Here is a 288358-nt window from a genome sequence, read left to right on the forward strand (position 1 = left end):
TTTAAAGGCATAATAGACCCAAAGGTTTATTGAATTAATTCCAGTCCCTTATGTTACTTTACTGCTGTGTTTTGGCAGACCATTAAGGCAGCAATCTTGGCTGTCTAATATTAGTGCTGGTTAATGATCACTATTATTTTGAATTACACAATGTACTGTGTGTAGGGACTGTTTTGTCGTATGCCCTTCCATGTACCATAGGTTATCTATAAAAAGGACATAGTTTTAAAAATTGGCAGCTTTGCCTCCTCACCTATTCCTTAACCAACAGAGGTGCTAGTCAGCCTTGGCCTGTTTGCACAATAGCAAGGAGTCTGTGAGTGTCATGTCTCCCTGCTGTAGTGAAAACTAGTTCCTGGCTTATGGTGTGCCTATTATACTACATACCATTATAAGCTATATAATACCAGTGCTGAATAATAATTTGGGTCTAGGGCTATGCTATCCATTTTTGAAATGATTAGTTTAAAAAAAAAAAAAAATTATATATATATATATATATATATATATATTGTGGCGAAGAAAGTTATTTGCCACAGTTCCATGTAAGGGAACAGGTAGGAACACAGTTAGTCTGCAGCAGCAGGCTGCAGACAGGGTTAAGTTTTCCCTAGGTTCCTCTCTTAGCACACACACACACACATACACACACACACACACACACACACACACAGGTGTTCCACATGGGTGTGATTGGTTTGCAGTGATTTGTTGTAGTGCTTGGGGTGGAGGATAAAGACACTGTCTGTATGTGTGGGTGGCACCACCGATGCCAGTAAGTGGCCGGCTTGCAGACAGGTAAGTAATGTCTAGCCAGATGTATGTGGTGGATATTTTCGTGTACCAGTATTGGAGCTGTTTTACCATCCTGACAACTGCTAATAAACAGCTAAATGGTTCAGCATACCTGTGTCTGATTCCTGTGAATGGTGTGCTAAATATATATATATATGAAACTAGTCGCAAACAGTCCCCACCAGTCCTGTTATAGGTGACTCTGTTTAAAGGAATTGCACAAATGGGAAGTGTGGTAAGGACTGTCATGGACCCAAGATTAACAGCAAAATTATTTATGAACCTACAGCGGTACATTGGCCGCCCAATGGATGTGCTTATAGGACTGTTGACAGCATTGTGTGAGAATGTACTGATCTCTATATCATGCAACAGTGGGGTCTTTGTAGGAATATTAGACTAGTTAATGGAGAACACATCTGTTATTTCGAATGTACACTCAGTTGGCTGCCTGCAGTTCTCAGGCTGTGATACCAGCTTCTTTTACTGAGATTATTCATGTAACAGTACAGCACAGATAAATCCCCGGTTCAACCGTCCAACCAACTCCATTGTGTGGGAGTACTTCGGACTCTTATGTAGTGTAAATGTGGCAAACTCGATGTCCATCACCTATAAAGTCTACAAATGTGATGGAGCAGGACGGGGTCAAATCTGGGGACTAGTCTTCTGTATAGTCATTGGTTTGAGTGTAGGGTCAACTGGAATTTTGTACGTCCCCACCTCAGCCATCAGTTTCACCACCCCAACATTTTCTGTAACGTTTTACAATTGTCAACAAACATAGTAATATGAACAGACAGACAGAGACGGAAGAGGGTCCTACTCACAAGTTTATAATCTATAGGACAATAGTAGTGTGATACAGGAGGTTCAGTTCCTCATATATTGTATATATTCGTCCAGCCAGATTGCGAGGGTGGAAAGTGTTTCGTGGATTCTGTGATCCAGTCATACAGCAAATTTGGTCTAGGGGGGTCAGAGGGTTATTTGAGCATATAAAAAGAACACATGTTAATTTTGTGGATGAAAAGCGGTGGTAATTGGGTACAATATCCAAGGTTAGTTACGAGGGTGGTTTGGGCTTTTACGAGCCACCTGATAATATGAGTTTTCAGGGAACGTTTGGAGGCTAAGGGAAAGTCTTGTTGTGAGAGGGAGCAGGAAAAAGTCCTGTTAAATGAATGTAAACAATATAGGGGCTGACAACGGGAAGCAGCAGTAGAAGAACATGTTACACTGGAAACTAGTCTAGGTGCATTAAAAATAGATTGTAGGGGTGAATGACTGTTTATGGGAAGACCAGTAAGAAGGGAATTGCAATAGTTAATGCAGGAGATGATGAACGTATTAATTAAAGTTTTTGCAGTGTCTTGTGATATGTGCGTATTGTGGAAATATTTCTTAGAGGTATGTAACAGGATTTAGATACAGATGGGATGCAGAGAACAAAGGACAGTTCTGAGTCAAGGATAACACCTAGGCAGGGAGCTTGAGGAGTAGGGTTTATGGTTGTGTTGTTAACAGAATTAGAGATATTATCTCCCAAATCATGAATTAACCACAAACAAGTCTGAGGGGTATATTTACTAAACGGCGGGTTTGAAAAAGTGGAGATGTTGCCTATAGCAACCAATCAATGTTGTTATTATTTGTTGTAGTACATTCTATGAAATGACAGCTAGAATCTGATTGGTTGCTATAGGCAACATCTCCACTTTTTCAAACCCGCAGTTTAGTAAATCTAGCCTTGAGACTGTGGAATGGGGCCTTTTCGATTGAGTTTCAAACTTGCTGTAACATTTCGAGAATCTCTATCCATGCTTTAGTGATGTCGCTAATTCTAACTATATATCAGAATTGTTTCTATATTAAGCCCATCTGAGATAAGAAACATATATTTTATGTGGTTATTTTGGTTTTAGTTTGGTTATTTTTATTTGGTTAAATTCAGCCCACAAAATTTCTGCCTCCATTGTATGTAGGAGAAGTGGCAGCACGGTGGATCAGTGATTAGCACTTCTGCCTTACAGCACTGGGGTCATGAGTTCAATTCCCGACCATGGCCTTATATGTGAGGAGTTTGTATGTTCTCCCCGTGTTTGTGTGGGTTTCCTTTTCCTCCGGGTGCTTCGGTTTCCTCCCACACTCCAAAAACATACTGGTAGGTTAATTGGCTGCTAAAAAATTGACCCTAGTCTGTGTGTGTGTGTGTGTGTGTGTGTGTGTGTGTTAGGGAATTTAGACTGTAAGCCCCAAGGGGGCAGGGACTGATGTGAGTGAGTTCTCTGTACAGCGCTGCGGAATTAGTGGCGCTATATAAATAAATGGTGATGATGATGATGATGATGAAGTGGTACACTTTAATTGTGTTGCTGATTTCTAAATCTTTGTAAATTGCATATGGGGCCCGTATACCTCTCCACAGTGGCAATTAAACACATAACAAGGCACAGATAAGTTTAATGAACAGATAAGCTGATGTTACTTATAACAGGAGATGTAACAGTGTTCCTAATATTAAAGCAATGACACAATTAATTATAGCTGAACAAGACCTGATTATTAATGTGAAGTAATTGGTAACTATTGGTTTAACATAGATAACAAATCACCATTAAGAACAATATAACTCATATTACCCAGTGAAGATGTAATTAGTTTGCTACTACTCTTTATAGATCAAGAACCTTGCAATCTATCTTCAATCCAAGAATTTTAAAAACAACTATATTTTTTCTGCAAAGCTCCAGCCGTAGCTCCATAAGGTATCTGCGGCAACCAATTTGTTTTCTGATGAGAAAATATAAGAGTTCTGCAAATTTGATCCAAGCCTCACACGGACTTATCTAGGTAACTCCAACTTGTATTGACAGAAGTTACCAACCTGTGAAATCAATGAGCTTCTGAATGATTTCTGCACGACAAATGAATGACACTTTCATGAATTCCTGCCTGAAAAGCAAGCCAGATAAGAACTTAAAGCATAATATGCTGCTCTGGAGAATTAAACTGCATTGGTTCAATATCATTGCTATTTTAGACATTTAATTATCTTCTAAAATAGAAGAACCGCCACACCGATCGGTAAATTATTGATTAAATTATATGTATAGATCATGTCGTTCGCCAGCAAGAGGAATTAATTACAATTTAAACCAGACTACGTTGGACGGAATCAGAAAATGCATTTATTAAAATGTATGTGTGACAATTTTAAGAAAGTGATAGTAATAGTTTATGTGCAATGCTATTGGTAAGGTAATCATGTTAATAATGAAAATAATGTTGAAAGACAGTGAAAGAACAGTAATTGTTTCATGCAACTGACAAAAAAAGAAAATAAATTAGAAAAAAGGGCTTAGCTACAACTAATTAGATGTTTGCTTTCATTTTCTAAATGATACTAGAAAAATTGAATTGGTGACTAATGGTCAACACATCCTTTTCTATACAGCTACCTGTAGACCTTTTTTTTTTTTTTTTAAATACAACCTTGTGGTATCAAGCTTAGGCTAGTGTCAGACAAGCCTGCCTTTTAAATGCACTGATACTTGGTGGGAACAGTAGTAATATATAGAGATGCTCAGGCTGGGTTTCTCGAGAACCGAACACACCCGAACTTAGGGGATCCAAGTACCAAGCCGGCTCGGTACTGTCGCGCCCTCGGAATCGAAAACCAGGCAAAACGTCATTGTGACATAGTCGGATCTCGCAAGTTTTGCCTTCCTTTTTAGGATCCAATATAGCGAGGGTTGGGAGGGAGGGCGGACCCCCTTTTTTCTTTTCTGCCACTGCTGTGTGCCAATGTGTCCTAGATGTGCTAGGAACTGCCGTGTGTTTGTGTCATTGCTCTGCCGCTTACCATCCAGCCAGATCGCTGCAATATTTGTCCGAAAGTGTATGAAAATAATATTGTGACCTGTGAGGTGCTCAAAATTGACTGCAAATGACTTGAAATGAGTGTTATTGAGGTTAATAATAATGTAGGAACAAAAAAAGAGCATAATTATCTGCTTTTAGCATATTTTAGAATTTTTTTAAAAAAATTCAAAACCAACACCAAAACACACGAAGGTGGTTTTGCCCAAACCAAAACCAAAACATGAAACTAATCCAGATCCAAAACCAAAACCAGTTCACGGGGGTCATTGAGCATCTCTAGTAATATATTGTGTTCAACAATAATGAAAGCTTATATCTGATTGGTTACTTCATGCGTTGTACATGCCACATTTTGTTAAATAAGCACTTTTCCAATGCTGTGCATATAGATTATTAAATGCATTTTAAAATGACATCCATTACTATGTATCACCATAGGTGCAATTAAATGCTTCTCAAACGCAGACGCATCCAGTTGGGGAAGTGCCGTCTCTGTAAAGGGCGCAGTGGCTACGGCGGCCCAGCATGTACAAGGCAGATATCGTTTTAGCACAACCACAGTGAAGCTGGATCAACAGCATCATTAAGCATGTGCAAAAGAGCAGAGCGGAGGAGGTGGGAGCATGAACTGTTTCGCTAGCCCTCCCCTTCCAAATTTTGCTATAAGGCCCACCAATATATATTGTTCCCCATAGACATATTAATCACTATTCTTCCCATAGTCAATCTATAAGTTATTTCTTCCCAAGCATGGGCAGCACGGTGGCTCAGTGGTTAGCACTTCTGCCTCACAGCAGTGGGGTCATGAGTTCGATTCCCGACCATGGCCTTATCTGTGTGGAGTTTGTATATTCTCCCTTTGTTTACGTAGGTTTCCGCCCACACTCCAAAAAGGAGTAGGTTAATTGGCTGCTATCTAAATTGACCCTAGTCTGTCTGTCTGTGTGTGTGTGTGTTATGGAATTTAGACTGTAAGCTCCAATGGGGCAGGGACTGATATGAGTGAGTTCTCTGTGTACAGTGCTGCAGAATTGCTGGCACTATATAAATAACTGATGATGATGTGTTGTCTAGTAACGACTGATGTGTTGCCTAAAATTGTCTCTCACTTAGAGCCCATCTTTCCTAAAACTAAACATGAGCTGTTATTTTATTCAGTACCAAAGACTCAAGAACAATCTGTGCATTGGTGAAAAACAATGATGTTCTTTTCGTATAACTACATCATTCCTCTTGCTAATGTTCATATTGTGTTCTCTATCACATTAATATCATAAAGAATGCAATATAAACATTTGAACACATAACTTGAGAGTAGGCAACTAAGAAATACAATGTTCCATCAGGAACTGACTAATTCCGTATCCAGGAAATGTATGTTTACAGTTAGAAACTTTAATGGATGTAATTTTTTTGTGTTAATTAGTTCTCACTTTCAGTGAAGCCAGCAAATTGAAATGTTTTTTAATAGAATGAATTGAGGCAGCAGTCCAAGAGAATATTAACATGTGGAACAGCAGGGTTCTGCTTAGGAAAGGTCACCATTAGTGAACTGATCGATAAAAGTACACATTGCATAATCCAAACTTGAACTTATTCTTGTCGTATGGCTTAAGTAAGAGTGTAGCCATAGCTAATTACTAATCCATATTCATCTGAAGAGTACAAATGAGGACATAGAGTTGATTGTTCTTGTGATGCGACTGTATTGATGCCTGTACTTGCTTTGAACTAGTCTCTCCGCTCCCCTCTTTCGCTGCTTTGTAAACTTTCTTTTTTTCTGCGAGATTAGATATTTGCCGCATCTTTTAGATAGAAGTAAGAAATATACCGTATTTCCCCATGTATAAGACGCACCTTTTTCCCCAAACTTTTGGGTCTAAAAACTGGGTGTGTCTTATGCAGTGGTATTGCTAATTCTGCCTTACCCTGTCAGATGCTTCCTCTGTCCGGTAAAGTCTTCTTTCTTCAGTCCATTCTGATCCCGATGCTGGAAAGTCGCTTACCGTCCACTTCCGATGACCAGATGTGGTGCGTGAACCACAGTTGGAACCCACACTTCCGGTTTCTGCATTTGGCGTTTTGTCCAATCAGGACTTTGTCAAAGTCCTGATTAGACATCCGGTCATCTGGAAGAGGACGGTAAGCGACTTTCCAGCATCAGGATCAGAACGGACAGAACAAAGAAGACTTTACTGGACAGAGGAAGCATCTAACAGGGTAAGACAGAATTAGCAATAGGGTTAGAACTCCGCCTCTCCTCTCTATAGTATCCGGTGCACAATTACTCTGCAAAAAACATTATCCTCAATTTTTTCACATGATTTATACAGGTACGTCTTATACATGGGAGCGTCCTATACATGGGGAAATATGGTATGTCGTTGTTTTGCTTTATCTGCACCTCATATCTGCTGTAGGACCATTTGACTAAAATTCTACAGACTGACCTTCTACAAATGTTTAACACACCTCACGTCCGCATGTGCAGCCCTCTAACCTTCAAAAGGGATGCACATTCTTGATATTAAGGTAAAAAACACATTTGAGGAGGAGACACCACCTACCCTTAGAATAGATCACACATGCACTCCAAAACATTCGGCAGATGGCAAAGTTGGCAATGAATAAAATCAACTTTGTTCTTAATCTCTGCTCTTTGCCTCGTCGCTTTTTACCTATGGCTCCAGCTCATAAGTAATAGCAGCTGGGACTGTGGGTGAAGCTCGGACTGTGGGTGAAGCTCGGACTGTGGGAGGAGCTCTGTGTGGCAAAGAGAACAAAACATGAGCTGGGGCTGATAGGGGCATAGATGAAAAGAAAGGATTAACAATGACGTCTTTGTGGGATGAAATATAAGGTAGAGATCAGACAAAGTAATAGCAGACTCTCGAGGACTCATTAAGTTTGCTCATAGCCTACACTGAGGAGTAGTGTTATGTGTAGCATATACACTGCCCTGTACTAAGCAAATATTCACAGAACAATTTTGAGTTTGGTGTCCCTATGAGGGAAGACAAATCATTGGGAGGTTCTGGCACGTGATCAATTATACAGTTTATAGCATGTTGCAAGGAGTTCATTCTGGACCTTATAGGACCATTAGTCAATTGGGGGATGGAAGTACTTCTGCATACTTCGTGTTAAAACAAAAAAATAGAGAGTGAAGGAAGAGTGTATTTATTACTCAACAACGCCTACCAAATAAGTAAGTGTTATGATGAGTTCTGACTTATGAATTGCATTATTTGAAGTACAATTAGTACAATAGTTTTGATCTTGTGTATTATATCCTGTCATAGGGAGCAATCTTAGTTTACATTTGAAGTAGGAACTTGGTGATTATGCAGCCTCTTACAATAAAGTATCTTTAAAAACTATTGAAACCAAATAAATATTTATTTACATACATTTGCATTCCTAAAATATGGTTTTGACGCTCATGCGCAGGCAAAAAATGACCTTCATATGGAAAACAGAGCTTTACTGAACTTCACCTCTGAAAACTGCTCAGTACATAGAGAGCATCCCATCTTGCAAAGTGCCAGATTCTGCCTTATATAGGCAGTTCGATTACATAGGCCGGTCAGTGACATCATCAGCCACTCACCACTGACATGGGAAGCGGATAGTGCGTCCCATTGCCTGGCAAATGGCATGTGCAAATTGGCATAAGGAGAAGCTGGAGGCTGTGTCCCATTGCTAGGTAATGGGTGCACCCGCCCGACAAAGCTAGAAGACATCCATCCCTGCGACAATGATTGCAAGCAGGGACAGTGCTTGTGTAATATTACAATGCTGTGTACCAACTTGGCTATAGACCTTTGGCCTTGTTACTGTATAACTCCTTGGAACTTGCTTATTTAATATTTGCTATACTGTGTGCCAACCCAACCGGATCTATAGACTGTGTTGTTGATACTGTGATGCTTAATTCTATCTGTTGTCTTCCTGTCTGCATTGTCTGGCTTCATCACGAACTACACTTCTGGACACACCTGCCTACCACATCTGGCCCTCCAGATGCACTTCCTATCTACACTCTGTCAGGGTACCGAGTCTTGGTGCCCCTATTATCGATCTCTGATAACCTGATTTCCTATTAGCATAATTCTGTCAACAGGAGAGGAGGAAATTAAACACAAACAAGTTGTTGCAGTTTCAAAATCTGCTCTGAGGGTCTTCTCAGACTGCTCCTTTATTTATACCTAAGCTCGAGCATTAAGTGGTTAACAACAAGTACATATAAGGAAATCTTTCTTTGCAACAGTAAGTACATATAAGGGAATCTCTTTAGCTCAGCAAATATTTCTTTGCCTTCACTGTCCAAAGCTAATTGTGTTGTCCATTGCGCTCTAGTAAAAGTGCCCAATGATAGAAAAGGCATGTAGATTGGCACCTGTATAAGTCAAACAGCCAAGAAAGCAGCATAGATGGATAGAGAAAATTAAGGACTATAGTGGCAGCAAGCGGAGATTCATTCATTGCAGAACTGTTAGCCACAAAAGATTCTGCAGCCACCACAATGACCACCTGTCAGACCGTGCAAATGTTGCTCTTCAAATGGCATGGCTCCTGAATCCACCTTGCAGAGCCTGATTTATAGTTACTGTAAATGTAGTTATAGACTTTGCTTTTCTGCAACTGTTCTTTTGTTATGCATACGATGCATTTTTAGTATACAGTGTGCCTGACAATGTGCCACAGTATTATGTTGCCTCACTCTGAATAATGCATCAGTGCAGAGATACGTCCGTCGTATAGATGCGTCTGCAGTTTTCACAAGACAACTGTCAGTGTAATACATTTACTATGCAAATCTGACATATTATAAACAGGTAATGTAATATATGCAAAATAATAAAATTAGATTTGGAATAAAACTAGAACTTTTGTTAACTAGAATAATAAATGTAATATTTTTTTCTCCCCATACAGAAAAATTATTAATTCATGACCAGCTCTTCAACGTGGTCAATTATTCTTCCAAAAGCATTACTTCAATCCCCTAGTTGCCTGTAGATTACACGAAACACACTCATTGCCTTTGAGCCCGCTGGCTTTCCTTTATGTGTCCAGAACATGTTTATGAGAAGACGTAGACAATTGATTGTAACACTATAGGCCATGTAATATTTCTTGCTCTTTGTAAAAAGTCATACTGTAACTTCACGTCTCTTCTAGCCTGATTTTTAAAGTTTAAGTGCATTAGATTAGATGATTTGTAAAGTTGTCAATATTGTTTGCTTTTTGCATCATATGCATTTATTTTTCCATTTATGTTCTGTCTTTCAGCATTGCTAATTAATATGCTTATTCCTAATTGCACAAATTGAACATGTTCTATTGCAAAATGTAACTAGTCTGTCCCAGAGGGCCCAAAGCACTCAATGTTCTAATGATTATTCAGCTTTTCCAAATGCGCCCTAATTTATTTAGTGATGGTTATTAGTAATAAAAATATATCTTGTAAAATAGCAGAATTTTGAAGGTTGTTCAATAAACAGTTTATGGGTGATTTAAAGCTGGGAGTAAATGCAGCAACCGTTCTTAGCTTTAGACGGAGAAAATGCGAAACGCCTAATAATATCTGAAGTGACCCATATGCGCTCAAAATCATAAACATTGTACAATAGCTTGTCAGGAAATGCATACATTGTCACATATGCAACACGTGAGATTTATGTGTAATAGGTAATATAGACTTTAATTTTAAAAGAAATTTTATTAGTTTTATAACTGTAGAATGGGGGAGGGGTACAGAACAGAAACAGGGGAGGAAGGGATGAGAGGGGGATAAGCATCATCAATAAGAGCGATTATTTCCAAGTTCCATGGTACATAGAAAAGTGAAAAACACAAAATTTACACAGGATGTACAGAGTTTTGCTCCATGTTACTTAATCTAGCTTTACATAACCTTTAATCATCATCATCAGCTATTTATATAGCGCTACTAATTCCGAGGCGCTGTACAGAGATCTCATTCACATCAGTCCCTGCCCCAATCGAGCTTACAGTCTAAATTCCCTAACACACACACACACACACACACACACACACACACACACAGAGAGAGAGAGAAGGAGAGAGAGACTATGGTCAATTTTAATAGCAGCCAATTAACATACTAGAATGTTTTTGGAGTGTGGGAGGAAACCAGAGCACCCGGAGGAAACCCACGCAAACACGGGGAGAACCTACAAACTCCACACAGATAAGGCCATGGTTGGGAATCGAACTCTCGACCCCAGTGCTGTGAGGCAGAAGTGCTAACCACTAAGCCACCAAGCTGCCGTACCTTATGTTGACTATCCAGGATACCAGGCACTCTGAAATTTGTTGGACTCATGGAGGATAATGCTGGTAATAGATTACCAATTGGTAAACCTGCCAAAATTGATGGACATTCAGGTTTCTTGAAATTGTCTGAGTTCCGGCCACTATCTGCACTGCTTCTATGCCGCAGGAGCTTGGCTGTATGGCTAAGTGTGTTTGGGATAGTATGCAGAAGTAGTGAGTATAAGAGACAGAAGAGTTATAAATGTATTAAGATTGTGGACCTCCTGCCTGTAGCCTATGATCTTAGGATAATCCCACTACAATCCCACTCCATCCGCCTGTCCCCTAATCTTGGCTCCTTCAAACCAGGCAGGACAGAAGGAAGATGAGGTAACCCAGGAGCAGGAGCAGAAGCAGGCAGGACAAAAGGAAGAGTAGGCAACCCAGATGCAAGCAGGCCTGAAGGAAGAAGACGTAACTCAGGAGCAGGAGGAGGCAGGACAGAAGGAAGAAGAGACAACCCAGGAGCAGGAGGAGGCAGGCCAGAAAAAAGAGAGGGCAACCCAGGAGCAGAAGCAGGCAGGATAGAAGGAAGAGTAGACAACCCAGGAGCAGACAGGCCAGAAGGAAATAGACGTAACTCAGAAGCAGGAGAAGGAAACCCAGGAGCAGGAGGAGGCAGGACAGAAGGAAGAGTAGGCAACCAAGGAGCAGGCAGGCCAGAAGGAAGAAGATGTAACTCAAGAGCAGGAGAAGGCAACCCAGGAGCAGGAGAAGGCAATCCAAGAGCAGGAGGAGGCAGGACAGAAGGAAGAGTAGGCAACTCAGAAGCAGGCAGGCCAGAAGGAAGAAGACATAACTCAGGAGCAGGAGAAGGAAACCCATGAGCAGGAGGAGGCAGGACAGAAGGAAGAGTAGGCAACCCAGGAGCAGGCAGGCCAGAAGGAAGCGAAGGAAACAAGAAAAGCTCCAAGCTGGTACATAAATATTGTAGTTTTTATTCATATATTTTATAGAAAATCCAGGGGTCTGGAAGGCATTAAAAGCTTATTGTGAAAATAGGCTCCTAAAGCTTCTAATTACGATTATACATTTATGGTCAGTATGATAATATGGGAGATTGGATAAGTGGGAGTTTATGCAGATAAATGGAGTAAGAAAATAAAAATAATAAAAATAAAAGGAAATAGATAAAAGAGTATTCAACTCTTTCCTTCAGTATTTAAAGTATGCAACCCTATTCTTTGCCCAGTATCCGCTTATATTTGTTGATAACAATAAGATAAAGATAAGGGGCCTAATTCATTAAGAAAAGTAAGGCAAAAATAACGAGTACGTTTTTTCCAGGACAAACCATGTTACAATGCAAGGGGTGCAAATTATTTTTTTATTTTGCACATCAGTTAAATACTGGCTGTTTTTTCATGTAGCACACAAATACTTGACAGTTTATTTGTACACTGAAATTTAAAGTTGATCTAGGACATGCCCTATCCCAAATATAAATCTGCCATTACATTTTAAATTTACCTCTCCCTCCAATGCAACATGGTTTTGCCAATTATGTTTGCTTTATTATCCTTAATGAATCAGGCCCAAGGCATCTGCCCACATAGATTGGCTGAGTTCAATACTAGGTGCTACTTACCGAAACACTATTGTATATTTCACTATAACGACGCTGGATGCCACCAGCTTGCTCTGTAAACTTAGGCGCTCAGGTGTAAAGTGTTGCACACTTGACCAAATAGAAGTGCGCGACACTTCCTAAGACGGTTTTTCGCCTCGGACATTCTTTTATTTTGTAAATGTAGCCCTAGTAACTGTGAGGAACACTGATAATCAAAGTATGGGGAGGGTAGAATGTCAGAACATCTTGAATTAAGGAAATTTTAATAGATTAAAGGAGTTCAGCTCGATATCATGAAAAATACCTTTTTGTAGAAAACCCTAATGCTGTAATTAACAGATATTCTAGATACATATCCAGCAACTGTAAACAAAGTGATAAGCCAACAAAAAAAGTACACTATATTTTCTTGACAAATTCATGCTAGGGGAAAAAGTAAGATGTGGAATTATATATTTGGGAAATTAAAATTTCAAGCAGCGTACAGGCTTAATACTTTAGTAGAGAAGATATCCTATGCTGGTACTGCAGATTATAATACATAGATGAGTTTTGTTTATACCCCTTTTTCATTATTCTTTGCCCATCTGCTGTGCTGGAGGATGGCAGAACTCAATCAAATGAATGACAGGATTTCATTAAGAATAGATCAACATGTGTTCTGAAATTAAATGTGTCGTATTCTAGAGAGGCGTAATCAATAATTAATTTGGTGAATTGTGTATAGTGTGCAATATTGTAAACTTTTTTAATGAACACGGTCTTCCTATTTGACCCACTTTCAACTCAAAATAACCCTAATTGCCCTTTATGACAGCCCCCGCTTCTATGCTTCACAATGCAGAACTCAATGATGTCTGTGATTCCTGACATTATGAGATGTATGATGATTTTTTAGGGGGAGGTTTAAAAAATGTGGCGGTTTACATGGTGATTTGACTTCAATAGATGAATTAAAAGTCATCATTTAAAACAGGTGCAACCATTGGTAAGATTTGAAAAATCTGGTGATCTTGCGGGATGAGAAAAGCTCTGTGGTCACTGGCTAAACTAGTATTGTCCCCCAAAATGCACAATTTTAATCATTATTAAGTATTTTTAAGTATCTCATCATGCAACCAAAAATTCTAATTTTGAGGAATGTTTATTGCGCCTACCTCACATTCTACATTCAACATGGCATGTCCATTTTGCCCAGCTTTTCCAATTAGAAAGAGAAAAATATTGCACTCTCACAGTTGCTGTCATTTAGACATTCCAAGTCATGTTTGGGTACTGTCGAAGTCAAATAATTGGATATGGTCATTTCAAATTAATATCTATCAATCTGATTGTCTATGTCTGAAATTATGCGAATAGCACGCTACGGCGTGGAGGAGCGCAATTAACCACAACACGTGCGAATACTTAAACACACATTTACACGGACACATACACTTATAATTAGTTCATATTAAAAATATTTGCAACACATAGTTATTTATAATGAAATGTAGCAGAGTTTATAGTTAAATATTATAATGTTATATACACTTTAGTGAGATTTAAGGTTCAGGATTCAGGAAACATATTATGTCTAGTATCATTCTAATCCCCTATTTATCCTCAGACGTCCTGTTCAATCGCCTAAAGGATCGCACCTTGCGTATGCTAGATATGGATTATAGGGAATAAATGATCATGAATGGTATTGTATGTGTAATGTAAATAGACCAGTTTGAACCAGCTTTCGGCGGGAAGATTAGTATGCATCTTTTGGAGAGCTGACCCCCACCCTTGGAAGGCATCGTTTGAACTGGCCAATGACCTGCATTACACTGGACTGTGCTTAAGCCTGAAACTATGGAAATATGCCAAATCATCTGTATTATTTTCACTGCATCACTAATTGTATGAAAGCAGGGGCTTTGGGGCCAGCAGACACTCTTCTCAACCAGAGACTTCAGGACTGAACGACTGTATTCTGGATCCAGGTCGCCTGCGTATGTAATCGGCTGTACTTATATTATTGAATTGTTACTCTGCTGCTTTTGCCTATTAAAACACATTGTGCTTTGGAACCACACAATTTGAAGTGGACAATCGTCATTGGATAGCGACTAGACGTACATAACCGTACATACAAATTAATGCAGTTATATACATCTTGACTACAGTTCTAGAATCTCCAGGATGCTCCAAATTTTAGGCATATTCCCGGATCCCGGCGAAGGCGTGGCTTAATGACGCAATATGCGATGTTGTGAATCTGAGAATTTCGCACAAAGGGACAGGGCCACCTGACCTCCCGGAGGGGAGACTGTGAAAGTCGACAAGCATGGTTATGCAATAATATAAATATTTACAGGACTATGTTTAAGAGTCCTTTAATTTGTTTTGGGAATATGGCTGTTCCGTATTATCTTAAAAGAGTTTAAAAGCCTGGGGTATGTGACATACATTCATAAATATATGTAATCAGGAAATGAGCAACTTCTGAGAATTTTCTAATTAACCAAATTCTGTTCTGATACTAAGTAAAATATTAGAAAGTATTGTTATGCAACTGTTAAGCAACTTCTACAACATACCTAAACATGTTTGGGTTTCGTTTAACTTAAAATGACTCTTTTAAATTAATATGGCTGGGAAAAATACTATTTTAGATACTACAAAATAGAATATTACTTACCATGACCCTTCACCAGACTACTTTCATTCAAATATTAAATACAAATTCAGTGTACAGTAAATGATTGCGCACTACTGTGAGATCTCATATAGAACAATAATAAGGTTTTATGGTCATGATCCAGATGAAGTTAAATGGTTAGCGATTTGCCGTGTAGTGATAAATGTTTGGCTAATATATATTTTCTTGTTCTCCCAAGGGTTTATATGTCACCATTATTTTAGAAAACATAATTTAAACTGCATAAATAATTGCTTTTTTCACTGTTGTTTTCAAACTTTCTCAAAAATGCAGTAAACAGTCAATATGTAAGCGGACATTCAGCAAACATTGCACTTGTTAGACAGTGACCTGCTGCTTCTGGATTATAGGAAAATGAAATTTTTTCATGGTATAAGCTTTAATGATTTATATGATATTTACAACACAGCGATTTCAATGCTATGTTATTTATATAATCAGCAAAATGGTCTAGTGGAGATACTAAAAATAGTCTACAGCTAACTAGATAGATAGATAGTATGAGATAGATAAATAGATAGTATGAGATAGATAGATAGATAGTATGAGATAGATAGATAGATAGTATGAGATAGATAGATAGATAGATAGAAAGATAGATAGATAGATAGATAGATAGATAGATAGATAGATAGATAGATAGATAGCCAGGCAGATGGATAGACAGATAGATAAATAGATATGAGATAGAAAGATAGATAGATAGATAGATAGAAAGAAAGATATGCGTTAGATAGATGGATAGATAGATAGATAGATAGATAGATAGATAGATAGAAAGATATGAGATAGATAGATAGAAAGATAGATAGAAAGATAGATAGATAGAAAGATATGAGATAGATAGATAGATAGATGGATAGATGTTAGATAGATGTTAGATAGATATGAGATATAGATATATATATATATATATATAATGGATAGATAGATAGATAGATAGATAGATAGATAGATAGATAGATAGATAGATATGGCATAGATAGATAGATAGATAGATAGATAGATAGATATGGCATAGATAGATAGATAGGTAGATAGATATGGCTTAGATAGATAGATAGATAGATAGATAGATAGATAGATAGATAGATAGATATGGCATAGATAGATAGATAGATAGATAGATAGATAGATAGATAGATAGATATGGCATAGATAGATAGATAGATAGATAGACAGATATATATGAGATAGATAGATAGATAGATAGATAGATAGATAGATAGATAGATAGAAATTCTTGTGTAAGTTGCTTCTACCTGCAAACTGTAATTAATCTCCCTTCTCTATCTTTGCTGCCATGCATTATGCTGTGACCACCATGATGAGGGTCTGAACAGAATTTCATATTTGCCAAGTTGCTCACATTATTTAGTTCTCGATGCATTTTGTACCATGTTATGCTGGGTGCGCTACATGTATGTTTTTATCCATAGAGTTCATGCTAAATACAGAGCAATATTTTCTTTCTCACCATGTCATACATGTTCAGAATACAGTATTTTCCTTCTTATTGGACTATGCAATGTGCAGCGAATTATGCCATTGTAAAATGAATGTATTTTTCTTTGAATTCACCCATATATTAAATTGCCCTCCTATTACAGAAGCACTGCAAGGACGCAATTGCCAGATTTTCATTTCGTGGATTGTCAACTTTCAGGAAATATACTGTACAGGTTAATGCAGTACAGTCACTGTTTGGGGGTTATACTGCTTGTTTCAGGCATGGTTACACATTTGGAAAGCTTTCATTTGAAAAAAGTTATGTATGATTTTATTTCCAGACATTGTTTAGGTGCACACCAGTATAAATCTATTTACTGTATATGAGCTCTGTGTGAATGCCCATTCAAGGCTTCAATATTTGATGGGCTTTATAACGCACACATATTATTTTATATATTATGGGTTATATCACATATGGTAGATCTTTAGCTCCAATCAATAAGTTTCCTATGTCCTGAACGTCCCACTATATCATAATCACCATCATCATCATCAATTTTTATAGCATAACCAGTTCCACAGAGCTGTACAAAGAATATTTGTCATTTTCATCAGTCTCTGGTTCATATTTACTAAACTGCAGGTTTGAAAAAGTTGAGATGTTGCCTATAGCAACCAATTAGATTGTAGCTGTCATTTCTTTAGTACATTCTACAAAAGGACAGCTAGGGGGAAATTCAATTGGTCGGGAGGTATTTTTTAACACCGTTTTTTTTAATAGTTTTCGAGCGGGTTAACTTTACCCGCGATTCAATTCCATTTTTAGCGCTTCCATTTTGGGTGTGGCTCACAAGCCAGCCCTTGCTAGATGTAAACCCCTATACCTGGGAGGTGAGTGCATCTGATTTTTAACTGCACTTTAGTGGTGTTTAAAGCATATAGGTCAGTGTAGGACCTGCATATAATGAGGTGCCCCTGACACTGGGATCCAGGCTTAAATGTTTTGATCAATATATGAACTAATACCTCGTGTTTTCATTTTGCTAGACACACACAGATATGCAGTGTAAAGGATAAGCACTGACAACTGTCTTTTTGTTTAGTAAATATACCCCTCTGCCCCATTGGAGCTTACAGTCTAAATTCACTAACACACACACACACCAATTTGATAGTAGCCAATAAACCTACCAATATATTTTTGACTATATGCACGAAGAGGTCCCAATTTGCATTCTCAATTCTTTTCCAAAATGGCATGGTCATTTCACTGCCTCAGATGTATGGTTTTCAACACGGTCAGATTATATCATAGTTACAGTCTGCATTATACGTTTGTGTGATATCTGAGAACGCATAATTCCAGCATGTCTGCATCATAGATGCAAGTGTTTCGTACGTACAAACGTCCTTGACCGGTGACCAACATCCCCTATAAACAAGCAGGCTAATCACTTGCCAGTTGACAGTTTATTGAACCAGCTTCTCTAGACCAGTGCTCCTGACTCCTCTTCCTTTGATTAATTACACATGCTTGATCCCTGGGTTTTAGAAGACTACCTCTCTGGCTCTTCATCTTCTCCATTTCTGGACTCGTTCTTGCTCTTAAAGGTACAGTGACTATTGAAGTTATACATTCTTATACAAGTTCTACAAGACTGTAATTATCTATTCTTGCTATTGGAATTCACAAGCTAATATTTTGCAATTACAAAATATTCAAGAGCTTACGCTTCCATTTGGCATGGAAGAATGTGAATACTGGTTTTACATTCTGCTTTTGGTCTCCTATCAGAAAATATATAGGTGTTAAAATACTACTTGGGTTGTGTAATTAATATTTCATTAATATTTCACTGAATTATATGAGACATAATTTTAGCCTGTTCATCTGAGGCTCAGACCTAATAACAGTAAGCTTGATGAGTACCGTTATCAAAACATTGAACTATAATTATATCACATTCAGGGAATGTGAAAAATGGGGAGATAAGTTTGATGTTTCCTCCTGGAAAGCACATGCAGAAAGATAGAGGGTCACAGTATCATATTTGTAGAGGTGTGTGAGCCATCTCTACTGTGCTTTGCCATGCGGTTGGTGCGGAGAGGGGTAATATGAAATAAGAACTTTTAACTGCTTCATTATCTCCAAATATGAATCATATGTAAGGGAAAAATATCATTTAAAAACTGTAAATAATGGACTATATATATATATTTAGTCTTGAAAGCAATCAGTTTTCAGTGAGGACACTCCCAAGGTTCATCATCATCATCCTTTATTTATATAGCGCCAGAAAATTCCGTAGCAGTTTACAATTGGGAACAAAAATTAATAAAACAATACTGGGTAATAGATATAGACAGAGAGGTAAGAGGGCCCTGCTCGCAAGCTTACAATCTATGGGACAATGGGAGTTTGAAACACAAGGACATGTGCTACATCATATTGCACACTGGACCAGCTAGAACGCAAAGGTAAAAGTACTGAGTGGGCTGTGTGTGTACCAATGTTGGTCAGAGGGTTGTTGTCTTGTGTTAGCAGTGTAGAGGGTGGTAATAGGGGAGATTAAGAGGGTGGTAGAGGAATAGTATAAACTTGTCTGAAGAGGTGGGTTTTCAGAGAACGCTTGAAGGTTTGGCATGTTATGATATTCAAGGATAACAGCTGCATCATCCCAAAACGGAGTCACACTTTTGCAGAAGGAAAAGCATTGATGCATTGTACTTAGTACTTTGAAGAAGTATTCGTAAAAATTCAAGCCGATCCTTGCTTGTACTTCAGGTGTAAAGATGAGAAATGGATGTATCTGCTCCCAAATGTCCATCACTCACAAAGAAGACAAAGAAAACACAATGTAATCTTCTCAACAAAACAATTTGAAATTAAAGATCATGGAGATGAGACATGGTGATCCAGACTCAGAGAGAAAAAGTCTGGATTTTAGTGAGGATGGCACTATGCTCCGTGCCACCCTCAACCAGTTTGGGGTGACAGAAACCAAAATTGAGTCAACACTAGAAAATACATCCATTGTATTGTCATCTACAGAAGCAGAATATGTTTATCTGATCCTAGCCAAGAAGTGATTTGATTGTCTTAGAGGGTCTGGGAGAACCAACAGCTTAAATAAGAATTTTCCGACCTACGTGTTATCTACAACGATTTTACTAATGACTGAAGGTCCGATCGCTCAGGCGATTCATGCATACACATGATTTACCTTCAGATCTGTGCTCTTCATCTGGTCCTCTAGTCATTTAGAGAATGACAGCACAATAGTCACTCATTCATTCCTCTCACACTGATTGAAACCGCCTTGTTATAGCTATCCACATGTCCTTACGAATTTCGTTAGCTTCAGTGACTCTGCAACAAAATTTTCAGTCTCAGAACTAATTATTCCATCTACAGCACTCTCTACATTTAGGCACCAGGACATGTTCATTGCTGGCATGGGCTGAAAAGACCATGACTCTGAAAACTCTATGAAGATCGTGATTGTGAGTGCATACACACTACATATCGGTTTGTGATTGGAACACGATTATTAATCAGTACGACCAACCAAATGAAACGACAAACGACACTTTTCGTTCATTATGTGATTTTACACACTGACGTGATATGTGGCCGAGCGGTCGTTTATCGGGTGATTGGCCCAATAATCAGCTGAAAAACCACCAGTGTGTACTAAACCTAAGAATGAAGTTTAATTAAGAACATCTGATTGATATATTTAATAATAAAAAAAACAAAATGTTTTCTTAATGATAGTATTAAGAGTTGTTCATTTTTTTTTATAAAATATTTTTTGCATGCGTTCTGATGAGAATTTATGTTGCACATATACATTGTGCATATCTGCAGTCTGTTCTGTCTGTCAACATACGGCAAGTAACGTACAGCTAGAGTGCACATAGGCTTAGATTCCAATGGAAACGTATCTAGAGATCCACTTGTATTATGGGCGTACGTGCACACAAGTCACGTACATGTTTTTTAAATGCAAGTTACGTTCACATTGCTTTCAGAGATGAATCAAGCCCTATATGTTTTGGAGTTTAACATAACTGTATCTAATATCTTTCTAAGTACAATTGCTAAGTTGTTAATAGAGCAGAAATTACAGTATAGAAGACAGCAATTGAGAAGCTGACAGTTGACAGAGACAGCTGGTAAGTTTTGCTCGTTAAAAAAAGATCTTAGTTAACTTCAAAATGCTTGGACAAAGTCCTCAACTATCTGCTGCTACTACATAATACAGCTTGACGGGGACGTGGCTTGGGATAACATGGAGTAGGACGACTTTTTCCTACTCTCCTCCACCATCTGAAATAATTTGCTGATTCCCGCTGCCCAGGCTCTCCCTGCTATTCGATAAGGGCAAGCTGCACGTACTGGACCGCTTGCAGAGAAGTCATATAGGGTCAGTAGCGGATCCAGGGGGGGGGGATCGGGGAATTCACCCCCCCAGCAGCAGAATGCCTACCTTTAAAATAGGTCCCAGCCGCCGATCAAAACGGGAGGGGGCGGGGACAATGGCGAGCAGAAGGCGGGGCTAAACACGGGCCAGCCAATCAGAGTGGTCTCAGACACCGATCAAAATGGGAGGGGCATGGCCAATCACGAGCAGAAGGCGGGGCTAAACGCAGGCCAGCCAATCAGAGTAAAGGAGGGGCGTGATTATGCAAAATCGCCCCCCCTATACATAAAGTCTAGGCCCGCAGTGGGGATGGCTGCCAGGCTGCTTCCCTTCCAGCCTGCCGATTGAGGCCTACATCGCCACGCGAGCCGGGGGCTAAATTTGAGCAGAGACCCGGATCTAAGGGTTCGGTGATGCTGCAGTCCCGGAGGCACCCTCCCTCACTGGAGAAAATAACAACTGTGCAGGGGGACTGACGAAGGTACCACACGGGACTCAACACCCTGACCATTGATACACATACTATCTGGGAGGCACAGTCTCCACTCATCCATGACCTGCATTGCCATACTGTGAATGCTCATAGAAAAGGGAAAAGGGAAGAAGAAAAAGAAAAAATACCCAATTATCTCCCTTCTCAGGCCAGTCCGAGGGATGGCTGCATCCTGAAGATTACACCATGCTGACATTTCGTATCGCTGGGTCTGGCTGTGGGGCGCCGCCATTTTGTTTCTGGATATCCTGCTATTGCAGGCTGCGCTCGGAGAGAGGGGCATATAATACAGCTTGATGCTCAGTATTACTTATCTCATCCTTGTGCTTATACTGATTCCCAATGGTTTACACTTAGCGAACCTCGACTGACTGCTAAAGGTCACAGAAAAGCAACCAAAATTGGAATAATGTAGCTCTTACTGTCTCCCCATAGATAATTTAGTCTTTTTTAAACAGCAGCAACAATGGGACAATGTGGGAGAAAGTGGTGAAATCTCTATGGTCCGACTGCAATAGCATGGGAATTGTATCCTCAGGCCAACCCCAAAGGACCTGAGTCATTAAGGGTAGCAGAGAATAAAAAAGGAGTAACTTTGCACCTGGGCAAAACCATGCTGCATTGGAGGGGGAGGTAAATTTAAAATGTGGGGACAGATTTATAGTTGGGGTAGGGCATGTCCTAGATCAACTTTAAATTGCAGTGTAAAAATAAAGGTATCCAGTATTTGTGTGCTACATGAAAAAACAGTCAATATGTGCAAAATAATAAACTAATTTGCACCCCTTGCATTGTGACATGGTTTGTCCCGGAGAAAATCTACTTCTTTTTTTTGCCTTACTTTCCTTAATGACACAGGCACAATATGTTGACTGTGATCCCCATTTCTGCACTAAGACAAAAATTCTTGTAATGCATGTTTGATTAGAATTACTCAACAATTGTGAAACTTTTAATTGACAAAAGTATCTGTTTAGACAAACATATTCAAATAGTGTATTCTATATTGGGAGAAGAAATTTCAGATACCTTCTATAAAGTATTTATTCAAAATATTTGATAAATTAGGGATGACTATTATCTGTACACACAGAGACAAAAATTATTTGTTTACAAGAGACACATGAACAGGCACTTAAAGTACAAAAAGATCCATTAAACTCACTCACTTACTATGCTGAATCTGGAATTTCAATGAGATTATTGAACGCTCTAAATAATGCTGTCACTCCATAATCATGTGTATTCTTTTCTGCTTTTGTATCCTTACAACTATAAATTCAAAATTATAATAGCAGCGGTTTATACTGGAACAACTCATAAAATGCTGAATTTGAGAAATATTAGTTATGTGTAAAGGCAACTACTCTACCTCTGGATTTGAGCTATTTATAAACTACGGCAGAAGTTGCGGAGCAGCATCAAACAAGAGAAACAGGAAGAAAGAAGACAAACAATTTCTGATTCTCTTTAACTAGCTTCTATTTGTGCAGGAAGATGCCTATAGCTTCATTAAGAAAGTTTGCCGTGGTATAATAGTCATGTTTCTTAATAAACATATAATGCAAAACATTGTTGATGGATACAGCACATGATACATAGCCAAAAACAGGAGGGTAACACTCAATAACCTGGCCACGTAGCAATGTTTTTGGGGAGAGGGTTATCAACTCAAGAGACCCCTGCTCTGCTCTTGTGTGCCTATGAATGGCCTAATGCATCATCATCATCATCATCATTCATTCGTGTCACACACCCCTGTCCTCTCCAGGCACCTCTCCTCTGTTCTCTCCATCCACCTTTCCACCGTTCTCTCCAGCCTCCTCTGCCCACCCTGTATTTTCCAGACATTTCTCCCCACCCCTGTTCTCTCCAGCCATCTTCTATCCCCACAGTTTTCTAGCCACTTCTAACCCTGTTCTCTTTAGCCACTACTGGCTGGAGAGAATATCCAGTGGCCATTACACGCCCTTGGTATTGTGCTCTATCAGACTTGCGCCCTGAGTGATAGCACCTTACTCCCGACCCGCTCTAGTTATCACCCCAATACACAGCCAACGAGAAGCAGAACCAGTTTATGTGCTGAAAAAATTCAATATCAGACATGACAAGGGACATACAAAGAAGACAGATAGAGGACAGACATGAAAGATAAGGTAGAAAGAATCCTGCCCGTGAGAGCTTACATTCTAGAGGGTGGGGGGTGATGAGACATAGTAGGATCAGGGATATTAAAGAAACTGAAGTTCAATAATTTAAATATAAATATACATATATATATATATATATATATATATACACAAAACCAGAAATTATGGGGTTCATTTAGAATGGATTTGTGCTCCAAACATACATTTCAGAAATAAGTAAATACCATTTGATAGTTTTACAATGAAGGCTATAGGAGAAGTGACGGTATTGCATACCCCCACATACACCCCTGTATATATAACTTCATTAACTTATGTTTAAAAAAGCTTTTACTATATATATATATATATAGATACAGTGCTTTTTTTGCAAGAAAAAAGGTGCCAGAACTCACATCATGTAGGCAATCACTGTACACACACCCACACACGTCATTTCTGTAACGAAACATAACGGTCGCCGCCCGCAGTAAGCTCTCAGCGCGCGATTACACGACCAATCCCAAGCTGAGCAGCGCCACAAGCCAAGCAATGCCATTACAACCAGCGCGGACGAAGTACGCATGCATCGGACTGAACACACAAGCAGCCCACATGCACCGTTTTAAGGATTTTGCCACTGACCTGCTACGCTCGGCAGGGTGATTCAACTCCACGTGGATCAAACATCAAATGTTCAAAAACTACTTTTGAAACTTGGAAAATCCTTTGAAAAAAGGTGATGGAACTCAGTTCTGTGAGTTGTATGTAAAAAAAAAGCACTGTGTGTATATATATATATATATATTTTTTTTTTTTTTACACATGTATATTGTATATTTATATAGATCAACTTCACGATTTTGTGATCTAACAGATGTAGTTAGCTAGTAAAAGCTTTAATTGAACATAAGTTAATGAAGTACAAGCATGTCTGAATTAATTAAGTCAAGTCAATCAAATGAAGAAAAATATATATTTGACTTATTAGGCGTACCAGATGGAGAATGCCAAACAAATGTGACATCGGGCGAATAACATCAATTATTTTGGCACATTCATCGGTATCAGCCCCTCTCTTAGTATATTATGCTAATTAGATGTCTTTCTCTATAAGTCCTCGCTATCTTACCATGAAAACATCCTGACAGTCTCATCCCTCTAAACAGGTGATTGTGTTTAAAATTCCGTCAGGCAGAAAAATGTCATAGGCAAAGCAACACCAATTTCCTCCAAAAATATGATCATAGTGCTTACGGCTGGATGTGAATCATGGCTCTTTCCAGCGTGAGCCCTGCTCAGTCCCAGCCTTAAGAATCCCATTTCCTTCTTGAAGCGATTGATGAAAAATGACCTCAAATCCATCACATTTGTCACCTTTGCAGAGATTTGAACTATATGATCAGATCCTTCAGATAGAAAAGTATGAAAAATAAATAGGATGATCCTTTGTGGGGAGAAAGTGTCAAGAAATTTCAGGTCTGAGTACATGAGGCAGTTATTCAGCAGACTCCTGGCCCTTTGGTACCTATTTAGAGCAAACTACATTTACTTTGAAGAGGAAAACATTGTGAATAATAATAATAATAATAATAATAATAATAATAATAATAATAATAATAATAATAAAAAACACTGAAACACGGAATTAATACATATCTCTATCTATCTTTATATATTTACCTTATTGTCTTTGTTTCCAGTTGTAAAGTACTGCAGAGTACGCTGACACTGCATAATTAAGTGTTAAAAACATCAGGGGGTATATTTACTAAACTATGGGTTTGTAAAAGTGGAGATGTTGCCCAATCAGCTTCTAGTTATCATTCATTTAGTACATTCTACAACATGACAGCTAGAACCTGATTTGTTGCTATAGGCAACATCTCTACTTTTTCAAACCTGCAGTTTAGTTAATATACCCACAGGACTCTCTGCACCGTCGGCAGCAGTTTAACATGTTGATTAAAAAGTGACCTATTGATATGATGGATTGACCTTTTGATAGAGAATATGGTTCTGAATAGCTTCTGAAATGTTCTGTAAGATTGAAACTGCAGGAGAAGACATCAGGATCCCCATATGCAAAAGACCAGAAATGCCCTGAAGTATAGCATGTGTTGGTTTGCCATGTGCAACAGTTTATCCCCATTTATACACTGTGGCACACTCCCAATTTGTCATATCTGTTATCCGACCAAAGACAATGCTTCTTGCAATTAGTGACTGACTGTGATAGGAGCAGACAGGACCTCCATCAAGGGGGGGGGGGGGGGGGGGTACAGACTGGGACAGTTATGAGGGGCCTGGACAGACCGCTCCATCTCTACTGGTCCACTGGTCTGTCCAGGCCCCTTATTCTGACTGCCTGTCCCCCTCCTCGATACGATGGCTCCCGGTCACTCATAACCTGGGAGCGCACTGCACGGTGACGCCATCACTGCGTGAAACGCTCCCTGTCTGTCAGTGTCATCGTGTTAACAACAGGTAAGTGAATTGGGCATTCATTAACATTTAGACGTGGGGGAGCGGAGCATTTATTCTGATAGGGAAGGGGGGAGCGGAGCATTTATTGTGATAAAGGGGGGGTATTTACTGTGATGAGGGGGTGAGCGGAGCCTTTACTTGATCAGGGGGGTGAGCAGGGCATTTACTGTGATGAGGGGGGCATGTACTGTGACACGGAAGGGGGGCAATTACTGTGTTGGGGAAGGGGGGCATGTCCATCAAAGAGGAAGGGGGCCCTTATAGATTAATTAGTACTGGGCCCCACAGTTCCTGAAGGCAGCCCTGGAGCAGTGGGACAACCTCAAACTTGTGTTCATATTTTGTAGCTCATATTCATAGTTCGAAGTTCACTTTTGCATATGTGGTTTGTATTCACAGTTCTTTAAGACTTTATAATAAAATATAAAATACTGACCGTTAAAAATGGCTTCACTTTACAGAATTTATAACATTTTTTTTATTTTTTGAACAGCAATTACATTATTCAAATTCAAAGTTCACCATTCACATGTTCAACTATTAAAAATACTCAAACAAGTTTGAACCATTTCAAACAAAGCTTAGAACTTTAGAACCAGCTCAACAAAGTGGTTTGAGCTCAACAAATTGGTTTGAGAACCACTTTGAAATGATGTCATGGCTGTCTCAGGTAGAGTGTGGGCAGTATATGGGACGAGAGGAGAACGGAGGACATGTGTGACAAGGGAAGAGTGGTTGGGCATAAGTAACAAAGAGAGAATAGGAAGCATATGTGACACAGAGAATAGGGAGAATAGAAAGCATAAGTTACCAAGGGAGGGAGGGTGGTGCTCACAAATGGTGGGAGTGTGATATGTGACAAGGGGGGAGTGATGGGCCTATGGTGTACAGATTATCTTACAGTGGCCTAGTGGTTAGCACAGTGGCCTAGTGGTTAGCGCTTCTGCCTCACAGCACTGGGGTCATGAGTTCAATTCCCGACCATGGCCTGATCTGTGTAGGGTTTGTATGTTCTCCCGGTGTTTGCCTGGGTTTCCTCCGGGTGCTCCGGTTTCCCCCCACACTCCAAAAACATACTGGTAGGTTAATTGGCTGCTATCTAAATTGACCCTAGTCTCTGTGTCTGTGTGTGTGTGTGTGTGTGTGTGTATATTAGGGAATCTAGACTATAAGCTCCATGAGGCAGGGACTGATGTGAATGAGTTCTCTGTACAGCGCTGCGGAATTAGTGGCGCTATATAAATAACTGATGATGATGATGATGATGAATATATCACTGTAATGAACAACATACAATCATGCTCTGTTTCTGAGACCGTGTGAGTTCACGTTGTCCACATACTTCTTAGAATGAGGTTACCGTCTCCATAAGCTTGAAAGGCCTGTCTATAATTACTGACTACATCCTGTAGAGGATAATATCCTCATATGTGCCATGTCAGACTCACATTTCCGTAATCTCTAAAGCATTCACAGCCTTAATATATCATGCTATTATCACAGAAATAGTTTATCATAATTGACATCACAAATTACCATGTGTAACGCTATGTATCCGTGTTTAGTTGTTTAATATGCATTGTACACCCTATTGTTCCGTAACATAACAGAGAATATGCAACTGGCAACTTTTTAGTAATGTATTTGTATTGTTGATGTACACAGCTGATATATATTCCCATGTGTATATAGAAGGTAAACTTACATTAGTCTTAAGTGAAAGCATCTGGTCAGGTTGTAGGATGCGGTCATCACCTATGGGAATAATGCATTGTTTTAACATCATAAAATTAGATGTACTGCGAGGGAAGGGATAGAAATGTCTTATGCTCCACTTTCGTAGACCTCAAGGGTCCATGTGCATCTATTATAGCTTTGCATTGATAGGAAAACTGAACATTGTTAAAAGAGAATTTGCAACAGAAGACCAGGTTAGTATTCTGTTTTTACATGGTACACGTATTGACTTAATGTACAGGAAATAAGGCAAACCAGAGATGGAAACAGTAAGCTGTAACGATTTAAAAAAAATATTGAATCTGCTTCAATTGTGTTCAGTGCAGAGTTAGCAGATAGTAAACTTTGATAGAGAAATTATTTTAAATGTATTCAGGGCAGGACAGTGGCTCAGTGGTTAGCAATTCTGCCTCACAGCGCTAGGGTCAGGAGTTTGATTTGTAACCAGGGCCTTATCTGTGTGGAGTCAAATATTTGAGTGGAGTTTGTATGTTCTCTCCGTGTTTGTGTGGTTTTGCTTTGGTTTCCTCCCACACTTCAAAAACATACTAGTAGGTTAATTGCCTTCTGGCAAAATTTACCCTAGAGTGTGTTACCATAGACTAGTGTTTTCCAAACCCAGGGCCTGATTCATTAAGGATTTTAACTTGAGAAGCTTCTTATTTCAGTCTCCTGGACTAAACCATGTTACAATGCAAGGGGTGCAAATTAGTATTCTGTTTTGCACATAAGTTAAATACTGACTGTTTTTTCATGTAGCCCACAAATACTTGATAGCTTATTTGTACACTGAAATGTAAAGTTGATATTTGTGTGCTACATGAAAAAACAGGCAGTATTTAACTTATGTGCAAAACAGAATACTAATTTGCACCCCTTGCATTGTAACATGGTTTAGTCCAGGAGACTGAAATAAGAAGTTTCTCAAGTTAAGATCCTTAATGAATCAGGCCCCCAGCCCTCAAGCATTCCCATCAGTGCATGTTTTTCACCTCTCTCTGCTGGAGCACAGGTGTATTCATTACTGACTGATACATTGTAACAGATCCACAGGTGGTACTAATTATATCACCTGTGACCTGGAAAATCTGCACTGTTACGGGTCAATGAGGACTGAGCTTGGGAAACACTACTGTAGACTGTAAGCTCCAATGTGGCAGGAATTGACGTTATGACAAATTTTATCTGTACGGCGTTGCATAATTGGTGGTGCTATGTAAATACTAATAATATCCATGTTCATCTGTTAAAACAATATTTGTGGCAGGATTGCATTGTGAAGAGGGCCAATGTAAACAATATTGCTACTATAGGTTGTATTATTATATTACTATATTACAAGCTATATAGGAATGAGTTATTGGGTCCCAGTGAATTGATAACTTGCATAAATGGTACAACCCACAATATTACTGCGTCAACAAAACCACAAATGGAAATTTGCTAGGTTGACCCAGATTTCTTGAAACGCATGATTTTAAGTTGGTCATGATGATGACGTGAAGCGTACCCTTGTGGGCTAACAGTTACATTTAAATTTATACAAAAGTATAGTGTTTTTTAAAGGCAGGAGTAAGATTTACATTTTTAGATTTGTGCATTTTTTTGTCTAATAATTACTACTCCAGTAATTAACTTCATGAACAATAAAATAATGTCTTCAAAAATAATGATGCACAAATTGTTTCAGCATGATTAAGTGTAAAACATACAACTTTTTTCATTTGCAATTGTTAAAGATCTGACAGCCATATGCAAATGTAATCAAATGACAATTAGTAACTAATTGCAAAGCTACGTAAATTAGTTTATGCTGAATAATATCAAAATGCCTACAGGGAATCTCTTTTTTTTTTTATATATCTGATAAGCAGATAAAAATTCTGTAAGGAGCGTAAATCTATTTTTGACGATTGTGGAGTTCATATTATTATAGCGAAAACAATGTGTGAAAAAGGAAATGATCACAAGGTGAATTAAAAATATCCCAGCATAATATGGTAGAATTTAAAATACATATATTTACAGTAGTAATTAATTTATGTTATATAAGGAAAAGCCCTTTAGAAATCTATAATACTGGAGTTTACATTTTGTATCTAATCAATTATTATATTAATAATGTAACTATTACACATTTTAAGCTTTAATAGAATGAAGTCCACATTCAATAAGCAGAAATAAATCGTAACATCGGTGACTTAAAGATAGTTATAAAGACATCATGATGTAATGCTATATTATATACAGTATATTTACTTTAGATATCATATCCCATAGATTGTAAGCTTGCCAGCAGGGTTCTCTTACCTCTCTGTCTGTATGTATTACCCAGTATTGTCTTATTAATGTTTGTTCCCAATTGTAAAGTGCTATGGAATTTGCTGGCGCTTTATAAATAAATGATGATGATGATGACCAGGAGCCTCGCTGCACTGCACCTTCATATACCAAATAACTTCTGAAATCCAGATTTCTCCTAGCTCAGCAGCCAAGATCACACAACCTCCTACTGGTGCAGGCAATAAAGCTATATTTCTACTGCCCTTCCCTTGCCACCGCTAGGCTGCAGATGGAACTTTACCCTGTAGTCCTTGGCCTTCTATATGGTCAGTTACAGTCCATATGTGGATGGCACAGGAATGCGTCCAGCCATCCTCTTCCCCAGTCCTCTCTACCCCCACCATGCACTACGTATTCTTGTACTGCACTTCTGTGTGTTGGTCCTCAGCAGTTTTGTCATCCAAGTAGTGGTCGGGACCTCAGTTTTACAACTCTCTGGGGACCTTTAGCCTCCTTCACATCTAGGTAGCAGTAGGTTGAAATGCCAGTTTCCAGTTCCCAGTCCAGAAAGCAATGTCTGAATCATTGTCACACCTCCCATGCATCTTCCAGAGGTACACTGAGGCACATCCAGTCCAAAGGCCATATGCTTGTATTTCAGCTAAACAAGTCCTCCTGCTCTCTCTAATACCCCCCCCCCCCACCCCCCAGTGCACTCAGCTTACCTCCAGCTAACTCATCTGCATCTTTTATCCACAGAGGCTCCACTCCAGAGCTCCTCACTCCAGATTTTGCTACAGCCTACTGCACCATCTCCTATTTCTTCCAAATCTGGACTGCTCCTTCCATGATGCCAAGCCTCATCCGATGCAGATTTAGGGTCCATTGCTCTACTGTCCCCCTCACATAAATCCCTTCTGTTAACAGTCTGTTGACCATTCTATCCCATAGTGCTCCACTCCAGTCTGCTACTCCATGATACTCTGCCAATAGCTGCTCTCTTTTTTCCATTAAGCACCACAATGCCCCCTCTCTGTCCTGCTTTCATCAGCATTATTGCATACTTCCTGTTACCACTCTCTGTCATGTCATGTCCTCTGTGATAGCCTTCACTTTGTATTACCACTTGTTATTTTAATCTGCCATGCTGTGTTTTTTTATCTATTCCATCTACGTCATTTATATTTATTGTTTATGTTATGTTCTATTTCAGCTACTTCATTGTAAACCAGATCATGGTTCTAATTCATGGCATTTGATGTTATTAGTTTTGCACCCTCCTTCTGCTCTTTGATGTTGTCTACTGCTTTATTCTCTTCATGTATCTGCAGTCTATGTTGACCCCCACTTACATATCCTCCACCATTACTTGGGACTACTACCTATTTATATGTCTTCCTCCATTGCCCTGCCCTACATTTCCCTTCCCCAATCTCTCATCATCAATCGTATGTTGCATACATCCGTTTCTCCCACACACACCAAACCCAACTGCTCTATCTACCTTCTTGCTACTCTACTTCCTCTTTCTCCCATTCACTTCCTCTTTTTGTCTCTCCAAATGGATTTCCTCTACCATTGACACTGCCTGAACCTCATATTCTCCTTCTTCTGCTCTCCGATCAGTTCCTGTCCTTCAGCCTCACTTTGCCCTCTGCACTCTCCTAAACAAATATGCACTCAGTGTCACAAAAACACTCAGGACCCTCTTGAATTTATCCTTTCTAACATCACCACTAAGTCCTGCTCTGAACTGGCCGTCTTCATCTGCAACAATACTCACTTCAGCCCACAACATGCCTACACCTTTCTCCACAGCGTAACCGTGGCAATCTAAACTGGCCGATGATCTATAAAAGTGCTCCCACACTGCAGAGCACCCCTTGTGGAATCTTAGAACACTGACATCTATCTCTCCAAACAACTTTATTTCAAGGCTCTAATATCCTCCCAATTGCCAAACCCAGAATGCCTCTTCACTGACTTTAGGTCACTGCTCTGCCAACTCCCACATCCTATCCCATCTCCGTGACAGTCCATGACTTTGACATCCACTTCAACAACAAATTCTATTCCTTTCAACAAAACTTTTCCCCCTGGTAGACACTGCACCCCATCCTCGTCCCTTCCTCTACTCACCAATCCAAACTCAACTTATTCACCCTCACAACAGCTGATGAGGTCAATGCACTTTTTTCTTCCATCCTCCGCTCATCCTGCCCCAACTACCTATTCCCTCTCAACTTCTCCACTCCCTATTCCTCAATCCTTCCTGCTTTTAGTTTACCTCTTCATGCTGTTCCTCTCCACTAGCAGATGCTATTTTTCCTGCAAACATGCAATCATTTCATCAATCTTGCAGGTGAGGTAGTTCTCCCGGACTCCTGGGAGAACAGGCCAACCTCCCGCATCCTGCATGGAAGGGGGCCTTGATGAAGTGATCTGCAATGAATCAAGTCATATTGACTCCACCCCATGGTGCTATTAAGCAATCGTGGCATTGCGCCACAAGGAGTGGGGATAAAATTTAGCAAATCTCAGAACTATAACCCCTGTCACTTGTCACTTGCCATGCATCACACTTGACAAGTATGATGCATGTATTAAATACACTAACACCCAGTATGATGATCAGGGACATGGTTCAGACAATATTCCCACATCCATGTTATTGAATCATTTTCTGCTGCACTATTATTCATTGCTTCTCATTAATATAGTCTTTGATTTGTTCATATATAACACAAATAAGGAATGCTATACAATTAGAGGAAGCATAAAGTGATTATAAACTGTCTTAGATCCGTTGGAATATTAAAGCAACACATCCACTTTTACTTTTGGTATACCACTAACTTTAGTATACAAACTAGATGCATTGTTTTATATAATATTCAGTTAACTACCTCCACTTCAAGGACAAATTACCTCCACTTTCTGCATCCTCCAATTTTATAGAATTTTTCCCAAAAAGTATTTCCTATGTGACGATGACTTATTTTCAGCATCTTTTTCCCAGCAAAATGTATGTCAGATATTGCTCTCGAATGTTCATTGTGAATTCCACTCTACATGAAACAAAGGAGCTTGCATGGAAAGCTATCTAACAAAGTCATTATAGGAATAGGACAGAAGGAATTATCATCATCATCATCATTTATTTATATAGCGCCAGCAGATTCCGTAGCACTTTACAATTATAAACAAACAGTAATAAAACAATATTGGTAATACATACATACAGAGAGGTAAGAGGGCCCTGCTCGCAAGCTTGCAATCTATGGGACAATGGTTTGATACACAAGGGTAAGTGCTGCATCATATTGAATATTTGTCCAGCTAGAATGCAAAGGTTACAAAGTATTTAGTGGTCTGTATGCTCAGTCACACAACTATGTTGGTCAGAGGGTTGTTGTCTTGTGTTAGCTGTGTAGAGGGTGGTAATAGGGTAACCAAGGGTGATTAAGAGGGTGGTAGAGGAATATTATAAGCGTGTCTGAAGAGGTGTTTTCAGAGAACGTTTGAAGGATTGAAGAATAGAGGAAAGTCTTGTGGTTCGAGGGAGTGAATTCCATAAAGTGGGTGCAGCCCGAATAAAGTCCTGTAACCGAGAGTGAGAGGAAGTGATGACAGTGGAAGAGAGACACTGAACTTGGAATCACTGAATCACTGATCTTGCATTAGTTAAAGCCAATAAGATGAAAGGCTACAAAAAAACATAATATGACACATGGATGGTAAACTAAAGAACGAGTTGAGTCTATATTCCGTTACTAAGTTTAGTTGGGCCGCATTTAGGGGTAGGTTTATCAAATCTAAAAAGTAAAAGTGGAGGTGATGCACATAGTAACCAACCAGATTCTAGCTATCAAGTATCATATTTCTAGTACATTTTATAATTTTGCTCCTGGACAAATCATGCTGCAATGTAACGGGTGCAAATACATTTATGTATTTATTTTTGCATACTGACAGCTCTACTTTATTTTTATACCGCAATTTAGAGTTGAGCTAGGACACGCCCCCCTCCAAACTCTAAATCTGTCCACACATTTTAAATTTGTCGTCTCCCACCCCCATGCAATGCAACATGGATTATGTATTCATTTCTTCTATTAAATTGTGAATAGAATATGTTTTAAACTATGTAAGATCACAGAGTGGCACAGAACTTTAAAAGATCAGCTTGCATTTAGGATATTGTGAAACCAGGTTCCTGTGCTAAGGTTAATATTTGGATAAAGAAAAAAAAATATTTAAAAAATATTTTAAAAAGTTCAAACCAACCCCATTACATTTTTATATTTTAGAGCAAAGTAAAAGTTAAATGTGAACAGAATATAAAAGGGACAGGACAAATAGCAAAAAGGTTAATGTTATTAGTATATTTATTGCAACACTGAAATAATTGTTGCCTTGAAGCCTTAATTATTTTTCCTTTGAACACTCTCCAATTCTCCGCTCGCTGATGTACTTTGTGTTTATCGATCCAGCGTACTGGAATATAACTAGTGTTTAGTTTTACAAGCCTGTGTTGTAGAAGTTTCTCTGTGTAAATATTCTAGCCGTTGGATTGAAGGTTTTGTTATTATGAAATTGCAATAAAAATTATGTTTAGTGATCATTTATATATATATATATATATATATATATATTTTTTTTTTTAACAAAAAAAGCTTTTATTATAAGTTTATATTTCTTGTTAATATTATTCATTTGTAACGCCAAATATGAATCAATGTGTTCTTTTGTAACACTAAGACTTTCATTATGTTTATAGCTTCTAAGTTACAGGCAACTTTATGTGTTTATTTTTCATGTTTGCATTCTACTGCAGGTGTTTCCTTACTATTATAATTTATTATTGTTAACTTACACATATTTATATAGTGCCACATGATAGTATAATTGGGACAAACACAGTTATAAAACAATACTGAGTATTAATGCAGTGCCACTGATTTGTATATGGGGACTCAAGTTTTTAGAGTATTATATAACATGAATTGACTGTTGTTCTATAGAGTTGAAGATAGGAAACACCCCCAAATCACTGAGCCAATCAAAGCAAAGCTCACCCTGGTTGGTCAAACAGTTGAAAACTGAGGAGAGAAAGAAAACTTTCGACAGACACTGAAAAGAAGGAACGATGTAAGAATCAGGACAATGAGCTGTATAAAAGATAGTATAGAGAAGTAAAGGAAATATGTGAGAGTAAAATAGAGAATAATTACGTGTTTACAGAGAAAACAGAAGTTAAGAGAGCAGAGCATAGATCTGATAAGCCTAAAACAAGTCAGGCAGATAAGACTTTTCAAAGTGCTATAACACTCGCATTATATAGCATTGAATAACTCTCTAGAAATACATGTCTAAATAAGTTTAAAGTATAATAATAAAAAGTATAATAATAATGATAATCTTCTAGTTATCCATTTATTAATGGGGTCTGAGTGAATAATAGACCACCTTGCTTAATCACATGGAAGAATATTTTTTCTGAGATATCCTCATTAACAAGTTGAACCATTAACTGAAGGGAAACCCAGGTATAAATGCATATCTTATCTGTATGTAGTTCATCTTTATATGACCACAGGAACTAGTTTTAAAACAGTTGGTTTAAGGAAGGAAAGATCATTATGTTATCTGGGCTCCTCGGTAAATAAGTTAAATTTTGCAGAACGTACTAAATAAATGATAACTAGAATCTGGTTGGTTGCTATAGGCAACATCTCCACTTTTCAAACCCACAGGAACTCGCAGTTTGATAAATTTACCCCATGAAGTAGAATTTTTATGACGGTAATATGATTGTGTAAAGAAGATACATATTTGAGAAGTCCTACCTAAGAACCTAAGAAGTTTAAGTATTTTCAATCTCATTCACGGGGTGTGAGAGTAATACATTTGTTTCTTTTTTACAAAAGTGTAGTATATTTCATAGGCAGACTGAGGGGGGTCCAAGTGCCTGGAAACCCCCTCCAAGCCTGGGGCACTGTATAATTGAAGTGGCTGGACTTTGTTCCAGCTTCACACGGCTCTGCTTGAAAAGGGAGACGTGCACCTAACAATAGTGCATGCAGCATTGCCCATGTATATTATGGGAATAGAAAGAGTTAGAGAGCAGCCAAGCACTGTCTAAAATTATAGCCACACTCCCATGCATGCTGGTCCCGCCCACTGGTGGCGTGGTGTGGAAACCCCCCTCTACAAATCCTGTGTTTGCCCCTGTTTTTCAGGGTGCATTCCTGTCCCCCTGTGGGTGTAGCATGAATGTTATTCACATTTGCTATCCATCAAAAAGTTATAGAAGATACAGAAGAGAGGAACAAACCAAGGACAATTAGGGGCAGCGTTCTAAAGCCTCCAAATCTCTCATCCACCACCAGATACTTGGCTTGCAACATTTGCAGAAAGGCCATCTCCAACTCTCTTCTAACATCTTGGCCCCAACCCACCCTGTCACATTAACAAACAGATAAAGACAAAAGAGGGTCCTGCTATTACGTTATACTCTCTAGAAATACACTGTTTTGTCTGTTCTTTCCTCACCAGTATATTATTACTTACTTTTTTTTATTCTTTTCACTTTTTCTGTCTCATTCCCTCTTATTCAAATATTCTTTCTCATACTTTGGGCAGCACGGTGGCTCAGTGGTTAGCACTTCTGCCTCACCGCACTGGGATCATGAGTTTGATTCCCGACCATAGCATATCTGTGTGGAGTTTGTATGTAGATGTTCTCCCTGTGTTTGTGTGGGTTTCCTCCGGGTACTCCGGTTTCCTCACACACTCCAAAAACATACTAGTAGGTTAATTGGCTGCTATCAAAATTGACCCTAGTATCTCTCTGTCTGTCTGTGTGTGTGTGTATGTTAGGGAATTTAGACTGTAATTTCCACTGGGCCAGGAACTTATGTGAATGAGTTCTCTGTACAGCGCTGCGGAATCAGTGTTGGTATATATATAAATGGTGATGATGATGATACTTTCATATATTTCTTTTATCTGAATATTTTGTGGTACTACCAGCCATAACTATTTATTTAAACCAAACCAAAAATAAAACAGAGTTGTCCTCCAATTGCTTTACTATGCAGACTGCCTCTTCCCCAGAACAGAACCAATAGCATTATATAAAATATTTGTATATCTGTAAAGCTACTAAAATATTTACCCATATATTTTTGCATGCTATCAATATATTCTACTTTTTTGGTAATGTTTCTGAGATATCCTCATTAACAAATTGAACCATTAACCTTAAAGAATCAAAAGTACTCAAGAATACCATTAAATATATTGTACATATCTTGAACTCTCATTGGTGGACAGTCCCAGCCATTAACCAATCAGTGCATTAGCAGCCGTCTACTAAAGTAAAAAAATCGTAACGGCCGGGGAGCCTAAACAGCGTGCCTCACGGTAGCCAGCCATGGCCACGAACTCTCAGGTAGGCTGATCTAAAATGACACTTATTCCGCCTGACCCTGGTGTTAACATTGGTAACACATTGAAGGAACATTTTTTTGCTGAGAGAGTTGTTTGAATTATTATATATGTATAAATATTTTTTGCATTCTCCTCACATCAGTACACCTGAAGGAGGGATTACCCAAAATGTTGTGTGCGGTATTTATATCCTGTTGAATACACATGTTCTTTCTCAATATTGCTAGTTGAGCCCCTGTTGCTTATTGTTTGTTTAAATATTAAAGTGAAGGTGTGTATATTTCCCCTCTCTGTTTTCACTGAGGATGTTAGGCCGGTAGAAGCAGCGTGTGTATTTTTATTTTAGCATAAACATATTTTTTAACAGGCGACGTGGAAATATAATCACGGTTCTCTATCAAAAAGAGACAATGTGATATTTTGACTACTACGGCTATAGATGGATAGAATACTGTTCTCTCTCTCCACTCTGACAATCTGATGCTGTTCATGCAATTATTTCATGACTCAGAAAAAGTCTTTAGTTTGTCTGTAACTTCAGCATTTAACCTTCAAAGCCATTTGTTCAGTCAAGTGATGGTGCAAAATATAGATTAAGAATTTTGATTTATGTGACATGAGTGATATCAAAAAAGGTCAGAAGTGTCACAAATGTGAAGGCGGGATGGATCTTGAAATGTTTTACATGCTCATTCACTGGGCAATTCTCTTGTTTGTCGAGTCCAGAAAGGTTGTAATAAATGCAGACGGGCAGCGTAAAGCAGTGGCAAAAGTCAGTCGCTTAATACATTAGGCAACGTAAACAAAATAGAAGAAAACAAAACAAAACAATATAAATGCCAAATATTATCAGGGAGACTTGATGAGAAAGAAAAGAAAAGCTTGTTTGAAGCACTGGTACAATATGCATTGCCAGCAGCAAGTGTAGTTTGCTAATAATTAGTTAATAATTAGTTCAATAGTTAATACTTAGAGGCATAATTAGCTAATACAGTTTTAATAGATTTGTTCATGTACATTTTAGCCACAAGCACAGATCATTTTTATAGCCATGTTGTCGTAAGCAATAACTGTAATTTCCTACTCACTGTTGTGGGTCAGTCGGAAACTTATACACACTACACAATGGAAACGAGATTGGAACGAAAATATTTAACGGTACAACCAACCAAATGAGGCGGCAATCGTCCGCTTGGGCAGACTTTCGACCATCGTGTCACTACACACACTGACCCGACTTTTGAACGAGCGGTCGTATGTCGGCTGGTTGAGCCGATTATTGGACAAAAACCTTGTTGTGTGTACCCAGCTTTAGGCTTCCACATGTTTTTGACAAACAACAAATTTATAAAATTACATAAGTGCATACAGATAAGAACAATGGGTACAGATAAACAGAATAATAAATGCATGGATACCATTAACAGAACAAACTGCATGGCACACAGAAAACAATTCAGCATGAGACAAAACCAGGACGAAGAGGAGAACGGAGAAAGGGCAGAAATGAGGCACAGAGTACAGACATGAGACTCAGGTTAGGGAAAATGGTGTGGGAGGGAGAATTAGTGGCAGTAGAGCATTGACGTGGTAAGTAGAGATGATAGAGTGTGTGGAAAGCAGAAGTACCCAGTGAAAGGGTAAGGGACAGGGGGGTAGATTTATCAAACATTCTAAAAAGCAAAAGTGGAGGTGTTGCCTATAGCAACCAATCAGATTCTAGCTATCATTTTCTAGAATGCACTACATAAATGATAGCTAGAATGTGATTGGTTGCTATGGGCAACACCTCCACTTTTCCATTTTAGAAGGTTTGATAAATCTACTCCAGGGAGAGTACAGGGGCTGAGTAGCTGGATGGTGGAATAAGGAGACAAAACAAAAATATGGTTATCAAGTTACAATGTCCAGGGACATGGAATAAGAAGTGCAAGGGCAGCTCTAGCACATGAAGTTAGCTATTGGCTCTCATCGGAGGTTGTTCCCTGTTTGTTCAGCTGTGTCTTTTAATTATGTATTTCTGTGAGAGAAAATATTTAGTGTAAAAAACCCCAAAACATCCACACCCCAACACGTCTCCCCTTAGACTCATGTTGGAATCTGCACCTCGTCTAAGCTTGGAACATTAATCAAACACAACCCTATCAGACATGTGAGTTATGCAGCCGTAGAACTTAATGGAGTCCCATTTCAAGGTCATTATACAATGTATAGTAGAGATGCTCAGGCTTGGTTCCTTGAGAACCGAACACACCCGAACTTAGGGGATTCGACGGTACTTTTGCGCGCCCTCGGATTAAAAAATGAGGCAAAACGTCATTGTTACGTCATCGGATCTCGGCTCTCACGAGTTTTGGATTCCTTTTTAAGGATCCAGCATCACGGGGCGTGGGAGGGCGGGCGGACCCCCATTTTTCTTTTCTGCCACTGCTGTGTGCCAATGTGTCCTAGATGTACTAGGAACTGCCGTGAGTTTGTGTCATTGCTCCGTCGCTTACCATCCAGCCAGGTCGCTGCAGTATTTGTCCGAAAGTGTATGAAACTAATATTGTGATCTGTGAGGTGGTCAAAATTCACTGCAAATGACTTGAAATTAGTATTATTGAGGTTAATAATAATAATAATAAGAGCAAAATATGTGATTTTAGCATATTTTAGGATTTTTCCTAAAAAAAATCCAAAACCAAAACCAAAACACACGAGGGCGGTTTTGCCAAAACCAAAACACAAAGCTAATCCAGATCCAAAACCAAAACCAAAATCAGTTCACGGGGGTCAGTGAGCATCTCTAATGTATAGCGTTATTTCATAACTTGTTTACAAATCTAAGCCCACTCTGGTGACGTATATACAAAACAGGCAGTACTGCCTGAGAACACCCCTGTAAAAGTTGTTTCAGTTAACGTTCAATTTATGCTGTGTTATTTTCCAAACAAATTATAATCCGTTTTCCCCTGAACGTCGCTGTAGAAAGAGTTTCACTTATAATATTGCTGAACATCACAGCTCTCAACCAAACCATTTGTTTTGATATTTACTGCCTATGTTTGAGTGTTTTTCTCTTTTTGTTGTTTCTTTTGATAAAGGATGTTAAATAAAAAATATAAAGAGGAAACAGAAGTTCAGAATGTTCAAGCACATCTCTGGAATTTGAAGGCAATCATTTTCTCAAGTGCGTATATAAAATGATTAAATTACACAGCTATTTTTTAAACTTCTGTTTTCTTACTTGAATCCAGCTATCAGCAGTCAAAACCCAGGGGAAATACTAAAAGGGTTTTCTACCTGGAAATGTAGATCAAATGGAACTACCATAGCACGTCTTCGTTTCTCGAACATATGACTTATGTGAAAGTTGTTAGATCGCTTGGCAGCTATACGGTATCTCTCGCTGCTTTTATCATTTTCACCTTATTAATTTGAGCTTGATTTGCTTCAGAATGATCGGTAAGAGGCTGATATGTGACAGTACTTTTCTTGATGTGCCATCAGCTCTGATTTCCCAAATGGGTGTTTAAATGGAGAAAAAATAAAAAACTAGGGACATTATCAGGATTCAATATATAGAGGTCAATTCAGCAGCTGTTGTACCTATCTGCCTGTTGTCTAGATAAAGTGTTTGACTGACGTGTAAATCCAAATGAAAAGACGTGATACATGACGCTTGCTAATTCCTCCTTTACTATTATAATGTGTTCCTTAATGGGATTTAAAATAAATGGAATTATATGTCTGAGTGAATCAACATCTAGGGGTAAATTTTCTGCTGGTTTGAAAAAGTGGAGATGTTGCCTATAGCAACCAATCAGATTCTAGATATCATTTAATTAGTACTTTCTACAAAATGACAGCTATAATCTGATTGGTTGCTATAGGCAGCAGCTCCACTTGTTCAAACCAGCAGTTTAGTAAATATACCCCTATGCAGTATAAAATCGCACTTCTTTTCTCCCAGTTTATTCCCGACGTCTAAGAGGGAATTATAAAGTATTGTCCTTATCTATGTCATATGCTAAAGACAGCTTATATAAATTAAAATAAATAATGTTAATCCTGTCATCCTCTCTGGGCAACTTTTTAGGAGTTTATTTATTTTATAATACACAAGTGATATGAATATATGTAAGATATCCTGTAAAAATTTATATAATTTTATTTGGAGGGTACAGATGTGACTCTGGGTTTAGAAAGTAGTGATGTCATTTGTGTCATGTGACTCATTTTGAAAATGTTCCGCGTTGTGATGCGTAGCTACCACAGCAGACCGTCTGGATAAGAGGATGCCCCAATACGCGCAACGTTCTCTAATTCAAACTGAAATTTGTGTCTTGTAGGGAAAAATGTCCCCTCCCTTACTGTAAAAGTAGAACGATACTAGAAGGCATCCATTTGATGACCTGTGTAAAAGGCTTGCAATATAGTCATGTAAATGGATATAGGGGACATACAATCATTATTTTCAACGACTGCATTACACTGTGTTGGCTTTTAGACTCATCTTGAACTATATTTTTGCTTTTTTATTGTTTGTTGTGCTTTTTAATGTGGAGTTGAGAAAAAAACAACACAATACATTCACTGTGACTTTGATGCTGCAAAGCAAGGGGTCGGAAAAGCCTGCACCGGATCTATTTTCACTGGCACGCCCTAGAGTCGCTAAGCTTAACCAGTCAGGCTGAGAGAATGCAGCTAGTAAGCTGGCAACTCCTCAGGTGCAATTCTCTCTCTCGCCCTGGAGCTGTGCACTGGAGGGAAAGGCTACTTGGAAGCTCAGGACGGGCTCCTGAGTTAACAGGCCTATGCCGTATATGCCAACTCTCCCGGAATGTCCGGGAGACTCCCGAATTCCAGGTAGGTCTCCAGGAATCCTGGGAGAGCTGGCATTTCTCCCGCATCAGAGACGGCATGGAGTTTGTGCATGGGCGGAGGGGGCGGGGCTTCACAAATTGCATCATTTTGGCCCCGCCTCTTCTGTGATCTCCTGGAGGGAGCCAGTCAAAAGTAGGCAAGTATGGCCTATGCTCAGTGTAGTTGGCTGGCGGGAGGAACACACCAATAATTGGCTTAAGCACGACGGCAGCATGATGACGCCAGCTGCGCAGGTCTAAATCGGTGTACCCTCCACCGCTTGTACTTCATGCACACAAGCACCAAGAAAAGAGAAGATAGGTTTAGTCTAGAAATATTCCAATGCTTTGAAATACTTTGGAATAATTTTGTAGGGTAAAAGCGCACTTTATAGCCAATTCTGCCGATGCAATGCAAAAAAAAAAACCTCCTCTTGTACTGGACTCTAAGCCACACTCCTGCCAGCTTGCTTTAATATTTTTTTTTCCATATAAATAACTAAAACACTCAGATAGTTCATGGTACATTGTAAACCCTGTCGTGCGTTTTATTGGTAACTGAAAGTTCATGATCTTGAGATTTATGAAATGATTATGCACACACAACTTTGAGGCAGACGTAACATCCAGACATAAGTAAAAACAGTTTCAATGTTCTTTACCGCTAAATAAAGTGCAGTCACTGATGTACATTCAACATTTGTTTTTGTTTTTTTGGTGGAACTCTTTAACATTTATAATATTTACTGAATTCCAAGTAATGAGCATCATTTTTGTGTTAGTTACAATATATATGTAATTGGCTGACTTCATGAAGACATTGGGGTAAATGTATTAAGCTCCGGGTTCTTCAACACCCGCGAGTTCGGCGTCTTCTGCGTTTAAATTTAAAGCGGCGCTGCATTGTAAAGGGAAATTTCCCTTTACAAGACAGCGCCGCTTTAAATTTAAATGGCGAAGACGCCGAACTTGCGGGTGTTGAAGAACCCGGAGCTTAATACATTTACCCCATGATGTTCTTCACATGCTTAAAGGGCTGGAAATGGGTAGCTCAATATCTGAAATCCCATTAAAACCAATTGCTTTTCCTGTGATTTTGAACTTTAATTTGTTGGTTACTATTAATTTTATCATGTTATCGTGATTATAAAATATTGTTATTATTATTATTATTATCGTAGATTTGTAAGGTGCCACAGTGCTCCGCAGTTCCATACAGTAGGGAAAGCAGGAAATATATAAAACAAGGACATACAAAGCAGACAAAATAAATGCAGACATGAAAACAAAGGGTATGGAGGACCCTGCTCATTAGAGAGCTTACATTCTAAGGGGAAGAGGACACAGCTCAAACATGAGGAGAGAGTGTGGCTCAGAGAGGAGATTGGGATGGTTATGAGGGTGTATTAGTGTGAATAGTGTTATCGGGGATAAGCTAACGTATGAAGCCTGACAAATTATTTGTTGCTTGGTTCTGACATCACGTTCATAGGGTAGCACATGCTTAACCAGTGGAATGCACTTGGACCTGTGAAAGTCAAATTATTGAATGAAAGAAACTATATTGATTAATATTGGTTTACCTTTGCGATTGCGATCAGTACGCCAAGTGTCATGACGCAATCACACGATAAATAACACGCACATACTCTTTCACTCACACATTCACTGGTACATAGTTCATTTTATAATAGTTTCAAAGATCTAAAGTTCAGGTTACAGGAAACATATCATGTTTGGTGTCATTCTAATCCCCTAGTTATGCTTAGTGATCCGGTTCCATCAGCTATAAGATCGCACTTCGTGTATGCTTGTTATGGAATTTAGGGAATTAGTGATCAGAATGGTATTGTGTGTATAATGTAAATAGACCAGTTCGAAGTAGCTTTCGGCGGGAAGATTGGTATGCATCTGATTGGAGAGCTGACCCCCACCCTTGGAGGGCGTCGTTTGAACTGACCTATGAACTACACTATACTGGACTGTCCTGGAGCCTGAACCTATGAAAACATGCTAAGTCACTGTATTGTATTTACTGTAATACCAAATGTATATATATTGCTCTCTGGAATCAGCTTACAGTCTCTTTGACCACAGACTTCAGGATTGAATGACTGTTAGCTGGATCCAGCAGAGCGCGGCGTATGTATCGGCTGTACTTATTTATTTAATTGTTATTCTTTTGCTTTTGCTAATAAATCGCTTTTGGAGTTGGAACCACGCAAATCGCATAGACAATGATTATTGGTAAACGATAAAATAACTTTAATAGACCGCACAATAGCCATTTCTGGCTTCCGCCTTCATTTCCCTTGGACGGGTGCCTGATAAGTACATGGTAAGTCCACAACACTCAACGCGTTTTGTCTCTAATGCGGAGACGTCTTCATTGGACCAGGATAACTTGCCTTGTTTCACCATCCTCATACAGAACTACGGAAATGTTGATATTCATTGGAACTTTAGTAGATGACAGAGATATCTATGTTATCTCCGGCTTTACACTGTTGATGAATTGGTCTGATAAATGGCTTTGCCTTAATTCTCTGAAAACTGTCATTTTTGCAGGATTTAAGGCACATAAACTTTTGATAAATTGGCCTCCAAGAGTTATTACTTTTACAAAGCAAACAATACATAGGGGAATCCAATAATAAATCAAATATCATTAAAAAATAATGATAATTGTAATAATAATATTGGTAGCTATTTAAATATACTTTATATACAAGTTAAAAAAAAAGTGTAATTTAAGTTTTAAAGTCCTGGGGGTAAATGTATCAAGCTGAGAGTTTTCCGGCGGGTTTGAATAACCAATCAGATTCTAGCTGTCATTTATGTAGTACATTCTAGAAAATGACAGCTACAATCAGATTGGTTGCTATAGGCAACATCTCCACTTTTCAAACCCGCCGGAAAACTCTCAGCTTGATACATTTACCCCCTGGTCTCTACCTCCCCTGAATAGCCGGCCGATCACACTCCTTTTTTAGAATTCATTCTATAACATCTATATAATATCTAATCTAATATCTTAATATCTAATATTATTGCGATCTTCTAAATGACTAAGCAGTATTTAAAGCAATAGAAACGTTTGATAAATTGGCCACAAAGAGTTATTACTTTTTTAAAACAAACAACATATAAGGGAACCTAATCATAAATCAAACAGCAATAAAAAATAATGGTAATAGTAATAATAATATTGGAAGATATTTAAATATACTGTATATATCAGTAAAAAAATGTCATTTAAATGTTAAAGTCCTGGGGGTAAATGCATCAAGCTGAGAGTTTTCCAGTGGGTTTGAAAAACCAATCAGATTCTAGCTATCATTTATTTAGTACATTCTACAAAATGACAGCTACAATCTGATTGGTTGCTATAGGCAACATCTCCACTTTTAAAACCCGCTGGAAAACTCTCAGCTTGATAAATTTGTGTGTGTATATATATATATATATATATATATATATATATATATATATATATATGTGTGTGTGTGTGTGTGTGTGTGTGTGTGTGTCCTTACTGTGCGTAAAACCTATAGGAGCGATTGTTGGATCTGCACTATATATACTGTATGGATAACATACAACCATACAGCAAGCACTAAGGATCCCACAACTGTACAGCCTAGCAATGTATTGGTGTATAAAATATATTTAATCCCATGCAATTTTCCAAACAAGGCCAGAATGTGGGAGCTGAACCATCCATTTATAAAGCACATTAGGTGATGCAGAAGAGAAGCAAAACAATAAGATCTGCACAAGGAGAAGCCACACAATGTCCCCGTCTCATACATATTCACACCAAGCAGCCAACTTCATAAAGGAACTTCTGTTGAAAAACACTTCACATGTAACAGATTTGGTATAAAATGCAGTCAAGCATTTTGTCATAGGTGGATAAAACCAAAGAGAGCAAAGCCTCTCTGCAGCTACACAAAATGAATTATGCATTTTATAACAGAGAATATTGAAATCGTTGCTGATATTTGAATTACAGTACAGTGATCACTATATTTTTAAGGGGGTCAACTACATTTTTATATTGTTTTATGAGGCAGCTCTATAAACCAGTGAATGATTTATAGGATTACTACATTGGTGAGCTGCTTCGTCTGAGTCTATGTAGCAAGCAATGTTCTGCTGAGTTCGCAGGCGGGGAGCGGGTGATTTCAACTTCCTCCCGTTAAAATATTCGCAGAGGGGTAGATGTCATGTGCACCGCATTCTCCGTTAAGAACTGACAGCCAGGTGGAGTTTAGGGGTTCTGATTGGCAGTTGGAATCGTAGAGGAAGCAAAACTGGCATTGGGCAAACAAAAGGTTAATACATGGCTGAGTACACTTAGTGTACTGCAGGTATGTGGACAATATTGGCACATACTGTACTTCATTTACTGCAGACTTAAGAATAATAATGGAGCAGCAAACCAGCATTGACCTCTTTGTGACAGCAGTATTCAAAGCATTGACTATGGATGCCTAAAGACTACATTGGAAATAGTATACAGACGGGGAAAATATACTGTATTTTCTCCTGATATAGAACATGTTGTATATTATCATTGAGCTATATTGCATAACGGACTTGGCATTACCACTAGAGATGTTCACTGACCCCCGTGTTTTGGATCTGGCAAAACCGCCGTTGCGTGTTTTGGTTTTCGATTCCCTATTTTTTTTCTAAAATCCCTTTTTTTTCCTAAAATCACATAATTTGGCTATTTTTTTGTTCCTACATTATTATTAACTTATCTATATTATCTCTATCTCTCTATAGCATTTCTGGTATTGAACCCCTGTAAAATTACACAAACCATCTTTCATAGACTGTCAAGACAAAGGAGATACTAATCCCAAATGGCTTGTTCCAAAATGTAACCAATTAGAGAAAAAGGAGGAATGTGTTTGCTTGGAGGTCCCAGAAATAACAAAATCCTTTGTGACTTTTTAATATAATTTGTATGAGACACTGACCTCGTCCTGGCACACATCATCCATCTATTGGGAAAAAGTATACTGAAAATAGGAAATATTTATCATGTAATGCAGGATAGCAACTGACCAAGGACACTTCACCTATTCTCAGTAGCAGGAAAACCAAACACTTCACCACAAATTAAAAAAAACTACTGCGTTTCTATTTTTATTTTTCCCTTTTCTTTCTCTCTTCTTTTAAATGTTTTCATTTTAAGAATATATCTTAATTATGTTCTACTACAAAATAATTAATCTAATATCTATCTATCTATCTATCTATCTATCTCATATCTAACTATCTCATATCTATCTCATATCTATCTCATATCTATCTATCTATCTATCTATCTATCTCATATCTATCTCATATCTATCTATCTATCTCATATCTATCTCATATCTATCTATCTATCTATCTATCTATCTATCGCATATCTATCTCATATCTATCTATCTATCTATCTCATATCTAACTATCTATCTATCTCATATCTATCTCATTTCTATCTATCTAACTATCTCATATCTATCTATCTATCTCATATCTATCTCATATCTAACTATCTAACTATCTCATATCTATCTATCTATCTATCTCATATCTATCTCATATCTATCTATCTAACTATCTCATATCTATCTATCTATCTATCTCATATCTATCTCATATCTAACTATCTAACTATCTCATATCTATCTATCTATCTCATATCTATCTATCTAACTATCTCATATCTATCTCCTATCTATTGATCTATCTATCTAGCTATCTATCTAATATATATATATCCATCTATCTATCTATCTATCCATCTAATATACATCTTCTATCTATCTATCTTTCTATCTATCTAATATATATATATCTTCTATCTATCTATCTCATATCTATCTATCTCATAGCTATCTATCTATCTCTATCTCTATCTATCTCATATCTATCTATCTCTATATCTATCTATCTATCTATCTATCTCATATCTATCTATCTATCTATCTCATATCTATCTATCTATCTATCTCATATCTATCTATCTATCTCATATCTATCTCATATCTATCTATCTGTCTCATATCTATCTATCTATCTATCTATCTCATATCTATCTATCTATCTCATATCTATCTCATATCTATCTATCTGTCTCATATCTATCTATCTATCTCATATCTATCTTATATCTATCTATCTATCGATCATTGTTTTTAATGCTCTGTTCTACAATAAAATGAACAATAACTGAGGTGCACAGTATGCCTACACTGAATATGATGTCTTGCTTTACTTATTTATAAAAGTGCCCTTGAAGGTGGTAATGAATATATAACCCTAATACATATAGGGGGAACCAAGACAATAGAGAATAATGTGGTCATTGACCACAGCTGTCAAGCGAATTGAGACCTATAACTCCTCTTGCACTGGCCTTCACAATATTACATTATTTATTTTATTACTGAAACCAAGTCCTGGTCCTCGCATTGTGAAACGCTGGAGACTTGCAATTTAACTGCGTTAACATGTATGAAGTTGTCGTTTTATGAGGCACTAGACCAAACCTATCAGCAGTTTATAAAGGCCCTCTGCATTTCATACTCACTACTAAAGTGTTCCGGGCTCAGGATATTTAGAATGGAGAAATATATACAGAATTGACACACGAATAAGTCCCATAATTCAGGTCAACAAATGATTTGTATACTACGGTGGCTGATATTTTTAATGTAATGCATGAAGAATAATGACAATATTTTAAAAGAAACCTGTCTTTGAAATAGAGCTGGCAACGCGATGACACAAAAAATGGTTTTGGTAAAGACATAGGAAGGATAAAGGACATTTATACTCCACAGATATGATGCTAAGCATCACTAAAATGCACATTTAAATGCATTAGGCCACTCTGAGACGACACAAATTGTTGATTTAGAATGATTGACAGATCTCTACATTATATAAAGTATTCACAGGTAAAGTGAATATAATGCAGAACACACATATCAGGATCTGCATTACAGGTAAATAAAGCTAGTTGCTAGGTCGGATTTAAGATTTGTACCAGCAATGTATATTAAGGCAATCCGAGACAGTTGTCGAATAAAGACAGCAGATTGTAGGAAATGAAGTGTAAAAATGTTCCTTGTCCTCTTTCCATTTCCAGATTCAGTCTGCAACATGGACATTTTTCAGAGGTTTTCTTTTAGTGTTATAATGCTTTGCGCTGGCACTCCATAGTATATAATCACATTACTATGTCTGCAAGCATCCCAACATCATCCTGATTTGCAGGGACTTTTCTATATCAATAGTCAATATTGTAATTGAGCTATTTTCTCAGAAAATGAAATAGTGTCCGTATAGGTATGATAATCCACAAAAAATGCTAATCACACTGTGTTATAATCACCCAAATGATTCAGGACTTAAGAGTTCAAAAGTGTTATCAAAATCCAAGTCCTTATGGGGCAGCTCGGTGGCTTAGTGGTTAGCACTTCTGACTCAGGTTTCCTCCCACACTCCCAAAAACAACATTCTAGTAGGTTAATTTGCGCTATTAAATTGACCTTAGTCTCACTTGGTGTGTGTATGTTAGGGAATTTACACTGTAAGCTCCAATGGGGCAGGGACTGACATGAGTGAGTCCACAGAGAGTACAGCACTGTGGAATTAGTGGTGCTATATAAATAGCTGATGATGATGAACCAATGAAGTGTGGCACACTTTTGCCTTTAAACGCACTTGACAAAGACGGGTGTAAGCTCTCATCTAGATTTCCTTTGTTGCAATGCCTCCAGTGTGTAGAATGCTCCTCCTTACAGATAGGACTTTGAAACGTCTTTGGAATCCTCTTCTCATAGAACCCTCTCATAAACTTTTAAGGTTCTTATGGAGTTTAATTCATATAAACTTCTTCCTTAATTTTTTCTCAAACAAAGAAGAAAAAATACAGGACAACAATCTACCAGTGGTACTACGCCTGCTCCATTGGAGTCCAGAGTTAAGGTGGACAATGCTGGCCCGGGGTGTTTAATTTAATAGGGGACATGTGCTATTGGAATCTTGGACACCTGGCACCATCCCTGATAACAATTCTTGTATTTAATGTAAGTCTATAACTTCATAGCCTAATAAGTGGATTACTAAAGCATGTATGAATGATGAATGGGTCTTGTATATTTTGTAGTTGAGAAACATGACCGATACTCCAAGTCTCGTCTCGCCATCTCAGCCAATGGAAAGAAAAATTACCAGTGCCATGGTCAGTTCTTTGATGTCTTTACTCTTTCAAGTTTGAAACTAATCAGATATAAGTATTTGCAGCTGTTTTATAGAAACAGTCAGCTTTTAAAGATATGAGGAATATCTGATCATGTGTTGAATATATTTAAAAAGTAATGAATTCACAGTTCTCAGGAGCAGCGGCAAAAAAAAATTAACAGGCTGAATCGCAATTATCCAAACTGCGACTTGAATTGATTTTTTTTTTTTTTTAGATATTTTTCCTAGTGGCGCACACCTGTTTTGTTAACCAGAAATGTTCCCTGTACCTAAATTTAGCAAGTTGTGTTTTATATTTATATTGTTAATTTTACTTCATACTTATTGGCAATTTTGTATTCAACAAAATATTAATCATATAATCACAGTATAGAGTAACAAAGAGATGTTTAGATCCCATACTCTGGCTCCTAGACATTGACTTCATAACGCATGGTATGGTCGCTGCTTATTAGTGCTAGAGAGCCAGATATATCTCACGGTGGCTTAGTGGTTAGCACTTCAATTCCCGACCATGGCCTTATCTGTGTGGAGTTTGTATGTTCTCCCCATGTTTGCGTGGGTTTCCTCCGGGTGCTCCGGTTTCCTTCCACACTCCAAAAACATACAGGTAGGTTAATTGGCTGCTAACACAATTGACCCTAGTCTATCTCTCTGTCTGTCTGTGTGTGTATGTTAGGGAATTTAGACTGTAAGCTCCAATGGGGCAGGGACTGATGTGAATGAGTTCTCTGTACAGCGCTGGCTGCGGAATCAGTGGCGCTATATAAATAAATGATGACGATGATGGTTATGATGACTCCTGTAACATGGCTTTGTGTGGGAGCTTTGCAGGGACAGAACAGTGTGCTGGGGAAAGGCAAATGCAACAGATGGTGAGGACACCCCTGACTCGTGGGTCCTTGTGCACTCCACACCCTCCATGGTAGATGCACCACTGGTTACGAGATTGACAGCGGAAGTGCAGATGTGAGACACATGATAGTGTGGGCCTTGTGTGTGAGCGCTTACATCTTACAGTACATACTACTACTAACACTGTCAAGTCCCATCTCCATGCTATACTTGTTGCTCCTAGTTGCATAACCTTACTAGTGTGGTAGAGCTGGATACATTGTGAAATGCGTCTGCTGAGCATAAACCATAAATACGCTTTTCCCTGTCTGCGTCTTCTCTTGCTATCGTTCGGGATACAAAGCGTCCAACTCTACATGAGCACTTTAGTTGTATTATACATGTAGTATCCACCGTCTGGAGCTTTTAGTCTCAAGTCATATTTCAGCGTGCACCAGGAACTGCTGTTGTTGAATTAATCTCAAGGTTTCCATAATTCAACCCCAGTCCAGAAATAAGTCAGAATGACTGTCATGGGACTTTCCTCTTCAGAAATACTACTATTCAGAGGTTGTTTTTTTCTTTAAATCAAACAAATTTAATTTTATTATTTTTAAGAAATTCAGACGCTTTGCTTGATTGACAGATACTTACTTCTGGAAGAAAGTGGCATTATCCATGTTTCTTTCCTATGTGCTTGTGTACTTTGGTGTTCTCCTAAACTCAAAAAATGTGTATTTATGTTTCTATGACTGTACGTTGAGTAACAGATAGCTTAAGATACATGGAACTTTAGTCCTAGCATATAGATATGTCTGAGCAAAGATCATCATCATCAACTTGAAAATCGGGATCAGGCCTATGGGAGACACAAAGATACGCCTCTTAAAAGGAATACCTTAAGTCAAATTGGATACATCTCTAAGGGCATGATTGACTTGTATCTCTATCCCGCTACTGTACTGAATACACACATGAATACCCCTGATCTGCCTATTTAAGTTCGATGAGCCATATGTATAAGCTCAACTCAAAATACAACTACAATCTGAGCACATGCACAGCGATGTTGCCAAAAAAGGTGCTTCATGCCTATTGTATTATGTAGACCTGGGTCTCGCCATCCCAAAATATGTCAAGTGTTATATTAAAAGTGGAGATGTCAACGGAATGTCATCTTCAGGTTGAAAATTAAAAGTTTTGATTGCCCCTTCCAATCCAATATCTAATAGTGATGCTTAAGGCACAAAAGTAACACTAGAAAACTATGGAAATGTACTATGTAACCAGGTATGTGCATCACCTGCTGCAACTCTCCTAATCTGATTCTCACCTCATTCTATTGTAACTTGTACTTCTCATCTGTCCAACTGTCTTCTATAAAAGTATGTAATGGAAATTTGTTGCCTATTGCTATAACCTGTGTTGGTCTGCGGTGAATCATAGTTTATGGCACTGGCTTGGCACTCGTCTAGCTTGGCTAAGACCAATAGTTTATTTGTGATTTGTATGAGCTGACCAATTAGTACAGATGTAGCTAGTTTGTGTTCTACCCAACTACATCTTAGCATTGACTCTCAGGGGGACGTTTTCCTGCACTAAGCAGGTTTTCTCATAAAGTGTTAAACGACGTAGTTGAGCTAACAGGGAACAACCTCAGATGCCTGTCACTAACAAGCGTCACCTGCTGCCGGCTGCCATTCCACAGATTATTTCACTCTCCTGGACATTGTTATCTGGTAATGATATATATGTTTCTTTGTTTATTTACCTGTCACCCACTTAACTCCTACTGTTATTGTACTGCTCTATCATAATAATGGCGTTGCCTTGCTGCTGTTTTACCACTGATCACATTGCTGATTACCTTGCCACTGTCATACCTCCATGATCACCATTCAGACACCGTCATAGCCCCTGTGACATCCTAGATGTTGCCCAAATAGGCCTCTGCACCATCTAACCAGAGGCAAGCTGGGCTGGGTGGTAGGGAGGCATCTGCTCCCTGGGCCATTCCCATAGTGAGCTACCTTGGGCTGGGTCACTGCATTTTTTTTTCTTTAAAATGTTCCTAACAGGCTGCTGAGCCGAGTCTTGCCCCCGGGCTAAAATTTGCCAGCCCTCCCCTGTCTGTACCACCTAGGCCCCTGCCCCATCATAGGACAATCTTAGCCTTGGTATCTTGCAGACCCATGCACCATAGTGAACCCTACTAAGCCTATTGTCCCGTTTACTCCTATTGTCTCTTATTAACCCCGCCCTTTAGAATGTAAGCTCTCACAGGCAGGCTCCTCTACTCTATGTCTCATGTCTGTACTCTATGTTTCATTTCTGTACTCTATGTCTCATGCCTGTAACCTATGTCTTATGTCTCCAACTCTCCGTCCTCCTCTCTGACCCTATCTTGTCTTATGCTGAATAGTTTTTGTATGCTATGTGATTTGTCCTGTGAATTGCATCCGTGCATTTATTATTCTGTTTATCTGTATAGTTCTTATCTCTATGTACTTATTTAAACTTGTCCTTTTGTTTTATGTTGTGAAAACCTATGTAAGGAACTATGGAAGCCTTGTGGCGCCCTATAAATTTAAAGATAATAAGAAGAATTGTAATGAACGGAGAATTTAAAAATATATACATATGCTATATACTGCACATATCCAAACAGTGAATGTTATTTCTAAAATTATTTCGATTTACTTTAATGAGAACCAACATTTTAAGATCTGTTTTGTGGTTTTTTTTTAATGTGAATTTAAATTGCCCAGATTTTCATAAAGAACAGTGTAAATGATCTATAAACATAATAAATTGAATGAAAAGAGCATACATGTTAAATGCCAATTTTTTTAACGTATAAACAGTGTGACATGCCATCGTGATGACGTACCATAACCTTTGTGTCAAAGTTTACATGCAGCAATGTATAACTCTGCATAACTACTTTATCGCAACACTGTGTGTCTTAGTATTACTCCAGTCAAGCATAAAATAGATCTGCAGACAGGAAAAATGCACTGCTTAATTTCCCTAAGGTGCATCCACCAGGCATCCAGTAGAAGTAATTGTATTTGGAGAAAACAAGTCAATCTGAGACATGTAACATTCATCAGTTCATTTTTTTAAATAAGTTTCTATTTCATTGGGTACATTTACTCTAGAAAAATACAAATATTTAACTGACAAAATATCTTACTGTAACATTTTCTATATATTTTGGTACCTTCTGCTGGGAAAGACTTTGTTTTCTATTTGTGTGTGCTCTGCAAAAAGTAGAATTATCTGTGATAAAATATATATGGTCAATGTCAAATGCTGGATTATATTATGTAGAAATACTTGCAATTAAAGGGACATTATATATTTTCACTGAGGCACCCCTACGCTGAGCGATGGCCACTGACATTGTTAGGCGGCAGACAGCAGTTTCTTTCTAGTGGTTGTGTGTCAGGGTGGGAGCCATCTAGGAAGACCCAGCCCGGCACCCTACTTCAAGTCTGACATAGGATCAGAAAACGCCACCCTAACCCCCCCACACCGGTGGTAGTCAGCATATCGATGCTGACTACCCCGACGTTTTTACACCATACAGCTACTTCCACGACCAGGCTCCAGGACGACTGATGTGACAACCGACTGCAAGGCATCATGATCAATGAAGCCGGCGAGACTTAATGACATCATTGGCGACCGCGATGCTGTTATCGGTGCTGTTAAGGGGGTAAGGTAAGTATGCGAGCATGGACAATGTACAACGCTTTGTGGTCACCAGTGACGTCATCAAGTCTTTACGGCTTCTTCATTTGTCTTGATGCCTTGCAGTTGGTTGTCACATCAGTCGTCCTGTAGCCTGGTCTTGGACGGAGCCATTCGGTGTGAAGACGTCGGAGTAAGTCTTGTCAGAATAATCACCATCATTATTCCGTACCCCACTCCTCCACACAAGGTGGGAAGTGGTGCAGTGCCTGAGTGACTGTGTCACCTGAGGATGTGGGAGCACCTAGAGTGCTCTGGCCGACCTTGCATATCCCAGCATAGTTCAATACAAGTTTATTTTCGATAAAGATATCCTAAAATCACTCTTTCGCTACTTTATGAAAAGGAAACTCTTCATCCTCAACATAGCCCAATGAGTACTTATTCCTTGAATTAGTCCAATAATGGAAATAAAACTAAAAACCTTTATAAGATGATGATAACTGCTCCTTACGGAACCTGGCCTCAAATTTAAAGTGAAGAGCTGGATGAATACTCTCAGCTCTGCCAATCACAAGCGGTTTTCCCAAACTAGTCTCCTGTGATTGGCTGAGCAGCAAAGTCAATTGAGTTTGAAGTCATTTTCAAACAACTTGAACCAGGGAAGCTGATGATGATGATGATGATGATGATGATGATGATGGTGATGATGATGGTGATGATAATGGTATTGGTGACCACTGTCACAACTTTGCTTGGGAAGTATCTCTACATATGATATATACACACACAAATGAGTTTTGACTAGTCACCTTATTTGCAACACAGCTCAGTTATTCATTTCATTTATTCATGGTTTGAATTTAATCAGAGTTGATTAGAATGTGAATAATGAATTTTATTTGAAGACGTTTAAAAATAAAACCATGTGATTGCACCTAATAGTCACAATTACTTACGTTTAGTATAATATATCTGTAAGATTGGTGTAGAATGACTTTTATTTCCCACAAAGTATCTGTAAAAATAAGAAGAGGGTTTTTTTTTTCACTTTTCTTTTTATACAGACAGCAAATAAAAAATGAATAATAAATATACACTTTCTGTTTGGTATCACATTTATTATGCATTTTACACTTTCATTTTTAATAAAATAAAAAAAAACTCCAGGTGCAAAAATCTATGAGATACAAATAAAGGAGAACAAGCACCCTCTGGTGTAGTCATTTAGAATATATTATATATGTGAAATGCGCTAAAGTAGCCTTGTATCAAATTGTGAATAAAATCAGGGTTTTTTGGAAATTCACCGGCATCGGTCTCTGGTTCCTTCCATCTTCAGTGGATGAATAACATCTCCTTGTTAGCTCGAGAGGAACATATACCTACCAAAAAGACCATATAGTGTAGTATAAGAATGAATAGCTTTAATAAAGGTGCAGAAAATTTGTGTACATCAAAGAGATTAAAAAACAGTTTGCTGATAATATCAAAGAGTCCTCAGTAGATATTAGTCCCAAGTTATTCTGAAGCTCTCTTATCAAGTGGCACAACTAGAAATATATACCCTACGCATTTCATCGTGTTCATTGACTCCCTCAGGGTAATATACACTTATTCCTAACCGGGGGCATTTATAGTAAATGTTTAATAGCATGTAACACTATTACGAACAGTTGCCGTTGCGCCAGTGGACCACATCACTGCACATGCGGACCTAATTCATTACGGTAATCTTCGGTATAATATTAAAAGTTGTAACACCAGTTACTACAAAGTATAATGGATTGCGCATAAGTAAAAAAAAAACATGGATGTGCTGTCATGCAGGATTCAGTAAAGTAATATGCATACACCCAGGAAAGAGATGAAATAGGAGACAGTTTCTAAGCAATATTCAGCCACAGATATAGCAAATATAAAACAAATATATATTGTAAATATAAAAATTTTATGTAACAAAACATTAAAAAATTAAATGAAAATTATAATAATATGCATCAGAATACATAAAGCTCAATAATCAATGTAATCTTATAAATTATGCCCAGACACATACAAATTATAAAAGCACCACAAACCCAAAAAGGTACTTTACAAGAAGGGGGCTATTTCAAACCAATATTCATGCAGTCCATACAGAGATAGAATATTTAATTGGAAAATCCAATACATTTCTTTCTGTGATATTAGTTTATCAATATATCATCTTTCTCATATTACATGTTCTATGGCTTTAACCAGGTTCGACCCATGCTTTATACAAAAATGTTTAGGAACTGAATAATTGTCTAATTCATTCTTAATGTTTTGTACCTGTTCCTGTATTCTAAGTTTCAATTTATTTTTTTGTCTTCCCCATATGTTATAGGCCACATGCCCATTCCAAAAGATAAATTACATGAGTGGTGAAATAAATCAGTAGGCTTTTAATCACAAACTCCTTGGCATTAATAACATTTCAAAATAGGATACTACAAATTCATTGGAGAAAAAATGTATTACTCTATTCCCACTAGTGGTGAATCCAGGGGGAGCGATCAGGGCAATCACCCCCCTAGCAGCACAAGCCTAACATTAAATTGCTCCTAGACACCGCCGATCAAAACAGGAAGGGGTAGGGCCAATTGCGAGAGTGGCTGGGCCAACCAGGGTTGGTCAGTCAGAATGAAGGAGGGGCGTGTTCGTGCTAATCCTCCCCGCCCCTAAAAATAAAGACTAGGTCCGCTCCTGATTCCCACCTTACCTGGTGTTACTTAAACCATGGAAGTATTGTAACTAATAGACTCAAATCTGCCCATGTCTTTTGGTGTCACAATCTGTAGTATCTGGCCTGGGTCTCATATCACGTTCTGTTGGCCTAGCAAGTTCATTCATAATTAATATTTGTTGTAGAGCATATATACATGTGCACAAAATATTTTGTCAATATGCAAATTGTAAAATATTTTCATATGTCCATATTGTAAAATAATTTCATATGTCATGATGAGTAAACATACCCACGGTTTATGCGCGTATATAAAAATATTGTAATTGCAAATGCAGTTTTGTTTTGTTTTTTTAAATACATTTTATTGAGGTTTTTTTGTGGGCAGAATGGTGGCTCAGTGGTTAGCACTTCAATTCCAGACCATGGCCTTATATTTGTGGAGTTTGTATGTTCTCCCCGTGTTTGCGTGGGTTTCCTCCGGGTGCTCCGGTTTCCTCCCACACTCCAAAAACATACTAGTAGGCTAATTGATTGCTATCAAAATTGACCCTAGTCTCTCTCTGTCTGTGTGTGTGTATGTTAGGGGATTTAGACTGTAAGCTCCAATGGGGCAGGGACTGATGTGAATGAGTTCTCTGCACAGTGCTGCAGAATCAGTGGCTCTATATAAATAAATGGTGATGATAATGATAAGTAAGAGGTACAGAACGTGAAACAATAGTACATTCCAGAATTCTAGAAAAAGGCTTTAAAGACATTACACATAGGTTTAAAGACATGGCATTAATATCATGTATTTAGTAATCTGTAAAGTGCCACAAGATTAATATAGATTGAGATTTTATTGTTAATGACACATTCTACACCAACACTGGGAAGAAGAAGTACCAGGAGAAGGGGGGGGGGAAGACTGAAAAGCATAGAAGTGCGAAGGGGAGGGAGAGAGGGGCTTGTTAGTAAAGGGATGAGCAAGAAGGGGCTATAAAATAGGAAAATGAGGAGAGAAAGACTAGATATCAAAAGTATGTACTTTAAGATTTCAAGTGGTGCAGTACATTAAGAGATATGTTTTGATGAGGTAGAGTAATCTTGCCAAGAATGCCATGTAGAAAGTAATTGGTTAGGACGATCATTTAAGACGCTAGTCATATGTTCTAAATTATATATTTGCCAAACAGATTGAATAAGCTCTGGGATTGTGGTGCTCTCGGCTTGCTTCCATTTTCTATCTACCAAGTATCTAGCAGCGGTGAGAATGTGTCCCGGGAGTTTCCAAGCAAGATTATGAGTGTCAGGGCGAGGTGGGGAAGAAGAAAGTAAGAGAGATGGAATGGAAACTTTAGATTGGTTATTTTATGAATAATTTTGTGCAATGTATAGCAATGAAAATTAGGTTGGCCATTCCAGAGGAATTTGGGGATTATTTATGATGTCTCTTCCTGTTCTTCACAACCAGTTTTCCTTCCTTAATTAATCCATTTTTTATTTGCTCTTTAAAAGTGTAGTCACTGCTTGGACTTGTACAGACATCACTCACATTTACACATTTTTCTTCTGGACCTCCACCCACTTATCCCTTCGAATGTTCAGTTGTCTCCTCCTAGTTTAAACTTTATCTAAACCAGCATCAATCATAACTGGGGAATCATTTTCCCTTCTCACCACTGCAAACCTGGCACATTCCTCTTGTAAGAATCTTCTTTTCTTCAATAATATTTCTATCTTGCTCTTTCTTCACTGTACCTCCTCTGTAGGTTCTTCCTTTTTTCGATTGGATTGGTTATACCGAGTATGACTAAACACTGAAAACCTCTATCTCTTATCCGATGCTGAGGAAGCATTGATTGTTACCAGTGACATAAGCACATATATAATGTTATAATAGTTGTTTTAACTTTAGTCTTGCTAGAGGGCCATAGGTGTCATATATGTAATGCATCAGATGGTTAGAAAATGCTTATTATAGTATATTAGTATATACCTTTTAGTTAAAATTGTTTGAAACTTCTTTTCAGTATCTCAAGTAGGTGTTACCCTTAGCTATAGAATCTGATGTTATAAATGATTTTTCTGCTGGATAAAACCCGTGTATATCCCCTTAATCACTTTGCTCATTTGATTTCTACTGTATCCATCTATATGCCGACAACCGTTAGCACAACATTTTAAAAGCGAGTGATGTCATTTCCTATGAGATGTTAATAACGACAGATGTAAATTGTGACATAGATAAAATTAGACGTCTTGAATTCACACCAGACATACCAGAATTCAGATGAACACACACCCCGACAGTGAGGTTGTCGTCACTTGTAAGGGCTGATGCTATAACGGGGGCAATGCAAGGACTCCCCGGCTGTACAATGTTTTATAGGAAGGGTTGTACATTATGTAGCCGCCTCCGGACCACATGAATCAGTCTCACTTGGCATCTGGCCATGAACCTTCTCTCAGGGGGATGACACTCTTAGTGACTATATCCAGGGCTCTCTCCCCCATTTTCTTTTTTATACTATGATAGCAAGGGAGTAAGACACTTGGGTTAACATCATCATCATCATAACCATTTATTTATATAGCGCCACTGATTCCGCAGCGCTGTACAGAGAACTCATTCACAACAGTTCCTGCCCCATTGGAGCTTACAGTCTAAATTCCCTAATATACTAACACAGACAGACAGACTAGGTTCAATTTTGATAGCAGCCAATTTACCTACTAGTATGTTTTTGGAGTGTCGGAGGAAACTGGAGCACCCGGAGAAAAATCCACGTAAACACGGGGAGAACATACAAACTCCACACAGATAAGGCCATGGTATTGAATTGAACTCATAACCCCAGCGCTGTGAGGCAGAAGTGCTAACCACTTAGCCACCGTGCTGCCCATGCAGGGTGAATAGAGGGAGCAGTAGTTTGAATAAGACTGGTGAGATAGCTGGTCCAGTGTGCTATATGATGTAGCACATGCCCTTGTGTTTCAAACTCCCATTGTCCTATAGATTGTAAGCTTGCGAGCAGGGTTCTCTTACCTCTCTGTCTGTATATATTACCCAGTATTGTCTTATTAATGTGTGTTCCCAATTGTAAAGCGCTACGGAATTTGCTGCCGCTATATAAATAAAAGTTGATGATGATGATTGATGATGATGATGATGATGATGATGATGAGATGTGGGCTGTTATTACATAAAGAGGAGTAGGCTGGGCCCGGGTCTATGGAGCTGTAATGGTAGTGGTCACCTATAGTAGGATGCAGTGTGGTATTTCAATTCATGGTTCTCTCAGAAGCCTGGACCCTATGTGTAGTGGTTAGAGATGAGTGATATTTCCAAAACTGCACTGAGAATAGAAGCTCCATTCTGCCTTTGGGTGCAGAATTTCACATGGTTGTGCAGAAGAATTTGAACGTAAGTGTTCCTCGTGGAACTCCTCGATAGTTTTTTTTCTACCCAAAATTCCCTTATAAATTTTGTTCTGCCCGGAGCTCTCCCTTATTATACCCAAAATGTATCACAGAGATGAATGAATTGACACTGCTATGATCCTAGCTCCATAAAATTTGGAATTTACAAATACACTGCTGAATACCATGGATGTAGCTGAAGGAGAACATGGTGCAAAGGGTTGGTCTGGCATAGATAGAAAGATAGATAGATAGATAGATAGATAGATAGACAGGAAGACCATATTGTTTGAACTCACAGCAACACCTGAAGCGCAATCGTATCACTGAATAATGTTGCCATTACCTTGCCACCACTATTCTCTATGAATGGTGGGGTGGCAAGGTTTCGTGCAAACTGGTTGGTCGGTGCCGTGGAACTGGCACTTGGTTGCCTCTTTCATCCACATAAAACACAAGTTAACCCGTGCATGATACTCATGCATTCTAGTCAAATCAAGCTACTTAAGGTGTTAAAAAAGGTTCTTGTCATGCATTTGGGCCATAGCCCAGGCCTCAACCACCAACCACTCCCCACTGTCACCCCCGGCAACCACCAACCACTCCCAACTGTCACTTCTCCTTCAAGAAATATATATATATATTTTTAAAATCTTTATAAACACTTTTAACAATTAACAAATTAAATTAACAAATTAAAAACATCTTAGTATACCAAATTTCAGCCTTTTCTGAATTTTTTTTTCCACACACACTAAGAATTTAGTAGGTCAGTGTATAACTCCGCCCAGCAGGTGGCGCTGCAGCTTGGTTTTATTTTTTCCACACACACACAGACAGACTAACACACGCCACTAGACATTTATATTATAGACAAGTTAACCCGTGCATGATACTCATGCATTCTAGTCAAATCAAGCTACTTAAGGTCTTAAAAAGGTTCTTGTCATGCATTTGGGCCTAGCCCAGGCCTCCTCAGGGGAAGATCGTTACTTCCCGACGCAAGCGCCCTTTTTAATGTGTGTTCATGAGGTAAAATTACCTCACGAAAATGAGTTTGACCCCTCAACTCGTAAATTTAGCCTTTACTACCCCTCCCACGGGGGAAAAGGGTGGATGATGTAAGTTAACTGACTTGACTATTCTAATTTTTTTGTCAAATAATGTCAGTATACCAAATTTCACGTCAATTGGATGAGTCCTTTCTGAGAAAATAGTTTTTTTCACACACACACACATACTAACGCACGCCTCTACACATGTGTGTTCATGAGGTAAAATTACCTCACGAAAATGAGTTTGAGCCCTACCAAATTTCAGCCCTTTTTGAATTTTTTTCCCCACACACACACTAAGAATTTAGTAGGTCAGTGTATAACTCTGCCCAGCAGGTGGCGCTGCAACTTGTTGTTTTTTTTTCACACACACACAGACAGACAGACGCCACTAAGCATTTATATATTAGATGTTCCATATATTATAGTTTTTAAATGCCTTCTATTAATTGTTTCAATACAAATGTTCTATAAATTTTCACAGTAGGTCATTGGCTGGTATACATTTATAACCAGTAAATAACACTATGTTCCCTCACATGCTGTGTCTTTAAATTAACAGCCAGCTTCAGCAATAGCATCCTTTATGATTTAGCCACCTACTGATATCCCCAGATGGAATTTTTATATTAGAAATTTTAGACCTATAAAACAGCGGTCTGAATGGACTCTGCAAATTAAAATGTTGTAAGTCTGATTGACAGGGAAGATATGACAGACATCAGGTCACAGTGTGTGTTCTCTCTGCCATAAATGAAGTAGGAGGCAGCTCCGTATGTCAAGGAATAATAATGAGGTAAGACTCAACGCCTGCGTGTGTAGGTTTGGAAAAACACCGTACAAAGCCAGCACATTATTTTTCTTATCAAACTTAAAATGAGAGCTTTTTTTTAAATGTTGTTATTACTTTTATCCTACAAATAAGCAAAATCCTTAGACTTTAACTGTAGAACACTGGGAAAAAGAAAGTTTACCAATTTTATTATTTGAAGACATTTTTCTGAGAATAATGGACCCGATTCATATCCGCGCACAACTTGCGATTAAAAAAAAAAAAGAGTACGGAATTTGAGCGTAATTCTGCCCGTATTCATGTCAGTGCGGACTAAGTGGTTAGCACTTCTGCCTCACAGCACTGGGGTCATGAGTTCAATTCCTAACCATGGCCTTATTTGTGTGGTTTGTTTGTTCTCCCCGTGTTTGCGTGGGTTTCCTCCGGGTGCTCTGGTTTCCTCCCACACTCCAAAAAAAAAACATACTAGTAGGTTAATTGGCTGCTATCAAATTGAAACTAGTCTTTCTGTCTGTCTGTGTGTGTGTGTTAGGGAATTTAGACTGTAAGCTCCAATGGGGCAGGGACTGATGTGAATGAGTTCTCTGTACAGCGCTGCGGAATTAGTGGCGCTATATAAATAAATGATGATGATGATGATGCTTCTCTATTTGAATCTGGGTGTAAGTATGTTCTTTATGAACGTTACGTGCCGTATGTTAACAGTATAGTGCATATGTGCAATGTGAAGTTATATCAAAACACAATTTAAAAATAAATATGTTAACATATAAATGAACAACGCATAGTACTACAATCATTAAAGCAAATGTTAAGTGAAGCCATTAAGCTGAGGGCACTTAAACGCCCTTGGTTTATGTACTTCAGCACTTACCCATTCGGAGCTAAAGTTATCTGATATCCAGCCAATAGAATCCATGGGGAGTGGCATAGGTTTCTTCATAATACTTCCCATGGAATGCTGGGTCTTCACGTTCCGCGCTTTTCGGATGCCTTCCCTCCCACCCAGCTAATGTCAGTATAGTATTGTTTAATAATCTTTTTCATTACAGAGGAGGTGCAGTGGGTAGGAGAACGGTGCAGTCAGCAACTAATGACAACGGTGCTTATGCTATTTGGCCGCAGGTCACTGCCCCTTTCGAAGTAACATCACTCTTGATTCTTCTGTTTGGAGGATCCCTTGGCGTGCTTGGCGTGGCCGCCAATGTCGATTCCAGGAGGGAGCAGTCACGCTGATGCCTGATTTAGCACCGGCCAATGTTAAGGGATTATTCTTTGGTCTAGTTTTAATGCCATCTTGGCATTGCACTATTTGGTTTAATGATTGGTTGTTAGCTGACTGCATTTGCTCTCGCCACCACAGTTCTTAATTTTCAATTAATTTGTTATTAATAAAACTGTGACCTTTTTGCCAAAAGTTAATACGTGTTCGTGTGTTTATTTGGTTTTATTTAAAGTTACACTGTTAGCATGCGAAGGTTTATTTAAGGTGCGTGAAGGGAAAGACATTAACCATAAGCATTTTATATGTGCTCTAAAAATAATTTTATTTCTTTTTTTACCTTTTATACATAAATCAAGATGTTCATGATGTGTACTGTACATACACAATGAGCTTTAAAGTCTCTCTTACTCGCATACACATGTTCTGCGCAAGTGGCACGCATATGTGTAGTTTTCAACACAAAGATTATGCCGTGCCAATCCTTACTGCCAGTCGGCACTTACACCTGTCCTGCCTGTAGCATACTTACGAGTTATTCAGGACTTCCCTTACTGCACATTGCCTAAATTAGTTCGCCCCTTCCCACGCCCTTTCCACCCTTTAAGTTGTAGGCAGTCGTCGTAAGTTTCATTTGCGTTTAGACATAAATTGCATGCAATTCCATTAATTGATGTAAGTCCCGTTCTGACGTAGGCACAGAGCGAATTCAGGCAAGATATGGCATGCAAATGGACTTACGTTCGAACATGAGTCAAGCCACTATAGTTGCTATAAATCAGCTCCAATATTCTGCACACACATATACACACAGATGTAGACTCACACTGTTGATTTACTTCTAAGAGCAGTAAATAAATCATGGCCACTTAATATCAAAGGGCAAAGAGTCCTACTGTAAAAAATTGGGTTTGTTATTACATCGCCCTATGCATTAAAAGGGTTACCACTGGCAGAAAGTTTTCTGCTCGTTTTTTCAGCGAGGGTTCCCAATGCCTTTGTATTGGGGAACCTATTTAACAATGGTACTCGTATCGCCGATACTTGCGACGTTGCAATGCCATTCGAAGGCTGTTGAGTCGGAACACTTTCTGAATGATGTACTGTATAAAGGGACTGCACATAGCTCTTGGGTGCCGTAGACGCACATACGCCTTTTTTGGAGCACCCCCGTAGCTGTTTTGGGCACTTATATTGTACGAAATGGGGTCATGCATCACTGCGTTGTGACATCATATTGTCAATACATCCTATATTCACTGCTCATCAGGATTATTACTATTATAGAGAGCGCAGAAGACATCATGTACAGTAAATGAGTGTTGCACAACACAATGCTACTAGGTCTACTAATATGTCTGTTTTTTATATCCCTGTCACTCACCGGTCCTCTGGTTCCTCTAAACCAAGATCCAGTTCACTCACTTCTCTGCCATACTCTCCAGAGGACCGCGACCTGCGCAGCGGAAGCCGCTAAACCCATACTCCCTTGCGGGAGTTCTTGGAGAAGACCAGCCGCTGTGTTAGACTCCGCGCCTTTGGTGGGTAAAGTCAACTATTGGCAGATTCTGGGTCGAGACTCCTAGTGACTGTGGAAATTCCTTATTAATAACAGGCATGTGAATTAGTGATACAGCTACTTTCACAAAGACATTTATGATTAACGCAGTATTTAAAAATATGTTTTGCAACAGTACTCTACACAAACATAATCTTAAAACGTAATGGCGATGACTTAGGTAATCAATGTTATTGTAGTGGATTTATGTTCATAAGTCCGTGCAAAATTCTGCTTTTGACTGCTTTTGCTTCAGATTAAAATCAATTAACATTAGTGTTTATAAAATTCTACTTGCTGACAGCAGAGAAATGGTTGTGCCCATTACTATAAAGAAGAACAATTAGAGGAAAACTAATATTTTTCTCTAATTAAACCCTCTATAAAACATAACGTTTTGCTGCGCAGAACTCTTTCAAGAGGAAAGAAAAAAGTGTGGCTTTTAAGATTATTTTGTGATAACATTTAAACAATTAAACTAATTAGATTCTGCGCTAATTACCTTCTACCGCTCATCTGGATATATTTCAGTACTGGAAAAGAAACAGGCAATCACTATCATGACGATGGTTATAATCTATTTCCACTTATTAGAAAGGAGGTTTCTACTTACATATGCAGATTGCGAGTACATTGCTGCTGCATAGTATGTGATTTGCAATATACATTTATGTTCTCTAAGTAAAAGAAGTCCAGCACAATTTGTACCACCCAACTTCAGAACACATAACTTGTAAAACATAACTTTACACGACATCAATGTGGTTACTGACACTACCTAAAAAGGATATTCACTCACAAGGCACAGAAAGCTGGCTCCTATGACCATATGTACTGTGACCGTGTACGGGGGGGGGGGGGGCGGTACCATCTCCTGGGGTAGATGGTGTTTATATCAACCGAGAGATTTCACATAAGTCCAAAGGGTGTGTGCAAAGGGCCTCAGACAGTTGTATTCAGTAAGAAAACCATACTTGCCAACATTAGCCAGCTGGCATCCGGGAGGAGGTGTGCATGTGGGGACGGGGCTCGGTGAATCGGGGCATTTGGCCCCGCCCCCAAACTGTCAATTTTCTGGCCTATTACGGCAGGGGGCGGGGTCATGATGACGCTGGAATTACGTCATAAGTTCCGCACCCGCCACTTTATTAATGAGGGGACTGAAAGTGAGTGGTTGACATGCCTTACGGTAGTCTGGGAGGACTCCTAAAATTCTGGAGCTTCCCGGATATTCTAGGGGAGTAGGCAACTATGAAGAAAACAAAAGAAAACTCCAAAATAAACACCTTGCCGTCCGGCTCTAATTAAACACTGGTCACTCCTGACTTACAAATTAAGACAAAAAACGTTGTTTTAGCACAGTAACATACAGGCAGATATCAGGCTCTCTCTCACAGCAGCCCATGTCCCCAGGAAGTGAGAAATTGACTGAGCCGCAGCCTTTTACCAGCACCACTCAGATGCAACTCCTGATTACTAGCAGGATCACTTGTGACTTGGAAGACCCAGGTAATAGGCCTTATGGATGGAGCCCGCCCTCACTCTCCTTCCATAAACCCCAGGAACCTTTCTGGCTTTTCAGCAGTACTATAGCCCTTCAGCAGTTCACAGACAATAACATTTCCTGGGATTTTAAAACAGGTAGGATAGGCACCTAGCTGAGATATACCTGCCATCATACACTAATCCAATGACTTTGTCACAGTATTTAATGAGTGTCCCTATAGAATTCCAATGTAACGATTATCAACGCTCCAGAATGAAATTGACGCAGAGCAAACGCTTGTCAGAAAGTTTGTACCCACAGGTCCATTAACTTTATTTATTTTTACCTATCAGTGTCAAAGTATGCTTAACAGGCTTTGAGAATGAGCGTTAAATGCTTCAAAATAATACTTGTGTACATAGCACCTAAAATTGATTCAGCATCTTGTTTTCTCTCCAGAATTATTTTGGGAAACAACATTTTAATGTCTGAGGCTTAGCCTTCCATAGGATGTATTAGCTTCTTAGAGGACATGGGTAACCAGGTGACGTTTGCCCTTTGTTGGTAAATATGGATTGAGAAACAAATCTTTTATCTTATTGTAGTTTTGTGTGCTTTCTTAGCAGTAGCTTCAGTGTATGCTAAATAAACTTCTTTGTTTATTTGCCGTTTAAAAAAAACCAATCATTGTCACTGGAAACTTCCAACCGCTTGGTATTGATTCGGTAATACTGGGTTCTGAGGTATATTTAAAGCAAATGCAGGTCAGTAAAATTTGAGCTGGTATCATCATTATCATCAGTTATTTATATAGCGCCACTAATTCCGCAGCACTGTACAGAGAACTCATTCACATCAGTCCCTGCCCCATTGAAGCCTACAGTCTAAATTCCCTAACATAGACACACAGAGAGAGAGAGAGACTAGGGTCAATTCTGAATGCAGCCAATTAACCTACCAGTAAGTTTTTTGTTTTTTTGGAGGGTGGGAGGAAACAGGAGCATCCGGAGGAAACCCACGCAAACACAGGAAGAACATACAAACTCCACACAGATAAGGCCATGGTCCGGAATTGAACTCTAGTGCTGTGAGGCAGAAGTGCTAACCACTAGGCCACTGTGCTGCACTACCTGGCATATTTTTTTTATGTTTAGATTGGTTACATATTGGCTCAGCTCCTCCCACTTCAGACGTATCTATACACAGACACTGAGACGTTAGATGACAATTACTGTAATGTTGTTAACATTGGAATGCTCCGATTGGCTACAGCTATAATAGTTCCAGCCACACCCTCTTTGTCTCCTGTTTTTCTGTATGCACCCAGATTTAAACAATGAATACATTAGAAGTTTTGCCCCTAATCATTTGCAGCTAACACATCACCGACATTTTTAAATGGTTGGAATGAAGCTTCACTATGCTTTGAGTTTCTCAAGATTCAAAATAACCACTCACATAAAATACATCAATTCCCAGTGTGTCAAATCCTTTCTGAATTTGCAGTAACAAGTTCTCTCCTCTACTTTCTATTGAACTTGAATTACGCATGTGTTCTAGGCTGAGATTAATCATTGAGAAATTCATATAGTGCGACCTGACACCACGGTCTTGGTCAAACAAGGTAATAAAGATAGATGCCTAGGAATGGCGTGCCGACAGAAATGGAAATTCACAACTCGCAGGAAAAGAATAGAAAGAAAATTCAATAAAAAGTATCAGGCAGCTGTTACAATGGAAAAAATGGACTGAGAGTTACTCTGTAGCTGCCTCTGTTACATCACAGTCGTTATTTTTGTCTACTAATCTTATCATAATATAGCAATTTGTAACTTATTGCAATGTGTAACGTACCAATGGTTTATTTTTTCATTGTATCAAACTGTATTTAAATGAGAAACATTAACACTATGATTTACCACACTTTACATTATTGTCATCCAAATTAGACAGATTGATATCCATTTAGGGCAGCACGGTGGCTCAGTGGTTAGCACTTCTGCCTCACAGCACTGGGGTCATGAGTTCAATTCCCGACCATGGCCTTATCTGTGTGGAGTTTGTATGTTCTCCCTGTGTTTGCGTGGGTTTCCTCCGGGTGCTCCGGTTTCCTCCCACACTCCAAAAACATACTGGTAGGTTAATTGGCTGCTATCAAAATTGACCCTAGTGTCTGTCTGTTTGTTTGTGTCTGTGTGTATGTTAGGGAATTTAGACTGTAAGCTCCAATGGGGCAGGGACTGATGTGAGTGAGTTCTCTGTACAGTGCTGCAGAATCAGTGGCGCTATATAAATAGATGATGATGATGATTTACCTACACACACACAAAACTGTACAAAAATATAGTATGGAAAAGTATGGAGCCCTTTCCTCTGGTACTGTAATGTTATTTTTTTATGCACTATATAAGAGAAAGATAGGGTTTACCTGATATTCTATTTATAGGAGACAGAGCATTGTATACAGCGCTCATAGCAGAATAACATAGCGTAGTGTGACAGTAAATTGGAAGCCACGTCAAGAGTCGGGATGTCAGATTAAAGTGCATGCTCCCAGGCCAACTTCCTTTTCACATCACAGTTATATTTTTGTGTTGGCTGGAGAAAGCCTGAATTTTTCCTTCACGACCCACTCAGATCAATACCCCTTACAGTAACCTATGAAAAGTTTACAATTTTCAATGGTGTCTTGTACAACATATCTTCTTCTCTGCTGAAACCAAGGATTCAATACAACTTTTGCGCTTAACGAGAATAGAAAATGAATAAATTATATAAAGGGGCAGCTGCGGGGATAGATGCTGGTACTTGTCGATGATCAGCAGCCCAAACTCTTCTAGATCGAAACTGGTCCAGAATGCTCTGCTCGTAGGTGTCCTCGGGGGGAGTAGAAACAATTTAAGGGCTAACTGAGACTATTAGCAGATCCAGAGGTGGGCAGTCTGGGTGATGGCCCCATTAGCATGAGAAGGTTGCCTCTGATTTCAAACTACACCAAGACAAGCAGAGGATCCTGCCAATGTTTTAAACACAATTAGAAAAGCCGGGCATCATTCTCCGCCTGCTGCCACACAGTCACTGATTGGTGGATGGTGCTGGCCATTCACCAATCAGAGTAGTGGGAGGTCTCCATGCTTTGATTGATGAATGGCTGGAGATACAATCCTTATATCTCCAGTATGGATTGTTAGAGACAATGTACAGATCTCATTGTGTAGAATGATTAGCAGTAACATTGGAAAGATGGCGCACTGGACAGACCCATAGCACATGGAACTGATCGGCAACTCTACCAGGCACAAGTCATTGTGCAGACTCAATTATCAGGCACATGGCACAAACCACATTGTCAGGTCCAAGATACAGGCCTCAATGTCAGGCACATGGTCACCACATGACGTCTTACCCCCCCAGGCCCATCACACGGCCCCTAAAACTTGCGGCCCATCAGCTATTGTAGAACCTGAAGTCCTATTATTCTTTTGCAGTGTCTGACTGGCAGACATGTTGGGACTTGTAGTTGCATAGGAGTTGCATAGGAGCTCTATGGCCAGCTGGTATTCCGTTACTTGTCACTGATCGCAACAGTCACTAAGTTCAGAGGACCAGAGTAAAGATTGCAGGAAGTATGTGAAACATTCTTCTTCAGCTTTGTAACTCTTGTTTGTCTTTGCCTCAGTGTATTTATGCTGAAAGTAGTGTGATGCCCAGGCTGTGCCACTGCCTTGTCGGCAGTATGAGATTGATGTGTGATGGGTAAATTAATTGAGTGTTCCCATCAATGATACCCCAGTGACATGCTTATAGGCTACTGATTTGTACATGGCGCTGCAGAGGGACATTTGAAAATGTCTCTGTTCTAAGTAGCTGAACACTATTACAGCAAAGACTGTAGGTATTCAGACTGTACAATATCACAGAATATTCCCCATATATCATATTTAGAACTGGAAATTTCCAAGTTTTTGGCCTTTAGTGTCGGACACAGTATCCCTCCCCCTATCATCATCACCATTTATTTATACGGCGCCGCTAATTCCGCAGCGCTGTACAGAGAACTCACTCACATCAGTCCCTGCCCCATTTGGGCTTACAGTCTAAATTCCCTAACATACACACAGACAGACTAGGGTTAATTTTGTTAGCAGCCAATTAACCTACCAGTATGTTTTTGGAGTGTGGGAGGAAACCGGAGCAACTGGAGGAAACCCACGCATATACGGGGAGAACATACAAACTCCTCACCCCTATGCTCTTTGTTCCGCTCAGAATCCCCCTATCAGTATTGCTCCACCCTGACTTCTGCACCACAGAGAGCAGAATGATTTCATACAGTTGCCGTCTCAGAAGAATTCTGTATCGCAAGACTCTGACGCAAAAGCTTAACACGAAGATTGTATTGCCGTGACTATGCACCGCTGCCAAATATCCTGTTCACTAAAAAACTCCACCATGTCACCCAGTATGGTCAATTCATATGTCCAAGCTCTGTTTATGTGTAGAAATATTTGCAGTGTGTAAATCATGTTATGAACAAACGGGAGATACTGAGTTGTAGTTATGGATTTGATTTTTCTTTATTGAAAGAAAGTGTTTGATGGTACAAACTGTCCACTAGGACCCAGGGCTGAATATATCAGAGCAGCAATCATAGACCTAAGGAGTAATTCATCAAGTGCTAATCACAGTTACAGGACAGGAAATGACTGCATTAAAAAGAAATGAATTACTGCAGTATAATCTTTAAAGAAAGGACATAGGTTAATATTAATGTGAAGCTACGTCTTACAAGTTAGCGGAAGAACTATTAACAATCAAGTCAACAAGCTCGCGGAAAGGTGGTGAATGCTTAGATATTCCGGGCACAATTCACGAAATATAAAAAGCAATCAAGAGTTCTATGCCTCTCAAATCCATCTGACTGCAGAGGAGTCTGGCCACTATATCAAGCAGTGCGCATTCCCTAGCCAGAGGTTACAATGTTAAGTCACAAAGCCATAGGAATGTGTGGAGAAGTCTTGGCTGTTGATTTGCAAGAATTAGAAGCTGTTGAGTTCCATTCGACCCCGCTCGCCTAATTACATTACAGGGTGACAGGTGAACTGACACATCTTGGATAATGGTAAACAAAGGAACACTGAGCTCACAGTTTAAATGTTATATTACATTTTTTATGCAATAAAATAGCTGACTATAATCCACATTTGGACTATCAGAAAAACTAAATCTATTAGCATAATGTATATTTATTTATTAGAAAACACGGCTCATCTTCTGTCTGCAATGCATATATATATATATACAAGGTATGTCTATTAAATAACTAGACTTAATAAATAACTTTATTTATTGGTATTACAAATTTAATGTTTGTCCCCTTAAATATACTCCCCATTTGCACTATACATCGCTTCGGTCTTGTTTTCCACTGGTCAAAGGCATGGAGCAAATCAATTTCTGTCACTTGTTTCATATATATATATATATATATATATATATATATATATATTGTTTTGCCCAGTTTGTTTATTAGGTTGCTATGATTGTCCACCATTGTAAAGCGCTATGGAATATGTTGGCGCTATATAAATAAATAATGATGATGATATATATACACATATATTCATACATATATGCTACCTAGCCCCAAAGACTCACCACATATATATATATATATATATATATATATATATAAAATATATAAATGTCTAGTGGCGTCTGTGTGTGGAAAAAATAAAACCGAGCTGCATCGCCACCTGCTGGGCAGAGTTATACCCTGACCTACTAAATTCTTAGTGTGTGTGGAAAAAAAAAAATCAGGAAGGGCTGAAATTTGGTATACTAAGATGTTTTTAATTTGTTAATTTAATTTGTTAATTGTTAAAAGTGTTTATAAAGATTTAAAATATATATATATATATTTATTGAAGGAGAAGTGACAGTTGGGAGTGGTTGGTGGTTGCCGGGGGTGACAGTGGGGAGTTTTTAACACCTTAAGTAGCTTGATTTGACTAGAATGCATGAGTATCATGCATGGGTTACCTGACCTACTAAATTCTTAGTGTGTGTGGGAAAAAAACCCTCAAAAAGGGCTGAAATTTGGTATACTGACATTATTGACGAAGTTGAGGGGTCAAACTCATTTTCGTGAGGTAATTTTACCTCATGAACACACATGTGTACAGTGGCGGATCCAGGGGGGTGCGATCGGGGCAATCGCCCCCTCCCCCCCTAGCAGGGGTTTGCTGCCGATGGCTGCACAGTATGTGCAGGTCCGTTTGGCAGTGACAGTGTGCTGCTGTGTTTTAAACACAATCAGAGCGACCGGGCAGCACACTGTCCCTGCCTGTCACTGCCGAACGGACCTGCACATACTGTGCAGCGCCCGGCAGCCTCAGAAGTCGGAAAGGGGGCGGGGCCTAAATCACCCCGCCCTAACATCCCCCTGGGGAACAGACATTTTCTAGAATGCATGAGTATCATGCACGGGTTAACTTGTATATATATATATATATATATATATATATATATATATATATATATATATATATATATACACACATATATATATATATATATATATATATATATATATATATACACACACACATATATATATATATATATATATATATATATATATATATACACACACATATATATATATATATATGGCACATGTAGAGCACATAGGATGAGGCACAGAAAATAATGTAACATTTTTGTGTTAATGTCGTAGGTGCTGCTACAAGCTATAAATATCTGCGTATCAAAATGTAAATAAAAGTGAGATTATCTTCAATATGTTTGTCTTCGCTGGATGTCCTGTGTTGTGTGGATGCCGTAGTTGTATAGCCCATTAGTCACAGTGAGCCGTAGAACAGACAGAGAGCAGGAGTAGATATTGTGTAGTATTATAAGAGGAAATCTATAACAAACAACGATAAATACACGTTTATTAAGATAAGTACTTCTCCTCCTGTTGATAGGATATATATTTATATTATTCAGCCAGATGCCTTTATTGAGACTTTTGTCGTCTCACTATATATAGCAGTGTGCTCCACTAAGTGCAGAGCGGGTTTCCAACACATAGATCACACTTAAAGCCATTTAATAAACTGTGATGCTGATACAAGAAAGTGATTATTGGCACTGAAAGGTGAGTTTACAGCTCGGTGAAATTCCTGGAAATTAATCAGAGTAAAACTGTTTTAAGAACTGTTGGAATAAGAAGATTTTGCTCCATGGACCCGAAGCCAATAGCCCCACTCTGAAAAGAGCGCTGCCTCTTCCTGTCTCCTTTGGACTTAGGAATCTTGAATAATAACTTTGGGCCTGATTCATTAAGGATCTTAACTTGAGAAACTTCTTATTGCAGTCTCTTGGACAATACCATGTTACAATGCAAGGGGTGCAAATTATTTTTCTGTTTTGCACATAAGTTAAATAATGACTGTTTTTTCATGCAGCGCACAAATACTTGATAGCTTATTTGTACACTGACATTTAAAGTTGATATTTGTGTGCTACATGAAAAAACAGTCAGTATTTAACTTATGTGCAAAACAGAAAAATAATTTGCACCCCTTGCATTGTAACATGGTTTAGTCCAGGAGACTGAAATAAGAAGTTTCTCAAGTTAAGATTCTTAATGAATCAGGCCCAAAGTTGGGAGACAGAAGTGGATCTGTGGATCTTCTGGTCCTATGTAAAATAATTATGTATTACACTCCATTTCTAATTTTTTACTTTTATCCTGTCATTCAGTGGCTCCCAGTCACGGATGGGCTGGGATCGTGCCAGGCGGATGCAGCCACTACACTGCATGTGGCGGGATCTGCAGAGGAACGGATCTGTATCCTATCTTCTCCTCTGCTGACATCCTATTACATGTGGGGTGCATATCACATGACCTACTCGCCCTCCCACTCCCAGCAGACAGGAGAGCCATCAATTCCAACTTAGTTCAAATCCTGTTCTAGTTTTATTTTAAATTAATGAATGGCATAACTTTAATGAATGACATTTATGCCAGTGGCAGAAATTTAACACTTGGTAGAAATTTTGGGCTAAATTCCCCATTGCCCACAACCCCATGCTTAACCACCCACTGCTAGATACACCATTACCATACCTCCCACATGTCCCTATTTTGGTGGGACGTCCCGATTCACAGTCACTGAGAGTTACTCTATGGGGAACGGGACCAATTAGGTCACATGGGCAGGGAAGACAAGAATCAGGCCTTATGCACCAATTTACCCAGTACAAGGGAAGCTTAAAATGGAAGAAATGTCACTGCTCCAAACTAAAAACAGGTACAAATAAATAAATTAAATATAAACACAAATTAAAAAGGTCCTTGCAATCCATGTGGTGCAATTTTGGAGCAAGTGAGGAGCAAGTGAGGGGCATGTGGAAGGATTTTCGATGAGTGGTGAAGATGTGCCAAAGTAATTTTTGAACAGGGTTAGGGAGGGGCCCTGTCTTTTACATTTTTACTGGGCCCCACAATTTCTGATGGTAGCCCTGGATGGGGGGAGTCTACATACTAACATAGTAATAACACTGACATCAGATTAATTAATTAAACTGTGGTTCTATTAGAATCCAGGCTCACTGGTTGGGGAAATGTTTGGAACTGATTTGAAGCATTTCCCATATACCTGGTGGGGGATTTTGTCAAACAAAACTAAAGGATCCAGGAGCAACTATGCAACTAAAAACTGCGAGGCAGATAAACTTATAGTTAAACATAAAGTCACAGCAAAGAAAAGATATGATACCAATTGTTTCAAATACACAGAGATCAATTCAGTGATCTCATTAAAAAGCACTTCTCTGTTAGACTAGGGGGTTAGAGTTTAGATATGCTGCTCCTGTCAATTTGATGAAAGGATATTGGTCCTCAGTGCAATGTTTGGTCTGACAATATTGATAGTTTGTATATTCTTCGTTGTTCCTTTAGCTGACCAAAGCCTTTCTTCTAGTTGTCTTCTGAGTGTTATGAACCTGTGTTCTTTTTATCTTACTTATTTTTATATAACAACGAGGATTCAGATGAAACAGACAACATGACAACTCCAGAAGAAACAAAAATATCCTAAAGTGTCTGTGTTATGTCCCTTATTAATTGCAGCTTTCCTCTTGGAAAAAAAAGAAAAGAAAATCAGTCAAAAATTGTAGTTGGGCGTATTACGTGTGTTTACATTGTCGTTGACCACACATGCGGAAAAACTGTCTCTGATATTAATAAACAGCCCCAATATCATAGTATCATAGCAGGTGTGACCCTAAGATGATCGACATCCCGACAATGATCTCATGCACAAAAATCCAATTGTCAGGCGCCGCCTCCACATTGTCTCTATGCGCGAGAGTCAGCCGCCTGTCTCTGCCTGTCTTCGCGTCCTGTTGCCTAGCAACAGTACGCTGCCCTCCACTTCTGGGCCGCCGCACGCGCATGCGCAGTCACGGCCGCGTCCAATTGCTAGGCAACGGGACGTCCGTGCTTCAGAGGTAAGTCCACCAATGAAAACCACAGCAGGGGAATATAGGGGATACTCTGGCAGCATTAGGGTGCCAGAGTATTGGTTTCACCCTGCTCCAGCGTCTGTACTGTTTATGGCTCCTGTACTATTACTGACCCGGCTTCCTCTGACCTCCCCTTCAGATCCTGCTTGGTACCTTGCCACCTGTCGTGATTTCCTGACTTTGTCGATTCTTTCGGATCCTCCCTCTGTACCTCGCAGCCCGCTGGTTCTGACCCAGTTTGATCGACTACGCTCTGTTCCTACGCTGGTGGCCACGCTGGTGAACCGCAACCTGTGTACCCTTTGCAGCGAAGCCCAAACTCCCTTGCGGGGGTCCGCGGTGAACACCGGTCGTGCATTAGACTCCACGCCTCCTCGCACAGCTGCGCCAATACCAGCTAATATCAGTGAGTGACACCAATTGTTCGGTGTCCATTGACCACTGTGCATGCAGTCATCAGCTAACTTCAATAACAAGCCTCCATGAGATCTGGCCATTGGATCCAAACACCCAATGACCATGTCTGTCTATTTCCATTGGCTAAATGGCCAGATGGTCACATGACTCCTGAACCAACAACTTCTAAAGCTTCTAGATCAGGAAAGAGCTACAGTATCTATGCTTGATCTAGAAACCAGCACAGTAAAAGGCCTGTAGCACATCAGCACCACCAAATAGGTTTCTGTAACAGGTTATTGCGCTAAGGTTAATGAATGCAGTGTTGTTATAACGATTATGATTATCTTTTATTTATAAAGTGCTGACTTGCTATGCAGCGTAGTACACTGTGGGAACCATGGCAAAGGCAAATTGCATATCAATTCATCTCTGACCACATGAGCTTACAATCTAAGGGTTGAGGAACACCTTTGCCTGATCTCTTTTTTTATAACCCCTTGAAAATAGACATAATAATAATGTCTTTTTTTTTTTTTTTTTTTAAATACATAGGGGGGAATTTATAATCAACAGCGTTACTCATAAGAATAACTATTACCATTAGTATGGTAATTATAACGTGGATTTCTGCTAGCAACTTTCATAGCTGCGAGCAAAAATCAGCGTTGAAATTGCCAAACTAACATTAATAGTGCGCAGGCCGCTTTATTCTCACAAGTAACACTTTCAATTGAATTACCCCTATAAAATCTTCTACATTATGTGTCATTTTTTTTAAATTTAATGGTGATGTTATCTAAACCAAAATAACTTTGAATTGTCGGGAAACAAAAATACTATACAAGGTTCTAGAATATTAAGTTAAAGCAAAACTTTCATTCCTTCTCTTTTTGCAGATTATTCCCCTAATATGGTAATTTTTCTCACCCCTGATCCTATGAACACTAATTCTGACGCTAGGTCATTTTTTTTTTAACACTGCGACAATCCAAATGATAAATGAATTGGTTGAATAGACATCATATATAGCAAAGACACTGCCTAGATAACGCTTTACTACCAAGCGATGAAATATATGAGGCATAAAAGATTTTACAAGGTATCATACTGTCACAGATTGCTTTGTTAAGTAGCATTTTACTGACTCAGACATGAATTAAATTTTGTTTCACACAAATGAAGCGGTGTGACACTTAGCAAAGAGCCCCGATGGAATTCTCCTATATGCGAGCGCATTTATTTAGAAATCTGGCCTTCAGGTACCTTTTTCATTATCTAAATGTGGCAGCCACCTACGTAGGAGCCTTTTCTGCTTCTCTCACTTTAGCGTAGCAAATACCAGCAATAATGCACAAATCTTGTCTTCTACATAGTATTAAGGCATAATAACGTCCTTGGCCTTTACGGAATCCTGTGCAACCAAACATATCAAAACTTGTCCGCATTCACTATCGACATTTAATTGAGGAGGACTAAAAAGATTTGATTCCGCACATGTCCACAGGAATTAAATAGCCTTTAATATTAAAATGACACATGTCCTTGTTATGAAGGCACAATTCCAGTAACTCCCATCTTTACTTCAAAACTATCTGTGTTTTGGTATCCTACAGATGTTCAATGTCTCCCAAAAGTGCGTGACAAATTCAATACAACAACATTCACACATAGGGGGTAAATTTATCAAGCTGCGGGTTTGAAAAAGTAGAGATGTTGCCTATAGCAACCAATCATATTCTAGCTGATATTTTGTAGAATGTACAAAATAAATGATAAATAGAATCTGTGACATGATGACCCAGCTCAGAAATTGTGTCCTACGTCCATGTATTGATGCCTATGGAGGTGGCCATTTTCATGGAGACCTAGATTTTATTAAAGACTGACAGGTAAGACAACATGACTTCAGTAATGGAGACAGAAATGTAAAAGACACTTCAGTATCTAGAGATTCATTAGCTGCTCTTCTTTAACGCATAGTTGCCTACTCTCCCGCATTTCTGGGAGACCTCCCAGGAGAGCAGGGCAACCTCCCGGTTCCCTCCACCCGGCAATAGATAAGTGACAGGGGTGGGGCTTAATTATGCAAATATCGCCCCATCTTAACTCCGCCTCCTGCTGTAATTGGCCAAACCGGTGACAAACGTTTAGGGGGTGGAGCCAAAATGATGTGATTTGTAAAGCCCCGCCCCCCACACGCCCACTTCCCCCAGGATCTCCCTGAAGCCAACGAGGAAAAGTTGGCAAGTATGAATTACATTCGCTACTGAATTAGGCCCAATATGTTTATTTATTTTGTCTTGTATTTGTCTGTTTTAAGTGTTAGTGGTAGTGACGCTATTTATGTCCTATTATGATATTTTTATGTATGTATAAGTGTTACAGCAGTTTAAGAAATAAATTGGGCAGCGCTCATGGGATCGCTTGAGAATTGCTTTTCTTTGTTTGATTTTTTTTTTTCATTTCTGTCTTCAAAAAACTTCTGCAAACTGAACCGTGGTAAATTTGATCGTCTCCATTGAAACAAACATACTGTAGATACTGTGAGATTTTATTTCCAGCTAATTGAGGTAGTACATATACAATAAATCTTTAAAATGAGCGAATATCTGTGCGCAGAGAAAATACATCAGAAAGATTGCAGGTCAGGAGCTTCAGGGTATGTCATTCCTGCCAAAATGCCTAAAGCAAATCCCTGTAGGAACTGTCGCCCGCAATGGTGTCTTAACTATGCGCTAGATTCATGTTTATACGAGCAGCAAGACATGGTCGGGTTTTCATAAATCTTATTTGAAATAGACTCCAGCTATTTAAAAACACATACTGTTCTCTATGGTTTTTCTTTCTTTTCCAAACATATTTTATTTATAAGTCATAACACATATGCTGAAACAAAATGCAGTTTATCACACTGTGCGGCCTTTTTTACACCACTAATATCTCTCTGTCCATATTGGAATTAAGGTTATGGGTTGGTAAACATTTGGGCTGAAGAGAGAGGGGAGGGCATCGACTGCTAGGTGGCTTACTGGGCATTATTACTGCAGAGCATTGCTGATATTGGTAGGCATTTTATGGGGCATCACTACTACTGCTGGTCCTATAACTGACCGGGAAGATACAGAGTTTATCTGGCCCAATTCTACCCACTTCACGCTGGCTGGTCACCCAGGAATGCCTTACTATGCCAGGGAAGCCTAACCAGTACCTTCCTGGCTTCTTATAGTCACTCAGGCAAATGCGGTTAGATAAGTACAAAAGTACATTTATTGTGATAAAAACAATCACTAGAATACTATATACAAACAGTAAATATATGCTAGGCAGGTTCACCACATTATCTGCCCTTAATCCACTAGTTTAAGGAACTTCAGACACCTGGATGTCCTGACTTGCAGAATCCAAGACCCACTGGGTTCCTCTGAGATGCAGATGTACCAACAGAAGCCTAGACCTCAACGTTGGAATTTTACCCAGGATACAGGACAGTAATGACCACCGGATCTGCTGGTAGAGAACTGAAAATCAACACCAGTCATCCCCGCCCCTTCCAGGAATCAATACTCAGAATGAACAGTGGCTCCTTATATCCAGGGTCAAATTTCCACAGTGTTTTCCCCTACCCCGGCAAACATATGGGTTTGTCCTTCTTAAACATTGGTGGATGCTAGATCAGGGGGTTGGAGTGGGCGTGCAGATGAGCCTGTCTTCCACAGTTGCTCCCCTGCTGTGTCCCTGCCACAATGTCTGGGCCAGTCCTGTGTAAGACAATGGATAATAATTGCCCTTCCCCACCTCCAGATCTAGGATAGCACTCAGTCTCTCCTGGAATTAACCCCTTACAAGCTTTTTAAGCCAGAACTAGCTTTCAGCTGATCAGGACTTCTTGTAGAGAAAGGAGGGGGAGAATGAATGCAGCTCCATCCCTCTCACATACATCCTGGACACCACCTGATCCTTACACTGAAACTCACCTGACTTCAATTTAAGAACAATGTATAACAGCATCAATGCAATATCAACAATTTACAATAAACAATATACATTTTTACAATGAGTAACATAATAGTGAAAAGACTTCTTTTATATGCATAGCTACAATGTCCCCTTATCCTTATCCCCTTAATTAGATACTGCATTTGCACTCTGGTGAACATTAACAGGGCAATAAATAGTACATGTTGTTATGCTCCACATTTTGTGAGTAATTGGGGACATGCTGGTTAAGAAGATATCAAACTTGCTTCGCCACACTCTCCATTACAGCACTAAAGCATAGAATGTAGAATGTAGGTATGCGCCAATCAATGCGCAAGACAGATGAATAGGCACATGTATGTCCAATGTAAACTCGGCAAAGTTCATTTTTTTCTGTGACTTAAATAAGACTTATTTATTTATTTTAATTGATTTCAGTTACTTATAATTTGTTGTTTTAGATTAATTATTTTATGTGAGGCCCCTTTTAGCTCCAGTTTCAATTAATTGTGTGCATTTCAGTTCATTTTCAACTGTTTGTTTTTATGATTATGCTGTTTATTAAAATGTATTATTTTGTTCTCATAGGCTTCTATGCTTCATCGGATTAACTGCTCTGATGACATTCAGTACTTTGGTATTATTAAGTGTATTTAACATTCCGTGTGTACACTATAACTGTATATCTTTCTTCAGAATTCATTCCTCCTACTTGTCTAATACTACGAAGAAATTAAAGTTGACTTCAGTGTGCCGAGACAGAAGCTTTTTTAGGTCCTCCGTTTTATCAGGATCCATTACCAGGAAGTTTTATAATGAGCTCTATAATGAACTTAACATATATTGGTAACTTTCAAAGAATGTGCATAAAGCACAGACCAGAGAAACATCTGTGTCGATTATTTTATTGTCGTGTCTTAGAGCGTTTCTCCAGATCATGTTTATGCTCCATATAAGTTTACTATACCCGGAACATCTGTACCAACTAATAATGTGCTTCAAAGGGTTTGGTAAAGGCCAGATCATTTATAGATTTTGTGGGGGATTTAGGGTTAGATATATCAAAACTTCCAATGAGGAATAGTGTAGGTATTGCCCATAGCAACCAATCAGAGTTTAGCAATAATTTTCTAGCATGAACTGTAACTTGCGGGTGCTCAGTCACGAGGATAATCCACTAGCTTAAGGAACTTCAGACACCTGGATGTCCTGACTTGCAGAATCCAAGACCCACTGGGTTTTTCTGAGATGCAGATGTACCAACAGAAGCCTAGACCTCAACGCTGGAATTTTACCCAGGATACAGGACAGGATAAGTTTCGAACCAATGGCTGAGATGTGTCCAGCCCAACATATCTGTGTACGATGTATCTATGTTATGGGATGCAATTTCCGTCTACAGTTCTGAACTAAGAACTATTTTGGGCATAATTTGGGCATGATTGGCCGATTCATGCAGTCCGCCAATAACTCCACGGTTCACCCCTACATACAGCGTACCAGGGGCAATCGCAGGATTTGTAGAGAGGGGTTTCCACACCACGCCGCCAGTGGGCGTAGCCAGAATGCATGGGGGCGTGGTTATAATTTTAGACATTGCTTGGCTGCTCTTCAACTCTTCCTATCCCAATAATATACACGGGCAATGCCGCATGCACTACTGTTAGGTGCACGCAGCTTTCCCTTTTCAAGCAGAGCTGTGTGAAGCGGGGGCAGGGTCCAATTATACAGTGCCCCAGGTTTGGAAGGGGGGTTTCCAGGCACTTGTAACCCCTCCACCCCCTCGGTTTGCTTATGCGTTCCCAGGCAGAGCGATGAAATTGAACAACGTGGAAGACATGAGATTTGGTTCCATAAAAGGTACTATCCCCAAAAAGACAGATTTGAAGTATCGTGTCCACCGATAGCTTTATACACTCCAGAATATTTCTTGTTTCTGTGAAATAACTTTGATCCGCACCAGTTTTTTATTGAAAGGTTTTTCAAAGCATTATTGTTATTTTTTTAAAAAACATCAACTTGAAGACAGTGATACACTGTGTTTTATATAGGATATGTTCTCCTACGTGATAATTGCTGGATTACAGAACGTAGTCTACAGCTGATAGATTTTATTTTTAAGAAAGCTCTAGTACAGTTATTAGTTTTTATACAGAAACAATTTCAGTGATTCTCCAATAATAAGAAGAACAACTCTATGAGAACATCTTTGCAAAGACGCAGTTTGAGGGACTTTTGTAGATGGTGTCTTCTGATGCTTGGAAATGTAACAAAATCGTAAGCAGTTTATCCATCGCTGATGCAGGGAATAGAGACAATATGAAGTAACGAAGGTCAGCACTGAGAGTGTGAACACCTTGAATGATGCTAACCACCTCTGCCATTCCTGAGCAGCACATCATTAATAAGGTGGTAATAGATTTTCAGATTGAAATTGAAGTTTGAGACTCATCTTTCTTTGAGGGTAGATTATTGTCAGGAACATGGATGCCTAAAACAGCTGGAATGACTGAGTGTGAAGAAATCGAAGAGGACTAGAATATATTAATTTTGTGCGGTAACTGATGGGAACACTTACTACCTAAGGAATACACAAATAATTTAAAAAAATCATAACAAGTAAGAAAATCAATAAACAGAAACAATGAAATCAAGAAATTATTATTGTAAAATTATCACTAATGAATAAAGAAAAGTAAAATGTATGATGAGTGGGTGGGTTTTCCGAAGATAACAATGACCTACAGTAATGTTTCTGATCCATGACTGTCTGTCTGTCTATACCAAACTAACAGCCCCTACCCACTTGTATTCTTAATTTAGAAACACTTCAATGGTTGAAGCATAACCCCCAACTTTGGAGTGCTGGGAATCGGGAAAGGGGGCATGGTCAAGATGGGATGGGGGTGGGGTCAAGGTGTGATGGGGTGTGGCCACATCCCCAGGGGGATGGAGGGGGCTGGCCCTTTTGAGGCATTAGGTTGCCCCTTATAACCCTCCGAAAACCCATTCATTGACACGTGCAGCAGTGAACAGGACATACCTCCCAACATTCGACATTATGATACAAAGTTGTCCAGGTTGGGAGGGTGAGACAGAGACCTCAAATCAGGACTGTCCCACCTAAATCAGAACTTTTGGTAGATATAGTTGAAAACATAACAGTCATTGAAGGTAACCACACCTGAATACAATGAACACTCGGGGCTAGATTTGCTAAACTGCGGGTTTGAAAAAGTGGAGATGTTGCCTATAGCAACCAATCAGATTCTAGTTATCATTTATTTAGCACATTTGACAAAATGACAGCTAGAATCTGATTGGTTGCTATAGGCAACATCTCCACTTTTTCAAACCCGCAGTTAAGTAAATATGCCCCTCAGGGTCTGATTCAGGTTGCAAAGCAAATGGTCCATAATTTCCGTGTTTAAAAAGAATGCACAACTCCGCCCATATTCAAATCAAAGGATTTCTAACGCATTTAACTTTTATATGGTCATAAATTTAAATAACAACTGCAAACTATATAATAGTAAACCAGCTAAAAAAATACACAAAACATTAACAAATTTAGCAAGATATCTTTTCGATATCATAAATATATTTCAGATTTTTTTAAAAAAAATAATTAATCTATTATTTTAAAAATAAATAACTAAATAAATATCTGTCCAGTGTGCACAGTGCATGCAATGCATATTGAAAATAAATCTTCACTGCATACACTTGTTCTGTGCTAGTTACTGAGACGCATGCGTGAAAGGTAGACAACGCTTTGTCAGTCAACACTACCATCATCATCATTTATTTATATATAGCGCCACTGATTCTGCAGCGCTGTACAGAGAATTCATTCACATCATTCCCTGCCCTAATAGAGCTTACAGTCTAAATTCCCTAACACACACAGACAGAAAGAGAGGGACTAGCGTCAATTTGATAGCAGCCAATTAACCGATCCGTATTTTTTTTGTTTGTGTGGGAGGAAACTGGAGCACCCAGAGGAAACCCACGCAAACACGGGGAGAACATACAAACTCCACACAGATAAGGCCATGGTTGGGATTTGAACTCATGACCGCAGTGCTGTGAGGCAGAAGTGCTAACCACTGAGCCACCGTGCATATCGGTGTTTGCATCTGCACTGTATCATGTGAAAAAGATACAGCTGAGAACAGGCGTACTTACGATAAACATAGGATATGAATTAGCTGCATCTGCTGAACAAGGCCTTACTGTACATGGCCCCTCCTCCGTTCTGCTTCTTGGGTCATAAGGGGTCGTAAGTGTCAGATACGTGCGTAAATGAATTCCGTGCAATTGCATGCAGGTGCGTCACTTTCGTTTCTGGGCATACACAGTGTGAAAGCACGCTATTCAACCGGGCGTAAGACCGGACTTGAATCAGGCCCACAATGCTTTGCAGAAGCATCCAGTAAATTCAGTTTCTTACTACACTTAACTACTGGTCCACTCACTTCATCTGTAACACATTGAAAATGTAGATTGCAATAAACCATTTATTTTTAATGTGTATTGGTCATATTTATTGTTTTGGATGCAATGCTAGAAGCTGCTACACAGTGCTTCATGAGTATCATTCATGATGGGATTGTTCTCAGCACATCAATGTACATTGGGTAACTTTAAAATTGTACTAGTACATTGTTTGTTAATAATAGTAAAGGATTTTTATAGATTCTATTCTTTCACTTTTAATTGGTTGCATTCCTGCCAGGGGTTCACACTATATCACAAGATATATGGTAATTGAGCAATGTGTTATCTTTTTATCTTGTGAAAGTTTCCTTGTGGTGCCTTCTCCTTATTTTGTATTGAAAAATACATACTCTGATTCAGATATTTACCAAGCAGAGAAGTGTCTATTAGAAATAAAGGAACATATGGCTATAAATGGGAAGGAAAGTGGAAATTAAAGCAGAATCAACATGCAGGAATTAGGTAAATGTGCATAGTATACCCATCTATACCTGCCACAATCCAACCTAAATGTCACGGCAAGACTGGTCTTCTCTCACTGCTCCACATCCAATGCACCACTCTGTCAAATGCCTACATTGGCTTCCCATGACATCCAGAATCCAATTCAAGCTACTAACCATTACCTTCAAAGCCTTCACAACATCCTCACCCTCTCAATCATCTCTAACTTCATCACAAGAAACTCTCTCATTCCCTCTTAGATCTTCCTTTGACCTGTGCCTCACCTCCACTCTGTTTACCACCTTTCACTCCCACCTCCAAGACTTCTCCCGTGCTGCTTAAGGAACTCTCTACCTCACCTTGCCAGACTCTCCCAAACCATCAATCTCTTTCAAATCATGGTACCTGCCTGTTTATTTATTGACTGATTTGATTGATTTTGATCGGTAGGCCTTAAATACATATGTCATGACCCCAAAAGTGCTCACCACAGGGTGAGAAAAACTTTGAGTGGTTAAACTTCAGTAAATTAGGAAAGTTGGTGTAAGGATGGGATTAGATGAGAGAAACACATCAGGGAGTAAATGTATCAAGCTGAGAGTTTTCCAGCGGGTTTGAAAAGTGGAGATGTTGCCAATCACAACCAATCAGATTCCAGCTATCAATTTGTCGAATGTACTAAATAAATGATAGCTAGAATCTGATTGGTTTTCCAAACCCGCCGGAAAATTCTCAGCTTGATACATTTACCCCCATGTCTCAGACATGATCCACTGCATTTGCAAGAGCTACACACTGCTAGGGGATCCAAAAGGCATTGTCCTACATGATAAGCATAAATGGAGGGCACCGTGCTAACTGGAACGCCCCGCCAGCTCACCTGCACCAAAGAACTGTTTTTACAGCACTGGCGGTGTGCCCACATGTATTTTAAGTCCCCACTCTGAACAGAACAGGGATCTGAATAAGCGCAGTTGTATAAGGGAGCTGCCAAAAGAGGCTTCACTCCACTAGTGGATACTCCAGTGGGGGGGGGGGCTGTAGATTCCAGCACCGGTCCTGCACACGATTAAGCACATTTATCTGTCTTGTAGGAATGCAACACAGTGTACAACCAGATGCAAGTAGAGAAAATTATTGTTTTCATGTAGGTTTATCCTCTTTTTGTTCATCATAAGTGGCCACCAATGTATGGAATACACTGTTATACGATTTTGTTGAGAAAAAATAAGCTATTGACATGGCATCAGTTCCACAATAATTTGATCTCGTCAATGCTGTAATAGAATATAAATAGAGCCCATACTGCTTCATATTACCAATCTCATAACCACTCCACAGCACTGAACTCTGCAGCAACAGCCTCTCAATCACTCTGTAACTCTACAGCACAGACCATTTTATTCACTTGTATCATTCTGTAACTCACACCTTTATACTAGGGAGTGATAGAGAGAGTGAAGCAACTTTTGCACCGACATTAAAAGTCATCTACTACATTTTGGCCCATCCTCGAGCTATTTTCTGACCATCTTCATGTTTGCCAGCATTTTCCTCACCAGATTAACCGTGGGGTCAGCGACTTGTGGTGTCCCTGCAGCAAAGCCCATCACTGGCCTGAGGGAGTCCTGGTAAAAAACTGGGGATACCATAGGACTCTGTGCCACAGGTCAGCCAAATCACAAGCAGCTTAATGGATCCACATTTGTTCCGTATGTTGCGATTGATAAGTGTACAGCTTAGTGCATCAAAATGAAGGTGGCTGCAGAGTCTATTTCCTCACAAAATGACCCAATTTTTACATGTACTTGGAGGTGGAGACCAGGAAGTTGCAGTTACCAATATAATAAAATTGTTTAAACACACAATACTGACATATTTAATACAGACAGTCCTGAGGTTCCTTCACTTAAGAATGAGGCTCAAATGAGTAGTAGATTAGGAGGTTTTTTTTTAAAGTTAACATTCATTTAAGCCAAGGAGTGGTCTTAAAGTGATAGTAGGAAGCAATTTAAAGTGATGTTTGTACATTGTGCATCTTGTACATTTTGTATTCTCTAAGCAGAAAAGTAGATGCATTTACACATAGATAAATGTTCTGCATGTCTGCACTTTCTGTGGTTAGTGACTTACTCTTATTGACTCACAAATTGTGTACTACTGTATCACACTGCATAGTTATGGTGTTTAATTAAGCACCTAAGAGACCCCCAAGCAAGTTGTAGTGGTTTCCAGTTTGACGCTCTTGTAAATTGTTGTCATACTAATAAGAAATAATCAAGCAAGAACCAAATGCAAAGTGGTGGGAGCCCAAAAACGTATCCAGCATTGCTATAAAAAGATTTCGACAGCCCTTAGTGGTGGCTCAGTGGTTAGCACTTTTGCCTCACAGCACTGGGGTCAGGAGTTAAATTCCCGACCATGGCCTTATCTGTGTGGAGTTTGTATGTTCTCCCCTTGTTTGCGTGGGTTTCCTCTGGGTGCTCCGGTTTCCTCCTACATTTTAATAACATTCTAGTAGGTGAATTGGCTGCTATCAAAATTGACCCAAGTCTCTCTCTCTCTCTCTCTGTGTTCATTAGGGATTATAGACTGTAAGCTCCAATGGGGCAGGGACTGTTGTGAATGAGTTCTCTGTATAGCGCTGCGGAATTAGTGGCGCTATAAAACTAAATAATGATGATGATGATTAGTCCAATACAACCTTAACGTCTGGCTTTTTTAACAGCTCCTTACAGGAGCATGATCTGCAATTTTCCATGCTGGCTGCTATCAACACCACAACAATGGTTTTAACAATAGCAATCTATGTCTCTCTATTGACAATGTAACACAGAATTCAACGTCAGAAGTCCTTAGCTAAAGTGTTTACTGTGTCCATTTGTCAAAAAGTTTGATATACGTTTACGCTCACAAACTGGACCAAATATTTATCCTCTCATAAGCTGAAGATATATGCAGGCGCAAGAAAGAAATCATGATTATTGACACAGACTCAGTATGAATGAGACATTTCTCAGGTCACCTGTTGCCTGCTCTGATAGCTGTGAACACAATGTAATTGCTAATCCACATGAAGTGTGGGTATTGTACTTGACTACCCATGGAGATTTGTACCTGCTTATAAAATGCAGTAAACTACATCCCAATTATATAACCTTCCTGTAAAGAATTTACACAAGTCTTTTTTTTCCCCCCACATAGAGATAACTAATAGAAATACACTTTAGGCAGTATGAATATGTTAAGTAAGCCCTTAAGGAAATGATTAGTGAATATTCAGCATAATGGTTCCGTAGCGCATGATTAAATCTATGTCTTTTGATGCTGCCGTGTGACAAGGCTTCGGGTTATTTGGAAAGTAATGCTTTTATTTCTGAGCAAAATCCACCTTGATTCCTAAAATACATATGAAAACCTGACAGTTTTAGTGGATCAGTTGTCTTACTTTCAAATCATTGAAAAAAAAACCCCATGACAATTGTCAGATTGACATATTTTTAACTCCTTAACCCAAAGGTTAACCTTGAATATTTTATCATTTTGCACTCACTCCATGAATAACTTCATTTTTAGTCTTGTTTCATTTGAACAGGCAATTATGCAGTGGAAATTATGACGTAGGGGTTTTTTTCATAAGAAGGTGCCGTATGCATGTTACACACACATATATATATATATATATATATATATATATATATATATATACACACACATGTATATGTATATATATTACAGCACTGGGGTCATGAGTTCAATTCCCGTCCATGGCCTTATCTGTGTGGAGTTTGTATGTTCACCCCATGTTTGCGTGGGTTTCCTCCGGGTGCTCCGGTTTCCTCCCACACTCCACAAACATACTGGTAGGTTAATTGACTGCTAACAAATTGATCCTCACCATTCACACTCCGGCCCGCTCCCTGCGCTCGGCCAATGACTGTCGCCTCTCCTCCACTCTGATCACCTCTTCCCACTCTAGAATCCAGGACTTCTCCCGAGCAGCCCCCCTGCACTGGAATGACCTCCCTCACTCCATCCATCTCTCTCCCAACCTGTGCTCCTTCAAATGGGCATTTAAAACCCAGCTGTTCCTTAAAGCCTACCAACCATCCACCTAACCCCTCATCCACTCTTCTCGTTCTCCCTCTCTCCCCTGACCCCTCTCTTCTCTCCCCCTTGCTTTACTGGCTCCCTTTTGTGCCTGCTTTTTTTAAACCTCCCTTAGGATGTAAGCTCTTATGAGCAGGGCTCCCCCTACCCTGCTGTCTCCATACCGGTTCTTCTGCTCTGTCTTTACTCCATATGACTTCCTGGAGTTCCTGAAGCATTGGTACTTTGTGTTTATTGTTCAGTACTTTGTCACCCTGTTTTGTACTACTGTTACTACTGTGTATGGCGCTGCGTAAAACTTGTGGCGCCCAACAAATAAATGATAATAATAATAATCCTAGTCTGTGTGTCCTTCTGTGTGTGTGTGTTCGGGAATTTAGACTGTAAGCTGCAATGGGGCAGGGACTGATGTGAGTTAATTCTCTGTAGAGCGCTGTGGACTTAGTGGCGCTAAATAAATAAATGGTGATGATGATGATGATGATACATATGTAGCAAGGATCTTTTACAAAAACACACCAAAATAGTCTCTTGTAGTTCCCTGAAGTCTGACAAAATAAACCTTGGTTGCCACCATTCAGTATATGGGTCACCTGTCATTAAAGCAGCCAATGAAAGTCTGCAACTGGGATATGACTACACCAAGGAATCTTGCCCTGGGTACAGCTGTTGCTTTTCACTGGGGTTGGGACATTCCTTGGGCATGCAAGACTTTCCATTACTTGCGTGAAAAACTTAACGTTGAGTTGCTTAATATTGTGTGGTATGTGGGGCAGCACAGTGGCTTAGTGATTAGCACTTCTGCCTCACAGCGCTGGGGTCATGAGTTCAATTCCCGACTATGGCCTTATATGTGAAGAGTTTGTATGTTCTTCCCGTGTTTGCGTGGGTTTGCTCCAGGTGCTCCTTTCTTCTCCCACACTCCAAAAACATACTGGTAGGTTAATTGGCTGCTAACAAGTTGACCCTAGTTTCTCTTTATGTGTGTATGTTAGGGTTTAGACTGTAAGCTTCAATGGAGCAGGGACTGATGTGAGTGAGTTCTCTGTACAGTGCTGAGTGGCGCTATATAAATAAATGGTGATGATGATGGTTTAGGCAGGGCATCTGTGACACTGTGACAATGGTCTGCCTGGTACTCCCCTTCCATTATAATATTCCAAAATAAAGACTGTGTTACGTTGTTATTATTTGGCGGTAGTAGTTCTCACATGGTTGGTTTTCGTTAAAAGGGTCGTAGCAGATAACTTGATTTGTAGTCATGTACATTCGGTCACATAAAGTCGACCTAGATGTATTGTACCTTGGTGTACATTTATTCAATATTGAGCATTGATTTTACATGCTACATTCTCCTAGGAGACTCACCATAACCTCCACGAGGATCTAATCATTTTCTACAAGAGTTTGCTTGTTTGAGGTGTCCCGTATATAAACGTGTGTTTTGTCTTCAATGATTTTGATGGAAATTTGATGGAAGTTAGTGGCAAAAGAGGTCACAATCCATTTGGTACGAAGTTCTCCTGCTATCAAGGGATTTCAAAATGTGTCACTGTTGGAAGGGATTGTATACCTTTGTACAGTCCTACCAAGTCTACCTGCTTATTTTATTTCAACAGGGTCCCACTCAAAGGCCATTATTTTAAATATGCTGTAGGCCTTGAAGGGCTGACAGCTAAGGGTCGAGAGTGCTTCGAGGCTTACCCTTGCGTCGAAGTCGTATAATTGGATGAACGAAAGTATATTGGTTAATATTGTTTTACCGTGCGATTGCGATCAGTATGTACGTAACACGTGGCACGGTGCGATCGCACGATAAAATAAACACGCATACACTCGCACTCTCACATTCATTTATTTATTTCATATTTTTAATGGGTTCCATTCCACAGTGATTTATGAGCAGATGGTATTTAGTTTATAGTTATATATATATTAAGGTTATATGTACATTTTAGTGACATTTAAGGTTCAGGTTACAGGAAACGTCATGTTTAGTGTCATTTTAATCCCCTATTCATCCGCAGTTTACCGGTTCATTCGACGAAAGGATCGCACATTGCATACTCTAGTTAGCGATGTTAGGGAATAAATGTTTAAAATGTTACTGACTGTGTATTGTGAATAGACTAGCTTAAACTTGTTTCTGGGCGGGAGAATCATCTGAAATGTTGACCCTCAGCCTTAGAGGGGGTTGTTTGAACTGGCCTATGACCTGTTTACACTGGACCCTCCTGAAGCCTGGACCTATAGAAGCAAGCCACGTCATCGGCATTGTTTTCTATGTAACACTGAGTGTATATAATACAGCTTTGCTGGTACTAGCCCAGTCATTCTCTGACCACAGTATTCTGGAGTGAAGTACTGTAGCTGGTACCAACTGAGCGCAGCTAGCGCAGACGGGCGCAGCGGAATGTATGTATCTTTGGCATCGGCTGTAGTGTATTATAATTATGTATTGAATTGCTAAAACTTTTACATCTGCTAAATAAATTGTTTGCGGTTTGGAAACACAAGAAATCGCTTAGACAATGCTTATTGGAAAACGCTAAAATGACTTTAATAATTGGTGTTCCAGCAAGCCAGAGGTGTTTAGTAAATGAGGATCCTAACTGTCCTGTTTACCTGTTCAGTCATATTTATCCCTACATTGACACATCCACTTGATTGACTTTTACTTTATGCATTTCTTATATTTATTCTAATTCTCCCATTTTCTCAGCATTTTAGTATAACATATCAAAGAGATTCTTTAGTTCATTCATATTTCACATATTCAGATGATAAGGTCCATATAAAGAGTTAATGGACAGAAATATGGCACACCTGGCTAAATGATGGACACCAAGCATATTGAAATCAATGGCTTTGTGGCCCTCTTGTCAGTTGTTATCTGCGTAACATGTGTTTCATTCATTAATTAAGCAAACAAAATCCCACCAATGTCAGGGCCCTATATAAAAGTGCTGGACTTCCATGGTTCCAAATAACTATGGCTATTAGCAGCAAGAGCATATCTCAGTGAGTTTCAAAGAAGGGTGATTATTGGGGCACATTTTGGAGGAGCTTCAGCATATTCTCAACATAGGAATTAATTAACGTGTGGAACCAACCTAAAGAACTCTACAGCCCGGAGTGGTTGTTTGCAACATTGCTGTGGGCATATTTTCCTGGCATGGTTTGGGTGCAGTCATCTCCTTAGAAGGCCAAGTCAGTGCTAACCACTACTAATGGTATTGATTGATCATTCTCAGCATTTCATTCTTGATAAGAGTCGCATCTTCCAGGAATTCAATGATTTGAAGACATGGTAATGATGTTATATATTTTTTGTGGTCTTCTCAGTCACCATTTCTGAACCCAATCAAACATTTATTGTATTTTGGATAAAGGCTTAGACAACATTTTCCACCACCATCAACCAGTCGTCAGTTGAGTGACTTTCTTGAGTCAATTGTGCTTGCTGCACTTCCTAACTACAGACACTGGTTTCCTCAGTACCATCCAGGCCATACTGGTGATAGCCCCAAAACCTACTAAGTGACTTTATATTGGTGTGTCCATTCTTTTGTCCACTTTTTATTTTTACCAATTCACATGTTCTTGTTATTAGAACAGATATGTTTTTGTACTTTCACTACTGCTCATTTGGTTGAACACTTTTGCCAACTCTCCCTAAATGACTAGGAGATTCTAGAATTCCTGGTAGGTCTTCCTGACTCCCAGGAGAGTTGGCCAGTCTCTCGCATCCTCCCTACTTCCTAGTGAAGTAGACAGGAAGGGGACCTCCATGACGCGATTTAATGCGAATTGTATCATTTTATCCTTGCACCCCATGACGAAACGACACGATCTCAGCATCGCATCACGAGCGGGGCCAAAATGGTGCGATTCATGGTGCAATACCCCCCGCCACTGAGATCTCCTGAGGAGGAGACAAAAACAGTTGGCAAGTATGTGGTTTACTATTGCTGCCACGTAGCAAAAGATACTTGGGACAGAACCCCGAAACAGGGGCTAGACTATACCTAGAAAATGGGAAATTGCAGTACACCTAGTAACCATACAATTTCCTAAAAATTGCTGGCTTCAGTATAATGATTTGGAGAGGGACTGCTCAATCCCATTTTGCATAACAGATCTGCAGTTGAAAGGGTAACGTTTGATCATACATTTTACTTTCATGCTTTACTATATGACTATTTTAATATTATGTGTTTTACTGCCACTTGAATTTTTTATTTAACATCAATTATTATATTTAGCCCAGGGGCGGATCTAGAAAAATGCTGTAACCGGGGCGATTTAGGGGGAACCGATTTAGGCCCCATTCTAACATCTTGGGCTGCCGACGGCTGCACAGTATGTGCAGGTCCGTCCAGCCATGACAGGCAGGGACAGTGTGCTGCCCGGCTGCTCTGATTGTGTTTTAAACACAGTCAGAGCAGCCGGGCAGCACACTGTCCCTGCCTGTCACGGCTGGACGGACCTGCACATACTGTGCAGCCGTCGGCAGCAAGTGTCTGCTAGGGGGGGTCGATCGCCCCCCCTGGATCCGCCACTGATTTAGCCCATGTTAATGTCATTGGAAAGCTGAAAATTAGTACATATTCTCAATGTTGTGTTTTTATCATGCTTCTTAAACAAGAGGCACAGTCACATCCAAAATATGCTGCAGAGGGATTTTCACTATCATTATGAGCAGATGCACAAATCTCAGACACCATTATTTATAAAGAGTTAGAATGCCCTGCTTTACATTACTCTCCGGAGAGCTATATGGCAGGAAGATGCACTAGATTTATACCCATCGAGATGTCCCTTTAACATGTCCTAATTGGCAAGAATTGACAATAGTAAATGTGATTATTATAATCAGCAACAACTTATTGGTTAACAGAAAAACCTGTACAATTTTAAGTGATCATGCGGGAATCGTTCTTGGAAATGGCAACATTTAGAGCATGCTGGTAATATGAAAGCTAATGAAGTTTTAGTCCATTAGAGGAAAACAAATTAACAAATAATGCTAATATAAAATATCTGATTTACAAAAAAAAAAAAATGCACAAGCAGTTCAATACATTCAGCTGACAAAACAATCTTGATAATTAAGGGCAGATACTACTAGTTTTTTGATGGCTGCAATGGAATGTATGCCCCTAGACTGCCATACATTAAGATCAATTTACACTTTATACTAATTAGTTTTCCATTTCACTAACCGGAAAACTTCATAGCACTTTAAAGGAAAGCTGGAGTTCAAACACTTTCTCCTACAGAAAAAAAATTTGAATATTTATAAATACGTACAAAATATATGTATTCTTTTTTTCTGTGGGTCTAGAGAAAGTGAATAACGTGGATATATTGCAATTCATTATTTGTAATGCATTCATTCAAAAACATCATGGCCCTGATTCATTATGGAAAGTAAAGCAAAAAAAAAAGGAGTAACTTTGCATCTTGGCAAAACCATGTTGCATTGGAGGGGGGGGGTAAATCTAAAATGTGGGGACAGATTTATAGTCGGGGTAGGGCATGTCCTAGATCAACTTTAAATTTCAGTGTAAAAATAAAAGTATCCAGTATTTGTGTCTACATAAAAAAGCAGACAGTAATTCCCTTATATGCAAAATAATAAACTAATTTGCACCCCTTGCATCTTAGCATGGCTTTGTCCAGGAGTAAATTTACTCCTTTTCTTGCTTTGCTCTCCTTAATGAATCATATCTTCCAATATAGCTCATTGCACAAGAGACACTATTAAGCTTATTTAATAATATTGTACTATCTAAACTGCACTGTATATATACTTTAATCTGCAGCAACCAAATGCTTGCTTTCACTTCCTATACTACATTAGAAAAATAAGTTAGAAACTGATGGGTTAATATAGATTGCAGCACATTTGTGCACACATTACCATTTATAATAAACAACACTGTCATGTTCTAATATTATTTTGCAGTAGAATAATCCTATACTGATATAAGTGACTGATTAAAAACAAAACAAAAAACCTTAAAAAACAGTTACTCAGACCTGGTAAGTGCAATTGGCAAATCATTGGGTAAAACCGTACTTGCCTACTCTACCGGAATGTCCGGGAGACTGCCGAAATCCGTGTAGGTCTTCCGGACTCCCGGGAGAGCAGGGCATTCTTCTGAATCTGCCCACTTCCTAGTGAAGTGGGCAGATTCAAAGCCTCCATGATGCGATTGCTCTGGAATCATTCTGGCCAGCCCCCCTTGGTAAAATGATGCATTTGCGTCATTGCGTCACGGGGGGCAGGGCCAAAAGGACACAATTCATCTAGCTCCGCCCCCCGCACGCCCATTTCCACCCGGATCTCCCGCAGACCAACTTTAAAACGTTGGTAAGTATGGGTGAAAATTTTGTTTCGGTTGAAAGGCCTTCTTTATTAAACATGATGAATAACTTGGAATTTCAGATACAAAAAAATGAGTGTTGAGAGGGTAAAGTAATATAGAATAAGGGGAGGAACATTAGGAAGTCACGATAATTCCTAAAAGAGATGACCAAAATGGTTTGTTAAATTGGTACAAAAATAAAAAGATTCAAAAGGATTTTTTGTCCAATACTTTTTCTTTATTATTTAAAAATATTATTTAAATAGCATTTCAAAATAAAACAAAATAGAATGGAGGCTGGAATAAAAACCGTGGGAGACTCAGGTGTTCCAATGCATCTCAGGCTTTGTAAACTGTTTATATTGGTTGTCATGACATCCCTCTGACTTCAGTGTTTCTCAGGTGTTAAGAATTACATCAGTGCTGAGAGAGCTGATTGATCCACTGCTAGGATTGTTCTCTGCTGGTTTATAAGGCTCTCTGCACCATTAACTCATTGCCTCCTATATCATTTTCTCACTAAGACATTGGGCTAAATTTACTAAGCTGCGGGTTTGAAAAAGTGGGGAAGTTGCCTATAGCAACCAATCAGATTCTAGCTGTCATTTTGTAGAATGCACTAAATAAATGAAAGCTAGAATCTGATTGGTTGCTATAGGCAACATCACCACTTTTTCAAACCCGCAGCTTAGTAAATCTAGCCCATTATGTTCTGTATGAGTATGTATTTGAGCTTGCTTGTTATGACTTTTCTTTGTCTGCTACCTGCCCTGACCTCGGTTTGTGACCGCAACGATTCTGTTAGCCACCTGCCCTTATTTTTTGACTGTTTCTGACTATTGATGTCTATATTACTGGTTCCTTTGTCTGGTTACCTAATATTATCCTTGTCTCTGCATAGGGATCTAGTCCATGCTATTCTTTGAGAAATAGAGTTTGCTATAGGTAAATACCCGACCCAGTTCTATAGGTTTATGCGGGATGCTGGTGGCATACATTACACCGTGAACACAAGTTGTGAATACAAGCTTTGAATGCATTTGCCAAATATGAGCTGCAAATTTCAAATCACAAATTCTAATGGGTGTCAGCTGACGATTGTACATGTTTGTGGGCATCGACTGGTTCAAAATTTTGAACATCTCTAGTAACAACCTAAACTTTTTGTTATATTCCAAAGCGGCTTGTGTGAGATGATGGTGGTCGATATTAGTGAAGACCATATGAATTAAAATGATATAAAGAAACATTGATATTGTGAATTCAATAGAATAATAAAATGTAATACATTATATACATTGTGTGACTAGTGGAATATTGTGAGTGAAAATGATGAATGGATAAGGAGTGAATAACATAATATGAAACATGAAATAGAATTAATGAAACAAAAATTAAATAGGCTTAGCAACTGAATAAATATGAAAAGAGAATACTGATGAAGCATTATGAAAAAAGCACAGTGGAATAAATAAATTAGATGTACATTGTAGTGGTGCATTCAACGCGTTTCACACACTTGTCTTCTACATTGGGTTCTGAGATCCAGAATACTAATAATAATTATTTGGGTTGTAGTAATAGTTACACCCTGTAAATGGGAATCAATTTAGGAGATCTGAGAAGGCAAAGCATTTGGAATACTTGTGCGCAGTAAACTAAATACAATTTAGAGTCATGTTGCAGCTATTAAAACTGGAAATAAAGCTGTTTACCTTGGAAAGAAGGCCTGTTAGAGGTGGTGTAATTAGTATGTATATGTATTCTATCTAAAAATACATCTAAGGTTAATAATAAGTTCTTTTTAATGAGATTTTCATAACTAGCACAGTGCAGTGGAAAGGAGAACGTCTACTTCATTCAGAAGATGGACTTTTCCACATTAGCACAGAGAGGAGTTATTTAGTGAAATTCATCATCAACATTTATTTATATAGCGCCAACATATTCCGTAGCGCTTTGCAATTGTAGTCAGACCACTAGACTCTTTACCTAGGGGTTCGGGGAAGCCCAATTCATTGCATAGCTTTAAACATGGAGCGGAAGCCTTTTCTACAAGAAATGTTATCTCCAGCTAGAATGCATTGTTGGAACATCTGATCAAGGAGATTAATCTGATTGCTTTGCTGGGATTTTCTTTTGCCCCCTTCAACTAATTATGTAATTATGTAATTATATAACTATTCTGGGAAATTCTGTGGATCTGAAAATTCAATTCCTGCTGCCTCCACAAGATGTCATTGGTTCCATGGACCTCCAGGTAGATTGAAAAGAGGATATCCCATCCCCTAGTAAACTCGCCAATTTTCATTTGTACTAATTTGTTTTTAACCAATAACGGAATTCCTGGCATTACCTGTTGGCTGTAGATTAATTAGCTACAAAGAGGACTCTACCTGTTTCCTAGCAGGTTTGATGTCCCTAATCAGTTCAGGGAGCTGTCCTTGGTGTTACTTTTATAGAGACATCTCATATGCTTTTGACCAGAGGTTCAAATAAGATCCTAAAATATCTGTGCAACGCAGCAGTCCCAGCAGCTATGTATTATTCTACCCCATTTGGGCTTCCAATTTTGTTTTTTAAATGTGACCAGATCACCTTGGTCAATCAACCCTATTAAAAGCTTGAAAGAATAGATTATCTAGTTTTTTTTTTATCTTCCTAGGACACAAGGGGGTTACTTACTAAACTGCGGGTTTGAAAAAGTGGAGATGTTGCTGATAGCAACCAATCAGAATCCAGCTGTCATTTTGTAGAATGTATTAAATAAATGAACTGGATTCTGATTGGTTCTGATCTGATTTTCAAACCCGCAGTTTGGTAAATATGCCCCCAGGACTTTGAGAACGGATCTTCGCCATCCAGGCTAAACTACTAGGAAAAATAGTGGACTTTCTTTTCCCTGCACATCAATGCATGAATGCATAGATATAACATGTTATGTTCTAGGCTGATATGTACTCCTGATGTTCTAAGGACCATAACCAGGCTGCACTGAGCTTAACATTAAAACTTAGGAAGCAATGAACAGGTTGTCAGTATTTTGCCATACTGTAACCCAAGCATATGCACGTATTACTCAACATAGCCAAAAAAGGGACAGAATACCTCACTTCAGTGTCCATAAAGGGACACTGTCATAAAAACAATGTAATTACTTGTATAGGTCTGTATGTTTTAATCAATGTTGCAAAAATAATATATCAAGTTAATGTTTTTCTTGCTGGCTTATTGATTGAGGATCAGCAGGCAAACTATTTTAATTATGTTTAATGATCACCTTAAAAGGACACCTTTGACATCTCCAACTTTTCTCCAGGGAGAAGATTTAGGTGCAGCCGCTTCTTTAAGTGCCGCCAACGTAATGCTTGCCAGGGGAAGCAATTAATAGCTGCAGCTGGGGCTAGTACTACTGCATTCAGAGAAGTGATACTGATTATGTGCATTAGCCCACACTACACATAGAAGCAGAACACAGCAGCTTTGGTCCATTTTCCATTATATGACTACTAATACATCTGATCACATGATGAAAAATGGACCAAAATAGCACAGAGCATGAGCCCATGTACAAGGGTTAAATATAGCAATCTCTAATGGGGTGCAATAACTCCTATGTGTCTGAGACCGAAGGTTAAACCCTTGGCAAACTTGTTAGACCTTATATATAAAAATTCGTAATAAAGCAAAGACATATGTCCTTTATGAGTTTTCGAAACTTCCATTTAAGATGGTGATCTGGAGGATCCTTGCATGTTACTCTCATCTGGCTGTCACTAAAGCTAGCTAAACACTGAGCGTTTTCATCCAATAATCGGGCAATTTAGCCAACATACCATTGTTCAGTCAGAAGTCCGGTTACTGTGTATAATAACACGATGGTCTAAAGTCGTTCCAAAGTGTTGCCTGTCGGCTCATTTGGTTGGTCGTACGGTTTAATATTTTCAGAGCAACCACCGACTGATCATGTAGTGTGTATACACTCATGCTCATGATCTCCATAAAGTTTACAGAGTCGGGCTCTTTTCAGCCGATGTTAGAGATGAATGTCCTAGTGAATAAATTTAGAGAGTGCTGTAAAAGGAATAATGCATTTGTTCGTTCTGAGACAGAATGTTTTGTTTCAGAGTCACAGAAGCTCATGAAAATCGTTAGGACATGTGGATAACTATAACAAGGCGTTTTAATCAGTGTGACAATGTGACAATAATGAATGAATGAATATTGTGCTATCATTCTCTGAAGACTAAAGGACCAGATGAAGCGCACAGATCTGAAGGTAAATCGTGTCAGTGTGTATTCATGAATAGTCAGACTGATCGGACCTTCAGTCGTAGGTTCAATCATTTAAGATAACACGGACCAAAGATGAAGACTGATAGCAAGGAAGTACCCAGAAACCAGACACACCTGGAAAAGTTGTACCAATATGCTTTTCACATTTAAGACTTCAAACATTGCTCCACAGAGATTCATTTTTGTTGCTCAGTATAATGTATGTTTTTTACAATGTCCCTATTTAGAAACTTACGTGCTAATTTTGAAGGGGCTAAATAGCAACATAATCAAAACTGACTGTAGGATTTATTAGTTACAATTGATTGTGCACAATCTGATCGGAGACGGCCATGCTCAATACAATATTTGCAGCAGTATTGGCAATCTGGCTCAATATCGCCATGCTTATCGCACAAAATGAGTACAAAGCCTGAAAACAATGTAATTACTGTTATCTGCCTGTGTGTGCAGTCACCTGTCACTCGTATAAACACATCTCCTTTTAATTTGGCTGTTTGACATGAGCACCAAATAGTTCCAACTTGAATAAGTACGAGTGTCAAAAATTTTAAACAGATCAGGGGGTAAAGGTATCAAGCTGAAAGTTTTCCGGCGGGTTTGAAAAACCAATCAGATTCTAGCTATCATTTATTTAGTACATTCTACAAAATGATAGCTAGAATCTGATTGGTTGCTATAGGCAACATCTTCACTTTTCAAACCCGCCGGAAAACTTTCAGCTTGATACATTTCACCCTGGTCTCGCAACGCTCAGCCTGAGTGAGAAGATTGGATCATTTGTGGTCAGGTTTTTGGGACAAGAAGTCCTGCAACTCTCATCAATATACTTTTCAATGACCAGTTGTACAGATCAATATAGTTTCTTTTTATACTGAGCATCTTGGCATGAAAAGCTCCATGGTCATAATTTGATTTTGTAGGTGGTATAGAATTTATTCTCTTAGAGGATTTACGGCTGGTGTGTGATTAATTTAACCGAACATTGTGGCCCACAAGTGTCTGGAGCCTTACCGGAATGCAATCAGGGCCTGCACTACACTAGCGAACCTAGACGGTCGTCAACGGGGACGTAGTTTAGTGGACACCTAAAAACCAAGGGCCTCATGTAGAGCTGAACACAATTTTGGTCTAAAACAACGGTCACATTTACTTGAATACGCCCTTACGGTACTCGGCCTACACTTGCATAAGAGTAAGGAGTCGTAGATGCAAGACTCTACATGCATACTTTTTTTTGTGGGTCTGCACAATATTGAATTTTGTATTTCATGCTACTCAAATGGATTTGTGTCCCACTGTACTTGAGTCCCTGAATGTGAAATTGTATGAAACTTGTGCACTTTCTCAGTAAATAACCCTGATTGTCATTTTAATATCAAGGAGGTTCCTACTTAATAAAGAATGAGAATTTATAAAGGATGCTAAGTAGAAAAAGTTTAGAATTTTAAATCTCTATTAAATTAGGTTTTTAATGGTACTTTTTTTGTTTTGTTCAGCTATAGAGCTGAGTGTTTCTTTGTGTGAAGATACCATCTAATGAAGTGGAATTGAAAGGAAATGATTTTATGATATTATGTTAAAAGTACGAAAGGTTCATCTAAATTAATCTAAGTTCAAGGAAAATAAGAGACAATGTAGATACTTTGCAGCAATTAAATACATTGTCTTGAAGAACTGCAGGCTTTTTGAGATGGCTGAAACAAAATAATTCAGTGTGAATGGAATATGATTATATCTTACAGCTAGCAGGGTAGGAAGGAGAAAAGGAAATTATCTCTGCATTTTTAGGGCTTTGTAAGAAATTGTGAATTCCTTAAAGCTATGCCGAACAAAATATATTAGTATCTGGTATTGTTAGATTGTATATAAAACTAAACTAAAGATTGTATTTTTCTCTATTAAGTTTAAGTATTGATTATTGTGCATATTGTCCTCTGGTCCTTCTGTCTATGTGTATTCCTCGAGCATGTTCCAAGCTACTTTATGGTATTAATCTAGGAGACATTTAGTTGACCCAACAGATTTTAGTGAAAATCTCTATCTGAACCACTAGGTGGTGACACAATTGAAGGACATCAAGAGCTTGACAGGTCCTTGATTGTGTGTGGGCAAGCCTCTGTCCAACCTAGTGTATTATGTATTTAGTGCCTATGTCAGATTATCATCATCATTTGTTTATATAGCGCCACTAATTCCGCAGCGCTGTACAGAGAACTCATTCACATCAGTCCTTGCCCCATGGGCTTACAGTCTAAATTCCCTAACATACACACACACAGATAGACAGAGAGACTAGTGTCAATTTGTCAGCAGCCAATTAACCTACCAGTATGTTTTTTGGAGTGTGGGAGGAAACCGGAGCACCCAGAAGAAACCCACGCAAACACGGGGAGAACATACAAACTCCTCACAGATAAGGCCATGGTCGGGAATTGAACTCATGACCCCAGTGCTGTGAGGCAGAAGTGCTAACCACTTAGCCACCATGCTAGGTGTTGGGCGTATGTCAACTTTTTAGACATAAGTATACACATTTTTGTTTTGTGCATGCGTACTACAATGTGTCCATATGCAAATTTGTCTAGATTTGTGCGTGTCGGACACTTGTGGTCCATTGTCTCTGGCGAGGCAGATCGTTAGGTGAGTTCAGTAATGGTGTTATCATGTTACGGTAGCATTGCTGCCGGGGATGTGACTTAACCAGACTTAGACGCATCCTCAGATACACTTCTAAGGACGTGCATGTGTAACAATACACAATGATGATGTTGAAGACACCTGCAGCAATATTTAGCCTCTTCTGATTGGCTGCTTGTTTATTGACAACTTAAACTGATATTACTTCATTATTTAGCAGCTATATCAGACCCAGGGTGTTTATTCTGATTACTTATTTGTGATTTCCATTTGGAATACTGAAGGAAAGAAGATTCCTATTGCTTTTTCAAAGGGTGTTAACAACGGATGGAGGATGTTTGCATCTCATTACGTTTTATATGAAAAATGCAATTTTGCATTTATTAAAAACAGTTTTGTGAAACCATTCTCTATTGTGTATATGACGCTTCATTACCTGATATTGTGTATGAATGAGACTTTCACATTCACTAACACTCAAGCATTTGTATGCCTGACACACACCTAACACTGAAAAATAGATGTTTTAGTTGGTATCTCTCAACATGCACACACAAGTATATTTTTCTTGTTCTTAATCTATGTCTGTCCTTTATGAGTACCCAAATAGAACTCCATTATATTGTACTGAGCGTTAACGCTGCAACTGGCCCAACATTAACGCTTATCAGGAAGTCTGTGTGTACAGGTCCATTTGCTCACATTAATTGGACTATTAGAGTTAAGCACACTTGATGTACATTTTTTGAACTGCCCCTTAAATTGCTCTATGGGAAGTTTTGCGGATTTGAAGATTCAACTAGTGGAAAGAGGAAAATCCTCCCTTTTCCATGCATTTTTATTGAAGTGCCATTGATTTTTTTGGGGGGGGACTGAGTACAAAAAGGAAGAGGGGTGAGGGAGGAATACATAAGGGAAGAGAGTGAGCAGGATAACAAGTTGGCACCATTCTACTTATAATGTGGAAACATGATTACACAGCGTATTTTTAACCTTATGGGAAATCAAGGAGATACAGAGAGGGTCTGAGCCCACTCCCTTGCATTAAGACGGTTTGTGAAATTTCATCCCTGCTGGATATTCCACGGTCAACTGCAAGTGATATTATTAGAAAGTGGAAGCATGTAGGAACAACAGCAACTCAGCCACAAAGTAGAAGACCACGTAAAATCACACAGTGGGGTCAATGACTGCTAAGGCGCATGGTGCGTAATAGTCGCCAACACTCTGCTGATTCCATAGCTGAAGAGTTCCGAACTTCCACTGGCATTAATGTAAGCACAAAATCTGTGCGGCGAGAGCTTAATGGAATAGGATCCATGGTCGAGCAGCTGCATGCAAGCCTCACATCACCAAGACCAATGCCAAGTGTCGTATGGACTGGTATAAATGACACCGACATTGGACTGTGGAGCAGTGGAAACGTGACGAATCAAGCTTTTCTCTTTGGCAGTCAGATGAGCGAGTCTGGGTTTGGCGGATGCCGGGAGAACGTTACTTTCCTGACTGCATTATGCCAACTGTGAAGTTTGGTGGAATAGGGATAAATAATGGTATGGGGCTGTTTTCCAGGGTTTGGGCTAGGCCCCTTATCTCCAATTATGGGCAATCTTAATGCTTCAGCATACCAAGTCATTTTGGACAATACTATGCTTCCAACTTTGTGGCAATGGTTTGGAAAAGGCCCTTTTCTATTCCAACATGACTGTGCCCCAGTGCACAAAGCAAGGACTACAAAGACATGGTTTGATGAGTTTGGTGTGGAAGAACTTGACTGGCCCGCACAGAGCCTTGACCTCAACCCCATTGAACACCTTTGGGATGAACTGGAATGGAGATTGTGAGCCAGGCCATCTCATCCAACATCAGTGCCTGACCTCATAAATACTCTACAGAATGAATGGGCACAAATTCCCACAGAAACACTCATCTTGTGGAAAGCCTTCCAAGAAGAGTGGAAGCTGTTATTGCTGCAAAAGGGGGACCAACTCCATATTAAAGTATATGTATTTAAATACAATGTCATTACAGTCCTTGTTGGTGTAATGGTCATGTGTCCAAATACTTTTGTCCATATAGTGTATTGCTTTCTGGGCTACCAGGGTTTGGACTCTATTGGGCACTATTGGCAACAAAGGACTCTGCAATACATTGTAGATGAGGCCACCAGAGGATGAGATCTGTACTGTACTCTTGACCACCAGGGACCAGACTCTTTATTATACAGTTGGCTACCAGCGACTGGTCTCTATATTGTACGCTATACACTAAGGAAAGGACTGTATTGTGCACTGACCATCGGGGAACGGGTGCTGCTTTGTATACTGGCCACACTTCCTCTATGAAAGACACTTCCCCAAACCATTGAAGCCACTCCCATTTCACACTATCCAGCATTACTTCACATACTAAAAAGTTTCTCACTCATAACCGATTGTAATGTTTGTCCTTTTAGTAGGTATTATTAATATAATTTGAAGCGTAATTTAGTTTAGTGTGTATAACTGTGCGAAGGTAGTGCAAACAATGTAGTATAAGAAACACAGCAAACATGATCTGAATAGGTGACAACCACACCAAAAAGCATTTGCTATATATATATATATATATATATATATATATATATATATATATATATATATATAATAGACTTTTAAAGATTCCTCTCACTGAATGCCTACAGCAGCTGCCAGGTAAATCTGACATCTAAATACTTGTAGAAGATATTGTAGTTTTTTAAAGTCACAAATATAATCCACATTATGATATAAAATACTGTACATCTCTTATTTTTTTACTCAATAATATATGAAAATATATAAATTGTGTTTGTATGGTGTCACTAATCCTTAAGAAGTTGCTCTGTTTTACAATCCTAAGATATTTTAAGGTGAAACATTGAACTCCTAAAACATTATCTCCAAATAAATAGTGGATGAGTCTACTACATGAAAGACCTCTACCGAAACTTGCAAATTGCGCATTTTAATATTATGAGCCTAATAAAAATAGCAAGATATTTGTATTACAAATTGCAGGCTACAAGCCTCAGTAGAGTCAAGTTTGCCAAGTCTGGTCAGACCTGACTGTTTGATCAGCGCACAAAACACCTGAATCCTAATGCAAATCACTGTGGATCAGTAACGTTGGCGAGCAACCATTTAGTCATTGGATAACAATTTCCAGCATGGTCAGACAATAATCGATCCCAGTTTGATTATAGCTCGTCAAAACAATATTTCTGAAGCTGAACAGAGGACAAAGTCAAGCCAGTTTTAGTAATAAATGACAAAATAACATGACTAGTTAATAATATCATCATCTAATATTTATTAAGTTCTGACAATTTATGTAACGCTAAACAAATTCTTAGCGGTGCACAGACATTACAAACTAAAAGTAAACCAATATGACAAGGTAAAAAGCTTGTACTCTATAGGGAAAACATTGAACAAGTTAGAGACAGGTTTGGATTTATCGAACCTTCTGAAAATGAAGCGTGGATTCGTTACCCATAGCAACCAGATTCCAGCTATCATTTATCTAGTACATTCTAAAAAATATATAGCTAGAATCTGATTGGTTGCTATGAGCAACACCTCCACTTTTCCTCTTGTCGAAGTCAGCTAATTGGATAAAATAATTTCAATTAATATCGAGCAGATTTGGTTGTCTTTGTCTGAAATTATGTATAGAGCACTCTACGGCGTAGAAGGGCGTATCCGGCCGCAACACGTGGCAATAACAGGTTTTACACTTTTTACACACATTCACACGAACACACACATTTCTAATTAGTACACATTAATTGTAGTTGCAACACATAGTTATTTATGTCGAAATATAGTAGTATTTAGATTTACTATTATAAGATATATACATGTTAGTGAAACCAAAGGTTCAGATTGCAGAAACTATGTCATGTTTAGTATCATTTTAGTCCCCTATTCATCAGCAGTTGTCCGGTTCATTCACCGAAGAGATTGCACATTGCATAATCTAGTTAGTGATGTTAGGGAATAAATGTTTAAAATGATACAGACTGTAAAATGCAAATAGACTAGTTGAAACTGGATTCTTGGCAGGAAGGTCAGAGCACATCCCCTGGAGAGTTGACCCCAACCTTTGGATATTTTGGTTTGAACTGGCCTATGACCTGCTGTACACTGGACCTTCCTGAAGCCTGGACCAATAGAAGCAAGCCACATCATCTGCACTATTTTACTGTATTCACTGACTGCATATAAGCCGGGGCTCTGGGCTTAGTGACCAGTCTTCTTTGACCACAGCCTTCAGACCTGAATGACTGTTCACTGGATCCAGAGCGCCTGCGTTAAGTAATGGCTGTACTTGTTTTATTTCGCATTATTATTCTGCTACTTTTTGCTAAATAAATTATTTTGTGCTTTGGAACCACACATCGGGATTCGACAATCGTTATTGGATAGCGACAAAACGTGCACAACACTCTCTAGAAGGTTTGATACATCTACATCTACCTGTGGGCAAGTAGATAGAAACTGTGGTACAAGCAAAACCTGAGGATGATTGTGAACTAAAGCCAGGGAAAAATTCCCAGGAAAAATTAGTTTTCAATAACTGCTGAAAGCCCGAAAATCAGTTTAACTTTTAGGCTAGAATGACCATAAAAGCCAAACATGGAATGTCTAACACACAGTGCATGCTGCTTTGCATTATTCAAAAATACCCTATATTTGATACATTTGGAATAACTGTTCGCCATATGACCTAACAAAAGTTACTTGTATTCTCACACAATCTAATTACTGTGCTTTGAAAAACACTGTACATCTTTATGATGTATAATTATAATTGTAGCTTCTATTTTTCGTTACATTTAATATGGTATTTAAAGGGGGAAATGTGATAATTAGCTGTTTTGCCTCACCAAGAAATATCTTATTTTAATGAGCTCCATATATGGTTCGTTTGCTGTTTATTTTATAGTGCTGATAATTAATTCCAAAGGATACTAACGTGGCTGCTTAAATTTTCCAGCAACCAAACAGAATATTCATTTGATATTATTAAGCCAAGTTTACAAGAGAAAATCCGTTTTATTGCTCATTCTATAAAGAGCCTTCATGTGATTTTTATAGCTTATTACCATTTTCACAGTTTAGAATATTGATTGTGCAACAACCCACAATTTCAAACATGAACTCGTAACATTCCGTCATTAGCAAATTACTGCGATAGGTTAGCATATTACCACAGGTTTTAAGTAATTATCACCTTTCAAAAAATAATGGCAAAATTGAGAATTTCAATAAAGGGACGTATGCAAATTTAGAAAAATGTAGGCTTCTGAAAAGTTGAAGGCAAGTGGTAAGCCTGCATCTGATTATACTATTTTATATTGTCAACGGAAAATGCAAAATAGATAGCAACATCAACAGGATAAAGTTAGATGGCCTAGTTTTTATATTCCAACCTGACACTTCATTGACTAAATATCAATGTGTAAACCCTATAATACCAGAGATCTGGTCATTCACCAGTAGATGATGCAGCATAAGGCCAATATTTAGACCAGTGATGGGCAAACTACGGCCCGCGGGCCAGATCCGGCCCACTTAGAGGTTCTATCCTCCCCGCCAATATTTTAAAAAATTTCATTAAAATATGCATAAAATTATTAGGGCCGACCCTGTGTGTCAGAACCTTCATTTTTATGCCTTCCCAGCTATTTCCTCCATTACACTTCATCCTCCTTCCTAAAAGGACACTTCGTATGTCAATCACTCAAACACCTGCCCGCCCCCTAATGGCTGAAAGTCATGTGAGAAGAGATGGGCAGGGCCATATACTAAGGAGGATTTCGATTGGCTGCTGTGTTGTCAGTTAGTGGCTCACCAGAAAGACGGATCTGCAACAACCTGCTGTAATAAGGGCTGTGTCTGTACGATCACTGTACTTATAGAGGTAACACTGCTATATAACACCCTCCCGTCCCATTCAAAACATTTGTAATATATATTTCGATATTTGAGTTTTTTAATAAATTATATTGGCCCGCCTAAAGTTTTTATTTTTTACTTGGCCCGCTCCTGAAAAAGTTTGCCCATCACTGATTTAGACTGTACGGGCCTCATTTGTGAGCCAGAATAACATTACCTTGCAGTACATTTCTATTTAAGTAATGTAAGCACCCAAACCAGTTTATGGACATCCAGGACCTGATTAAGGATTCAGGCCACCTTAAGATAATACGCTCATAGCACCCCCCCACTCTTTCCAAACCAGGCCATTATGCGAAACTCAGCTCCACTTGGAATTTAAAAAAGGGTTGCGGTAATCTTGTAGCTCGTTTTGTTTTCATTACAATCAGTAATGTATAGCAGAATGGAGGCATGAACGAGCAATACTGAAGGTGAAGATGTGAAGTGGGAGCTGGTTCTCATGCTTGTGGCTATCGCCATCCTTGTCTCTTCTCGCTTATCCTCAAGCACCCACCCAAGGATGACTCGTTGTCTTCAGCCTTGACCATGGGAATAAGTCAAGAGAAAAATGTAGTTAAATTTTAATTTCATGGGTTTGTTTTTTTTTATCTGGGAGAACAGCTGTTCTCTTATATTTTAAAATTAATTTCAGTTTATACCTCTCCCCTCCACAATTGTTCACTCCTAAAAATTTTGCGCCCTCCCCAAAAGCCTTATACCCTAGGCCGCACATGTTGCGCTATACATATCAAAGGACCTAAAGTATGCCATGAAAACACACAAAAGCATTACACCGCATCCAACATGCATTGTCGCCACCCGGCAGGACAGACCCATAGACTCATGCGGTTTTCACCATAGTTGGATCCTACCACCAGCATGAAATAGGTAAACCAAGATGTAACAGACCAGCATATTTTAGTGCCAAGTCTTAGTGTTCAATATCCCACTGCGATAGTACTTTTCTTGTCTGCCATATCCCATTCATGACAAAGTTTGCCCCTTTTAATTCAGGGTTCGTGTAGTATTTTGAAGGAGGAGCTGACAAGACAGTACAAAGGCCGGGATGTGTAGAGTGAAGCTGAGAGTGGATTTGACATTGATACCAAGGGCTTGATGGACAGAAGATAGCATGATGTTCTCAATGGTGAGGAAGGCTAGGATTAGGGATAGTAGAGACCCTGAATGAGCATTCGGGAAAAGTAGGAGGTGAACTTGGAGAGCTCTGTGCTGCGGAGGTCACGGGAGTGAAGGGTGTGCAGGAGAAGTCGAAGGATGAGTATGTAGAAGTGACACTTCAACTTAGCTGTGAGCAGATGATCGGACACTTTAGTGAGAGTACTGTGGAATGTAGATGGTTGAGGGGGGAATTAAAGAAAAAAAAGTGGATTATGTGGTTGTACACAAGCTTTTTATGTAATTTTGGAAGCAAAAGGGATAAGAAAAACAAGGCAGCAGTTGGAGCGAGACGTAGCATCATGAGATGTGATTTGAGGATAGGTTATATTAGGACATGTTTGAAGATGGACAGAAAAGTGCCAGTGGAGAGGTACAGGATTAGATGTGAGCACGCATTGAGGAAAGGAAACAGAATTGTTGGGAGGGAGCAAAGTCTATAGGTCACGCTGACGAGGAAAATGAAGAGAGGAGCACAGTAATACCCAACAAAATGCACAAACCAAGGGGCACGCACATAAAATTGGACATGTGACATCACCAATGATGATTTTGCATCTTAGCAGTTCTTCTGTGTGATTTAAACAATTGGACCACTCAATGAGGTAAAACTTTGGATGTCAATAGCCGTATCGCTTGCTGGTACCTGAGGGCTGGTGCAACTTCACACTGCCGACGATGGTGGTCTGCAGCTAGCCGCTTCTGATTTGCTAATTGCATATTAATTTCTGAAGCTTTCATCATTGATCCTGCCTATATTATATGATTGTGTGGGCATATTGCTAACTACATTTTTTGTTCTTTAAATCTTACATGAGAAGGAAGATTACACCTGCTGCATTTCAGAGGGTTTTTGAAAATCAGACCTAATAGCCATTATGTTTTTGCTACCAAAACAAAGGCTGGTTATAACTGTATCTGTGTGTACGCCTAACGTACACCTGGCACCTATGGCACTGGTGCAGAGCTGGATAGATCTTGAGATATCACCATATGGGGATAAATACGTTACTTTTATGTACCTTGTTTTAGAACTTTTTTTTAATGTGTATTTGTCAATCAGTCCCAATGTGTAACAGCTACGGATCACTACCAACACAAATGTATATATTGGGCTAGTATGTCTCTGTGGCAATAAAAATAAAGTTTTTGTAAGAATAAGACTTGGAAAACAATGACAATCTGTAAATTGGAAATAAAATAGCTATAGACCTTTGGTACTCTAACAGGACAATGTGAAGCAACAATGCCACTGTACAGTATATGGGATGTTTGTTTTCAAGATGTTCTACATTTGCGACAAGGGCTAAGTAAGTAGTTAGGGTAAAAAGAAATAAAACCCATGTAGAATGTATTGTAGCAATACATGCTGTGACATTAGTTAGTTAAAGGGAATAGGTAACAAAGGAGATGACGTTTCTCATGGTAAACCATAACTCTAGCTAAAACAGACATCACTTTTTCCACTTCAAGTTTGTTAAAAATAACAAAGATGCTATTAACGGATATTTTTAAGAAAATGCTTATACTGATGACAACAAGACACATAAAATCTGTGCTGTGAAAACAATGTTTATTTATGGCAGAAACATAATGTGCAATCTGATTATTTTCCTCTTTATTTTAAGGCTCACATTTATTTTTCTCGAGTTGGTTGGTTTTGGACTTGCACAACTATTTCATTCCAATGTTGATGACCAGCTGGTTATTGGGGTTATCAAGATGAGTGCTAGGGTACTTCCATGTCATGGACATGAACCCATTCTCCAGCGTGGGGTTGAGGGGTATTGCCATGGCATGGAATGGGCCAAGCGGTTCTCTCCGGGGAGTAACAAGCACTGTGGCAAGGTCCAAAAAAGTTTCCAATCCAAGTAATAAAGATATATATCATATATCAGGCCAGTCATCACTCGGCCAAGAATTATCGGTTTGGAAATGTTTTAAGAGTGCACTGGCCAAGTGGCCATGTGCACAAAGAGTCAGGTTGAGGTTGGCAGGGAACAAAGTTTGGAACATCAGACCTAATCCAACATATGGGAAAGTAAATTCATAAGAGGGGTGCTAGGGTTCTAGGTACTCTAAGCTAAGTTCCCAGCCAATCCCCCTGTGGCCGGAAGTGTCATGGCCGTGACATGGAATGAGCATGGCCACGTCACTGAGGGCATCATGGTCATGTAGTTTCTCAGTGTCATAGACATTTAAATCAGCTTTTATATGACCCACACTGTTAACTAAGCTCCCACATTAGGTGTACACAGAATACCATGAAGCAGAGGGATGTACCTCTTGACTGCCCCTGCAGGCTCAAAGCCCCAACTGCACGGAGCCCAAAATCAGAACAGTTGGGACGTATGTATGTGCGGCCCTCTTACTTGACATCACTTTCCCACCACACTCCCCTATAATTCATCCTCCATATAATTTATTCCTCCCATACCACCTTCTCCCTCTGTAATTCATTTCCACACTCCTCACCCTTTAGTGTAATTCATGTTTTCATGTTCATTCTCCTCTCTCAGCAACCCCCCCCCCCCGCCAACCCTTTGTTATTCAACCTTCACCCTCTTATTTAGAATTAATTACAGTACCCCGCTTTAAATGGTATACATGCTATCGTCTGGACAGAGGAACAGCTCTCCTCACCTTGCGTCACTCTTCAGCGGAATCTTATCCTAAACATTTCTAACAACTGGTATCCTGCTACTACAATATTCCCATCATAAATCATTCTCTTATTCCTAGTAAAATAAAAACGGTTGTATTTTTAGATCTTTGGGTCATTAAAACGACCAGCAGAACATGTTTAGTCTTCTAACAACTGATAAATATTCTTACATCTTGCTGGCATAATTAAGTGCCCCATTCAATTGTACACGTGCCCAATATGTAAACTGGTGTGAAGATATGAACACAAACATTATTGCCCTTTTGAGAAGCTATTGGCACAATCTACAGTACACAACTTCTGGAGGAGCAGCTTGGCTTATCTGTTTGCCATTCAAAACCTAGTTGGCAAGCAACGCTAGACTGAATAAGAGACCTAAATATTATCCAAAAAATGTTTATGCTAAACTAATTATCTAAGAGAAAATCAGCACATCCACCACAAATTATACTTTCATGTACTAGAATGTTTAGGTTTTACAATATTTATAGTGGTTTATTATTATTATTATTATTTTGCTACTGTGCAATTCATACCACACAGTGTTCTTATATGCATGATTTGGACACAATAGAGCAAATTTGTTAAGGAAAATAAAGCAAAAAAAGGAGTATGTTTTCTCCTGGACAAAAATCTATGTTACAATGTGAGGGGTGCAAGTTAGTTTATTATTTTGCACATAAGATATATACTGTCTGTTTTTTCATGTAGCACACACATACTTGATAGCTTATTTGTACACTGAAATTTAAAGTTGATCTAGGACATGCCCTATCCCAACTATAAATCTGTCCTCACATTTTAAATTTACCTCTCCCTCCAATGCAACATGGTTTTGCCAAGGAGCAAAGTTACTATTTTTTTTAGCATTCCTTTCCTTAAATAATCAGGCCCAATGTGTTGCAATGTGCTTTAAAAAAACTATAAAACATACCATAACAAGTACAAGCAAAGAGGTACATTCCATGTCTGTTATTTTACAGCATAACTAAGGAATTCCGGAATGCATCTTGTAACTATTTAAGTTGTCCCAGATGTGGAACCCTTGTATTGTGTTGTTTTATAAGTCCCTTAACAATATTTCCAAGCTTTCTACTTCCTATAAGCCTGATTATATCTATAGCAGTAGCTGTGTGTTTTTTCCTAAATTGCACTAGAGTTTGGCAGCATCTGCAAAAGGTGCACATAAAGGGCCTGATTCATTAAGGAAAGTTAAGCAAAAAATTGAGTAGGCTTTCTTAATCAAGTTTTCTGGACAAAACCATGTAACAATGCAAGGGCTGCAAATTAGTTTATTATTTCATCAGCAGCAGCTATTTATATAGCACCACTAATTCCGCAGCTCTGTACAGAGAACTCATTCTCATCAGTCCCTGCCCCATTGGAGCTTACAGTCTAAATTCCCTAAAATACATACACAGACAGACAGAGACTAAGATCAAATTTATAGCAGTCAATTAATCTACTAGTATGTTTTTGGAGTGTGGGAGGAAACCAGAGCACCCAGAGGAAATCCACGCAAACACATGGAGAAGATACAAACTCCACACAGATAAGGCCATGGTCAGGGGTCAAACTCATAAACCCAATAATGTGAGGCAGAAGTGCTAACCACTGAGCCACTGTGCTGGCATTTTGCACATAAGGAAAATACTGTCTGTTTTTTCATGTAGCACACAAATACCATACTTGCCAACTCTCCCGGAATGTCCGGGAGACTCCCGCATTTTGTGAGAGTCTCCCGGACTCCCGGGCGAGTGTGGCAATCTCCCGAATTCTGCCCACTTCACTAGGAAGTGCCCCACTTCCTAGTGAAGTGGGCAGAATTAGATCCCAAACGCCGCGATTCCCGGTGAATCGCGGCGTTTGGCCCCGCCCCCGCTGTCAAATGACGCAATTTGCGTCATGACGTCACAGGGGGCGGGGCCGAAATGACGCGATTTCGGCCACCCCGCCCCTTCACGCCCCCCTCCACTGGCTGGCTCCCGGAAGGGAGCTGAAGAAAGTAGGTAAGTATGACAAATACTGGATAGCTTGTTTGTACACTGAAATTTGAAGATGATCTAGGACATGCCCTATCCCAACTATAAATCTGTCCTCACATTTTAAATTTACCTCCCCCTCCAATGCAACATGGTTTTGCCTTACTTACTTACTTTTGCTTAACTTTCCTTAATGAATCAGGCCCAAAATAATCAGAGAAAAACAGGGACAGAAATACCACCACCCCCTTGGCTAGCAGAAACAATGTGGAATATCCATGAGGTTTTACCCATATTGTATATTAAAAGCCAGGATTAAATGTAAGGGCATCACTTTTTCCCATGTTTACATAATATTTGTATGAGGACTTGCTCATGTTCTATATATTTGTAGCAAAAGTACACTTGTGTTTCCCTGGCACTGTTTGAAACTTGTAATATCACCTTCTAGATCAATGTTTTTTTAAACCTAGTCCTCAGAGCCCCCTAGCAGTGATTGTTTTCTACCTCCTTGTTGGAGCACAGGTGTATTCATTACTGACTGACACATTGTAACAGATCCACAGGTGGTATAATTATTTCCCTTGTCACCTGGAAAACCTGCACTGTTAGGGGCCCTGAGGACTGGGTTTGAGAAACACTGATCTAGATAATCACTGGTATTATAAATGCCATTCTGAGATTGGGGGTGTAGATTTACTAAACTTTCTAAAAAGAAAAAGTGACGGTGTTGCCCATAGCAACCAAACAGATTCTAGTTATCATGCTCTAGAATGTACTAGATAAATGTTAGCTGGATTCTGTATGGTTGCTATTGGCAACATCTCCACTTTTTCTTTTTAAAAGGTTTAGTCACTACCCCTGGAAGTTTTCAGTGGAGAAACCCAAATATTTTACAATGTCAATTTATATATAAAGACCCAGGACATGAACTGTGATTTATAAATTGGCGAGAGCAGGTTAATAACAGCAATGCAATAAGATGCCTTTGGTCATATAATAATACACACAATGTTCTGACAAAGTTATTTTACTGCTCACATTTTCTGTTTTCTGTTTCCAGGAAAGGCTCAGGTTTCACTTTTTATAGCAGAAAATACATAAATTTAATGTAATAAATGGGTTGCAGTTTGGGACTTGACAGGAATGGTAATTCGAATTTCTGACATATTTCCTTTGCAGGACTAATGCAATTTATAGATGCTTTTGAACTATTAGGAATTGTTGAAAATCAATTATTAAGACATTTAGAAAACAGATAAAACATATACTGTTCCCCAAATATTTGGCATAGTAAAGTTCAAAATTGGTTATCTGCGCGTGCCAGGAACATTTTATATGTGCACGCATAACTGGTGTATAACTGATAGCTGAAACATTATAGTATATCAGCATGGAAGGTCATGTTGTACATTGAGACATGGGTCAATATGTACTTCAGAAGCCAAAATATTGTATTGATTTATATTAAGAGACAGATAATTTATAATTGATTTATTTCCACTGCACAGATGCTAAAAATATGTTTCATGTCTCTCCTACCTGCCAGTAGTATTAGATCCATGTAAACTATATTCAATACAAGCTGCTATATTAGATTGAGTTTACACTGAATTCTTGTATATCCCCATATTACAAACTGTCCTTTGTATTCATCATTATCATCATCATTATCATTTATTTATATAGCGCCAGCAGATTGCGTAGCGCTTTTCAATAGGGAACAAACGGTAATAAAACAATTCTGGGTAATACATACATATAGAGAGGTAAGAGGACCCTGCTCGCGAGTTTACAATTTATGGGACAATGTTTTGATACACAAGGGTAAGTGCTACATCATATTGAATATTTGTCTAGCTAGAATGCAAAGGTTACAAAGTATTTAGTGGACTGTGTGATCAGTCACACAACTATGTTGGTCAGAGGGTTGTTGTCTTGTGTTAGCTGTGTAGAGGGTGGTAATAGGGTAACCTAGTGAGGTTAAGAGAGTGGTGGAGGAATATTATAAGCTTGTCTGAAGAGGTGGGTTTTTCAGAGGACGCTTGAAGGTTTGAAGACTAGAGGAATGTCTTGTGGTGCGAGGGAGTAAATTCCATAAAGTGGGTGCAGCCCGAAACAAAGTCTTGTAACCGAGAATGAGAGGAAGTAATGAGAGTGGAAGTGAGACGCAGAGCTTATGCCGAATGGAGGTGTCGATTTGGGAGATATTTTGAGACAAGTGAGGAGATGTGTGTTGGTGCAATTTTGTTGCTGGCCTTGTATGTTAGTAGAAGAATTTTATATTGGATTCTTTGACAAACAGACAGCCAATGTAGAGACTGGCAGGGCGACTCAGCTGACGAAAAACGATTTTCAAGGAAAAATTAATATAATATTAATGTATTAATATAAGTCAAGCAAGGAGCAATACAGAGAGAGACAATAAGGTTCATTTGTGAAAGTGTGAAACTCTGGGCATGCGATGCAAATGCTTTTTACTATTGAAATCTACACGTTTCTACGGAAAAGAGATACGGGACGTTTCAGGGACAAGACCACAGAGACGGCAGGGTTGTAAAATTTTGATGTGAGGAGCTGATCATATTGGGGCAGGAATATGTTATGAAAAACCAGAAGATATTGTTTGTGTCTGCTCCTCAGTTGTGCTTCTCCTCAATTAGTTACTGATACAAATCCCCAAATACTGCTCTTCCACTTTTCAGGGTATCAGTCCATAGAAAATCAATTGTATAAGAGAAGGGGAAAGAACTGGTTTTAAAAGAGTGAGTTTATTTATAATAAAAAGTAATACATGTCTTACATCATGGATAATAATGAATAATTATTATTCTGAAGGAACTGGATACTAATCGCGTTATTCATGGGCAAGACTGGTAAACTGCTCTGATTGGCTGTTCGTGGACTTGACCCTTCTTAACCCTTTGCGCTGTGGTTCCTCTACAAGCGAGTACTTCATCGCCTGGTAGGGTTTTTATTTGTGTTTTAACCCTTGGATTACTGAAGAAGCTAAAAAAAAGTAGCTCCCAAATGATTTCTGATTTACACTAAATATAGTAAAAAGGAAATTGTGCACCTTTTATTTCTATCAATATGTTATTTGCATGGTCTGTAGTTATTTGCTACTACTGTACTATAAGGAACTACAGGTCTCAGCAGGTCTTTGCTGCCCAGGGCACATTGGCATTTGCACTGGTACCCATGGGTATGCTGGTACAAGTTAATGGCTGTCAGGTCTAGCAAGGACTTGTAGTTCCAAATAGTAAACTCATTTTTTTTATATCAGTTTAATTTTTCACTTATTACTATCAGCACGGGAATGGTTTTCTTTTTTTTTGCACACATAATTCCCTATGGAATTCAGACCTTTGATTTCAGACTGGGGCTTGTTCCGACTAGTTGTGGGGCCCCCCTATCATAGTCAGAACCTCAATCCTTTTTTATGTGGCTTGCCATTTGATTTTAATTTAGTTGTTTATCTCATTTTTTAGCTGGGGCCGTGCAAATCACGTCTTTAAGACCCTTTGTTAAACCATACCAATTTTGTTCAATTACAGCATGGGCGGGGCCAGGAAGATGCAATTAGCCCCGCCCTAACCCACTTCACCAACGAACAAGGCTGGATGCAGGATATTGCCTTCCTCTCCCCGGAATCCGGGAGGACTCCCAAATATTCTGGAGTCTCCCAGACATTCCAGGCATCTTCCGGACATTCCGGGAGAGTAGTAACTATGAGGTATACCTTATCAGTGCCGTAACTAGACATTTCAGTGCCCTGGGCGAGACAGGGCACCGGCGCCCCCCATCAAAGTGGGAGTGACATTTGCCAAGTGGGTGTGGCCAACCTAATGTGGGGGTGTGGCTAGCACTTTAAAGAATTCTGCTACACATATTTGCAAATGCATGATATATATATCTATCAGAGCCGGATTTACACCTCATGGGGCCCTAGGCAAGATATTGGTTTGCCCCCCCCCCCCTTCACACACACAGTGGCCCCTCACACACACACACAGTGGCCCCTCACACACACATAATACACACACACACACACACACAGTGGCCCCTCACACACACATAATACCAGGGGCGGATTGGGAACTTAAAGTGGCCCTGGAAAAATTCTGAAAGTGGCCTCATGTAGGCGGGACCAATAAATGGTAGGCGGGGCAAATTGTAGGCGGAGTTAGCACTCCATTAGCTCGAGCCACATTGGTTTTTATACAAGGCAAATGCAATACGCTATGGTAAGCAGAGTCCGTCTATCACAGTTGACGAAGCTAACACACAAGTAGGCAAAGCATTGCACATGTAGGTGGAGCAGTCACAAGTAGACAGTCAACACACCAGTGGATGGTGTATACACATTAGTTATGTAAGTGGAGCAGCTTAATCCAGCAGCAGGGAGTTCACAGGGTTAGCATTAATGTAATAATAGTTGGGTCACCCACCGGATCAAAAAGTCTCAGTAACAATATCAAATTAAAAAAATAAAAAGTAAATCACACTGCTTCTGCATACCTGTATGCAAAACTGTAGCATGTCGAAACCATGCTGGTGTGTGCCTTAACCCCGAAGAAGAGGTTCCAACCTCCCAATGTCCTCTATTCCTCCCAATCCCCTCTTCTTGGAGTTAGGGATTTCAAAGATAAAAACCACATACTTTTAAATAAAACTGTGATTACTTATACACACAAGCATGAACAATTAAAACATTTTTCTTTTTCAGATTAAATTAAAATACTCCCATGGATGCATCATACATATTGAATTGCAAGGTTTATACTGTTCTGCATGATAATTTAGCCAGTATTAGTGATACAAATACAATATAAACAGCCTCCTAGTGACCGCCATACAAAATAAACATCATCCTAGGGATCGCCATACAATACAAAGAGCATCCTAGTGACCGCCATACAATACATAAGTGAATTCTAGTGACCATCATACAATGCAAAGAGTATACTAGCAAACGTCATGCAATAGAGAGAGCATTCTTGTGTCAGCCATACAATGCAGAGGGCATTCTTGTGTCTGCAATACAGAGAGCATCTTAATGACACTATATAAAGTGCCCTGTGTGTCTGCCCCTGTATGAGTGCCGCCCTGTGTGTCTGCCCCTGGTATGAGTGCCGCCCTGTGTGTCTGCCCCTGTATGAGTGCGCCCTGTGTGTCTGCCCCTGTATGAGTGCGCCCTGTGTGTCTGCCCCTGTATGAGTGCGCCCTGTGTGTCTGCCCCTGTATGAGTGCGCCCTGTGTGTCTGCCCCTGTATGAGTGCGCCCTGTGTGTCTGCCCCTGTATGAGTGCGCCCTGTGTGTCTGCCCCTGTATGAGTGCGCCCTGTGTGTCTGCCCCTGTATGAGTGCGCCCTGTGTGTCTGCCCCTGTATGAGTGCGCCCTGTGTGTCTGCCCCTGTATGAGTGCGCCCTGTGTGTCTGCCCCTGTATGAGTGCGCCCTGTGTGTCTGCCCCTGTATGAGTGCCGCCCTGTGTGTCTGCCCCTGTATGAGTGCCGCCCTGTGTGTCTGCCCCTGTATGAGTGCGCCCTGTGTGTCTGTCCCTGTATGAGTGCGCCCTGTGTGTCTGCCCCTTTATGAGTGCGCCCTGTGTGTTTACTCATCAACTATATGTTGAAGTACAGGACTAACAATTATTTTATTGAGGTAGAGAGAGCATAAAAGTCTGTATCTGCAACAGTTTGTGTAGTGACAATATTGGGGGGGGTTTTTTTCTTCACTTATCAAGTGATTACTTAGGCTGACACTGAATATTCAGAGAGGAAGTAGAGGTTTGTATATAATCTGCATTTATAGTGTACATATGGTGCTAGTGAATATGTGATTCTGTGAGTGTTAAAATACCTGCTATTTACTGCACAACTTCTTCATGTGAGTCAGTCAGGAAGTCAGAGGAGCTGTCCTCCACTCATCCCACCCCCCTGCGCTGTCACATTGGATCTGCAGCTGCGGTGATGTCATCACAGATGGACGCATAGCTCTCTCCCAGTCAGCAATAGGATTTGATCCTTCCATCACCACCTACCCCCCCCCTGCTCAAGTGCCAACCTCCCTCCCTTCTTACTCTACAAACCCTTCCCCCCCTCCCCCCGCACGAGTCGCGGGGGGGTGCCGCGAGTCGGGGGAGGGGCCAAAAAAAAATATTATTTTTTTTCCCCTTTTAATGTGCCACAAAGGGGAGAGTAGCGGGCGGCTGCTGCGCCCTCTCGGGCTTGCGCCCTGGGCGACGGCACCGCCCGCACCACCCTAGTTACGGCTCTGTACCTTATTAGTACTTGGACCCTCCCTTTGCCCCCAGAGACGGCTGAATTCCTCATGTCAGGCTGCATTGGGTCAGTCTTTATTATCATGTCTGTACTCAAATGTTTTTGTGACGTAAAAACCTCCATATTCACGCAAAAAAATATTGGCAGCCGCTTATGTACCTTATCAAGTGGTTAAAGCGGCACCTGGTTAGTTTCATTTTATTAGAAAACTTACAGCATTTATTTGCTTTGCAAATACCGAATAGTTTTGCATCTGCTGCAGAATTATATATAACACTTCTGTCTTCCAAGCAGGCTTCCATAATTATATATCTTTCTTTTAAACGGTGGATCTTGCCTATAATTGTTTTTGTTTAGCTAAATATTCTTACAAAACCGCAAATTACCTCAGGGACAGAAAGTGACAACTTGTATTTTTCATGCAAACTGTTATTACCCAAAAATACCACACATAAAACATAAAATTAAATATGTGCCTAGAATTTCTGCTGTAAGCGCCGCACATTATTTTTACCTTTTACTGTCAGGTGAAGCCTCGCCGTGAAATGTCAATTACTAATCTCACAGGCGAAGAATCTGGAAAACATAATGCTTTATTGATCAGTTTATAAGTGCCCTTTATACTTTAGATGCAGGTGGAAATGTATCCAATCTTAGGGGGTTGCAATTATGCTACATATCAGAGAATGTTATCATCATTTAAGAATGATTGCAATTGCACTGTTACTATCTCAATATATGTTAAGTATTGTTTTTTAAATCACCCGATTTTTATTGCTATGGATTCACTTAACTTTGTATTAATTTACCTTCCAGGACATTCTATTTAAGAAAATCACTATACGCTTGCTTATCTCAATTTAATAAGATTACTATTTCAATTTAAAGGTAAAAAGGATCAGTGTAAACAAAGTAAAGTACTTTTGTGCAGCAGAAAGTAAGAAATAGAGTATTCCAAACATTGTTGCACATTATTGATCGCGTGATTTTGATTTGCAAGTAATGTAGATCTATACTTCTTTTCAGCAAACCTGTACAGCTGATGGCTGCATTCCCAGTATGAAGCTAAGAGGTCTCACTGACCGGTTCAGCTGGACTCTTCTTACACAGTAACAACCAGTTCCGTTAACTAAAACAGCTGTTACTACAATAAACGGAAGCCCCATGGTCCCAATATGAAACCAGTGCCGCTATAATACACGAGATCACTGAGGTTTAATTAGCTGAAACCACCTATAGTGTCACTGGAGAGAAAACCCACAATTTAATTGAATGAATTTCATCTCTTTCTATTCATTGGCTCTCTGCAGTAGCAGAGCATCTTATCCTTGTTAATGTGAATTGAATTATTGACAGTTATTTATATTGTGCCTACATAATACAAAGCCCTCTACAGAGAATATTTAATCATTATCATCAGTCTCTGCTCCAGTGGAGATTACAATTTTATTCCCTACCAAACTGGCAGCATCTATGGGCAGAGGATTAAGGCTGTCTATGGTGGTTGTGGGATATGAGGTAGTTAATCTGGGCATAGGACTGGGTGGACATGTGGCTGTTAACCTGCCCATATTACAGTATGTAGAAGGCATACAACTGATGGAAATAAACATATTCTTATGGGCACAATGGTTGGCATTATGACACTTTGTAGGCATGGTACTATAGTGATCATAAAGATGTTAAGCTTGGCACAATAATGTGGGTGGTGGGCAAAATGTTATGCTGAGCAGAGGGTTGCCTATGGTAAAAATAAGACTTTGACAGTAGGCTGTTAATCTGGGCATAGTGATGTTATTATGGGCATAAGGCTCCTATGCTGGGCACCAGGCTATAATGAGAATGGGACTGTTATGGACATAAATTGTTAATCCATGTATAGGGCTACATGGAGGGGCATTAAACTTCATTAAATCTGTGTGTTGGGAATGAGACTGTTATGCTGTTGCCATGGATAAAATGATTATCAAAGGACTGGTGGACATGTTGATGTTGTAAGAGGCACTGTTCTGTTTAAGATGACCTCGCACTATATACAGTCTACGGCATTCACTATTTCTTAATAGCATCATTGGACATGATAGAATGTATTATAAGGAAGCATACAGGACAATCAGATAGTAATAATTACATCTCCCACATACTATGTAAGAAGTGGTGCTGTACAGTTAGTCAATTACAAAACAGACACTGTCCAGTAACTCAAAATACAGGAGCCACCATAAGAATTATAATAAGTATTAGAAATTTTTATATCGCTGTAATATCTGGCGTTTGTTTTCTCTCCGTCCCATTGACATAATCAATTCGGTCAGCCCTTTAAATTGTTTCAATTAATAAAGAAAAGTTGTCCCAGCAGAGGATCCCACGTAGTCTAGACATGAGAGTAAATAAATATTTCATGGAAGTGGTTGGTCATCCACAATTAACGTTTGAATGGAGAAGGTTTGAGAGTTTTTGTCTAGACACAAAGCGTCTCCAATGTCTCTGTTCTCTCATTATTAATTGTAAATAGAGAGGTTCCGCTATATAATGCTACTCCATGTAATGTACGACTGGAGATAAGAGAAACTCCTGGAGCCATTATACAGCTATCAGATGTGCACTTTGCCCAATATATGTAATTACAAGAGAACATCCAAACCTTCTGGATAAGTAATTTAACTTTCGTGCCTTCACCAGTTTCATTTTCATACAACTTGCAGAGTTTTGCTTACAACGCCAATGCACTTTCTACATTAAACTACTCTTCTGGGCATTGACTACAGTAGAGCATTGAAAGGTAATAACATATCAAGCATTTTATTGGCTGGAAGCTTTGTACTTTCACTAATTATGTAGCTGGACTACAAGAGGCTCATTCAGATGAAAGGTTAATCAAAGTTGAGTCAGACTTTGCTCAAGCAGTATTGCAATCTTGACTGTGATCATTATGCAGGTATTAGAATCATTGATCCCGTTTCCACTCTCCATTGAACTGCTTAGGTGACAATGGCAGAAGCTACAGCCACAAAAGTCAGCGGGTTTTGAATTCCATAAGTACCTCCCTCCCCAGGAGATCCAGCGCCATTGCTCACACAGAAACAGGGGTAGCAGTGTTCTTGTCACTCTCCATTCTCCAGTGACATTGCTCAGTGCCATTGCTCACACAGAAACAGGGATAGCAGTGTTCTTGTCACTCTCCATTCTCCAGTGACATTGCTCAGTGCCATTGCTCAAACAGAAACAGGGGTAGCAGTGTTCTAGTCACTCTCCAGTCTCCAGTGCCATTGCTCAGTGCCATTGCTCATACAGAAACAGGAGGGGTAGCAGTGTTCTTGTCACTTAGCAAAAATGTACTGGAAATGACTGGAAACTAATGTTATTGAGGTTAATAATAATGTAGGAACAAAAAAAGAGCCAAATTATGTGATTTTAGCAAAAAAATTGGGATTTTAGAAAAATAATAGGGATCCAAACCAAAACCAAAACACGAGAGGGCGGTTTTGCCAAAACCAAAACACAAAGTTAATCCATATCCAAAACCAAAACACAGGGGTCAGTGAACATCTTTAATAACAAGTGGTTACTCTGAGTTCCTTCACAGGTTTCAACATTCTGATCTACCTTGATACCTGTCACAATAAGCCCCACCATACAGGGTGCTGTAAATTATTTTGATATTTATATTACTTTAATGAAACCAGCATACACTGACAAAATCCCTGGGGACGTAGTTTCCATCTGAAGCATGCCTGCGCTGCAGTTGCTTAAAAAATGTACTACAGACCCAACAGGATAGATAGAACCTTGTACCTGGTACAACATACTCTGCACCCAATTGATGTATTGCTACAGTAATGTCAGACAGGGGTTTTATAATGCTGCTTTCCATTCACTTTCATGATACGTTAACGAGGGCTTCACGTTGCTTTAGGGCAGGCCTGTGCAACATGCGGCCCTCCAGATGTTGTGAAACTACAAGTCCCAGCATGCCCTTCGAGCTATCAACTGGTTGTCTACCAGCAAAGCATGCTGGGGCTTGTAGTTTCACAACACCTGGAGGGCCGCAGGTTGGACAGGCCTGCTTTAGGGCATCACAGTTTCTTTGTCAGGAACACCAACACTTTAACATGTCTGTTTCATATTGCCCTTACCTGGGTTGAATTAATAAATTAACGAGAGGAGTTTTGTTATGCAAAACTGCAAACATGCTTTATAAATGTGAACAAATTGCACTGCAGCTATGAAACATAAGCATTTTATATATGTCCAGATTAATATAGTAGCACTCTATGAACCTTATATAAGGGGAATTACAGATCTAAGCCACGTTGTACAAAATATTTTAATTTTAGAATTTTAACCAGTTGGCAGCATAAAATTATTTTAGCTAGGAAAGGACAATTATGCATCTAAATGTAACCGGTTCATATTGGTCTTTGGCTGACATTTATGAGACATCAGGGAAAGTTATACAGAGATGAGTGTGTTTTGGGGGTTTACACTAGCGTTTTGCAATACTTTGTGTCGTTCTTCATGAAACTGCTTACAAAGGACCTTCCCATACATGTTAAATCACATACTGCTGCTTGGCAGAGTCTGGTAGGTTCAATTAGTTTCATTAGCTCACTCTAAGGAGCACTGCTCTGTGGAGGAAGCTGAAGCAGCTGTCTGGGCTAATTTTGCCTTTCTTATACCAGGAATTTAATTTTTAATACCCCAGCTGTCAAAAGGCACAAACATTAACACAAGAAACAAGGAAACCCTCTGCCCGTCGCTTGAAATGTGAAATAAAGTTATGTTAAGATAACGCAGTTTACAGGGCAATATTAAGGTATTCCATTGCTCTCTAGGGGGCAATACACAATGATGGGTGATACCGGCTGTACGCCACGCTGTGATCTCATGGTTTTTTTTTTCCTTGCTACTTTTGTTTTTTCAGATTTACAGGGTACCGGATCTGGTATAAACCTCACTTGTTACAAGTTTGTGAGCGTTCTTGGGGCTAGATTTACTAAGAATTGAGTTTGGTGGCGGTTTGAAACCACCATCCATCACCGGCGGTTTAGTGGTCCAAACCACTGTATCTACTATAGGGCGGTTTGAGGTTTCAGTTTAAATTGAATGGCGATGTATGGCGGATTGAAAAAGTCTAAACCGCCGGCGGTTTGGTTAAAACCGCCATCCAAAAGACAGGACAGGACAGTTTTAATACCTGCTTCAGAATGTCTTGACGGCTCAAACATGCTGTTTGAACTATTTTGCCATTCAAATCATAAGAGAAAGCACAATTGACATTTAAATTATTTGGGCATTCATTATTTATTGACTAAGGGGCAAAATGAATTTAATATCAACTTATGGGGGTAAAAAATAAATTCATTCTATTAAAGGGACAAAATAATTTAATTATTATATTATTCAGGCACAATGTAATGCCAAATTGTGCAACATAGATAATTACACCCACCATTAACAATCAGTTAATATTATTATGTATTCACATTTCCCATATAATATAACGCTATAATAGTGTCCCGTTTAAAAAATATTTAAAAAAAAAAATCCCTCATAAGTTAATATTAAATAAATTTTGCCCCTTAATCAAAAGATAATGATTGCCCAAAATAAATTTAATGTCAATGGTGCTTTTCCTTATGTTCTGAATGGCAAAATAGTTCAAACAGCAGCAGTTTGCGCAATCTCGCCACTCACAACCACCTTTTGACTGTTTAAATGGCTGTTTTGCGGCGGTAGTGAAAACCCAAGTTTAGTAAATCCGGCTGTTTGTATGTTCATGATTGTTAAAATCGCACTGGTGGTTTTGAAAAATGTCAATTCTGGCCGTTTTAATCGGCGGTTTTAGCAAACCACACTTTAGTAAATTTGGCCCTTAGACTTTAGTGTAACGGTGCAGGCTGATTCAATCTATCATTGAGCAATCACCGTGTGTTACTTAGAGTTACCGTGTAAACAGCCATTCACTATAGGGATCTGTGATTCTTGCTTATGGTTCGGTGTCAACTATATTCCGTTCCGCTAAAAATCAATTCCACAGGACCCAGCTGAAGCAGAGGGGAAACACAGGCTGAACGCTTGTGTTCTATCACTCTTACACCCTTGGCTGTGCGTTGTTCCATTCACTGTAACACAAATTAAGTGGAACGAACGTCAGGTAGAGGACAACACAGGATGCACCCTTATAGATGCCTTCCTCTGTGAACGTAACCAATTGGTACTCACAGAGAGGCGGGTGCGTGTAACTATAGCCTGTTAGCGTTTATGTGCATTTAACTACAAGCAACGCAGAAGCCGAATCTGGTCATTTGGAAGCTCAAAAGAATGGCGTTTGCTAGGCTTGCGAAAGGTGTGAGCATGTATTATGGGGTGGGGTAATATATAATGGGCAGAAATGGATCGTCCATTAGGCAGCCTACTCTCCTGCATAGGGCCTAATGGGAATTGAGGTATCCTTATTACTCTAATGCATTTCTCTGTGTTTAAGGGGAAAGGGGAAGGTCGGGAGGTGGAAGGTGCACAAACCTGTGTTTTGTTCAGGGCCCCACGAGGTCTTAATCAGGCTCTGATAATGGGAGAGATACAACATATCTGGAAACAGTTTACTATTTTGAAACTGAGAATGTACTTCCTTTATAGTGGGAGCTCTACTAGGAACTAGCGGCCAATGTAGAAGAGATTTAAAAAAAAAATAATAATATAATCAGCAGATAAATAATAAAAATGTTTTTTAAAATGGAAAGAAAAATGTGTAATACTATAAATATTAATATTATATCAGGCTTTATAATTGTGGGCGAGCATTGGGCACACTCAGGCTGGGCCCTGAGGATTAGTGGATTCTAGCTATGTATATAGAGGGAATATTGGGGACTCCTATCCTAGGTCTTCCACCTTAAAAGAGTACCTAACCTACTCTTCAGTCAGTGGCGGTACTACCATTGGTGCAGTAGATGCAGTATACCAGGGCCCATGGAGTTAATGGGGCCCGCTGCACAGGGAACTAGCGAGCTGTGGGCCCCTGTTCCCTCCTTCCCGCTTCCCTGAATCGGGGCCCACAACTCACTACTTCCGCCTCTGGACTCAGTGAAGTATTATAAGAAACATCAACCTAGCCCAATCCATCTTGCTGATACTTACTTACGCCTGAACTTAGTAGTTACTTATTGATAGAATTAACCTGTATCTAGTTAATGCACTGATATAAAACAGGGTTAACCCTAACCCTAACCTTAACTCCTAACCCTGATACCCCTAACCCCTAAAATAATACTTACATCATATCAATGACCGCTGGGTCCACCCATCGCCGCTTTAAGACAGGTAGTGGTTTGTGATGACGTCATCTTGCATGATCGGCAACACAACGAGTCGTCACATGAAGACATCTTCATCCTGGTAAGTAGGTTTTTATTCAGGTCGCTCTAGTAGCCATTCAGTCTCCTCCTGTCGTCGTCTTCTCTGTCGGGGTAGTCAGTACCGTAAATAGGTACTACACCCATTTGGGATTAGACAAATATCCCCCATGATAAAATGGTTCAGATTAATACGTTACGTGGGGTTCACTTTCTGCTGAGTATTCTGCCTCTTCAACATGACCACATAATTCCATTTCAGATTCCAAGTGCAACAAGTCTTGTTGTGAATTAGCCTTTAATATACTTGGAGAACCAAACAAGTTGTATTATAGTCAAACATGAAAATGATGCATTGTTTGGACTAAATTGCAAACTTAGATTAAATTACAATTTAAACAATAGACTAATATTGTTTATTAAAGCAGCAATCCCACATACAATATGTATATATTTTTTCTAAATTGCAAGTTAATTTCCTTTTAAGTATGCCCCTGATCATTATTTTTCTTTTGCCGTCCTCCTGCAAATCATTATCTTCTTTTCAAAAGTTCTCTGGTTGGCAGACAGAAATAGCCGCCAGACACAGACACAGACTCACAGCTCTCAGCATGTCATGTGATGGCAGAGGGGAGAGACGAAGGATGTCACAGTGTAGGCAGAGCTCAGAGGGGGTGTTCCAAAGTCTCACAGCTCACTACATCATGTGCCATGTGACTGTGGTTGCCATGGTAGTCCAGAATCATATATCATAAATAGTAGCCTGAAGAAAAAAAACGAAGGGAAAATGGTAAATACCAACTTTCTTCTTGTAGCCTGCCACAGTGATTTAGGTAAAGAAAATACCACCATGGGATAGCAGCTTTAAAGAACATTCTACCCCCCTTTTTGGGGGTATAGGGGTGTATTTTTTATTGATGATGGTGGCAGGGAGGGGAAGGGTATTTAAGAAGCTGGTTGTGCAAAGTAATCCAGTTTTTTCTTAATAACTTTACAACACATCTTATGGCTGTCATGGAAAAACTTTTGTCATTGACATCAAAAACAGTTAACAAATTGTCTTCAGCAAATCTGTCAGAAACACTTTACAACCTAAAATCAAAAACTTGTGAAGCTTATTTAAGTTCAGGAAGCTGTACGTTTGTAATGCTCAGTAAATTGAAGTCCCAGGAATAGCAAAATCCAGGAGATGGAAAGCAACAAAAGATTAATGAAACTTTACTGATTTTAAATATGAACTTTAAAATAAAGACATTTGACCTTCACTGTACTAGTACATATGACCTGAAATAATGAACAATGAAAGATGAAATGTGACAAGTACATGACAGCCTGTTATTGAATGTAGCGTACAAGAACATTTTATTATCTGGCTCAAGTATCAAAACCAACATTACTGTCTTCGGTTTTTAAAGAGGCTTTTTTGGCAGAGGAGAGACATAGTGTTTGCTTTCACATTCTAATAGCACAACAGAAATATATAATAGTCCACCATAAGCTGTCATGTCTACCGTTAAACATTTTCCACACTTAAAAATTCTGCACATATGCTCTGTCAAAAAATTATGTGTTTTACTAAATATTTTCAGTAAAAATTCAATCAATGCACAAATAAAATCACCACAATATTTGAGCAATGTATCAAGAGATTAGTCAGTCCTGGCAGATGATCAGGTATAGTTTGGGAGTGGGGTTGTTTGTCCTTGTGGTAAGCCTGTCGGTATATACATTCTGGGCCTGAGTCATCAAGGAAAGTAAGGCAAAAAAAGGAGTAAATGTTCTTGAGGACAAACCATGTTACAATGCAAGGGGGTGCAAATTAGTTTATTATTTGGCACATAAGAAAAATACTGACTTTTTTCATCTAGCGCACAAATACTTGATAGCTTTATTTTTACACTGAAATGGAAAGTTGATCTAGGACATGCCCTTCCCCAACTATAAATCTGTCCCCACATTTTAAATTTACCTCTCCCTCCAATGCAACATGGTTTTGCCCAGGTGCAAAGTTACTCATTATTTTATCCTTTGCTCTCCTTAATGACTCAGGCCTTCTGACTGCAGAATCGTGCCTCATAAAAGTAGAGATTGACAAGTACATTCTAACAGTGATTGAGAGTTGTATTGTAGATTAAATTGCTTATGGCATTTAGGATGTTGCAACCTGTATCAATTGTGCCACCCGCTAATTAAAACCCTTTTTCTAATCACCCATTCCCTTTAATAAAGTATGTTGTTTTACATATATGCTGTGTTGTATTATCCCTGAGGAGTCTGTGTGGATTCAAGAGGGGGTCTCCCAAATCATCCCCTGGTTAGACAAGCTACCTACATCCCCACAATGTGCAGCCTGGAAGACTTGGGTTGTGGTACTGTGCTAACCTGCGTGAAAGTGTGTAACGTGGGCACAGCATATCCGCTACAACCCACTCAGGTGTGGGTTAAAGGGTTGTTACTCTTGGTTATATAATATTTCAGGAATATTATCAATGTGTCAAGATGTGGAATTAAAACAGTTAAAATCTCAAGATATAAAACGCAATCCAAAAGGGCTACACTGAGAGTTTAGGTTTTAACAGTATAATTTTCAGATTGCTTAGCAGCAGTACTCAGACCTCAAAGTCCGCGGGGTAGGAGATGACAACTCCACTACAAGACTACAACCAGGTCCCTAACTGTATGGAGTTTTGGGGGTAAATGTATCAAGCTGCGAGTTTCCGGCAGGGTTTGAAAAGTGGAGATGTTGCCTATAGCAAACAATCAGATTCTAGTTTAGTACATTCTTTAAAATGATAGCTATAATCTGATTGGTTGCTATAGGCAACATTTCCACTTTCCAAACCTGCTGGAAACTCTTAGCTTGATACATTTACCCCCTGGAGTTTGTACGTTCTCCCTGTGATTGTGTGGGTTAACTCCGGGTGCTCCAGTTTCCTCCCACAGTCCAAAAACATACTGGTAGGTTAATTGGCTCCTGTCAAAATGGTCCCTAATCTCTGTGTCTGTGTGTTCTAGGGAATTTAGATTATAAGCTTTAATGGGGCTGGGGCTGACTACATATCCTCTGTATCGGGCTACATAATTTGATTGGCGCTATGTCAATGATGATAATAATAATAATAATTAGACTACTGAGTCCTGTTCCCAAATTGGCAGTGGTGTCAGCTAGGACTAATTGGTTATTACTGTCACCTGTCTGAAGTGTAATTGTGTTTTAATCACACTTTGAACTTTTAGTTATTTATATGTATCTTTTATTTTTATAAAAAAATTGTTTTCAATCCTTCATTTAAATGGTTAAAGTGTCAATGACCTTTTCCTTCCAATCAAAAAAGTGACCATTCACAGCGACAGACTTCCATTTTGCACTGCCAGAACCCATTCCTAATTCATTTAGAAGTTTAGATGAATTGAATTCTCCTTACAAAGGCTTTTCAAGATAAACCCCACTTATGCATATGGTGATCTTTTCCATCTCTGTAATGAATATATGGTTTTTAAGTGCTACTTTGCCATCTGTCTCCAACGCTACATTTTAAACTCAGAATTAATATATTTCACATATCTGTCAGCAAAAAGGCAAATGTATATAATTAATGGTTATTTATATTTACTATATTTTTAACACGCATCTGCTGTGTGGTGGAATTCTGGAAAAATAGAAGAAACACAAATGTTACTTTTGACACATAGTTCTTAAAAGAGTTCTGTCATCAAAACTATTTGTAATCTATTTATTTATTCTCAAGTGCTACTTCACTACTCATTCCAGTTTCACCCAATGCAAATTCTCTCTTATTATAGAGCAAGACCTGGGGGAAAATGTATGTACCTCAGATTTCTTCAAGTCGACGGAAGTCAGTGACGTTGCAGTGAAAATTTAAAACGGCAATGGTTTGTAAAGGCAAGTTTGCCTTTATAAGCCATCGCCGCTTTAAATGTTCACTGCAAAGTCGCCGAATTCCGGCGACTTGAACAAGTCGGAGGTTCATACATTTACCCCCTGGTTTCTGCGCAGCTAGGCATAAGTGGTCAACAAGGTCATTTACCTCATTATTTAGGATTTATCGACATCACCATTATAATTGGTGCCGTTAAGTCTTTATTCACTTTATCACAATACATTTGGATTATTATTTGAAAGGTAGTAAGATGTCCAACCTAGTAAGATATTCAAATGCCTCCTATGAAAAAAGATGAGGCGTATACTGGAATTTGTAGAAGTATATTCAGAAAACCTTACAGCGTTCAGCACTCAGATCAACCATAGTATCTCTAACTTCAAAGTGGGAACGGAAATGGAGCCAGTAGCCACTGGGTCAATATCACTCTCATACCACGTTCACACTGCCGCCCCAGCAATATCCTTTCTTTTTGAACCTGGGATATTGCCATGTCACTGAGCATCCAAGTTCATCAGACACCGTCCACACTGCACCTTGGACCCGGGACATTCCCGGGTCGACCCCATTCATACTGAACCCAGATCTGTCCTGGCAATAAGTGGGAGTCCTCACAAGAGGAGCTTTGATTGGCTGACAAAGATGAGGTAATTTAAATCCGCTCCTTTCTTTTAGACCTGGGTTTTGGTCGCACTGTTACATTTGCGGTTACACGGGACGGACCCGAAAATAACCCTGCAAAAGTCCCTGGTCCAATTCCCGGGTCATTAGACCAGTGTAGATGTAGAGACCCCGTTTACACTGAGCCATGACCCTGGTCGTCTGGGCTCGGCAATATCTTGGGTTTTTAGGTCAGTGTGAACGTGGTATTAGATACCATAGGGCACACGTTCAGTTCTGTCCTTGTCTAGGGGTCTAAAAGACATGACTTAAGAAATATAAAACGGTATCCTGCTCTCACCCATTGAGGGAGAAGAAAATCATCGACCAATGGATAAGAGAAAAATTCCAGAGGTAGTAAATGGCCAACAGCAAAAGAAAACCTCTTATATAACAATTCAAAGCAAAGAACTTAGTTAACACACATTAGCAAACATACATAACTCTCTCTGTAATAGGTTGGTACCGAACTGTAATTATGGAAGAAACTCTAACTGATAAAAGCAGCCACATAGGTTTAATTACATATTAAACAATAGAGAGCAAAACTTGACTTGAAGAACTTACTGCACAATTCATCTTTCCATAGTTCTGTTCCATTACGGAGTTCTTTCAGTTACTCTATTCTCACTTTTATGAATATATTGCATTGTTACATATATCTGTTTTACAAATATTATAAATAGTTTACTGTAGTACGGATAACCTTAATAATATCGTTCCCACGTACTCCCGCATAGAGCTTGGACTGTAAATATAGATATCATTTACAAATATATTATATATTTTTTTTCTATTTAGGAACTGATTAAAAGCATTCAGATTTAAAATGATCTGATTGTAACTTACATGCTATAATTGTATATTGATGTGACTGGACAGAGATGTAATACCGGTAATTCATTCTGAAAGTAACAGTTGATACATGTGTGCATATCTTACATCTCATTTTACGGTATCCTAGGGCCTGATTCATTAAGGATCTTAACTTGAGAAACTTCTTATTTCAGCCTACTGGACAAAACCATGTTACAATGCAAGGGGTGCACATTAGCATTCTGTTTTGCACATAAGTTAAATACTGACTGTTTTTTTCATGTAGCACACAAATACTTGATAGCTTATTTGTACACTGAAATTAAAGTTGATATTTGTGTGCTACATGAAAAAACAGTCAGTATTTAACTTATGTGCAAAACAGAAAACTAATTAGCACCCCTTGCATTGTAACATGGTTTTGTCCAGGAGGCTGAAATAAGAAGTTTCTCAACTTAAGATCCTTAATGAATCAGGCCCCTAGTTCCCCAATTCCTCTTCCTTTTTATTACAGAAAACAAATAATACCTTCCGTCAGTAAACATCTCTTCTACAAAGGTACGCACATACATTACAAATATTTTCTCTATGTGCAAGGCATGAAATCAAATCCCGTTAAATTATACAATTAGACAGTATATAATTCAGTTAGGAGTTCTAATTTTTTTGATTGTAAAGCAATCAAATTGTTATGTGTGCTCTGTAATCGAATAATTTTTCACTGAGTGGGATATTCTTTAGATTATTTAGAGGCCATCCAATTCATTCCTAATTAAATCTCATGCAATGGAGTTACTGCCATGTTGGACTCTTAGGGCCTGAGTCATTAAGAGAGAGAAAAGCAAAAAAGGAGTTACTTTGCCCCTTGGCAAAACCATGTTGCATTCGAGGGGGAGGTAAATTTAAGATGTGGGGGCAGATTTATAGTTGGGGTAGGGCATGTCCTAGATCAACTTTAATTTTCAGTGTAAAAATAAAGCTATGAAGTATTTGTGAGTTACATGAACATGAAGCCAGTAACTAATTTTCACACCTTGTATTGTAACATAGTTTATTCCAGGGTCAAACTTACTCTCTCCTTAATGACTCAGGCCCTTAATATGCATCAAAAGCACCTGTAGCAAAACTATATAATTTTTTTAAAAAAATTAGTAAATGTATGATCTATAGTTCCCTACTTGTTTCAACTATATATATATATATATATATATATATATATATATATATATATATATATATATATATATATATAATCACTATGTCCTTTACATTGTTTATATTGTCACAACAACAGAATAAATGTTAGTTTAAAAAAAAAATAATCATAATAAACCATCATACATAATTTTCGAAACATTTATTATAACATTGATCTTTAAATTGTTTTTTGTTTTTTTATTTAATTTTACTGAAAAGAAGTTGACACAATAGAGGGGAAAGGAAAAAAATTACAAACCATTTTACTGAACAAGTTGGTGAACAATTCAATTCACAGTCACTTTACCGATGAATGTGCTTATTCTCAAACCATTTTAAAGATCGATTTCCACTGCGTCTTCTGTGGCTTTAATAAAAGTAATTATGTAAGCTCAACAGGGATACACATAATTTTTCAAAAAAGATGACTTGTTTGTTTAATTGTAATAAGACACAGGAATGATCCAGTCATCTGTGAGGTTTTCAAAATGGTATAATTAACCATAGTCAATAATAATAATGGAAGCAATGAATTTGGATTCGTCATTTATCGTACAAATCTCTGTTAAATATTATGACACGTGCATGCATTTCCATTGGAGATACATTACATATTTGATTGTGGTGATTTTTCTTCTTACAAAGATATGCTTGCATATTATGTGAAGCAGAGATAGCTGTGAATGGCTCTATTTAAAAGAGCACATATTGTACATAAAAGGTAAATATACATATATAGTCAATCAAATTCATAGTTCACCTACTTTATTAAATATTGAATACAGATGGAGAAGACGAAGCTTCTGTTATATTTTATATTCTTTTTAAATCTATATTAAAACAAATGGATAGTTCCAAGTCCCACGTGTAACAGTTTTCAGACGTGTGCTTTAATTGATAGAAAAATAGGAATAAACCTTTATATATAAAAAAATATAGCCAAAGAGAGTGGATAAAAGAAACAAGCTGAAGGGCACTCAAGTGATAATGGCAATTGATAAGTTGAAACATTGTAATATGGACAGCACGGTGGCTCAGTGGTTATCACTTCTGCCTCATAGCACTGGGGTCATGAGTTCGATTCCCAACCATGGCCTTATCTGTGTGGAGTTTGTAGGTTCTCGCTGTGTTTACGAGGGTTTCCTCCAGGTGCTCTGGTTTCCTCCCACACTCCAATAAACATACTAGTAGGCTAATTGTCTGCTATTAAATTGAGCTTAGTTTCTTTCGGTCTATATGTGTGTATGTTAGGGGTAAGTTAGGGACTGTAAGCCCCAATGGGGCAGGGACTGATGTGAATGAGTTCTCTGTACAGCGCTGCGGAATTAGTGGTGCTATATAAATAGCTGCTGCTGAAGATGATATTCCACCAAACACTCATAGATTTAAACTGATCAATACTGCTGAATACTCAATCAGTACTCACATTGCACACATACAGCCAAAACTCCAAAGTCCATCCTTAAAAATGACAATTACAATGAGTTACTGCAGGGTTTCCCAAACCCAGTCCTCAGGGCTCCCTAACAGTGCAGGTTTTCCATATCTCCTTGCTGGAGCACAGGTGTATTCATTACTGACTGACACATTGTAACAGATCCACAGGTGGTCCTAATTATGTCACATGTGATCCAGAAAACCTGTGCTGTTGGGGAGCCCTGAGGACTGGGTTTGGGAAACCCTGAGTTACTGTATTGTTGTTAACTGCAGAACTCTAACACATAGTTTACAGTAGACTTGGCATTGGATGGGATGTTGTAAAGCAGAGCTGATACTAAACATGGATTTATTTCCTGAAAGCAGATTAGAGTCTTAATTGTCTTGCTTGGACCCTGTTCCAATCAGCTGGAAACTGTGTCGGAAGTCTTTAGAGAAACATATCTGTTAGGATATCAACAGTGATCTTTGTACAGCATCCATCAAGGTTTATATTTAACTAGCATGAAAGGGATCCATCCCAACAATACTCAATTTACATAATAGTAGGCAAAGCACCATAAACATGATAGATACATTGGGACGTGTTTCTTACCGTCAGGTTAAGGGCTTCACCAAGATATCCTAAAAAACAAATGGTTAGTATTCTACCCAACTTTCAACAAAAATAAGGCTGGGTACACACTACAGGGTTTTCAGCAGATTATCGGGCCAATCACCCGATAAACGACCGTTCGGCCCAATATCGCATTAGTGTGTACACTGCAACGATGAACGATTATCGTTCCAAAGCACAATTGTATCATTTCATTTGATTTTTAAACCAGACTAAAAATGTCGTTCAACGATCATCATCATCACCATTTATTTATATAGCGCCACTGATTCCGCAGCACTGTACAGAGAACTCACTCACATCAGTCCCTGCCCCATTGGAGCTTACAGTCTAAATTCTCTAACACACACACTCAGACAGAGACAGAGAGACTAGGGTCAATTTGATAGCAGCCAATTAACCTACTAGTATGTTTATAGAGCATGGGAGGAAACAGGAGCACCCGGAGGAAACCCATGCAAACACATATAACAATGTCATTCCAATACTGCAGTGTGTATGCCGTCACAATCAGGCTCTTCGGGTGGGGTACCTTTTTACGATGACTGGCTCGCCAATACCAGATACGCCGACAGGAATACAACGAAGGTGTATTCCCCAGCTTACTGGTAATACTGACAGCTGGAAACAGTGACCGGGAACCCTGCCGACGAATGAAGAAGCCAGCAGGTAACAATGACGTCATTTTCAAGTGACGTCATCGTATTAGGCTTTCTAAAGAATATAGTACAGGTGGCGCCTCCTTAAAATAGCAGGTTAAGAACAGTAAACATAATGTGCGGCTTGAAAGTGACGTCATCGCTACCTTCCGGCTTCTTCATTCATCTGCAGGGTTTCCTGTCACTGTTTCCAGCTGTCAGTATTACCAGTGTGCCGGGGAATACACCTTTGGGAGTATCTGGTATCGGCGATCCGGTCCTCGTCTTAATGTTTACCACCGGGATCTTCATAGAGTTTACAGAATCACAATGTTTTCAGCCGATGGTTAAGACAGATGAAGAGCACAGAGCTGAAGGTAACTCTTGTAGAACATGTATAGTGTGTACACATGAATCGGCTGCTGATCGGGACTTTATTTTTGATCATTGGTTAGTAAAATCGTTATAGATAACTCATCGGGAGAAAATTCATGCTACATGAGAACAGAATCCTACAAAAAGGATGATCATGGAAGGTACGTGGCTAAATAGCTGTCTTGTGGGTCTGACATCTTTGAGAATGGTTAAGTTAGTGTCTGGAGGGCAGGCAAGGACCGCGTCATACAGAGACCTGAGTGGAGATAACAGAGGAGACTTTGGAAAACAGATGGTAGGAAAAATGAAAAGCTGAAAATAAATCACTACTGTGCCTTTTTTTACTCCGCAAATGCACTCTAGCAGAGTGTAAGAAGCATCTGTCTACTCTCTACCTTCACCAAATTTCTTATTTAAGTCTCCTGGACAAAACCATGTTACAATGCAAGGGGTGCAAGTTAGTATTCTGTTTTTTCATGTAGCACACAAATGTCAACTTTAAATTTCAGTGTACAAATAAGCTATCAAGTATTTGTGTGCTACATGAGAAAACAGTCAGTATTTAACTTATGTGCAAAACAGAATACTAATTTGCACCCCTTGCATTGTAACATGGTTTTGTCCAGGAGACTTAAATAAGAAGTTTCTTAAGTTAAGATCCTTAATGAATCAGGCCCTTAGCCTTTAACTGAAATATGAAGACTAATACTTTCAGGATAGCAAAAAAAGTAATATTAGACTCCAATTTTATTTAAAAAATTAATCAGAAGCAAGCGTCTTAAAACACTGTTCCACGGTCTCAAATTGAGTGCAATATTTTCAATTACAAGAAAGATTTGGCTTTATATAGTACCTATACCTCAAAGTGTTTTATGATAGTGTTTTAAAATCAGTAAGCTGGATGATAAGTTGTTTTAATAAAGATGCACTTCTCTTTAACATGTATTCAGATTTTTCTCATTTGGTTGCAACAAGAAAATGTTTAATAATACATAGCTTTTTTAAAAAAAGATATCACAATATCACCACCTAAATTATACCAAGAAATGTAACTACAGAAAGCAATAAAATAGTCTGTGCCATGTTTTAGTTAAGACTTAAGGAGCATTTTGTGCTATAATTTAAATGAGGATGGTATGTGCCGTTGTTATAGTTAGTGTTCTATCTGCTATACGGCGTTTGTTTTGTAGCGTATGTTTGAACCTTCCTTTCATAGGCAAACCGAGGGGGGGTTTCCTAGTGTCTGGAAAGCCCCTCCCAGCATGGGGCACTGTATGCTTGAGGTTGCTTGGACCGTGTAAATGATGGGGATAGGAATTGCCTGTGTATATGATGTGGATAGGAAGATTTGGAGAGCAGTCAAGCACTGTCTAAAATTATAGTCATGCCCCCATGCATGCTGGTCACGCCCACTGGCGGCGTGATGTGGAAACCCCTCTCTACAAATTCTGCATTTGCCCCTGCCTTTGTGTCACTGAATCTATCCACGGGAAAGTACAGAGGGTTGATCAGCTAAATGAAAACTCAGAGGCTGAATGAAATAAATATAACTTAAATTCATTTTATATTGTTTACAATTACTAGCGTTGTGTTTTTCAGCAATGTCTACAATATTTCTTACATGTAATTGTTTCTTAATAGTCGAAAATTATGCACATATACTTCACAAGTTTTGATACTGTAAAGTTATGATATTCCCAAACAGATGGGCAATCAGTTTTAAAATCCTTCAGAATACGCAGCGTGCAGTGAAAAGTGGTTTTATGGCATGCAGCACTATTTCTGTTGACATATAAAACAGCAAAATAATATTCACTTACTTTTTATTACTTTATAACCAATCAAAGGGAACACAATTCATCAACATTCCGTTTCATTTGATATTGTGTCTGACTATCCAGGAGAATACTCCAGACTTTAAGCTCCCTCCTGTCAGGCTGGAAATACATATAAAAGATTTGTCGTATATTTTTATGGGCCATATGCTAAAGAAATGGTTTTTTTCTTAAAGATTCAGCAAATCAAGCAGTCGGTGGTGATACAACAGCATTTTAAGTAATTGAGGTTTGTGTTCTTGTTATTTTATTTTTTTGGCCAAAGAACTGAAAAAACAACAACAAATGTTGCATTTAAACTACAATATTAATGCAGCAGCCTTCAGCAGGAAAGACTATTTTAGTTAGGCTGACAAAGGGAAATAATTTAGAATGATGTACCAGAAGTGTTGGTGTTGTTTAAATATCCTTACAAAGTAGGAATGATTTAAGAAGTGTCTTCTAGTGCATCCTGTTATTTTCTATCATGAGCAGACTAGGAACGGAGCCAAAAGATTGTAATTTACAACCAGTTCCTTGGTAAGTCTCATATTTGAATCTCTTGAAACGCTCTGTCTTCCTGTTACTGTCATACAACCTACCTGAGATTTGTTCCTGTCTCTAAAACACAGACAACATGCTATTGCTACGCTGGCGTTAAAGTTAATAAAAAATCTTGTATTTTTCATTAAAGGTCTTCATATAGTCCATATTTGTCTACTGTACACACCTCGCTTCCAGGAGGTATGAACAGTAGAGTTAGGCATGAATGGAAGACTTCATTTGTGTCACCAAGTGGGATTGGCAAGACTTTTGATGGAGCTATTTTCATCACGACACCCCTGCTCACTCAGTGGTCACTATGGTGAGATGGGCTTGATGTGGCCATTCATGTCCTCAAGGGATGGGGCAAGGAGCATGATGGTATAATAGGCATCATCACGTCTGTGCAAGAGGAGCGACCGCCCAGGGGAGCGCCAGCTTTCCTTCTCGCCCCAGGCAATAAAATTTTAAGTTACGGCTCTGGCAGCATGTTCCTAACAAACCTCACAGGCCGATAACCATCCTTCTTGGAGGACTACCTGCTCTTCTCCAACTCTCGAAGGTCTCACCCATGATCCTGGAGTTTCCTGGACTTTCTGGGAGAGTAGACAACTATGATACAATTTGTTTTCGTTTGTTACCTTACGACCGGATAGAAAAACATGTATAGGAAAAAAATGACCTTTGTTTCTAGGTGCAATAACTGCATCATGCCAAAGAAGAAGTATACGTTCCTAGGGTCTCTATAATTGGTTGAACTAATTGGTTATTATCTTGGCCGTAACATTTTGGGTTCTCTAAACTTATTCAATTATGGCACTTGGCAGTATATTTACTAAACTGCGGGTTTGAAAAAGTGGAGATGTTGCCTATAGCAACCAATCAAATTCTAGCTGTCACTTTATAGAATGTACTAAATAAATGACAGCTAGAATCTGATTGGTTGCTATAGGCAACATCTATACTTTTTCAAACCCTCAGTTTAGTAAATCTAGCCCTTGATTCCAATTGTGGAGAACTAATTTGTTTTACAAACCATTACTTTGTAATTTATGTCGTAATATTATCAGAAAGAAACACTTCAGGGTTCATAAAATAACAATGCATTTAGGCAGATAATTTGCATTTCACCAGAGGAACCAATCAGAAATTAGCTTGTTTCTGTCTAGTGCGTATTAGACAATGAAAGCATGTATGTCATTGGTTGCTGTGCTTAGTGCAAATTTTGATCCTAAATGTGATCTGTTAATGCAGCTAGCAATTATTGCTTTTGTTTATTATATACATTTGTCTAATAAGCCCTGATAAAGATGTTTACTTGCTGACAAATTAATATTTTAAATCACTGTCCTATCTGCTGCTTGTTTTCCGCTTGTATTGTTTTCTTGTGCTGTTGACATACAAAATAAATATTTGCATGCAACAGTGTGACAAGAGTTAATTTACATGATGAAGAACAGTAAACTTCACTGATTAAATTAGGCATGGAGAAATTGACTGAGCAAGGAAACAACCTTTTGGAATCTGATTAGAAGATCAACAGCGTGATACACTTGTATTCCAGAAACAGATATTTACTTCTTACTATTTGTTTAGTTGATGTGGATTGTCTGTTTTTGTGTATTAAAAAAAAAATCCACTAGGCAATTGAGATCTGGTTTAACTATAGCAGTGACATTTACTGTTTTGTGTATACGTTGATCACAATGTTCTCTTCTTATCCTTGTATTACAAAAGAAACTAATGACACACAGGGCCGCCAAGACGAATTTCAGGCCCCCGATACAGCAACTTCTAGGTGCCCCTCCATAACCACAGAAAGGGGCGTGGTCACTCTAGGTTAGTGGATCCTCCCACTGCAAAAGCAAGCGCTGGTGCTTTGTACCTGCCCCCTCCGCTCTCTGCACCCCTGCTGCCACATTGTAAAATCAATTGTTAATATTTGCTGAGGTCAGCTGTTATCTGTTGGATACATTGATAGTTAAACTATAATTCTACCCAGAACTAAAAACTTACTTCTGATGGAATTAGGTGTTGAATAACAAAATGTAACTTAACCTCTTAACATAAGGCAGAAGAGTCTCTCTCATGCTCATGTTTTTTTTACAATTAGTGGTGTTGTCATGGCCCCTCCCATTTATCCTCAGTATTATATTGTAGCTGGAATACAGAACAAATACCTAACATCAATACATAATAGCTGTCACGTTCTTAAATTAAGCACAACCACCACCAATCGTTAGCTCATTAGTGGCCGAGCTGAGTCATGGAGACTTTTACCAGGGGCATAATCTTGCTGGGAATGGAAGTGGTAATACAGGGATGTCCCCTATACATGAGTATGTATGGTATCCTTACAGTGACATGATGATACATTCTATAAGGGGTGCAATAAGCCAGCCACGGAATATGCATTAATAGTGTTGCATGTTCAGTGCTGTGAATTTTGGATGTAAAGGATTTGGCAGTACATTGAGCTGGATAGTGTAAGATGCAATTATAGCAGAGAAGTTGGTGGCAGGGGTGGACTTTATTTTTAGGGGGGGGTCCCTTTAGCAGAGATACGCCCCCCTTATTCTGATTGGCTGGTCCTGGTTGGCCACACCCTAGTCCCGGTTGAACCCACCCATTTTGATAGCTTCTCGTCAATGTAAAATGTATGCTTGTGCTGCTGGGGGGGGGGAAGTGATTGCTGGGAGGGGTCATTGCCCTGACCGCTCTCCCCCCCTGGATCCGCCACTGGCTGGTGGTGTTAGGTCATAAACCATTCCTACTTCCGAATTCCCCATTTACTATTGCAGCTCAACATCTTCTGTTATATTCAGTGTCATACATGTGATAATGTATCCCTGCCAGTGGTGGAAGTGGGGGTGTATACAGTGACCGCCACTTCTTCTAATGTCCTTATTGTAAAACTATAAAAAAAAAATTCACTTACATTTTCCACACTGACACTTCTAAATTTTCGCTTCGACCACTGATCCCCTCTGTAATTATCAAGGATAGTAGAAATCACTGTTTGGCTCCTATGAAGTACAAAGCTGGAGGTCGAGTGCTTTTATATAGGTAACGGAAATCCAAAGTGGTTTCTAATATCCACAATAATTTAGAATTGGGAGTGAGTTATCCCTTAATATCCACAATTTTTGCTAACAAACACTGAAGTGATGACATAAAAACTCATTGTTAGTACAGGTATTATTTACAGGAATTTATACTCATATTAGCATTGTTTGTGCATTATGTAAAGCGATCGTGTGGTTTCCTGGCAGCTGAATGGGTGTAATCCATACAAAATTTGCACTAAACTGTGAATATTCCAAACCAGCTCACTCGTGTCGAGCCCAAGGTAATGCTGATGGAGCAGATTTCTGTGCCCTCTTTTGTGTTCACCACAATGCATATCTAACAACTATTCCACATTCCCTTCATTAAAAAAATATGTGATAGCACTCCATCTAATTGGTACTAATTAATGCTCCAAATGGGTTAAATGTTGCAAGAAAGAGTGCTTAATCTTTGATCTTTATACATATTTAAGTGTATTAATCTGTCGGGGATGCAGTTTCAACTCTCATCCCCCAAAAATTCCACTAGATCCACCCCCAAAATACATTTATTTCCAAAGTCTTTTTTGTTTGTTAGTTTTCTATGGGGTGTTTTTTTTTCCTATAATAATCCTTTTATGTTCAAATTGATGCAAAATATAATTTATTAATAAGATGCATTTTACTATTTTCAGTAGACAGAATAGATTAATACATATTCAGCATCATGTCTATTTAGTCTTAAATCACCACTACTTCTATTACTTTTCCAAAGTGCATTAAAAACAGAAAGCTTCTACAATCCCCTGTAAGACAATGAGGGTTACACAATGCTGTATATTAGGATTGACTTACGTGACCTAAGAATTCAATTCTGTGCTCAGGGAAACTGACAATTTTTTTTTCTTTTGCATCCGTCTTTCTCTCCAGCCTTGTAAGAACTTTATCTCAACAAGTCCAACACAGAAGCTAAGGTAATCAACTTATAGAGACCCGTGCCAGAATCAATTTATTTACACACAGCTGGTATCTAAGTCCTGTGATGTTCAAGAACATATAGATCAAAAGGACCATTTCCCCTAAGAGAATTTCTTCCAACAGGTCATCACATGCTGACAATTCAGGGAAGGATGGGGGGGGGGAGCGGATGATAACTAGTGCCTCTCAAGTGGTCTGCACTTGTAGATAATAGCGTTCAGTGTAAGTTTGGCTGTGCAGTACTTTTGCCATCTATTATTGTGTCTTTAGTCACTCATCTTCTCCAATATATTTAATCCCCTTCAGTGATCTGATAAATGTTTAATCTATGTAGAAATAAAGAAGCATTCCTTATTTACTTCAGGATTAATTAATAATAATAAGTTACAACTAGTTATAATAATAGAATATATAATTATAACATAATAATGTAATATATATAATATAATATAGTTAAAAGATAACACTAAGATAGTTCTTCATTGGTTCAGGGTTTAAAATAGTCCAGTACAATGCAGGTTATAAGTCACTTCAATAGATGCTTCTCCAAAGGTGCGGGCAACTCACTCCAACAGCTGTGTATGTGTCTTGCCTCAGGGAACGGCTGAAAATCTGTTTTAAACTAACCTATTAACAGAGCGTTAATCTTACACTAACCATAACTAGCGATCGCAATGTGTGATCGCTTTTCTGATGATACCGGATTCCTTTTGGGGAAATGTGGATTAATATAAGACTAAAGAATACATTTCTTATGACCTGGACCCTAAATATTGTTAATGTAGGTTTACCTTTGTGTAATAAAATGTCTAAGTCTTAATAATAAAAGAATGAGAGTTGGCAACTCTATCAAAAGTGAACTATTTAAAAATGTAGGTGCCAAGGTAGATGTATTTACTGTGTTTTCCTATGTGACTGCGTCTCTAACCTTTGTACGTCATTGCGTACTAATCGCAATCGCACAGGAAACTATAACATCCGAAATGTATTCATTTAAAGCGACTTCATTCATATGTGTGTGTATATCTATATATATATATATATATATATATTGCTTCTATCAATTTAAATTTTTTTGGTGGAGCATTATTATACACATACAGTATTATGGATATGGTTTACTTTTCACTTAGAGTACCACTTCCTACAGTAGTGTGGTATAGTTTCTAGAATTTGTAATCCACAAAGTCATGTGCTTTACATTCTATTTTTGATAATATGCATTTTAAGCTTATTTATTGCAGGACCATGTCCCATTTCCATCAGGGTATAATGAAGTAATGCTTATTCCATCGACAGGAAACTGGAATGTGTAGTACAAAGCCCAACAGACTTAATCCGTGACTTAAAGAACGACAAGACTAGAATTTATTTTTATTTTATTCTTACCAAGGAAGGGAAACTGCATTGTTTTGTTACCCACAAACACTAGAAAAGCCCTGTGTACCTAGATAATGATTTGGAAGTTGATCATAGTCCGGTAAAAGTCTGTCTAAGGCTGGGTACACATTACAGAAAATTTTTCCCTGTGTGATATCATTAACGATTTTACCAACGACTGCAAAAAAAAAGTCCCGATCAGCATGACGATTCATGTGTACACACTATACGCGTTTTACAAGATTTACCTTCAGATCTCTGCTCTTCATCTGTCATAACCATCGGCTGAACACACTGCAGAAATGGAACAACATCGTTCCATCGTCGAACTAGATTTTTAGTCTGCTTTAAAAATCAGAAAAAATTGATACGATGGGCTTTGGAATGATAATCGTTCATCGTTGAAGCGTACACACTAATCAGCCGTTTATCATGTGATTTGCCCGAAAATCAGATAAAAAACCTGCAGTGTGTACCCAGCCTTACATCCTTATTGACTTTAATCAATAAATAATGTCATTAGAGGGGTGAGGTAAAACTTTACTTTTTAACAGTATTGTAGTGGAATGTTAGTGTAACACCGAACACTGTGGGGGTCATGTAGAGGTGAATGCAATTTACACTTACAATGCAAATGAGAATTGTGCCCCTTACTTTGCTTTGTAAGAGATGTGCCACTTGGAATAGTACACAAAATGCCTACAATCCTCATTAGCACGGATCTTACACCAGAGGGGGAAGCAGCCACTGCAGATTCTCCTCCTAAAGGCATATCTGCATAGTACGGATGGACCTATGCCTACATCTACCCGCGTACTACCTCCCCCAGTCTGCCTCACTAACCGTAGCAGGGGCGCACGGAGCATTCTTAAGGTGGGGTTTCCCCTCCAGCCAAAAAAAAGAAAAAAAAAGAAAAGCGAGAGCTGCCGCTCATGCGTCCGCGGCGGTGCTGTATACAATACAGCACCACCGGGGACGCTTCTTTGACAGCGCTGCGGCTGCTATATAGTAGAGTGGCGCTATGTAGGGAACTTCTATAGCAGAGGGGAGACCCAGAAACCCCCCCTGCGTGCGCCCCTGCGTAGAGAGGTAAAAGGGAGAGTGGACTGAGACATAAGTTTTTCAAGTGTGCCTACGCAGTGGTAAAGTACACTTTTTTCAGTTTTACTGGCATTTTTGACAACAGTACAATGCACGTCTGACAATAGCACCCATTGTTTCTCATGATGCCACTTTTATAGTACTGTTCTGGCATGTTTATTTTCTCCAAATGCATTTCCTTCTATTCAATACAACCACTGCAAGCTAAATACACTGCGGGAGCCTACAGTGATCTCCAATGATCTCTAATAAAAATGCTAGTAACAAACACACATTTAATGCAAAAAAGAAAGTGGATTTGTGACATGGGGATGTGGCCAACGTCGGCACTGTAGGGTTCAGCCAACACTACTCATCTAGTTTTTTATGGGTTATTTTCCTGCTTACTGTGAGAGCTGAGCATTTTATTAGGAACTGTGCAGATAACACGACTCCAGCAGTCAGTGAGTTATGGCCCTGACTATACCTATAGCGGATAGGTTCCTACAGGGATCGCCAAGGTTCCTTCTCAGTAGATCAGAAGAAGCGTGAAGTAATCCTAATTGCTGGGACTAGATATGGAACAGCAAATTCTTCTCTTCTATTCTGGATATAATAATTTTTTTTTTATAACAAGTTTGGAATACATATATTTTACTGCTGTTCATCTGAACACGTTCTCTGTGTAATTATTCTGCTCACAGTTTCCCATTTAGTCCCTGCTTACATGTGTCAATCTACCAATCACAGGAACTTTCGTGACCGTTGTGTGTTCTAGTTAACCTGGAATTAATGTACTGTTTGTTATAATGTTTTTGAGTGAGCCGTATGCGTTCTGTAAAACTACTGTATGGACTGATGAATAATACATTTCATACAATTACTACAAAACAGATGATAGGAAATGTGTATAAAGTGCATGAAATCATTTAGATACATTTTCATGCATTAATAATCCATTAGCGCTGTTGCAAAAAATAAGAAAATGTTTTGGTATATTCATTACATAATCTAGTACATATTAGGCTTATTAAAAGCTCATGAAAACAAGCATAAAATGCATAAAAAATTATTTTATTTGCTTTACAATACTTACGGCCTCAGAATTTGAGAATTTTTACATTTATACAGCGTTGATATTACTTTTCTCAAATGCTTTTGAAAAGTTTATTTTTCTTTTCAAGTGATTTGGACACCTGTCACTGATCTTCCCAATTTAGCAGAATCATCACTTTCAGGAGTATAAGTAGATATGACAGAGCTCCATTCCAAATTTGTAATGGGGCCCTTTGGCCCCCCCCAAAGAATCTTTTACAATCAAACACACTCACACCTCCCATTTATCCCACTGTTTACGGGAAAGCCCCGATTTGAAGGTACCGCCCCACTACAAGGGGAGGGCTGGCAAATTTTAGCCCAGGGGGGTAAGACTCGGCTCAGCAGCCTATTAGGAAGATTTTAAAGGAAAAAAATGCAGGTGGCACAGTGACACAGCCCAAGGTAGCCCACTATCGGACCAGTCCAAGGGCCGGATGCCCCCCTGCCCTCCACCCCAGCCTGCCCCTGTCCACTGTCTAGAGAAGTCAGGAAGTTGCCCGACTACATGGAACTAGCGAGAGGTATTTCCCAATTACTGAAGTTATTTTAGTAGAAGGACGGGCAGCCTAGTGCTTTTAAAACCCAAGAAATGCCAAGAGACATCCCCATCATGGTACAGTCACACCCACTCTTGTCAGCACACATATACTTTAGCCCAACACATTCCAAATATTTGGAGAAATGCACACTAAGGAGATCCACACCATCATACAACTATACCCAACAATACAGCATACTGGTTACGATACCTAAACTATAGAAACATTCATTTTATCCCCATCATTTTTCAAATAATGTGGCTGCCTTTATATACTGATATGTCATAGTAAAGAGGGGGACTAATGATGCATATTGAACCAGCCATCATGGCAGATGCACTCATCACTAATCTGTGTGCGTTAATGTTTCGATGTTATGGGCAGCACGGTGGCTCAGTGGTTAGCACTTCTGCCTCACAGCACTGGAGTTCAATTCCCGACCATGGCCTTATCTGTGTGGAGTTTGTATGTTCTCTCTGTGTTTGCGTGGGTTTCCTCCCACACTCCAAAAACCATACTGGTAGGTTAATTGGCTGCTATCAAAATTGACCCTAGTCTCTCTCTCTCTGTGTATGTTAGGGAATTTAGACTGTAAGCTCCAATGGGGCAGGGACTGATATGAATGAGTTCTCTGTACAGCGCTGCGGAATCAGTGGCGCTATATAAATAACTGGTGATGATGATGATCTGATTGGCTATATGTCTGCCTTGCATTTCAGAATAACGTTTGATTTCTCAAACTAGGGCCTTTCCATTGAAACATATTATAGCAATGTTTTTACTGGGTGGGAGAAGGTTTGTAATTATTATGTGGACTCCGGGGTCATAGATGATATTTGCAAGTTTCCATATTAATAGAAACCCCCACATTATGTGTATAAAGCCGCTGCAGGAATCAATAACATAAATCTGCACTTTCATTTGATAATTGTTCTGTACTGTGATTAGTAAACCGCTTCAATTGTCTGATACACTGTATTGTAAACAAAACGTATTTTGTTCCTGTTCAATTGCTTGGAAGCGATTAATTGTGCAAATGATAATTTTGAAAGAAAGTAAATAGCAATTTGTACAACAAAGCAATCACCTGCTGGGGATTAGAAGCATATGGTAGTACTTTGGTTTCGGTGAAAAAAAACCAGCTGACCCATTTAAACGTGCAATTCTTTGTCTGAAGATTACGGAGATCTTCTTTCTAAACTCATTAATCTCCAAGGCAGCATCTGCAAACGATGTGGTTAATCCTTTTCAGAAGACAAAGTTACTTGATCTAATGTTGTGCTCAAAGACACAAACACTGTTTATATTGATTTTGTTTTAGGAAACCGCAAGCTGTGTAAAATATAACTTTTTAGAATCCCCCAATCTCTCCATTTGTTGAAAGTTTATAATAATGAAATATTTAATATATATATTTTTTTTAATAATATTTGCAATACCGTTCATATCTGCTTTTATACTTAAAGTATACTATACTTGCGTATTCTCCCGGCATGTCCGGGAGGATCTCAAATTTTGGGGAGTCCTCCCAGACTCCCGGAAGAGCAGGCTCCCTCCTGGATCCTGGGGAGGCATGGCTTAATGATGTGATTTGCATAATCAGTCTCCGCCCCCACTGTATGATGCAGTGAATCTTGGCTGGTTAAAACCATAACAAAGTCAGCAATAGTTAGATGTGAACTCTTCTCAATTAGGGAACAAAACATGTGGAACAATCTCACCAATCCAGTGGAGGTAGCTGTTTAGGAGAACTATTCCCCTGTTGATATCTACACAGCTCAGAAAGTAAGTTCCTAGTCAGGGTTTCTCCATAGAAAATCCACAGTCTATTTAGCACATTTCCCAATTGATCACAAGGAGTCACTTTAATTATGCAGCAATGATGTCATGAAGCAAAAATCATATAAATCACATCCTGTTTAGTAGACCCAATATTAATGTAGTCCATATAATCTCTACTGACGCGTTTCGTCATTTGTTATGACTTCATTAAAGTATGATAAAGCACTTGAATGTTTGCAGTTTGAATGAAAAACAATGTAAAATACTTTTTCTTAATTACAAATGTTATTTCAATTGGTTTTTAGCTAATGAAACAACATTTAAAAATTCTAGACATACAAGGAGATTAAAAGGTTGTAATGCAGCAACCTTCAACTCATAAATAACTAACCATATTGCCAAATAGAGAATAGTCAAAAAGATTTATTTAACATACCGTGCAGTAAAAGGAATAAGTAATATACTGTTAGTAATATTAATAAATTGGGTTGAAATGCCTGTCAAATTAAAGTTTATAGATTCTCAATCCAAAATGTTTATTTTATAAAGTACAGTCATGGCAAAAAGTTTTGAGAATGACACAAATATTGGTTTTCACAAAGTTTGCTGCTTCAGGGTTTTTAGACCTTTTTGTCAGATGTTGCTGCGGTATACTGAAATAAAATTACAAGTATTTCATAAGTGTCAAAGGCTTTTATTGACAATTACATTAATTTTATGCAAAGAGTCAATGTTTGCAGTGTTGACCCTTCTTTTTGAAGACCTATGCAATTCGCCCTGGCGTGCTGTCAATCAACTTCTGGACCACATACTGACTGATGGCCGCCCATTCTTGCCTAATCAATGCTTACAATTTGTCAAAATTTGTGGGTGTTTGTTTGTCCACCCACCTCTTGAGGATTGACCACAAGTTTTCATTGGGATTAAGGTATTGGGAGTTTCCTGGCCATGGACCCAAAAGTTTGATGTTTTGATCCCCGAGCCACTTAGTTATCAATTTTGCCTTATGGCAAGGTGCTCCATCATGCTGGAAAAGGTATTGTTCGTCACCAAACTGTTCTTGGATGGTTGGGAGAAGTTGCTTTTGGAGGATGTTTTGGTATCATTTTTAATTTATGACTGTGTTCTTAGGCAAAATTGTGAGTGAGCCGACTCCCTTGGCTGTGAAGCAACCACATACATGAATCGTCTCAGGATGCTTTACTGTTGGCATGACACAGGACTGATGGTAGCACTCACCTTTCCTTCTCCAGACAAGCGTTCTTCCAGATACCCCAAACAATCTGAAAGGGGATTCATCAGAGAAAATTACTTTACCCCGATCCTCAGCAGTCCAATCCCTGTAACTTTTGCAGAATATCAGTCTGTCTCTGATGTTTTTCCTGGAGAGAAGTGGCTTCTTTGCTGATCTTCTAGACACCAGACAATCCTCCAAAACCATCTTCGTCTCACTGTGCGTGCAGATGCACTCACACCTGCCTGTTGCCATTCCTGAGCAAGCTCTGCACTGGTGGTGCTCCAATCCTGCAGCTGAATCAATTTTAGGAGAGGGTCCTGGCGCTTGCTGGACGTTCTTGGGCGCCGTGAAGCCTTCTTCACAACTATTAAACCACTCTCCTTGAAGTTCTTGATGATCCAATAAATGGTTGGTTTAGGTGCAATCTTACTAGCAACTATATCCTTGCCTGTGAAGCCCTTTTTGTGCAAATCAATGATGACTGCACATGTTTACTTGCAGTTTACCATGGTTAACGGAGGAAGAACAATGATATCAAGCACCACCCTCCTTTTAAAGCTTCCAGTCTATTATTCTAACTCAATCAGCATAACAAAGTGATCTCCAGCCTTGTCCTCGTCAACACTCTCACCTGTGTTAACGAGAGAATCACTGACCTGATGTCAGCTGATCCTTTTGTGGCAGCGCTGGAATGCCGTGGAACTGTTGTTTTTGGGATAAAGTTCATTGTCATGACAAAGATGGACTTTGAAATTAATTGCAATTCATCTGATCACTCTTCATGACATTCTGGAGTATATGCAAATTGCCATCATAAAACCTGAGGCAGCAGACTTTGTGAAAAATAATATTTGTGTCATTCTCAAAACTTTTGGCCATGACTGTATGTGTATACAGAATCTGGATGAAGAAAGTCCATTCAATAATTTTTCCACTATTGTCACTTACTGTATCCAGCCGCTCTTCCTGGGAGTAATGTCTTGCATATGTATATGCTTCTCACTAGATAGAGGAAGACCTCCAGTTGATTATATCTTATTTTTAATTGACTTTGCAATAGAATATGTTATTTGTATTGTTATAGTAATTACAGAATTAGGATACCTTTATTCTATGGCAGCAGCTTCACATTTATCCATTATAGGTAATTAAAAATAAATTGTAAATATTTTTAGTTAAGTGCTTACAGTTCTGTACACCAATCATCCACAATATTAAAATGATCTGGCTAATATTGTGTAGGTCCCTGTCATGCTGGGGATTGAGATATGGGGAATTTGGAGGCCAAGTCAACACCTTGAACTCTTTGTCATGTTCCTCAAACCATTCCTGAGCAATTTTTGCAGTGTGGCAGAGCGCATTATCCTGATGAAAGAGGCCACAGCCATCAGGGAATACCATTGCTATGAAGAGGTGTACTTGGTCTGCAACAATGTTTAGGTAGTTGGTACGTGTCAAAGTAACATCCACAGGAATGTCAGGACCCAAGGTTTCCCAGCAAAACATTGCCCAGAGCAACACACTGTCCTTCACCAATTTACCTACTTCCCATAGTGCATCTTGATGCCATCTCTTCCCCGGGTAAACAACGTACACGCACCCGGCCGTCCACATAATGTAAAAGAAAATATGATTCATCAGACCAGACCACCTTCTTCTATTCCTCCATGGTTCATTTCTGGTGCTTACATGCCCATTGTAAGTGCTTTCGGCGGTGTACAGGGGTCACCGTGGGCACACTGACCGGTCTGCATCTACGCAGCCCCATATGCAGCAAGGTGCAGTGCACTGTGTGTCCTGACACCTTTCTATCATAACCAGCATTAACTTTTTCAGCAATTTGTGCTACAGTAGCTCTTCTGTGAGATTGGACCAGACGGGCTAGCCTCCCTCCCTATGCACATCTGTGAGCCTTGGGCGCCCTTGACCCTGTCGCTAGCTCACTGGTTGTCCTTCCTTGGACCACCTTTGGTAGGTATTAACTACTGCATATCAGGAACACCCCACCAGACCTCCCGTTTTGGAGATGCTGTGACCCAGTCCTCTAGCCATCACAATTTGGCCCTTGTCTAAGTTGCTCAGATCCTTACGCTTGCCCATTTTTTCCTGCTTCCAACACATCAACTTCAAGAACTGACTGTTCACTTGCTGCCTAATATATCCCACCCCTTGAACAGGTGCCATTGTAACAAGATAATATTTACTTCACTTGTCAGTGGTATCAATGTTGTGGCTGATCGGTGTATATGCTTAAACTAAATAATATCTAATGAATTCCTACATTCCGCACAAGCAGCAGTTGCAAGAAGAAAATTAAAAGATCCGCGGACTGACAGAGTAATTAGTTAAATTGAGTGAAATCTTGATAAAAGTGCTTTTACTGTTGTTTTAAACAAGAATATGTTCTCTTTGATGTGTGCACACAAGATTTTGTTAAAGATGCTTATCTTCAATAAACCCTGACTAACTCTGATGAGGCAATTTGAAACTTATGATCCTCAATCCAACCCAGAACTCCTTGACAGTCTCCTTTGATTAAAATTACTTACATAGAAGCAATTTACGCAGAGAATATCAGTGCAGATTATATAATGACAGCAAAAATAGCCTCTTGTGCATGATTTAGTGACACCCTATCATTATTATCTGATTTGCAGAGTCTGTGATGTAATTGATTAAATTCTTGAAGCCAAATTGCGTCTCTTCATATCTGGATTGTGTGCTTGTGTATCTTGCCATGGTGGATTATTATTACTTTTAAAGGGGAAACTAAGGCAGATTATGTACTTTAAGCAAGTTTAATATTTAAAATGCACCTGCCCTGTCTGAAGATGCAGATTCTTAGTAATGCCACTAGTGGCGCTAAATAGCTGATGATGCTAATGATGGTTCCCAGTGAACTGATAGACAGCACTCTTATACAGGGCCATCTTTTCCACTGGGCACGATGGGCAAGTGCCCGGGAGCCCCACGGGCAAGGGGACCCCATACGCAGGGCTCTTTCTTAAATAATCCTGCAAAAAAAATAAAAAATGTACCCTTTGCGGTCAGGTCAGGTGGCGATCTGGATCCCTCCCTGTTCCTCCCCTCCAAGCTGTACTTGCACTGAATGGCGGGCGTAACGTCATTGAGGAGCGCGGCACGGAAGAGCCACGACGCGAGAAGCAAGCGAAATTCAAAGAAGCAGAATTCAAAAAAGAAGAAAAAAGAAGAGAAGAAGGGGGTGCAGTGTGAGAACAAGGCGAGTGAAAGGTAGGTGAAGGGGGGATTTGATTTTTTAGTTGCTGTACTTCAAGGGTCAGAGAGCAAGTACATTAAAAAAAATTGAATATATATATATATATATATATTTAAATATAATATTCATTCTGTGGTTGTGTAGGTAGGGGCACTAGTGCACTGCTTTGCCCGGGGGCCCATAATGTTGGTAAGATGGCCCTGCTCTTATGAACGTTGGTTATGCTCGACAAATAGCTGTCTATCTCAATGTATGCACATTGCTAACTTGATTCGGTTTCATAGTGTGACTATAGATAGGCTCTGATTTTCACTCCAGTTGCAGAAACTTGGGCTGTATTAGGTAATTGATATTAAGGGCTCGTTCAGAGGAGTAATTGATGAGCATTTACTAAGAATTTGCTCACATGGGACCAGATTCACCCAAAACAAACGTACCGTGCAGGCAGATTAGAAAACAAGTCTACATGTCTAGTTGCCCTGTGCACTCACAGACAATACACTTCATGATATGTCCAATACATATGTGGAATATAAACTCCCAAAAGAATGCCCAGAAAAAAGAAAATAATTCAATTATCGTCACCTGTTAATAATATAGGGCCTGATTCATTGAGGAAAGTTAAGCAAAAGTAAGCAAGTAAGGCAAAACCATGTTGCATTGGAGGGGGAGGTAAATTTAAAATGTGATGGCAGATTTATAGTTGGGGCAGGGCATGTCCTAGATCAACTTTAAATTTCAGAATACAAATAAGCTATCAAGTATTTGTGTGCTACAGGAAAACACAGCCAGTATCTTCCTTATGTGCAAATAATAAACTCATTTGCACCCCTTGCATTGCAACATGGTTTTGTCCAGAAAACTTGCGCAACTTACTCAATTTTTTTGCTTAACTTTCCTTAATGAATCAGGCCCATAGTCATGAATGAAAAAGCTTAAACAATATTGATTTCATTTTTTTGCCTCCCATGAATCATGTTATTATATAAAATGCATTTTTACAGTTGCCGTTGATGGCACACACATGTTCTAGCGTGCATACATGACCGTCATCACTATCACCCGACACTTACACCGGACCTGTAGCTGGTGCGGGCGATAGGACTAAAAAACACGTACCTTAGAGGACAATGCCTGGAAGAGACAAATGCAATAGACTCCTTAAATGAAACGTAATGTATGGATTTGTTAAGTTTGACTAAACATTTTGGCATATTCCATATATCCCCAGATTTTGGCATTTCCAGGATCCTCCAATTGTCATTTATAATAATTATATATTTTTTTAAAATATAGACATTATGGGGCATATTCAATTGTTGGCGTTATAGCCAAAATTCTCGCGGCGCGCGTGTGCGTAAATACCGTTATTACGGTAGTTTTCTCGCTGTATTTCAGCTCGTGGCTCAGGGAGCCGCGAGCTGAAATCTGACTAGGAATTACCGTAATAACGGTAATACTTTCTCCGCGACGGAAAAAGTTAACAATTGAATATGCCACTATAAACAGCCATTTTCAAGATTCTCAATTTGAACCAGAAATAGAAGATTTGTTAAAGATGGAATAAACACAATGATCAATACTCCCAATATTACAATAACTTGGTGCAGTGAAACTTACCTCTACTTATTACACTTGCATGCTAGTCCAAGTTTCATTGCTCTTTTATTCTAAAATAATATTACCTGTTACCAGCAGTAAAAGTTTTAAATTGAAGATGTAAAGATTCTCCTCTATTTGCAACATTTGAGTAAAATAGAAATCATAGGTTAAAAAGTTAAGAAAAAAACTAAAGATAAAAATGAGCTACTGTTAATTAACAGAATCCCTTGGCAACATTGCACTTAAAAGCACCATAATTTAAGATAAGTATTACTCTGAAGGGCACATTCCTGGATGACTTGTCTTAATGGCTGGCATGCATATCTGAAGTGCATTGCTGATAATGTTCCTCAGCTTTTTATAGTCACAAAGTTTGTTAATAAGATCTCTAAAGGGCAATATTTACTTGGACACCAAATTATGTGCAAGGACTTTACATTTTTGTATATTAATATTTCTATTGCTCTTATGCAAGGCAGTTTCTCTCTATATATAGAGCGAGTACACGCTTACTCAGAAAATTACTTGGATAAATAAGGGTACATAGTCATGGATGGTTATAAAATTACTTTTTGTATGTTCCTCTGTTTTGCATTCACCAAAGGGTGAACAAAGCTTTAAAATGACCTTGAAACAGGGATCTATTGCTCACTGAGTAAGGCAGTGACAATACTTTCTGCCCATCCAAAAATGAAACAGTCTGTGTTCTGAGTATTGGCATAATGCAAACATACACAGTCCTTGCTCTGCTGAAGTTCCTCCTCAACCAGTCACTGTGATCTCTTGGAATGGTTCCATTTCGTTAGAGACAAAACGCACTTCTGTCCTCAATTGGCTGCTGTAGCAGACTGAGATCTTTATCACACAAGCAAAGGACTGTACTGAGATCCTGTCTGTGTGGTGGAATCCAACTTTCAGGACACAGACCAGCTTTCTGTCTCCAATGGGTCCCAGATCTTGGCCTACTACTTCTCTGTTTAACATAGGACTCTCATGTGCTTGTGTCTGGCAGAATCCAGATCTCAGATCTCTTGTCTGTCTAAAACTGGTCCTTCGACTCTGCTTTCCTGACTCCAGCCTGACACTGAGCTGTATACGAAGATGCAGTAGGGTGTGGTCACCCAACATTTCAGTCCTTTTGGGGACGATCTCAAACCCCAGGGGCATGAACAGTTTGAAAACCAAACCAGGCCTGTAACTCACAGAAATATAAGTATTTGTGTGTGAATGTGTATCCGTATAGAATACCTTTCCAAATGTAATATAAAATAAGTCTTTTACTTTTCTGGTACAGTTTACTATTTCTCAAGCATTTACAATGCAGCATTCCAGGGATGATTAAACAGAAATTTAGCCTAAAACGGCAATACTTTGGAGAACACAATAAATATGGACTATCGATACTATTTGGCCATCTTTAATCCTTGCAAAACTTTAGCAAGATGTGTAGCTATACTATAATATAAAGCAAATAATTAAAGCTCCCAAGTGCAAGAGCATCTTTCATATCTGTCAATTCACATTGGAAAGTCCAGATGAATTAGGCCAACCTCTGTCCGTCTCATTCTGCAATTTGTCCACACACAGGCCCGGCGCTCCCATTAGGCAAGGTTAGGCAATTGCCTAGGGCGCCGGGCTTTGCAGGGCGCCTCGACCTAAAAAAAAAAGTGAAATCCACGGGGAGGAGAGGAGGGAAGGGGCTATGAATCTTACCTGCATGAAGCTGCTCCTCTCTGCTCTGTCTTCTACCCTCCGCTCACTGACAGTGACAGGCTGTGATGATGTCATCATCACGGCCCGACAGTGTCTGTGAGTGGAGGGGAGAAGACAGAGCAGAGAGGAGCAGCTTCATGCAGGTAAGTTAAAGAAAGACATGGGGAGGGAAGTGCAGCGGCGATTTTTAAAGGGGGGGGCGGCGATTTTCAAAAGGGGGGGGCGGCGATTTTTAAAGGGGGGGGCGGCAATTTTTAAGGGGGGGGCGGCAATTTTCAAACTGTGCCTAGGGCGCCAAGGATCCTAGCACCGGCGCTGTCCACACAATACACCCTTTTTGGATATATCACACTACCTTTCAATTGGATTGTCCCTCGGTCACTGAAAAACAGAACTGCTGGCAGGTATGGGCACTGGGGGAAGTTCTAACTGTTGGTACCTACCCATGATTGTTTTGTAAGTGCTATTCTTATATTACAAATTATTTTCAATCCTGGGGCTTAGTGGTTAGCACTTCTGCCTCACAACACTGGGCTCATGAGTTCGATTCCCGACCATGGCCTTATCTGTGTGGAGTTTGTATGTTCTCCCTGTGTTTGCGTGGGTTTCCTCTGGGTGCTCCCATTTCCTCCCACACTCCAAAAACATACTAGTAGGTTAATTGGCTGCTATCAAAATTGACCCTAGTCTCTGTTGGTTTGTGTGTACATGTTAGGGAACTTTGAATGTAAACTCCAATGGAGCAAGGCCTGATGTGAATGAGTTCTCTGTGGAATTAGTGGCGCTATATAAATAGTTGATGGTGATGAGTAAAGATACTTTTGTGGGTAATATAACAGACAGCTGTGATTCGTAATCAGGAGACCCTTCTGCTCGTGACCAGAGTACCTTCAAAGCAAACCAGGACCCAATGGTTACGGTGGTACTAGACAGCTTTGTCCGCTTTAATTATTACTTAACTGCAATTAAGTCTTTGAGAGTCTGCACGACCAGCAACACAACGTTACCACTTTCCATATCACAGTGCACGATTTATCAGGCCAAATGTTGCCGAGTCATTAAAATGAATTTGTGGGGGCAATTGCTAGTAAACTGAATGTATGACAGCAGTGTGGAGATTGGAGGAGGACATACCAAAACTATGACCATGTCTAGACCCTAATTTGGTCTGTCTCTGGTTATACTCTCTTCTCATGCCCTCCTTCCCAGAAACTTAAGTACTCATACCTAGAACTGATTTTTCAGCATATTACTATTATTATTATTATTATTAAGTTTTATTTATAGGGCGCCACAAAGTATCCGTAGCGCCGTATAAGGACAAACAATAGCACAGTACAAGGTGAAACAGCACAGTACAATTAACAGTAAGCACTATAACTCTGGGAGCTCAAAGTACAGCTAGAGAGAGAGGGTGGGGTATAGTCAGTACAGGCTGGTAACTTGAGCCCAAAAGGGTGGGCTCGGATGACAGGTTAAGAGCCACTGAGAGGAACAGAGAGAATCAAGAGGAGTCATAGGGCAGAAGTTCCGAGAGGAGGTGGGCTGAGTAGCTGGAGAGCGAAGTTGAAAGTGGTGGAAACAGGAAGCAGGAGAGCCCTGCTCAAGGAGCGTACAATCTAATACACATACTGTATAGGAGGGGATCCTATCTAGACAGACAACAAGAACTATGGTGGTGGTTAAAATTTTCTTTTCTACCGCCGTTCCCAACTGTAAAGCACTGCGGAGTATGCAGACAAACATAGAGGACCTGATTTATGTTCACACATAAGTCTTGTTACATGCCATATCTTTGGTGAAATTGCCCTGCGCATTCTGAGAAATGGACCTTACACCAGTGAATGCAAATGCCTCCAATTCATGTCCAGATGCAAATGATACTACTGACTGCCTGCGACTTGAAGGGCAGAGTGGGGGATGGTAGGGGCGAATGCATGTAGGAGATATACAGTAAGGGGTGCCAAGGTACATCGCACCCACATTCATCTGATTCAAGCTCTGGGCATCTCTGAGGTACGTGTTTTGTAGTGCATCGCTTGCGCCAGTTGCTGGGCAGGTGCTGACTGATAGTGATTACTGACACGTATGCATGCTATAACATGTGTTTGCAAGTAAGACCAGCTATAAAAATGCAAAAGATAATCTTGTTTAACTCCGTTTTATGGTTGGTGTTAACCACTATTTTCAGTGGCATTTACTTACACATTACAGGTGCATAAACTTTGCCTAAGCCACAGTATGGCACCATGCTAATATATCATCATCATCACCATTTATTTATATAGCGCCACTATTTCCGCAGCGCTGTACAGATAACTCACTCTCATCAGTCCCTGCCCCATTGGGGCTTACAGTCTAAATTCCCTAATACACACACACAGAGACACCCACACAGACTAGTGTAAATTTGTTAGCAGCCAATGAACCTACCAGTATGTTTTTGGAGTATGGGAGGAAACTGGAGCACCCGGAGGAAACCCACGCAAACACATGGAGAACATACAAACTCTACACAGATAAGGCCATGGTCGGGAATTGAACTCATGACCCTAGTGCTGTAAGGCTGAAGTGCTAACCACTAAGCCACGGTGTTGCCATAATATATTAATAATAATATATTATTATTGTTGCTTTATAAGGCACCACAGTGCTCCACATCACCGGACAGTGGGGAAAACAAATAAGGTAGACAAAATAAATGCAGACATGAAAACAAGCTACTCAAATGTGACACCTGAACTACTAATGTGGGAGGTAAAACTTTACTTTTATATACAGAAGCTGCATTGGAATGTCAGGGTAACTAAATGCTGTATTTTAGCGTAATGGTCCATATCTGAAAAATTCCCTGATTTATTGATCTTTTTAAATTATAATATCACATACCACTTTATTGAATTGCAAGTGCGTCATTTTGGCCTACCCCCAGCTGTGAAATGACGCAACAATGAAGTGGGCAGCGGGCTGAAGAACGGCCTTGAAATCCAGAGTCTCACGAACATTCCGAGAGAGTATGTAATGTAAAAAACTGTGCCTCAAACATCAGGAATGGTTTTGTTAACTGAGAAACACCTAATTTTGACATATTTTAAAACTATGAATTGGTTTATATGTTTAAACATGTGTTTATCTCTACACAAAGGAACGAAGTGAGTCGAATTATTTTGAGATGTTGAAAGTGTGTGCACTCCCTATCCTTTATTGCTTTTAGGATTACATTTACTAGTTTAGATTTTAAATGACAGCAATATTTAGCTAACAATCTTGTGTCACACAAACAATTGCAGATAATTGGGTATTTCTACGCGCTAACAAGTTTGTCAGGCAACCTACTACTTGTTCCTAATGAATTATCCTCCTCCATTATTAAATAGTGTAGCATATTAAATAATTCAAGGAAACCAGTCCTTTTAAAAAAAAAACTAAATTGAAATGTTAAATTAAGATGTTATTGCAATTGCTATTTTTTTTCCCTCTGCTTTGCTTCAGTTCAGGAATTAAAAATGTCCAAATAATTTTAGTCTTTTAATTTTTTACATTTAACTGTAATTCATTATTTAAACACTATTATGCGGAGAGGAAAAAAGAAGATCCCATCTGTAATGTGCCGTTCCGAGCTTTAGTCTCTGTGGGAGGGAATAGAGCCATCAAGGATCATTTGACAGGCTGTAATTAAATACCGCTATGAAATCCACCTTCGTTATAACTAAACGAGGAGACATTTTGGGGTCAGAAATATCTGCCTACAAAATGTTGCAACTTGCAAATCAAATACAATCAAACTTAATTTTGTTATGTACAGGACAACGTGAATTGGCATTAAACTAGGGATGTGCACCGGCGACTTTTGAGGTCTCGTGTTTTGTGTTTTGTATCCGGATTTTCGTTATTTTTGAGGTTCGGATTTGTCTCGCAAAACACTTGACGAAAGGTCTCGGTTCGGATTTAAGGTATTGGATTCGGATTTTTCTTGAAAAAAACATAAAAAGTTTAAAAAGCAAGTTTTTGGGCTTATTTTCACTCCTACGCTATTATTAACCTCAATAACATTCAATAACAAGCATTTCCACTAATTTACAGTGTATTCTGAACACCTCACAATATAGTTATTAGTCCAAAACGTTGCAAAAAGGTATCTTTCTGGACTGCGTAGAGGAGTGGGTCACCACAATATATCTTAAAAACCCTGAACTTTTATGATTCGCACCAATAATTGTACCTGGACTGCGTAGAGGAGTGGGTCACCACAATATCTTAAAAACCCTGAACTTTTATGATTCGCACCAATAATTGTACCTGGACTGCGTAGAGGAGTGGGTCACCACAATATCTTAAAAACCCTGAACTTTTATGATTCGCACCAATAATTGTACCTGGACTGCGTAGAGGAGTGGGTCACCACAATATCTTAAAAACCCTGAACTTTTATGATTCGCACCAATAATTGTACCTGGACTGCGTAGAGGAGTGGGTCACCACAATATCTTAAAAACCCTGAACTTTTATGATTCGCACCAATAATTGTACCTGGACTGCGTAGAGGAGTGGGTCACCACAATATATATAATAAGAAAACCATCAACTTGTTTGATTCGCACCAATAAATGTACCTGGACTGCGTAGAGGAGTGGGTCACCACAAGATATATTAAAAACCCTGAACTTTTATGAATCGCACCAATAAATGTACCTGGACTGCCTAGAGGAGTGGGCACTGGGCACCACAATAAAATATATAAAAAACCTTCAACAGGTCTGCATTACACTACACATACGGCTGCTCCTCCATCCTCTCCATCATATACATGTTGGAGTTTTAGCGTGTGACAACCTCTTGTTTTTGATAATGTCAGTGCATTTTGAATATTTTTCAATTTGCCCCACACCACTGAATATACTTTATCTATGATACGCATCTATCTATCTTGACTGCGTAGTGTGGTGGCCCCGGTACACAATTTGGTACCGAGGCCACAATATAATTAAAAAACCCTCCACGTGTCAGAATTCCACCAAACAAGTATCTGGACTGCGTAGTGGGGTGGCCCCGGTACCCAATTTGATACCGGGGCCACAATAAAATAAATACACCCTCCACGTGTCAGAATTCCACCAAACAAGTATCTGGACTGCGTAGTGGGGTGGCCCCGGTACCCAACTTGATACCGGGGCCACAATACCTCCTCCAAACATGCTACAGACAATACGTCATTGAGATCCCATCAAGTATGTTAAAGACAGACAGGGTCCAAGTGTTATTAGTTGACTTTGTAAAGAAAAAAACTGTCCCTGTTGCACATAGTCGTGCAATGAAGACTTACTTTTTCATTTAAAGGCACGATCTTTCAAGTGTAGTGTTTGTAAGTCTAAGTCATATTATACTTTTGGTAAAATTGGTTTTTTTTGTTCCTCTTTATGTTAATTAATTAGTAATAGAATTAAAGTAGGAAATAGAATTAAATAGAATTAAAGTAGGAAATAGAGTGGTATAGAGTTGTAGTGTGGTATAGATAGAGTGGTCCACACAATATAATAATAAAACCCTCAACTGGTCTGAATTCCACCAAACAAGTATCTTGACTGCGTAGTGTGGTGGCCCCGGTACACAATTTGGTACCGAGGCCACAATATAATTAAAAAACCCTCCACGTGTCGGAATTCCACCAAACAAGTATCTGGACTGCATAGTGGGGTGGCCCCGGTACCCAATTTGATACCGGGGCCACAATACCTCCTCAAAACATGCTCCAGACAATTCGTCATTGACAGACCCCAGACAGACAGGGTCGTAGTGTTATTGTTTGACTTTGTAAACCCAAAAAAAGTCCCTGTTGCACTTGCACATAGTCGTGCAATGAAGACTGACTTTTTCATTTAAAGGCACGATCTTTAAAGTGTCAGAAAGAGAGAGAAGACACAGGAGAGGAGAGTTGTAGCTGGGGACCTGGGGTGGAAGCTCCCAGGCTCCCCCAGCATTGCCTGGAAGTCTGAGCGTGGTGACTGAGCCAGGGCAAGGAATGTGTGCCCTGGATGAGGGGGAGAACTCCATGCCACTATAGTGAACCCAAGAGAGAGGGGGACACTGCACATGGAAGAGGCCCTGGAGTGAGGGCTGCTACAAGAGGCATGGTAGCTGTAGTGTCAGATCCTGAGGCTGAGAGTACACAGAGTGACGTGTCAGAGCACAGGAGACATTATCCCCGCAGAGGAGGGATGAGCTGCAGTTGAGAGGTCTGCTGTTGAAATAGGACATGCACACTTTAACAAACCAATCATTTCAGCGACAGGGCCTACCAAACAACTTTGACTGAAATGATTGGTTTGTTTGGGCCCCCACACCAAAAAAGCTATTCATCTCTCCCTGTACAGACTAAACAGGCTCTACTGAGGCAAGATGTCGTCCTCATCCTCAACCTCTGATTCCTCTCCCCCTACAGTGTGTACTTCCTCCTCATCACACATTATCAATTCGTCCCCGCTGGACTCCACAACCACAGGTCCCTCTGTAGTATCTGGAGGGCAGTGCTGTACTTCATTGAGGAATTGATTATTCATTTTTATAAACATCATTTTTTCAACGTTGTGAGGAAGCAACCTCCTTCGCCGCTCACTGACCAGGTTCCCCGCTGCACTAAAAACTCTTTCCGAGTACACACTGGAGGGGGGACAACTCAGGTAAAATAGAGCCAGTTTGTACAGGGGCTTCCAAACTGCCTTTTTTTCCTGCCAGTAACAATATGGACTGTCTGACATGTCTACTTGGATGGTGTCAGCAAAGTAATCATCCACAATTTTTTCTATTGTCACAGCATCCAATGCAGCGAGAGTAGACATGTCTGCAATGGTTGGCAGGTCCTTCAGTCCGGACCAGATGTTATCAGCATCCCCGCCAGTGCCTCTTTTGGGAAAACTGAGCTTTTTCCTCGCAGCCATAGATGTGGAAGAAAATGAGGGTGGAGCTGTTGGCATGTCACGGTCCTCTTCAGAGGACAATCTCCTGACCAGCAGGTCTTTGCACCGCTGTAGATTTGTGTCCGCCGGAAACAGAGACACAACATACGCTTTAAACCGAGGATCGAGCACGGTGGCCAGAATGTATTCCTCTGACTTTAAAAGAGTGACCACCCTCGGATCCTGGCAAAGCGTACGAAGGGCTACATCCACAAGAGCTACATGCTTGCTGTAATCGCAATGGCTTACCAGCTCCTCCCTCACTTTCTCCAGCTGCTTCTGCAACAGCCTGATCAGGGGAATGACCTGACTCAAGCTGGCAGTGTCGGAACTGACTTCTCGTGTGGCAAGTTCAAATGGCTGCAGAACCTTGCACAACACGGAAATCAGTCTCCACTGCGCTTGACTCAGGCGCATCCCCACTCCTTTGCCTATGTCGTAGGTGGCTGTGTAGGCCTGAATGGCCTTTTGCTGCTCCTCCATCCTCTGCAGCATATAGAGGGTGGAGTTCCAGCGCGTCACAACCTCTTGTTTGAGGTGATGGCAGGGCAGGTTCAAGCTTTTTTGATGTGCCTCTAGTCTGCGGTAGGCACTGGCTGAATGCCGAAAGTGTCCAGCAATTTTGCGCGCCACCGCAAGCATCTCCTGCACACCCCTGTCACTCTTGAGGTAATGCTGCACCACCAAATTAATGGTGTGGGCAAAACATGGGACGTGCTGGAAATTGCCCATATTTAATGCCCGCACAATGTTACTGGCATTGTCTGACACCACAAATCCCCATGAGAGTCTAAGTGGGGTAAGCCACTGGGAGATAATTTCCCTCATTTTCTCTAATATGTTGTCAGCGTTGTGCCTCTTATTAAAGCCTGTAATGCACAATGTTGCCTGCCTTTGCATGAGCAACCATTTTGTAGATGCTGCTACTGATGCAGCTGTTGCTGTTGCTGCGGAAGGGGATGCATCTACCCAGTGGGCTGTCACAGTCATATAGTCCTTCGTTTGCCCAGAACCACTTGTCCACATGTCCGTGGTTAAGTGGACAGTGGGTACAACCGCATTTTTAAGAGCACTGAGGACACTTGATCGTACTTCTCTGTACATTTTTGGTATCGCCTGCCTAGTGAAGTGGAATCTCGAGGGGATTTGGTACCGGGGACACAATACCTCCATCAACCCTCTAAATCCCACTCCACTGATGGCGGACACCGGGCGCACGTCTAACACCAACATTGCAGTTACAGCCGCAGTTATACGCTTTGCAATAGGGTGACTACTATCGTATTTGGTGGTCATGGCAAATGACTGTTGGACGGTCAATTGTTTGGTGAAAGACTTAGCGGTCTTACGACTTCCCCTCTGGGAAGATGACCGACTAACAGCAGCAACAGCAGCAGTGGCAGTAGTAGGCGTACCGCTGCAGGATTCCTCGGATGAATCCCGTATTGAGGAGGACTCAGTCTGGCTGGTGACTTGGGCTGCAGGACTGAATCTGATGGAGATTGTGGAGGAAGTTGACGAGGAGGGTGTTGCTGGTGTGTATCCAACTGGACCACGGGATTTAGGTGTCCCTGTACCGATGAGGGTCCTAGCCCCAGTTCCTGAACTAACCACTGAACTATGAAGGTTATTCAGGTGACGTATAAGGGAGGATGTTCCTAGGTGGGCAAGATCCTTACCCCTGCTTATTTGAGCTTTACATAAGCTACATATTGCCATACATTGGTTGTCTGGATTTGGATAAAAATAACTCCAGACCGAAGAGGTGCATTTTTTGGTCTTCTGACCAGGCATGACGATGGGCTTTTTCATCCCATGGACATCAGCTGTTTCCCCCCCTGGTGCCTCATTTACAATAACCACATCACCATCCTCATCATCAAGTTCCTCCACAGCGCCAGCTACATCATCAATAGCCTCCTCCCGAGCCACCTCTTCCCGTACAGTGATGGGAAGGTCAGGCTTGACAACCACCAACACCCTTGGACTCGCCTTGGGGATTTGTGATAATTTCTCTTTAGAAGGCAGAGTTGTTTGCTGTTTTGTTGCTGACAGCATAACTCTCTTCAATTTTTTGTAGGGGGGGGGAGGAGGAGGAGGGCTAAGATCCGTGGGTGAAGCTGAACCACTAGTCATGAACACGGGCCAGGGCCTGAGCCGTTCCTTGCCACTCCGTGTCGTAAATGGCATATTGGCAACTTTACGTTTCTCCTCAGATGATTTTAAGTTTCTCTTTTTGCTACTTTTTCTTAACTTGGGCTTTTTGGATTTTACATGCCCGGTACTACGAGATTGGGCATCGGGCTTGGAAGACGACGTTGATGGCATTTCATCGTCTATGTCATGACTAGTGGCAGCAGCTTCAGCATTAGGAGGAAGTGGGTCTTGATCTTTCCCTACTTTATCCTCCAAATTTTTGGTCTCCATTATATGTAGCACAAGATACTGCAGAATGTGTGAACTTGGTAATATTGCAGTACCAATGGACTTATACTGCTGGATTGGTTTTGCAAATTTGGTTATAATTATTATATATTTTTTTTTTTTTTTATTTTTTATTTTTTTTTACTTTTTTTTTATTTTTAAAAAACTTGGGAATAGTGGGGAAATAACTATGCCCTTAGAAGCACAGAGCACAGGACACAGCACCACTGGACTGAACAGGACACGGCACAGGACCCAGCAGCACTACGGAACTCAGCAGGACAGAGCACAGGACACAGCACCACTGGACTGATACTGCAGAATGTGTGAACTTGGTAATATTGCAGTACCAATGGACTTATAATGCTGGATTGGTTTTGCAAATTTGGTTATAATTATTATATATTTTTTTTTTTTTAAATTTTTTATTATTTTTTACTTTTTTTTTATTTTTTAAAAACTTGGGAATAATGGGGAAATAACTATGCCCTTAGAAGCACAGAGCACAGGACACAGCACCACTGGACTGAACAGGACACGGCACAGGACCCAGCAGCACTACGGAACTCAGCAGGACAGAGCACAGGACACAGCACCACTGGACTGATACTGCAGAATGTGTAAACTTTGTAATATTGCAGTACCAATGGGCTTATACTGCAGGATTGGTTGTGAAAATTTTGTGGTAATTAAAAAATATTAAAGTAGTTTTTGGTATTTTTTAAAAAAACTTTTTTTTATTTTTTTAAACACAGGGGAATATTGGGGAAATAACTATGCCCTTAGAAGCACAGAGCACAGGACACAGCACCACTGGACTGAACAGGACACAGCACAGGACCCAGCAGCACCACTGACCTCAGAAGGACAGAGCACAGCACACAGCACCACTGGACTGATACTGCAGAACACAGCACAGCACAGCACAGCACAGCACAGCACAGCACAGCACAGCACAGCACAGCACAGCACAGCACAGAACTAAACAGCACAGAACTAAACAGCACAGAACTAAACAGCACAGAGGACCACCTAACACACCCTCCCTCTACCCTGATCAATGCCCGAGTGAAGATGGCGGCGACTAGCGGGGAATTTATAGGATCCGAGTATCGCGAGATCCGACAACGGGATTATGAGTCAGAGCCTCAGTTTCACTTTTGAATTTGGCGCCAATACCCGGATCTGTCTCGGATCCGACTCGGATCCGCAACGTTCGGGTGGGCTCGGATTTCAGAAATCCGAGCGCGCTCATCCCTACATTAAACAAAATAATTATAATTTTTGGGAGGTATATTTTAATCAGTTTGACTACTAAAAATAATGTACACTTGCTTGCAAAATTAGCAGCAATTAAGTACCGCAAAGCACACTGGAGATAGCGGTATATAAATAGCTCATTTTATGATGTGACAAATTAAGAATGTTTTATGATGTCTCAGAGGCACCTATAGCTATAGTAATGTCTAATAACGACAATGGGGATCAATTTACTTAGAGAAAGATTTATGTGGTGTGTTAATAGGGGACTCTATCTAACTTTCAGCCCGTGCTTGCCTCTACCCTTTCCCCACATCAACTCCCCCTGTCACACATACCTCTATAGTCATTAACATAATCACAGGTCACTGCTCCTCACAACACAAGCAAACTCATCTACTGAGATATTCTGTGCTGCTGTGAGCATTCGGATGATCTGATTGGCTACAGGCTGTTCTACCCACCACCTCCCCCTCCCACCTTAGAACAAATAGGTGCTCCGATCCCAATTAAAGGCTCCATAAATAGTAGTTGGGAGCCGGCTTACAATAAACATTTCCGTGAACATCGTAAGATTAATGCATGGAGGTCCGTGAACTGTAATTGCCATTATGCATGCTGGGAAGAATACACACCTTTTAATATGCTCTGTAATTGCATGAAAACTTAAAACCACAGTAGAATTGCTAAACCCATTCTAATTGCATCTGCTTTGTGTGTTTTCATTTTTCATCTCTCGACTCTATTATTATTACCATTAATGGTTATGAGTTATGTGAACATAAGAAATCTTGTCATATCGTATGAAATCATATTACAGCTTCACTATAATGAGGTCCTACAAGCCATGCAATTTAATACCAAACTTTAAATTTCAGGCATCTACAACCCCTTTGTGTAATTGGAAATTGCCTCCTTGTCATTTGGTTTTGACAACAGGCAGATGTTTAACAGACCTGCTTCAACGCCTTGAGATGTATGTTTCATAACTGTTAATTAACATGCCTGATTTACCTATGGTGCCAATGACCTTTAGCTGCACATAACTGCTAGATTTTCTCCATGTAATCATAATCACAATGACGTCTAGGTGAGACATCCAACATTTATGCTGATGCTAGTACTTATGTACTTACGAACTGTATAAAGGATAAATAAACCTCTATAAAAACTGGGATTATTTACACTTTGCTATTGTAAATCTTCACTAGTTCTTTTCTACACAGAACCTTGGGCCTGATTCATTAAGGATCTCAACTTAAGAAACTTCTTATATAAGTCTCCTGGACAAAACCATGTTACAGTGCAAGGGGTGCAAATTAGTATTCTGTTTTGCACATAAGTTAAATACTGACTGTTTTTTCATGTAGCACACAAATACTTGATAGCTTATTTGTACACTAAAATTTAAAGTTGATCTAGGACATGTCCTTCCCCAACTATAAATCTGCCATCAAATTTTAAATTTACCTCCCATCCAATGCAACATGGTATTGCCTTATTTGCTTACTTTTGCTTAACTTTCCTTAATGAATCAGGCCCTTAGAGGTTATCTCCACCCAATATGTATTTTTTTGTGAATATGTGCCCTCCCCACAACTAGCAAAAAACGATAAGTGTCCAATGCCGGAGGCTATTTGGGAGAATTAATCCCACTGATGCAGCAACGTTGACACACCATGAGTTTATTTATGAATTAGTCCTAGTTGCTTTAATTCCAGGACAAGAAGTCATTATAGCGCTGTCAGGGGGTGCAGGGTTCCTTAACATCGGGGTATTTTAGCAGCACTAGAAGTCCTGCATTTTGAAAAATTAAATTTTTTTTGCCAAAACTCAGGGTCAGGGGTTAGAAAATTATGACTCTAATATGATTTCTCTTTTGCTTCCTCTTTCAAAACCATGCATCAAAATCAAATTCTTTCAACAGTGTGTAGTGTCTGGCATTGAAACAATTTAATTAAGCTAGCAGTCGTGCACTGTTAAAAACAAAATCATTTTTCGACAAAAGAGGGGAAACCTGGGAGTTAACAGAAAATGAATCTGCTATGCTTACTGTTTTGCTTCCTGTTGCAAAATCATCCATCAGGATCAAGTTCTATCAAAGTAGATTTTTTTGTAGCATGGTGGGACATAATCACTATCAGTCGCGCATTGGGAAATATTTTTATTTGTTGCCAAAACTGAGGTTCTAGGGATTAGTCAAAATGTGTACGTTACATTATTACATTTTTGCTTCTAATTTCAAATCCATGCATCAGAATTACATTATTTTACTGCAGTGTTGCTTTCATCGAAACAAGCCAATTAAGCTAGCAGTAATGCATCTGGGAAAAAAATAAATTTTCCCCAAAATTGAAGGTCTGAGGGTTAGCTTAATATGTATGTTTTATGCTTTTGTTTTTGGTGTGGAGGCCATTTATTTAAGCTAGAAGCCGTTGTCGAAGTCGTGTAGTTGGATGAATGAAAGTATATTGGTTAATATTGTTTTACCGGGCGATTGCGATCAGTATGCACGTAACACGTGGCGTGGCGCGATCACACGGTAAAATATGCACGCATACACTCGCACTCTCAAATTTGGTTATTTATATATAAAATATTTATAATTGTTCCATTCCACAGTGATTTATGGGCAGATGGTATTTAGTTTTTATATATATATATATATATATATATATATATATATATAGGAAAACAGGGATACTCTGCACTCGCCAAACACATAATTAATGCTATATCAAGTACTGTTCTATATTAAAAACAGGGAATGTTAGTTCCACATATTGCAATATATGTTTAAGCTGACCAACTCACGCCAAAGTCTTCCCATTCTGGTCAGTCCTAACATGATCAAATGCTATGCTATTTTATCTGGGCTTAAGGCTTACCTGCACACAGCTTTTAAAGGCAAGTCTTTCCCTAGCACTAGCAGCCATGGGAGACCTGGGACTCACCTGACACAAGTTGGAATTAATTAATGTAAAGAATGGGGTGCAAGAGTCATGGGATTTACATTGTATAAACAAAAACAGACATAGGTCCTCTGCACTCACCATGTACAGACTGGGGTGCAAGAGGGGGTTGCCCACATTGTATAGACAAGAAAACAGGGATACTCTGCACTCGCCAAACACATAATTAATATATATATTAAGGCTATATGTACACTTTAGTGATACTTAAGGTTCAGGTTACAGGAAACATGTCATGTTTAGTATCATTTTAATCCCCTATTCATCCGCAGTTGTCCGTTTCATTCACCGAAGGGATCGCACATTACATACTCTAGTTAGCGATGTTATCGAATAAATGTTTAAAATGTTACTGACTGTGTATTGTGAATAGACTAGCTTAAACTGGTTTCTGAGCGGGAGAATCATCTGGAATGTTGACCCTCACCCTTGGAAGGGGTTGTTTGAACTGGCCTATGACCTGTTTACACTAGACCCTCCTGAAGCCTGGACTTATAGAAGCAAGCCACGTCATCTGTATTGTTTTCTCTGTAACACTGAGTGTATATATACAAGCTCCCTGGGACCAGCTAGCCCAGTCATCTCTGACCACAGTCTTCTGGGTTGAAGTACTGTAGCTGGTACCAGTGGAGCGCAGCGAGCGCTGGTGGGCGCAGCAGTATGTATATATTTTTGGTATTGGCTGTAGTGTATTATAATTATGTATAGAACTGCTTACTTTTGCATCTGCTAAATAAATTATTTTGTGCTTTGGAAACACAAGAAATCGCTTAGACAATGCTTATTGGAAAACGATAAAATTACTTTAATACCGTGCATGGGGAAAAGTTAATTATTTGCCAAAACTGATGGTCCATGGGTTGGCAAAATATTGTTCTGGTCTGTTATTTATTTACTTATTTAGTATAGCGCTAGCATACGCCGCAGTGCATTACAGTTGGGAACAAACACAGAGGTACATATTCTGCCTTTTAAGGCAGATCCAGAATTGTTTTAAAGAGGAATGACAGATCTATGCAGGAAAAAAGAGGCGTAAGAGGCACAGTTACATAATTTGATATTTCAGATTTGGGAGAATATGTCTCAAAACTTTAATGAGATGCAGAGGGCATATTGACTGGAGTACATCTGGACCAGGCTCTAAAGGCTATGATTTCACATGCATTCTACCTAATTCCCCATTTTAAATAGCAGTGTTGCAGACATGGAAAGAAAGTATAAGCAGGTGTTTGCTCATGAGAGAGCTTACATTCTAATTTTAAGAGGGCACAGCTGAAATAAGAGGATCGAGTGTGGGTCAGAGTGAAGCATAGGTGTCAGTAGGGTAAGCTCTAATAAAGAAATGGATTTTCTGGAAGCGGTTAAAGATTTGAAGGCTTGGGGAGAGTGATAAAGAAGTCTGGTTTGTGGGAGTGAGAGGTGGCAACCAGAAACGAGGTGAGGCACAGGTTAGAGGTAGATGTAAGAAGAAGGTGAGAGGGAGAGCATTTTGAGATGAGATTTGAGATGTATGCAGGGATATTGTTGTTGAGGGCTTTGTAGGTAAAGTTGAATCATTTGAATTGGATTCTGGAGGATAATGGGAAGCCAGTGTAGGGATTTGTAAAGTGGTGTGGATTAAAATTTGTAATGAAAATTATAGGTGGTGGAAGCAGTGTCTGCCAATTCTAGCACTTCTTCATTGACAAGTAAGGTATTGGAAGGTGGAGGCCAAATATATTTACAAGCAGGAAGTAGGTTTAATTATTGTTACATTCAGTGAAATGTACTTACCTTTAAAATCTGATTTTATTGTCCTAGGAGACAAAGCAATGGTTATATAGCTATGCCATATAACAATTGCTATATAGTGGCCTCTTAGGCTTACTATTTATCTATATTCCAAGAGAGGAGTGTAATAGAGGATGTGTTCATGGCGACCGAAATCAGAGATTAGTTAAAGCCAATTGTATCAGTTCCCAAATTACACAGATTATCAAAACAAAGTATACATTGAACAGAGACCTGGCTATTAATCTGTAAACAGAACACAACTTCCCAATCCCTCCCCCCATTACAATCATTATTTAATAATTGAAACAACTTCGACCAATGATTCAACTTCAACAATCACCATCATCATCATCATCATCATCATCAGTAAACAGAACACAACTTCCCAATCCCTTCCCCCATCTCTAATTCTTTGTCCATACTTGATTGGTCCAGGGTTTATGATGTTCCAGTAGAATGTTGGTCATAGGTCAGTTCAAAAGGAGTCCTCTGTCCAAAGGTGGGGACAACTCACTCCAACAGCTGAGCAAATGTCTTGATTGAGGGAACCAACTAAATACAGTTTAAACCAACCTATTAACATGTGCTGCAGACAGAATTATAGAGTATCGATCTAATAGTAATGATAACTAGCGATTGCAGTGTGCAATCGCTTAGCCGCTTATACCAGATTTCTTCTGGTGAAATAAAGAATAATATAAGACCAAACACCATACATTTCTTAGAACCATAAATAACTTAAAAGTTATTTAAACAAAGATAAATGTACATTAAAGTCTTACTAATAAACTGATGTGAGTTGTATCTTTATTAGAAGAGAACCATTTACAGATGTAGAAGTGAATGTCAGTGTATTTGCTGTGTTTTCCTATCTGATTGCTGAATTAACCCTTTTACGCCATAGCCTACCAATCTAAATCACACGGAAAAACCATTACAATCGTTATTTAATAATTGAAACAACTTTGAAAAATTATTCCACTTCAACAATATACACGGGTATGTAAGCAATTTCTTACTGGAAGTCTGATTTAACTACACAATTGAATACAAACACCACGTTGACTTAGACAACGATTTCTAGTAAATCTCATCCCTAGGGACAAGGGGAAAGTCTGGTTTCCTAACCCCTACGCTATCAGCCTTTACGACAAAGGAGCTTTTGGGTGGATTCCAGTTATAGTAAGTAACTTTACATCCTTTTTAAGGTATATTTTTTCTTCTCATTCGCTACAAAATGTCTTTCAGGATTGTAGATTACTGGGCTGAATGGAAACAAGTATAAAATCGTCCTTTTGTGCATGTTTTGCAAATCTCTGTATCGCGCATCTCACCAGTTTCGCTCCGTGTGGTTCACTGTGTGCTTTGGTTTCCCTTGGTTACTGCTTTCTGCTGTACAGCCTGGTGTTCCTCTATCATCGGACGCCATCTTGCCTAGTGGTCTGCGCATGCGTTTCCCTGGGAACCTTCAAAATCAGTGATTGGATCATCCACAGCCAGTTCCTTTTTATAAGGGCCCTCCTCCTTTTAATGGATGTCAGATCATCAGGTCTCTCTACCTGATAGGTAGCATCTCCTCTGACTCCTGTTGTTCCTGACATCGTGGATGGTGCAGCTTGTAGCTACTCAGAATACCTGTGCAGCTTATTGCTTCCTAGCAATTACCTGTGCAGCTCAGAATACCTGTGCTGCTAACTGCTTCTCAGCAAACTACCTGTGCAGCTCATCTCTACTCGGCAACACCTGTGCAGCTCATCACTACTCAGCAACACCTGTGCAGCTCATCTCTACTCAGCAACACCTGTGCAGCTCATCACCACTCAGCAACACCTGTGCAGCTCATCACTACACAGCAACACCTGTGCAACTCATCACTACTCAGCAACACCTGTGCAGCTCATCACTACTCAGCAACACCTGTGCAGCTCATCACTACTCAGCAACACCTGTGCAGCTCATCACTACTCAGCAACACCTGTGCAGCTCATCACTACTCAGCAACACCTGTGCAGCTCATCACTCCTCAGCAACACCTGTGCAGCTCATCACTACTCAGCAACACCTGTGCAGCTCATCTCTACTCAGCAACACCTGTGCAGCTCATCTCTACTCAGCAACACCTGTGCAGCTCATCACTACTCAGCAACACCTGTGCAGCTCATCACTACTCAGCAACACCTGTGCAGCTCATCTCTACTCAGCAACACCTGTGCAGCTCATCATTACTCAGCAACACCTGTGCAGCTCATCACTACTCAGTAACACCTGTGCAGCTCATCACTCCTCAGTAACACCTGTGCAGCTCATCACTACTCAGCAACACCTGTGCAGCTCATCTCTACTCAGCAACACCTGTGCAGCTCATCATTACTCAGCAACACCTGTGCAGCTCATCACTACTCAGTAACACCTGTGCAGCTCATCACTCCTCAGTAACACCTGTGCAGCTCATCTCTACTCATCAACACCTGTGCAGCTCATCACTACTCAGCAACACCTGTGCAGCTCATCACTACTCAGCAACACCTGTGCAGCTCATCACTACTCAGCAACACCTGTGCAGCTCATCTCTACTCAGCAACACCTGTGCAGCTCATCACTACTCAGCAACACCTGTGCAGCTCATCACCACTCAGCAACACCTGTGCAGCTCATCACTACTCAGCAACACCTGTGCAGCTCATCACCACTCAGCAACACCTGTGCAGCTCATCATTACTCAGCAACACCTGTGCAGCTCATCATTACTCAGCAACACCTGTGCAGCTCATCACTACTCAGCAACACCTGTGCAGCTCATCACTCCTCAGCAACACCTGTGCAGCTCATCACTACTCAGCAACACCTGTGCAGCTCATCTCTACTCAGCAACACCTGTGCAGCTCATCACTACTCAGCAACACCTGTGCAGCTCATCACCACTCAGCAACACCTGTGCAGCTCATCACTACTCAGCAACACCTGTGCAGCTCATCACCACTCAGCAACACCTGTGCAGCTCATCATTACTCAGCAACACCTGTGCAGCTCATCATTACTCAGCAACACCTGTGCAGCTCATCACTACACAGCATTATCTGTGAAGCTCAGAATTCCTCTGCTGCTCACTGCTTCTCAGCAACTACCTGTGCAGCTCATCACTACTCAGCAACACCTGTGCTGCTTACTGCTTCCCAGCAGTATCATTGCAGAGCATCGCTCATCATTGGTCCATTTCCAACGATATAACACCTGTGTGGATCTCAGTGCTATTGCTCTCTGCAGCTCATCACTTCACCACCATATTGGCTCAGCTTATCTCACAGTCAAGACCTTTAGATTCACCGCAGAGCATCGCTCATCATTGGTTCTGTTCCAGAGTTATGCACCTGTGTGGACCTCAGTGCTCCAGCTCTCTGCTGTGCATCTCTTCACCTCCACTATTGTTCTGGCTAACAACTTCTCACTGGTTCCGCGCATTCGATGCTCTGCGCCCCCTAGAGGACCGCGACCTGCGGTGGAGAGCAGCCAAGGCCATATTCCCTTGCAGGAATCCCTGGTGAACACCTCTCCACCGTTAGACTCCGCACCTCTCTGGGGGTAAGCTGTCACTCTAGCAGCAATCAAAACCATTCCCATAATCCGGCTTTCATGACACTAACATAAACATGAAGGTCCCATGCTGAAATATGCGATACTCAGAAGACCTCACTATGCCCAGTGGCTGGCTGGGCTGGGGGCAGGGGGGCATCTGCCCCCCCTGGCTGGTCCCCTAATTGGCTACCTTGGGCTGGGTCACTGGGTTGTCTGCATTTTTTTTCCTTTAAAAAAAGCTTCTGAGTCGAGTTTTGCACCCCCTGGGCTAAAATTTGCCATCCCTCCCCTGACAGTGCTGCAATGCTTCCTGTTCCCAAACCAACAGAACGGGAGATATTGTCTATAACAACCAATCAGATTCTAGCTGTCATTTTGTAGAATGTTCTAAATAAATGATAACTAGAATCTGATTGGCTGCTATAGGCAACATTTCCACTTTTTTTCAAACCCACAGTCTAGTAAATATACCCCAAAGTGCCTCACACCTCAATATCAGTAGATATCAATAGCTCCTAGTCAACTATTAGCCTGTATTCTTCGAAATACTGGTACAGCCTTCAAAATGTCTGCCTCAAATGAGTACACCTTAATTAAATAATGAATTAATTAAATCATTAATTACTCCTTGCATAATCGAATTAGCATTAAAAACAGCAATTCCAGGCTGGTAGTTAACATTTATCCTTGGTCTGTTTCTTGAGACTGCTGTTAATGATTGATCATTCTTCTGATATTCCACAGTGTTATGTGACTACCATGGCAACCACAGTCACAGCCAGCACATAACATGCTGAGAGCTGTGAGCCTGTGTCTGTGTAGCAGACTGACTGTGTCTGGCATCCAATTGTGTTTGCCAACCAGAAAGCTTTTGCAATGGAGATAATGATTTGTAGGAAGATAGCTATGAAAACTTATGCATACTCAAATGATGCCTAACTTGTTATTTAAATAAAAAAAACCTGCTATGCTGCTTTAAGTACAGTATCTTCTATTGGATACTTCAAAACGCTCTTGAAAATTAGTTACACTTACTAAAGTGACGTTTTATCATAACAATTATTTCAATGAGGATAGAGTTACCATTTTCTGCAATTTAAATAGAGAAAGAGAATTTAACATACATTTGAAAGCAGAGAACAGGTGCAATGCAGAAATCTGAGTTGATTAAATAAACTGCAATCTTGCTGCTTCAAGGGGATAGAGTAAAAAGACTGGTTTACATTATGTAGTTTGCAAGCTGTTTCAGAGAACAAAGCATTAAACCAGTAAATATCTAAGAAGGTGGTTATGGGGCTCAAGAGGATCTCTGTGTTATGTGTTCTAGTAGTGCTAGTCACACATTGTACTTTACATCTATTTTTGTCATAATGACTAAACTGCTAGGGGAATGAGAGGAACACAGCAGATTTGATTCACAAAGCACTATCCTCCCCCTAGAACATGCTACATTACTTATCTCCCACAGCGTCTTTTCCATAAAAAGTCTAAAGACTAGATGTTTTATTTGGGCACCGCATATGGTAAGAAATTCTGGGCGCCAGCAACTTTGGTCATAAATAGGAGTCTGAAAGGCATCTCAACGTCGGTTGAAGTTTCGGTTTTGGTGCCGGCGTCCTTTGCTGTGTATATGTAACACTGCATGACCTTAGATTGCTTTTTTTTAAATAGGGGTTCATTTAATCAGAGTTAAAAATTTAATTCGGGGAAACTCAGAGTTCGTTTTTTTTTTTTTGTAGAAAATAGTTATTTCTGTTTCCAAAGTATAGGGGTTAGTCATTGTTCCATTCCATATTGTGAAAGCACAAATACAAAACACACGTATGATTCACACTGAAATACTGTGTACGTAGATAGAGCGCATTTATTTTTTTATAACAGGTTTCTAAGCCTTTATTTTACTTAAAACCCAGTGTGAACATTTACCAAGTAACCTCTAAAGTGTGTTTGTTTTAGAGATGGGCGGGTCCGGTTCCCCGAGAACCGAACCCACCCAAACTTTGCCTATCCGAGTACCGAGCTGAGTAGCTCGGTGCTCTCCCGCTCGCTCCAAATCCAAATCGAGGCCGAACGTCATTGTGACGTCGTCGGGGCTCGGTTCTCGCGAAACTTTAACATTATAAATACACGCCTCCAGAGCAATCCATCGCCATTTGACAGAGGGAGAGAGCAGGGTGTAGTCACAGGCTGATTAGAGCAGGGACAGAGAATACAATATTCTTCTTGCAATTGCTCTAACAAAAATCGCTAGAGAAGAGAGGAGGATAGAGGTTTATTTTTTTTTTTTAATATTTGGCACTCCCCAGTGCTTTTGGGGTGTCCCCCATAATTGTGCATAAATATTTCTGGCTGTCAAAAGTCATATCTGTCAGCAGCATCTACCAACTAATTTTTAGCACTCCTCGGTGCTTTTGGGGTGTCCCCCATAACTGTGCATAAATATTTCTGGCTGTCAAAAGTCATATCTGTCAGCAGTATCTACCAAATAATTTTTAGCACTCCTCAGTGCTTTTGGGGTGTCCCCCATAATTGTGCATTAATATTTCTGGCTGTCAAAAGTCATATCTGTCAGCAGTATCTACCAACTAATTTTTAGCACTCCTCAGTGCTTTTGGGGTGTCCCCCATAATTGTGCATAAATATTTCTGGCTGTCAAAAGTCTTATCTGTCAGCAGTATCTACCAAATAATTTTTGCCACTACAAGTGCTTTGCACTCAGAATGGATTCAAAGCTGTCCACATATGATCAGAATCAGCAACCAGGTTCTGTCACCAGTCCTGATGTTAGTGTTCCCAGTACGTCATCTGGCCAAGGCGATGTCAAACAACAGATTGTTTCCAAATCAGTGCAAAAAACAAAAACCCCCAAAAAATTTACTGTATTGAAGCGAAAAAGAAGTGTTACTGAGCAAAAGTTAAGTGCCGATAAAATTTTTTTTGCAAACATGCCATTCTACACACGCAGTGGCAAAGAGAGAATGAGGCTTTCACCTTTGGCTACTAGTGGCAGATCACAAAAAGTTACCCAGCCTACAATTGGTGCACAACTACTGTTACGCGTCAAAGCCGAGCTGCAAGATAACAGTAAGGCATTAGAGGAGAATGATTGCTCTGATTCACAAATGACAACAATCCTTGTGGAGAGTCCATCCAACAGTGGGATATCTAATCATGAGCATTCTGCTGATGTGTGCCTTAAAAGCCCAAATGTGTAGCCGGTGATACCCAAATGGAGGATGCCACTTTGGAATTAGAAGAGGATGAGGGGGAGATTTGTGTAGGCGACGAGGGCGCTAATGAGAATGTTGATGAGGGTGAGGTTGTTTGTGTAAGTCCTGCACCAGTGGCAGCAGTTCTGGCACGTGACACGAAAAAGGCCATTGTCATGCCTGGGCATAAAACAAAAAAATCCACTTCTTATGTGTGGAATTATTTCTACCCAAATCCAGACAATTTTATAGCCATTTGTAGTGTATGTCAAGTCACAGTCAGTCGAGGGAGGGACCTTAACCATCTTGGAACCTCGTCTATGTTACGCCATTTAACGAGAGTTCATGGCAAAGTGTTGGGAAAAGCTGAAAGTTCTTCCCAAAAGAATACAAGCACTCCCTCATCAGCTAAGACCCTCCGCTCACCCACATCCCACCGGCTACAAAATACACCCACCACACCATCCTCATCAATATCCTCAGTAGCGCTCGAAGTTAGCCCGGCATCACACTTAGGGCTGGATGACTCCTGCACTATTATTGATTCCTCTGAAGAAAGCGTTAGTCCCACTGCTGCTGCTGTTGCTGCTGCTGGGGGTGAATCGCCATCCCAGAGGCAGGTCAAGAAAATGAGCAGTCCTACCTTTCAGCAATTAACTGTGAAACAATCATTTGTGAGGGGAAGCAAATATGACAGCAGTCACCCAGTCACCAAGCGAATCACAGACACCATGGCTGCAATGTTAGTGTTAGATCTGCGTCCAATCTCCAAAATAAACACAGCTGGTTTTTCACAGTTAATTGAGGTTTTGTGTCCGCGTTACAGAATTCCATCGCGACACCATTTCTCCCGTAAAGCAATTCCACAACTATACCAAAAAGTGTGTAAAAATGTAGAGATTGCGCTGAAAAATGCCATTCTGCCCACTGTCCACTTAACCACAGATATGTGGACAAGTGGAAGTGGCCAAACCAAAGACTATATGACTGTGACAGCCCACTGGGTTCACCTTCACCGGCAGGAACAGCAGCAGCATGTATACCACTACGTAACATTTGTCACAGGCAGGCCACTCTTTGTATCTCCGGCTTCACTAACAGGCATACGGCTGATAATTTGTTACGCAAACTGAGAGATGTGATTGATGCATGACTTATACCTTTCGGACTCTCCCCAGGGTATGTCATTTGTGATAACGCCAACAATATAGTGCGAGCATTACAGCTGGGTGATTTCCAACATATTCCCTGTTTTGCGCACACCATCAACTTAGTGGTGCAGAGCTTCCTACGAAATAACCGTGAGGTGCAGGAGATGCTTTCGGTGGCCCGTAAAATTTCAGGCCATTTCAGGCATTCAGCCACAGCATGTAGGAGATTACAGCAGCTCCAAGAGCAGTTTAACTTGCCCTGCCACCAACTTAAGCAAGAGGTGGTAACTAGTTGGAATTCCACCCTGTACATGCTTCAGAGGATGGAGGAACAGCGCAAAGCCATCCAAGCATATTGCACAAGCCATGACATTGGGAAAGGAGGGGGGATGTATTTCACTCTTGCACAGTGGAGAATCCTTTCAGTCCTGTGCAAGGTGCTGAAACCATTTGAAGTTGTGACGTGTGTGGTGAGTGCAGACTCTGCTAGTTTGAGCCAAGTCATTCCTTTAATTAGACTATTGGAAAAGCAGCTTGAGAAAATGAAGGAGGAGCTGAAAGCAAGCAATTCAGCAAAGTATGTTGGCCTTGTCGATCAAGTACTTAATTCGCTTCACAATCATCCTCGAGTTATTAAGATCTTGAACTCGGATCAGTACGTTTTGGCCACTGTGCTTGATCCAAGGTTTAAAACCTACATTGAGTCTTTACTTGTAAATTTGCGAGATGTGAACTTTTGCAAGGAGCTATTGCTCAGCAAGTTGGCCACTGAACTGGGCCTCGGCTTGACAACATGTCCTCCCTCACTTTCTCAAGCTGCTGCTGCTCGTAAAAAATTAAATTTCCAAAAAGAAGCAAGGAAGATGCAGGGGGCAGTCCAGAACAATTTAACATCTGGGCTGGTTTGAAGGATTTTTCAAAAAAATTTGTCACTTTGCCCATAACTCCATCCAATACGAGTATAAACATGCAAAGGATCGTGGAGGATTACTTTCAAGAGGTAGTTGATATGGAAATGTCAGACAGTCCCTTTCCTTACTGGGAAGAAAAGCAGGCCATTTGGAAACCCATGTACAAGCTTGCTTTGCAATACCTAAGCTTCCCACCCTCCAGTGTGTACTCTGAACGAGTGTTCAGCACAGCAGGGAACTTAGTCAGTGATTGCCGTAGAAGGTTACTTCCCAAAAATGTGGAGAAAATGATGTTTATAAAAATGAACTACATCTTCCACGAGGAAGGCCTTCACCATCCAAGACATCCAAGCACTGACTGCTCTCTAATGGCGGATTCAAGCGGCGATGAATTGATAGTCTGTGATGATGATGTACACACTGATGAAGGTGAGGATGAAGCTGAAGATGATGACAATAACATCTTTTTAAAACTTTCTATGTAAGTGTAGGGTGCAATCTACCCCCAAAGAGGAAAGGGACTTGTGGAATTTCCATATCACGTACCGTCTTGAAAGGCTGCTGTTTGGGCAATTTCTCCTTAAGAGTAGGGTGTCATAGACAGAGTGACCCCAAACTGCCTTTGTCCATTTCTCTTAATATTGTACAGTCTATAACGGCTGAATTTTTTGGTATTTTATACAAGTGGAGGGGGGCCTAGAGAGACAGAAACCAAACTGGCTTTCTCCATGTCAATTAATATTGTACAGTCTATAACGGCTGAATTTTTTGGTATTTTATACAAGTGGAGGGGAGCCTAGAGAGACAGAAACCAAACTGGCTTTCTCCATGTCAATTAATATTGTACAGTCTATAACGGCTGAATTTTTTGGTATTTTATACAAGTGGAGGGGAGCCTAGAGAGACAGAAACCAAACTGGCCTTCTCCATTTAAATTAATATTGTACAGTCTATAACGGCTGAATTTTTTTGTATTTTCGACAAGTGGAGGGGGGCCTATAGAGCCAGAAACCAAACTGGCTTTGTCCATTTCAGTTAATATTGTACAGTCTATAACGGCTGAATTTTTTTGTATTTTCGACAAGTGGAGGGGGGCCTATAGAGCCAGAAACCAAACTGGCTTTGTCCATTTCAGTTAATATTGTACAGTCTATAACGGCTGAATTTTTTTGTATTTTCGACAAGTGGAGCGGGGCCTATAGAGCCAGAAAGCAAACTGCCTTTTTCCATTTCTTTACATATTTAACTATAAGTGTAGGGTGTAATATACATCCAAAGACGATGGCTGCATTGCCAATATGCATAGATGGAGAGGAAGACAATCTGTTTTGTGTGTAGAATAAATGAAGGCCTACCAACGAAGAATTAAACTGTTTTTTGGATGATGTATTACCTCTACAATTAGATTACTTATCTCTAAAACAATTGGAGCACTAAATTGGGTTATTTTAGGCCCAAAAACATTGATTTTCCAACAAAATAGCAAAACAAAACCAAACAAAATCAAAACCAAAACACGCAATGGCGGTTTTGCAAAACCAAAACCAAAACCAAAACACGACGGTAATCCAGATCCAAAACCGAATCCAAAACCAAAACACGGGGGTCAGTGACCATCTCTAGTTTGTTTACACTAAGTCCCCCCTAATGTGTGACATTAATTGATAATTGTATATGATTTATGGTTTACTAATGCATTTAGTAATGTTTAAGTTACATATAAAGGTTTGACGTACCCGCTGGTACTATGTTTAGCATCTAGGTTTTAGACAAATGTCACAATGAAGAACGTGCCATTTGGCGCACTGATCGTGCCATTTGGCTCCAATAGCTTTACGTCATATAATGGGAATAATATGCAAAATATATTTTCACTGACAAAAAAATATTCAACCAGGATTTAGGGGTATATTTACTAAACTGCGGGCTTGATAAAGTGGAGCTGTTGCCTATAGCAACCAATCAGATTTGAGTTATCATTTATTTGGTACATTCTATAAAATGATAGCTAGATTTGATTGGTTGCTATAGGCAACAGCTCCACTTTTTCAAACAGCAGTTCAGTAAATATGCCCATTAGTGTTACTTTTTAACAGAACTTATATTTGTTCATCATTAGGGTTTGGTCGATGTCACTCAGAAAGAGTGTCAGAATGTGTGTCTTAACCTTAACAAGAGTGTGATCCTCTGTCTTAATCTAGCTGCCAACATTTAAATAGATGCTGACCAAACACCAGCATAGTCCAAAAGTGGTCTTAATTTAATCTCTTCCTGAACGTCTGAAGTGAATGTAATTGCATATAACATATAACATCATTTCGGTATATAATACCATTCCGACATATAACATTATTCCGGCATATAATATCATTCCGGCATAAAATACCATTCCGGCATATAACATCATTCCGGTATATAATACCATTTCGACATATAACAACAGTCCGGCATATAATACCATTGCGACATATAACATCATTCCGGTATATAATATCATTCCAACATATAACATTATTCCAACATCTAATACCATTCCGACATATAACATCCTTCCGGTATATAATATCATTGCGACATATAGCATCATTCCGGCATATAACATCATTCCGGCATATAATAACATTCCGACATATAACATCCTTCCGGCATATAATATCATTCCGACATACAGCATCATTCCGGCATATAACATTATTCCGGCATATAATACCATTCCGGCATATAATACCATTCTGACATATAACATCCTTCTGCCATATAATAACATTCCGACATATAGCTTGGTTCCGACATATAACATTATTTCGGCATATAATACCAATCCGGCAGCCTTTCTGAAAGCAGTAGATTAAAATTTCCACATGTTGCAATTATATAAAGCTAGCTCTTAATGGGCAGATGCGATCACTTGACTTGACTAGAGAGCTGAATGCTAAGATCTATGACCATTTTTTCAATAAATTATCAAATGGGATGGATCCAGTGATCTAGTTAGATAGATCTGGCCAGGTAGAAAATTCTGACCAATGACCGCGTCAGTCTGCCTACCGGTAACATGGACCACACCAAAATCAGAATGAATAAAACTTTTGGTTGCAAAATGAAGGCTGATTAGACAAAATGTGGTCATTTGGAAATAGATCTGACCAGATCTCTGCAAGTCAGTGTGTGTAGAATAAGCTTAATTTGTGAGTTAAAACAGGTAATTATTTTATTTGTTGACACTTTAGGAAAAACTCATTTGAATATGTCACAGTTGTGTGAATCACGTTTAGCAATAATCCTCATATCCTGATATGTTTACTCATGTTGTATTATAAATTAAATGGGAAAAGGGTGCAGAATAAAGATCAGTTGATCTCTATACTATGCTGTGTATGCTGTCCACACAGACAGCCATGATGTAGACATCACATCGTGGTGATCTCTGTCCTGAACTTTTTCCCTTGTTGCTTTTTTAGCATTGATTTCTTTTGGAATGCAATACGAGAAACCTCTCCTCCGGCGGGATCAGTTAAATGGTCAAATTAGTCTAATCTCATAATTGTTTCTATTTAGCAAATCAATTCATCAGCAACTGTACTGTACATTGTAGGGTGGGCTTGCAAATGACCTATTGTGAAAAAACAAAACAGGACTCTCTCACATAAAAGGCGTGAAGTCAATGGAAGAAATTTGCCTTCTAATTTGGTCCGGCAACAATATTACCTGTGTTACCCAATCCTTAATTCCATAAGCTGGGTACACCCTACAGAAAATTTCTCCCGATGCTATATCAGTAATGATTTTGCCAATGAGTGGGAAAAAAAAGTGCCGATCAGCATGCCGATTCATGTGTACACACTATACACGTTTTACCTTCAGATCTGTGCTCTTCATCTGTCATAACCATCGGCTGTAAAGATTGTGGGGTATATCTACTAAACTGCGGGTTTGAAAAAGTGGAGATGTTGCCTATAGCAACCAATCAGATTCTAGCTGTCATTTTGTAGAATGTACTAAATAAATGATAGCTAGAATCTGATTGGTTGCTATAGGCAATATCTCTACTTTTTCAAACCCGCAGTTTAGTAAATCTAGCCCTATGACTCTGTAAACTCTATGGAGAGCCTGGTCGAGAGTGCATTCACACTGCAGTATTGGAAGGACAGCGTTCCATCGCTGAACGTGATTTTTAGTCCATTTATAAAATCAAATGGAACGATACGATGTGCTTTGGAACGACCGTTGTGCGCTTCAGTGTACACACTAATGCGATATCAGGCCGAACAGTCGTTTATCGTGTGATTGGCAGGATAATCCTGTAGTGTGCACCCAGCCTCTGTGCATTCAGGTGGATTCCATACTTGGTTTAGAGCAAACATCAGTGCAGTATATCATTATAAATATAATTATAAATTATAAAGCATTGGTAGTGCGGAGTTGCAGAAGTAGAAATACTGTTTTCCTACTATGCATTTTTTTTTTTCTGTGTGACAGGAATGGGTTTAATCGAGTTCATATAATAGATTGGAAATAGTAATATTTTATGGAAGCAGTAGTCTCTTAGGTTTCAATATTTGGTTCTCACATACCTTGATGGAGTAAGTACACACACTTCAGCAAATTGCCTCTTAGTATGCATCAGTCTGTACAATCTGTGGCTGACCATAGCACAGCATTCATCATTCCTGATTCTTAATGTACCTTTTTCGCTTTAGAGATATTGATTACATACTTTTTGTTAAGTGCATACTCTTTGAATGGCGCTGTAACAAGTTGAAGCCTTATTAACACTAATCCCAAGCCTCCCCATGCTACAGTTTTTCAGTCAATAATCAGCGTCCACTTACACTGGTACAAAATATAAGTCAGAGTGTTGCGAAGCCACAAAATAAATAATCAGTTCTTATGTATTTGCCAGTGACTTCACGATGAAAAAATGAAATAGTGTTATTAATAACGGCAACTGTTATTTTCTGTAAGCCTAAAAATAGTCCAGAGAACACCAGACAATTTTGAAATGATCAATTTCCAAGTGCAGTGAATCTTGTACAAAAGGATATTCCTAAAGACTCCAAGAGATGTGACTATATAAGGAATACAAGGCTGAAAGACCAAAACAAATGGCCAGATGGATCTCCATTCTTGGAGATATTGGGGCTGATATATCTTCGGACGAAAGATTTGCATGCCGCATCTTACGTGAAATAGCTCCACGCCTGCACCATAATGCGACTTGTGCCAGTTAAGGCAACTGCAACAGTGAAACGTGGGTTGAACGGACGTAGGCAATGTACAGAAGGGGCGTGCCTACATTCCTACATTGCCTACTGGTTCCAGTTCAGAGTAGAGATCCTCGGCTCGGTTCCCCGAGAACCGAACACATAGCCAAACTTAGCAGAACAGAGTGCCACGCTTTTTCGGATTTGAAAATGAGGCATAGTGTTAGCGCTATGTTGTTGGATCTCGGATCTCGCTATTTTTAAGATCCAACATAACGGTGGGTGGGAGGGCGGACCCAGGGACAATTCCCTCTTGCACCATTTTTCTTTTCTGCCACTGCTGTGTGCCAATGTACCCTAGATGTACTAGGAACTGCCGTGCGTTTGTTCCATTGTTCTGTCGCTTACCATCCAGCCAGGTCGCTGCAGTCTTTGTCCGAAAGTGTATTAAAATAATATTGTGATCTGTGAGGTAGTCAAAATTGACTGCAAATGACTTGAAATTAGTGTTATTGAGGTTAATAATAATGTAGGAACAAAGAAAGAACAAAATTATGTGATTTTAGCATATTTTAGGATTTATTCTTAAAAATCCAAAACCAAAACCAAAACCAAAACACACAAGGGCGGTTTTGCCAAAACCAAAACACAAAGCTAATCAAGATCCAAAACCAAAACCAAAACCAGTTCACGGGGGTCAGTGAGCATCTCTAGTTCAGAGCATCTCTCAAGTACACGCACCAGCTACAGGGCAGGTGCAAGTGCTGACTGATAGTGACGACTACATGTATGTATGCCAGAACATGTGTTTGCAAGTAAGATAACCTATAAAAATGCATTTTATGTAAATTACGCATTAAGAACATCCTGCATTATGTAGTTATTTAAAAAAAAAAATACAAAAAAAATTTGAAGTACAAAAAAAGTTTTTTATTTTAAACCATATATTTTAATTAATGATTACACTATTATGATTTGTTCTCTTTTGTCGTAAAATATTTTTTTGCCATGAATTCTGATGGGACTTTATGTTAAGTAATGTACAGCCAGAGCATACTCAGGGTACATTCCCAGATTCAAATGGAAACTATTATTGAGATGTGCTTGTATTCAAAAATGGGCATTTTTTAAAACCATAGTTGCATTCACAGCTTGAAGATGAATCACGGCTATTATGTTACTCAGTTTGAGGAAATACAGTGTGTATATATATATATTGTACCAAAAGGAGGCATTTAGCTGGCAATATGCAGAGAAAGCAGGGAAGTAGAGTAAAACATTGGCACAGTTATGTACCTAGGTGGAGATTAAACCAGGTAAAAACATATGTGTAGTTTAAAATTGGTTTACTTACATGATTTAAAAGCTGCTTCCTCTCAGCAAACAGACAGGATGGGTCTGATAGTCTAAACAGAGCCAGGGATGGGCGTTTCTTTTTAAAGAGAAGGTGGGTGTGTCATCTGTCCATCAAGCTAGGCCTGTGGGAGGAGTGTCAGGTATAAAACCCTGCTTGTTTCATTGTTCAGGGAGATCAATGCTGGGCTAGCTGGCTGATCTGGACAGAGAGCTGGACTATGTATAGTAAGCGTTGAGGGTCTCCATAATTGATGTGCAAGTATACGGTGTCAAAACTTTATTACCATCCCGACAATAAAGAACCATAAAGAGGAAGAAGTTGTACGCGTGTGCTTCTATAGTAGCGGGCTCTTGCCACAATATATATATATTTATTCAGTGTTTGTGGACAGCAGAGATGAGTGAATCAGTAAATGAATGACAAAAGAACTAAACTAATTAGACTAGAAAACCAGATTTATTTTATGGGGGTTAATTCTGAAAACTAGAATGTTGGCGTACTCTTAAGTTTCAAATAAGGGCATTTGAACACTATGTACACCTGCATGTTTTGTACTTTTGAAAATGACCTTCTCTAAGTTTAGTAAACTCTCTAGAGATTCACAAAACATATTAATCAAACTTACATTTCAAACTCACATATTATATTTTTTTCCCCCCATTTTATATATCTTTCAATAAATAGGGGGGGGATTCAATTTGGCTGTGCTCAATGCAGCGTTAATTATATTACCGTTATTACCTTGATTTCTGCTCCCTGAGCTGCGAGCAAAAACCAGCGTTAAAGATTACCGTAGTAACAGTAATAATGCGCACTATCATCGTAATGTCGGTAATAGTGCACAAGCCGCGTTACTTTCGGCAGTAACGGGCCCAATTGAATTCCCCCCCATAGAGTGCAAGACCAAAATCTTAATTAAATTTTTTATTTAAATCTATTTTGGTCTAGAAGCATCTGTGGATCTCTAAAGACATACAATCTGGTCCAACATCTAATACATTTTCATGCCATTCCCAAGACTTATGCTCTTAGTCCAATGAGAACTATAAGCAGAGACAAGCAAATTATTTCGTAGTGGTTAGCACTTCTGCTTAACAGCACTGAGGTCATGAGTTCAATTCCCCACCATGGCCTAATCTGTGAGGAGTTTGTATGTTCTCCTTGTGTTTGCGTGGGTTTCCTCCGGGTGCTCCGGTTTCCTCCCACACTCCAAAAACATACTGGTAGGTTAATTGGCTGCTATCAAATTGACCCTAGTCTGTGTCTGTCTGTGTGTGTGTGTGTGTGTGTGTGTTAGGGAATTTAGACTTTAAGCCCCAATGGGGCAGGGACTGATGTGAGTGAGTTCTATGTACAGCACTGCGGAATTAGTGGCGCTATATAAATAAATGGTGATGATGATGATGAATACTCTAAACAGGACGATATGGTTGGGTAAAGTTCCCAATTAACAAAAACAAAATAGTAATTTTATATAACAATCCACTAATTAAAACACAATAGATTCACTCATTTCTTGCTAGAATGCGATCTGTACAGGTTATAGAATGGTTCTTACATGTTATTATTAATATACTTTTATAGTCCGTTAGAAGGCATGTAATTCATCTCGCGTCTTCTTGAGTCCCTTGGATCTCTTAGCTTCAGGCAGAGAAGTGTCTGCTTTTACCAGTGAAATACATACCTCTTCATATATTTAAAGGGGTGAACTTCAAGTGCATTATGACTTCATCCATCCAGTCCACTTCAACAGAGATTAACAGAAACTCTAGGCTCTATATATGAGGAATAGAAGGATACAAGCTCTTGGTAGCTCCTGTTGAGGATGGGGAGGGTTGTGAATTGGGGGGGGGGGGGGGAGAGGTCAGAGAAGGACATCACTTACTTAGTACATAGAGGCAGTTCAGAACGACACAGTTGTCCATAACTGCACAATCCTTTTATTTCCAAGAGTAAAATAAATACATTACATTTGGGAACAATTTGCATAGCAACATTCTCACTAGACTTTAGCGGATGGGTGGCAGCGTAACGGTTAAAATCCTGTGCAATCTCTGTTTGATCCCCAGCGTTAACACGGTGCCCCAGCTTCTTCCGTTCCCTTCAATCATCCCTCTCCTTCGGCACAAAAAAAAAAGAGTGTTTAAATCCCTAACTGCTTGAAAACGTGCTTCATGCCCTCCAATAAAGAGGTTAATTCAGCTAGTCTCACTGCAATTTTAATTTTAATCTTTGATGAAAGCCGAACATGCAAATTAAAACAATGTATTCTTTTGAATTTAATATCCAAGTGAGCTTTATAAATGGAAAGAAAAGGAAGTTGTGTTATTATTCTGGAGCTGTTTGGTGAAATGTGAATTGCTGAGTGGTGTAACTGGTGCTGGGGATCGTGTGGGCTGCAAGCAGCAGGAAATGATTGCCTGGGCTTCTAATGTCTCTAGATTACAGTCTTTTCAAAATCTGTTTAGCTGAACTGGTGCTGGTTTCAAGTTCTTCACAAAACAAATGAGAGTTGCATTTAAAATGTACAGTATAGGAACGGCGAGCATTGTGCCAGTATCCGGCAATAATTATGAATATTCAAGCATCTAATTTAGAATGTTGCCTTTATAAATAAATCATTGGAATGCCCATGCATCTCCTGTTTGTTATTCAAATTCCCCCTCTTCCTGGGCTCGAGTGCTATTATTTATTCATGCAATAACATGAATTCCTCGCTGCGCTGCTTTGTTATGTAAGCGCTGTGGAAATTCTGTTAAACAAATGTTATCTTGGAGCGATTGAGTCTTCTTAAAAGAGCTCAGGCAATTGCCAGCCGTACTTTGTCTTATCAAGGTGATTCAAACTTTTAAGTACATTAGATTTTAGGATAAAGATGAGTGCAACTGACAATTATCTAGAGGAACTTGAGGATTTATGCAGGGGAATTCCTCCTTTCATTCCAAAAGCCTTTTTTGATCTACATAATCTACATACATTTGTATAGTTAAAATCATATTTACTTCCTGCTCTGTGAATGCTATATATCAGGTTTTTTTTTACATTTTAAATAGTCATTGGGGCTAGAGCAGGGGTCAGGGAACTTTTTTACCTTTTATCCCCAAATAAATTTAGATACGCCAATGTAACCCCCTTGATTTAAAAGGAAGGAAATCATATATTATTAATTATTGTAATTCAAAATGTTATTGAATCTATTCAAAATTTCTTTGAAAGCTTCAACTTCAAAACTTCAGGTTTTGGAGAAATGATGTTGCTTCATTTTTGATACGAGAGCATCAATATTGGGGCATTTTGATGTCAGAGCAATTTGGATACAGTCTTCAGCGTCCAATCGATTTCTCTGCTTTGTTTTTATGTTCATTAGAGTGGAAAATCCTTGTTCGCAAAGGTAGGTTGTTGCAAAAGGCAGCAACTTTTTGACTTGCCTCCTCATGTGCAATTTTGAATGCCTTTGCAGCTGTTGACATCCAAAAATATAACAGATCTGCTTTGTTTTCAAATGCAATACGTGCTTCATTATTGCATCGATGCTCAAGAAGTGCCTCTGCCAACCCTTGAGGCTCTTCTGGTACAACAGCAATTTCAAATTTAAAGGGGTCTACAATCCAACTGACAGCATGTGAATCGGCAGCATTAACCCCAGGAATTTCATTTTTACCCCATTTGGGGTAATTTACCCCTGTTCCGTGACCACTGGGCTACCGTGATTATAAGATTCTTAGGGTTCTGTCTATCTGGGGCAGGTGTAGAGATAAAATGGAACAGAGAGAAAACGTACCCCCAATAATGCAAAATAATTAAAAAGAAAACAGTTTTTATACCAACAGATTGATATATAAGATACAATGTTCTGTTTCTAAATTGCAGTGTTTGGCTACTTTCTGGCACTTTTCATGTGAGATGACTACATAGGAAGACAGAATTATTAGTCACATTATATTTTTAAGCATTTACTATGCATAATTTGTTTCACTGCTTATAATGATGCTGTTAGACTTACATATTAATTTTGATGTTTTATTTTTTAACAAATGTCAATTTTGTATACATATGTAGAATAATGAGTGGCCCTAAGGTTAGGCTTGGCCCCTAGTATTGTTGTCCTTGGCTCCTGCCCTAGCTACCAGGCTGAACTAGCTAAGACTGATGTTCGCTGTATGTCTCCATTGCCTAATCCCAGCTCTACAGATGCCATGTTAGTCCTTGGATCATACCTTGGTTATTTGACGTATGACCTTACTGAAACACTTAACACCACTAATAATATGATTAGAGTCCTTGTGTGGCCTGGTCCCCGGGTACATGATTTGGCCTTTTGCTCTGTATGCAGATTCACCACCTAATGACTCTCCAATAAAGGCAAGGATGGGTCTGGTTTCTCTCACCAGATAGAAATATCAGGTCTCCTCCCAATGTGAAGGACTGTCAGCTCAACTTAGAGGGTACCTGTGACAGGATGGACCACCTATGCCATCCTGTCTGTTGTTGCTGGGAACCAGCTGGGCTTACTTTGCCACCGTTCCCTTTTGTTATCCCAAATGCGCCCTCTTACCGCAGTAGGAGGGGCTTACAATGCTGCCACCACTGAGCTCCTTCTATGGCACTCAGAACCATGTTCCTTCTGGGTAACTGACGCTGCTAGTGTACCTCATTGCTGGTGTACCTGGACTGGTACTCTTGACCTCTCACGATTGATCAGGGTTGCTTTGGATGGATCCCCCCTGGCCTATCACACTAACCAGGGCTGCATAAGTAGCAGGCAGAGCGGTGGTACTGGAAAATCTTGGGTCCATATCTCAGAAAGCTGAAGAACGGATTCGATTTTAGGGTCTAATCGGCAGGTCACAGGATTGCAGCAATATTGAAGAAGTTGTCAAGCAGTGTCTTGAAGCAGAGTGATGTTTTTTGCTCAAGTGTCCTGACAAGGACCGTTCCACTGATTTAAGGTATCAGTGGTCATGTCAGATGGAACATCAGAAGAATACATTACATGCTCACACAGCTCACCTTTTATACAGTTCTGACATAACTCCTAGCAGAGGTAAGCCAGCCCCTTGGACCTAGCTGGCTCCAACCCGTCTAGAATATTCCATATCACCTTGATTTCCAGCAGATCTCAGGATGTAATCTAGTGTTGCATCTAACACAATTTAACTTCCACATCCCCCCTTCAGATGTTCTGTCTCCATTGTTTAGAGTTTCTGTCTGTCTAACAGGACCTGTATTTAGGTAACGCCCCCCCCCCCCCCCCCGTTGTGCATTCAAGTGTTGGTCACTCACATTGAATAGACTTAATTAGCCTTAATGAGGACATCCTTCACACTACACAACAGACTTACAAATGCTTATCAGAAATCAAACATATACCTTAGACATGAATGCATTCCCTTGCACTAAGATATGTAAAAAGCTTTCAAAACAAAGACTTATTGTATCATGTATACATCAGAAATAAGGTATTTGCTTTTAAAACGTTAAAACAGAAAAAACACATTTTCTACCCTGGTCTCAGATTTCCTATCTCACAATATACACAATATCAAAAATAAGTGCACGTGCAATTATATAAATAAGCGCCCTGTGCTGTGTCCTTTAAATAAATTTATACCAAAAGTTATTTATCAGTGATCCAGTCACAGTACCTTAATGTGAAAGACTGTAATGTTACCCTCTAAAATCAAATAAACAAGTAGCTCTACCCGTTGCCTATGTGAACACAAAGCTTCAAAAGCTGAGATGTATAACTAGTGCTCCCTGGTTTTGTAGCCAATACAGAGGATAATGCTGTATTATACAATATATGTTTCCCCTCTCACCTTGTCTCTTACTCCCTTGTATGACATGAAGGGTCTGAGGCTAACACGTGATCTAACAGGTTTGATTCCTAACAAAAGGGGGCTCCCTTTACCACCTGCCGCAATTTTATATAGCGCTTTCATATTTAAATACCATTGGATATTTTTTGATAATACCCCGTGCTAACCTAATGCATTACACCAGAGGTGACCAAACTCAGTCCTCAGCAGTTCATATTTTCATGACTTCTTTAATCATGCACAGGTGAGCTAATCTATCCTACTGGGTCAGCAATTATCCCTCTTGTTTCTACAAAGAGAAATTCTGAAAACATGACCTGTCGGTTGCTGTTGAGGACAGGGTTTGAGTACATCTGCATGACACAAACTCATTCCCACACATACTATAATTTATACTTCACTGGAACATATTATATTACAAGTTAACCCGTGCATGATACTCATGCATTCTAGTCAAATCTAGCTACTTAAGGTGTTAAAGGGTTCTTGTCATGCATTTAGGCCTAGCCCAGGCCTCCTCAGGGGAAGAGCGTTACTTCCCGACGTAAGCGCCCTTTTTTAACGTGGTTTTGTCCACATGTCACCACCTCATCATTTTTCTCCATCACCTCATCCTTCATCTTTCTCGCCACATCTATCCAGATGTCTATCCAGACACAGGGATCTCTCACAGCGGTCATGAGTATCACACTCCTCTCGCTCTGTCACCCCCGGCAACCACCAACCACTCCCCACTGTCACCCCCGGCAACCACCAACCACTCTCAACTGTCACCCCCGGCAACCACCAACCACTCCCAACTGTCACCCCCGGCAGCCACCAACCACTCCCAACTGTCACCCCCAGCAACCACCAACCACTCCCAACTGTCACTTCTCCTTCAAGAAATATATATATTTTTTTTAAAAATCTTTATAAACACTTTTAACAATTAACAAATTAAATGAACAAATTAAAAACATCTTAGTATACCAAATTTCAGCCCTTTCTGAGTTTTTTTTCCCCACACACACTAAGAATTTAGTAGGTCAGTGTATAACTCCGCCCAGCAGGTGGCGCTGCAGCTTGGTTTTTTTTTTTCACACACACACAGACTAACACACGCCACTGGCTTATATATATTAGATAACACTAAACAAAAATGTATAAGAAGCATATAACTGCATTGTGTTTTTTCTCACAGCATGACATCAATGCGCCATATTAGTAACTACCTCACATGACTAGCTGATTGACCCCATATGCTAATTGAGAATAATTACAGGATGTTGGGTCATTCCTATATACATGTTGATATTTTGGAGCATACTTAACTTGCACCTAGTTTTAAACCCAATCATTTTCATTCCTTACCGCTATGATAAGTAATGAAAGATGGTGATGATTTATGAAAATTCTTGTTCAGAACAACAGTCACGAAAATCTGCTGATCCTGCAAACGCCTATCTCATATTTGCCTACTTTCGGCAAGTGTAGTCCGGGGGAGAGGCGTGACTAGAGGGCGGGAGGAGGCGGGGCGTGGGCAAATGCGTCATTGTGGCCCCTACCCACCGCAACAAAATGCTGTTTTGTCGCAGGGGGCGGTCCAAAATTACGCCATTCACCGCAAATCGGGTCATTTAGGCTAGGCAGTTGCGGGATGCGGGAGACTTGCCTGCTCTCCCGGGAGTCCGTGAGACCTACCCGAATTTCGGGAGTCTCCCAGACATTCCGGGAGAGTTGGCAAGTATGACCTATCTCCTATGTCCTCTATGGTCACTATCGCAAAGTGGCGATAGTGAACGGAAGGGAAGAGCAGGTAAGTTGCGGTGAGGGATCAGATCCCTCTACCGTAATGCTCTCCCCGTAGGCTTCAATGGCTAATGCCATCTTCGGACGGCATTAGCCATCGGGCACCAGTTCCAAAAACCAAAGATTTTCGGAACTTGTCAAATTGCGCAAAATAGCCGTCCCCATAGAAACCTATGGGGACTGCTTTTGCTCTCGAAAAGACAGGGTCAGCATCTTCGATATCTAGTAATGAATTGACACAATCTATCACTATGCAGCTATCCCCCGAAAACGGACAATTTCGGGGGATTTTAATGAAAAAGCAGATTGATAAATAGACCCATTTATCTTTTACAGATTGATTCAATATTTCCACCTGTCTGTCGAAAATCTACTTCTTTCAACAGTTTAAGACAAATAATCCACAACTGTCTGTGTCTTTTTTAACTGCCTGTCCAGAGGATTTTCTAGACATTTTGATAACATCTGCTTAAAATTTATTTCCCCATCATCTCTGCATTTCATGCAATGACAGATAATGCTTTACCATGGGAGCCCAAGAGACCGAGCCGACAAAACAAAATGATTCTGTTACCATAACATAACTTAAGGGTGGCAGAGAAACGGAACCTTTGTAAAGGATTGCAGCTTGTGCTATTGGTTTATATAAAGATATGTGCCACAGGCAAACAGCTTTATTGAAATTCCAAAGAACAAATCTGTTGAAGCTGGAAGCTTCAGGCTTGTTATCGGGTACCTACACAGGAGCATCCTGACACACTATAATTGAAATTCATTGCTTGACCTTTAGTCTATAAAAGAAGGTATGCTGTCATTAGCAGTGACTGTCTGCTCCGTGCTCCTTGTCACTCCTCAGGCTAGCTTAAACCATCCCAAATGAAATAGGCTATTTTATGTCAAACCCCTGAGTTTGGCACTATTAAACTGGAAAGCAAGAGCAATGTAACACACTCAAGTGCGCGCAGGGCAGACGGCTCTGCTTAAATAGGAAAATACACTTATTTTTTCATGAATATATTAAGTATGCCATGTAGGCTTCAGCCTCACTTGTGACTTCTTACCTTGATAATAAGGTTTGTTTTTTTTGTATTTACATTTTGAATCTGTGGTTTGATATGTTTTAAATGCTAAATGCAAAGCTATCGACGTTACGCCACGTTGAAACGTTAATACGGTGTGAAATCTAGCTGCCATTTTAAAGGCGACATACAACCTTTAATGTGACAGCACTTAGCGAATTGTGGACATGACCTCAGAAAATCATGGGTGGGCAGATTAGGGCGTGGCTATAATTGCCCAAATTTTATACGTCCAATGTTGGTAGGTATGTTTTTCGACCAATGCGGCACCGACTTCATTAGAGTCTGTCAAAACAAAACTACCAGAAACGATATGAAATTTTGGAAAATGGACTGTTAAACTGGACATACAAGTTGTGATCCTGCCACTCGAACTGACCGAGGAGCAGCAGTGGCCAAATTGGAAGAGATACGGTCATTAAGCACAGTGTCTGCATCTGGCAGGGAGGTCAAGTATGTTCAGCTGTTTATAATGCTGAACCACTTAAAGGAACCACTCTGCACCTTGGACCTGATTTATCTAGGCACGTATCTGCCGATTTTGAGCTTATTGTCCGCAAAATCACTCTGCGCATGCCCAGAACCGGAAGATACTTCAGTCAACGCAGTCCTGTCTGCTGCGCTGTGACGAACTGTAATTTATCTAATGACTGATTGTTATTTTCTGTTGAATTTATGTACAACACTGTAACCTTTCAAAGTGTATTTGGTTAACTGACCTGAGTCTGACCTAGGTGTCAATGGTCTTTTGAAAGTAGCCAGGCCCAGAGACAGATAAGATCTCTGAGTAGTTTGTTTATGCAGAGGGTTAGACTTAGCCAGGCCAAATGAACAGAGGTGAGATTTCAGGTCTTGTGAAATGCCAGGTCCTGGACATCCATAATTTACTTAGAAAGCCCTGTATCATTTTAAACCTGCATCTAACTTAGGTGAAAATAAAATTCCTAAGGTGGGGATGTGAAGAGCCAACAAGAAAGAGTTTAAAATCCCTTGTATCAGTAGTACAATTTTCAATTCTTTGAGGGGGTCAATTACGACTGAAAGGAGTCATTCTTCTCAATGTGTACTCCTCGCTCGTCAATTCCTGAACTTGTAAGTAAGAACTCTGGTTTTTATGTCTTATTTTATTTTCTGAAACTGATTTGTGCAACATATTGTATGTCTTTGTTATTATTTTTTGTAAATAAACCTTGGAAACATTTTTCAGATTAAATAAATTTAATCTAGTGTGTTCTCCATGATTCTTTGTGAATTTACGAAGCCCAGGGAGGCTCATGCTACATGTGTATGTGATTTAGGTGTGAAACATTAACTTATAACAGACTATTATTTCAGGGTGTGAACTGGGCGGGGACGGAGCGTTTTGCCGTAGTCAGTGAACAGTAAGGGCGTGTCAAACTCAAGCGTACGCAGCCACATCTGAATCCAGCTCTGAGCGTCTCAAAGTTACTTGTTTTTCTGCCGTAACTCTTGCTTCAGCTACAGGGCTAGTCTAAGTCCTGATCAGTAGTGATGACAGTCTCAAATGCATGCTATAACATGTGTTTGCAATCAGGAGCAACTGTAAAAATGTATTTTATGTTCATTAGACATTAACAACATTGTATTTCATGGGGGAAAAAATTAAATAAACTCTTTTTTTTGTCATCAATGCCTTTATTATTAACAATTTACATTAATACATTATTTTATTTTTTTTCCTGTATGTGAATGTATAATACACATAGGTATTAGACGTATTCTGCTGTGTCTAGTGTAGTAGAGTACAGAAGACCTGCCCCCGATTTCAAAAGCACACGCATCTAGTGATCTGTGCCTTGAATTCGGGAGTACGCAAAGCCTAAATACATGCGTATAATACTAAACGTGGGTTGCGGTCAGAATACATGCTTTGATGAATCATACACCTGTGCCATCTGCTGTCTGTATATATAAGACAGGCTGTCCTGAATTTTTGTAGTGCCCCAGCATATTAATAGAGGTACAAAATAGATGTCGCCCAGTGACCTCCCATGTAGCCTGAACTACTGACGTCAGTGGCAGCCAAAAGTTCGGTGGCGAGACTAGAAACTATACTACCTGGCTCCACAATCATTACACACCTTGTGCAAAGCAGCATATGTCAACAATAGATAGGGCACAACATTTGTTAACTGGTTCAAAATTCAATGGAATTTAACCAGCTTGATGGCCACAAGTATGTCCCAGATGCAGTCGCCAATTGGCCCCAATTCGGACATGTGATTGGAAATTTGCAGAACATGTTTGCAATTTACCCTCCAAACCCTGTGTCCTCTGATCATGTTCAAGTTTCTGTGTTTACATTCTAGATCTGCTGTTCATAGTCAAAGTTCATTCACAATCAAGGTTTGCCTTCATGTTTTGGTACATGTACGCCATTCCTATTAAAGTAGTGTTAATTTTTAAACACTATGCCAATAATGATTTGAAATAATAAAATACGACTTTAACTTTTTTTCATTCTACCTGTGAACACAACTGTGCTCAAAATTCACAGTTCATAATCAAGGTTAACCATTCGCAATTTAGGCTTGAATGTGTTTGAGATATTGTTCACCCATTTGCTGTCTCGATCATGTGCAAACCGGCTTGAAAATGGTTCGAGCTTTGTGAAAACAGTTTGGATATGGTTGTACCGGTGCGACTTTCTCGAATTTGATTTAATTTTTTTTATTCAATCAAAAATTCAGAAAACCAGGTGAATTTTCAAATGTTTGTACCGATTCTGCAAAGCAATTTCAGGAAAGATACATGGGCTGTTCAAGCAGGTCTATTCAGTAACTATGCTATTGTGAATTTGTAATAGGAAATTCCTGTGCCATCATCATGTCACATCCCAGGCATTCCCAGGAAGGGTAAAATGGTCCTTTTAAATTCATGGGAGACCTGAAGCAGGCCTCCCACACAAAACGATGCTAGTTTAATAATAGCTGCTGCATGAGATACTATTAGATTTCCAGTTTTGTCACTAATAAATCCAATGCAAATTGGGAGACCTTTTGGAGTCAATATCAAGGGCTAGATTTACTAAACTGCGGGTTTGGAAAAGTGAGATTTTGCCTATAGTAACCAATCAGATTCTAGTTATCATTTATTTAATACATTCTATAAAATGACAGCTAGGATCTGATTGGTTGCCATAGGCAACATCTCCACTTTTTCAAACCCGCAGTTTAGTAAATATACCACCAAATCTTTAAAAATGTATAAACAACTAGAATCCTCTTTCTTGGGAGTACTAAGCAATACAATGCAGCCATCGTTTTCTGGGATTTAACTAATTGAATAAAAGTATTCAAGCTAAGTATGTAAAGAATTTAGATATTCAGTGCATTTCTGTGATGTTACCCCTTCTTCATTATCTAATGTAATACAATTAAAATGTATTTAAACCACAATGTTCTAAATTAAAACGCAATTGATTCAGAAAACAACAACGATATAACATTTGCTCAGTGAGACTTAAAAATAGAAAGTTATACCGGTTGATACCAACACAGCACAGAATGGCAAAGAGTATTCCGGTAATTAAAGTTCAAGCTACCGCTATTAAAACTAAACGACATAGGAGTTGGTGGCTTTACTATTGGAAATGTACAGATAAACCGTAAAAAGTAATGACAGCTGCAGATTTTCTTTAAAGAGAATTATATATTACTGAATCATTTGAAGTCCATTGATGTCTATTCACTTTTTGTGAACTGAATGAGGGCTAGTTGTGGTTCAATACCATAGATGTAAATTAGCACTATAGTCAAATGAACTGTATGTAAAATGTATGTTTTAAACATAGCGTTAAAGCATTTTACATGATCTGTAGTTGGCTGTTGTCTCTGAACCTCTTCTGTCTCAAACGTTCCAGTGTAATGAACATTTTTGTTAGAATACTGAGGCAAGAACAGAGTCATGTTGGATGTTCCTGTAGCAGTGACACAGTTCTCTTCCCCCAAACAGTCCCCACGGCTTCACATATGTCCTCTATTGTAGGATGAAACATGACATTCATTTTCATGTATGTTTTAATTTACTCAATGTCACTGAAAATTAACTGATTCCTTCCAATTACAAAATGCTCAATGCTGTCATTTGGGATTATGTGGGAAGCCTGGCAAAGCATCAATTGAATGAGGAGGGTTAACCGTAGAAGGAAGTTATGTTCTCCGATGCCCTACATAAAAGACTACAAGATACCACACCTCACCGCAGCAATCCACAACATCATAAAACAATTTCTCTTACAACGAACAGCATCGGATTATTACAATAATACAGAAATAATAAACATGGGAAATAAAAACTAAAGAAATTATGCAAGAGACAAAAATAAAAATAAACCATATATAAATATTACAAAATGAAGACATATAGGCACCAGTATTCATTAGAAAGTAGCCAATCCATGTACAAGTTACTAGTGTCCATGTCTGGTTCTTCAGTGATGTCACTCGCTAAAACTGATAGGCTGTTGATTCTATGAATGTTGGTTCCGACCATACAATGGCTGCCTTCACTCAAGGTAGGTTGACGGCAAATGCCAAAGCTCAGGAATGTCCATCCTGAGCATCTCACACAGCTCTCTCTTTCAATATTGCCATCACCAAAAGGAGGGTGAATTTCCACGTCATTTCACTAGGAAATTGTCCATATGTCATCATATTTATACAATGTAGTACATAACGGTTAGACCCTAAATTTATTTTAGTGAAATCAATTTTCACAGTGTTTTTTTTTTTTTTTTATTATAATTTTTTTTTTTTTTGTGGCACTAAAGGTACCAGTGTATCTAAAGAACTTTTTATCACCCTTTTTTACTGACTGTAATTTTGTCTTCTGTTTGTGCTTTAGCACATTTTATTACCTTATTATTCTTTTTTAGACTAGCTTTATATGCTTTTGCATTCCGCTCCGATTGGGTCTGGCTATATTTCTTATATGCAGTTTTCTTAGCACTTACAACCAATGACACTTCCTCAGAGAACCATATTGGCTTTCTTTTCATTTTGCTTTTAATAATATATCTGAAAGTTTTCTTGTATTCATTGCTATAGTCTTGATTCTTTCTTTCATAGTCTATAAAAGCTTCTTACATATACATATAAATATAGACAATTATCATTTAATGAGATGCACATACTTCATAATAATTAAAGAAACACAAATATATATAAAAAATATATACATATTACATATAATTACTTTACAATACCTGTACGTTAGCAACTATGAGACAGATTTGTCAAAGGCAACATCTCCCGCATTAGGGATTTTATTCATATTCCCTCTATAAACTAAGGGCTTCCTCCTGCCTTTGCATACAGACGTATTTTTAATAAGTATTGCAACAGTACTTGTACATCTCTGGATAACAATAACTGATGAAAAAAACTTTTTTCTGTTTTAAAATAAATTGTATCTATTTTAAAAACTTTGTTTTATTTAATTTTTAACAAGTGGAAATGAAAGGCCAAACCCAGGCCAATAGCTCCAGGATAGTTTAGCATCGCTCAGCCTTCTCAGCAATATCTTTTTGATAAATTACAGAAATAGAACACTTACATATCGCCCCAATTTGGCCATTCAGTAAGCCCCTAAGTCACAAAGCTCATTGTGAAATTGGGCTCGTTAATGGGTGTTGTTCTTGCCGGTTTGGTAGACCTTGCTTGTCCAGGGACAAGCTCCTCATTGCTGGTTTCTGAGTGAGAGTTAGCTTCTATTCCATGTGTTAGAAGTTTGACCTTCTCCTCCTCATTGCCCCTTCTCCTCATTGCCCTCTCTGGAGAGAGACCTAGGGACAGATTTTTTCAAAGACGTGAACACTGCTCTAGATGCGTCATTCCCAGCATTAACTTCAACAACATCATCAACAGACAACACAGAAGTAGCAGGCTGGACGGTGCACTAACATTAAATACGGCTGCTGATAGCTCCTCTGCAGAAATATAGGTACCATGGCTGGTACAGATGTAGCAAGCTAATGAGTAGCCACCTTCCCTGGTTACACTTTTGTATTGCAATAACTTAATTCATCATTCATGCTTTGCATGTAGTACCAATAGTGGCCACTTGGGTAGGGAGTGTCTGATATTGCATCATGAAATTCATCATTCCTAAAATCTAATTCCCCTTTCAAAATTCTTCCCCCCTCTTAAATGAATAATCAGGACCGGCGTTCTTAGCCGGGTTGGTCACCACTAACGAAGGGGGACAAAAAGGTTGCAAGATCAGTATCCAGAAAAGCTGAAACCAGCACTAGGCTACACCAGGCTGGGCTGGTTTTGCTACAGCAGGAATACCCAAATCATGGAGTCCCCTCATCATAATGTGAGCCAGCCCCAGCCTGGTCTGCAAGGTATACTGACACTTGTAGAACTATACACACCAGCCTACCAAACTTCAAAACACTTTTTCTTGAATAACCCTCCCCCAAGCTCTTCTTAACCATTTTATTTGACACCTTAAGCCAAATGTTTTTCATCTAAAAATCTGAAAACAAAGAAGTTTAATTACCATGGATGAAACCGTTAACAGGGAATATGATACTATTACATTTACATTGGAGAAGAAAACTAGATGTGTTAGTATCAATAAAAGACAATTAGATACAGACAGATCTATACAGTCAACCTACCTTTGCGATAAGTTGAATTTCTCCCATCCTCCAGGAGATACTAAGGATCTATCACAGAGTAAACTCATAAGAGCTAGAAGGATAATATCAGGTGATAGAATGTTTGCGGAAAGACCTGATGAGGCGCTTGATACATTTATACAGAAAGGTCATAGGGAGGATATATTAGGAAAATCTAAGGAAGAGTTTGGATCAATACCTAGGGAATCATCAATGATGGTAAACCGTAATAAGATCCTATTTGTAAGCAGCTATGAAAGAAAATCTATTATACTAAGGAAACAAGACGTACATATTGGCTGTTAATAAACGAGGACATGACTTATGGAAAAATAAAATCTGATTTACCATTGTTTTCATGTAAGAAGGGTCGTAAGGGTTGCTAATATGGTTATTAAAGAAGATGTTCAAGAAGCGGCTGTTGTACTAGATTTATAGCTAATCCACAATATGAGATATTTCTCTTTAGAAATTGTGGATATTGTAATGATATTATGAAAGGAGCCTCTGTTCCACATACATTGCAGGATAAGACGATCCCACTGAGGCTGTGTGCCCCCCTGTGATAACAAAGAGGTTGTTTATCATGTGAAATGTCCCTGCGATCTTGGTTATGTTGGACAAACCTCAAGAGCAATTAAAAAAATAAAAATAAACATAAATTCAATATTTATACAGTTAGCTTGGATGATAAAGGGTGAGAACGTGAAAGTTCAGATAGTAAACATTTTTATAATACAACGATTTATAATATAACGAACTTGATACTTCCGTTTGACGTGTTTATTGTAAAACAGGCACATTGGTACTGCACATGCCCACAAAGAATGGTACACAAACATCTGTATGCAGATTTGGTTACATTTGACACATTTGCGCCTCCTTACTACTGGAGAGGTAGAATGGGGGAGGCAAGGTGCGGATAAGCATAGGCCAAGTACAATAACATTGTGTTAGTGTAATAGCACCTGAGGCGAACAGATAAATATATGTGACTGTTAGGGACTGTATCTCTCATGGGTGATGTTGGGCAGATGCAAATACGCTGACTGAGGATAATGATAATCCTCTCCACTAGCTAGACACTTCTGATTGGATGAAGATTGACCCCTCCAACTCAGAGCACTTATTTCATTGTTGCTGTCTATATTATGTGCTTTAGCGGATAGTTGTTAGTGTGTTTTTTGTTGTTAGCACTCATACCAACACAATAAAGAAGATTTCAATTCTATAGATGTATGTTTATATTTATCTATTTACAATGAATAGCAAATACGTATAACACATGTAAACAAAATTTTCTGCTAATGATATTTATATTAGAGTTATGGTTGGCTATGTGTCACGAGCCGCGACGGCTCTGGCCATCGCCGCGACTCACTTCCGGGCACTGCTCAGCGTCCCGGCTGTCGTCATGATGACTAGGACGTCATTTCCTCCAGCTCTAGGCAACGGCCAGGACGCTCATTGCCCCCAGCGCCGCACCCCGGCATCTAGGGCAGCCGGGCGCGTGCGCACATCATGATGATTATAGCCCAGTTGGGTTAGATTACCTGCAGTGCAGGAGGAATTCTGATTGGAGGACATCTGTTTATAAGGCAGGAAGGGACAAGCCCTCCCTGCCGGTTATAGTTCCTGCTTGCTGCTGACTAGCCTGCTTGTTCCTGGTTGCTGTTACCTTTTGGATTGATTACTTGTTGCCGACCTTTTGCCTGATTCCTGTCTTCGTTTGATTGCCTGTGCCCTTTGACCTTTCTGCCAGGACTTCTACGCTGCTGTTTTGCCTGTGACCTCTTACCTCGGTCTGTGTACTGGATACTCTGTATGCTAACGGCCTTGACCCTTGCCTGGACCTCACTTTGCTATTGCTCCTATCCTCTATCGCTGGGTTCTCCCCAGTCAGCGCACAATTCACGACCCTCAGCTGCCTGCGGCCAAGTCTGTCACCACCACTAGGGGCTCCAGCGAAAACCAGGCTTCTGAGTAGACTCCGGGTTTTGTGTTGCTGGCTGTGGGGGTTCCTAACATTATAACCGGCCCAAAAGATTTACGCTTGAAGTGAGTGAACAATCTTCTTGGTCCTATGGAACCCAGTCCGGCTCAAGTACTGGAGGGACAAATCCAGACCCTGTCCCAAATGGTCCAAGAATTGTCTCAGCGGCAAGCCGCCCAAGAACAAGCATCAAGAGCCTCACAAGCCGCTCAGCCTTCTATGGTAGAACCTAAAATGAACCTCCCAGATCGCTTTTCAGGAGACCGCAGACTCTTCCGCAATTTTCGTGAGATCTGTAAGCTCTATTTCAAATAGATTTTGTCTGGATCACCTCAGCAAAGAGTGGGAATTATAATCTCTCTTCTTCAGGGGATCCTCAATCCTGGGCATTCAGCTTGGCTCCTAACAGTCCTCAGCTGCAATCCGTGGACGCATTCTTTCAAGCTCTTGGTTTGATCTATGACAACCCGGATCGAGTGGCTTCTGCAGAAGCCCAACTGTGGTCCTTAACGCAAGGATGACATTCTGTTGAAGATTACTGCTCCAATTTCAGGCGTTGGTCCTCGGACTGTGAATGGAATGACCCGGCTCTTCGTAGTCAGTTCCGATTGGGGTTGTCCGAACAAGTTAAAGATGCGCTTGTCCAGTATCCTGTAGCATATAACTTGATTTGTATCCGTGAAGGCGACGAGTGGAAAATGGCCTTCAATACCCAAACAGGCCACTACGAATACCTCGTCATGCCCTTCGGTCTAAGTAACGCTCCAGCGGTCTTCCAAGACCTAATTAATGATGTCCTTCATGAATTTCTGGGCTCCTTTGTAGTCATCTACTTAGATGACATCTTAATCTATTCTCAGTCCCTTGAACAACATCGTGAACATATACAACCGGTTCTTCGGAAACTCCGCCATTATCACCTCTATGCGAAATTAGAGAAATGCGAGTTTGAAGTTTCCACAGTCTCATTTTTGGGGTGTGTCATCTCCCCTGAAGGATTTGCCATGGATCCCGTGAAGGTGCAGGCCATTCTCGACTGGGTGCAACCCTCGAATCTTAAGGCTATACAGAGGTTCCTAGGGTTTGCCAACTATTATAGAAAATTCATCAGGTCCTTTTCTGCTCTTGTTTCTTCAATCACAGCCTTAACACGCAAGGGAGCTGACACAAAAAACTGGTCTCCCATTGCTATTTCTGCCTTCAAAGCCTTGAAACAGGCCTTTGTATCAGCACTGGTGCTCCGACATTCAAATCCAGACCTTCCATTTATCATTGAAGTGGACGCCTCTGATGTAGGAGTGGGAGCAGTGCTATCCCAAAAGGATTTGAGTGATCATCGCCTTCACCCCTGTGCCTGCTTATCCCGGAGATTTTCTTCTGCTGAAGAGCATTATGATGTTGGCAATCGGGAGCTGCAGGCCGTCAAGTGGGTATTAGAGGAATGGCGCCACTGGCTCGAAGGTGCGAAACATGTAACTACAATTTACACTGACCACAGGAGCTTGTCCTACATTGAATCGGCTAAAAGGTTTTATTCTAGGCAAGCGCAGTGGTCCCTCTTCTTCTCCGTTTCCGCTTCATCATCACCTACCGGCCGGGCTCAAAGAACCTTAGAGCTGATGCCTTGTCTTGCTGTTTTGTATCTTTTCAAGCTCCAGTCTCTGAACCTTGTTCCATTGTTCCTGCTTCCTCTATTTTGATTGCCTTCACGCAGGAGCTTGGTAAAACCCTTCAACAATTTCAACCACAGGCACCTCCTGAAACTCCAGTGGACAAACTCTTTGTGCCGGTACATCTCAGAAAATCGGTCCTCATAGAGTGTCATGACAACAGGACTTCTGGGCATCCCGGTGTTGCTAAGACCATCCAAAATCGTTTCCTGTGTTGTCTGGTGGCCTTCATTATCTTAGGTATTAGACTCAGTCTTTCATTGGCCTACCATCCACAGTCTAACGGGCAAACCGAGAGGGTGAATCAATCCTTGGAGAAATATCTGCGGCTACATATTTCTGAGAATCACGACAATTGGTCTCCCATGGGCCGAATTTGCGTACAACAACGCATGCCACACTTCTTCTCGGTACTCTCCCTTTTATTGTAACTTTGGATATCATCCCAGAGTCAACTCATTATCTTCGCTATCTACGGATAGACCATCCGAAACCAGGACCACGGCCACCCGGCTTAAGAAGATCTGGAAATCAGTTCATCAATCTTTACTCCAAGCATCTTTTAGATCTAAAGTTTTTTCTGACCTGCATCGCTTGGCTTGTTCCTTCAAGGTAGGAGATTCAGTGTGGCTTTCTACGCGGAACATAAGATTCCGTCAACCATGGAAAAAATTAGGACCCAAGTTTATTGGTCCGTTTACCATCATAAAACTAGTCAACCCAGTGGACTTTAGACTGAAGCTTCCTGAATCTCTAAAAATTCCCAACACGTTCCTTTGTTCCTTGCTGAAGCCTGTCTGATCGTCTCAGAAATTCAAACCTCAACGGTCCTCTAGGCCTCACCCAGTCTCGGTGGATGGACATCAAGAATTTGTTGTCAAGAAAATCCTTCGACTCGAAAAAAGCCAAGGGTCAGGTTCACTACCTCATTCATGGGAAAGGTTACGGTCCTGAGGAAATCTCCACTCTGATGAATTACTTGCTGATTTCTTTAAAAAATTTCCCGGAAAACCCCTCCTCAAGGGGTATACTGTCACGAGCCTGGCTCTAGACACCGCCGCGACTCACTTCCGGGTACTGCTCAGCATCCTTTCCTCCAGCTCCCGGCCGTTGCCTAGGCAACGGTTGGGACGCTCATTGCCCCCAGCGCATATAGGGCAGCCGGGCGCGTGGCCACATCATGATGATTATAGCCCAGCTGGTGAGATTACCTGCAGTGCAGGAGGAATTCTGATTGGTGGACATCTGTTTATAAGGCAGGAAGGGACAAGCCCTCCCTGCCGGTTATAGTTCCTGCTTGCTGCTGACTAGCCTGCTTGTTCCTGGTTGCTGTTCCCTTTTGGATTGATTACTTGTTGCCGACCTTTTGCCTGATTCCTGTCTTCGTTTGATTGCCTGTGCCCTTTGACCTTTCTGCCTGGACTTCTACGCTGCTGTTTTGCCTGTGACCTCTGACCTCGGTCTGTGTACTGGATACTCTGTATGCTAACGGCCTCGACCCTTGCCTGGACCTCACTCTGCTATTGCTCCTATCCTCTATCGCTGGGTTCTCCCCAGTCAGCGCACAATTCACGACCCTCAGCTGCCTGCAGCCAAGTCTGTCCCCACCACTAGGGGCTCCAGCGAAAACCAGGCTTCTGAGTAGACTCTGGGTTTTGTGTTGCTGGCTGTGGGGGTTCCTAACACTAGGCTTATGTACACGTGTGTGTTTGTAAATGGCTAAATAAACATATATATATATATATATATATATATACATAAATATCTATCAAGTATTTGTGTGCTACAATGAAAAACAGCCAGTATTTAACTTATATCTAAAATAATAAACTAATTTGCACCCCTTGAATTAAAACATGGTTTATCCACTGTCAAACTTACTCCTTTTTTGCTTTGCTCTCCTTAATGACTGAGGCCCATTATATTTACATTTTATTTTTCTTATAAAGATTTAGATTTTTTTGTACATGACAGAACAATAATAATAAAATAAAAGTTTACATATCTATTATGTGTCAAATTATATTCTAGCAATAACATTATATACATGGTTTGAACTTAGTGACTGAGACTAAATAAGGTATTTATTTAGTTTTTTATTTTGCCTCTGCTGTCCTAGTACAGATGAAAGGTCAAGAACGGGGTTTATGACAATGAACCTAATAGCATGCAATTCATGTCTGAATGCAAATGGCACTTACTACTACCTATGACTTGAAGGGTGGAACGGGGCTGATTCAAGTTCAGGATCTAAATTGTCTTTTAGATACACTACATGAATAATTGTAGGTGGACAACCGAACATCACATCTATATGTGTTTGTTGATCATCTCATTCCAAAGCCATGGGCAATATTGTGGAGTTGGTCCCCACTTTGCTGCTATAACAGAATCCACTCTTGTGGGAAGGCTTTCCACTAGATTTTGGAACAAGGCTGCAGGGATTCAAACCCATTCAGTCACAAGAGCATTAGTGATGTCAGGAATTGATGTTGGGTGGTAAGGCCTGGCTTGCTGTAGTTAAGGCTCTGTACAGGCCAATCGATTTCTTACAAACCAAACTCATTTTTTTATGGACCTCGCTTTGTGCATGAGGGCATTGTCAAGCTGAAACAGGAATGGACCTCCCCCAAATTGGACTGGCAGATGGCAAAGCGTGATTTGTCACTCCAGAGAGCATGTTTACGCTGCTCCAGGGTCCAGTGGTGGTTGAACCACTCCAGTCAATGATTGGCATTGCGCATTGTAATCTGAGGCTTATTAGCGGCTGCTTAGCCATGTAAACCCAATCCATGAAGCTCCAGAACAATTCTTGTCCTGACTGCTTCCAGAGGCAGTTTGGAACTTAGTAGAATTTGTTGCAACCAAGGACAGACTATTTTTACATGTGATGGGCTCCAGCACTCGGCGGTCCTGCTCTGTGTGCTTGTGTGGCCTCTTGCTTAGCGACTCAACTGTTGTTGCTCCTAGACATTCTTCCGCTTCGCTATAACAGCACTTACAGTTGTCCAGGGCAGCCCTAGCAGGACTGACTTTTGTCACATGTACTTGTTAGAATGTTGGCATCCTTTGTCAGTGCCACATTGAACGTCAGTGAGCTCTTCAGTATGGTTCATTCTACTCCTAATGCTTGACTATGGAGAATGCACGGCTGTGAGTTGGATTCTATACACCTATTAGCAATGAGCATGGCTGAAATGGGCAAACACACTCATCAAAAGGGGCGTTCACATAATTTTGGCCATGTAGTATACATGATGATCGCTTCAACATACATCTAAAGAATATTCATTTTATTTAGCTCATGCACCCATCACTACTCATTTCTAAATGATTCCTTTTTGTCTGAAAATCTTCAGATTAAAAATGGGATGTCAGGGGTGCCTGTTGTCTCCCTTGCTTCTTGTACAATATTCGTCCTGTGTGTTTGAGGTCAGAAGAGTTTAAACTTGCATTATTGCGGATGACAACTTATTCTCTATTACGCAGCTAATGACATGTGTGCCAAACAGGTTATTCCACAATTCAGCATAATTTCGTCATTTAAAATCAACCACCACATGTTAGAGGTTTGCAATACTTCTTTACCTAGACAAGTTGGTAAGAATCTAGAAATAAATGTACAATTTATACAACAGTCTCTACTCCTCTGCAAATGCTATCTTGCTCTGTAAAACCTTTAATCTCCGCATATGTTCTTTAGATGCACTTGCACAAATGCAGGCACAAGGCAGGCAAATGTCTATTTTTATGCTTCTTAAATGAGTCTTCTGCTAATTAATATGAGGATTGGTTGCAGAATAAGCAGTGAAAGGATTAAAAGACAGTTAAAGATTTATTATATATATTGAGTGTATATGCAAATTCATATCATTAGAATAGGTAACAACGGACGAGTTGACAATCTAGAGGCTAGACTGATTGGCATCTGTAACTTCTCGGCTCTAAGAAAGTACCATCAGCTGTTCAGCAGGATATATATATAAATACAAATAGAAAGGGGGCTGCTCCATAGTCCAGTGAAAACCTTTTTCACAATGCTTCAGTGAAATTATCTGTACAGGATTAAAAGCAATACATGATATAAGTGCAAAGCACACATAGCAGTAATTTTGGGCTACCACCAAACGACAAGACTCCATCTACTACAGTATTGTTAGTGACGCTGAACGAAATACAGAAAACCGAAATACATCCTAATATTTTGCATCTCAAAAGGACTTCATCCCCTGATTAAGTCTTTTTGAGATGAAACGCGTTGGGTTATTGGTTTTGTAATATTCAATACACATTTAGACCTACTTCTGACCAATTGCATTGAACAATCTGTTACCATAGAGCTTAATTGTGCTTTGTGACAACTGCATTACAGTCAATTAAAAATCACAAAAATAATATAAGAAACAGGTACAAGATATGAATTTAATGATCAGCATGACTAACAAGTCAAATTGTAATCCATTAGAAATTGAGCAGGAGGTAGTAAAGGCATAAGAGAGATAACTCTTATATTATATCTTATGTTAGAGTTAACCTTGTTCACCATTTATTATTATTATTACCATTTATTTATATAGCGCCACTAATTCTGCAGTGCTGTACAGAGAACTCACTCACATCAGTCCCCGCCCCATTGGGGCTTACAGTCTAAATTCCCTAACACACACACACAGACAGACTAGGGTCAATTTGTTAGCAGCCAATTAACCTACCAGTATGTTTTTGGAGTGTGGGAAGAAACCGGAGCACTGAGCGGAAACCCACACAAACACGGAGAGAACATACAAACTCCTCACAGATAAGGCTGTGGTTGGGAATTGAACTTATGACCCCAGTGCTGTGAGGCAGAAGTGATAACCACTTAGCCACCATGCTGCCCCATGGTTATAAAGGTAGTTTGATAAGGTAGACTTATTTAGCCATTCTTCACTTAACAGTATAAATGTACTGAAATTATCATTAAGTTTGAGATCCTTATTTCCTTACAATTTCTAGTGCCCAGAGCTCAACATTATCACAAAAAATTAAAGATAAGTACTTGGAGCCAAGATGATAAAATCCTAATTATAATAAGCACATTGGGATTCTATTTGATATTCAGCAGAATCGTTTGTAAAATGGTTTGGGATTTGTCTGAGTCATAAAATTTAGATTTGGTGCATTATTACCTTATATAAATGCTTGTATTCCTTTATAGAGTATTTTACTGTTGAAATAGGGATACAGGTTTGTCATAAATCTACAAATTCCAAACAGCAATATTCCGTGCCCCTCCCTCTTATCGCTATTGGTTCTCATGTTTAGCTAACATACTTTTGAAATAATCCAATATTCTGAATAATCCCTTTGAGAAGTTAAAATGATTTTATTGGGTAAAGAAAAATAGGTGCAAAAGAGATGATCATTTTAAGTTTAACTAAATTAGTGGCAAATTTATGAAACATTCTATAAAGGAAAAGTGGAGGTATTACTCATAGCAATCAATCAGATTCTAGCTGCCATTTATCTAGTAAATTCTAAAATATTCTATCTAGAATCTGATTGGTCGCTATTGGCAACAACTCCTCTTTTTTTTTTTTTTATTACATCTACCCCTAGCTTTTCTTGATCCGATAAACATACTAAGAGGGTGTTAATTGTATTTAAGCGGTCATAGTTACTGGTTGTTTGTAGGTAGTATGTCTTCCAATGCAGAGCTTACAGTTCTTATCTGGTGGAAAAATCAATACATAATTTGTTAGTTTTAGTATTGATCTGTTTGGTAGGTTTTAATATATTGATCTCTTTGGAGCTGTGCAATGTCCTTTATTGGCAAATTGTACGTTTTTCCTACTTGGCATTGTCCTAGAGAGCTCAATTGTATATTTCAGTTAGTTATTCGGAGGAATCTGCAGGAAGTGGAAAAGTATCTATTGACATTTCTCAGTGGTACATGCTTATTGATAAAGCAGAATAAATAAAGTCTTGAATAAATAAATTTGAGCATTTACACAAGAAGTGAATTGTATATAAACTAGCTAGATATACATGGTGAGATCTGGGTGTCCAGTCTGATTAAATAATGACCACATTTGTATTCAATTTGCCCAGACCAAACTGGACATAATGGTCATGTTAAATGATTGGTCTGAAAAGTGCTGATCCCAAGGAGGTCCAGTGTGATGAAGGGGGAACTGTGTGGTGAAGGGGGACCTGTATGATGAAGGGGGACCAGTGTGATGAAGGGACACAGTGTGATGAAGGAATAGCAGTGTGATGATGGGACAGACATATCTGTTATTTGTTGCTCTTATTGTTTTTGAATTTATAGCTATATAGTGATTTACTTAAAATAAAGCAAATAACAAACCTGACCAACTGGTATTGTTATGTACTTGCCCTTAGATTTGCCCTCATTAAAGATGGCTGTGATTGCCTCATGAAGTTTCCATCATGGATCTCTGTAATGAACTTGCCCTTACAATAGCCTTTATCCAAGACGGCTGGGACTGTCTCATGAAAGATTCCATCTTGGATCTCATTTCCTGTTTGGGCCTAGAAAAGGCACCTCCTGTTATGAAGCCTTTGCTCGAGTATTGTGTTTGTATCTGAACCAGATGCTTCCACAGAACCTTGCTCTCATGTGATTTGGACTACAATTACTTGATACTTCTACAAGACCTTTATCTTCTTGAGACTTTGGACTTTTCTTGTTGGACACTTGAAGATTTATTTATATATCAAAATAAATCCGGTTTATTAAAGAACTACCTGGCTATTGGGTTTCATTTGTGATACCAGAAGTGTGACAGGTATCCTAAAATACATTAATTTATGTGACACACAGGTGTCGGAACTGGAGAGTGGGAGGAGTTGAAAAACTGTTGATCCGTCCCTGGGTCAGTGAAATCCCACACACAAGGCAATATCAGAGTACAATAAGCTATTTTGAAAATATATAAATGACCTCTGTACACGAGCCACATCTCCGATTTGTCCCCCATTTGTAGAGACAGTTCATTTCCTGCAACTCAATGATTCTAATCATCAGTTTGATCTGATTGTGAATTAGTTGCTGCACCAGATCTCCATAATGAAACAACCAGTTGTTGCTTTTCAGTGTATTCTCCCCATTCACAACCATTTGAATTTTACTCAATGGCTCCACTTCTCCAGTAGTTGTGGAGCTCAGTAGATGTTAACTCCTGCTTCAATTCAGTCTGTGATTTAAAGGTGAGGGATCGGGTCCAATCATCATCATCATCAATATTTATTTATATAGTGCCAGCAAATTCCGTAGTGCTTTCCAATTGGGAACAAACATCAATAAAACAATACTGGGTAATACATACATACAGAGAGGTAAGAGAACCCTGCTCGCAAGCTTACAATCTATGGAAGAATGGAAGTTTGAAACACAAGGGCACGTATTACAACATATTGCACACTAGACCAGCTAGAATGCAAGGTAAAAGTATTGAATGGGCTGTGTGTGTAGCAATGTTGGTCAGAGGGTTGTTGTCTTGTGTTAGCTGTGTAGAGGGTTGTAATAGGGTAACCTAGGGAGATTAAGATGGTGGTTGAGGAATATCATAAGCTTGCCTGAAGAGGTGGGTTTTCAGAGAACTCTTGAAGGTTTGAAAACTAGAGGAAAGTCTTACTGTGCGAGGGAGGGAATTCCACAAAGTGGGTGCAGCCCCAAAAAAGTCCTGTAACCGGGAATGGGAGGAAGTGATGAGAGTGGAAGAGAAACGCTGATCTTGAGCAGAATGGAGGTGTCTAGTTGGGAGATATTATGAGACAAGAGAGGAGATGTATGTCGGTGCGATTTTGTTGACGGCCTTGTATGTTAGTAGAAGAATTTCATATTGGATTTGTTGAAAAACAAGCAACCAATGTAGAGACTGACAGAGTGGCTCAGCAGAGGAAGAACGGTTTGCAAAGAAAATCAATATAGCTGATGTGTGCAAAATAGATTGTAGGAGTTCAAGTCTGACTTTTGGAAGACCAGTAAGGAGGATATTGCAATAGTCGATGCGGGAGATGATGAGTGCATGAATTCACGCTTTTGCAGTGTCTTGTGTGAGACATGTGCGTATTCTGGAAATGTTCTTTAGATGTATGCAACATGATTTAGATATAGAGTCGATGTGGGGAATAAATGATAGTTGTGAGTCAAGGATTACACCTAGGCAGCGAGCTTGCGGGGTGGGATTTATGGTCATGTTATCAACAGAAATAGAAATGTCAGGGTCCTAGAAAAGAACCTCATCGAACTTGTTGTACCTTACATTCTAATGGAGAAAACTCCAGTTAGAGTGGAAAAGAAGAGGCAACGGTCATTGATGCCCGCAGGGAACGGGATGGAGTGTGAATGGGGAGGTTAGAAATGTAAGGGACAGTGGAGTGGGAGAGGGCCTTGTAGGTGACTGTAAGGATTTTGAAAACGATTCTGTAGGGGAAGGGGAGCCAGTGAAGGGCGAGGCAGAGAGGGGAAGCAGAAAAGGAGCGGTGGGAGAGAAAGATAAGTCTCGCAGCTGCGTTGAGTAAAGGCTTGAAGGATTTGAGGTGGGAGAAAGGAGGGCCAGTGAGAAGAAGGTTACAGTAGTCAATACGGGAGATGATGAGAGCAAGGATGATGGTTTTGGTGGCATCCTGAGAAATGAAGGGATGGATGCGGGCCATTTTATGGAGTTGGAAGAGACAAGGATTGGGCGAGAGATTGAATGTGGGTGGTAAAAGAGGGGGAGGAGTCGAGGGTGAGGCCCAGGCGGCGGAACTGGGGAGCAGATGAGATAATGGTGTTGTTAACAGTGATAGAGAGATCGAGATGGAATGAAGATCTAGAAGGAAGAAGACAATGAGTCCGATTCATCTACATCTGATTCATCTACATCACATATGGATTAACATGTTTTGGATCCATACGAGCAGTAATTTACAACCAATGTGCTCTCAAACTATCTAAGGCTAGGTACACCATACAGTGTTTTCAGCCAATCATCGGGTCAATAACCTGACAAACGACCGTTCAGCCTGATATCGCATTAGCGTGTACACTTAGATGATGAGCGACAATCATTTGCCTTGATAGTTCAGCAGAACTATGAATGTAATTCAGCTGTGCAACGTCATCCTTCCAATCCTGCCGTGTGTATGCACTCACTCTTTTCAGCCGATGGTCATGACAGTTGAAGAGCACAGATCTGAAGGCAAATCTTTTAAATCATGTATAGTGTGTCCACATGCTGATTGAGACTTTTTTTTGCCCAGGCATTAGCAAAAGGGTTATAGACAACACATTGGTCGGAAAATTCTATAGTGTGTACCCAGCCTAACTGACTGGAGGAATTACTGCATAAGAGGGCACTTTAAGCTAGCTCGGTCCCCTTGCAGTGTCATTCAGGAGACTTCCCAAATTATATTATGGATTCCAAAATGCATAAGAGCCCTTCTTCCTCTTTTAATGCCTTTTCTCTAATAACTTCAGTTGTGATCAGCTCCTGGAACTTGTACATCTCTATATGTCGGTGTGATTTGCAGATCTTTTATATAAAGCATTTTGTATTTTAGTTTAGTGGTCCTTTAACTTGCTATCTTTCTTTAAACCAAAGAATGTCATATTTTATTCTCATTGTCTGCTATTATCCATGTCAAGACAGTGAAAGGCCTTGCTGTCATGAAACAGACTGTAATTCAAATAGCATTTTGTGCACTAGAGATTTGAGCCGCGCCGGTGAGGGCCTTTGTTTCTGTGAGTCGGACAGTCCTATCAGTAATCTCTCTGAGTGCTAAAAAGATTTGTTCTGTCACATCACACTATAGCTGCATAGTGTTGTCTGGTTTGTAGGAGATACTGAAGCAAATGAAAAGATAAATGAAATCCTTTGGCTGTGCTATTTACATGTTAGATAACAGACAGTAGAATTTGAAGCCTTTTTATCATATACCTCAAATATCTCTATCTCTAATATATATATATATATATATATATATATATATATATATATATACCAAATAATTTTAAACATATGTTACAGTGTTACAAATAAATGGTACACAATACTCCCCCTTTTCCCATTAAGCTGTGAAAAAGTTCACTTTGCAGAGTTGCACTAAACAGGGAAATCTTGGTTTACCACTTCATTGTCCAGAGTGTGCAGCTTAAGCAAAATAGTATAGTTAACATGCAGGAATTGGTTATATTATTGAATGGTTGCCGTAAGTATTTATTTTTTCTTTGTTTTAGAGGGAAAATGAAGAACAAGTAAAACCATTGTTTGGCATTTAATATGTATTAAATGTTGTGTATAACTGAGCTGAAAAAAATACTTCAAATGGCTGAAATTTCAACACTTAACTAAATATCAGAACCATGCTTTCTTTCACCCTTTTTTAGCTGGTTGCCATGTTAGGCGGAGAAGCTTCTCTAACTCAGCAGGCAAAGTATGATTGACAGGCTTGTTGACTTGATCATTAATATGTTCCACAGTAATGTACTAGGTCAGGCTTGGCTAACCTGTGGCACTCCAGGTGTTATGAAACTACAAGTCCCAGCATACCCTTCCAGCAATAAGCTGCCATACATTGGCAAAGCATGCTGGGGCTTGTAGCTTCACAACACATGGAGTTAGCCAAGCCTGTACTAGGTAGATTTATATTTAGAGGACCAGTGATAGAATATCTTATACTAATGCATATCAATGACCTAAAGGGTAATTTTTTCCAATTACACCACCTATCATTCTTAGTTTGCTGGATACATTCTAGTATCACCCTACTAATAATACATAGCTAGGATCCTTTCCATGGGAACCCTGCCATTTGCACAGTTTAGCAGGCATCAGTTCACCTATGCTCGGTGGGGACCTCTGCTGGTGAACTTCTGTAAATTTATATAAAAACCAAGGATCTGTTCTACTGACCCGTTTGAATGAGCGAATGACGACAGCTATCATTTGTAGCTGGTCCATTGTATCTCCCCAGGTGCTCATAAGTCTTTATACAAGCTGAGAAACAGAGATCTTTTCTGAGTGTATCAGGACCTTGTTGAATTGAGCAATTCACTTAATACAAGTCTATTTACTGCAATATTATTTTACAACTAAATCTTTTTAACTAAACTTTCATATAGCTTTGATTTGGCTGTGAAATCATTGTGTGGTTTACTGCCATGCACAGTCATTTTAATGATGCCTCTTGAACTGACAAGTCTATTTCATGCAACAGCTAAAACAAATGTAAATACAAACTATAAAAGGATTATTGGAAGTCAGTTGTAATTGCTGTGCCACACTGTGTATTTTTCTATTTCCCTATTACATAGCAGTATGTGCCAAATCATACCAGCCCGGCACTATGATTTAAAGTACAGCTATGCCTCCGTTGTATCCTCTTGGGACCTGTGCAAAGTGAATCCAAATTGCCAGCATACATCCAACCTAAAACATTTTATGCTTTTGAAATGTTAAGCAATCACATCATAACGTGGTATTTGACTACAGTCTATAAAAGCGTAAATGTAGACAGTATAATACAAACAGGTAGCAAATAATTGAAAAGTTGTAAGTGCCAACACATTCCGTGAGTATACTTTCAGGTTCATTATAAAGGGTTTTTTTAATAATAAAGTATGATCATGACCCAACGGGTTAATATTTGGCAGTTAATCCACCTGACTACCATTCTTAGTTTGTTGGATACAAGCTTGTATCTAACATTATCTTGAAGATTAATAATTATTATTTTGTTCGGTTTAGTCTGTATAAGTTCTGACTATAGGCCTATCTGAACTGCCACCTTGTTTGCCTGATTTTTCTGGGTTTCAATTCTACAATGGAAATATATTTTCGACAGATGAAGCAATAGTGAGGTTTGGGTATCATCATCATCATCATCATCACCATTTATTTATATAGCGCCACTAATTCCGCAGCGCTGTACAGAGAACTCAATATCATCAGTCCCTGCCTCATTGGAGCTTACAGTCTAAATCCCCTAACACACACACACACAGACCGAGAGAGACTAATGTCAATTTTAATATCAGCCAATTAACCTACTGGTATGTTTTTGGAGTGTGGGAGGAAACCAGAGCACCCGGAGGAAACCCACGCAAACACGGGGAGAGCATACAAACTCCACACAAATAAGACCATGGTCGTGAATTGAACACATGACCCCAGCGCTGTGAGGCAGAAGTGCTAACCACTGAGCCACCGTGCTGCCCGGGTATGTATTTTTAGCCCATAGAGAAACACATCCTAAGAAGAAAGTCAGACTTCCCCTACAAATAATATTAGATCTTCTCTGCTAGAGAATGTATCCATTAAATTAAAAAATATAGGCAAGTGGCACAATTAGCAGAAATCACCTTTTGGGTCACTAATTAAGAGAATGAGTCCTTTATGGACAATTATAGGGATTACAGATGTCATATATAAGTACTATTATTATTATTGTTATCATAGATTTTTAAGGCGCCACAGTGCTCCGCAGCGCTGACATTAGGGAAAACAGTACACACATAAAACAGGAACATACAAGGTAGACAAAATAAACACAGACATGAAAACAAAGGGTATGAAGGATCCTGCTCATTAAGTGCTACATCATATTGCATAGGAATGAGGATGGTTTGTTAGTGTGCTAGATTAAGAGAATAAATGTCAATTGCTTAAAAATCACTCTCTTGTGTATATAACGTGGCAATTTCATTTGATTCCTTTTTTTCCTCGTCCATATGTCTATACACATTTTTTATCTTAAATGTGCTATATTATTAATAGATTTAATTAATTATGTTTATTTGTATAAGCTTGAAAATTGGGCTTGTTTGTCGCTAGATATATGTCCATTTAAATCTATAAGTGTTTACACTTGAGATTAATTAACATGTATATAAACGTCTGGATATTGATTAAGTAGTCATACATCCCTGAGGAAGCGATTAGACCAATCACAGAACCCCTAGGGGCAATGACATCAGAAAATCAAGTGCTTTCTAAGTGGGATCCTGGAGCAGCTGAATTGAACACTAATACAACGCTCACTGCAACCATATATAACTACATGCGATTCTAGTTCATATACTTGTGAGTCTATATTTGGACCATTGTGTCACAAACTTGGTAAAAAGATGGCTACTTGCTGGTATTGACAAGGCTAAACCTGGAAGCGTGGAGTCTATCGTGTTTCTGGTCTTTGCCAGGAACCCCCACAAGGAGGTATGGTTTACGCTGCAAGAGACGCGCAGGTCGTGGTTCTCCAAACAAGCTACCAACGAAGTAACGGGTGAAAACGAGTTATCAGACAGTCCGAGGTCAAGCCAAGGGGGATGCGAAGTACAAGAGAAAATCCTGGAGAGTGGTCAGGAAGACAGAGGTCAAATATCACGAGTAGAAAACTGAGCCCAAGGGAGTAGCCAAAATCAGAGTCAGGAGAAGCCAATTCAGAACCAGGAGGTCAACCAAATGCAGGGTGTAGGAACAGGAAAACCCTAATGGGGCCTGAGCCTCCTATTCATGGGAGAGAAGGGCCATGGTGAATACCCAACATCACCGAAGCTTGTGCGTTGCTGGGAAACCAGACGCAGCCAGGAACCCGGAAGCAGGCGGCTGTCCCGGTACAAGCAAGGAGATGCACGGACGCTCCTGACACATTGCTTATGATGGTAGTATGGCAGTGTTGGCTAACCTGTGACACTCCAGGTGTTGTGAAACTACAAGTCCCAGCATACCCTTTCAGCAATAAGCTGCTATATATTGGCAAAGCATGCTTGGACTTGTAGTTTCACAACACCTGGGGGTAAATGTATCAAAGTGCGATTTTGCCAGCGTGTTAAAATCACGGCAAATCGCGATTTTAGTCAAAAAAACCCTGAAATGTATCAAGCTGCGATTTTGGCCCTGATCTTCAAAATCGCTGGTCATCTCTGGCGACTTGCTGTGATGTAAACACTCCCGTGTTAGCTAACTCTCCTGTGTTGTAGCAGCGTGTTGTCAAACACATCACTGTTACCACTGCTCCGGCAGCTGTCAAAAATGTAAAGAACAGATAAAAGTTAAAAAAAAAAAAAAAGAGCGTGGGGTCCCCCCTCTATTCCTGCTTAACCCTAGTGCTGCCTGACTACTGCTAGTTCCTTGAAAATCGGGGAAAAATTTTGCGTGGGGTCCCCCTGATTTTCACTTAACCAGCACTAGGCAAATCAGCCTGGGTTGGCGGCACTATAGCAGTGGGACACATGGCAGGGGTCCCTCTGCCATAATGACTAACCAACCCTAGATTGTTCAGCGCTGGGCTGGATTCCCTAGGGAGTGGGGTCCGCCGAAAAAAACGAGCGGGCCCCCCCTAGAGAGAACCAGCCCAGTGCTGATAGCACTAGAGTTCTTCCTACTACCCCTGGGCTGTGGGTAGAAGGGTAATACGGCGATAAAGAGTTAAAATAACAAATCGACGCAATTTTGTTTTGTGAAACTACAAGTGCCAGCCAGCCAGGTTGCCCAAAATAGTGTGGGCATGCTGCTGCTTGTATAACTACAAGCACCAGCATACCCACGGCAGCCAGGGCATGTTGGCACTTGGAGAACCACAAGTGCCAACATGCCCTGACATCCCTGGCTTGCTGGGACCTGTAGTTCCACAAAAAAAATGTTAAATAAACCACAACACCCTGGTAAATATCACATACATTTAATAAAAATAAAAAACCCACAATAAACACAGTAATTACCCTCATGTACACCATAAACATTTATTAAAAATAATAACACCCAAAATACTCACCAATGAAGTCTTCTTTGTGGTCCAAAATGTCCTTGCTTGCCCCAGTCCCACATTAATTATACCATCCAAAAGTTTATGCTTGACAAATCTTTTCTGCACTTCGCCCAGGAGGGGCCCCTTGTTGCTAGAAGTCTTCTTTGCTTCGGCCAGGAGGGCCCCATATTTGTACATCCCACAAAACTTAGGACTTGCTTGCAGAAAAATAAAAAAAGCAGGACCCGCCACTAACACCTCCTACCTAGTAGGAGGTCTGGTACACAATGAACTTACGTTCATTGCACAAGGTCTATGTACTGGGCTAGCTCTCTCTAGGGGGGGGCGCTCGTTTTTTTTCGGCAGACCCCACTCCCTAGGGAATCCAGCCCAGCGCTGAACAGTCTAGGGTTGGTTAGTCATTATGGCAGGGGGACCCCTGCCATGTGTCCCACTGCTATAGTGCCACCAACACTGGCTGGTTTGCCTAGTGCTGGTAAAGTGAAAATCAGGGGGACCCCACGCAAAATTTTTCCCCGATTTTCACGGGACCAGCAGTAGTCAGGCAGCACTAGGGTAAAGCAGGAATAGAGGGGGGACCCCACGCTTTTTGTGTAACAATGATGTGTTTGTACAACACGCTGCTATCAAGCAGTGTGTTGTATCTGGCGTGTTTTCAAGCAAACTCTCCTGAGTTTGCTAACTCGCAGCTTCATACATTTGAGAGCTGTATAGCTGCAGTGGCAAACAGTTGGGAGTTTGATCTCTGGCGATTTTGCAAATAGCGATTTTGACAGAGGCACAATTCTGGTGATTTTGCATGAAATCTCAGCTTCATACATCTGCGAGTTTCAACTCTCCCGAGAAAATCGCTGGATTTGCAAGATCGCACTTTGATACATTTACCCCCTGGAGTGTCACAGATTAGCCAACAATGTACTATGGTCATGTGGATGTATTTATAATTTATAGCTATTTTAGTCATATTCTGAATACTGTCTGCTCTAATAAGATCTAAATGATGATGGCAACTCGAGTCATGCACTGTACCATACTGCCACATTTTATTTGAGGTCCGCAGGTTACCGGTCTATTTTCACGTCAATACTGGGTCAACTTGTTTTTTTCTTTTTACACATATAAACACAATTTCTGTGCTGGAGTTCTCTTTTGCATAACATCACAGGAGAGAGAAAAAAAAATGTATTTAGTAAAAAACTTGCTGGAGGACATGACCATGAAAAGACATTAAAATTGTTTGAAGGTGTAAAAGCTTTATGCACTCCTCTGTTTGGCTCTAGGGTTCTCTTGTAACTACTAACCCGTTTTCCATTTGCAAGTTTGAAAAGATCTTATGGGGGAATGTATCAAAGTTTTTGCCAAACAACAATTTAAAATGTATCTGTATGTCCAGTTTTTAAACTGTGCATTAACAAAAAAAACATAAATACAAAAAATAAACATACATCAAAATATTTTTTTCTTAAATAAGAAAATCACAAATCACAATGCCAGCTTTGTGACCTGAGATCCATACAAAACCGCACTGAAAACTGTACAAAAAAAGACACAATTGTTTGAGACATGGCTCTCGTGGAAGAAACTGGTCAAATGTCACCTGTTTCGCGAATAATATATATATATATAAAAAGACGCCTGATTAGCTGTTGAACAGGTGATCACTAAAATGTAGCTGCATCAATACATTTAGACTAGAGATGCTCACTGACCCCCGTGAACTGATTTTGGTTTTGGATCTGGATTAGCTTCGTGTTTTGGTTTTGGTTTTGGCAAAACCACTCTCGTGTGTTTTGGCTTTGATTTTGGTTTTGGATTTTTTAGAAAAAAAATACTAAAATATGCTAAAATCCCATAATTGTGCTCTTTTTTTGTCCTTACATTATTATTAACCTCAATAGCACTAATTTCAAGTCATTTGCAGTCAATTTTGACCACCTCACAGGTCACAATATTATTTTCATACACTTTCGGACAAAGACTGCAGCGACCTGGCTGGATGGTAAGCGACAGGGTAATGACACAAACACACGGCAGTTCCTAGCACATCTAGGACACATTGGCACACAGCAGTGGCAGAAAAGAAAAATGGGGGTGGTCTGCCATCCCTCCCACCCTCCGTGATGTTGGATTTTTAAAAGGAATTCAAAACTTGCGAGATCCGACGACGTAACAATTATATTTTGCCTCATTTTTAATTCCAAGGGCTTGATAGCAGCGTGTTGTACAAACACATCACTGTTACACAAAAAGCGTGGGGTCCTCCCTCTATTCCTGCTTAACCCTAGTGCCAAGCCGGCTCAGCTCGGTACTTAGATCTCCTAAATTCGGGTATATTCGGTTCTCGAGGAACTGAGCCTGAGCATCTCTAATTTAGACACATATATTATAATGCATGCAACTTTAAACATAATGTAAGGACAAATTCCGAGCATAGATATGACAGTAATCATCTTCAAAACGTTAACGTGCATCAAGCACAAAAACATGCCTCCTAAAAGGCATAATTTAAAGATTTGTTTAATGTTATTTAAATTCAGATGCATTACAAGGGATTAAATCAGGTGTAAATAGTGTTTTCACTAGCGGTTTGCTATATACCACATGCAGTTTTTTCTAAACCGCCACACCTAAATTTTAGATTTTATGGAAAGCAGATTAATGGATACTGCAGCTTGTGTTAGAAAACAGCATCCGGTTGATGGCAATTTTTAAATCGCAAAAGATACCGCTATTTCCTAAGACTTGTCCATTTTTTTGTGCATTGCCAATTAGCAGGGTTGATGATTTGCGTAAAATAATGGTGGCTAAGTGGTTAGCACTTCTGCCTCACAGCGCTGGGGTCATGAGTTCATTTCCCGACCATGGCCTTAATTGTGTGGAGTTTGTGTGTTCTCCCTGTTTTTGCGTGGGTTTCCTCAGGGTGCTCCGGTTTCCTCCCACACTCCAAAAACATACTAGTAGGTCTCTCTGTCTGTCTGTGTGTGTCTGTGTTAGGGAATTTAGACTGTAAGCTCCAACGGGGCAGGGACTGATGTGAGTGAGCTCTCTGTACAGCGCTGCGGAATCAGTGGCGCTATATAAATAAATGGTGATGATGATGATGAATGGCATAGGAGAAATTAAAAGATTAGCTGTCTTTCACTGAGATTGACCTTACAAGTAAATGACCTGAAAATTAAATCAGAAGTTTTAAATGAGAAGCATATACTCAGAAATCTATGATTATAACCGCTTTGTTCTCTTACCTTTCAGATACGTCTTGAATTGCTTGTCTGCGTCTCAAGACATGAAATGTTATTGAGCAATTTACATTTACTTACATTGTTCTTTCAGTAACAGCAAAATATTGCTGTAATTTACCAGCTTTGGTTTCTAAAAAAGAAAAGAAAGACCTTAGACCTCAATTTCGCTCATTATAATAAATCAATTTCAAGCTCATTTATGCTTAATCTCCACTGGAAATTTGCATTAGCCAATCAAAACTGAAGAAGCACCTCGGGGGAGATCAAGAGTCACATAAAAATTCAAGAGAAAATTCACACAATAAATCAGCAAAACTAGGACTGCCTTGATGGGGATTCTAAACAAAACAAAATTATATTATAATTCTCTAAATCGTGCTCCAGGCAAACATCAAGTAATCTTGAAAACTGTAATATACCAAAGAGACATAAGAAACCTTCAGTATTTTTTATAACAGGGAAAGTTTTAAAGGGATAGGGGACAAAACAGAAGCATTTCTTCCCACAAGGTCATTCTTAGCCAATTTATATGTTGGCTGTGAATCCGCTGGAGCCACCGGGCACTGAAAAACTACAATTCCCAGCATGCATTGGGGAGAAGGAGAGGAAGGAGATGACCTGAGCCAGGACAGACCTCAGTAGTTGACAATTGAAGCGAGTTGAATGGAACATGAGCAGTTTCAGTGAGCACATAGAAGCTTTGTACAGTGTATAAGGATGAATATAGTTGTGAACAGCGTTTGCTAACTATACTGACGGAACTACAGAAAGGACAATGATAAAATCAGTTTACCCAGGATCTAACATCACAGTGATATAAAATGGGTGACGTCACATTAAGAGGACGAGGAGCAATGCATCTACTTATAGTCAGCAATGTTGCCAGTTTTCAATTAACCATTATTACATGTATATATAAAACTCCCAGTATATTTAACAAAGGGTCACACAAGTTCACCTTATTATTGATAGGACTGAGATACAGAATTAATCTTCTATCAAGCTAACAAAATTATACAGCATTAACGCAATCTTCAATTATTAAAATTGTCATCGCTTGCCTGAAAATCTGACAAGAGCAGCACGGTGGCTTAGTGGTTAGCACTCCTGCCTCATAGCAGTGGGGTCATGAGTTCGATTCCCGACCATGGCCTTATTTGTTATGGAGTTTGTATGTTCTATCCCATGTTTGCGTGGGCTTCCTCTGACACTCCAAAAACATACTAGCAGGTGAATTGGTTGCAATTAAATTGACCTTGGTCTCTTTCTGTGTGTCTATATTAGGGAATTTAGACTGTAAGCTCCAATGAGGCAGGGACTGATGTGAATGAGTTCTCTGTACAGCGCTGTAGAATTAGTGGCTCTATATAAATAGATGATGATGATGATCTTCTGATATGTAAAAAGTAGGGATGTGCACCGGCGACTTTTGAGGTCTCGTGTTTTGTGTTTTGGATCCGGATTTTCTCGATGTTTTGGGTTCGGATTTGTTTTGCAAAACACCTGCCGAAAGGTTTTGGTTCGGATTTAAGGTTTTGGATTCGGATTTTTTTTGAAAAAAAACTAAAAAGTTTAAAAATCAAGTTTTTGGGCTTATTTTCACTCCTACGCTATTATTAACCTCAATAACATTCAATAACAATCATTTCCACTAATTTAAAGGCTATTCTGAACACCTAACACCTCACAATAATTATTTTTTTTTAGTACAAAACGTTGCAACGAGGTATCTTTCTGGACTGCGTAGAGGAGTGTTCCACACAATACAATTAAAAACCCATCAACTGGTCTGAATTACACCCAACAATAGTATCTGGACTGCGTAGAGGACTGGCCACTGGCCACCACAATATAATATATAGAAAACCTTCAACAGGTCTTAATTACACCCAAAAATAGTATCTGGACTGCGTAGAGGACTGGCCACTGGCCACCACAATATAATATATAAAAAACCTTCAACAGGTCAGAATTACACCCAAAAATAGTATCTGGACTGCGTAGAGGATTGGCCACTGGCCACCACAATATAATATATAGAAAACCTTCAACAGGTCAGAATTACACCCAAAAATAGTATCTGGACTGCGTAGAGGACTGGCCACTGGCCACCACAATATAATATATAGAAAACCTTCAACAGGTCAGAATTACACCCAAAAATAGTATCTGGACTGCGTAGAGGACTGGCCACTGGCCACCACAATATAATATATAGAAAACCTTCAACAGGTCAGAATTACACCCAAAAATAGTATCTGGACTGCGTAGAGTAGTGGGCACTGGGCATCATAATAAAATATATAGAAAACCTTCAACAGGTCTGAATTACACCCAAAAGTAGTATCTGGACTGCGTAGAGTAGTGGGCACTGGGCACTGCTATAAAAAATATATAGAAAACCTTCAACAGGTCTGCATTACACTGCACATACGGCTGCTCCTCCATCCTCTCCATCATACACATGTTGGAGTTTCAGCGTGTGAAAACCTCTTGTTTTTGATAATGTCAGTGCATTTTGAATATTTTTCAATTTGCCCCACAACACTGAATGTACTTTATCTATGATACACATCTATCTATCTTGACTGCGTAGTGTGGTGGCCCCGGTACACAATTTGGTACCGAGGCCACAATATAATTAAAAAACCCTCCACGGGTCAGAATTCCACCAAAAAAGGGTATGGACTGCGTAGTGTGGTGTGCCCGGAACACAATTTTTTACAGCGCCAACAATATAATTAAAAAATTGGGCATCAACTGTCACCGTTGTTTAATATCTGATACACCTAAATATGGACTGCACAGTGGAGTGGCCCCGGTAGTAAATTTGGTGCCGGGGCCACAATACCTCCTCCAATTTCCAAGTGTAGTGTTTATAAAGACAGACAGCGTCGAAGTGTTATTAGTTGACTTTCTTAACCCTAAAATTGTCCCTGTTGCAAATATTCGTGCAATGGACAGTTACTTTTTCATTGAAAGACTCAAGCTTTCAATACAGTAGTTTTAGAGCACGTCAATACCTCTTGTTTTAAATTATTACAGGGCATTTTACTTTTGGTTTAATTTCTTGAATTTGTTTAAATTTGGTTTTACTTTTTGAACATGGCAAACGACTGTTGATTGGTCATATAATGCAAAAAAAAAAGTTCCAAGATAGAATTGTCCTTGGGCCCTCACACCCACCCTTATGTTGTTGAAATATGACATGCACACTTTAACAAACCAATAATTTCAGCGACAGGGCCTACCAAACAACTTTGGCTGAAATGGTTGGTTTGTTTGGGCCCCCACACCAAAAAAGCTATTCATCTCTCCCTGTAGAGACTAAACAGGCTCTACTGAGGCAAGATGTCGTCCTCATCCTCATCCTCTGATTCCTCTCCCCCTACAGTGTGTACTTCCTCCTCATCACACATTATCAATTCGTCCCCGCTGGACTCCACAACCACAGGTCCCTCTGTACTATCTGGAGGGCAGTGCTGTACTTCATTGAGGAATTGATTATTCATTTTTATAAACATCATTTTTTCAACGTTATGAGGAAGCAACCTCCTTCGCCGCTCACTGACCAGGTTCCCCGCTGCACTAAAAACTCTTTCCTAGTACACACTGGAGGGGGGACAACTCAGGTAAAATAGAGCCAGTTTGTACAGGGGCTTCCAAACTGCCTTTTTTTCCTGCCAGTAACAATATGGACTGTCTGACATGTCTATTTGGATGGTGTCAGCAAAATAATCCTACACCATTTTTTCTGAATCAGTGAACTTTGTAATAGCAGTACCACTGGACTTATCCTGCTGAATCAGTGAACTTTGTAATATAGCAGTACCACTGGACTTATACTGCTGGATTGGTTTTGCAAATTTGGTTATAATTACTTTTTTTTTTAATTTTTAATTTTAATTTTTTTTATAACTTTTTTTTTATTTTTTAAAAACTTGGGAATAATGGGGAAATAACTATGCCCTTAGAAGCACAGAGCACAGGACTTGTACTGCTGACTGTGTGAACTTGGTAATATTGCAGTACCAATGGGCTTATACTGCTGGATTGGTTTTGCAAATTTGGTTATAATTATTTTTTTTAAAAAAAAAATATTTTTATTTTTTTTATAACTTTTTTTTTATTTTTTAAAAACTTGGGAATAATGGGGAAATAACTATGCCCTTTAAAGCACAGAGCACAGGACACAGCACCACTGGACTGAACAGGACACAGCACAGGACCCAGCAGCACTACGGAACTCAGCAGGACAGAGCACAGGACACAGCACCACTGGACTGATACTGCAGAATGTGTGAACTTTGTAATATTGCAGTACCACTGGACTTTTACTGCTGAATGTGTGAACTTGGTAATATTGCAGTACCAATGGGCTTATACTGCAGGATTGGTTGTGCAAATTTTGTGGTAATTAAAAAAAAATTAAATTAGTTTTTGGTATTTTTTTAAATAACTTTTTTTTATTTTTTTAAACACAGGGGAATATTGGGGAAATAACTATGCCCTTAGAAGCACAGAGCACAGGTCACAGCACCACTGGACTGAAAAGGACACAGCACAGGACCCAGCAGCACCACTGACCTCAGAAGGACAGAGCACAGGACACAGCACCACTGGACTGAGCACAGCACAGCACAGCACAGCACAGAACTGAACTGAACAGCACAAGATATAGCAGGACAGAGGACCACCTAACACACCCTCCCTCTACCCTGATCAATGCCCGAGTGAAGATGGCTGCGACTAGCGGGGAATTTATAGGATCCGAGTATCGCGAGATCCGACAACGGGATTATGAGTCAGAGCCTCAGTTTCAGATTTGAATTTGGCGCCAATACCCGGATCTGTCTCGGATCCGACTCGGATCGGCAAAGTTCGGGTGGGCTCGGATTTCATAAATCCAAGTGCGCTCATCTTTAGCAAAAAGGAGGACTTTTTATAGTTATAGAGTGTGTGATGCGGTATAATTAATAACAAATGAGTATGTTATAATATTGTCTTAAAACATGTTTTAAAAAATGTTTTAAAAGTTATGTAGGAATACTTATGTGCCCTACTGAGGAATATGTGGTGTGATGGAGTATAGATATTATAGTATATACTAGGAGTTTTATATATACATGTTGGAATGTTTAATTGAAAACTGACAACTTAGCTGACTGTAAGATACATTACTATTAAGCTATATTGTACAATTAATTTATGGTGGAACAATCTTAGGTAGCCATCTACATCTTTCTTACTTGTTGTGCATCACTCAGTGAGTGATATCTAATAGTTTAACCAGCCTATATTAAATAAATCTCATGCCAAAGTAGCATTTATTACATTATTATATTGCTTGAGAGTCCTTTGGAGGGGACCAGGTTTGGTATGGTGCAGGGATTCACCTGAATCGACCCCAGGAGGTATATTTACTAAACTATGGGTTTGAAAAGTGGAGATGTTGCCTATAGCAACCAATCAGATTCTAGCTATTATGTTGTAGAATGTACTAAATAAATGATAACTAGAATCTGATTGGTTGCTATAGGCAACATCTCCACTTTTTTCTAACCCGAAGTTTAGTAAATATACCCCCTAGTGTTCAAAATCCAGAACAACAGCCCAGAGAGGGAATTCAGGTTCAGGTGGAGGAGCTATCAAGTATTAAAGGTGAGAAACACTTACTCAGTTCCTATTTACAATCACCCAACCTTTTATATTAATAGTCTAGGCTTGAGAAAGTTCTAACGCTCTTGTTGGTTACACCTGGGTTGTAACACTTCGGTCCCGCAAATAGTACCTGTTCCGTTACCCACATGTCATTGGTCTGGAAACTGCTATGTTCCAGCGTCAGACAAACATTATTCATTTCATTCAGCTATACACAGTTCGGCACAGGTGCATATCTATTGCACTTCTGGACCTCCCTACTTTTCTCATTGGCTGATCATTTCTGGAGCATTATTTAAACCTCCTGGATTCACCTGTCTGATGCCTGTTCTTCAAGCTCACTTCCTATAGCCTGTGGTTCTGGTTCCTGTGCTCCTTGTGGATCTTCTGCTATTCCAGCCTACTCTCAGTTCGTGGCCTGTGTTGAACCATCGCTGCTCCAGTACCTATTCTACCATCTCCAGTGTATTTCATCGTGACAGCTCCGGTTCTCTCATCGCTACACTCAGAGCCGTTATTACACCTGTGACTCCTCAGCTGTTACCACGGGTTACCTCAGCTATTCCAGCCTGCTCTCAGTCTCTGCCTGAGTTGAACTATAGCTGCTCCAGTACTACTACTACCATCTTCAGTGTACTTCATCGTGACAGTTCCAGTTCTCCTTATCGCTATCACTCAGAGCCGCTACTACTATTGTGACTCATCAGCTGTTACCACGAGTTACCTCTGCTGCTGCAGTCTGCTCTCAGTCTCCTGCTGTATTGAACTATTGCTGCTCCAGTACTATTATACCACTTCATTGTGACAGCCCCAGTTCTCTGACTGCTACCACTGTGGACCGCAACTGCCTCGGTGACTCATCGCCTGATCTCCAAGCTATCTCCACTTCCTCGTGTGGTCTGCACAATCCCAGTGCTTTACTCCAGCTGTTCCAGTACCTCTACCTATCACCCTCGAGACAGCCTCTGTTTCTCCTGGTTGCACCACAGGACATCTACTCTCCTTGTGCCTCATCTGTAGCTGCCCGTGTCACCTGGCTCCTCCACACCATTCTGCTGTACACCCACTCACAGGACCGCGACCTGCAGGTTTGGTGCCGCAAAGTCCATACCTCCTTGCTGGGTTTCCTGGCGAAAACCACCGGCCTGTTAGACTCCGCGCCTGTGGGTGGTCTAAGCAATGCCCAGCAGAACCTAGGGATCAATTTCCTATAATCCAACCGTGACATGGGTTCTAGATCTAATAGTCTTTTCAGCTACAATTATTTTAGTCCTTTGAATATTCTACTTTTATGATTAGCTGAATGCTGCCTTATTATGCCCTCAGCTTCTCTTGATGTATATATGGCCCCACACCCTCTATTCTCCCAAGCGACCCACACCTTCCGTCCCATTGATGCTAATTATATGTGACAGCGAGAGGTAAGGTCATATGTTATAATGGACAATGTTGGCGGAGAATATGTGATAAGTGGCGAGTGTGGAAGGCATGTCTGGTCTTCTGCTCTCACTGCTGCTCCTCCATGTGGGAAGGTACAGTCCACATTATGGAGCAGCAATGTTACCGCTTTGACTAGACTTGACAGTTTATCAATAAAGACAACATGTCAATAATAACATTTTTCCCTAGTACAGCATGGTGGCTCAGTGGTCAGCACTTCTACCTCACAGCACTAGGGTCATGAGGTCAATTCCCGACCATGTCCTTATCTGTGTGGAGTTTGTATGTTCTCCCTGTGTTTGCGTGGGATTTCTCCGGGTGCTCTGGTTTCCTCCCACACTCCAAAAACATACTGGTAGGTTAATTGACTGCTAACAAATTGACCGTAGTCCCTCTCTCTTTGTGGGTATGTTAGGGAATATGGACTGTAAGCTCCAATGGGGCAGGGACTGATGTGAATGAGTTCTCTGTACAGCGCTGCGGAATCAGTGGCGCTATATAAGTAAATGGTGATGATGATGATGATGATGATGATGATGTGATGAAAGTACAGTGCAGCTTCTGGTTCTCACAGCTGTCATGTCCATAAACAAAGCATTTGAAGGACTGTCTACACTGTCTTGAGACAGCAGTCAAACATATCACCCCCTCCCCAAGACAATAACCCTCACAGACATCCCCCGCATCACGCTTAAACAAAATGTACACTATAAACACAAAGTTTAATTAAATGCAATACTGCTTGCACTGTAAGCCCAATAGATCTATGAGAATAAGACCCATCCCCATTACCCATGCGGCTTAAATAGCGCTTTAGCAAGATGAGCAGGACACAAGTTCCTACTCTGGTTTTTGGTCGAATCTGACAATTTCTAGTAACATAAAAGATTTACATCTCCTTATTTTCCACAAAAGGCAAAACATAATGTTCACACTACACACGGCAGGGCAGATAGTTATACCGGTAGAACACAACGTTCTACCTTATGCTGTAGACTAGAGCACGTTAATTGAATAACCATGGAGATGCAAAAAACATCAGTCTTGGCAATGACAGTTGCTAAAAAAGGTTACCACCAATCCCAGCATACACAACATCAGTAATAGGAATAATAACAGACAGACATAACTTACTCTTCCATACTTCTCCTATCCCCGAGTTCTAATGCATCTTTTGACTCAGTGACAAAGATATTTTTTTTACAATAAGCAATAATAAAGACCTGTAGGGTTCGTCTTGTAGGGATTTTGTTCTTTTGTTAGGTCAAGGCTTTACCTGTTTCCTTTGCATTGCTGTCAGATAAGAAAGATATAGCATTGCAATATATTGACTATATATACACTTCAGCAATACAATACATACAGCAATACATGCAATGTTATACCACATAGACCTATTGGGCTTACAGTGCAAGCAGTATTTCATTTAATTAAACTTTGTGTTTATATTGTACATTTCGATTAAGCGTGATGAGGGTACTCTACATTGGTTGCCTGTTTTTCAAGGAATCCAATATAAAATTCTTCTACTAACAACAAGTTTGCACCAACATACATCTCCTCACTTGTCTCAAAATATCTCCCAACTCAACAGCTCTGTTATGCACAAGACCTGCGTCTCTCTTCCACTCTCATTGCATCCTCCCATTCCCGGTTACAGGGCTTTTTTCGGGCTGCACCCACTTTGTGGAATGAATTCCTCGCACCACAAGATTTTCCGCTAGTCTTCAAACCTTCAAGCGTTCTCTAAAAACCCACCTCTGCCAGCAAGCTTATAATATTCCTCAACCACCATCTTTAGTCTCCCTAGATTACTCTATTACCACCCTCTACACAGCTAACACAAGGCAACAATTCTCTGACCAACATAGTTGTGTGACTGAGCATATAGCCCACTCAATACATTTTACCTTTGCATTCTAGCTGGACAAATATGCAATATGATGCAGCACTTACCCTTGTGTATCTAACTATTGTCCAATAGATTGTAGGCTTGCGAGTAGGGCCCTTTTACCCCTATGTCTGTATGTTTTATCCAGTATTGTTTTATCAATGTCTGTTTCCAATTTTAAAGCGCTACAGATTTTGCTGGCGCTATATAAATAATTGATCTGTGTGGAGTTTGAACGTTCCCCCCGTGTTTGCGTGGGTATCCTCCGGGCGCTCCCGTTAACTCCCACACTCCATAAGACCATTAGACAAACTAAGGCAGTCGCCTAGAGTGGCAAAACTTTGTGGGCATCTTAAATTCTCAATCTCAGGAGACGCTGCTGCCTAGAAAAGGTGTCTGCAATGTCTCTTAATTCACTGCGGAGCCTCCCTCCCCATATAAATCTGTTCCCAGGGCTGATTGTAATCCATACTGCTGTACTACCTGTACCCCCCTGATGGGGACCCTGACAGTCTTCCCCTCTCATGTTCCATACAATAGTTAGTTACAATAAGTTTCTTTATTTTGTTCCTTTGCAACTGTCATAGTGCCTCTGTCCTTCCTTTGCTTGTTGTGTGAGTCTGAGCAGATCAGTAGAAAGTGTTCACTTTAATGAGAGCTTTTGGTGGTAATGCAGATAATCAATATTCTGATTATAGATCCCTCAAAAAATGTAGCATTAAATTGCTGAAAGATAAAGTATACTTTTTTTTTTATTCATCTGAGTTTCACAGACAGCAAGTTTGAATTGATATCGAAATAGATACATAAATTATCTACATGGAATACAATTTTATCTTGAGATCTCCTGCTCAGAAAGGGAAAATATTGCATGATGAACAATGAATCAGATGTCAGCACTCTCTGAATCATCTATATACAGGAGTGCGCTCTGCTCCAGCAATAATGCACATTGATCAAATGAACTCAGTCGTTTAGCTAAGAAGTAGAATTAAAGATAATTACTCTGCAACAAGCAGCGCTCAGCATTTGTAGACGAATGCATTAGTCCAATGGGATTTTGTGCTATGAACCTTTATGGTAGAGGCTGTTCTATTTGTGTCAGTAATGTGAAATCTGAAAGGGTCATTAATGAAGGTGTATGGAACCCCAAAATGTGGCCCTATAGCTCAATGGTAGCCCAGAACTTGGCCCTAGGTTCATTGTCCATTATACCAAAAAAGAAAATGTTTAACAAAACTTATTTGAATAAAAAATGTCAACTCTCCTCCCAAACTCTTCTACACAGTTTTATTAGAAGTCCAAATGGAAAACAGCCCCTAAAAAACTACACCATTCCCTCTACCACCGTGGGGAAATACATGCGATCGGGCAGTAATGGAGACTCACAGCTTTAGATATTTAGCAATGGTTGTGCTTAGGCATGGTTATAAATTAATAGGGATTGTTATTTTGGGGGTTTTATAGTTTATAGGGAAATTTTATAAAACGTTTTTTTAAAGTGGGGAAAGAGGGTGTGGGCAATCTGAGGTCTTTGTTCAAATAAAGTTTTTTTTGTCCAAAATGTACTTTTTTTAAATAATGGACAAGGGTCTTTAATATTCTTATTCATTTAAACTATAGCCTCACTCATGTGAACTGGAACAGCAATAGTTTGAATTATTTAAACAGTGGTAGTGTTGAGTAGAGATTGTACAGTATAGTCCACATACAGGATGTATATATTTATGTATGTATGTATTTTGCTATAGGGGTGGTCTAACAGAATAGTCTTCAAAAACACTGCCCCAGGCCCTGAATTGTTTAGAGGCACCTCTCCAAGTACTGAGGGCAGGCCATTGTTATATAGAAGGCAGTTACCTACTTCAGTAAAAGTTACTTATGAAGTTTATTCCACAGAAAATTACAATTATTTAAGGCACAAGGGTATTTTGAAGATAAACGGCCTCTGAGTATCAAATGCATTCTGTGGCTTGAAAACAGATGAGGAAAGCAGCCGACTGAATGACTGAACAAGATCTCTTCCAATGTTAGGTCTCTCTTTATCCAATAAAGAAAGATTTCTGTTTTCAAAACTCTACAAAACCATCAAGTTCTATTCCTTCTGGAGATACGTGCCTGGCTTTCATGTCAGTAGCATGGCTGTTTTGTGTCCCTTTCCCCTGCCCCAGGAGGCTTGCAGTGTTTATCAGACTTAATCAACATGAGTGACAGTGGAACTGATAAAAAGGAATGGTTGGCTGCTGGTGGGACTGGACTCTTTTGAAATGTCAGTACTGAGAGATCTGCATTTACATTTGCTTGGGAGCCAGGCTCTTACAAGATTTTCATCTTTTACACTGGGGGGATGAAAGGCTTAAGCTATTTAAGTACCCCTTAGACATATTAAGAAGCTATTACAAAAGTTACGGTGTCAGCGTGATGGCAAAGTGCCTGCACTTAAGGAAATGTACACCCAGCTTGATGATGTTTATGCTGTGTTACAGCAGGTGAGGGGGGGGAGATTGAAGTAATACTACAGGGGACACTGAGTTACAGATGGATGCTCTAGGACATTACTACATCTGTGTGACACCAGAATGTCACTTGTATTAAACCAATATAAGGTACAACCAAAGGAGAAAATTGCATTTTTGATATATAGTTACTGAGAGCAGAGTGGAATCCTTGGGGGCTGCGGGGGACATGGAGTGGGGAAGGGGTGACCCAACATCGCCAGGTCACCCTCACCTCAGGACCAACCTCACCTCTCTGCCCTGTAGCTGCCTCACACCCTACACCCCGTATTGCTATACCCCTGCTATCTGCAATAGGGCCCCCTATCCACTGGGATTTAAATGCAAATGCAAATTATGCAACTTCATGTAAAAGAAGAACCCATTGTATTCTATGTGTTTATACCTATGTACGTTCGTACTGTGCCCGGTTTCATCGCATCATGGTTTTTTTGGACGCTGCTTTCAACATTTCAGTGCATTCAAGGTATGTGTTGTCTTAGCAGCTGTCTATCAGGCCTATTTAAGATTCTTTTGGCCCCTATACCTGGGAGGTGAGTGCATCTGATTTTAACAGCATTTTATTAATGTCTGAAGCATATATTTCAGTGTAGGACATGTATACAATGAGGTTCCCTTGACACTGGGATGCATGCTTAAATGTTTTGATAAAAATATGAACCAATACCTAATTTTTTCCTTTTGCTAGATACACACAGATAAACAGTGTTAAGGATAAGTGCTGACAACAATTGTTTTTTTATTTTGTATACATACAGGGCATTTATATTGCCATGCAGATGGTACCATATATAATATGGGTTATACTGAGCGCTAGCGAATTTATTCTCTGGTTTTGATTCAAGGCATATCACCATACTTGAAAATGTCTATACCTAGCCGTTACTACTAGTGCCCCCCATTGGTAATAAAATATATATTAGCAAACCTGTTATTATCAAAACGGGGGAACCGTTATTTATTTTAATTACTACTGGAGACACTACTAGTTATTTACTTTCGGACAGGGGCAACACTTGTAATACAAGTATGCACTGGTGCTCAAGTGTAATGCGGGCACTTGTATTAACACAAGAGTGCGCTCTATATATTGAGAGCATTACCTTAGTATCCACTGGCCAGGATACCAGTAGAAGCCCAGTACTCCTCGACATTAGGCCAGTACTCTCGGGGGCCCAATTTTTTGGATACTACCCCTAGAGGACTGGACCCAGAAAATGGACTAGAAAGTGTAATAGATAAAACTGGATGTTTCACCTGAACCACATGTGGCTTGGCCAGAACTGCATCTGTTAAGGGGTTTTCAAACATTTAATCTCCCCCTAGTTAGCAGAGCCGCCCTGCTTTATAGGTAAGAGGGCAAGTCTGCAAATTTTGGTAATTTGTCCTCTTTGCCTCTTTATTTCATTGAAATAATCCAGCTGTGTAAAATTAAATCTTGTTTTTAAAACGTCACTTATGCGCTTAATCCTCACTTAGCACGGAATGTTCGCGATTCTCCTAATTCCTGAAAACTTGTACACCGCTGAAGACGTCAATATCTTAGCTAATAAATCCATTCAAGTAAACCAAGTTGCCATTGACCAAAAGGAGACACGTGATGTCGCAGAATGTAATTTGTGTTGTGGTATTTCACTTGCTTGGAGTAACTATAGTAACAATTGAATTTGAAAACTGTCTGTGTTCCCCTAAATGAATATGAGTTTTATTAAAATAGAGAAAGACAATGTTTGGTTTATTTAATTTGCTTGACTTAGGTGTAAGAACGAGGTGATAGTTATCTTGCTAAAGGCCCTTAACAAGGTAACTATCACCTCGTTCTTACACCTAAGTCAAGCAAATTAAATAAACCAAACATTGTCTTTCTCTGTATTTTAACACCACTCAAGAGAAGAAAAGGAAATAAAGAACATTGATGCTCAATTTCATGAGCTACTTCCAATAAACAACATCTAAATGCAGTCAGAACAGCTCTCAGTCTTCTCTTAAATTATAGATCAGGGATCGCTGAAGAGAAATATAAATTATAGTGAACCGCTACAAAACATACCACTGTCTGTGAATATAACAGGTATCATTCAATGCTTGAAGCAATAAATTACTTGCAGATATTCTTTTATATGGTGAGCAAGCTTTAGACCGAGACCTTGGGGAAAATAAAACTTAAACTACATCTAAACCCAAAATAAATATGAAGCTAAGATACAGTCAAAGCCTTGGTTTCATAATAACATTCTTATAAAGTGTGGTGGGAAACCTTTTGTCACTCAAATAGAAGATAAATGAGGTCCACCCTCCCAAGCAACTTGTTAAAAGATGGCAATCTTCTATATACTGTGCCCCAATCTGACTGTTTAACCTCATAAGCCACAGTAGTTATATACTATTGTAATTTTAGGTATATAAGACAGCTCTCAGTTTGGTAGCTGTCATATAACGTAGACCCACCCTTCTGTTAGGAAGTCTATAGAACAAACACCAACCTTGTGGCTACTACACAAAACAAAGCACAACCTGGTGACTAGTGTACAAACCAGACCCCACTCTTGTTATCAATATAAAAAAACAGGACTGATCTGATAGCTAATATACAAACCAGGTAGAAGGCACACAAACTTGATTACAATAAGCGGACCCAAATTTGGTGACTGGTACACAAAAGAGAGCCCAATCTGGTGGCTAGTATACAAAGCAGATCCTGACTTTAATTGCTGGGATACAAAGCAAAAGCTGATTTGATGGAATATATGCAACTCAGACCACATTCTGTACGCAAGGCCAAAATAGAAAAAATGGCTCCTTATTTCGGGGGAGCTCCAGTTATTTCTTCCCTCACTTTACACTGCTGTGAAAACAGCAGGGCCATGCCAGTTTATTTAATTTATTTTGCAAGTCCACATTACACCCGCTCAACATTCAAACAATTTCTAGTTAATGCTGAGATCTGAACCTGCAAATGGGGGAGGAAAATGCATCTCTAAAATATACTACAACTTCTATCATGTAAATTTAAACATTCCACTAGTAAAATCTATATAAAAAGTGTTTGTCCTAAAGTTGAACTACATCTGAAAGCATTGTTTGGTATGTTTTAAATCGGAATTTTCCTTAAATCCCACAACATGTCTGGTTAATCTTAAATGGATTCAGAAGTTACTTTTTGCAAGATGCCATAGTTCTGTGAAAAGACTAAGTCACATGTACAGACACTAGCATTAATCAATAAATAGACTGCCCTGGTAAACGCCAACATATGCTGAAAAACAGCTGTTAAACCCACCTTACTGTTACGAGCCGCGGCGGTGCCTCAAGCCGCTGGGATTCACTGTGCACGCAGGACTGTTCTGTCTAACGCTGCTTCCAGGCATTAGGATCAGCCAATGCGTGCGCAAGTATTCAGAATTAATTAAACATCCCCTGAGGCTGATTAATCCCTCCTTTGCTCCCCTGCTTCCATTGGCCAGTCTGTGTATTTAAGGCAGGGAGGGCTTAGCCTCCCTGCCAGTTATAGTGTTCAGGTTCTGCCTGCTCTAGCTCCTCTTGCCTTGCTACTTTGGATTGATTCACCATGTTTGACCGTCTGCCTGTTTCTTGGACTTTGATATCATGCTTATTGCCCTGACCTCTGATTGGTTACCTGGACTCCCTTTGTTTGCTGCCAACCCCAAACACTTGCCTGTACCTGACCTCGTTACCTGCCTCGGACCCTAGACCTCGGCCTACCTCTGACTTCGCTTTGCCTACCATTTTCCGCTACCCTGTGCTGCAGTATAATCATAAGCTTGAACTACAGTGAGTATAAGACATGGGGGCATCTCATTACCTGTGACCATTTCCAGCTCTACGGGAAAGGCGGCTGCTATAGGTGATGACCTCTACTATCCTGTTCTACAAGCTTATGATAGTATCCGTAGCCATAACACTTACATAATATAATTATATATCTACTCCAAATAAGAGATGAGTAAAATGAATAGGATTTTAGTTGTAGGGTAACGACAGTTAGGGCACCCCAGAAATAGAAACATGGGTTGTTATTAACAGGGTGCATTTGTACCATGAAGGAGCCAGGTATAAACATATGAAGATGTCAAAGAGCTGAAACAAAGATAGACAGCAACAAAGCAGTGAGAGAGAGATAATGAGATGAGTGAAAAAACAGAAGCCTGAGGCTGCCATTTGAATGGAAAACAGCAGCCATTGAATGAGAGTTTAAACAAGGAGCTTTGGAGTGGATGAATTACAGATAATTATAGCTGGTTATATTACTTATTTGCTGGTGGGAGATACTAATCTTAGAGTGAAGAGATTAGGGATAGTGTGGGGAGTACTGAAGATATTATGTCATGCCCTTTTGCTATTGCTGGACTGAGATATATTTTGCAAGGGGAATAAAGATTAGGGAGATACAGTGGTTAAGTTGGAGAGACTAAGTTTGCTCTGCTTGAGTAATATATATATTTGCTGAGCTAACAAATTGCCTTTATTGTTGAAATGTTTTATGCCCTGTTCTAATTTCATGTCAAATATATATTAAGTAGTTGCTGCCAAATTTTCATTTAATATATGTGTCGAGGTGGCTTCTACACTATTTTTGTGTCCCGATAAAGTGATTTTCTGTTTGTGGTCATAGTAATAGTGGTGGACAAGGGATTCCCCAAGTTTCCCTTTGGTGATCGTGGTCTCATACACTCCCCAGAAGGGAAACCAGGTGTCAAGGTTTGGGTGGAGGTTCTGTTCTGAATAAGAGAGTAGAGAGAGAACCATATACCTATGCCCTTTACATACACCAATTCCCAGAGGAGCCTGGAAAAGGGGTGTTACGTATAGTTATATGTTTTTTTCCTTGGTGGCTTTACACTTCTTACTGGGGGCCAAAAGTAGAGTTTGATGTAATTCCCAACCTAGTCAATAACACTTTTTTATTTTGTTAGTAAATAACCCTCCTTGTAAAAGAGACAAATTTGATTGACTAAAACCATGTCACCTTAATCTATTTACAATTCAATTAAAAGATAAACATATAGGGCCTGAGTCATTAAGGAGAGTAAAGCAAAAAAAAGGAGTATGTTTACTCCTGAACAAACCATGTTACAATGCAAGGGGTGCAACTAGTTTATTATTTTGCATATAAGGAAAATACTGGCTGTTTTTTCAAGTAGCACACAAATATTTGATAGCTTTATTTTTACATTGAAATTTAAAGTTGATCTAGGACATGCCCAATGCCAAATATAAATCTCTCCCAACATTTCATATTTACCTCCCCCTGCAATGCAACATGGTTTTGTCAAAGTGCAAAGTTACTCATTTTTTTATGCTTTGCTCTCCTTAATGACTCAGGCCCATTGAGATTACGTAAAAGAACTAAGTGCTATCAGAACATCATCTGTTTATTTTTTATGTATATATTTGGAAATGCAAATGAGCCAGACTCATGTGACCCAAATAGAGAAATTTAATAAGGTTATGTAAAGAGTTATCAAGGTGTCTTTTTTTCTGTTTATACAAGGTTAGTACTGAGAAAATGTCTTAGGCTGGTTATCGACTGTCGATAAGAAAATGACAGTAATCCACATTTGAAACACGATTGCATCAGCGGCTCACTTGTAGTTGGATGGCTCAACAGAGGACGTGGAACATGGAGCATACAAAGGACTCTGCCATGACGCTACCACTCCCAACTGCAAGCACAAGCAAATGTGGTTACAGGGTCATTGGAACCCATAAGTTTATTCTCCATACCAATTAACATGCTTTTACTAGCATTATCAAACTTTTAATGCCAGTGGGTAACTAGCCTTAAAATGCTAAAAATAGCAATATAGATTAGCATTTTATATCTATCGAACCTATCGAACTGCTCCTTTAGTGTTTATACCTCTGGCAGATCCTCTCCTCCACTCCCACTATCTGTTGCTGTCCAACAAGGCTCTTTACTTTATTCATTGTGTACCTTTTTTCTTGGGGCACTAATTTGCTCATTCGGCCTCCATTATCACCTCTACGCTCATGACACCCAAATCTACATCTCTTCCCCTGACCTCTCCCCTTCTGTACTATCTTGTGTAACCGTCTTTCAGCTTTCTTCACATGGATGTCCCAATGCTACCTAAGCTCAACATATCAAAAATAGGGCTTATTATCTTCCTACCAGAGTCACCACGTCCCCTCAAATCTCCCACATGACTCCGCCCTCTGCTTTATTAAACACATCCAGTTTCTCTCCCAGTCCTGTTGGCTCCACCTTAAAAACATTGCCAGAAAACTCCCTTTTCTTACTCAACATGCTACAAAAACTCTTATCCATTCTCTCATCATCTCACGTCTTGACTATTGCAACCTCCTGCTATCTGACATTCCCGACAGCCATATATTCACACTTCAATCCATCCTAAATGCTGCTGCAAGACTGATCTTCCTCTCTCACCGCTCCACATCTGCTGCACCACTATGCAAATCTCTATACTGGCTCCCTGTGTCCTCCAGAATCAAATTCAAATTACTCCCCCTTACCTACAAAGCCCTCAACAACACTATCCCTGCATATATCTCAAATCTCATATCAAAATACTCTCCCTCTCGCCCTCTTAGATCTACCTCTGACCGGCACCTTGTCTCATCTCTGATAACCACCTCTCACTCCCACCTACAAGACTTCTCCCGTGCTGCTCTCCACTTATGGAATTCCCAACCACGCTCAATCAGACTTTCCCACAGCCTTCAAACCTTTAGATGCTCTTTAAAAGCCCCACTCTTTTTTGGTGACCTTATCCCCAATAACACTATTCACACTAATGCACCCTCACAACTGTCCCAATCTCCACTCTGAACCACACTCGCTCCTCTTTTTTCAGCTGTGCCCTCTTACACTTACAATGTAAGCTCTCTAATGAGCAGGGTCCTCCATACCCTTTGTTTTCATGTTTGTTTTGTCTACCTTGTATGTCCCTGTTTTATGTTTATCCTGTTTTCCCTACTGTACAGTGCTGCGGAGCACTGTGACGCCTTACAAATCTACGATAGTAATATTAATAATAATAATAATAATGCACTATTTCTGAAACTAGTGGTTTGTGCGCATACTCTGATGTATAAATCAGGCTATTATATGCCAAAATCACAATTTCTGATCAACTTAGCATGAGCCCCTAAATGTATTGCAAGCAATTCCAAGGTAAAACTTCCAAAAACATCTATAAGTTGACCATTTGTTTCAACAGGCACAAATGACAGCTGTGCTACCACTGTTATCTCGCATACCAACCAAGTGATAGCAAAGAACAAAATATCTGCTTACATTAAACCGTGGGCTTTAATGTCATGCTGCACACTTTTAAGAGAAAGACTTTATCTACACACAGGATTTTCTATGGTTGGATGGGTGATATCTCCCTGATATATGAAAATACTGATTGGACTCGGTAAGGCTTTTTACTTAGATTAAAAGTGGTCACGTAAGAATATTTTCCAATGAACTTTCCAATTTAAAGAGCTGTCCACTTTTATTTAGTTATAAATGGTATTTTTTAGCTTGCTCGAAATTGGCAATTACAATTCTCTTACTCATTTCATTCCCAGTTATTGTAGGTTACAGAAATGCACAATGATCCAATTTAACACTACTTATTAATGTGTCTGCTGTAAACATTTTCCAAATACAGCTTTCTGTATACCAATTGCATTTTCAAATCCAGAAAACCAGAACATTGAGATTTAAGACTAAAGATTTTGCAAAAAAACCAAAACAAAACCTTTTTGTTTAGTTTTAAACTTAGATTAACATATATTTATGGGTAAACAGAGGCATCATCCTAAGTTAAATTGGGCATGTCACAAATGGATTTATCCAAAAGTATAACAATATGATTAGACGTTGATTCCTGAAATGCTTATTTATTTAGTTATATAACTAGCTGCTCACTTCTCCTTGGCGGAGAAAGTTCTGTCCGCAGAGGAAATTGAGGAGACATTAATCAAGCCTTCTAGTAATTACTGTTAGGGGAAAGATTGAAAAAGTAAATAGTCTACTATATTGTGGATGGATGTTTTTATTTCTTTTTGTGAAAAGGTCTTTCTTTCCCCTCGTGCTACATTCAGGAACATGGACAATGAGGCATTACTCATTTACCCCACCGGCTTCTGACATGTTTAAAAATAAAATGCAATTAAAAAACACTTGGGGGTATATTTACTAAACTGCGGATGTGAAAAAGTGAAGGTGTTGCCTATAGCAACCAATCAGATTCTAGCTGTTATTTTGTAGAATGCACTAATTAAATGATAACTAGAATTTGATTGGCTGCTATAGTCAACAGCTTCACATTTCAAACCAACAGTTTAGTAAATAAATATACCCCTTGTGGGCATTTAATTCCATTCAACTGACTAGATGGGAGTTTCAGAAGGCCATTTACCACCATAGAGGCAAACACAAATATGCTCTAAGCGTAGCCACCAATTAGACATCTGCTTCTTTTAATTAAGTTGAACTAGAAAAATGAAAGCCAACAGCTGATTGGTTGGTACGGGTTACTGAAAATTTGCATGCTGCTAACTGACTCCCACTTCATCTTCTACTCTAGATGGCAAATATATTAGAAGTAATTGGGAGTTCTGTGACCATATAAAGGAACAAGACCACAGGCTAAGGATAATTTTAAAATCCTTACAACCTAAACACTACAACATAATATAATTCTAACAAAGGTTTTGTCTCAGAAGCTTTTAAAGTGGGGAATGTTCAGTGCTGTAGTGAGGACACATAAGTTCACAACCCACATCCCAGACAGTGGTTCATACCATTGTACCTTCACGTTGTCATATAAAGAGGTGGACGGAAAAAGAAATGTAAAGAAAAGATATGTTGGGTTAGGTTTATCAATCCTTCTAAACAGGAAAAGTGGAGATGTTGCCCTTAGCTATCATTTATCTGGTACATTCTAGAAAATGTTCCTCTTTAAAAGATTTGATAAATCTACCCCATTGTCTTCTCATACATTTATTTAAGGCTAGGTGCACACTGGAGAATGACGTATTATTTACACCGATTATACGTACGACGGAAGTGTCGGGCGATTTATGCGTACACACTATACACGATTTACTCTAGTGGTTTAGAGAATGACAGCACAGTACTTATTCATTCATTCATTCTTGTCACACTTAAAACCGCCTTGTTATAGCTATCCACACGTAATAACAAATTTCGTTAACTTCTGTGACTCTGAAACTAAATATACAGTCTCAGAATGAATTATTCCATCTACAGCACTCTCTACATTTATTCACCGGGACATGTTCATTGCCGGCATTGGCTGAACAGATCATGACTCTGTAAACTCCATGGAGACCATGAACATCAGTGCATACGCACTACATGATCGGAAGGTGATTGGAACGAGATAATTAAACAATACGACCAACCAAATGAAACGCCGATCGGCACTTTGGAACGACTGTCGTTCATCGTGTGCCCTATAATTGGCTGAAAAATCTCCAGTGAGTATCCAGCCTACTGTGTACATGATGTGATCTTATTTTCTAGCTTTTTTTTATATTTTTATGATGCTAAAGTTTCATGACAACCCAACATATCTTAAGTTCCTTTTATACTACATTTAAGTCTATGTAATATAGGCTGCACCAACTTTATTTTGATCATTTAAACCCCGCCATTACCCAGGAAATATAAATTTACAGATGTTGTAGCAGTGGGATGGTTGTGACCTGCAGACAAGTGTCTAATGACTGACTCTTTATGACCAACCAATATTAAAATATTGAAATCAATAAAACAAGGAAAATTAAGAATTTGGGTGAGCTTGAACTACATCTAATTTGTTTCATTTTTCAAGTAAAATGTAATTGTGACTTAAAATAGAGATGTATGAATCCCCAAACATTTACTTTGCTTTGATTCTGCTTAATTCAGTTTTAAAATTGGCAAATCCCAGCAAACTTCACGTTTTTCCTATCCTACTAGAATATTGGCGAATTGCACCAGTTAGTACAGAGCGCTTCCTGTCAGTCATCTTAGACTTTCTCTAGCAGTCAATGCATTTATAAAAAATAAAACGATGGCTATATCACAATGTATTGACTGGGTATTTGTACCTCTATTAAAAGAAAATTTCCTTATGGCGCTTAATATGGCTGTAGTTAAAGGACACTAAGGGCTAGATTTACTAAGCTGCGGGTTTGAAAAAGTGGGGATGTTGCCTATAGCAACCAATCAGATTCTAGCTTTCATTTATTTATTACCTTCTACAAAATGACAGCTAGAATCTGATTGGTTGCTATAGGCAACATCCCCACTTTTTCAAACCCGCAGCTTAGTAAATCTAGCCCTAAGTGCAAGAGGTCTGCAATCCTCAAAATAAGTAAAATATAGCAAAGAATATATATATGCACTAGTGAACATATAACCACAAAAAATGGATTGTAAACTGCATATCTAATTCACCATTTAATATACAAAATTAAAAAGCAACACACTAATATGCAGCCACTATATAAAATCACATGTGAAATAATTATAATTTGCAAGTTTTGTTTTAACTTGCACTATATATTAATATTAGATATGCTCACTGACCCCCGTGAACTGGTTTAGGTTTTGGATCTGGATTAGCTTTGTGTTTTGGTTTTGGTTTTGTCAAAACCGCCCTCGTGTGTTTAGGTTTTGGTTTTGGATTTTTTAGAAAAATTGCTAAAATATGCTAAAAACACATAATTTTGCTCTTTTTTTGTTCCTACATTATTATTAACCTCAATGACACTAATTTTAAGTCATTTGCAATCAATTTTGGCCACCTCACAGGTCACAATATTATTTTTATACACTTTTGGACAAAGACTGCAGCAAACTGGCTGGATGGTAAGCGACAGAGCAATGGCACACACACACGGCAGTTCCTAGCACATCTAGGAAACATTGGCACACAGCAGTGGCAGAAAAGAAAAATGGGGGTCCGGCCTCCCATCCTCGTCTTGCGAGATCTAACGATGTCACAATGATGTTTTGCCTCGTTTTCAATTCCGAGGGGGCGTGACAGTATCGAGCCGACTCAGCTCGGTACTCGGATCCCCTAAGTTCGGGTGTGTTCGGTTCTCAAGGAACCGAGCCTGAGCATCTCTAATTAATATGGAGATTCAATTGCTTGCAAAAACTCCTCAAATGATTAGGTTAAATTATATATATGGAGAATATTCCTGAAAAGTTCCTGGTGCATCCAGTTGTTAATAGCTGTGATCACTGTCTGAACGTAGGTAAAACTTTATAGCGTGAAAGACAATCACTTAGTGTTTAATAGTCTGATGTATCCCAGATACTAATATTCAAACAGTGCTCAATATCGATGCATTTGAATATAATGGAATATGCAGAGGTCCTGAATTGTACCCAGCTATGCGGGGAGAAAAACTGGTATCGTAACAGACAGATGGAAACCGGCACCTATACGTAGCTCGTTGAGCCGTTTGAGTCACACCAACTACCTCTGTGGAGCTCGTGGAGGCGGTGGTGCAACATTGAAAGCGCTCCCTCAACAGAGTGCCAAAGATGATAGTTCCAGGTACTTTGACGTTTGTATGGTCTGCAGAGAATGACCTCCTATTGTGTGCACACAAACGGTCAAAGTAACGTGAGGAGATGAATAGCCAGGTAAATTCCTAGATCCAGAGTGGTATATCGAAACTCAATTGGAGTATGGAACCAACTGACGCGTTTCATTGCCTCAGGGCAACTTCCTCAAAGACATTTGCATACTTGCCAACCTTATGTTGGCCGGGTCCGAGAGATCCTGGAGGGCACGAGGGGTGTATGGGTGGAGGGGGCGGGGCTTCAGGAATTGGGACTTTTGGCCCCGCCCCTGATTATGTTATTCCTGTTTTGGGTCTTTTTAAAGTGGTAAAAAGACCCCAAACAATCATTACATCACTGAGGGCGGGGCCAAAATGGTGCGGATTGTGAAGCCCTGCCCCCTCCGCCCGTACATGCTGACTCTAATTTTATTGAAGTGGGCAGATGCGGGAGAATCGCCAGCTCTCCCGGGAGACCTACCCGAAATTCGGGAGTCTCCCGGACATTCCAGGAGAATTGGCATGTATGCATATGTATATCTATGACAAGGTAATGACGCTAATGAACTTACAAAAATAAACTGGGGCATGATAGTACTGAATACCAAAAGGGACAGGGAGACTGTCAAAATAGGGGCAATTTGTACAAAGGAAAAAACACATTGACACATTCCCAGCTGTGAGCTACAGTGAAGTAAATTGGAAAAGGTCTGCGAAGTGACCCTATCCATTTAGGACATATGGGTAGATTATTTTAAGGAGGGTTTGTCCAAACGTGGACAACCCTGTTTAATATAAAAAAAAGTGAAAGAAGTAGTTTAAATGTCATGTTAAAAAAATGTTCTTTTAATAGATGGTTTACCAATTACATGAAAGTATGACTTTTGGACTGTATTTTACTAGGCATACTATATTCTAACTTTTTACCAATGTGAATTATAGGAATGTCCCAGTGCTCCAATATGGTGCAGATGGCTATACACGTACCGGTGCTCTTAGCAAATTGTCTAACAGTATATACAGTATATATATTGCTGCAGGACACTGTATGGTCAGAAAGCACTCCACATTGAAATGTACTACAGTCCAAACAACTTGTATAGTTCTACTTTAAAACACAGAAAAAGAGAGGATTCCTTTAAAAATATACTCGGCTATTTAGCTAGGTTAAAGTGGTCATATAAAAAACATTTGCAATGAACTTACCAATTTAAGGAGCTGTCTAGCATTATAAAGATATAAATTGTGGTTTTAGCACCTTGAAATTGGCTATTAGAATTCTCTTACTCATTCTAATGCCGGTTATTGCAGGTTACAAAAATACACTGACCCAGTGTAACAGTACTTATTAATGTAGTTTATTGTAAACATCTTTCAAGCACACATTTCTTGACTACTGCAAGCCAATTCAGATTTCAATTCAGGAGACAAGAAAACTGAATATTGTATTTGCAGAATCATAGACAAACATTCAATACAAAAATACACAAAGATACATTTCTAAAAGATTAGTGGCCTTATTCACGTCGGTTATAGGTCGTTTGTGGAGCGTATCCTGTGGGATTCTGCACCAATCATGCCAAGAAACAGATGTTGAGCCAATGAACGCAATTGCATGCAACTCGCACGTATGACTCCGTTTTGACTTGTGAGGCGGAATTGGGGAGGGAAGGGGTGGACTAATATAGGCCATGTACAGTAAGGACAATCAAACGCAGGGACTGCCAAGTCAAGTGCTATGTTAAATACACTTGTTTTGTCTTTTTCCCCCTCTACAGGTCAGGCGTAAATGCTAATTAATAGTGGTGACTGTCAAACCGGGTGGGGTACGAATTTACGGAGGTGATATAAACGACAGGCAGTAAAAAGACAAATGAAACTCACTTGTCCAACTCCTAATAAATACTGACTAAGGTTAAGAATGACAAAACAAGTTCCCAACAGTGCGCTAAGATATCACGATCAACAGTAATAACGGCAGCCTGTTTTGACGTCAATGTAAATTGCGACCTGTATATCAGTATTTTTAAAGCGGCAATACCGGGTCCCTAACCCTAACCTTATTCCTAACCCTTACCCTAACCTTAACACTACGTCTAACCCTAAGCCTAACCCTATTCCTAACGCAAAGCCTAAGTGTAAGAGTTAGGTCCGATAAGAAATGGCATTGCCGCTTTAAAAATACTGATCTAGATGTTGCAATTTATAATGACGTCCAAACAGGCTGCCGTTATTACTGCCGATCGTGATTTCTTAGCACACTGTCGGGGACTTGTTTTGTCATTATTAAGGTCAGTCATTATTTCTTAGTCGTCTGGCAAGTGAGTTTCATTTTTTCTTGTTGGTAGTAGTCACTGTCGGTGTTATCAGCAACGTTAAAGTGACTACCACCGGTTACAACATATCAAAAAACAACTGTACGCAACTGAGAAAAAATATAAAAATGAGTTGTATGTACAGTAAGCATTAGAAAAAAAGTAATAAAAAAAATTGTATTTGAAAATAAGTATTTATATAAACGATTAATACTGTCAACAGTTGGTATTTTACATGTTGATCAAATAAAAGTTTTATGCAATCTGAACTTTTATTGTACTTCTGCATGTGTTTATACTACCATCCGTTATGTGTGTCTATGTATGGCAAGTACTGTTTTTGTTTTGTTTTGCAAGCTTAGTCCCAAGATTAAAATCAAAATGTATCTTGAGATACGGTTTGATTAGAAAACATGCAGAAGTTCCTTTTTTTTGTTTGGATTTGAATTAGGAACTAATTGTTTATAAATACATATGATTTTTATTGCTCTTTAAGAACCATTTTTTATTAGTTAAACACTTTACAGTTTTATTGCCTTATGTGTTGATTTATTAATAGTCCATACAGCACAAAAAGCCCGGAGTTCTTACTTGCACGCACCACCCAGGAGAGGGCCCTGATGTTTCTCTTCTGCAAACTTTCCGATTACACCACCATGTCCTGCTTAAACCAGGCCAGCACTCCGAAGCAATGAGCACACACACTTATGGTAAGTAGAGACGCTGTTCAATTTTTGGACCGGTTTGGCAAATTGGTTCTAAATCTGTAAATTCATCAGTCGAACTGGTTTGAAAATTTTTGAACCGATTCCACCAAGCTTGACAGTTGTTGAGCTGGTTCGCACTTGTACAAGTCAGTTTGCACACGTCCCAGTAGGTTTCCACTTGTGTGAACTAGCTCAAACACATTTGAATCAAATTTGAATAATTGATGTGGTTTTTTTTTGCGAACCTTGATTGGGAGTGCTACACATTAGTGTTCGCTGTTTGACCAAAAAAGTGTTTTACATTCTTTTATATTACTATGATTTTGATTGTTTTATAAATTAATCATCATCATCATCATTTATTTATATAGCGGCAACATATTCCGTAGCGCTTTACAATTGGGGACAAACATAGTAAACTAATAAACAAACTGGGTACAACAGACAAAGAGGTGAGAAGGCCCTGCTCGCAAGCTTACAATCTATGGGACAATGGGAATTGGACATATAAGGTTAAGTCTACATTTTTTCATTTCAGCCCAGCCAGACTGCAAAGGTAAAAGTGACTCATAAGCTAAATAATCCTGTCATACAACAATGTTGGTCAAGGGGTAGTTGTCTTGTGTGAAATTGTGTAACGGATGGTAATAGGGTAATGTAGTGAGGTTAAGAGGGTGGTTGAGGAATATTATAAGCTTGTCTGAAGAAGTGGGTTTTCAGAGAAGGCTTGAAAGTTTGTAGACCAGAGGAGAGTCTTATTATGCGAGGGAGAGAATTCCATAGAGTGGGTGCAGCCCGAAAAAAGTCCTGTAGCCTGGAATGGGAGGATGTAATGAGGGTGGTTGAGAGACGCAGATCTAGAATTTTAATGAATAAAATAGAAATTTAAAACACATGCAAACCTAGAACAGTGAGTCTCGGTTGCAAACCTTGAACGCTATCGACAACCCTGGAACTTTGAATGGTGAATGCAAATCACAATTGAAATACTGATAGCTCAAATCGGTGCCTATATCTGATGTTCTGGGTGTTAAACTGGTTACATTCAATTAAATGTTGAACCGGTTCAAAATTTTCAAACATCTCTTCTGGAATGCAATAATCTGTCATTTCAATTCATCGTTTAAACTAAACCTCAAATTTAAAATTTGTACACTTAATATAGATTTTTCACTGCTAACAGTTTTACAGTTCTGTAAATAGTTTACTGTGTATGCTCTTCGTTCCACACAATACCCTAAAAAGTATAAACAACTTAAATAAAATAAAGACTTATATAAAATAAAGACACGGAGGCTTGAGTAAGTGGCACTAAAAATATTTTTATTATAACCTAATTAAACCTGGTGGCGGAGAAAGGGCACTGGAGATCAGCTCCAGCGATACCTAACCAAGCGTGGACATGGCAATGTAGCCTTAAGTCCACCCACTTCTCTCTCATAAACCCACTGCTTGGCCGGCCCTAACCTGGCATCAGAGTAAACTGCACTCACCTCACTACTCGCTCCCCCTCCCTCACTGAGCCGGGCGAGGCCTCTCCCCACAGAAGGGACAAGAGTAACCGATTGCCTTGTAAAGGGACAGATACCTGCGACCAATCACGATAGAGCCGTCTATATCAGCCGCTGATCGCAGTGCCTTCCTCCCCCACCAATCTGTAGACTACTGGCGTGGGTGGGCGGGATTTTGCCAGCCAAGTGACTCCCCCAGGAAATTGCATCAGCCTACCAAGCCACAAGGACCTTCCCACAGCATCACTGGCCAGACCCACACCCCACGTTAGCTCTTTCCGGTAAGTGCAAACACGAATGCAACACTGTCACTATTTAATTTCGTTTGTCTAAAAGGGGACTCTCTTGTACTTGTGCATGAAATATTGCTTATGTGCCATGCTGCCCATCTTCTACAGAAATATCTATTTTATAGTTTGTTTCTTGCACCCCCCCATTCTTGCTGGAGATTCCAGCCTAAGGCCAATGGTATATACAAATCATATATCTATCATACATGCCAATAGTGTGCACTATAAATGGTGCCCACGTAATCAGTTACACTGAGAGCCATATCTAACTACAATTATCCACATGATCTTCTGACTGAAAGCTTTTCATAGGTAAAATTTGCTAAATCAAAGTTTGACAAACTTCTGGCATCTTATCCATGTGCCTTTGCATTCCACCCTTTTGTAAGAGAGCCAGTGGTCCTATCAAAAAACACAAATACTTGATAGCGTATTTGTACACTGAAATTTAAAGTTGATATGTGTGTGTTACATGAAAAAACAGTCAGTATTTAACTTATGTGCAAAACAGAACACTCATTTGCACCCCTTGCATTGTAACATGGTTTTGTCCAGGAGACTGAAATAAGAAGTTTCTTAAGTTAAGATCCTTAATGAATCAGGCCCTAAATTTCTATCATTAATGTAGCAATTTTGTTTAGATTGTAATATGTTTATAAACGCAAGATTCCGCTTACTACAATACAAAACAAGTAATTTGGTTAGGAAGACTGAAACGGAGAGCTTTGTATAATCTATAAACTTTCGACCGGTAATACTTTCTGTAAACCGTAATTATAATATTTATTTAAAAAGCCTAAATTATGCTGAATATCTGTGCCAATTTAAAACGTTAAATTACCGTTAACACCAAGGAAAATTGCTGTAGAAAAAAATAGGGTGCTTTTTTTTTTTTTTGCCAATTGTCACGTAAATGTTTATTGAATTTTACAGTGCGAATTCAAATAAAAACATCAAGATTAACTCATAAAGCCAATACGGAGAGAGCAAAAATTTCTTCAAAAATTACATTACCGGCTTCTCATGGCTCTAAAAACCTTATTATCACTGGCATGTCTAAATCAATCATCGCAAGACAATTATCTTAACAAGTTAAACCAGCACATTCCAAAGAATGCGCTGGAAAGAATATTATTTTTCTTTACTGAAAGATACTACGTTACAGATTATAGTGTACTGGAGAGAATGCAATTGAGATTTCAATTTTCACACCTCATAAAGCTTTTGGCACATAAACATGAAGATAACCAGTAAAAGAGAACATTTGTTATTCTAAAGCTGCATTGGTGCTGAGATATAAAAACTGAATACATGTACATGTACTTAATACAATATATATCAGACAGTCCTTGACCTCTAGGCTGTATACATTTGGACAGCAAGAGAGCTTGTGTGTGTGTGTGTGTGTGTGTGTGTGTGTGTGTATGTATATATAAATACAAGATATATTTTATAAAATTATATATATATATATATATATAAAACACTGGTAAAATCATTATTGATGGACTGTACGTAAGTCCCGCAATTCTGACCTCTGTGTTTTGAATTCCAGGTAACATTGCTGGTATTGGAAAGACAGTGTTCCAAATGCTTTGAAGTCAAGTAAGGGTTCCCTGGAGTGAATGGAGAGAGAGGGAGGGCCTCCATTCATGAGGTCCAATTCGGGTCTTCTGACCTGCCAGCCAAACAGCAGGCTAATCAGTAGTTGCACCTGCAAGGTCTAGTTTTCAAAAGTGTGTCAGTCTCTCTCATTACTTGGGGAAAGAGTCTGGAATGCTCCATAGAGAGACAAAACTTCTATTAGTTCATAAGTAAACTAAAATTGCCAACTGCTGTTTGCTTTAGAGCTGGACAAAAGGTCCTACCACACTTAGAGAGGATTGTCACATGTATTTGTTAGAGATGGACAGGCCAGGATTTATTTTGTTGTTTAATTTTGTTTTCCACTTTAATAAAACTAGTTGAGGCTAATTGTACCAAAACATTGGACTGCTGTGATCTTTTATGGCTGTCCCCATCTACTCCAGGAGACGGTATCAATACTCTAATCTCGTGATTAAATATATATATATATATATATATATATATATATATATACAGTTCTCAAGTATGGGGGTTATATGATGATATGCACTTCTCCACTGCTCTCACAATCAAATTCCATTTACTTCCATTCCCAATACATTTTCATACTGCCACTTCCAGATATCCATACCGGCCTTTCTAAATTTCCACTTCGACCACTACTTATATACTCAGTGGCCATTTTCTAGTTTTGTGTAGTACCTCCCTTTGCCTCCAAAACAGCCCAACTTGTCGGCTGCACATTAATGCTGCGAAACTCCCATTCCACTAATATCAAAGGTGCTCTATAGGCATGAGATTTGGTGACTAAGGTGCTTCGTTATTCTGCTCAAAGTAGCCATTAGAAGATGATTAGGCTGTGGCTATAAAAGGATGCACATGGTCCACAACAATACTCAGGTAGGCGTTGGCATGTAAATGATGCTCAATTGGTGTTAAGGGGCCTAACGAGTGCCAAAGAAACCAAACAGTCCACACACCATTACACCACCACCACCAGCCTGCACCGACACAAGACAGGAGGGATCCATAGATTCATGCTATTTACTCCATATTCTGTGTGTGTGTGTGTGTGTGTGTGTGTGTGTTAGGGAATTTAGACTGTAAGCTCCAATGGGGCAGGGACTGATGTGAGTGAGTTCTCTGTACAGCGCTGCGGAATTAGTGGCGCTATATAAATAGCTGATGATGATGATGATGATGATTATATTCAACGAGCTGTGTGTTCAGAGATGCTCTTCTGCATACTACCGTTGTAACGCATGATTATTTGAGTTACTGTCATCTTCCTGCCAGCTTGATCCACTCTGGTCATTCTCCTCTGACCTTTCCCATTGACGAGGCATTTTTCGACCACAGAGCTGCCGCTCACTGGATGCGTTTTGCTTTGCGCATCATTCTCTGCGATATATAGAGACTGTTGTGTGTGTATAGCCAAGGAGATCAGCAATTTATGAGATACTTAAACCACACTAGCTGGCACCAACAATCAGTAACTTATTTCACATCTCTTCCCTATTCAGGTGTTTGGTCTGGACAACAGCTGAACCTCTTGAACACATCTGCATGCTTTTATGCAATGAGTTGCTGCCACATGATGCACATCACAGCACACACCCTGTCTGCTATTTAAAATCCAAGTAGTGCTAAAATCAAGTTAATTATGCAACAACTTAAGAATGTAGTACAACAAAGTAGCAAATCATATATAAATTGCAGTGCAAACAAAAAGGCGATCAAAAATGTAATCAGAATTAAGACAGAATAAAGACAAACAACAGCAGAAGAACAATGTCAAGGAGAGTACCAGCAATACATGTCTGTGAGTAACAGCTAATCACATAAAGAATCATAATATCAAACATCCGCATGAAACAACATGAAAGTATGAAACCCAAAATAAATATCAAAAACGGAAAAATCATAGCAGATGAAAGAAACAGAGCCGCTGTAATCAATCATTACTGGGAAATGGAAACCCCCCCTCCCACTATGCACCTGTGTCAGAGATGGAACTGTACCAGGTGGCATGCTCAATATTTTTGGATTATTCCTTAATTATTTTTCTTTCCTTTGCATAATGCATTACTAATTTCGTTGGCACAATCCTAATATATGGATTTGATGCATCATGAATTTATATTAAGCCTAATATACAAGCCTACTCTCTTACTGACATGTAGCAATTAATGGTTTTGTAAAAATAAAATTGTAATAGACATTTTCAGTGCTTTATTATTTAAAAGCTTTGTTTGTACAGCTATTGAGAAAGGTAAGTGGCTTGTGACTTAGCAAGCTAGGCAAAATATTTCCAAATCATAAAAAACGGTGGTAAAACGAACACATGTCGCTCCAGAATTTAATAAATGGACTCCAAGTCCTAAATCTCAGATTTATGATTGGATGGAGTCATTCTCAACTCAAACATTTATGACATCTTAGAATTCAAAGAACTACTATCCCCTCTACCTTGTAGCAAGGAAGTGTTCTTATATATGCAATTGTTCTCTCAATGGTGCGTTCAAGCAGTATTCACATTTTTTTTTAGATTTTAATACAATTTACGGCTGTGACAGATTGATAAATAGACAATACAAAGTCTAAGCTGTGTTCATTTGCCATTATAATGTGCCCGTGCATGATCAAATTATTGTGTATGTCACATTACATATCTTATGCCTGCAAATAAAAGCATGCTCTTATTTTGTTTGCAATTCATCATGTTGACAGTGACAAGCAGCACGCATTGTAGAAGAAATGCTAGTACAAAAGTGTGTACCCATGATTTGCTAGGACTAGCTAAAAGTCAATGTTAAGAAACATGTTTGATTATATTGCTTTACCAGTAATGAAAATATTTCGCTTGCAGACATGTGAAGAGAACCCTGCAAGGACAGAAAGAAGACCTATTGTCTGATCGACGACAAACAGGTATGTCCCCGGCATTTGTGACCTCTTCTGGCCTTAGACCTTGGATAGTTGCTCATCACTAAAGGAGCTTAACTGAATATTGGGATTGAGGTCTTGGAGGAACTGTGAGGTGACAGCCTGCATGTCGAAATTCGGGTGAGCTGAGAAACCTGTGTCAGAGGTCTGTGTACGCCTGTCGAACTACTGCTCCCAGCTGATGTATGTAACATGCTGGTAATTTCTAAGTGACTGTGCAGGAGTGTATGGAGTTAATAGAGCATTAACATCTGCTGAAATATTGTGCAGGAGGAGACTGGCATTTTAAATGTGTACATGTTTGCAATCGTGAACTTCTTGTGCTGGAGGAAGATAGGACTTCGATAAAGTTGGAATTTCATGTTTTTGAACTGAGATATCCTGGTGCTTGATACTACGACATTGCACCAAGCACTACACTAGAGTCTGCCCACATGTAAGATTGTATTTGTGTAGGGGTCCTCTGGCATTGTTTGCCCGTACCCATCAGCCAGCCGTGGCAACAAGGACTGCAGGTGTTTGCAGATCATGCCATCAGGGGAATCTTTTACAGTTTTACCATAAAAGCAACATACATGTCTGCAAAATTAGGCCATACCCCTAATCCACCTAATCCATGCCCGATGCACCCAAACTACACCCATTTTATATGAGACCACATCCATTTTCTATTGGATGTCTAAAGTGGGAATCTGGGGGCGCAGCATGCTGATGGTGCCAGCATTGGGATTTCCTGCTAAGGTATGAATCTGGATCTCACCTGAGCAGACATGGCATTAGCACTCAGTGCTTTCATCTCGGCACTGATCGTCCACTGCATATATTAGTAACACACCGCCTTCCTCCTCATTGGTGGACAGAAGGGAAGAAGGTGTAACAAAAATGTATAAGCAGGCATGTGTACTGCTGGTCAACAAGCGGGCCCTAGGGCCAGATACGTCCCTCTGCGGCAATCAGCTCCCTCCGGCTTTATTGTCAGATGTGTTTGCTATAGCTTGTAACAATACCAGCTGATATGTTATTACAGAAGGGTTTCTTTTTTATATATATTAAATCTGTTCTTTTAACTTATTACTGAGATTAATGGTAATGTGCAGCACTATTAAAGGGGGCTGAACCATGAGGCTCCTGAAGTGTATCAGGTTGCCTATCACTGCCTTACATAGAAGAAGCGGCAAGTAAAGGAGTTCCTGCCAGCATGGGACAGTCGCTTAATGATGTAGCTCCCAGTCAATGATGGGAGGAGTCACTGGTGGAAGGGGTCACTGGTGGGAGGGGTCACTGGTGGTAGGGGTCAACACAACACCATGATCATAGCTTATCAGTGACTGGCAGCTGCATCACCTTGTGACTGTCATTTGCAGTCAGGTATTCCTAGTCTAACACACAGGGGTAAATGTATCATACCCCGGTTTTGCCAACTCCCGCAAGTTCGGCATCTTCGCAGTTTAAATTTAAAGCGGCGCTGCCTTGTAAAGGGAAACGCCGCTTTAAATTTAAGCTGCGAAGACACCAAACTCGAGGAGTTGACAAAACCGGGGTATGATACATTTACCCCACAGTGTTCACGGCCAATCAGGGCTCGCTTGCTTATCCTTCCAATGACCCATCCTGGTCAAGTCTTGTTCTTGCCATCCTCTTCCACTCTGCTCCACTCTCTCCCTCCCTTTCTTTTTCTAACTTTTCTTTTCTTCCCCTCCTGCTCCTCTCCCTCCACATGAACTAGCACTTAGCAGAGTTTGCACTTGTGCCTGGATGATAGTGTACTATTATATTATCTGTGCTCATGACCTTCCTCAGGTTGACTTGCTCAAGAGCGAGCAAGTTATTGGCTTCATTTTGCTTGCTATTTCCTTTGGTTTTCTTTTTTGCCTACCTAAAATAGTAGAGGGGGGTGTTAAATAGAAGGGTAATATCTGGGATCCATGATTACTAATATATTGCATATTCTCAATGCCCAGCCCAGTGTCAATGCTACGTCAACTCCGCTAGGACCTTAAGGTAGCAGATAACATAGACTGGTCAATAGTCAAGTGTCTGGCCACTGGTCTGTCCTCGCTAAGGCTGTTGATAAAGGAAATCAGATACAATGACAAGTTCCACATTTTTCAGTAGAATGCACAAATTATCTATTTGTTCTTCACTCTGTCATCGGCTAATTATCTAAATTCTAACATAGATGCAGATTTCAGCCCAGTGCATTGGTATGAAAGAGGCAACACACCAGAAATAATATATAGAAGTTTCTTTATATAGTTTGTGATTGGATTAACCTCGACATGTACTAATAATTATGACAAATAGATTGTCAAAGAAAATCATCTTAAAACTAGATAAGATTAAGTAAAATGCAGTGAATTTTTCATTCTGTGCTCAGTATTATAAATCACCCTTAGGAAGCCGAAGAAGCAATATTAATTGAGCATAACAGATCTATTTAAGGATTATATATTTATGTGATAAGAACAAATAAAAAAAATGTAAAATTAGTGGATTTTACCAAGTCAGCTTACACTATGCAAATACCTTATATATTGATGTAGTCCGGAGGTATCTTAACTTATCGTCCTGGACCAAACACGTGGACAGAGGGCAGTCCACATCAATAGAGGGACAAACCTTTATGCCACCTAGTGCTCAGTTGGCAAAATGACCCCCTCCCCTCTACAAGCTGCATTTATTATTTGACCATTACTATCAATACATTATACCCACCAGCCCCCCCCCCCCACAAAAAAACAATCAGTAATCCCATACTTTACATCAGAACTTTAGCCCTGCACAATATCCTGACACACACAAAATAAACATGACCCTATTTGTGCCCAATATAAAATACAGAGCCCATTTTCTGATGACCAGTCTACATTAAAAGCACTATTGCTTGGTGGTTATAATACAATACAGGACCATTTGTCTGGTGGCCATTGTAATGTCATAGGGCATTGCCTGGAGGCTAAAGTGTGATACATATCCCATTCCAGGGACGGGACAGTGCATAACTGGGCCCCATAGAAAAATTTGGATAGGGGCCGGTGATGCAGTGGTTGACTCCAAGGCCCACTCAATAGAGCAGAGCTGGGGTCCTCTTCTGAGCATGTGCAGTCCGACTCAGAAGTCGCCTCCACTCTGTATATGAAACAATAACTTAGCTGGTTAGTTGTTTATAAATACAAAATTAAAACAGATAAAGGAAATTGCACCCATCATGAGACAAATAAAGTGGTAATTTGCGTTTGTTTAAGACAGACATCCTGCATTAACCACAGCCTCTGGAAAGGGATTGATGAAGGCAGGACTATGTCTAGGCAAAGAGATAGGTCTCAGTAGGGTTCAGTCTAGGATAGTGTTAGCAGTGTGTACTGTTGAGTACGCTAGATGACAAGAAGAGTTTTGTCAAAACATTTTAGGTGCAAGGTAATTGGTGCATGAACCTAAGTTATCAATAGAAATTGTTTTCTCTTAAATAGTGTGGATCAGCAACCAAAGTTTGTGGATCATGTGGGAGACAGAAGAGGAGAAGTGCCAGACCTTCTGTGGGTTTAGCGTATCTACTATTATCATTGCAAGATCTGTGATGGCCAACAGGCAGCCCTAGGGCCAAATGTGGTCCTCCAAGCCAGTATCTGTTTCTCCCAGCACCTTCCTACTTTATTGTAAAATGTTCTTGTTATAGCTTGCAACACTTTTTTTTAAATGCCTGACTTGTTATTACAGATAGGTGTCTCTTTCTTTGATTAAATGTGTTCTTTTAACCTATTACTGAGATTAGGGAAATGTGCGGCCCCTTTTGATGGTTATAGGGCAGCACCATGTGGCCTCTGATGTATTTTAGGTTGTCCATCAGTGCACTAGATAATAGCTGAAACTTAATTTAATTTACTTTTAATACATTATTGACATACATGTTCACAATATCGGTATCATTACAACAACATGTGAATGACAGCTTTTCACAATAACATTAAGCCTGGGATGCACTTGGTATATGTTTTGCTGTTTAAATCAACATGATACCTATCTGACAAAAATATGGTGTGCATTAACTTAATGAAACAGAGAAAACCACAAACTTAAAGACAATAACTGTAGGTAGACACAGGGCTGCCACCAGAAATTGTGGGGTCCAGTACAAATGTAACAGACAGGGCCCCCCTCCTTCCTTCTCTTACCCCACGCTTATTTTTAAATTATTCTCTGCCCAACATTTGCCTCCCCCCCATTATCTGCAGTGACCCCCATCCCTGGTTCCATCTAACTCCTTCAGTAGTTTACTTACCCCTCTGCATCTTCTTGTCGACTCCTCTCGGCTCCTTTCTATTGACAGCGCTGTGACGTTATTAATTACATGATGTCAGCGATGCCAGAGGGGGCCTCTCTGCCTTGTTGTGGCTCTCTGTCTGTCCAGGAGCCGGGCACCTGGGTGACTGGGACTGGAGCAAATAGCGGCAGCTGTGGGGCCCTGACATCTTGGGAGTGGAGGCAGACATGCTGTGTACAAGGGGGCCCGCTGACAGATCCTTAATTACGCTCAGAGGTATCTCCCCTCTGCATCCCTCACATCTCAGGAGCTGTTGCTGCCTAGAGATGGCACCCATTTCCTCCCTTAATCACTGCGGAGGCCCCCGGTGCTAATATATTTGTTTGGGCCCAGGGCTGGTGGGGCCCCACTCTGCTGTTGGGCCCCATGTTGCTGTACTCCCTGTTCCCCCCTGATGGCGACCCTGGGTAGACATATGAACTCCTTTAGAAAAAACAAGCCCGCGCTCGGTATATCCCGCATTATATATGGTACCAGCTGCTTGGCAATAAGCCCACGCTCGGTATATCCCATATTGTATGTGGTACCAGCTGCGTGGCAATATAAATGCCCTTATATGTTTACAAAACATAAAGACAGTTGTCAGCACTTATCCTTTCCACTGCATATCTGTGTGTGTCTAGCAAAATGAAAACATGAGGTATTAGTTCATATTTTGATCAAAACATTTAAGCCTGCATCCCAGCATCAAGGGCACCTCATTATATGCAGGTCCTACACTGACCTATATGCTTTAAACACCATTAAATTGCAGTTAAACTCAGATGCACTCACCTCCTTTAGTCAACATTAACATTATAAAGTTGCCATATCAACTCCCCTTCAAATAGTGTGATAATTTTGAGATATATTTCTCTCCAAATAATAAGTCATACTTCTAAAAACATTCTTAACTATTGCTTGTACTGGACATATTGCAATTACACTTTCCCATGTCAACAAAAACATGTTATATATTTCTTTTTGTATGCGAGAAAAGATTTTTAATAAATAGACCGATTCACACAGCTTGGCCTGGGGAAGAAATCCCTGGGCTAAACTGTTTGAATGAAATTGGGGAAATATAGTTTCTATTTTAATAAAAAATAGTGGATTTAGAAGGTTTTTTTTTTTTTAGATAACAAATACATTAATTATGAATTACATAGTAACATAGTAACATAGTTGATGAGGTTGAAAAAAGACACCAGTCCATCAAGTTCAACCTATTTTGGATCTCCTGCGATCCTGCACTTATATTTGAAATTAATCCAGAGTAAGCAACCACCAATCTGTTTTAATTTTGAAAATCCCCCCAGACTCAATATTGCAATCCAATTTTTACCCTATATCCACTACTATCCTTTATTTTAAATTAACGGTCGTATCCCTGGATACACCTTTCCGCTAAAAATTTGTCTAACCCTTTCTTAAACATATCTATTGAATCTGCCATCACAACCTTCCCTGGCAATGAATTCCATATCTTGACTGCCCTTACTGTAAAGAACCCCTTCCTTTGCTGGTTGTGAAATTTCCTCTCCTCTAACCTTAGGGGATGACCACGTGTCCTGTGTATGGTCCTTGGGGTAAAAAGTTCCCATGAAAGCTCATTTGGGCTTAAATTCTACTGTCCCTAGACCTTTTTAGTCCTTAAAATGTGTTGATTCAGGCAAAGTATTGTGCCCATTGAATTAAATAGAACTTTTTGTTCCTATGATTTCTATTGGAAAATCACAAAAACAAAATTTGGTGATTATGGTGAGAGAAGGTGAAGAATTGAATTTCACAAAGACAAGAGCGCTATTGGGTTTTCGCGTGAAACATTATTACACAGAATAATGGGGTAATAAATTGCCCCCCTAATGTCTCAGTTTTCCTTGGACGATCTTATGCATGTTTTATGCCATTCAGCACTAAAAAGAAGAAAGTGGAGTCTTCTTCACTGGATAAACGATAGAATGACCTTGCGGTAAATGTATCAAGCTGAGAGTTTTCTGGAGGGTTTAAAAAAGTGGAGATGTTGCCTATAGCAACCAATCAGATTCTAGCTATCATTTTGTAGAATGTACTAAATAAATGATAGCTAGAATCTGATTGGTTTTTCAAACCCGCCGGAAATTTCTCAACTTGATACATTTGCCCCCTTGTATTGTTTTCCTTGTATCAGTATTGCCCCAATTACCACTTCCTTCATTATATCCGCCATCTGCCCTTTCACACAACGTGTCTCAACACCTCGTCACATCGGCATTATCGCTGCATGGAGCGAGTTAAAACCCTCACGAGCGTAATTTAATGTAATTCATAATTTAATAGCTGTTTTTTACTTTAACAGTATAAAAGTCATGGCAATCTTGAGTCTTTTGTATAATTATGTGTGCTTATTTCTTAATTTGCGCTGCTCATTTGCAATGGCTGCCTAGATGTGAAACGAAATATATTAATCTCTTTGTTAATTGGAGATTTCCAGTGAGTTTATTGTATTATTATGGGCTAGAGTGGTAACAATCCGTGACTCTGCAGGAAAATGCCAGCGGCTCTTTTCTTTTGCACTAAGTTATTAACATTTAGTGATTATTATTTCCTCCTATATCACTATGGCACATTGTCGTTAGCATGACAGCAAACCCATGGGGTGCTTATATATTCTTTACGTATTTTTGACAGCTTTAAACGGTATTATGCCTTTCCTCGTTATTATATTAATTGTTCTTTTTATTTTGTCCCATTTATTTATTGGCTGGTATGTCATTCTGAAAAGTACAACATATATTTCACTTGTATCCAGAATATATCCTTACATTATTAGGACATAATGGATCATTAAAAATTAAGATGTTTTAAATTACATAGGCTATTTTTAATTTGTCATTTTCCAGCTCAATTCCAATGAGCACAGATGTAATCAGTACGTTTTTTAAAAGAAGTGTATGAAGACCTCACATTAAGTTTCAACAAGTTTTCAGGAATATAATAAAACGATGAGTGGTCTGTATAATGTATAACGATAAGAAATACAGAATTAGATTTAATGCAGCGATATCGCAAAAAATGTATATTGTTTTATATTCTTTCTTTAAACAGCAAGCTAAGTACCTTTTAAGCATCTGATATTTATTTTCTTAGCTATCCTCCTACAAATAATTGTCTCCTTTACAAAATCTCAATGGTTGCCAGACACAGTCAGGTTCATAGTTCTCAGCTTGTCATGTTGTTGCATAGGGGAATGTCACAATGCATTCAGAGCTTAGAGGGGCATTCCAAAGCCAAACTGATGGCTACATTCATGTGCCATGTGTCTGTGGTTGCCATGGTAATCCAGTATAATAAATCATTAATAGCAGCCTAATGGGGGAATAAAGCAAGGGAAATGGTAAATACCAACATTCTTCTTATGGTTTGCCACATTAACTTATGTTAAAGAAATCCATTTTTTTTTCATAGAATTGATTCTTTAAGGAACAGAATTTAATGATGACTTCTGTGTGCGGGTATTGATGAAATCTAGGTTTATCCTATTCTTTTTGTTGTGCTTACAGACTTTTATTTATCTTTGTTTATGGGTCAAACATCTACTCGTTCATTTTAAACGGGTGTAGTGCGAGTTATCGGTGCTTTAAACACAGACGCTGTTAACGCCTACATAATTATTCCGATAATGAACAGAGTGACATTGAAAAAATAACTACTTACCAGTAAAACAACACACAGAGGAAATCCGATGACAGGACATCGCAACGCTTCCAAATGACGTCAGTTGCATGCGCGACTTTGCTTTTTTTTTATTTTTTAAAGCGGCAACACACGGACTATGGTAATATTAATTTTATTCCTAACCCTAACCCTAACCCCAACCCTAACTCCTAACATAAAGGTAATAATTACCTGGGTCCGCGTTTTACCACTTTAAAAGCCGAAATTTCCAAGTCACGCAATCAACTGACGTCATTTGGAAGTGTCGCAATGTCATCTTATCGGTACTGGTAAGTAGTTATTTTTTCTATGTCGCTCTGTTCAATATCAGAATAATTATGTAGGAGTAAACAGTGTCGGTGTTTACAGCACCGATAACTCAATTACCACCATTTTAAACACATACGTTAGTAAGCAGAATATAAACATCACTTGAAATTTACAGGCAGCCTAATGGTGAGATAAATACCCACATAATAGAGACTGTACATAAACAGCCGTTGAGCTTTACTTTTCTGCTTTATAATACCGGTATGTTGAAGTCAGCAGTATTCCATTTAACTCAGCATTTGTAGAACAAGGCTAAGCATACTTTGTGTCTCTTTCTTTGATAAAATGTATCTCTGGTCTGTAAACACGGCAGACTAATCCACCATTGTCATCCATCGTATTTAAGGGGTATTGTGCTAGAGCTACGTGTCAATTGGCTAAGGAAGTGATACCACACTGGGTAGACATAGGCGATTAAACTATGTAACAGTCATTGTTAAACTCTTTATAAGCAGAATGTTAGGTATGTTCTGGGCTTTTGTATTCAAGCGTTATCCTGCAATAACAGCAGCTGAACCAAGGTCTCTCTTGAAAAGCTGTAAGAAGTACTGAGAGATAGACTTGTAAAAAAAAAATGACATAATCATGTATTATTGTTATTATCCTTTATTTATAAAGTGCCAACACTACCCAAAACTGTACATTGTGGGGAACATGATACAAATAAGTAGCATACAATGATATGAAATAGAGGGTAAAGGTGTTCCTGCCCTAATGAGCTTACAATCTAATAGGTACGGGGAGCAATTGATCAATAAGGTCGCGGAATTACAAATGTAGCCGCTGGTGGGGAGAGTGTGTATATGATAGGTGCATAGCACATTTGTAAGATTTATTACACAAGCTAAACATATCAACTTATAAACTTATTGTGCCCCTACTATCCCATGTCATACACATATTGTTACATTTAACATACTCGGGTGTATATTTGTTATTGGAGGGGATATTATCATCTTCTTTTTATATAGCTCCACTAATTCAGTGGAATCAAATCAAACAATACGATGTGATTTGGAACGATAATTGCTCAACGTTGGAGTAATTGTTTGCAATTAAATTTTACTGTTAGATGAACAATGTAACTGGTTATGTCACATTGTTTTTATGATTATAGGACAGCACGGTGGCTCAGTGGTTAGCACTTCTGCCTTACAGCGGTGGGGTCATGAGTTTGATTCCCGACCATGGTCTTATCTGTGTGGAGTTTGTATGTTCTCCCTGCTTTTGCGTAGGTTTCCTCCGGGTGCTCTGGTTTCCTCCCACACTTCAAAAACATACTAGTAGATTAATTGGCTGCTAACAATTTGACCCTAGTCTGTGTGTATGTATTAGAGATGCTCAGGCTCAGTTTCCCAAGAACCAAATATACCCGAACTTAGCAGATCCGAGTACCGGCTCGGCTCAGTACCTTCTTGCTTTTTTAGATTTGAAAACGAGGCAAAATGTCAACGTTAAGTCGTCGGATCTCGGATCTCTGGCGATTGTTGGATTCCTTTTTAAGATCCACCGTAACGGTGGGTGGGAGGGCGGACCCCCATTTATCTTTTCTGCCACTGCTGTGTGCCAATGTGTCCTAGATGTGCTAGGAACTGCCGTGTGTTTGTGTCATTGCTCTGTCGCTTACCATCCAGCCAGGTCGATGCAGTATGTAACCGAAAGTGTATGAAAATAATATTGTGATCTGTGAGGTGGTCAAAATTGACTGCAGATGACTTGAAATTAGTGTTATTGAGGTTATTAATAATGTAGGAACAAAAAAAAAAAGCAAAATTATGTCATTTTAGCATATTTTAGGATTTGTTTCTTAAAAATCCAAAACCAAAACCAAACCACATGAGGGTGGTTTTGCCAAAACCAAAACCAAAAACACGAAGCTAATCCAGATCCAAAACCAAAACCAAAACCAGTATATTCACTAAGCAATAATCATTTTTTGGAAAGATATGCAAGTGTAATTTTTGTTCTTTAAAAGTCATCTATTATAAGTGGGTGGGAAAAAATTAATAGTGCATAAAGAGATCACCATAACATAGATAGTACCAAACATTTATATACACAAGGAAAATATTGTACATTTACATTATCCAGTTTGTGGGGAGTCAACAAATCTGTCACTAAATTTGTCAATGCATGATGCTATTATGAGCAAACCTAAAAACAGACTAGGATATCTAGGGGTGTATTTAGCAAGTGTTGTGTTGTTTATGTCTTTACACCCAAAATTAAATTTTCAGCTAAATTGCCAATTTGTTAAATTGTGATATAGTGCACTTTTCATAGAAATGATCTTGTTTTACAATCACTTTTTTTTCACTGAGAAATAAAATTCTATATAAAAATCATCATCATCACCATCTATTTATATAGCGCCACTATTTCCGCAGCGCTGCACAGAGAACTCACTCACATCAGTCCCTGCCCCATTGGAGCTTACAGTCTAAATTATCTAACATACACACACAGACCGAGAGAGACTAAGGGCAATTTAATAGCAGCCAACTAACCTACCAGTATGTTTTTGGAGTGTGGGAGGAAACCTGAGCACCCAGAGGAAACCCACGCAAACACGGGGAGAACATACAAGATAAGGCCATGGTCGGGAATCGAACTCATGACCCCAGTGCTGTGAGGTGCTAACCACTGAGCCACCGTGCTGCCTACAAGTCTACTTCTCACTATGTGACAATTGCACTGTAAGTTTCCACCTGTGCAAAAATGCTGTCACCTATTACTTTCAATGGAACTTGAATTATTTCAATTGACTAATTTTTTTATTTCATGTAAAATTGGTAAGTTACACACAATGAGTACTGTCAGGCATATCTCATCTGCGTACAAGTAGAATACAGTGTTATAAATTTAAATGAAATCTGTATGGCATCTAGTGCTCACATCGGTGCCAATTTTACACTACGTATTGCCAATGATTGCAATAAATATATGATAATTTTACCAGGAGGGTTCTGGTTATAATGCCATCGCCCATGATCCATGTTCCCGCATCTCGCCTGATTTCTCAGTCCCTCACCAGCTTATCGACATGGTAAGGGCATTGCCATAGGCTCCATCCACATGATAAAGCCCACAGGTGTTGCTTTGCTTCAGACAGCTGGCAAAGCCGTGTGATAGACAGAGATGCACTATTTACCACCCTTTTGGCGTTGGCAGTATTTAAGCAGAATGCAGCCGGTGAAAAGAAGTTTGCATTTTTACAGAAACAAGGCTGACGGATTTTAAATTACATCCATGTTCGAGCTAGCAGATTGGATAGTGCCGTGTAGGCGACTGTAATTCAACCCAACTGCAGCCCGAGAATAATTGGAAAGATGGAACAAGAGAGGTGTGACTGGTAGGTGACAGAAAGACACTTATACTTGTGCAATAGCTGGATCTGCCTTGTTGTCATCATGCGCTGGTGAGATCTGAAACTGGGTGCAAAAATCCAGGCAGTCTGAGCTCTAAGAGTTATCTATGGCCTTTTAACTTTAAGAAAACATTGAAAGTTTCCCCAGTCAAAATGTTATACTAATCTTGTTGTAAAATACCATCCTCATTGAGATCATAAGTCACTTATTACTGTAGAGATTGAGTGGCAAAAGGAGGTCTTGAAGATATCTCATAGTTGCCGACTTGTCCTCCGAGAGGCCAGGTCACGTGACAGGGTTAGGAGGGGGCGTGGTCACAATAGCCAAACTCCCGCTATAAAATGCCTAAATTCATCGCATTGAATAGCGGGGTCGGAGCTTAATGATGCGATTAAGTCCCGCCCACGATATTCAATGCTGTAAATTTCTGCATTTTTTAGGTTCTGGGAGGGTTGCCTACTCTTCTGGGAGTCCGGGAGGACTCCCTGAAATTCGGGAGCCTCCCGAAATTTCCGGGAGAGTAGGCAAGTATGAGATATCTATAGTAAAAACAACAACAAAAAAGAAGATATATTTGGTGCTGCTGTATTGCTGTCAATTGAGGAGTTAAAAACTATCCACAGTAAAATTAGTCTGAAAACACAGACGGATGGAGGGGGCTTAAAATTTTTATTTCCCGTCAAAGCATGTACTTTATTATATTACACCGTTTTGCAGGTAGCCATCACATACATTGCTGCATTATTGATGAGATCTATATTTCTATGAATAATGCAGATCATATTTTTAAATCTAATTTATGATTATCATATAAAAAGGTCAGTTATATTTTTTTTTATATTTTTAAGCTACATCAGAATTGGTTTGAACATTTATTTTTTTACTGTTAACAGGACACACCCTTGAATATCAATCACTTAAGGAATCTCGTAAGTGGCTGCTTGGTCCGTAATGGGTGCTGGAAATATGTTGATTTTTTTTTTTCTGATGTGTGATGTGGTTTTGTGAGTGCCCGGCGTTGGCTGATGAATCTTTGAGCACTAGGCAGAGGAATCGCTTCTTAAGCTGGTTCTCTCCAGAGGAGGAAGGAGAAAAAAAAGAGAAAGCATTTTATGAGATACTGAGCTGAGATAAGCCGGCTCTGACTGAGATCCTCTATTCCATTTTGTTGCATCCCGTTGAGAGTAAATACCAAAATCTGTTCACAAATTGAAAAGTGAAACAAGAGAAATAAAGAGAAATATATATTGCTACACACGCAGAGACCTAGGAATACACAACCAGATATATGTATGTATGTATATACAGGCAGGGCCCCCCTCCTTCCTTCTTTCACCCCACCCTCGTTTTTAAATTACTCTCTATGCAAAATTTGTAACCCCCCCCCCCCATTCTCTACAGTCACCCTCCCCCATCCCCGGTTCCATCTAACCGCTGCTGTTGTTTACTTACCACTCTGCATCTTCTTGCTGTCTTCTTTTGGCTCCTCTCTATTGACAGCGCTGTGACGTTATTGATTACATGACGTCAGCGATGGAGCAGGGAGCCTCCCTGCCTTGTGGCGGCTCTGTCTGAGAGCCGGGCACCTTAACCCAGAGGCCTCAATTCCTTTAAACCAGCCCTGTAGACATACTGTGAACAAGGGGGCCCACTGCCACATCCTTAATTAGAGGCCTCTCCCTACACCACCTCTCACATCTCAGGAGCAGTTGATGCCTAGAAGTGGTGCCCATTACCTCCCATAATTCACTGGGGAGGATCCCTGCCCTAATAAATTTTTTGGGGCCCAGTGCAGGTGGGGACCCACTCTACTGTTGGGCCCCATACTGCTGTACTCCCTGTACACCCTGATATATATATATTTGCTGAATTCATGGTGTAGCAATAGACATCCAGCAATCGCACCTTCAACAGTGATCTCTGGATCCCTGGTGGATAGGGTGTCACCATAAGTATGAGGTTTTTGGGGTATAGGGTTAGTTTTAGACTGCAAATTCTTGATTGAACTGAGTCTTCAAAACAAACAACACAAACAGTCTATACAGGCTGCACATGCAAGAGGTAGCTTCTGCACACAAAACATAATGGGGTACAAACAAAGGAAATTATAAAGACTATGGAGGACAAAATGTTGTAAGAATCAACGCGGATAAACAAAGAGCTTCAGAGCCCCCAGTAAGCAGGGGAAGACAGACAGATAATGCACTACAAACAAGATAGGTGTTTTGTTATAGGTGTTATAAGAGGAAGTGGATTGGATGCTGCAGTCAGGAGAAATTATGACACAGAAGGTGTATAGTCTAGAGAACTAGTTACTGTAACTGCTTTTTAACTGATAGCTGCAAATTTGCTACTATAACACACACATGAAGATCCTGGGGTTTTTAGAAGATGTTTTCCAATTCACACAATATAATATGTATGGTATTGATTGGCAGAGGGGTTAAAATTGCACCTTCCTAGTGAGGAGCACAAGTTGGGCAAAGCAGACGCATAGAGAGTAGAAGTCCAATAGGGATTACCAGGGGAGGAGGTTGGGTCGGAACTGAACGGTGGGATATGTATATTAGTATGGGAGCAGGGAGGGAATGATGAAGGCACAGTGGAGCACAGTGATGACCGTCCTTATATGGTTTGCATGTGTAAGAAGTAGGGTACAATTAGTATACCAAGATCAGACATTGGTTTGGGCAGATGATTTGGGTTGGGGTTGGTTCGCTGACAGTAGTATGCCTGACCGGGGACATTGTAGAGGGAGTGGGTTGTTGAGTGGGTTACTGCCAGTGGCCAGATGAAATTTGGGACAGTATAGAATGGAGACTGTCGTCTTGTGGCCCCTATGCAAATAATAGCTGGGACTTTCCCTATATTTATCCCTGCCACTAATAACACTCATTATACACAGAGACCAAACATTTGACCCTTACTTTGTCCTGCACTGCCTGCCTTTTTGGGGGCCACTTAGCTCCCCTTATATCTGTCATAGAGCTGCCTCATGCAAGTCCTGAGTATGCATAGCACAATGGGGGGTTTCCCTGAGACTAGCTGAGGTTGGCGTTACTGCTACCCCTGTTGTTACTCCATAGACTGAGAAAGAGAAGCTGGAGATAGAAGTAGGGATGCTGGTATTATATAGTGTAATCAGGGGCAATAACTTACGCTAGGATAATATTATTCCAGAGGTCAGGAGACATTGATCATGCTTCACACCTACTGCCCCCGTCTCATTGGCAGAGAATACTTGGAATGTTTACATCCTCTGAACAATCTCTCTGATATATATGAAACAATCCTCCGCTAATTAGCAAATAAAAGGACAATTCAAATGGAATACTTCTCAGACTGGCTGATTGTAATAGGTAGGTGTAGAGGGAACATATGACATATTTGATGATTCACACATCTTTTCATCATCATCATCATCATCATTTATTTATATAGCGCCAATATATTCCATAGCGCTTTACAATTGCGGACAAACATAGTAAACTAATAAACAAACTGGGTAAAACAGACAAAGAAGTGAGAAGACCCTGCTCGCAAGCTTACAATCTATGGAACAATGGGAGTTTGACACATGAGGCTAAGGCTAAGTCTACATTTTGCATTTCGGCCCAGCCAGGCTGCAAAGGTTAAAGTGACTCATAGGTTAAATGATCCTGTCAAACAACAATGTTGGTCAGGGGGTAGTTGTCTTGTGTGAAATTGTGTAACGGATGGTAATAGGGTTATGTAGAGAGGTTAAGAGGGTGGTGGAGGAATATTATAAGCTTGTCTAAAGAGGTGGGTTTTCAGAGAACGCTTGAAAGTTTTAGACCAAAGGAGAGTCTTATTGTGCGAGGGACAGAATTCCATAGAGTGGGTGCAGCCCGAAAATAGTCCTGTAACCGGGAATGGGAGGATGTAATGAGTGTGGATGAGAGACGCAGATCTTGTGCAGAACGGAGTTGCCGAGTTGGGAGATATTTTGAGACAAGAGAGGAGATGTATGTTGGTGCAGCTTTGTTAATGGCCTTCTAGGTTAGTAAAAGTATTTTATATTGAATTCGGTAGAAAACAGCCAACCAGTGTAGAGACATACAGAGTGATTCAACAGAGGAATAACGATTTGCAAGGAAAATCAATCTTGCCGCAGCATGCAAAATAGATTGTAGGGGTTTGAATCTGTTTTGGGGAAGACCAGTAAGTAAGGAATTGCAATAGTCAATGCGGGAGATGATTAGTGCAGGAATTAAGGTTTTTGCAGTGTCTTGCGTGAGATATGTGCGAATTCTGGAAATGTATTTTAGATGTATTTTGTGTTTTCAGCTTATGGATACTAAACATACAGGAACTTGATAGTTTCTTAGTTGTATATGATATGCACAGGTATGCTGGGTCAACTTGCATTTTTAATTGTATTTATATTCAATGCATTCTCAACAGTTTTGTTCTAGTTAACATTTATATTACATCTAGGATAAAGATCAATGTTTTTATTTAAAAAAAATTCAATGTCATTTTGCATGCAAAATAATTCTATTTATAATATGTAATGAATGTTGGTTTACCCCAGCGCAAGTCTTCACATTGTATTCAGGATTTGTCTAGATTAGTATAGATTTCAACAGAGTAACCTTGATGTTGTGTTATGTATTTGTGTATAATACTGCTAGTTTGCATTATACTTCACATTAGATGAGGAAAGTATAGAACTGTTTTCTCCACATTACCATAGTAACTATTATACTAATGGTGCGGCTCGAATTATCAGATTCTCGATGACGTACATCTGCTCCATTGATTATTTTTTCACTGGAATTGGTAGTTAAACTGTACTATTCAATTTGTTGCTATCCCTGCTTGACAAACGGACAGGGAAATGGCTTACCTATGTTGTGTGCATATTAAACACAGCTTAGCACTTGCATGAATTTTTATCTTAGGTTTTCTCTAGTCAATTAACAACAGACTCAATGGTAATGCTAGACTGTTGCTGATAATGTTGTGTTTAGTTTTCATTGGCCAGCCATAAAATGATGTCACTGTCAGTGTTTCCTCCAGCATGATAGCATAGACAGTGACTATATAAAATGACAGTATGTCAAACTATTATTTTGGACATTCTCAAATAGATCTTTCTTGGAACGTGTTATAGTGGTTAGCACTTCTGCCTCACAGCACTGGGGTCATGAGTTCGATTCCTGACCATGGCCTTATCTGTGTGGAGTTTGTATGTTCTCCCCGTGTTTGCGTGGGTTTCCTCCGGGTGCTCCGGTTTCCTCCTACACTCCAAAAACATACTGGTAGGTTAATTGGCTGCTATCATATTGACTCTAGTCTCTCTCTCTGTGTATGTTAGGGAATTTAGACTGTAAGCTCCAATGGTGCAGGGACTGATGTGAGTGAGTTCTCTGTACAGTGCTGTGGAATTAGTGGCGCTATATAAATAGCTGATGATGATGATGATGACCATTGTGTAACTCTAACGTATAGAGCTGTCCGTAGAAAACATGAGACAATCATTATCATCAACTCCAAAACTTGCACCCGGAGGAAACCCACGCAAACACGGGAAGTACATACACACTCCACATATATAAGGCCATGGTCGGGAATCGAACTCATGACCCCAGTGCTGTGCACGATGTGTTCAACTCAAAATACGGATGGGAAAACATAAGATTGCAGATTCATCTTGGCTCAAGTGCAAATGGAGCCTCTGAACGCTTGAGTTAATCATGTCCTGGGGCCTGATTCATTAAGGATCTTAACTTATGAAACTTAATTCAGTCTCCTGGACAAAACCATGTTACAATGCAATGGGTGCAAATTAGTTTTCTGTTTTGCAAATAAGTTAAATACTGACTAGTTTTTCATGTAGCACACAAATACTTAATAGCTTATTTGTACACTGAAATTTAAAGTTGATATTTGTGTGCTACATAAAAAAACAGTCAGTATTTAACTTATGTGCAAAACAGAAAACTAATTTGCACCCCTTGCATTGTAACATGGTTTTGTCCAGGAGACTGAAATAAGAAGTTTCTTAAGTTAAGATCCTTAATGAATCAGGCCCCTGGTGTCTAATGTTTACAAGTTCTAAAGTGCAGCCAATGGATATCGCCATGGGTGATAAGGAATGTAGGATTTCTAGATTTTATATCCGTACCCAGTGGAGGAAGTGGGGGTGTATACGGTGGTTACGCCATACCGCCACTTCTCCTACTGCCTTCATTGTAAAACTATCAAATTCCATTCACTTACATTCCCATTACATTTGCCACCGCTTCTAAATTTACACTTCGACCACTGTTCATACCCTGTATTTTTAAATTATTATTTTATTTGTTTGAACTAGCAGTATAATATTTATGCCTCTATTTGCAGACTACAAGCCTATGGGATGAATGATGCAAATCACTCCATGACCCAAAACAAATGGGATTTGCTCATCTTGAATTCTAAGCTATTGTGCCATCTTTTCAGTCACCTGGGGGGTAAACGATGGTAATTTTTGAGAGTAGGATAATTTTGTGATTGTAGCGTCAGTGTCTCTACTCCTACGTGGGCTTGGGTAAATGTGTTCCCTGTTGAGATTACGTAGTTCAGTCTCTTTGTACAGAGCATGGTAAACAGTCAATATATTGAATGGGATGTTGTAATAAACAGGTGTCTTCTAGGTGTCTGCATGCAGCACAGTGGAAAGCATGACTGGGATTATAAACAGGCATCCGGAAATAATATGCTGATAACATTTGTTAGTCAGCATCTTGCACAATCCTCCTGCAGTTTTTTTTTGTCGTAATGAAATGATACTTTGCATGAATGTAGCTTCTCCTTTCATGATATTTAAACCCTTCTTATTCATTAGCTAATGATGGCCTAAACTGTAAAGCACTCATTGGGTAAGAGGTACTCTAAGCGTGGTGACTATTATTATTATTAATTTTATTATTCATTTTTATTTATAGGGCGCCACTAGGTATCCGTAGTGCCGTACAAGGACAGACAGTATCACAGTACAGGGTGAGACAGCACGGTACAGTTAACAAAAAGCACAGTAACTCAGGAAGCTCAAAGTACAGCGAGATGACAGATGAGAGCCCCAGCGGGGTAGTGAAAGTAGATAGAGGGGTTTGAAGGGCAGAAGAACGTCACAGAAGAGGCTGAGTAGCTGGAGAGCAGAGTTATAAGTGGTGGAGAACAGGTGGAGAGGTGGCCCTGCTCGAAGGAGCGTACAATCTAAGGGGAGGGTTGGACGGACAGAGACACAAGGGTTGGAGGAGGAAAGGGGGAGAACGGAGGCAGAGACGGGGAAGAGGGGGAGGAGAGGAGAATGACATGGAGGGTAGTTAAGTTGGAGACTGGAAGACTTTAAAGAAAAGTTGGGTTTTTAAAGCCCGTTTGAAGCTGGACAAACTGGGGGATGTTCTGATGGAGCGGGGGAGCTGGTTCCAGTGGAGGGGGGCAGCACGGGAGAAGTCTTGGATACGAGCGTGGGATGAGGTAACCAGGGGGGAAGAGAGGCGACGGTTATTGGCTGAATGCAGAGGGCGGGATGGAGCGTGAATGGAGATGAGGTTGGAGATGTAGGGAGCAGTGGAGTTGGAGAGGGCCTTGAATGTAAGTGTGAGGTGCTTGAACAGGATTGAATTATCAAAATATTCACTTGTTGGTTTTTTTAAAAAAAAAAACTGCTGAGCTGATTGCAGAATTCATATTATTTTCCCAATGTGAATATTTATTATTAATCTTTTATTTTCATTTTATAATCATTATCAAAATCCCATATCTCATACCTCCCAATTGTCCAATCAACTGGGACAGTCCCAATATAAGGTTCCGTTCCGCCATCTCGCGTACCAGGCCTTTTGTCGCGATTCTGGGACAATCGGAATGTATGCCCCACTAAGTAACAGGTGCATGGGGTTTTTTTAAAAAAAAAAACTGCTGAGCTGATTGCAGAATTCATATTATTTTCCCAATGTGAATATTTATTATTAATCTTTTATTTTCATTTTATAATCATTATCAAAATCCCATATCTCATACCTCCCAATTGTCCAATCAACTGGGACAGTCCCAATATAAGGTTCCGTTCCGCCATCTCGCGTACCAGGCCTTTTGTCGCGATTCTGGGACAATCGGAATGTATGCCCCACTAAGTAACAGGTGCATGGGGTTTTGAAGGGGTGTTTTTAGCTGAGGGAAATGGGTGTGGGAAGCATGGCAGATTCTGAAGCATCAATAAGTCACAAAACCCACAAACGTCTCTGATTGCAATGCCTTATAGAGGGATTCAATTGCTCAATTTTGGATTTAGTGTGGAAATGCTATTTCATAGCAGATGTCTGTGAATACCTTCTGTTTTAGGAAGGATCTCACTATATTTTAGGTACAGCAGAGTGCAGTTTGGTGTCTTTAACCAGGATATCCACTGACTTAAAAATGCAAGATGCATCTACACTTGTCTTCATAAATGCAATATTTTTCTTCCCCTTCAAAAGAACATCTTATAGTCTACACCATCTTTGTGAGGATGTAACACTTTGCATATTAATTTGATCATGTAGATTTGACTGTCCTAGTCAGCTTCATTCAGCAAAAAATAAAAACCTTCAAAATCTCAATGAGAACAAATTACAGCAGCCGGTTATTGCAGCATGGGCTGAAATTGGGTTCTCAATTCTCCTGTGAATAAATTATAGAGATCATGTAAATTTATGTAGAAATACTTAAGGGTCCTATTATTATTATTAACAAGGATCATGTTAGAATAATATTATGTAAATGACTTGCTCCTTAGACAATACAAATGCACTTAGAAAATCTACCTTTATATATATTCAGTGCCAGCATCCTTGGCGGCCTGTAGACCTGGGCTCCAGTCTAGGTCTGAGCACCACTGTACCTGAGGCTTGCGATGGAGATTCGCCATAGTTTGGGAAGTAGACAGGTCTCTTATATAGTGAATGCTGATAGCGTGCCACAGGTGGTAAACCAATGCATCTCTAAGGATTGAAGAAAGAGGGATTTCATCCCCAAAGGAGATGTGTAGTCACGTGAGAATGAACACATGGAAAGGAACCCATCAGGGGCAAACGAAGGATCTGTGTAGGGGGAGTTTCCACACCACGCCACCAGTGGGCGTGGCCACCATGCATGGGGGCGTGGCTATAATTTTAGACAGTACTTGGCTGCTCTCCAACGCTTCCTATCCCCATAATATACATGGGCAATGCTGCGTGCACTACTGTTAGGTGCACGCAGCTCTCCCTTTTCAAGCAGAGCCGTGTGAGGCGGGAGCAGGGTCCAGCCACCTCAATTATAAAGTGCCACAGGCTTGGAGGGGGGTTTCCAGGCACTAGGGAACCCCCCTAGGTTTGCATATGCCCTTAATGTAAAATGAACCTACTCTTTCCCTGGCCAATGGAAAACTGGCACATGCATCCAGACACTCAGTACAGTGAGACCTGATAGATAGAGCTAAGTTATTTGAGTGAACGGATGGTACAAAGAACAATATAATTGGTTTTCCCACATTGAGAATAAGAACGGCAGATATTTATACTAGTATTAGGTGAAAGAAAGTCTTGGGATGGATGAACCTTAATTAATGTTTTTGGACTATGGGAAGATACTGGAGCACCAAGAGAAACCCCACACATAGCAAATCTGAATTGAACCCATGGCCCAAGCTCTTTGAGACAGCAATGCTAACCACTGTGCCATAATGCCGCCAATATGACCCTTATGACTGTTAAGGTGAGAATAGAAAGACTGGGTAGGAAGATTTCGGTTGCTTTAAAAAGTATTGCCAAAATAATTTATGCAATAATATTTGTTTTTTTCTAAATTATGGAAGCAAATTCCTATTGTTCTCTGGCTTTCTAGAAGTTTTAGGAAAAAGCCTAAAAATAAGTTTATTTGGAGAAAAGTACATCAGCCATTTCCATTATTTTTTATTTAGGATAGTCTGAGCGTAGTTCTCTGTAGCAGTGCAAATAAAAACTAATACAATAGATTGCTAATATGATATGATGGGAAATTGCTTTCAAGTACACATCAAAATCATTTCTCTCTTCAATTCTGCCTAAGGCTAACGGAATAGAGTTGTCTGGATTTTCTAGATTTGTTAACAGCTAGCAGGAGAAATCTTTCATGCCTTTACCATGCTGGTCCTATTAAACTTATAAACAGACTTCCCATCTGCTTATCAGTTTTCTTTAAAAAATAAAAAAATAAAAAAAGTAACGCAAGAAAACCCAAGGAGCATTAAATGTGCCTTGGAATGCAGATCTATATATGGGATTAAGTTAAAGGTTATGGGCCGAGAATTACATTTTTTTCCCATTATTGAATACTCCTTTTGTCATGTTCTCAGTGTATCTGTCTTGGGGTCTGATGGATCTCTAGTTACATCCATTTCTCCTACATCTCTGTCATTGTTCATGTTTTCCTCCGAATATATGTTGTTGCTATTTTAGTATCGCTTAGTTTCTCAACTATTACCACAGTGTACTCTCTTTTATTTTCTGCACTCAAGAATTGCCCACATCGCGCAACATTCCGAGGGGTAAATTTATCAGGCTGCGGGTTTGAAATAGTGGAGGTGTTGCCTATAGCAACCAATCACATTCTAGCTGTCATTTTATAGAATGTACTAAATAAATGATAACTAGAATCTGATTGGTTGCTATAGGCAACATCTCCACTATTTCAAAACCGCATCATGATAAAATTACCCCCAAGTATTCGTCCCTTTGGGGGAATGTCTGGGTGAATTGGAAAGTGAAGGCGGTTTTGAAACAATCTTTGGGTATGGGTTCTAAACATTTTTAGATTTTATTACCAATTAATATAAGTTTTGGATCGGCAAGTTTTGTTTTGACAATTAATAAATTTCAATTCAAGACCACGATTTAAGTCAGTTTCTTTCCCTCTTTCTCTGCTTCATGATATTGTTATTTGTTGGCGGTTGCAGGGCCAGATTATGGCTGGCCCATGTAGGCCTGGGGCTTAAAATTATAAAGGGCCTCTTGTGAGAAGTGCCGTCCCACCAGAGGTGTGGCCAGTGATGTGCAGGTGTGTCCAGCAGGGTGTGTAGGCATGGCCAACACCATGGAGAACATAACTTGCACTTCCCTCCAACCACCTACACCTACCTCCCATCATCCCTTATATAAAGAGTGCATTACTAACTGGTTCACACAGCATGTATGTAGAGTGAAGAGTGGAAATATGTCCCAGCTGTCCCTCATACCGGGAAAAGCTCCTGGCTGATCAGGATAGTCCCCTAAAATCAGGACTATCCTGATGGAATCGTGACAGTAGAGAGGTAAAGGTATGTTATTTTATTAACCATTGAAGACAAAAAATACAAACAATGGTTGATTATTTTTATTTATAAAATGCTTTAACAGAAACATACATGAAAAATGCTAATTGCTAGCTTTATAACATTGAACAAAGTACAGGGTGCTGAAAACTTAAGAAAAATAAATAAAAAGATAAAAATTGAATCTATGTAAAAATATCTAAATACAATGTCTATTTTATATATCTGTTATGACTCTGCCTATTCTTTGTATCTAGCAGCAGTACCTCATACCACCAGAGGTGCTTCTGTTCTGTTCCTGAACTCTTCAACATGACTGAAGGAGTTAATCCCCTTGTCTGTTGCCTAATTAGAACTGCACCTGTCGCACTGCTTCAAATACCTGCCTCAAGATGTGCTCTGTGCAGTTCATCCGTTTATTTCTGGCTGCTGCTGGTTGCCCCCTTTTCCTGTGTTTGCGCCATTGCTACCTGGTCTTCTGTTGTGACCCTCGGTTTGATTCCTAGACCCTGCTCGTTTGCCTGTTGCCCTGACCTTTGGCTTTACTTTTGGACTTTGCTTATTCGCTTGTGACACTGATCTCTGCCTGGCTATTTGGATTCTGTTAACCTGATCTCTGCTTGATCTCTGGACTCTGTCTGCTTTCCTGGACAGCCTCTTGCCTCCTGGACTGGGGTAACTTATATTATCTGTTCCTGCCACTTAACTGAACAGTCACTGTTTGGAACCACATTTTGCTCTATACTTCCGTTGCTGCTTTGTGGATGCACTAATCTTAACAGTATCTATATGGATCCTAATATATAAACAATCTCTGTCCACTTTATTAGGTATACCTGAACACCTGATAGTTAAGGCAAATATCTAATCAGCCAATCATGTGACAGAAACTCAATGCATAATAGCAAGTATACATCAGGGGCTGGCTGGGCTGGGAGACAGGGGGGCATCTGCTCCCCGGGCCGGTCCCATAGTGGGCTGGGTCACTGAGCCATCTGCATTTTTTTCCTTTAAAATGCTCCTAATAGACTGCTGAGTGAGTCTTGCCTCACGGGATAAAATATGCCAGCTCCCCCTGGCAGACAAAAAGTACAGTTGTAGTTCAGACCAAACACCAGAATGGAGAAGAAATGTGATCTAAGCAAGTTTTCCTGTGGAATGATTGTTGGTGTCATACGGGTTGTTACAGTACCTCAGAATCTGCTGATCTCTTGGGATTTTAACACACAACATTCTATAAAGTTTACAGAGAACAGTGCTCAAAACCAGAGCGGCAGTTATGTGGGTGAAGCCACCTTGCTAATGAGAGACTGAAGAGAATGGCCAGCCTGGTTCAAGCTGACAGGAAGGCGACAGTAACTCAGTTAACCATAGGTAGTACACAGAAGAGCATCTCTGAATGCACAGCCCATCCAACCTTTAAGTGGATGTGCTTCAGCAGCAGAAGATCACAGAGCACCCTTGTGACCGCCACACAATACAAAGCACCCTTGTGTCCACCACACAATACAGAGATCAACCTTGTCACCACCACATAATACAGAGGGCTAGTTTGTTACCATCACACAATACAGAGGGCAGCCATGAGACCTCCAACCAATACAGAGAGCAAACTATGATTTTTATTGATACAAACAAACTGCAGTTAATGTGTGAGAACGTGATTATTAGCTATTGGTCATTTTTATACCTTCTAACTTCTGAGATCCGACGATGTCACAATGACGTTTTGCCTCGTTTTCAATTCCGAGGGTGCGCGACAGGTTCGGTACTCGGATCCCCTAAGTTCGGGTGTGTTCGGTTCTCGAGGAACCGAGCCTGAGCATCTCTAGTTAATGGGCAACAGTGCAACAAGAGAACTGAGGTAAACCCAACTCTGGGACAAATACCACTGGGTCCTAGCTCCCACTGATCCATGGTACCACGGCTGGTACCAACAGTAACAGAATCCACTGTTCCCCACAATACAGTTTCAACTGCAACTGTTTAGATTGTTCAATCTTTTTAAACACATCAGAACCATTTATTATACAAGCACACTTATCATACTTTTATCGTAAACAAGTCTTCACACACCTTACACTCCACAGCTGCTAAACAAACCATCTTATCGCTTATCTGTAGCAATGTTTACTGGATACAAACAGATGTCTCTCTTCAGCTAGACAAGAATACATCATCCACGTCAGGTCTTCTCCAGGGATACACAAAACCATTCACAACTGAATTAACATCTACAGAATTTTAGATTTCAGGATCCAACCAAACAAAAAAAGCGACTGCCTAGGATTCTATTCAGCAAAGCAATTCCAAAGAGGCAAACCCATTCTGTCAAGTATTGCATGGTAAACGTGAACGACTTAGCGCAATATCAAGATGATAACTGATTGGGATGTCTAATAATTGGCTTTAAATGGTAAAACAACTAAAAGTATAAATAGTTTATTGTTTATAGGATGGATTTAAAATGTTATCTTATAATATACATCATTAACAGCAAGACGCCTCACAATTTGCAAGTAGTGGATTAATAAAAGGCATTACTATTGCATATATAACCCTAATCTTTCATCTAACCATTTGTTCTAAACTAGGGATGTTCACTGACCCCCGTGTTTAGGATCTGTATTATTTTTTAAATAGCTAAAAAATGCTAAATTCACATAATTTGGCTCTTTTTTGTCCCTACATTGTGATTAACCCCAATAACATTAATTTCCAGTCCATTTTTGTCAAGTGACAAGAACACTGCTACCCCTCCTGTTTCTGTGTGAGCAATGGCACTGAGCAAAGTCACTGGAGACTGTAGAGTGACAAGAGCACTGCTACGCCTGTTTCTGTGTGAGCAATGGCACTGAGCAATGTCACTGGAGACTGGAGAGTGACAAGAGCACTGCTACGCCTGTTTCTGTGTGAGCAATGGCACTGAGCAATGTCACTGGAGAATGGAGAGTGACAAGAACACTGCTACCCCTGTTTCTGTGTGAGCAATGGCACTGAGCAATGTCACTGGAGACTGGAGAGTGACAAGAGCACTGCTACGCCTGTTTCTGTGTGAGCAATGGCACTGAGCAATGTCACTGGAGAATGGAGAGCGACAAGAACACTGCTACCCCTGTTTCTGTGTGAGCAATGGCACTGAGCAATGTCACTGGAGAATGGAGAGTGACAAGAACACTGCTACCTCTCCTGTTTCTGTGTGAGCAATGGCGCTGGATCTCCTGGGGAGGGAGGTACTAATGAAATCCAAAACTCTCGAGATCCGACGATGCAACAATGACATTTTGCCTCAATTCAAATCTGGTTCCTGGATTGGCGATGTTCGGGGGGATTTGGTTTTCGGAAAACTGAACCTGACCTTCTCTATTCTAATATAGCGGAGTGTATCTAGCACTGCATAACATTTGCTGTTAGCTGCCTGCCATTTACCATGACAGGACAGTCGGAGCCAGGGGCGGGAACGCCCCTGACCGGATGAATGCTGGCAGGCCCCCACAAGATGCATGAGGCCCCTGGGCTCTAGCCCAGTTTGGCATCGGGTTAATCTGGCCCTGCTGGCAGCCATTTTCTTTGCCAGCAAGAGAGGCTTGCTAAGTAAAAGGACTTCAAGATGCATGGTTAGAAAGTACTTAACTTGCTATTTACAGAAGAAAACAAAAATCTATGTTGGGTTGCTGCTGTAATTGAATCACTTGCTAAAAAGCAACATTATAGTTTTAAAGGACAATTTTGTTGCATCTTCTCAAACGTCTTTTACTGTGGTTTCAACCGACTGAAAGGCAACTAATGTTTGTACGGAAACAGTTCTCTCATCTTTGTCCAAGACATAGGCCTCCCTTACATGCAATTTCTATGTTTTATTTGAAGTGTGACCTCAGACACAAAATAATTGTTAAAAGGAAAGAAAAAATTGGTACCTCCTACAGTGGATGTTGAGATTAGATTTGTCAGTCTTTGATGTACCAAACAGACCTCTTTAAAAGTAAAAATTAAATATTTTTTTTCTGCCAAGAAATATCAGATTTCCTCGGCACTAAATGCGTCAGTCCTTTTATAGTCACTTTTAATGCAGAAAACATATGGCATCGGTTAATGGCTGCACACTGTTTAAATACACCACTATAAAAATATACAGAAGACGTCTTTAGCCAGAATGCATGGCAGTCTGTCAGAACTGCGCCCAACTATATATCACAATATTTACACAGCCGACATGGTCACATAAATCAGATACAAAAATAGGCTTTGTATGTAAAGGAATTGTTGAACCGTTTCCTAAAATAACATTCAAAACGCAGAAAACTTTATGAGTGATTACATCTCTACTGAGGCGCAATACAATCTGTTTTGTAATTAATCTTTTCTATTATTACCTGCTAATGAAAATTGGGTTGTATACTAGAAGGTAAGGTGTTATTACTATGAACGGTTGAATTTGGGGCTAAGCAGTGAAGTTTATGGAACACAACACAACTCCCAGCTTGTGGCAATTTCTCTAATTGGGCATTGAACTTAAAATGGAGTCACAGACATTGATATTATAATGGATATAAATACATTAGAGACTGTACGAATAAGGGCAACTAAACTGGTGCATGGTCTGCAGCACAAAACTTACCCGGAAAGACTAAAAGATCTTAATATGTATAGTTTGGAGCAGAGAAGGGAAAGGAGGACATGATAGAAATTTTCAAACATATGAAGGGTTTGAACAAGGTACAGGAGGGAAACATTCTACAAAGGAAGAGAAGTATTAGAACACAAGGACATGCACTGACACTGGGGGGAAGAGAAGTATTAGAACACGAGGACATGTACTGACACTGGGGGGGGGGGGAGAGAAGTATTAGAACACGAGGACATGTACTGACACTGGAGGGAAGAGAAGTATTAGAACACGAGGACATGCACTGACACTGGGGGGAAGTAGGTTCAGAGGGAATCTGAGGAAAAACTACTTCACAGAAAGGGTAGTGGATAAGTGGAATAGCCATCCATCAGAGGTGGTAGAGGCTAATACAGTAGAGCAGTTTAAACATGCTTAGGATAGACATAAGGATATCCTTACAAAGAATAAAGGATCAAATAAGGTTTAAAGGTTACCATAGGTTATAAAAAAGAGCAGACTAGATGGGTCACGTGGTTCTTATCTGCCGTCAAATTCTATGTTTCTATCTTGGAGACCAATACAAGCCCTACTGTTATAATGTTTTCAATGGCTAGAGAAAGTTGTAGGAAAAATCCTTGCTTAGGTTGGTAAGAAAAAAACTATAATAACAAATTTAAAAGTCGATAGTGCAATACATGTTTTGTTTGAAGCTTTGCAAGGTGTTTTGAAGCAGGGCACCATTTTGTTTTCATCACTGGCGCATCCCGGTTGTGCGCGTAAAGTCTCCGATCCTGCCCGCACCCAATAACACATCAGCACAAGCGCAGTGAGGCCCAAACACATGAAGAGCAGAGCGGGGCACACGGGAGAGCGGACGGCATCCCTGTCCTCCTCCGTGTTTTGGTATGGTGCCCAGCTTCATACCACTATTAAATAATCATTCATAATAAATTATCATTCATTTTACAGGCTCACTTCTCTGCCTCAGTCACATACCAAGCTGTATATAAAAACAGATGATTAAACAAAAGAAACATAACACAACATAAGAAAAATAATGTGGTAAGATGGTAAAACAGTGAGCATGACATGGCGGTATATAAGGTATTTTGAGAGGGGTGAGATGATGATCTTGGGTATAATGACACTTTTGTGTTTAGTTTCTACAGATTGCAAACAGATGTGTTATAAAGAGGAAACCGCTTGTGATAAACAGCAGTCTGGGAATAATGCTGCAATAAATAAAACGGGACAACTTTACGTACGTTGGTCATTTTCTTTGGTCAAAAGTCTGTCTCTTTGCTTCGTTAAAATATTTGGATGCCAGTTGAACTGTAAGGCCCCACTGACATTCAGTTTGGCTATTTAAGTGTTCACAAATGTGTCTCATGCACAAAATGCCACATGACAATGGAAGGACAATTTTAAGTTGCCCGTCCTACGCTTTACACTGTTGCGCCATGACGGAATGCTGA

Source organism: Mixophyes fleayi, chromosome 10 (genome assembly GCF_038048845.1).
Source record: "Mixophyes fleayi isolate aMixFle1 chromosome 10, aMixFle1.hap1, whole genome shotgun sequence".
NCBI lineage: Eukaryota > Metazoa > Chordata > Amphibia > Anura > Limnodynastidae > Mixophyes > Mixophyes fleayi.